The sequence below is a fragment of the Macaca mulatta genome, chromosome 17, assembly GCF_049350105.2.
Source record: "Macaca mulatta isolate MMU2019108-1 chromosome 17, T2T-MMU8v2.0, whole genome shotgun sequence".
NCBI lineage: Eukaryota > Metazoa > Chordata > Mammalia > Primates > Cercopithecidae > Macaca > Macaca mulatta.
The window spans coordinates 29,851,639-30,108,820 of record NC_133422.1 but is presented as its reverse complement, the minus strand read 5'-3'; the positions used below and the strand labels follow the sequence as shown (position 1 = coordinate 30,108,820).

The following is a 257,182-nucleotide window of genomic DNA, read 5'->3' as shown; positions in this document are numbered from 1 at the left end:
GAAGGGATAGAGGGAAGGAAGAAAGGAAGAAAGGAAGGAGGGAGAGAGAAAGAAAAGAAAGAAAAGAAAAAAGAAAGAAAGAAAGAAAGAGAGGAAAGAAAGAAAGAAAGAGAGGAAAGAAAGAAAGAGGAAAGAAAGAAAGAAGGAAGGAAAGAAAGAAAGAAAGAAAGAAAGAAGCGGGAAGGAAGAAAGGAAAAGAAAAGAAAAGAAAGGAAAAGAAAGAAAAGAAAGGAAAGGATAAGAAAAGAAAAGAGAAGAAAAGAAAAGAAAAAAGAAAAGAAGAGTCAATGAAGCCATAGATCTGGCCTCATGTGATTTTGTCTTTCAGGACCAGACTTCTTTCTGCACGCTTATTTGATGGACCACTAGGGTCTCCTCCACGCCTTTGGAGTTTGGCTGTTAGTCAGGGATCTGAGCAGAGTGTATGTTCAGAACTCGTGTTTCACCTTTTCCACTTACGCTTTCCCTGCCAGGATTGTCCCTTTAAATTTCCAGCTGCTTTTCCGCCCCTCAACTCTTATCTCTGGCACCTTTAACTAATAAAGATGTGGTTTTCTTCCACAATTTTCTGTAGCCGTAGACACAGGGATTGGGCCATGCCCTTGGGGCCGAAAGCCACAAACTCATTTTACCCCTTCTAATTACAGGTTTTTGTACTTAAACTTTCCTGCAGCTTCAGTCAGATCCAGTTTTAAGACAGACTCACTGTCTTAAAATATTTTTATTTTATTTTACCCAGTTTTTATAAATGTTGTTTGAAGGGTGGGTTCATGTGACCCACCCTGTTTACTCCTCTGCTATTACCAGCGGTAGCAATTGATAACTATCTTCTTGTACAATTTAAAAAATATAATTGGAATCATTGTATACAAGTTCTGTGACTTTTAAAAAATACATTATGCCTAGACTATTTTTCCATGTCAGTATGGTAATTCCTCACTTAACATCGTGGATAGATTCTTAGAAACTGCCTGTGACTTTAAGGAAACCAATGTGTAATGAAACTAATTTTACCAGAGGCTGATTGATATAAATAAGAGTTAAGTTTCTATGGCATATTTCTGGTCACAAAAACCACCAAACTTCTAAATAAAGACCAAAACACTTTTCAATATTAAAATTTGAAATAAAGATAAGCTATACATACATTTAAGAAGGATTAATAAAAGCAAGCTAATTGCATTATTTACCTGCTTATTCCATTTCACAGTCCAGACTGGCTGGAGCCTCTCCAGGCAGCGCAGGGTCAAGGCAGGAACCAACCCTGGACAGGACACTATCTCATTGCAGGATGCACTCTCATACACCCACACTCACCCAGACTGGGACACTTCAGACACGCCAAGTCACCTAATGCGCACCTCTTTGGGAGGTGAGAGGAAACCGGAGTACCCAGAGAAAACCCATGCAGACATGGGCAGAATGTGCAAACTCCACATGGTCAGTGGTCCCAGCCAGGAATTGATTTCTTTTTTCTCATCAACATGATAACAAAACAATGTTGAACAAAATGACGTTATTTGAGGACCTGCTGTACTTAGATTGTTCTTTTTAATGGTTTCAGTGTATTTCTTAGTATGATATACTCTAAATTATTTATTCATCTCTAATTATGTAGATGAGGCTAAAGAAAATGAGCTTAACAAAATAACAAATGACTGAGGCTTAAAACAATTAATAGTTTGGCATTTACATAATGTAAAGCTGACTCTTGAGCAACATGAGTTTGAACTGCATGGGTTCACTTATGTGCGGATTTTTCTTTCTTTTCTTTTTCTTTTTGATTAATTTATTTTTTTGAAGTCTCACTCTGTCATTCAGGCTGGAGTGCAGTGGCGCGATCTTGGCTCACGTCAACCTCTGCCTCCTATATTCAAGTGATTCTCATGCCTCAGCCTCCTGAGGATTACAGGTGCCTGTCACCATGTCCAGCTAATTTTTGAATTTTTAGTAGAAACAGGGTTTCACCATGTTGGCCAGGCAGGTCTTAAACTCCTGACCTCAAATGATCGGCCCTCCTCAGCCTCCCAAAGTGTTGGGATTACAAGTGTGAGCCACTGCGCCCGGCCATGTGTGGATTTTTCAACCAAATCTGGATCAAAAGTACAGTATTCCTAAGTATATAAAGAGGGACGGCCTTTCCTGCACTTGGATTCTGCAGGACCCGGGCAGAACGTGAGTACGCTTGGATTTTGGCACACGCGGACGTTCTGGAACCAGGCCCCTAAGGATACAGAGGGACAACTGTACTGACAACAGGTACACACAGCATACCTAGATATACCCATGCCTGTGTTTGTATATGAAATATAGCCTTGCTGTCAAAAGGATGGGCTTTTTGTACCCAAATCAATTGCTTCTCAATGCATCCTCTTGTCTTGTCTTTCTGTTTCCTAGGGCTGCTTCTGTGCAATGAGGAGTAAGGGAGATGGCTCACAGCTGGTCTCTACACATGTTAACTATTTGCCTTATTATACTCACCGACAGGGCAACTTAGAGTACAGTAAGTTTCTCTATTCTACATCATTTCTTTGCCACATACAACTATGTCTTTTTCTTCTTTTAGCAATGACTATTACTTTTCTCTGATTACTTACCTCTTTACGCTATATAATGCCCAACATTCTATCTTAAGCAAAATACTTAACCACACCACATCTTTAAAACCACAAAGACCTACTAAAATTTTAAGCTGTAACTAAAATTTTGTAACTAAACACACCTCATATCATATCCCTACAGATCCAACATGCATTATCAACATCCCTGAAGCTGAGATTTGTGCCATACTCCTGTGGTGCTTTCAAAGTTCCCGGGGCTGTTAAAAGGCCCTGCAGCTGTTGTTTTCATTAGCACCTGAAGTGCATAGGGGGTGCTCCGACATTATTTGTAAATCATCATCTAACTGCCTCAAAATGATGCCAAACACAAATTTTCCCACAAAGGAAATTGTGTCAAAGTTAATTCTTCAACAGTAGTTCTTAATGCACCAAAGAAAATTTATTTGTATTCGGCTTATCTTCTTTTGAATGTCATGAGTGATATATAATTTGATTAAAAAATTTGCTTCTCCCCATTCCACTTTTTGTTTTTTTGAGGGGAGTTTTTATTATTATTATTATTATTATTTTGAAAAAACACATAACATAAAATTTAACATCTTAACTTTTTTTTTTTTTTTTTTTGAGACGGAGTCTCACTGTGTTGCCCAGGTTGGGGTGCAGTGGTGCCATCTCTGCTCACTGCAACCTCCGCCTCCTGGGTTCAAGTGATTCTCTTGCCTCAGCCTCCCAAGTAACTGGGATTACAGGCGTATGCCACCTCACCTGGCTAATTTTTGTATTTTTAGCAGAGATGGAGTTTTGCCATGTTGGCCAGGCTGGTCTTGAACTCCTGCTCTCAAATGATCTGCCCACCTCAACCTCCCAAAGTGCTGGGATTACAGGCATAAGCCACCATGCCCGGCCCATCTTAACCATTTTTAAGTGGCATTAAGTACATTCACATTGTCGTGAAACAGATCTCCAGAACTTTTTTATCTTGCAAAACTGAAACTCTATGCCCATTAAAAAAATCCTCATTTTCTTCTGCCTCCAGCCCCTGGTAACCACCATTCTGCTTTCTGTCTCTATGAATTTGACCACTCTAGATACCTCATGTAAGCGGAATCACAGTATTTGTCTTTTTGTTAACTGGCTTATTTTACTTAGCATAATGTCCTCATGGTTCATCTGTGTTGCAGCATGTGACAGAACTTTCTTACTTTTTAAGGCTGAATAATATTCCATTTTATGTATTTACCACATTTTGTTTATCCATTCATGTCAATGGACATTTGTGTTGCTTCTAGCTCTTAACTATAGAGAATAATGCTGCTCTGAACATGGATGTACAAATGTCTCTTCAATATACTGATTTCAAATTATTTGGATATATATCCAGAAGTGGAATTGCTGGATCATATGGTAGTTCTATTTTTAATATTTTGAAGAACCTCTATACTGTTTCCATAGCAGCTGCACAATTTTACAATCCTAGCAATTGTGCATAAAGCTTCCAATTTCTCTACCTCCTCACCAGCACTTGATATTTTATGTTTATTGTTTTTTTTAGAGTAACCATCCTAATGAGTGTGAGGTAGTATCTCATTGTAGTTTTGATTTGCATTTCTCTGATAAGCAGTAACAGTGAGCAACTTTTCATATGCTTGTTGACCATTTGTATATCTCTTTGGAGAAAGGCTTATTTAATTAATTTGCCTATTTTTTAGTTGGTTCCATTGATTTTTTGTGGTTGAGTTGTAGAATTTTTTATGTATTCTGGATATTAACCCCTTATCACATATATGATGTGCAAATATTTTCTTCCATTCTGTAGGTTGCCTTGTCACTCTGTTGATTGCTTCCTTTGATGAACAAGAATTTTTCAAGTTTGATATAATCCCATTTGTCTATTTTATCTTTTTTTGCCTGTGTTATTGGTGTTGTATTCAAGAAATCATTGCCAAGTCCAATGTCATGGAGCTTTTCCCCTGGGTTTTCTTCTAGGGGTTTTATAGTTTTGGGTTTTACGTTTGGTCTTTAAGTCATTTTGAGCTAGCTTTTGTGTATGGTATATGAGAAGGGTCCAGCTTTATTCTTTTGCATGTGGCCATTCAATTTTCCCAACACTATTTGTTGAAGAGGCTGCTCTTCTCTCATTAAGTGGTGTTGGTATACTTGTTGAAGATCACTTGACTATATATGTAAGGGTTTATTTCTGAGTTCTCACCTCTGTTCCATTGGTTTGTATATCTGTCTTTATCCCCATATGACACTGTTTTGATTACTGTAGTTTTGTAACATATTTTGAAATCAGAAAGTAGAAATCCTCCAACTTTGTTGTTTTTCCAAATTGTTTTGGCTATTCCTGGTGCCTTGAGATTCCGTATGGATTTTAGGATAAATTTTTCTGTTTCTAAAAAAAATGCCATTGGAATTTTGATAGAAATTGCATTAAATCTGTAATCACTTTGGGTGGTATGGACATATTAACAATATTAAGCCTTTCAGTCCATGAACATGAGGTATCTTTCAATTTATTCATATCTTTTTAGTTTCTTTTAGCAATGTTTTATAATTTTTAGTGTATGAGTCTTTCACATTTTTGTTTTGGTTTATTTCTAATTGTGTTATTTATTTCGATGCTTGTATAAGCAAAATTGTTTTCTTAATTTTCCTTTCAGATTGTTCATTGTTAATATACAGCAACTACTTTTTCTTCACAGTATTAAATTAAAGACATATGTGTCACATAAACACAAAACCACCAGCTCAAGATTTTTTATAGATTATTGTAGTTTTTATTTTATAAGATAATGTTGCAACATATAACATTACAATTTAAAGTGTTCAATCATGTTATTGTCAAATGCCATCATTTTTTAATGACAAACTTTCCTCCATCATTTTACATTGTATAATTATATGCAAACAGATCACCTGAGTTCAAATTAAATCTTTTTTTTTTCAGCTTTTATTTTAAGTTCAGGGGTACATGTGCAGGATGTACAGGTTAGTTGCATAGGTGAATGTGTGCTATGGAGGTTTGCTGGATCATCCCATCACCTAGGTATTAAGCATTAGCTATTCTTCCTGATGCTCTCCCACCCGCCACCCCTCGACAGGCCCTAATGTGTGTTGTTCCCTGCCATGTGTCCATGGGTTCTCATCATTCAGCTCCCACTTATAAATGAGAACATGTGGTGTTTAGCTTTCTGTTCTTGCATTAGTTTACTGAGGATAATGGCTTTCAACTCCATATGTCCCAAAGGACATGATCTCATTCCTTTTTATGGCTGCGTAGTATTCCATGGTGTATATGTACCACATTTTCTTTACCCAGTCTATCATTGATGGCCATTTATGTTGATTCCATGACTTTGTTATTGTGAATAGTGCTGCAGTGAACATACACATGCATATATCTTTATAATAGGAAGATTTATATTCCTTTGGGTATATACCCAGTAATGGGATTGCTAGGTCAAATGATATTTCTGCCTCTAGGTCTTTGAGAAATCACCACACTGTCTTCCACAGTGGTTGAACTAATTTACATTCCCACCAACAGTGTAAAAGGATTCCTTTTTCTCTGCAACCTCACCAGCATTGGTTGTTTTTTGACTTTTTAGTAATTGCCATTTTAACAGGTGTGAGATGGTATCTCATTGTGGTTTTGATTTGCATTTCTCTAATGATCAGTGATGTTGAGCTTTTTTTATATGCTTGATGACTGCATGTATGTCTTCTTTTGAGAAGTGTCTGTTCATGTCCTTTGCCCACTTTTTAATGGGGTTGTTTTCTTCTTGTAAATTTGTTTAAGTTCCTGGTAGACTCTGGATATTAGACCTTTGTCAGATAGATAGATTGGAAAAATTTTCTTCCATTCTGTAGGTTGCCTGTTCACTCTGATGATAGTTTCCATTGCTGTGCAGAAGCTCTTTAGTTTAATTAGATCCCATTTAAATGATCCCATTTGTCAATTTTGCTTTTGTTGTGATTGCTTTTGGCATTTTTGTCACGAAATCTTTGCCTGTGTCTATGTCCTGAATGGTATTCCCTGGATTTTCTTTTAGTTTTTATGGTTCTGGGTTTTACATTTAAGTCTTTAATCCATCTTGAGTTAATTTTTGTGTATGGTATCAAGGAAGGGGTCCAATGTCAATTTCTGCATATAGTTAGCCAGTTCTCCCAGCACCATTTATTAAATAGGGAATCCTTTCCTCATTGCTTGTTTTTGTCAGGTTGTTGAAGATCAGATGGTTGTAGGTGTGTGGTCTTGTTTCTGAGTTCTCAATTCTGTTCCATTGGTCTATGTGTCTGCTCTTGTACCAGTACCATGTTGTTTTGGTTACTGTAGCCTTGTAGTAGAGTTTGAGGTCGGGTAGCATGGTGCCTCTAGCTTTGTTCTTTTTGCTTAGGATTGTCTTGGCTATTCAGGCTCTTTTTTTATTTCATATGAATTTAAAATTTGTTTTAAAAAATTCTGTGAAGAAGTCAATGGTAGTTTAATAGGAATAGCATTGTATCTATAAATTACTTTGGGCAGTATGGCCATTTTCATGATATTGATTCTTCCTATCCATGAGCATGGAATGTTTTTTCATTTGTTTGTGTCATCTCTTATTTTCTTGAGCAGTAGTTTGTAGTTCTCCTTGAAGAGGTCCTTCACATCCCTTGTTAGCTGTATTCCTAGGCATTTTATTCTCTTTGTAGTAATTGTGAATGAGAGTTCATTCATGATTTGGTTCTCTGCTTGCCTGTTGTTGGTGTTTATAGGAATGCTAGCAATTTTTGCACATTTAGTTTGTATCCTGAGACTTTGCTGAAGATGCTTAGCAGCTTAAGAAGCTTTTGGGCTGAGATGGTAGGGTTTTCTAGATATAAAAAACAATAATAATTTTACTTCCTTTCTGCATATTTGAATACCCTTTATTTCTTTCTCTTGTCTGATTGCCCTGGCCAGAATTTCCAATACTATGTTGAATAGGAGTGGTGAGAAAGGGCATCCTTGTCTTGTGCCTATTTTCAAGGGGAGTGCTTTCAGCTTTGACCCATTCAGTATGATACTGGCATGGGTTTGTCATATATGGCTTATTATTTTGAGGTATATCCCTTCAACACTTAGTTTACTGAGAGTTTTTAACATGAAGGGATGTTGAATTTTATCAAAGGTCTTTTCTGCATTTATTGAGATAATCATGTGGTTTTTGTCTTTAGTTCTGGTTATGTGATGAATCACATTTATGGATTTGTGTATATTCAACCAACCTTGCATCCTAGGGATGAAGCTAACTTGATTGTGATGGATAAGCTTTTTGATGTGCTGCTGCATTTGGTTTTCCAGTATTTTGTTGAGAATTTTTGCATCAATGTCCATCAAGGATACTGGCTTGAAGTTTTCTTTTTTTGTTGTATTTCTGTCAGGTTTTGGTATCAGGATGATGCTGGCCTCATAGAAAAAGTTAGGGAGGAGTCCTTCCTTTTCAAATTTTTGGAATAGTTTCAGTAGAAATGGGGGTAGCTCTTCATTGTACCTCTGGTGGAATTCAGCTTTGAATCCATTTGGTCCTGGATTTTTGGGTTTTTTTGTTTGTTTGTTTGTTTGTTTGCTTTGGTTGGTAGTCTATTTATTACTACCTCAATTTCAGAACTCATTATTGGTCTGTTCAGGGATTCAATTTCTTCCTGGTTCAGTCTTGGGAGGGTGTGTGTGTCCAGGAATTCATCCATTTCCTCTAGATTTTCTAGATTATGTGCATAGAGGTGTTTATAGTATTCTTTGATGGTTGTTTGTATTTCTGTGGAGTCAGTGCTGATATCCCCCTTATCATTTCTGATTGTGTTTGATTCTTTTCTCTTTTCTTCCTTATTAGTCTAGCTAGTGGTTTATCTATTTTATTAATATTTTCAAAAAACCAGCTCCTGAGTTCATTGATTTTTTGAAGGGGTTTTCATGTCTCTGTTTCCTTCAATTCCACTCTGATCTTGGGTATTTCTTGTCTTCTGCTAACTTTGGTGTTTGTTTGCTCTTGGTTTTGTAGTTCTTTTAGCTGTGATGTTAGGTTGTTAACTTAAGATCTTTATAGCTTTTTGATGTGGGCATTAAGTGATATAAATTTCCCTCTTAACACTGCTTTACCTGCATCCCAGAAACTCTGGTATGTGGTCTCTTTGTTCTCATTATTTTCAAAAAGCTTGATTTCTGCCTTAATTTCATTATTTACTCAAGAGTCATTCAGGAGCAGGTTGTTCAATTTCCATGTAGTTGTGTGGTTTTGAGTGAATTTCTTAATCTTGAGTTCTAATTTGATTGCACTGTGGCCTGAGAGACTGCCATGATTTCAGGTCTTTTGTATTTGCTGAGAAGTGTTTTAGTTTTGCTAATGTGATCAATTTTAGAGTAAGTACTGTGTGGCAATGATAAGAATGTATATTCTGTTGTTTTTGGGTGGAGAGTTCTGTAGATATCTATCAGGTTCTCTTGATCCAGAATTGAATTCAGGTCCTGAATATCTTTGTTAACTAACGATCTAATATTGTCAGTGGGGTGTTAAAGTCTCCCACTATTATCGTGTGGGAGTCTAAGTCTCTCTGTAAGTTTCTAAGAACTTGCTGTATGAGTCTGGGTGCTCCTGTATTGGGTGGATATATATTTAGGATAGTTAGCTCTTCTTGTTGAATTTAACCATTTACCATATGTAATGCCCTTCTTTGTCTTTCTTTTTTTAACCTTTGTTGGTTTAAAGTTGGTTTTGTTAGAAACTAGGATTGTAACCCCTGCTTTTCTCTGTTTTCCATTTGCTTTGTAAATTTTCCTCCATCCATTTATTTTGAGCCTATATGTGTCTTTGCATGTGAGATAAGTCTCTTGAAGACAGCAAACTGATGGGTCTTGGCTCGTTATCCAGCTTACCATTCTGTGTCTTTTAATTGCGGCATTTAGCCCATTTACATTTAAGGTTACTATTGTTATGTGTGAATTTGATCCTGTCATCATGATGCTAGCTGGTTATTTTGCAGACTTGTTTATGTGGTTGCTTGATAGTGTCACTGGTCTGTGTACATCAGTTTGTTTTTGTCGTGTCTGGTAATGGTTTTTCCATTCCATGTTTAGTGCTTACTTCATGAAATCTTGCAAGGAAGGTCTGGTGGTTACAAATTCCCTCAGAATTTGTTTGTCTGAAAAGGATATTATTTCTTCTTTGCTTATGAAGCTTAGCTTGGCTGGATATGAAATTCTGGGCTGGCAATTCTTTTCTTTAAGAATGTTGAATATTGGCCCCCAATCTCTTCTGGCTTGTAGCGTTTCTGCTGAGAGGTTTGCTGTTAGTCTGATGGGTTTCCCTTTGTAGATGACCTCACCTTTCTCTCTGGCTGCTCTTAACATTTTTTCCTTCATTTCAACCTTGGAGAATCCAATGATTATGTGTCTTGGAATTGATCTTCTTGTGGAGTATCTTACTAGGGTTTTCTGCAGTTCCTGAATTTGAATGTTGGCCTGTCTTGCTAGGTTGGGAAACTTCTCCTGGGTGATAACTTGAAGTGTGTTTTCTAACTTGGTTCTATTTTCCCTGTCTCTTTCAGGTACCCCAATCAGTTGTAGGTTCAGTGTCTTTACACAATTCCATATTTCTTGGAGGTTTTGTTCATTTCTTTTTCTTTTTGTTCTTTTTTTAAATTCTCATTTGCCTGTCTTATTTCAGAAAGATAGTCTTAAGCTCTGAGATTCTTTCCTCTGCTTGGTCTATTCTGGTATTGATGCTTGTGATTGCATTGTGAAGTTCTCATGTTGTATTTTTCTGCTCTATCAGGTCAATTATGTTCCTCTGTAAACTGGCTATTCTGGCTATCAGCTCCTGTATTGTCTTATCATGATTCTTAGCTTCTTTGCATTGGGTTACAACATGTTCCTTCAGTTCAGTGAAGTTCTGTATTATCCATCTTCTGAAACCTACTTCTGTCAATTCAGGTATCTCAGCCTCAGCCCAGTTCTGTGCCCTGCTGGAGGGGTGTTGTGGTCATTTGGAGTAGATAAGACACTCTGGCTTTTTGAGTTTTCAGCATTTTTGTGATGATTCTTTCTCACCTCTGTGGGCTCACCTACCTTTGATCTTTGAGGTTGACCTTTGAACGGGGTTTTTGTGAGGTCTTTTTTGTTGATGTGTTTGTTGTTTTCTGTTTGTTTTTCTTTAAGCAGTCAGGCCACTCTTCTGTAGGGCTGCTGTGGTTTGCTGGGAGTCTGCTCCAGACCCTAGTTGCCTTGATATCACTAGTGAAGGCTGCAAAACAGCAAAGATGGCAGCCTGTTCCTTCCTCTGGAACCTCTGTTCCAGGGGGGTACTGATTTGTTGCCAGCCTGAGCTGTACCTATAGGAGGTGGCTGGAGACTCCTGTTGGGAGGTCTCACCCGGTCAGGAGGAATGAGATCAGGGACCCACTTAAAGAAGTAGTCTGGCTGCTTTTTGGTAGCACGGCTATGCTGCATGGTGGAGGACCCTTCCTCATCTAGTCTGGACTCTCCAAAGCAAGCAGACCAGAATAGCTGAGTTGATCAAACTGCAAAGATGGTGGCCACCAATCCACCTGGGAACTCAATCCATCTTAGGCAGACTTCAACCTGTCACCACTGACTGGCTGGAATTCTAAGCCAGTGGGTCTTAACTTGTGAGGTGCTGTAGAAGTGGGGCCCACAGATCAAGACTGCTTGGCTCCCTGGATGCAGCCTCCCCTTTAGATGTACCTCGGGATGGATCTCCCACCTTGCAAGGAATCCTGGGCCTGGAATATGCAAAACTCCTGGTTCTCTGTGTGTGGCCAACTGGCTGCTCTGCTGGGACTCCACACAGCTTATGAGGGGATCTCTGGATATGCTGGTTACAAAGATCCATGGGAGAAGCATGGTTTCCCATGTGGGATCACACAATCACTGCCTGCTTCCCTTGGCTGGGGTTGGGGGTTCCTTTGGCTCTGTGCTGCTCCTGGGTGGGCCATAGCCCCACCCTGCTTTTCTTTGTTCTCTGTGTGTTGGGCTGTTTGCCTAGTCAGTCCCAGTGCAAGAACCTGGATATTTCAGTTGAAGGTGCCAAATTCATTCACCCCTTTCATTCCTCTCTGAAAATGCTGCAGACCACAGCTGCTTCTAATCAGCCATCTTGGCCCCCTCTACAGCATAGGCTTACAAGAAATCAGGCACAAGCCATAGCAGTCTTATCAACCAAGTACCTTGCCTTTCTAACCTATCTTGTGTAATGCTTATGGGAATTTATACAGAAAATATGTGAGGAGCAGTAGAAGCCAGATATGCAGATGTTGGGGCTAGAGAAACAGATCTTGGATTTAAGGTAAACATGAGAGGCTAAAAGTTGAACTAGTGGATCCAGTGATATTTTAAAAGACATAATAATAACCAATACTTATGGAGAATTGCTACATAGCAGGCACTGTTCTGACTCCTAACTATCTTAACTATTTCAATTCTTACAATAATCCTGTGAGTGAGCTAGTTTCTGATTCTTGTAAACTTCCAATAGTCCATTTTTCACTTGGTCATTTCATGAGAGCAGGACCCAACTAAGGCACACATATCAGAAGCTACTCATAATCAAATTTGATTGAACCAAACTTGAGCATATACTTTAAGCTTTGAGTCTAGAGATAATACTTCATATTTTTCCCTAGAAATGCCAGATGTTTTTAAAGTTTAACACTTTATTCTTAACTTTTAATTTTTGTACTATTTTAAAATGTATACAAAATAAGGGAGAACAGTATAAGGAATCTCTAAATATTCCATTTCCTAGATTCTGAAATTTTTACAACTTTGTCACTCTTGCTTTATTGATTCTTTTCTTTGCCTCTCTTCCTCCTCCTTCTTCTCCTCCTTCTTCTTCCTTTCTACCTCTTCTGCCCTTCTGTCTCTCTCTCTCTCTCTGCTAAAGATTTTAAAATCAAATGACAGATAACAAGTCAGTTTCCCTATACAGAATTCAGTATGCCCCTCTACTATGAGGATATTTAAAAATATAACCACAAAATTATTATTGCACCTAACAAAATATCCATGTGTCCTTGTTATCATCTAATATCCAGTCCATACTTAGTTTTCCCAAGTTATCCAAAAAATTGCTTCTTTTGTAGTCAGATTATTAGAAAAAGGAACTGAAGAAATGCTATATACAATATTTGGATATTATGTCTGTTATATCTCTTTCAATAAAATTGTGCATATTTATCAAAACCTATAGGGAAATTTGTTTATTATAAGAGGAAAAAACATCTCTCAAGTCTAAACATGGTATCCAACTACTCTCTCTACTTTCAAAACCTTTCCATAGATGCTAATAATAGAATAAGTGGATCTTTTGCTAAAAATGACATTTCAACAAGATTGAAAACAAAGAGGAAATATATAAGACATGTAAGAACGTAAAGTGACTGGAGAAATTGAGAAGATGACTATCCTGAAATCCTAGCGTGAGAAAGTCCTCTGATTTTAGCAGAAAACATTATTTTGAATGTTTGACAGCAAAAGCAGAGAGGGAAAGTGATGGACAACATGACTTCATAGTAGTTGGTCAGGAGAGGTAAAGTTTTAAAGCTCTAAGCTCCATCGGAAATTTGCAGTGTGGATGAACCTCTGTATAATGAATGTTGAGGTACAACATGGATAATGTTAATAGCAGTGTGTTAGTCTGTTCTTGCACCCCTATACAGAAATACCTGAGACTGGGTGATCTATAAAGAAAAGAGGTTTAATTGGCTCACAGTTCTGCAGGCTGTACAGGAAACACAGCATCAGCATCTGCTTCTTGGGAGCCTCAAGGGGCTTTTACTCATGGCAGAAGGCAAAGGGGTAGACAGCACTTCACATGGCCGGAGCAGGAGGAAGAGAGAGACAGGGGAGGTACCACACACTTTCAAACAACCAGATCTCATGAGAACTCACTATCACAATGACAGCACCAAGGGGGATGGTGTTAAACTACAAGAAACCATCCCCATGTTCCAATCACCTCCCACCAGGCCCCGCCTCTAACATTGGGGATTACAATTGAACATGAGATTTGGGTGGGGACACAGATCCAAACCATATCAGGCAGTCTTTCCGAAACACCATGGAAATGTTCTAGATACAATCTTTGCTTAACCCCACACTCAAAGGCAGAGGAAAACTGACATTTAAGGGCCAAAGAGAAAAAGGATCTCACAAGGAAGAACCAGCCAGAGAACTGGGAGAAAAAAAAAATAGACAAAGATAGTAGAAGCCCCAAGAAAAGAAATGCTTTTTCAAGAAATGGTTAAGAGACTGACAAAGGGCCACTGAATTTACAAGCAGGTTGACTGGCTCTTAGGAAGGGCTCTGCTGTGCAGGAATGGAATTAGAAGTGAGGAAGTAAATACACAGCAAACAGGGAGGCCTTCCAAGGAGTTTGCTTCTGAATGGAGGATGGAAGCAGGCTGGATTGACAGAAGATGGGATTTTTTTTTTTTTTGAGACAGAGTCTCGCTCTGTAGCCCGGGCTGGAGTGCAGTGGCCAGATCTCAGCTCACTGCAAGCTCCGCCTCCCAGGTTTACGCCATTCTCCTGCCTCAGCCTCCCGAGTAGCTGGGACTACAGGCGCCCGCCACCTTGCCCGGCTAGTTTTTTGTATTTTTTAGTAGAGACGGGGTTTCACGGTGTTCGCCAGGATGGTCTCGATCTCCTGACCTCGTGATCCACCCATCTCGGCCTCCCAAAGTGCTGGGATTACAGGCTTGAGCCACCGCGCCCAGCCTAGATGGGATTTTTAAGCAGCAAAAAATAACCAGTGTATTTGATGAAAAGAAGCTAGCATAAAGAGTGCATTTGGAAACTTATGAGATGAATAAACTTAAAATAAAAATGGATTTAGTGATTGCTTTATGGGCTACATTAAAAAATATTTTCTTATTTAATTCATAAATATTAATATTATCCCAGTTTACAGGTGAGGAACATGAATTTCAGAGAGTTTAAGAAAATCACTCCATTTACATAGTTAGTAATAAGGGTTGTGGGGCTGCGTCTGTGTCTGTCTGATTCCAGACCTTGTTTGTGTGTGTGTGTGTGTGTGTGTGTGTGTGTGTGTGTGTGTTTTAAATGCCTTTAAAAAATTACACAGACAATTTAAGGACATACTTCTTTTTGATAAAATATCTAAACAATGTAGAAATCCACTGTTAGTCATTTGGTTTAGATCCTACCACACTCATGTGTAATTTCTTTACAACATCAGAATCACACTATTACCCTCCAGTGGCTTCCAGTCATTTAAAATCCAAAGTCCTTGGAACCATGCAATCAAAGTTTACTGGGGAAACTGAATAGTCACACAGTCTCAAAATATGCCTCATAAATGATTTATTAGTTGCAAAGCAGGAAACGTACCTATGCAGGGGAAAACATTTTAAATGAGTGATCAAAAGTTTACATCACCACCACCGAGATATTAATAGAATGACGTCTGGGGTATCCTAAAGTATGCACTGAGGTCGCAGTATTTATGTAACATTATTGCCAAAAATGCAAATGAATTTAATTGTGAGGGAATTTTTATACAAGCAGAAATTGAGGGAAAGCCTACAAAAAACTTACCTGTACTATTAAAAAATATTAATTTCATAAAAGACAAAGAATAGCTGAGCAATGGTTCTAGCTTAAAGGAAACAAGGAAGCAAAAGATACATGACAATTAAATGCAATCCTGAATCAGAACAAAAAGGAGAGAGGGGTCCTATGAAGGGCATTGTTGGGGCATTTAGTGAAATTTGAATGTATTAGACAGTAGTATCTTGTCAATGTTCAATTTCCTGAGTTTGATAATCATACCATTATTATATAAGAGTATGCCCTTGCATTTAGGAGATTGATAAAAAGTATTTAGGGATTAAGGGTCATGATGTACGCAACTAACTCTCAAATATGTTTTTAAAAATGTTTGCTGAAAGAGATTGATGGAGAAATGAAGCAAGCGTGACAAAATGCTAACCACTGATCAGCTTCTAAACAGTATATGGGAGTCCTTTGTTGTATTCTTACAATGTTTTCTCAAAATAAAGAGTTAAGAAAAAAAAATCTATGTCCCTATAGAAGGCCCTCTAAGGTCCCAGTGCTCTTCTATTCCATCAAGTCCCCAGCATGCACTCTTTTCCAGCCACACACACCCCACAAGCACGCCCCTGCCTCCAGCCTCACTGCCAGCCCTTCCCTCAGCTCCAAACATCTCCATGGCTACTCCCCCACTTCCCTCAGGTCTCTGCTCAGTGTCACTGCCTTGTTGCCTTCTCTAGAGTCCTCACCACTTCATACCCCCTTCCTCTGTGTGGCAGACATTGTTGGCTGGCTGACCCATCCTCCATTTCCAAGTCCTCTTTCTGTCTCCCTCTGCTTTTGATGCTACAAAAATCAAACAATTTCCCAGTCTTCTTTCCAACCAGTGATGGCCATACCACTGCATTCTGGCCAATGACATGTGAAAAGAACTCTGCTGTTGCCCGTGTTTTTCTTCCTTCTCCTTTATGCCTGTAATGCTGACCTACTGCCTAGAGATACAGCAGACATCTTGTAAGCAAGAGGACAAAAGTCATGGGCTGAGGATGGCAGAACAAGAAGCTAGAAGGAGTGTCTTCAATCCTTGATGGTCTACTCTAGCTTCCCTTCCCCTCATCAGAGTTTCTGTTACCCACAGGAAATAAATGCTTATTTATTTAAATCCTTAGCCTCAGCTAATTAGGTTTCTCCTGGAGCTGAGCAGGCTAAAAAAGAAATGATGCACCATGCTTTATTTTTCTTCACTGCATTTATGATTATTGGACATCATAGGTTATATTTATCTGTTGATTTGTTTATTGTGAAACTTACACTAGAATATAAGCTTCATGAAGGAATTTGGTCTGTTTTACTTGTATTTGTCTCAGCCCTAGAGCAGAGGTTGACCAGGTAAGATACTTGAGTGATGTTAATATTTTTCAGGTTAGTGAAATATTTTGTGACTTGCTTTTCTCCATGATAGTAGCTATAGTTTGACCTATTCTTTGTAACAGCACTCTTTGCAACAGGGACATAATACTATCTTGGTGCCCCGTGATTTTATTTATTATTCCCTTATAGTCAGAGATTTTAGTTATTTACATTTTTTCCTTTTCTTAAATTACATGTACTGTACATACAATTGTGCACACATGTGAATATTTCTGTAGGACAAACACCCTCCAAAGAGGCTAAATCTGTGTTGTCCCCCACACAGCTGGCATATGACACTAGCCATTACCCTGCATTGTTGGGAACTGTGTATTAACCAACTTTTATTTCTGCCAGTGAGGGGTTGAGGGTGGGGCGATCATATCAACAATGGTGATCTCATTTGCATTTTCCTGATTACTCGTGAGGTTGATGATCTTTTCATATGTCTGTCAGACCTTGAATTTTCTCTATTACCCTTCACCTATATTCAAAGTCTATGCCATTAAAAAATTTGTGGTTGCTCTTCGTATATTAATTTATTAATTTTTTTTGTTTATTATGTTGCAAATATGTTTTCTCAGCCTTCCACTGGTTTTAAAATGTTATTTATAATGTCTTTTATCAAATTAAGGTTTTAATATTTTATGTAATAAAATTTACCCAGTTTTTTCTTTATGACATCTTGACATCTGGCTGTTGTGTCTTATTTCAAAATGTCTTCCCCATTTAATGATTGTCAATATATCTAATAGTATATTCTTTGAAAAAAATGTTTATTTTTAATTTTTATGAATACACAATAATTGTACACATTAATGGCATATATGTGATATTTTGATACAAGTATACAATGTATAATGATCAAATCAGGATTGCTGGGATATTCATCACCTCAAACATTTATCATTTCTTTGTATTGGAAACATACCAAATCTACTTCGCTAGTATAACGTACATTATTGTTAACTATAGGTGCTCTATTGTGCTACTAAACACTAGATCTTATCCCTTCTGTAATAACTGTAGTTTTGTACCCATTAACCAACCTGTTTTTATCCCCCTTCTCCCACACACTCTTCCCAGCTTCTAGTCTCTATCATTCTACACTGTACCTATATGAGAGCAACATTTTTAACTTCCACGAGAGTGAGAACACGCAATAATTGTTTCTCTTGCCTTATTTCTTATTTGTCTTTCTAGCTTATTTCGCTTAACAAATGTCCTCCAGTTCCATTCATGTTGTTACAAATGACAGGATTTTATTCTTTTTTTATGGCTGAATAATATCCTGTTGTGTATATGTACCACTTTTTTTTTTGTTTGTTTTTCTTTTTGGGACTGAGTCTCACTCTGTCACCCAGGCTGGAGTGCAGTGATGTCATCTTGGCTCATCGCAACCTCCACCTCCCAGGTTCAAGCAATTCTCTTGCCTCAGCCTCCTGCCACATTTTCTTTATCCATTCATCCGCTAATGGACACTTAGGTTGAATCTATATCTTGGCTATTGTGAATAGTGCTACAATAAACATAGGAGGGCAGACATCTCTATGATATACTGATTTTCTTTCTTTTGGATATATACCCAGCAATGAGATTGCTGGATCTTACGGTAGTTCTATTTTTTAGTTATTTTGAGGAACTTCCATACTGTTATTCCTAGTGACTGTACTAATTTACACTGCCACCAACAGTGTATGAGGGTTCCTCTTTCTTCATATCCTCACCAGCATCCATTATTATTAGTCTTTTTGTTCTTTTTGTTTGTTTGTCTGTTTTTGCTCCTGCTTGAAAGTCTCTCATGATCAAGGTAGACTATAATACACATGGTGGATTCATCATATGTATTACATATTTTACCCTGTCATGGAATAACAATTACTCAAAATTCTTTAAAAGTAAGCCACTGTTAAATAGATTGTGCATTAAAATGAATACAGAGAAAGTATTTGATTTTTGTTCTTGTCAGAAGTGAGTAGGATATTAAGAATCACTTCAATGCTTCTTTAACAAATTACCTATCATTAACTAGAAATGATCCATCAAGTCTATGATTTAAACTTTTGAGAAAGTTTAGATTTTTGAACACAGGCATTTAAGATCCTTATGAATGTGGTTTAAATTTTCAAATGGAAAGTACAGATAAAATAAAATGTACATATGATTTTTTGAACAAAAGCTTGAAATTTGATTATTTCTGTGGACCATTTGCATTTTATGGTCAAATCAGCATCTCTAAGATCCACTTGCTAATTAAGAGTGAATATTAGAGAAACAGATGATGATAATTTAAAAAGAGATATACTTTATGCTAAAAGATATATCATATTTTTATGGAAACATATTTTTAAATATTTTACATTTTTTCCTCCAAGAAAAAAAGAGTCAATTCAATCATGTTCAACAAGTATTTATTTTAAAAACATCTTTTACCTTATTTCAACTCTTTTGACCATTCTTAACAATATTTTGAAACAAAAGTGATCAAAATGACCAAACAAATAAAATAAACACATCTGTTGGCTTCTCTTGTTTTCCTAGCACTCAGAGCCAGTGTAGGAAGGCTCTAGTCCAGTTTTCAAAACTGGTTTAGTTCTCCCTTGCTGCACTCAGGATTTAAGAGTTGAAGATTACATCGAACCTCCCAGGATGAAGTTTTGACTTCATGAATATACCCATAGTGATCTTGTAGCAAAAGCTAAACAAAAGAACGATGTGGCCCCTCAACCCCCTCTCCTTTTTCCTTGCCCCTTTTTTTCATTGTAATTACCATAGGAAAGGAAGCTTTGGAAAAACAGGAGGAGGAGAGGAGCAGATGAAAGAGTAGATAAAACTCCAATGTCTGCTCGGCCATAAAGCCTGCCAGAAAAGAACTTGGAGAACAAAAGTAGAAAATTCCTTAGAGGAAAAGAAGTGTGTAAGGGAATGAGGATGAATGTAAGGAAAGGTACTGAGAAGACTTTTTTAAAAATTTAAATATAACGCCGGGCATGGTGGCTCACGCCTATAATCTCAACACTTTGGGAGGCTGAGGCGGGCAGATCACTTGAGGTCTGGAGTCTGAGACCAGCCTGGCCAACACGGTGAAAACCCATCTCTATTAAAAATACAAAAATTAGCCAAGTGTGGTGGTGCACATCCGTAATCCCAGCTATTCAGGAGGCTGAGGCAGGAGAATTGCTTGAACCTGGGAGGCAGAGGTTGTAGTCAGCCGAGATTGTGCCACTGCACTCCAGCCTGCCTGACAGAGAGAGACTCTGTCTCAAAAATAAATAAATAAATAAATAAATAAATAAATAAATAAATAAATAAATAAATAGAAAATAAAAAATAAAAATAAATTTAAATATATAGACCTAAGTGAAGTATTTCCATCACAGTAGAAGGGTATCTACTGAAACTTGAAAATACAGAATGATCCTGGAAAGTGATAAAGTGGTCACATTTTTTTCATTAAGGATCCTGGAATTTAGTTGGCAAAGTCATTGAAACACTCCTGACCTTTCTCTTCTCCATTTTTATCACTGCTACTCTTTCTGCCACCTCATTTCAATACTATAAGCCATATCTACTCAGATAATCAAAATAGTTCAGGAAACCAAGAAGCTTTTAAATTTTTCTCTCCAAGTGAACGGATATTCCCCAGGGGTTAGATTTTATAATCCAAAATGGAGGGGGAGATCCAGCAAGTTTGTCTTAATGAAATGTAGGCAGCATGAAAATTCATGGCATTCCATCACTCTAAAACTTGAAATCATCCACCAAAGCTACAATAATTAGAAAAAATTATATTGACTTTTAAAAATTCCACTTTTGATTTTTTTCTGCCAATATCAAGAATTCTCCTTGGAAATAAACTGATTACTAAGCTGAAACCGAATAACTGATTATTAAGACAGAACTAAGCACTATGATTTATATGTCCAGAAAGAATTGCATTTTGTGTTGACAAATTGCAAAGGCACAGATGTACGTCAGGTGACATCTGGACTGGCAGGTGGGAGTCAACATTTTGAACTTATTTTCTTTCCCTTTACCCACTCTTGTCTATTTTTCTTCTCTAGCTTCATTAAACTTCACCAGCTTCAGAAGGTCTGGGAAGGCAGCGCATATATGATGTTCTGAAAGCACACCATCCTATGTAAACAATTGTTTTTGGCAATTCAGAGACTTCAGGGTGGTATTGCATCTTTGTTTTACCCCCAAAATAAAATGTTTAGGCCAAAGTTAGAACAGCACGTGCATTTACTTTCATAACTTGGCATATTCAAACATTACAATGGTACATTTTAAAAAAAGAATTTGATCTTTTTTGCTCTTTCTTTCTTTCTTTCTTGGGCCTACACCTTGTCCTAGTTCCATTGTTTTCTCTTTCACAGTACATTTTCATATCTTGGTGTATCTCTTCAGCATCTGTTTCTCCTCAATCATAATTTTCATTCAAGAATAATAACTCTTTGGTCTCTTTGGATATGTTTTGTTCTGACCTCACCTATGAACTTCACCAGGGTACATTGAAGGTTAACAACTCCATTTCTGGAATTCTCTTGGATCCTTTTTGAGGAAAAATGCCAAAGAATATAAACAGGGCTCAAATGTATCTGGGCTCTGCCAAGTCCTTTGAGGACAGCTCCACAGAACTGTACCTTCTGTCAGCTCCCTTCGGTTCTCACTGTGCCCAGCTTCCCCACCATTCCACATAGGAACTTGTATCTTTTGCTCATGCGGGAAAGGAAACTTTGGATTAATAGAAGTTCCAGCATATTCGTTTATCTAACAACACTCTACCTTGCCCATTAACAGGTAGAAAATTGCTTCTCACTTGACTGAGCCTTCTACCCTCTTCTCTTTTCCATCCCACAGGGTGCTGAATGTTTCCAGTGCTCATTTAAAAATGCTCCCATCAGAGTTACACGAAGAACTTTTCCCACAATTGTTGAAATTGTAGAAAATTTAGGTGAATGGCATAAGTACTACTAGAAGTAGTTGGCTGGTTAAGCCAAAACCAAATAACTGATTATTAAGACACCTTCTGGCAGTGCTTTGCCTAAGGGGCACTGGGTCACAGGGTCACTCCATGAACATGCTATCTTTCCTATAACCTATGTCAGGCTATTTGCTTCAGCTGTGACTCCTTCTGTTGCAGTAGGCAGTAAACCCAATCCAAAGTGGCTTAAGCAAAAAGAGACTTCATTGGCTTGTATAATTGAGAAGCCCAGAGGTGGGGCTGTCATCTTGTGCTGCTAAATGTGGAGCTCAAAGGCTGCTATATGGCCATCGTTTCTCTCTATACATCTGTTGGCTTTTGTTTCATGAATGTCTTCTCTCCAGGAGTGCTGGCTCATTCATAGGTGGGCTGTCCCCATCAAACTCATGAGATGGCTGCAGAGGCTCCAGAACTTGTATCTTCTCAGCTTTATTTGCACAGGGGTCACTGAAGTCAGATATTTGACAGTAGAAAGATCAGCCTCATGAAAATGGACTTGCTGTGTATTGAGAAAAAGAAGCAGTCCTGGAGATCTGATATATTCTTTACCTGGAAACCCCTGCAAAATCCTCATTGTTCTCTGTTGCCATTGCTGATGCTTGGTAACAAAACCTTGCTTCATATCAAGTAGTTTTCATCCTCCCTCCACCAATTGCTTCGAGGGAGGCTAGACTCAGCCCCAACTCCTACTGAGTTCTAGTTCACCTTAGACTCTCATGGTAGCCTCTTTCCTCTTGACTGTGATTGATTAGGCAAGAACGTGTGACACAATTCTGGCCAAGGAGATGTGAGAGGAAGCCAGCTGAAGGCTTTTGAGAAGTGTCTCCTCGCTCTTGAGAAGGAATACATAGGAAAAGATGGCCTTTTCTTCTAGTTGTTGTTGTCTAGACATGATGCCAGCAGCTACTAGTAGCCATAGGAGAACTAGCCCAAAGATCAAGGACTAAGCTGATGTGCTGGGAATGGCATGGCAGAAAGAAGGAAGGAACAAAGGACTTTGATTACACTAAGGAGCTGCTGTATTAACCAACTCTGGAGCCTTTGGACTTCTTGTGATGTGAGACAATAAATTATTCTTATTAATTAAATTATGTTATGTTGAGTTTTCTAGTTTAAAGGGAATTTGATCTTTTGCTATTTCATCTCTTGGCCTACACTTTTTGTTTTGGCCTGTACTCTGTAACTGTTGTTTTCTCTTTTGCAGTGCATTCAGCTGAAATCATCTTAAAAGATACTGTCTCATCGGCTCTAGCTGGGTCACGTACCCATTCACTGTGGGGATGTGATGTGTGATGGGACTTAGGCTAGATGATCCAGTAACCTTCTGCAGTGAGATGGGCTCATCCCATCTGCCTTCACGGGCAGAGTGTGGAGGAAAAGGAACATCTACTGAGAAATGAGGGTATGATTTCTATAAAACAGTGAAATATATGCTGTGAAACAAACATATCAGATGTCTAATACTTTGTCCTTTTGAATGTGTCTTACAGAATGGCCTCAAATTGTGAGTACAGTGGGTAAGAAGTAGGCCATCTCTTACTTCGTCTGGTAGCTCAGTAAACATAACTATGGAGGTGTTTTAGACCAAAGGTAGATCTGCTATGCCATTGACTCATCTAAATAGACTATGAAAACTTGTCCTGAGTTAAGCTCTCATATCTCTAGCTTTGGAACACAAGCCATTTTGGGGTCATAGCAAAAGACAGTGCGACCCATAGCCAAGAGAGACAAAACTGAGTGTTTTACTCAGTTGCCAGATGATCCAGGGTTTCCTAAGAGTACTAGAAAAAGCAGGCAGCGATTTAAGCGGCATGTGCCATCCCTCAGGCCCCAAGGTTTTCTGGCACCCTTTTGTCATACCCCCTGAGGTTCAGTTGGTCTCATGGCTCTGACTCAGCGTGGTATGCAGAAGAGTGGGGCCTCAGGTCAGCCTGTGTCTAGTGATTTCAATTCTGCTGTTGGCTGCAATTCCATCTGTCAAGAAAGTTTTGCAGTCAGCCATTTGATAGTGGAAGGGTTAGCCCATGAAACTGAATTTCCTGTGTATCTGGAAAGAGAGGCAGCCCTGGAGATCTGACATGCTCTGTGAAAATTAGGGGTTCCTTTTTGCTATTGCTGGTTAGTCTCTGCTAAACCTAATATATTTCAACATTTGAGGATTTTTTTAAAAAAGAAAAATTTTTCTATTTTTTATTATGAACTTAAGTAACTTCATGGCAAGAAAATCTAATCAACGTTAAACTATTTACTTCCCTCCAAAGTAATTTCCTCTCTGTCAATGCACAGACATGCATTTTTACTTAGTTATAATTAGTGTGAACATACTCGTTTTTGTTTAAGAAAGGTTTTCTTTATCTTGGCATTCAGATTTGTTTTCATAGGCGAAGAAAGCACTGGGAAGGAGAAGGAACCTTTGCTGGCAAGTTGGGAGGATTATATGGGGTCATACTATCTCAGAGTTAAAGAAACCTTAAAGGACCCCACATCCCTCTCCATATCTCTTCTGATGATCCTTTTGTACTCACAGACTAACCAGCATGGCCTTTTCACTCAAAGGCCTCTCCAGATTTCCACAGCACCAAGGGTGCTGTCTGGCTCCTAAAGGAGGAATGAAATTCCATCCTCAGGTCTGCCAGGGCCCACCTATCTGTCATGGGCATGCACCATGACCCAGGCTTTACTGGGCTGTTGGGCTGTCTAATGGTTTTCCTTGCAGAAAGCAAGCCGGAACAATGCTGCTCCGGACTGGTTTTCCATACCACTCCTCTCAAATATCTTCTGTTTTCTTAAGTGTGATCACACACCCATGGTTTCCAATCTATCAAAGCGTAACATTGCCAGTCACTTTTTTCTAAGTTAAGGAAGTAGCCATGTTGGGTTTAATTAAAAACAGCAACTATTTGTACAGCTGTCCCTAAGTTCATGGCTCATAAAAGGATTAACTTCAACCTTGCTGCCTAAGTCTTTTGGGAGTGTCACAAAAAAACATTTAGGCTTTTCTGGGCAGTGCCAGGCCTGGGCCTTGAGGCTTGCTGATGCTAGTTCAGCCACCAGGCTCTCGGTGCTCAAGTGGCATCGAACAAAGCAGAGAAGAGCAGAACTTCTAGATACTCAACTCCTCCTTCTTTTGTTTGGCAGATGCAAGGCCTTGAAGGCTGCTTCAACAAGTTTCTGAAAATTCCCCTCGGGTTGGGAAAGGCACAGTCTTCCTTTTGCAAGTTTTTCTAGAGCTCTTCCTACTTTCGCCCCAGGGTGGGTCTGTTGCACTCCCACCTCCCAGACCTCAGTGGTCACTGGCAGGCGTCCTTCAAAGGAGGTGGGGGCGGGGTATCCCCGCCGATAGATGCGCCCGCACAAAGCAGCACGTTTTCTCATCAAAGCCCTGGAGAGAGGGAAGAACGAGCGCTCAGCATTTCGCTGATTTTCAAGTGCACACTGAGCAGCGCGTCAGGCAGTTTGGGTCAGAACGCGCCTGATTCCGACTTCGGGCGAAGGCAGAGGCCAGCACGGGTCACCGATTCAGAGCCGGGGGCGGGGCCGACCACACACGCTGTGAGACCCTGAGGCCGAGGAGCCGCGGGTTAGAAAATGTGACCCTGGCGACCCCAACGCCCCCGCCTCCCTCCCTGCTGCTCCACCTGCACGCGGAGCGCGCCGAGCCGCCGGCGGAGGCGATGGCCAGCCCCGCGCCCTTAGTGGCCTCCATCAGCCACCAAATGGTGGCTCTGCAGACCTTGCAGCTGCTGCAGCAGGAGTGGGGCTGGGGGGACGGTCCAGGCGCCCCCGGGAACCCGCGGGACCCGGAGCACATGTCCACCGCTCCAGCCCGTCGCTCAGGCCCGCCGCGGGCCCGGCCAGGGCCCTGGCGCGAGGAGCGGGGCGGGGGCGTGGGGACCAGGAATCGGGGGGCCGCGGCCCGGACGAGCTCCCCAGAGCAGGAAGTAGTGCGGGGCGCTGAGGGGGGCGCCGAATTGCTGCCCTTCCCCCGGGACCGCGGGCCCTGCACCCTGGCCCGGATGGCGATGCGCAGCGCGCTAGCCCGCGTGGTGGACTCGACTTCGGAGCTGGTCAACGTGGAGCAGACGCTGCTGGGGCCCCTCCAGCAGGAGCGGTCCTTTCCCATCCACCTGAAGGTGAGTCCGGCCCCAGCCATCCCCTCTGACGTGCAGGGCAACCCCCGTTCCTCCAAGGGTGGGGCTGCTGGGATGGCGGTGGGTTGATCGCAGGATCCCAAACACTGCTGCCCACTGTGATTCAGCCCCGGTGGGAGAAGGAAGGGGGCGGGGGACACTCTGGGGACTCAGCAGAAGAGGCAGGGATCCCCAGACCCACCTGAGGCCCGCCTGACTGGCACAACCGAGATGTGGGGACTGCCTTGCCAAAATCTCTCCCTGGAGCTCCTTCCTTTCTCACAGAAATCAGCTTCCTGCGCTGGAAAGGCCCTTTCCACACGTGCAGCTTGTAGGGATAGAGGACAGCTCCCTCCACCCACTTTCCAAATTAATAACGCTTCCTCCAGAGCCTTAAATACACTTACTAAGTCCCTTCTGCCTTTTGTATGATGAAATCATCTACATTTATTTAAAGTTCCTTCACATTCATGAATCACTATTATTTTTTGCATAAATCCAATTCCCCACAGAGCTAAGGGGTCTTACAGAGTCAACCTAAATTATCATAAAGGGGGGTGAGAGCCAGGTGGGTCCCGGGTGTTAAAGCGTGAATACTAATGCTAAACTCTTGCTAAGTCACCCAGCTCATATAGGTAGGGCACATTTCCTCTTAAGGTACCGAACTGTGTTAGCCAATTTAGCTCGGGAACGGAGCAGCTGTCTCCCAGGCTGAGTGAGATTGCGGAAATCTGGGGGTCTGCGTTTCAGTTCTGGACTTGCCATTAACTAACGTAATTGGTTTAAGGTCACAGATCTCTCTGAGACATTTTGGCTTTCAGATTTTGACCAGGAGCATTGCTGTATTGATTCCCCTGGGGCATCTAGCAGAAGGGAGTCGGGGAGGGGTGACGAGGAGAGCTTAGAATATGTCTCAAGAGTTGCTATTCTGCACAAGCCAAGGTTTGGAAAAAGTTGCTATATATTAAGTTGCACTATACACTGTAAAAGATTTATTTAAAATCAAACATAATAAAGCCTATTATATACCCAAATAGGTATTGTTTCTCGACATCGGGGTTTCTCAATCTCTGTACTATTCACATTTTGACCTGGTTAATTCTTTGTTGTTGGGGGTTGTCCTGTGTATGATGTTTAGCATCATCTCTCGCCTCTGCCTGTTAGATGCCAGCAGCATATTCCTCGCCGCAAGTTGATACAGCCAAAAATGTCTCCAGACACTGCCAAAGGTGGTGGGGGTGGTGGGGTGGGAGGCAAGATGAGAAGCACTCTTACACTCACTTTAGAAAGTTAGAAAATGAAGCTGCATTTCACCAAATGCTCTCCAATGTAAGATGTACTTTTTCTTTTTTTTGGTATCACCAAAATTTTTTTAATCCTGTCATTAAACTATGATACACCATTGATTATAAGTTACATGCTAATTTAAGAGGTTTTTTTTGTTGTTTTTTTGTTTTGTTTTGTTTTTTTGAGACAAGGTCTACCTGTGTTGCCAAGGCTGCAGTGTGGTAGCCATTCACAGGTGAATCATAACACTACAGCCTCAAGCCCTGGGCTCAAGTGATCTTCCCGCCTCAGCCTCCTGAGTAGCTGCAACTACAAATATGTGCCATCACATCTGGCTTATTTCAGGGATTTTTAAAAAATGTGAATAAAAGTGCATTTTAAAATGGATGAAATATGAACTTGTGATGTCAGTAACACATACAGGGCATAGATAAGGCTGGCAAAAAGAGAGACTGATAATCAGTTTTACCTAAGGTGACCCTGGAAGGCTTCTCAGAGGAGGCAGCCTTTAAAAAAAAAAGTACATATTATTTCCCAGACATTAAAGGGAAAAATATTTCAGGGGAATCCTTTGGTCAAGGCCCAGCAGCACTGAAAGGGCCTGAGGCTCTGGAGGAATGACAGTTAAGTTCAATATGGCAGAAGGCAAAAACTGATGCTGGAGACACAAATGGGGGCCAGTTAGGGAAAGGCCTGTGTGTCATGTTGAGGACCTTGGATTGTCTTGCAAGCAAAGGGTAGGTAGATCACAGAAGCCTGGATAAATCATAGAAGGGTAGGTTTCCATTTGAAAGTTAGGTCAGAAGACAATTTTCTAAGGGCTTGACCCAACTCCGTGGCAATGGACTAAACCCCATGTCCTCTGCTCTGGAAGCAGTCCACTATAAACTATGCCATGTTAGCTTAATGCCACAGTCACTTCTACTTGGAAATCCTTTTAGTCCTTTCTAACTGACTTTTGATTCTAAACATTTTCCATCCTCCTCAAGCCTTCTTCATCCAAACCTCAACCCTCTCACACCTTTTCTGAGAAAATAGAGGCTGGTGGACACAAATATCTTTCTATCTAAAAAATTGCATTTCTACTCATCTTCATTTTTGTCTCTAAAATTTAAATGCTGCCCCCCATCCCCACGTATATTCATGTTAATTCCACCGGAGCAAATCTTTCACTTGCTCCTGGACCTGTTTCTATCAATTTTCTCTCTCCTTACATTTTCTACTGCCCCCTCTCTGCTGACCCTCTTGGTCCATAACACTCTTTACCTACCCACCCCTTGAATCCCCATCCTTCCCTTCCTTGTCATGAGCAAACTGAAAACATTTAGATGTATTGCTGCCACTTTCTAGAAATACACAGCTACTGGAGTCTGCTGTTCACCCGCAGGGGGATAATGAGTTTTAGGGCCCCTGGAAATAGCCAGGGCTTTCAAGAGACAAGCAGAGAGCAGTTTCTCTGTATGATTTGTTCCCGTGGCAGCACCTAGGAAATTTTTTTTTTTTTTTTTTTTTTTGAGACGGAGTCTCGCTCTGTCACCCAGGCTGGAGTGCAGCGGCCGGATCTCAGCTCACAGCAAGCTCCTGTTATGCCCAGACTGTTTGTTCCCCAAAGAAGACCACCAGAGTCCAGAGTCAAAGCCAAGCGGCAAGGATCTTTACTACAAGTTCGAACTTGGTCCCTCCTTTACACAGTATACAAGAGGGCCCCGAACAATGCAAGCGTTTGCTTTTTATAGCCCGAAAGTTGTAGGAGAACAAAGAAATTCTTTTGGCTCCTGCGCTTTCAGTAACCTTGAACGGCTGTCTCCTTATCGGAGACTTTCCAGGTGGTGTTTGTACTGGGCTCAGGGAGTTTGAGAGATATATGGTGGTGGGATGGGAGGATGGGATGTGTTTGTGCTAGGCTCAGGGAGTTTTGAGCCCGGGGCTGAGGAATGTGCCCAGCTCCTTTCATTCCCCCCTTCTTTTCAGGTATCTTTAGAGCCAATCTTGGGTCTTATAAGTCTGATTCTGTTTCAGCGTTTACAGGTTGGTATTGGGCTCTGAGGACCATGAGTTGTACGGTGTCAAATCTCTCCTTAATAAATTGTAAAATTCTGTTAACAACACAAGGTCCTACGGTAAGCAGAAATAGTAGACTTAGCAGGGGTCCAAGGAAGGGGGCTAACAGAGAAAACATAGAGGAATTCTACCATTGGTCTGCAGCTGAAGCAAACTGCCGTGTTTTTACTTCAGTGCTTAACTTGCGTAACTGTTGGACCCGGTCCTCTACAAGTCCTGATTCATTTATGTAGAAACAACAGTCTTCTTTTAGAAATATACATGTACCACCTTTTTCTGCAGTGAGTAGGTCTAGGGCCCTCCGGTTTTGCAAGGTTACCTGAGCTAGGGACGTAAGCTGCCGCTGAAGGGAGGCAAGGGACTCAGCCGACTCTTCCATAGCAACGGCAAATTGTTGGTACAACTTGTTACTTTCTATGAGGGTGTGACCTAGGGCTCCCCCCGCCAGTCCGGCCGCAATGAAGGATGCGGTGAGGGAGATTCCTGCAATGAGGGGGAGAAATATGGCTCGTGCAGGTCTTGGTCTAGGGTCTGGGTGAATAACAGCACTAGTCCAGTTACCGGTATACCCTAGGAACTCGCCAGCAGTTAGTAGAGTCAACCGGGGAACTAATGTGACAGGGAGACATAGTAGGTTATTAACAGAAGGACTAGGTAGGTTCTTAGATAAGGTTCCATTACACTAGAAGAATATGCCTGATGGAGTCCTTAAGGTGATATTAGGGGGCGTTGCAGTGATGCTGCAGAGGCTGGAATTGATTCCTGAGAAACAGTAGGGAAACTTCTCCTGACTGGGGTTTAGGTATAGGGGCACGTTCAGGATAGGAGCATACGAGAGGTTTCGGAGGTTGTTAGCTTGGGCAAAGGTAGAGGATCCCCATGGCAGAGGGACAGCTGTTAGCGGTGGACGCCCTAGAGTGGCGCACAGGAAGCAGCCAGACAGGCTATGAAGTCCTGTAAGGTTAGCAAGTTCTAGTCCTTCTTGTAATAACTTTAACCAGGAGAAAGGACGTAAGTCTTGTGTTAGTCTGTTTTTCTGTCGTTGGATATTCCCGTGGACCAGGGGCAGTACTTGCACTAGGCCTCGCCACAGATAGAGGTGACTGCTAGGCCATGTGGAGGAGGGGGAGTAGTATACAGCCCCATGTTGCGGTGTGGTCCAGCGGGAGTTCCAGGGGTCTCTAACTATTCATGTATATGGAAAGTCTCTATCCCGTCTACGATAGAAGGGCCATTTAGGGTCTAACTGTTTTCTCTCTCCCCAATAACGGGGTCTGTGGATGTTACAATAGTTATAAGGACAGCCAGCATTTTGGTGCCACCAATAGTGTTTACAATTGTATTTAGTCTGATCAAACTCAAAGCATATTATTGGTGTCATAGGTTTGGCTATTTGAAAACCAGTAAAATTTAGTAGAATTGGGCTGTTGCACCCTGAGGAAGGGCAATCAGCACTGGCCAATAATTTTCCGGGCTTATGAGGTTGCCCAGGGTGGGTTCGGTTTTCATAAAGCCAGAATCTCCAGACAAAGGGATTATGAGCTGGTTTTGTGATTTCTCCAGCGGCCACTAGGGCGACTAATGTTAGGGTTAGACTACCTAACTGCATGTTTGCAGTGAGCTATGCTGCCGGCGCAGGGTGAGTTTTAAGGGGTTGTTCCTAGCTCTGTCTACAGTCCACGTGTCCGGTGCTTCAGCCGCCGCCGTGATTGGTCCCAGAAGATCAGAGGTTGGGTCCACTGGCTTGACGTGGTTGTAGTGGATCCACGATGCGATGCCTTCTACCTTCAGGGTGGTGGGTGTGGTTAGGAGTACCTGGAGTGGTCCTTTCCACCTGGGTTCTAGGGTCTCTTGTCGGTGTCGCTTGACCAGGACCCAGTCTCCCGGCTGGTACGGATGGGGTGTCGGCGGGGGACCAGTCTCATATAGTTCCTTCAGCTTGGGCCAGATTTCTTGATGAATTTTCTGCAAGGCTTGTAGAGAAAACAAGAGTTCAGAGACATTTTCTGTTTCGGACTTGAGCAGATCATCTTTTAGGCCGGGAACTAAGGGTGGGGGTCTGCCATACATAATTTCATAAGGAGTAAGGCCCAGTCTGTAAGGGGTGTTACGGGCCCGGAACAGAGCGTAGGGGAGAAGGACCACCCAATTAGCGCCAGTCTCTATAGTCAATTTAGTTAAGGTCTCTTTTAAGGTCCGATTCATTCTCTCTACCTGTCCTGAACTCTGGGGCCTGTAAGCGCAATGTAGTTTCCAATTTGCCCCAAGGATGGAAGCCAAATCCTGACTTACCTTAGCGACGAAGGCCGGCCCATTATCTGACCCTATCTGGACGGGGAAGCCATACCTGGGGAGGATATCTTCCAGGATTTTCTTTGCTACAACCTGAGCAGTCTCTTTCTTGGTGGGGAATGCTTCAGTCTACCCTGAAAAAGTATCTACAAAGACAAGTAAGTACTGATACCCGTATTTTCCTGGCTTTATCTCAGTAAAATCTACTTTCCAGTAGATACCGGGCCTGGTTCCCCTGAGCCTTGTTCCCGTTGCAGCCTGGGATTGGGGGTAGGCGTTGTTAAGCTGGCAGACTTTGCAACTTGTCACGATGTTGCTGGCCATCTCGGCTATATGTCTGATTTTGAGCTTAGAGCGTCTGATCAGGTCTATCATCCGCCGAGCACCCAGGTGGGTGGTTCGGTGGATGTGTTCTAACACTTGTTGTCCTAATTTTTCTGGTAGGATGGTTTGGTCATTAGTATCAGTCCACCACCCATTCTGGATCTGTTTCAGGGGAAGCTTGTCAATCCACTGGAGATCTTGTTCTGAATAATCAGGGAAATATGGCAAGTCCCGGGGGCCCGGGTCAGGGAGCTGGAGTGCAAGGAGTTGGCTGGGAGCCTTCGCCACCTTTCTTGCAGTTTGGTCCGCCAGAAAGTTGCCTTGAGCAGTTGGAGTAGTTAGTTTCTGATGCCCTGGGCAATGCACAATGGCTAACTTTTCTGGCCTCCATAGGGCTGTTAGCAGGGCTAGGATTTCTTGCTTGTTTTTTATTTCTTTTCCTTCAGCCGTCAGTAACCCCCGCTCCCTGTAAATGGCCCCATGTATATGTGCTGTTGCAAAAGCATATCGGCTGTCTGTATATACCGTCAGCTTTTTCCCTGCCCCTAAGGTAAGAGCTTGGGTGAGCGCTATTAATTCGGCCTTCTGGGCCGATGTCCCCGGGGGCAGGGGTTCCGCCCAGATTACCTTAGTCTCTGAAGTCACTGCCACTCCAGCGTACCTCTGGCCCTGATGCATGAAGCTGCTCCCATCAGTGAACCAGACGAGGTCGGCGTCAGGAAGTGGGCGATCCTGCAGGTCTTCTCAAACTCCGTACACCTGAGCTAGTATCTCGGTGCAGTCATGGAGTGGGGCGTCCAGGTCCGGGTTGGGCAGTAGCGAGGCAGTCTCTTACCCAGTGGCCAGCCTCCTTGCAGTAGGCACATTGGTCTTTTTTCAGATTATCATGCCTGGGGGGCCGCCTGGGTTGGGTGTACTCTGGCTGTAGATGCTCTTTCTGTACTACTGCTGCCAGGACCTTGGTCATTTTTTTCAGTGGCCTTAAATGCCTTTCTTCTGGAGTACCTCTGTTATTGTAAACCCGCTGGGCTATCTGAAGGAGGTCCTGAATCCGCTTTCCTTCCAAGTCTTCTAATTTCTGGAGTTTTCTTTTAATATCTGGGGCTGCCTGATTTACGAATGACATTACAATAGCTGCCTGACTTCCTGGAGCCTCTGGATCTATGGGGGTGTACTGTCTAAAAGCTTCCATTAATCTTTTTAAGTAGGTGGCTGGGCTCTCTGTCTTTTCTTGCAGAATAGAATATACTTTAGCCAAATTAGTGGGCTTGCGAGCAGCTGCCCGGAGACCTGCCATTAGAGTCTGGCGATAAAGGCGTAGCCGTCCCCTACCTTCTGCCGTGTTGTAGTCCCATGCCGGCCTGGTCAGAGGAAAGGTCGCGTTTATGAGGTCGGGGTTGGCAGTCGGTTGACCGTCGTCCCCCGGGACCAGCTTTCTAGCTTCTACCTGTATTCTCTCTCGCTCTTCTGTGGTAAACAAGATTCGGAGGAGCTGCTGACAATCATCTCAAATGGGCTGGTGGGTGAACATGACACTATCCAGTAAAACCAGTAAATCTTTGGGGTTGTCTGAAAACCGAGCACTCTGAGCCTTTTAGTTATACAGATCACTGGTGGAGAATGGCCAGTACTGGAGCTTGGGGATTCCTGTGTCATCTGGGGGTTTTATTTCCCGAAGGGGTAAAGCCACCGTGGAGTCAGGCGGCTGGGGGGGGGCCTAGTCCGCGAAGTGCGCCCTCGCGTCCGCCCCCCCAGCCTTTTAAAGTTACTTTCCCTTTCAGCGAGCCCGCCTCCCCTCCGCCTGCTCCCTCCCTCTATCTCTCTCTCTAATCTTTTCGTTTCTGTCTAAATCTTTGATTGACATATTTACAGGGTCTTTTCTTTAAGTTTCTATCTCATTCGCGCGCGCTTTCTCTCTCTCTGTCTCTCTGTCATCCCGTGTCCTTTCTCCTTTATACTCAGTCTTTTTCTCTGACTCTCCACGTCTGCCGTTTTCTCCCCTTTCCCTTTCCGATTTCCCTTCTCACTTTCTCCCTTTCTCATCTCTATGGTCTCTCTCTCACTTATTTTCTCTTCTCCCCAGTCTCACTTTCTGTGTCTCTTTTTGTAAAGGAATGTGGGTTAGAATTAGGTTGTGGGTTGGAATCCCTGTAAAGGAAATCCGCGCTGGAAGCCGGGAGCCCGGGGACCGGGGCCGCGAGCGTGCGCCGGAAGCCGGGGAGCCCCGGGACCGGGGCCGGAAGTGTGGCACCGGAAGCCGGGAGCCCGGGGACCGGGGCCGGAAGTGTGGCACCGGAAGCCGGGAGCCCGGGGACCGGGGCCGGAAGTGTGGCGCCGGAAGCCGGGAGCCCGGGGACCGGGGCCGGAAGTGTGGCGCCGGAAGCCGGGAGCCCGGGGACCGGGCCGGGAGTGCGCCGGAAGCCGGGAACCCAGGGGACCGGGGCCGGGAGCGCGCACCGGAAGCCGGGAGCCCGGGGACCGGGGCCGGGAGCGCGCGCCGGAAGCCGGGAGCCCGGGGACCGGGGCCGCGAGCGCGCGCCGGAAGCCGGGAGCCCGGGGACTGGGGCCGCGAGCGCGCGCCGGAAGCCGGGAGCCCGGGGACCGGGGCAATTCAGACAGCGAGCGCGCACCCGGGGACCGGGGCAATTCAGACAGCGAGCGCGCACCCGGGGACCGGGGCAATTCAGACAGCGAGCGCGCACCCGGGGACCGGGGCAATTCAGACAGCGAGCGCGCACCCGGGGACCGGGGCAATTCAGACAGCGAGCGCGCACCCGGGGACCGGGGCAATTCAGACAGCGAGCGCGCACCCGGGGACCGGGGCAATTCAGACAGCGAGCGCGCACCCGGGGACCGGGGCAATTCAGACAGCGAGCGCGCACCCGGGGACCGGGGCAATTCAGACAGCGAGCGCGCACCCGGGGACCGGGGCAATTCAGACAGCGAGCGCGCACCCGGGGACCGGGGCAATTCAGACAGCGAGCGCGCACCCGGGGACCGGGGCAATTCAGACAGCGAGCGCGCACCCGGAGACCGGGGTCAGATTCAGACCGCAAGCGCGCACCCGGAGACCGGGGCAATTCAGATTCAGCTGTTGCCCGGATCGCGAACCCGCTCCGGCAACTCAGATCGCAATTTAAATCAGAAGAGAGCCAGGGGACGTCTCCCACCGGTCTCCACTGGCCGTCCTATAGCGCGTCCGCCAGGACTGTGCCAGCCTCAGTTTCAGACCTCGCGAGTCAGAGATTCAGATTCAGAACAGACACACAGACACAGACAGACAAACGGAGACGAGCCAGCTCACCTATCAGTAGATCGATCTTAGCAGATCCGTTGACCAGGGGTCTGGTGGGCTTGGGGAATCCCGGACGAGCCCCCAGATGTTATGCCCAGACTGTTTGTTCCCCAAAGAAGACCACCAGAGTCCAGAGTCAAAGCCAAGCGGCAAGGATCTTTACTACAAGTTCGAACTTGGTCCCTCCTTTACACAGTATACAAGAGGGCCCCGAACAATGCAAGCGTTTGCTTTTTATAGCCCGAAAGTTGTAGGAGAACAAAGAAATTCTTTTGGCTCCTGCGCTTTCAGTAACCTTGAACGGCTGTCTCCTTATCGGAGACTTTCCAGGTGGTGTTTGTACTGGGCTCAGGGAGTTTGAGAGATATATGGTGGTGGGATGGGAGGATGGGATGTGTTTGTGCTAGGCTCAGGGAGTTTTGAGCCCGGGGCTGAGGAATGTGCCCAGCTCCTTTCACTCCGCCCCGGGTTTACGCCATTCTCCTGCCTCAGCCTCCCAAGTAGCTGGGATTACAGGCGCCCACCACTTGCCCAGCTAGGTTTTTTTTTTTTTTTTTTTTTTTTTTTTTTTTTGTATTTTTTAGTAGAGACGGGGTTTCACTGGGTTAGCCAGGATGATCTCGATCTCCTGACCTCGTGATCCGCCCGTCTCGGCCTCCCAAAGTGCTGGGATTACAGGCTTGAGCCACCGCGCCGGGCCAGCACCTAGGAATTTTGTTTGATTTGCTGTTTGCAGAACAGGTAATATCTCCATTTGGTTTGTAGATTAATGATTACACAGCACTTAGACTTGAGGAGATGGCATTCTGTCTTTCCAGGGGGGCTGGTTATGCAGACTTAGCTTCCTTAATACTAGTGTTAATTCAAATGACTTGGAAGGATGTTTTGTATATTTTTAAATCAGGAACATACAGATTTTATGCAATAGAATGATTTCAGAAATCCTTGCAGGAGGATTTCTGTGAATGGAAATAACTACTGTGTATCATTTAGAAGTACGTGGGAACCTCTCCAGCATCAGATCTCTTTGGTGGTGTTACCACAGAAGGTAGGAGGGAGATTCACTTGAACTAAAGCCCATGACGCAGTTGACAGGCATTAGAGATCCTGCAGTGGAGACAGCATAGCACAGCAGTCACGTCCCACGGAGCATTTCAAACCTACTCTGCCACTTCCTACATTGGCCCTTGGGTAAGTTATTTAGCCTTTCTGTCCCTCAGTTTCCTCCCTGTATAGTGAGGATAATGGTATCTAACCTAAAGGGTTACTGAGATCATACATTTAGTCAGTGGCTTCCCAAAGTTAGTCTCCATCTATCTGAGTTATTATGATTATCATTATTATTACTGTTAACAGATTGATGCTTCATGAATTCTTATTGACTGTTACTTTTGTAAATTCTATTCTTGATATTAATGAATATGATCCATTAACTCTGTGTCTATTTTTCTGGAACTATTGACAAAAGCAGACTTAGGATGATCCAAAGAGATTTCCAGGAAGCCTACACTATCTAGAGGTCAGCTTTAGCCTCATGCCTAGTGATAGGCTTACAGGTGTCACCAGTGAGTGACTCACTGATCAATCCACCAGAAGGTTAAGACAGTGAAATTTGCAGGCATGAAGGCAGAAAAATTCTCACCACAATGATAACAGACATTTTAAAATAGAATTTTACTCTTTAATTAAAGAAACCAACACAATATTCCTTTGAACACTTAGAAATCATCATACACATGCAAACACCCATGCAGTGGGTTTCTTCATGGTGGATGAAAAATGCTTAACAGTACCGAATCTTATTAAATTTGGTGCCGAGGCTAGATTTAACCAGCTTAACAAACATTTATAACAGGAGGAAACTGAGGCTTGGAGGAATTGAGGACTTTGCTCAAGACCCTGCAGCTAAGAAGCGATGGGTTTTATCTAACTTATTCTCCTACATCACAGTGTTGCCCTTAGGGGCATTATGAACATCATGCTCAAATTGTGTACATGAGAGATCTTAGGGGCGATAGTCGTACATGCTGTGCACTGTGTACACTGCTTGGACTACAACAGTCACATCGTAGCCAGCGGAGCTGCCATAGCAAAATACCACAGACGGGGTGACTTAAATAACAGACATTTATATTCTCCCTGTTCTGGAGGTTGGAAGTCCAAAATCACGGTGCCAACAAATTCCATTTCTAGTAAGAGCTTCCTTCCTGGCTTGCAGACAGCTGCCTTCTTGCTGCGTCCTCACATGGCCCATCCACAGTGTGTGCAGGCAGAGAGAGAAAGCTTTGCATGTCTTGGTGTCTCTTAGAAGAACACCAGTCTTATCAGAGTTGAGCTGCTTTATAACTTCATTTTACCTTAATTGCCTCGCTAAGAGCCTATCTCCAAATACAGTCACATTGGGGGTTGAGCATGTGAATGAGGGGACCACACCGTTTAGTCCATAACACTGAATGATCTCTGCACCTCCTTCCATCGTGGCTGCCTGATAGAGTGACAGAAAGCACTAGGTGAAATCAGGAAATCACTATCAAACTAGTAATACTAGCAGGAATGCCTTCAACATTTGCCACCCGAAGGGAGCATAGAAGTGTGCAGGACACCAGGAGGAAGCTAGTCTAGGATTTTTTGAACGCTGAAAATGACTAATTCACCTAGGGACCGTTAGCCAAGCCAATTACGAGTTACTCTGATTGAGTTTTGTCTATCTTCTTTTGAGAATTAAAAACATTTATAGTTTCCAAGAGTTCTGTTCTGAAGCAAGTTTCATGGAAATTGTGGCGGAAGCTAACTTTCAGAGGCAGAAGAACGTTTTTGCCCTTGTAGATGAAACCTGCCTGTGAGCGCACCCGTTTCAATGAGTGCATTATTATTCCCGCATGTTTGATAGTCCTTGCTGGCTTTCTCATTCTGTGGTGCAAGAGCAGCAGTCATAAAACTGCTGGCTTTGGCTTCACAGTCATTGCAAACTGCAAGTGTGAATATTGACTTGTTCAGAGGAAGACATTGATGATGAGTGCTTTTTTTGCCCATTGGTTAAAAAAAAAAAAAATAAGCAAATCTTTCATTTGCCCCTGGAGTTGTTTCTATCAACTTTCTCTCTTCTTATATTTTCTACTGCCCCCTCTCTGCTGACCCTTTTGGTTCATAAACATGCTCAAAGCTTTCTCTATGTAGCCAGCCCCATGAGTCCCCATACTTCCCTTCCTTGTCATTAGCAAACTTTGAAAACTGAATGTGCCGCTGTCACTTTCCAGAAGTATCTATATTTGGTACTATCAAGAATAGAATTCATAAAAATAACAGTCAGTAAGAATTCAGGAGGCATCAACCTTTTAACGGTAATAATAATAAAATAATAATCAAATCTTTTTCCCATTGGGGAAAAAAGCACTCATCATCAATGTCTTCCTCTGAACAAGTGAAACCAGCTTCTGCAAATTTGAGAATTGTGTCTTCAAAGACTACTAACATACTATTGAAGACATAAATGCTCACGGTTATATAATCAGTAGCCATAGCCAAGGTGGTGCTCATTATCTGTGACAAAATCATGCTTTTATGTTAGAAAAAAAGTGCAGTGATGAGTCACAGAATTTCTGTTATTCTCTCCCCCTAACCCATGGATATGGTGACTGCTCTAGAAGTAGCTTATGTATAGATTTGCAATTTCTTATAATATGAATGATATGAAAATCAGGACCTAAAAGCTTTCTGAAATGAACATTTGGGGAGAGATACTTTGGGAAAGGCCTAAAACAAAACTACTTATGTTTGACATCTTGGTGAAAATGTTACAGTGTTTTATTTTACCATTTTTGGGTTTGCCTGGTGAGCACCCCTGAATCAAGTGCTTATACCCATCACAAAAGTGCTTTTGACTGGATTTTCAACTGGAAACGGTGCTGTACCCAAAGCAAATGCATCAGGAGCCTTAGTTATTTGTGAGCATTTCCAGTGGGTCTACCACAAGTAAAAATGTTTAATTTCCTGTGGATGATAGACTTTTTAATGGTGACTGGCTAATGCTTTGCTTCATTGGGTGTTTTATTAATACACAGTTACACATCTATTGAGACTGACCTTGGGTTCAGGTGATGGATGACTGTTCTGGGCCCTGTGATTTGTAGTTCAAAGCCAGATGTTGATGAACCAAATGAAGTCAGGGCAAATCGTGATTCATGATAGTATGTTTTCCACAACATCCCAGTAAAACAGAAAAAATCACTCCCCTTTTATGTAGACACCCAGTGTAGAAGGTGCTAATGGGTCTGGAGAAGGGATTTGTATTCTTTTGTTGGGCCCAGCACTGGACTGCTTTAGTGGAGAGCAACCTGCTGGCCAGGCAGAAGTTTACTAAGGACAGGCCTCAACACAGACTTCTTCCTTCCTTGCTTCCTTCCTTTCTCTCTTTCTTTTTTCTTTCCTTTTTTTTTTTTTCCTTTTCTAAGACGGAGTCTCGCTCTGTTGCCCAGGCTGGAGTGCAGTGGCGCCATCTCGGCTCACTGCAAGCTCTACCTCCCAGGTTCAAGCCATTCTCCTGCCTCAGCCTCCCGAGTAGCTGGGACTACAGGCGCCTGCCACCGCGCCTGGCTAATTTTTTTGCATTTGGGGTAATGCAAAAAAAGAGATGGGGTTTCACCGTGTTAGCCAGGATGATCTCGATCTCCTGACCTCGTGATCCGCCCGTCTCAGCCTTCCAAAGTGCTGGGATTACAGGCGTGAGCCACCGCGTCCGGCCTCTTTTTTTCTTTCTTCCCTCTCTTTCTTCTTCTCCTCTCTCTTTCCTTCTCTTTCTTCTCTTCTGTTCTCTTTCTCTCTGCCCTCCCACCCCCATCTCTCCATCTGTTTCTTTCATGCTCTCTGTAGAGGACATGAAGCCTTCAGGGAGAGCTAGAGGGGGAAACGTGAGAAGAAACAAGCTTGTGGAGGCCAGTGTAAGAGAATAAAACTCAAGGTATCTCAAGACGTGACTCTTTTGAAAAGAGCCAACTTGCTGTAAAGCCGGTGGTTGAGTACGAACTGATTTACAATTTATGTAGAAGTGATTTTGAAGGTGACATGGTAGGAGAAAAAAGCACAATCCATGTGGATTGTTTAAATGTTATCTGCATTTTAGAGCCGATTAAGTCATATTGGGTTTTTGACTTTACTATCCACTGGCATTGGTTTCGGAAAACAGGCTCTCAAATGGACTCACACTGCTAGATTCTTTTTGTCTTCAAGACTTCAGTTATGATGAGAGTGTTTATTTTCAGTACCAAGCTTTAAAAAAAGGCTTAGCTTGTCTTTCCTTTTAAGACTTTGCAGGTGCATTTTCAGTTGTTCAAGAATTCCAGATGTGTGCATTCCTAATAAATGCACAATGCGGAATGCAGAAAAGTACACGGTGTGGCGGTTTTTCCGAGAGACCTCCCTCACAGCGGGCAGGAGAGAACAGAGCTGAGGAAAGGAGACCTCCAGCTGGGCGGTCTCTGATTAGCTCAGTGGTTTGTAGTTCTCCTTGAAGAGGTCCTTCCCATCCCTTGTAATTTGTATTCCTTGGTATTTTATTCTCTTTGCAGCAATTGTGAATGGGAGCTGTCTCATGATTTGGCTCTCTGTTTGTCTGTTGGTGTATAGGAATGCTTGTGATTTTTGCACATTGATTTTGTATCCTGAGACTTTGCTGAAGTTGCTTATCAGCTTAAGGAGATTTTGGGCTGAGACGATGGGGTTTTCTGAATATACAATAATGTCATCTGCAATTCTACATGGGGTGTAGAAGATTCCATGCCTTGAATATCTTTCGAATAGCCAAGCCCTCTCAATTACGCTGCAGGGAGGAGGGATGGGCCAACAGGCCAGTCTTCCATTTGGATGCGATCCTTGCCAATTTTTGAGCTTCGCACCACTCATAACACTCAGTCAACCTTAAGAAAAATAGTGTGAAGATGGCCAAAAAAGAAATATGAAACGATTCACCTGTAGGCATTTTGTTCCATCCCAAAACTGGTTTAGTGCTTCTCCCGCTTGCTTCCAAGATACCCCTGTCGCCCTGCCGGAGCAGCTATAGCTCTGTAATTCCTGCCAGTCTTGTCTCCTGCACCACATGGCCGAGCTCGGCTCTGTAAGTCATTACTGTACCTGGCATCATTTGGGATCTGGGGTGAGTCTGATGAATGTTTGAGTTCTGAAATAGAGGAGTTAATGTTTTTATTATAGTTTAAGTTCTGTGCAGAACGTGCAGGTTTGTTACATAGGTATACGTGTGCCATGGTGGTACGCTGCACCCATCAACCCATGATCTATGTTAGGTATTTCTTCTAATGCTATCCCTCCCCTAGCCCCCCACCCCCCTACAGGCCCCGGTGTGTGATAGTCCCCTCCCTGTTTACATGTGCTCTCATTCTTCAACTCTCACTTATGAGTGAGAACATGCAGTGTTTGGTTTTCTGTTCCTGTGTTAGTTTGCTGACAATGATGGCTTCATCCGTGTCCCTGCAAAAGACATGAACTCATCCTTTTTAATGGCTGCATAGTATTCCATGGTATGTATGTGCCACATTTTCTTTATCTAGTCTATGATTGATGGGCATTTGGGTTGGTTCCAAGTGTTTGCTATTGTGAAGAGTGCTGTAATAAACATACGCATGCAGGTGTCTTTATAGTAGAATGACTTATAATCCTTTGGGTCCATACCCAGTAATAGGATCGCTGGGCCTAATGGTATTTCTGGTTCTAGATCCTTGAGGAATCGCCACACTGTCTTCCACGATGGTTGAACTAATTTACACTCCCACCAACAGTGTAAAAGCATTCCTATTTCTCCATATACATTCTAGTATCTGTGTTTCCTGACTTTTTAATGATCTCCGTTCTAACTGGCATGAGATGATATCTCATTATGGTTTTGATTTGCACTTCTCTAATGACCAACGATGATTAGCTTTCTTTTCGTATGTTTGCTGGCCGCACAGATGTCTTCTTTTGAGAAGTGTCTGTTCATATCCTTTGCCCACTTTTTGATGGGGTTGTTTTTTTCTTGTAAAATTTGTTTAAATTCCTTGTAGATTCTGGATATTAGCCCTTTTTCAGATGGATGGATTGCAAAAATTTTCTCCCATTCTGTAGGTTGCCTGTTCACTCTGATGGTAGTTTCTTTTGCTGTGCATAAGCCTTTAGTTTAATTAGATCCTATTTATCAATTTTGGCTTTTGTTGCCATTGCTTTTGGTGTTTTACTCATGAAATCTTTGCTCATGTCTATGTCCTGAATGGTATTGCCTAGTTTTCCTTCTAGGGTTTTTATGGTTTTAGGTCTTACATTTAAGTCTTTAATCTATCTCGAGTTAATTTTTGTATAAGGTGTAAGGAAGGGGTCCAGTTTCAGTTTTCAGCTTATGGCTAGTCAGTTTTCCCAACACTATTTATTAAATAGGGAATCCTTTCCCCATTGCTTGTTTTTTTCAGGTTTTTCAAAGATCAGATGGTTGTAGATGTATGGTGTTATTTCTGAGGCCTCTGTTCTGTTCCATTGGTCTCTATATATGTTTTGGTACCAGTACCATGCTGTTTTGGTTACTGTAGCCTTGTAGTATAGTTTGAAGTCAGGTAGCATAATGCCTCCAGCTTTGTTCTTTTTGTTTAGGACTGTCTTGGCTATACAGGCTCTTTTTTGGTTCCATATGCAATTTAAAGCAGTTTTTTCTAATTCTGTGAAGAAAGTCAGTGGTAACTTGATGGGAATAGCATTGAATCTATAAATTACCTTGGGCAGTATGGCCATTTTCACAATATTGATTCTTTCTATCCATGAACATGGAATGTTTTTCCATTTGTTTGTGTCCTCTCTTATTTCCCTGAGCAGTGGTTTGTAGTTCTCCTTGAAGAGGTCCTTCCCATTCCTTGTAATTTGTATTCCTTGGTATTTTATTCTCTTTGTAGCAATTGTGAATGGGAGTTCGCTCATGATTTGGCTCTCTGTTATTGGTGTATAGGAATGCTTGTGATTTTTGCATATTGATTTTGTATCCTGAGACTTTGCTGAAGTTGCTTATCAGCTTAAGGAGATTTTGGGCTGAGACTATGGGGTTTTCTGAATATACAATAATGTCATCTGCAAACAGAGACAATTTGACTTCCTCTCTTCCTGTTTGAATATGCTTTATTTCATTCTCTTGCCTGATTGCCCTGGCCAGAACTTCCAATACTATGTTGAATAGGAGTGGTGAGAGAGGGTGTCCTTGTCTTGTGCTGGTTTTTCAAAGGAAATGCTTCCAGCTTTTGCCCATTCAGTATGATATTGGCTGTGGGTTTGTCATAAATAGCTCTTATTATTTTGAGATATGTTTCATCAATACCTAGTTTCTTAAGAGTTTTTAGCATGAAGGGCTGTTGAATTTTATCAAAGGCCTTTTATGCATCTATTGAGATAATCATGTGGTTTTTGCCATTGGTTCTGTTTATGTATGAATTACATTTATTGATTTGCATATGTTGAACACTCCTCAGCAAATGCAAAAGAATGGAAATCATAACAAACAGTCTCTCGGACCACAGTGTAATGAAATTAGAACTCAGGATTAAGAAACTCACTCAAAACCACACAACTACATGGAAACTGAACAACCTATTCCTGAATGACTACTGGGTAAATAACAAAATTAAGGCAGAAATAAATAAGTTCTTTGAAACCAATGAGAACAAAGATACAACATACCAGGATCTCTGGGACACAGCTAAAGTAGTGTTTAGAGGGAAATTTATAGCACTAAATGCCCACAGGAGAAAGTGGGAAAGATCTAATATTGACACCCTAATATCACAATTAGAAGAACCAGAGAAGCAAGAGCAAACAAATTCAAAAGCTAGCATACAAGGTATAGAATGAGTTAAGCTTGCAGTCTGCTGCCGAGTAGGTGCTCAGGCATCTAGGCCAGACCAGTGTTCTTCAAAAGAATAAATAACTACAATTAGAGCAGAACTGAAGGAGATAGAGACATGAAAAACCATTCAAAAAATCAATGAATCCAGGAGCTGGTTTTTTGAAAAGGTTAACAAAATAGATAGACTGCTAGCCAGATTAATAAAGGAGAACAGAGAGAATAATCAAATAAATACAATATAAATGATAAAGGGAATATCACCACTAATCCCACAGAAACACAAACTTCCATCAGAGAATACTATAAACACCTCTGTGCAAATAAGCTAGAAATTCTAGAGGAAATGGATAAATTCCTGGACACATATACCCTCCCAAGACTAAACCAGGAAGAAGTTGAATCCCTGAATAGACCAATATCAAGTTCTGAAATTGAGGCAGTAATGAATAGCCTACCAACTAAAAAAAGCCCAGGACCAGACGGATTCACAGCCGAATTCTACCAGAGGTACAAAGAGGAGCTGGTACCATTCCTTCTGTAACTATTCCAAATAGTAGAAAAAGAGGGACTCCTCCCTATCTCATTTTATGAGGCCAGCATCATCCTGATACCAAAACCTGGCGGAGACACAAGAGAAAAAGAAAATTTCAGGCCAATATCCCTGATGAACATCGATGCAAAAATCCTCAATAAAATACTGGCAAACTGAATCCAGTAGCACATCAAAAAGCTTGTCCACTGTGGTCAATTCAGCTTCATCCCTGGGAGAAGTTAATTTTAACTCTGTCACTAACTTGCTGTGTTACTTAGCTACATCATGTACTCTCCCCAAGCCACATTTCTTTTCATCTGTCACGGATGGTTATGAGCACTGAGTGAGACAAGGTATAGAATGAGGCAAGCTCACAGTCTGGTGCTGAGTAGGTGCTCAGGCATGTAGGCCAGACCAGTGTTCTTCAAAAGCTGGTTTGCATGTTACTCCAATGATTGGAAGTGTTCAAGGACTTTACTCTGACGTTGAAGGCTTTCCACACAACCATATCCTCATATTCTACACAAAATTCTATTCTTTTCAGACTTTCTCCTTCTCCCTGACCCAGCCCCTTCTTGACTCCACACTTTGGCTTCTGTTATTTATTCTGATTACAGGGGCCTATGAGCCAAATAATGCTTTCTTCCATACCACCTGTCTATCTTGTAGTATCTAATATAGTCTTTCCCACCTACCACTTCTCTGATACTTCATGCAAGCCTCCGTTCTCCTCTTCTGCAAAAAAGCTTACTAATGGCCTCCACCTTTGTTGTTGAACCTTAATCTTATTTTTGTGACATTCCTACTGAACAATTGCAAATAAATTTCATCTCACCAATTAGATTCTAAGTTTCTACAGGGCAGATTTTTTTTTTGTTTTCTTTCTCTTTTCTTTTCTTTTCTTTTCCCTTCCCCTTTCTTTTTCCCTCTACCCTCCCCTGCCCTCTCCTTCTCCTTACTGATCTCCCAATGTCTAACAGAGTCCGCCATAACTTTAGTTATTAATGTAAAGGAGCACCTAAAAATACAAAGAGTTTCCATATACATGAGCTAGTTTGACTTCTGAAACCCCTCCGTGTGGTAACTATTATTGTTTCCATTTCACAGATTAGAAAACTGAGTGTTCCATAGGCATAATGGCTTGGCCAAAGGGGTAGAACCAGCGTTCAGATGGCAAGTCCAGTGCTCTTGAAGGAATGAGCTCTGTCTCCATCCCCGGGGTCTTTGTAATGGCTTGGAGAGCTTTCCGTTCTAACTAACATCTGCAAAGTTCCTGTGCCATGTGGGGTAACATACAGGTTCTGAAAACTAGGATGTGGACATCTTTGGAAGGCTATTATTCTGCCTACCACAGGGCAGATGTGTGCTAAAAATTAATAAGCCATAATGTAAAATCTAGAGCTATTTCTTTGAATGGATTGCCTCCTAAGCACAGGAATTTCTCTAGTGTGTCCAAATGAATTTTGAACAATAAAACCCCAGCACGCTATAGGAAGGAGTCACATGACAGAACGAGCTTTGCATGAACCCTGTGCTGTGCTTAAATTATGAGTGTATACATGTCTATTCTTCCATAGAATTGGGGTTTTGTGTTTTTACCATAGCCCTCATCATATTGCAATGGATATTTGGTATATGATCTATGTGTCTCATTTCCCCCTAGTAGGTTATAAACTCTTTATAGATCAAGTACCATATCTTATTGCCTTTTATCCAGCCATGTGGTGGAGGCTTGATACACATTTGAAATAAATTTAACTAATTCATTTAGCTGAGTTAAACAGGCCAAGGCCATTACCCCAATAGATCCGTTGAGTCACATGAGAGTATCTCAACTGGCTTAAAAATGTAAATGCTGGCCATTAATTTGGACCGCTGTAGCAATCAATACATTTCATATCCAGAGTCTGAAATTACACAAGGCTTTAGAAGTTTCAAAATCTACTTTTAGATTGCTCAACCATGTAGTTCTAATTCTGGCAAAGTACTCAAAGCATCGTGTAGGATATTACATCATTTCTGGGAGCATCTGGGATTTGCTAAATAAAAGCGGTTGGGAGGATAGGCTCTGTCATTGAATGGAAAGCATCCTGAGTGAAATCATCACCAATATTGATCATGTGAGTTTCTACTGAAAGCCTGTGAGCCATTTAATATACTATTGCCTTAATGCTGTGACTTGTGACCCCTACCTTCCACTGCAGACTCAGCAGAAGTTTGGTTAAAGGCAATGATTATTGGATCCAGAGTTGGCCTTCAGACCTTCTTGAATGGTAGAGAAGCACTCACCTGTTTTATTTTTCCCTACCCTGGCTTAAGAGTCCCATGGAAAGCCTATTCCTATTAATTTGTTTTCTTTGACTGCTAATATATTTGAGAAAGGATAAAAAGGAAATACTGTACTAGAATAGTTTGCAAAGCTTGCCAGAGATCTGAAGTTTGCCCAGGGCCTCAGGGACCAGTACAGCCCAGCAGTCGACTTTTATTGTACGTGTAATTTCCCCAAACGATGCCTTCTTTGATTCTTTACAGTAAAACGTGAAATTGACTTCAGGTTTTCGGCCCACAACTATATTTTTAAAGGCATTTTAGTCTTCTTTGGGTGATGAATTCCTTTGCACACTGGCTAATAGGCATACATCAGCACACGTTTTAGTGGTTCCTTCTATTTTGAATTTCCCCTTGCATGTTTTCTTTGATCCTTATACTTTGTACTTAGTGTTGGATTACTTCTATAAAGCAATCGGACAATTTCCCTTGATGTGGATCTTGAGGAAACAGTCCAGAGTGATTTTTCTCTCCTACTTTCCCATTCCCTAGTAGTATGCTTCAGCACACAGGCCACCCCATAAGCCATGGGACAGGTCATCTACACCAGGGATGTCCAATTTTTCAGCTTCCCTGGGCCACATTAGAAGAAGAATTTTCTTGGGTCACACATAAAATACACTAACACTAATGACAGCAGCTGATGAGCTAAATTAAAAAAAAAAAAAATCTCACACACACACACACACACACACACACAAACTTACAGTGTTTTAAGAAAATTTACAAATTTGTGTTGGGCTGCATTCAATGCCATCTTGAGCCACAGGTTGGACAAGCTTGATCTAAACAGCTCTTTGACACCTTCTGGGCAGAAATGAGCAACACACAAAGGTAGGGAAGCAAGAATGCTTTAAAGAGAAAAGAAAAAAAGTATGGTAGCTTGCGAATCCTTGAGCGTGGTATGGTTCTGTCCCGGCACCTAGCTCGCAGGTGGTCCTGCTGCCACTGTTTGCTAAGTTGAAAGGAACATTGGTTTTGTTTCCGGCGGATGTTTTCAAATAAGTACTTTGTCAGAAACCTGTGTCCTTCTCAATCAAAAAAACAGGGAGAAGAATAGTTTCTCCTTATAGACAGAATTAGGAATAAAACTCTGGTCCCTCATCAAACTTTGGTTCAACTTTTAGTTCTTCCTTTCATTTTCTTTTGAATGACAGTATCTGTTTCTCTTTTCCTACATTATTTAGTTGAATTTTTAGCTCATGGGTTTTCAGGAATTATTCTTTATTTACATAATCATTTAAGTCAAAGCGTTTCTCACTGTGGCTACATCCCACAAATTTGTGATATAGTTCAGTATAAAGTATTTGAAAATTTCAATTATTTTTTTCACTGATCCATGAATTTTTTAGCAGTGGATTTTCTAAGTCACACATGTTTTGGGAAGGGTATCTATGTTATTGATTTCTCATTTATTTGCATTGTGATTTGCATGATAGAGACTTTCTGATATTTGTTGAGATTTGCTTTGTGACATTATAATATAGTCAGCTTTATAAATAGTCCACATGTTTGACAATAATGTATATTTTCTTATTTCCATTGGTTCAAGCTTGTGGTTAGTGTTTTTCAATCTTTCTCTGTTTTGTTGTTTGATCAATCTAGTTTCAGAGGAAGCTAGGTTAAAATCAGCTTGTATGTGTGTAGACTGAATGTATGTTATGATTATCATATTAGGGACATACAAGTACAAAATTGTGACATCTTCTTGGGGAATCATTCATTTTATTACTCATAGTTTATTTTATCCCAAATAATGATTTTTTTATGGTTTTATTTTGTCTTCTCTTTGCTTGGCATATGTTTAAATATCCATTCACTTTCAATCTTTATGTGGTTTTAGTTTTAAATGTGTTTCTTGTAAACAGCATATAAAACCAACATAGTAATCACTATCTTCCAAAAGGTGAGTTTATTGCTTTGCATTTGTTGTGCTTTCTAATATGTGTAGGCTTATTACTACTATCTTATTTAGTGTTTTCTATTTACCTTGCCTTATGTTTGTATCTTTATTTCCCCAGTTTACCTTCTATTTACATAGGGTCAATAATCTGTTTTTTCTTTTTCTTTGATACAGGGTCTCACTCTGTTGCTCAGGCTGGAGAGCAATTGCATGATTATTGCTCACTGCAGTCTTGACCTCCTGGGCTCAATGTGATCCTCCCACCTCAGCCTCCTGAGTAGGTGGGACCACAGGTGCATGCCCTCTTGCCCAGATAATTTTTGCATTTTTTTTTTTTTTTTTTTAGAGACAGGGTTTTGCCATGTAGCCCAGGCTGGTCTCGAACTCCTGGACAAGCAATCTGCTTGTCTTAGCCTCCCAAAGTGTTGGAATTACAGGCATGAGCCACTGTGCCCAGCCAATAAAATTTTAATTCATCTTTTCCCTCTGCTGATTTTGAAGTTTTATGTATTATTTCTCTACTTTTAATAACTCTTACATTTTTCACACATGTACCTAACAAGTCTAAAATGTATGAGCTTGCCACCTTTCTCTTGAATAATACAGTGCTTAGAGTGCCACTCCATTCGACATGTCACTGCTGTTCAGCATTTGAGAAACATCTTGCTCAGATGGTTCTAAAATGAACCGTCATTCATTTACCACATTTAGATGTCCTAAACTCCACGTTAGTTGTTATAATTTTTGTTTTAAACAATACATTCTTTAGATTTATACCACGTTTCTGAGTTTCTTTGTTCACTGTTGCATCCTGAATCTCAACCATTTTCAGTTGAATTTCCTCTTTCAGAATTACGTCTTCAGAAATATCTGAGAGTCTATTAGTGGTAATTCTGTCCTCTTAATTGAGAGCATATTTATTTTTCCCTGAGTTTTAAATGATAGTTTAGTAGGAATCAACAAAATTCTAGCTTGACAGTTATTTGAGGCTATTATTCCGTCGTCTTCTCTATTGTTATGGTGAGAAGTCAGCTGCTGTCTTGTCTTACCTTGAAGTCCATCTGTATTTTTCCTTCCGATTGCCTTTAAAAGTAATTTTGCCTCGATGAGTTTAGATTTGGATTTCACTTAACTTGTTCTCCCTTTGGCATATTTTACTTCCTTAATATAAAGATTTCTGTTCTGGATCTACTCTGTATAATTCTAATCCATTGTTCTCTTTAATATTGCCTCTTTCCCATTCTCTCTGTTGTTCTCCTAGAAGTGTTTGTTGGACTTTCTCATTCTGTCATGCATGTTGTTCAACCTCTCATTCATATTTCCCATGTCTTCAACTTGTAATCTTGCATTCTAAGGTATTTTTTTCATATTTATTATCTAGTTTCCTCATCCTCACTTCAGATAGATTTAATCAGGTGTTTAAGCTGTCAATTAAGTTTTAAATTTCTACTATAATTTTCATTTTTTTTTAGAAGTAGATGTGCTTCTTTTGCAAGCCTATTTTTTCTTAAAACACTTTTCTGATTTCTTCTTTTATATCTTTACTCATTTAAGGCACGGGTACCTAACCCCTGGGCCATGAACAGGAACCGGTCTGTGGCCTGTTAGGAACCACACTGCACAGTAGGAGATGAGCAGTAGGTTAGCAAGCACTACCACCTGAGCTCCTCCTCCTGTTGGATCAGCAGCAGCATTAGATTCTCATAGGAGCACAAACCCTATTGTGAATTCAGCATGTGAAGGATCTAGGTTGTGTGCTCCTTCTCATAGGTGGGAATTGAACAATGAGAACACTTGGATACAGGGTGGGGAACTTCACACACCCGGGCCTGTCGTGGGAAGGGGGAAGCGGGGAGGGATAGCATTAGGAGATATACCTAATGTAAATGACGAGTTACTGGGTGCAGCACACCAACATGGCACATGTATACATATGGAACAAACCTGCACGTTGTGCACCTGTACCCTAGAACTTAAAGTATAATAAAAAAAATAAATAATAAATAATAATAGTCAATTAAATTTGTTGTTAAGAAAAGCACTAGGTGTTCCTGTGAATATCTGCAAGAATGATTGCACTTAAATATCATTGTAAAACTAGGGCTAAGGGAATGAAGATTTAACAGAGAAATTCCACCCACTCATCATCAGATAATAGGTGGCTAATAGAACAAGTACGATATTAGAAATTTTTAGAGTAAATAAGAAGGCCTTATCGAAGCTACCAAATTCATACCACATAACTGGATATTTGGCAGTATTTTAGCAGCAAATTTTCTTTCTTCTAATTCCCAGTTTTATTAATTAAATTACAGAATATTTTCTGAAACTATACCTGACAGTATCCAGTATGATCAGGAAGTAATTACCGAGATTTTTTTCAAGAATAATATTTATTCATCCAATCATTCATTCAATCACTGAACACTTGTGGGCCATCTACTGTATGCCAGCCAGAATAAGGCGACACATGAGTATTAAGGTGACACATGAGTATTAGAATTAGTTTCTTCTCAAAGTATAAATGTACTGCATTTTCTCCTTTGTTCACCTTCAATTTATTATGAAATAATCAGCATGTTGTGATTTGCCCTTCAAGAAAAAGATTGTTATTTTTTAAGGGGCATACTGGGTATATTTTATAATTGGTAACAAGAAAACTTTGCCAATCATAAAATAATTTTTATTTGACAATGCATGCAGACTCAAGGATGACTAATTATTTGACTAAAAAAAAAATCTCATCTCTTCAAAGAAAAAAAAAAAAAAGAGTATCTAATGCCTGATGATCAGAGGTAGAACAGTTTCATCCTGACACCGTTTGCCACCACCAGCCATGGAAAAAAATTGTCTTCCACAAAACTGGTCCCTGATGCCAAAAGGTTGGGGACTGCTGATTTAAAACATATTTTATAGTCTCTATTTTAAATTCTTCGAGTGTAATCTTGTCCCATATTGCATCTGCTATATCATGGTAGATTGTGTTTTAAATTTCATACTTTGACTTCATCGTCAACATAGGCATTATGCATATACTATTGTAGGGCAATGGTTGCAGACATGTTTCCCTGGAATATGTTTTTGTTTGTTTTTGCCATGTGTTCATGGCTGTTTCAGCCCAGTTCAAAATTTTAAGTTAATTTCTTAGCACGAGTGTTCCCAGGATGTTCATCTGGTACAGAGGGCAATTCCAAAGTCAAACAACTGTGTAATACAGGTCCGCTATTACACATTCCGAGGGACAACTTTACTCTCCATCCCAAACCCGGCTCAAGAGAGATGAACTTTCATTTCTTCATAGTATTGGTAGGCAGCTAAAATAATCTTTTTAAAATTTTTGGCTTCTGAGAGATTTCTCTTATTTTCTTGCAAGCTCAGAAAGGATGTTTGCCCTACTTTTATTTAGAATTTTGGAATTCAGTAGCAAAGAGAATTCCTTGGGAAAACTAAGTTCTCGTTTTGTTGCCAGAACCAGAAGTCCTGGGGACGTCATTTCCGTGTACTGAAAAGAGATCGTATATTCAACATTATCTCTGATGTGGTATCATCCCAATGTACCATTTATGTGCAATGGATTTTAGAAAATAAACCATTTAGGGATTAAAAATATTGAATTACCTCCTTCTTTTAAATTACCTGGGAACTGTTCTTTCTAAATTTGCATTTGGGGATTTCTTGAGACCATGTCCATTAAATAACAAATTCTGTACTGGAATACTGAACACAGTGAGTATGGGATAATAGAAACACAGGCTATTTGTGTATTTGTCACAGTTCTTCTAGGAACAAGTAACAGAAACTGAAGTCCAACTGGGTTAAGTAAAAAAGTGATATTTATTGACCCAGATGGCCAAAAAATCTTGGAGTTTATTGTTCAAGTATAGCTAGAGCCACATACTCAGAAAGTATTAGATTAGAATATGTCTCTTTTAATCTCTTGGTTCTCCTTTCTTCTGTGTTGGCCGCATTCTCATTTGGATGCTATCTTTATGGTGGCAAGATATTTTCCAACAGCCTCAGTTAAAGAGGATAGCAGATCCTCTTTAGGTCTTGTCTAGCAGATATCCTCGGCCTGTGGCTTATTGGCCTTGGCTTAGATCATCTGTCCATTCTGATCAGTCCATGCTCTGATTGGCCTGGTCCCTGGAGTTGTGATCAGCTTTGGTCCAACTACATAGGCTAAGAATGGGGGGTAGTTTTCCAAGAAAAAAATAAAGAAAACCAAAACACAGAGTGCTGTCACCAGAAGAGAAAGGAATGGAAGTTGGGTAAGCAAAGTACAACAAATGCCCCCCATAACCTATCTAATTTCTTGTTTGTGTTTGTTGTTCATTTCAGGATAGTGTTGAGTTTAGAAACATCTGCAGTCATTTGGCTCTACAGATTGAAGGACAGCAGTTTGACAGAGACTTGAATGCTGCCCACCAGTGTTTGAAGACAATAGTCAAGAAGCTGATTCAGTCACTTGCTAATCTTCCTTCAGATGCCCACGTGGTAGCCTGTGCTTCCTTGAGACAGATCTTACAGAATCTCCCAGACATATGAGTGTTAAAGGTATCGGGAGTAAAACCACAGCCAGCACTGTTAAGAGAACCAGATACTTTCCTTCCTAATTGGGTCAGCAGACAATGGATGTTTTTATATCCAAAGGGGAAAGACTTAATGGCATGTGAAACAGTCTGACCAGTGGCATCTGTAGCCTTCAGGATTATAGCATGTTAGTGAAACTTTTTTAAAGCAGTAGTTCACATTTTTAAGTATATTGACCTATTTGCTGACTTTCTGATTGAAATACATTCTACTTTGTGAAACTGATTTGATTATGTATATATTTATTCATATTGTTAGTTTTTATTGAATGATACCTTAATTTGTATTCATATTAATGTAGGTCTAAAGGGTTTAATGTGGTTATTTATATAATTAAAGTTCCTTGGCTCTTAAAATGACCTTGAATAAATGAGATATTTGATAATTGCAATGTTCTATTAATACTTACTGGACACTTCCTTTTATGTTACAAGAATGACCTTTGTAGGACTACATGTGTCAGTAATCATGAGTTTCAATCCTGACATTAATAACTTACTGTTGAGCACAAGAAGAGTTGCTTCTAAACCTTGTGCTTTTATATACTAATTTAAAAACTTAAAGTGATAGTGAGCTATGACTTACCAATCATGTATGATATGTAAATACAAAGCACAGTATTATTAAAATCTCACGTGGAAAAGTCTAGCTCTTACTGTTTCTAAATATTCTGATTGAAGTAGGAAATTCTTTGAAAAAAGGGAGGGAGTGGATTTACTGGCAGGTTTCCCAAACCATTTAGAGCTGGGAAGAGAGAAGATGATATTTTTTTTCAACAACGGTCCACACATACTTAGGAAAAACTAAATTTCTTGTTGTTCAATGATGACTGTGTTGAGAGCCAAAGTAAAATGCTATTTTTCCCTTAAAATTTTAATAGAAACAGCAACAGACTTAGAAAACAAGATTATAGTGTATATGTGCAGCTTGTTTTCTAAAAGAATCATCAACTCGGTCTGTGTGGTGGGAGTACAGTACTATTTCTAAGGTGTTAATGGTAATCAAAGCCTTTTTAATCTCACCCACTCTGATCCTAGTTGGTTCTAAATGTTTTCTTCCAGAATCTGAGAATGAAAGGTAAACATTGCTTCTCTTTGGAAGTAACTGACCGTTTCCAGAGAAGGGAGCTAAGTATATGATACTGAATTCTAAAGGAAAGATGGATGCTTTGTGTGTCTGTGGGCATGCGTGTGTGTGTGTGTGTGTGCTCATGTGTTTACAGGTGCATGAGTATGTGTAGGGGTGAGGTGGGCCAGAAATAAAGGGCATTTATTTCTTCACTTGATCTTAGCCAAAAGGCTGAGAAGCGGTAGGCATTTATTTCTTGAGAATAATCTTTGCCACTCAGTTTTCCCACACCTAAGAAACATTGTATTCTGGGGGGATGCCTTTCTTTTATGATGAGGTCTTTCTTCCCCCAGGGAAATTAGCTCTGTACTTTTCTTTCAAGACCCATCATTACTACCCCATTGTAATTAATGATTCCCTCAATGAATATTAAGGTTTTTTTTTTTTTAACCTTACCCAAAGAAATAGTGAACATTTTTTATTTTCTATCTGTGCTTGTGCTTTTTCCTCACTTTGTAACATGTTTCCTATGTGCTGACAAAAATCCTATTCATCCTTTAAGATCTGACTTACCCACCACCCCCTCCATGAACCCTCATGGGCAATCCTAGCCAGAGGTGAACTCTTCCTTTTCTAAATTCCCATAGAACACATTTTGTGCTACTTTTCTGGTGTTTATCACATGCCATCTTAATAGCATAACTGTTGGTAAATCTGCTGTCAAGATTAGCTTGCTGAGGGCAGGGATTACCTAGACATCTTTGTATGTTGCATAGCATCTACAGTTCTTAAAGTTCTATGATGCTACTAGAACTTTGGTTGCCCCACCACCTTTTTACACCCCTCTCCTACCCCATGCTAACTTCGGTGTCTTATGTTCTATGGTCAGTCTACATAATCAATTGGTTCCACATGCCACAAGTTCCCTTCCCTTTTTTCCCTTTGGTTGAATGTTGCTTGTAGAACTCAATCCCTGGTCAAGTTCAACTCCCTGCCTACTCCATGTCTGTACAGGAGCTCTGAATATGGCTGGAGAAAAACACTCAGCCATACCAACCTTACTTCAGCTCGTGGCTCCCAATCTCCAGGGACCCTTGGCATTCTCCATTAGCATTACTTCATTTCCTAGACCTGCAATGTTCAGTATGGTAGCACTGGCCACACGTGGCTACTGAGCACTTAAAATGTGGCTCATCTGAACTGAGATGTGCTGAAAATGTAAAATGCACACTGGCTTTTAAAAACTCATTACTAAAAAAATGAATCTAAAATATTTTGGTACTTTTTATACTGATTACATGTTGAAATAATATTTACCATTGAAAACATACCATTGAAATTAATTGTACCTATTTCTTTTCATGTTTTCAATATGGGTACTAGAAAACTTAATATTCCATGGATGGTTTGCATTATATTTCTATGAGAAAGCACTGTTCTGGAAAATTCACTAGATAATTCACTGCTGGCCTTAACAATTTACTCTCTGAAGGCCCTTCCATACCTTTTCAAACTTTACCATTGTTTACTCTCCTCATTCTTAGCTGATGAGCTTGCTTCTGATTGCACAGGGACAGTGGAAGCCATAAGAAGAGCATGTTCCTCATCTCACCAGCAGACCTACCTACCCTGCATCTGTACACAAGTACTCTGAGTTTGCTTCTGTTATAAGGAGGGCTGCCCTGCTCCTGTGCAAGACTGATTGGCCACTAAGGCTCTGGACTCTGTCCTTTCTCACTCACTTGTGGAATTCTCTCTTAACATTCATGCTCTTGCTTGCATTATCAATTTTTGCCTCTCGTAATATCATTGCGTCAGCATGATATTATGTTATAGTATCTCCAATAAAAAAAAAAAATTCCTCTGGCTACTGCTCTGTTTTTTTGCTCCTCTTAACAGCAAAACTCACTGGAATAATTTTCCAGATTAGTTGCTTACAATTCCTTTTGTCTGATTCCCTTTTGAACCCACTTCAAATGGATTTGTGCCCACAACTCCATCAAAACTTATCTTGTCAAGACTGCTGATGACTGTCTCACTGACAAATTCCATGGTAGATTCACAATCCTCATATTACTTGATCTATTAGCAGTGTTTGATGCAGTTGACCATTCCCTCTTTGAGTCACTTTCTTATTTGTTTTCCAAGTCAGCAGACTTTCATGGTTTTACTTCCTCACTGGCTTACTTTACAGACTTTTGTCCTGGTTCTTCCACATCTCTTGATTTCTTAATTGCATAGTGCTTCAGGGCTCAGTTTTTGTCCTTTTCTCTAACTACACCTACTAGTTGGTGATTTACAATACTGGCTATTCACTAATGATGCCCAATATATGTCTTTCACCCTGAGCTCCAGACTCCTGTGTTCAACTGACTACAGAATATCTCTACTTGGATGCTGAAAGTAATTTCAAATTCCAAAATGGAATTACGGATTCCCAAGACTGCTTCTCTGCCATCCTTCAAATTTCAGTTGGCCATGGCTCTTATCCTTCCAGTCACATAGGCAAAAAACATTAGCGACCTCCTTGACTCCCCTAATAGTGTCACCTAAATTCACTCAATCAGCAAATCCTGTTGGCTCCACTTTCAAAACATGTCTCAAATCAGATCACTTCTCCCTACTTCCATAGCCACTATTCGAGTCCTAGGCACTATTGTCTCCTGCCTGGAATATTGCAGTACCTCCCTGAGTGGTCATAGTACTTCTCTGCTCTCTATAGTCTATTCTCCACACATCGGCCACAGTAAAAAAAAAAAAAAAAAAAAGTTAGATCAATTACATCTCTGCTCTACCAATGGCTTCCCTTTTTACTCAGAATAAAATCCAAATTCTGCCTTTTTGACCCATCTCCTACTACACGTCTAAGACACGAGTCTCTTTGCCACTCACCTCTTCAAATACGACAATGATCAATCCTAGGGCCTTTGCACTTGCTCTTCCCTCTGCCAGAACAACGTTTTTCATCTATTTCAAGGAGGTCTCTGCTCCAAAGCCTCCACATTAGGGAGGCCCTCTGTAGCCCGCTCAGCAAAAATAGCATCCCCTATTACTCTCTTATCCCTATTCCCTGCTTTGTTTTCTTTGTTGCTCTCATAATGGCCTGAATTGGTTTATGTTTTTATTGCCTGTTGTAGTGGCTAAATGGTGGCCCCAAAAGTTGTGTTTATCTTAATCTAAGTGACCTGTGAATATTATCATATATCACAATAAAGTGAATATTACCTTAGATGGTAACAGATGTGATTGCATTAGGGATATTGTGGTGAAATTGTTTGGGATTATCTGGGTGGACCCCAGATGCCATCACAAATGTGCTTGTAAGAAAAAGGCAAAGGGAGAGAACACAGGCAGAAGAAGAGGAAGCAGTGTGCCCATGGGAACAAAGAGTACAGTGACAGGCCCAGAGTCAGGGAACGCTGACAGCTACCAGAAGCTGAAAGAGGCCAGGAGCAAATTCTCCTCTAGGGCCTTCGGAAGGAGTGCTGCACCGGGGCCATCTTGATTTGGGGCTTCTGGTCTTCAGAACCATGAGAGAAAACATTTCCATTGTTAGAAGCCACCCAGTTTGTGGTAATCTGTTGCAGCAGCCATAAGAAATGAATACACCTGTTTTTCCTCCCTAGAACAAAAGTGCCAGGGATGTTGTTCACAGCTGTATTCCCAGCACAGCAGCAGCAGTGCCTAGAACAAGGTAACAGCTCAATAAATATTTGATGAATGAAGTCATGTCGTTAGTCACTTATGTTTTTTGGTAAATATCTAAACCTAAAAAAAAGTGAAAAGAATAATTTTAAGGATTAAACTGATCAGTGCATTTTAGGCAGGTGTTGAGTTAAAAACAATCATGTAGCAATCACTCAATAAATGTTAATAATCATGATGGTCATCCTGACAATGACTGGGCCAGCTTGGGCCATTCTGAGTGACCTTTTCTCCTCAACTTTCCCATGTAGTGTTTTTCTTTTTCTCTCTCACTTCAGAGTCAGACTGTGTTTTTAAAATTTAAGACCATGTAGTACCTTGGGCAATGTGTGGCAGTTGCATGAAGACAGGTTGTGGATGTCTTTTTATAACTCTAAAAAAAGTCACATCATCTGATATTTTTTTCATTGAATTTCCCTAACTGTTTCACCCTCCTATTTCCTTTAATTGTTATTTTTAGATGATCCATAATAACAAATTTCTGGATGGTAGAAACGCATTTTCTTATAGAATAAAAGTAGGGGACATACTGGTGATCTTTTAATTAGAGCTAGATACAGGCGTGACAAGATGGTACTTGTGCCCTGCTCTTGTCTTGAGATCCTCTCCTCACTGTATTCTGTAATCTCCTGGCAGCTCCAAGAGCTCCCAGATCAGCTTATCTTACATCCTTTTGACTGTGTGCCTTGCACTGATTGAGGAACTATGTTCAGGTTCCTTTGGCTGTTTTCCATTTCTTGATTTAAATGAAGGCCTTTGGAGGGTAGGGAGTCATCTGGACACTTGCTTCTGACAGAACATAGGACTGTAAGAACCAAATCTTCCACATCTTAAAATTCCCTCCAACAGTTGGCTCCATTTTCCATTTTTCCTTCATGCTCTGGTGCCAGATCCTCATGCAGTAAATCTATCTGAGAGGAGTACAAATCTTGTGGATCCGTGAGTTTCAAGACACATTTAATTCAGCAGAACTTCAACTAGCATTGTTCCATATCATCTGGGTATCCTCATCAGGGATCCCAGTGTTCCATTCTACAGCCAAGAAATTACCACAGTCCTGGTTTCACTTAGCTACATACCAGAACCAAAGGTCTAGGCTGTCACAGCCCCAGTATGTGTTACCAGAGAGCTTTACCTTTGTTGGAGGTGACATGTTTACTGCTATGCTTAATAGAAATGGTATTTGAAGCTGAACCATAGTTTATATATTTCACTTCTTGTAGACAAGTTCATATCTGCTCCATGCATACAGTCATAATTCAGGAGACACTTCCAAGGTTGGCAGAAATCTTTCCTGGCACAGAAGTACCAGTAATTTGTTCCCCTTGACTTGTTGGAGACTTTGATAATAATCATGACTTTATTTTCTTTTTCCTTAAAAAAAAAAAGCATTACAAAATGCCTATGGAGCATAAGGGTATCTGGCAGAAAAATTCACGGAGATCCTAGAAACAAGTTAGAGAAGACAGTGTTGGCTTAGGTTGGTACAAAAGGGAGAGAGGAGATTCTGCAAAGACCCCTGCCTTGCTGTACCTGTATTCCAGCTCTGAATGGAGCTTGAGAGTACAGGAGGACAGCAAAGCTTGGCCCTGTGTGTGTGTATGTGGCGAGGGTAGTGCAGATGGAGGGAGGAGAAGAGAAGAGGTACACTGAGCCTGATGCTGTAATCCCAAACATGAAGAAAGCAGTGGGATAATCTGGTAAATGAATGTCTTTGTGATATCCACAGACCCACCTTGAAGAATTCCTCAAATGCACTTGGTTTGTTGATTTGCCCAAATGAGAAAATATAGTGCTCCTGACAAATGACACTTTCCATAATGTCTGGGAAGTGCTGATGCTCTTTTATACACAGCCTCATTCAGTCCTCTGAGTTTGTCTTTGATACCCTCTTGTCTCTCATTCTTTAATTTTATCTCAGCCCCTCTCTATCTTGAGCCACATTCCACAGAATCGTGCCAAAGGCATTTAGAAGGCTATTAATGGCATTATGTTTTTATGGCTAACTATTCTTTTATACATAAATCAAGTTAACAGATGTTGGTCTTTGTTTCTTTTCCCTCCATTTTTTAATATATTCCTTGCCTGTCTTCCAGTCTCGGATTACGTGATACTTGTTAGACACCTATTTCCTGTGTAACTCAGAATGGAAGTATGTGTGTGTATAGCAGGATTACTGTTTACACTCACATTACATGAATAGGCATACTCAGAGGGAATAGAAATAAGCTATTCTATCCATTTTCTTGCCTTGCAGTAAGTTTAATTGAAGGACAAAAGGGAGAGAATGAGATAAAAGTTATCTCATTCTGTTAACTTTATTTATGTATAAAAGAATAGTCATATAAACCATAATGGAATTAATAGCCTTCTAAATGCCTTTGCCACAATTATGTGGAATGTGGCCCAAAACAGAGAGGGGCTGAGATAAGATTAATGAATGAGAGACAAGAGGGTATTGAAGACAAACTCAGAGGACTTTTTGATGTAATTGACCTCACACTTTCACTTAATTAAATTTAAATGTTTACTATGATACCCACTTTATTCTATATTATAAAATTGTACTTTTCTGCAGTCCCCGTCAAGAATATTTCCTGTTCTTGAAAGCAAATTTTTGAATTTTTCATAAAAAAGTGGGGTAGTTTTATTGTTTAGTAGTATGAGAAGCTCTAAAGTTAACGGGGCTGGAATTACTGCACAGTTATGAGGTTGCACTAAAAGTTGTTTTGCTCCTGTTTTCTGGGACTGACTTCTTTAGGGAGAATGTTGTACCATTAAATCACAAAACATTCACAAATTCACATGCACCATAAGTGGGCCTGTGGGACAGTCTACTTCAAGTTCATCTAGAGCATTTAGAAGCGAACATTCCTACACTTCTGGGGCTTCGTTCAAATGTAAGCCAGCATCTAGTCTGCTTGCAGAATACAGCTAGTCCATTGTTTCCAGGTGTTTTGATGAATGAACCTGCTCAATAGTTGATCTAGTCAGTATAGAAACAATTGAAAAAGAATTGATAAGAAATCCAATAAATTCAGTAAGGCTCTGTATGTGTGCGTATTTGTGTGTGTAATTTTTTGTATCAATAAACACATGATTTACAGGTAATCTCTCTCATTTTCTTCCCCTCATTTCAGTAGACTGAAATATAGGTTGAAAAGATCTTTGAGTGTAGAGATTTTTCTGTCGACAATGGGTACTCATAGAAATGAGAAATTGCAGAATGACATGCAATTGTAAGTAATGATTACATCTCTAACATGCTCCCAAATGGACTTTCTGTGCATTAATTATCATTACACTACAAATTCCAAGATGTCTTTTAGCTACAGGTTTTAAACACTGTTTATAACAGATAAAATGAGTTCTTGGGGGGAAAAAAGAGGGAGACTCTTAGCAAACCAGTGTCATAAGTGAAAAATAGAGTTTGCCAAATAAATAACTCAGACACATTTATATTTGTCTAGATGACTATGTCTCTATTTTTTACATTTTAAAATAATTATAGATTTATAGATCGTATTCATAAATTATTCACAGATTATAGATTCATAGTGACAAAATCTAGTACATGGAGTCTGATGAATTCTTCACTCAACCCAAATGATGACAGCTTATATGACTGTAGTACAATAGCAAAACCAGGAAACTTACATTGGTACCATACTATTAACTGGATTGGTACAGTACATACACAGGATTAAACTGCATAGAACTACACACACACACACACACACACACACACACTCACACTCACATGAATACATGTAAAAACTGATGAAAACTGTTTTCATCGGCATTCCATCAGCATTGGTTCTGGCTTCTGGACTGAGACTGGTTACCTTGCAGAGAAGAGCTAAGGAATCATGGAGTCAACTTCTATTTTTTGCACTTTCTTCTTTCCAAAGTTCATTTCCTAAATAAAGCTGTTTTTGTAAAATCTGTTGGCAACGTTCATACCTGAATAATGCCATGAAGTTGGTAAGCTCTATATTTAAAAAAAATGACTATTACCAAAATCTTCATCAAAGTAGTTGAAGTGAAAGAAAGCATTCTCTCACCTTGGTCTGACAGAATGAACGTCCATATGGGGACTTCTCTTTCCCAAACCCATATCACAAATGGCATGAGCTGAATATTTCCAAGTGTGGGTCTGACTTTTAAGCGATTTCCCACATTTTCACTTCACAAGAGATCCCTTAAAATATTACAGTGGTGACAATGACTTCACTCAAATAGATGCAGAGCCAGCCTTTCACATTTCTAATGCATTTTTCTGGAGTTTAATCTAGACTAAAAAATACTGCTTATTTGATCTCCTACCAGGTGAGATTGGTAATCCCTCACTAATTTAAAAATTGCCATGTTGAATTTGATCCAATTTAAAAAATATGTATTGCTTAAAATGCCATTTTTGTGATTTCTTTTTTGTTTTTCTAGCCATGAAATATGGAAGCTCAGTCTCCTTAATATAAGCGAGTTAATTATTTCAAAGATCAAAAAATGACATTTGCTCTTTAATTTTAAAGTAGATAATAATGCTTTTATGGAAAAAAATCTCCTAGAATCTCTATTTCAATCTAATCAGAGGGAAATTTGGTATAATTTATGAGAAATAAATACACTGTGGAAACGAAAAAGAACTATTGAAAAATAATGCATAGTATTTCCTAAGTTGAGCCATAAAACATAGCGCTTGTTTATTTTACCATATAATTCCAGGGTTATCACTTCAACGTTTAAAGCAAAGACCTCTATCAGTTATCTAAGTATATATACATTAGATATAAAAAGTCTCAAACAAATTACAGAGTTTTTTTAGTGATTCAAGGAAGGAAATTTAAATTCTCAGTCATCCTTCCTGAAGCTTACAGCATTTTAGTGAAACTCAAATAGATCAATGTAAGCATATGTTTCATATGACACAGCTCTCAAACTACCACACCAAAGAGTTCTGGTATCTGTGCATTAGTCAGAAAAATCTTAGTCTACGACCATACCACCTTGAACATGTCTGGTTACATCCGATCTTGAAAGCTAAGCTGGGGCAGACCTGGTTAGTATTTGAATAAGGGACCACGTGGGAATAACGGGTGCTGTGGGCTTAAGAGAAATTTATTTGGTCTTTTATCTTTTCGGACCATTTTGGTTTTCAAAGGCAACAGCTCAAATCAAACCTTAAGCAGAAGTTTTAATTTTAAGATTTGTGTTTTTTTTTCTTTTTCCTGTCATTCTACAGTCCTACTTTCATGTTAAGAATTTCCTCTATTACTTTAAATATTTATTTATCTATGGCTTTACTGAAAAGACTTATACATACATATGTATAACTAGATTTATACATATATAGCTATATGTAACTATTCACATATATCAACAAGTAACACCCTGAATCGTAATTGTGATTGATGTAAAGCTGTTTGTTTTTATAGACTGAAGTGTATGCCCCTCAGCAGACATAGCTGTGGTAGAGGCTGTGCTACACCTCAGATGCATGGAGACAGGACCTTTATAACTGCTTTTCTTGGGCTTAGTTTTGAGTAAACTGTTGATCTTGTCATGGCCTTCCTTGCCTTTACCCTACATACAGATTAAAACTCCCCTTTGAAAATGTTAACCACATGTGTACACCCAAGTGGACTTTCTGTAGCACTAGCCCGGAGTCAACAGATGTGAGGGCTGGAAGAATGTCAGTCAAACCCGAAATGCATCTTTGCCTGAGGTCTCAAGAGTAGTTTATCAGAGCAGGTGGGATCGGCAATGTCCACGGAGGCCCCTCAGGTCTGAGATCCAGTGTCCGCTCCCGCAGCCCCTTCTACACACTATCAAGCTGCTTCTATATTTATGCATTTATATTGATTTTCAACTCGCATTTCTATTGAAAATAGGGTTCTGCTACAGAAAAAAAGGTAAAAAAAACTATAAATCAATGAATAAAACAAAACACCCCACTGATATTCACCAACTTTCTTCATATGACAGATTTTTTTTTTTTTTTTTTTTTTTTGAGATGGAGTCTCACTCTGTCGCCCAGGCTGGAGTGCAATGGTGTGATCCTGGCTCGCTGCAGCTGCTGCCTCTTGGGTTCAAGTGATTCTCCTGTCTCAGCCTCTGGAGTAGCTGGGATTATAGGAGTCTGCCACCATGCCCAGCTAATTTTGTATTTTTAGTAGAGATGGGGTTTTGCCAAGTTGGCCAGGCTGGTCTCCAGCTCCTGACCTCAAGTGATCAGCCTGCCTCAGCCTCCCAAAGTGATGTGAGTACAGACGTGAGCCACTGTGCCTAGACATCTTACAGATATTTAAATATGAAGACAAGTCCAGTTCTTCTAACTCCTGATCCAGGCTTCCCTCTGTAAGGCCCTAAAGCTAAAACACATCAGGCTGTTGGGGCAGCTAGGCTTTCCTACTTAGCCTCTGCAGGCCATGTGGCTAGTGCTGGAAGGCTGGCAATGGCTAGGAAGAGAGCCTCAGTGCTAAACCCATTTGATGGGTCTGTCTTCTTCCTGGGCCGAGCCACAGAGTTCCTGCCAGGAACGTTTCACGGGTGAGCAGACTTCTCTCTCAGAAATGCCCATCATCACAATCCTTTCTGGGACAGGAGGTTTTAGCCAATTTTGCGCATGTCTATGTAACAGATAGGAGTGCTATATACAGGAGAAAGCTTTCAGTAAAGCCATGGATTACTGGAGGCTGAGGACTCCTTGTAAGAAGTCTGGCAAATAGGAGCACTCCTTCTTCTTGCTGCTCTTCCTCTCACCTCTCTGGTTACTTCTCTTTCTAAAGGCTTTCCCTCTGTCCTTAACATTCAGTTTCTGCCTAAACTGTTCTAATTTGTACTTCCCTTTTCTGGTTAGATGTTTTCTAAAAAGGACCAAAAGTGACCTTTACAGTTTGTCAGTTTAAGTCAGAGCAACAACTTGCAGTTTTCTGGGGCCCTGACAAGCAAAAGTAGGGCTCTCCCTGGCAGGTGCTTCCAGCTGCCACGCATGCACACACATACATACAGATGCAGGCACACACATGCATACCCATGCAAACACACACATATACACTTTCCTGCATGAAACCCCTAGGAAGTCTATGTACATTCACTGGTACCACAAGTTATCCTGAAAATGTTCAGAACACTTTCTATCTCTGTAACACTACTTTTAAAAATGAATTTCTGGGGTAAATTTCGTTAAAAGGAAAACATCATTAAGCTCTTTGAAATTCCACTGGGCTTTAAAGATGTAAGAATCCAGGGATGTACAATATAAATTTTGCCAAACTTTAAAATAAACTAAAAATTTCACAACAGTTGAATTCCTCCCAAGGCCCCTTTACAACACTTATAGATCGCTGAGATACGGGTATGATGAATAGCTATGGGTATGATAGCTCTGCATGAACCACACACAACAAAACCCCTCTGCGTTCTACAGCCCTTGGCACAATACATTCCTGGTGGCCTTTCCCCTAATGCAGTGATTTCCAAATGCCAGTCTGTGGACCAGGGTCACTTACCGACATAGTCTTCAACTTTCAATAGCTAAATGAGAAGGATTGGGCTTTATCCTTTATGTTGAGATTTTTATCCTTGCTTTTCTTGCCTTTCCCTTTTGATATTAAAACATTCATTTCTTATAGAAAGCGAAGGTAATAATAGATTGTAAAATTCCTCCCAAGGCCCCTTTACAACACTTATAGATCGCTGAGATACGGGTATGATGAATAGCTATGGGTATGATAGCTCTGCATGAACCACACACAACAAAACCCCTCTGCGTTCTACAGCCCTTGGCACAATACATTCCTGGTGGCCTTTCCCCTAATGCAGTGATTTCCAAATGCCAGTCTGTGGACCACGGTCACTTACCGACATAGTCTTCAACTTTCAATAGCTAAATGAGAAGGATTGGGCTTTATCCTTTATGTTGAGATTTTTATCCTTGCTTTTCTTGCCTTTCCCTTTTGATATTAAAACATTCATTTCTTATAGAAAGCGAAGGTAATAATAGATTGTAAAAACATTTTGTTTTGTTTAGATGACCTTTCTTTGTAAAATTAAAAGATGGAAACTCTGTATTGGGTTTAAAACCAATTTTAACTCTCCATGAAATTTAAAGTCTGGAAAACATTTCTGTGAGGCTGGGCCAAATCCCAAACCTGGGGGAAAAATAACTTCAGGAGTGAATGCCTACAACCACTGAAGTTCATAAGAGAATTTAGCTTTTTAGCATTGTTGTTCAGAATTTCTTTTCCAGAAACTATAGAGAATGAGTATGGTAGAGGACGCATCACTCTAGTTTCCTCTTTCCCCAACATCCACAGACATATCAATGGTCTGAATGTAATGTCCTCTTAAAATATGAAGCAGAAAATGGGTTATGATAAAAAAAAAAAAAGTGCTGCCCCAAGAATCATGAGAAAGCTGCTTCTGTTGTTGATCTGTTCTTGTCCCTGCCGGCTCAAAGGATCATGTGTGACACCGTGTCACAAACAGAGTCCCTAACATGTTTACTTTTCCCTGACAAATACTATAAATTTTCTTCTTGTAGTGAACGAACATTGTTTATGCAGCTGTGTTCCTTAAATCAATACTGACTTTCTGCCCCACTGTATCCTTTTTGCAAAGACACTTAAGGAGAACTTTCTCCTGGCATTTGGGGGGAACTTTTCAAGTTAGACCTCCTAATTAGGAACAATCACTGTGCACTGGATCCACCAAAAAGAAAAAAGTGTTTTTGGCCTGGTTAAGTGTTTCCATCTTGGGTTACAGGCTTCATCTAAAGCGGCTTCTCTCTTGGCCTGAATGGGCTTTTCCATGGAGACTGAAGGTAAGATTGCATGCTGGCTGACCCAACAGAGATCTAGAACAAACTCTCAGGAAATCTCAACCCCTCAGGCAGTTGAATTCCCACTCCTCTGAGACCAGCTGAGGTTATTTTCTTACTTCATTTAACTAGCCAGATGATAGGTTGACTGATGGGGTCATTATGTCCAGCATCAAGTAATTTTAGAATGAAAATTATGCAATAGGTTAGACCACAGCTCAATTTTTATCACCCCAAATGCATACAATGTCCCTAATGTGATTGCCATTGGGCTAAGATGGAAACAAATGTTCAGTCCCAAAGTGGCTATATTTTCTGGAATAGATTGAGTGAAACGTCTCTTTATTTCAACGGAAACACATGGAAATAAATTTCTTCGGTTTTACTTTCTAAATATCTGGTACAAGGTAAAAACTGCAGTGATTAATACGTCCTATGGGGCTGCCAGTTGGTGAGGAAAGGTTGTCAAGCTTTAGCTGACTCCACCAAGTTGCTATTATCATTTTTAGGCCTGGGTCAGTCAACTAGGTAGACAAGCTTCTTGACATGTGGAATTGACTGGGACACTGGTAATTGATCCTATTTAAGAAAATGTCCTCAACACAGTGATTTTGCTTAAGTACCTTCTTACTTAAAATGCACCCCAGGACACCATACTTGTTTCTCTCTGTGGCTTTTTAATTTATCTTTTGGTTCCAATTGACCTTTCTTTTTTTTTTTTCTTCTGAAATAAAGGAAGAATTATAAACTCATGATTTTATAGAAAAGCTCAGTTTGCAAGAATATCAGCAAGTTCTTATTTGAATACCGTCTACTATACCCAATTGCTAGAGCATAACTCTTGACTCCTAAACCTAATTTATAAATCAGTCATCCTTTCCACCCCAAATTTGTTCTTCCTCCTGGCATTCTGTCTTATTTCTTGGCACCCTCATCTACTCAACAGCAGCAGAAGAAGAAACTTCATAGTTGGAGGATCTTCCTTTTATCTATTTATTCATCCATTCACTCAACACATGGAGCAGTATCTGCTCCAGGTACTACAGACAAGTATGTACAGGATAGATACAGAACTCTGTTCTTACAGTGATTACACAGAGATTATATTCAAGTACATTTCTTCTAGAAACACTTGCTACTTCTTGTAAGTATATATACTTAAATATGTCTAACAGATCTTGGTATATTACATATTTAAGTAAATAATGATAGAACATGAATATTCTTACATGGATGCCTCAATTTCTTTCAGCTGCCTCAGATACTCACTGGATAGTGACAGCCAATGATATGCCAGACTTGATATCGATTGATAATGTTATGGCCCCACCAGGGAAGGTTAGAAGCATGGAAGCTTCTTCTTTCAAATTTGAATGAGCAATGAGCAATCAAACATTCCTGTTCCTGATTAATACTTTTTTGCCTTGATGCACATATAAGAACTGGGACTAGCAGAAAGGGTTTAGCTTAGGACTGTGGAGAAATGCTTTTCTTCATTTCTGATAAAGCTCCATTTGCTGTTTGATCCTGTCTTCTTGATCTCCCAAGTTCCTGATAAGTCTACAAAGCTAAAACACTCACAGTTTGATCATTAGTAGTGTAGATCTTCCTCTCGTTCAATGAAAGTCTTCTCTTGGAGGTTAGCAGTAAATGTCTCATTGCCATGACCCACTAGTCAGTCCTTATGCCTCTTTGTCTTTGCACATGCTGATCCCTTTTCTTAGAAAGAAAGTCCCTTTAACCAGGCATCATCTCCTCTGAGAAGCTTTCATTGACCTCCTCAGACTGAAGAACTCTATTATAGCACTTGTCACTCCCCTCAAAGTGGAAAACAGTAAGTTGCAGTCTGACAAAGTCATATGATGCCCAGGCTGGCTTATGAGTAAAGAGGTGAGAAGGTCTCCTACTGAAACATATTTTCCCTCTTTCTTCCTGTTACAATAGCCTTTCAAAGTTCTTGAAATGTCCAGTAAGGAATTCCTACACTTTACTTTTGACTTCACAATTTCTCAGTCAAAACCTCAGTATCATGGCGTAGGATAATACATTACCTTTTTTTTTTTAATAAAAAAAAAAAAAAAAGAAAAACTAAACAAAAACCTCAACACTCAAACATTAAATTTGTGTCTGGGAAAAGGCTTTATAGATAGTGGTACCTGGATTCTGGTGCTTGAGAGAAGCAGGAGGAGGGAGGGGAGATGTCAAATACCATCTTTTAAAAAATTTGTTTGTTTTTGATGACCATCTTTAAGAGATTTTAAATGCCATACATGAATTCAAGAAAGAGAATAAAGCAGGATTCTCAGAAATAATAGAAAGCTACTTAAGGAAGCTGGGACAGTATCATTTTATATCTCTGATATTTCTGCTCATCTACTAAAGCTCATTAAAACCTATTAGTGATTAGGAAATACTTATGTTTTATAAAATTTAAAAATTTAAAGATAGCAATCTAAATTCTCTTTAAAAATTAATTTTTATATATATCAACACCATTTAACACACTTAATTTTAGTACTTTACTAAAGTTTGCAGAGGCAGACTACTCTTAAAAGTAGGAAAACAAAAGGCAGAGGAGCAGACAGACTTTTTTTTTTTTTTTGAGAGGGAGTCTAGCTCTGTCACCCAAGCTGGAGTGCAATGGTGTGATCTCTGCTCATTGCAACCTCCCACCTCCCAGGCTCAAGCAATTCTCCTGCCTCAGCCTCCCAAGTAGCTGGGATTACAGATTTCTGAAATAGTATAAATACAACTGGAATTACACTTTATTTTAAAATACACATTTCTGGGTAAAAACATAATTAAATATCCAATAATTTTGGTTAAATTTTAAAATAAGCCCAGTATGTAACTAAATAAGTCTTAGCAGAAAAATGTCAGGATAAAGTTGAGATTGCTCCTATTTTTTAATATTTATAGCACATATTTATTCATAATTACTTGTGAAGTTTCAAGTACTAAATATTACTCTGAACTGCCTAACATGAGTCAGAATTTAGGGCAATAGAAAATATAAAACAAATTTTTCGTTACTAATACATATTTTTTTAAAGTTGTGTTTATGTTCTTCATTGAGAACTAAATAATCACTAAAAGAATTGCAGAAGTCATAAAATCATTAAATTAAGGAGAGAAAATCTATATATATTTAGGATAAAGATATTTAGTATGCTAAGATCTCTATCCAATGGTCAAAAAACAACCAACCAAAGATGAAAATAAAAAACAATTTCTTGGAATATTATTTGAGGATTTCCAATTTTAACATGCAGAGCTAAGTGAGTATTTTCTTATTCACATCTCAGAAAAATCAACCAAAACATCAAGGGAATCAAGAAAAACAGTAATGCAAAGCTTATCCTTTGTAAAAGTAGGAAACAACAGAGAGTTTTAAAATAAGAGAGAGAGAGAAGACTTAGTGACATAGGACATAGGAAGTGCCAGAGTGAAGATGCCTGTGGATTCTGAACTTCAAGAAAGTCATAAAAGCACAATTCTATGTGATATATACTCAAATGTAAATGGAGGTTTTTACAATAAAGGACAGCAAACTGCTTCCTATACAACCAAATAGTAAATATTTTAGGATTTCTGGGTCATATGGTCTCTGCCATAACTATCCAATTCTGCCATTGTAGTGCTGAAGCAACCATGTATAATAAACAAATGGGCATATCTATATTCCAATAAAACTTTACTTATAAAAACAGAAAGCTGGCCAATGGGCTATAGTTTGCTGGTATTTGTTCTCTAGCAATAAGGGTGTATCAGCTTGAGTGAATGCTTCCCTGGGCCTCAAAGTGGTGAGGTTTCCAGAAAAAAGAAAGGTGGCAAAGCAGAATGAGAAACGGTAGGAAAAAGCCATACTTGCTTGAAGCAGTCTGTTTGTGTGTGAGTGGAGACTTTGCTTTGCGAATGACTCAACGCTTCTGATGTCCATTGGTTGGAGAAAAATAAAGGTGAAAATAACTAACTTATAAATTCAGCCCTTTTTCATAAGAAAAATTCCCATTATCTGGAACATGACCCATATCTCTGTCACAGAACCTTTTAAAAATCACTGATTCTGGAAAAACTTACTCCACTGTTTGAGTAATCAAAAAGGAGTCAGTGTAAGATCCACAGAAAGATATTAAAAGAAGGAGGAAAAAAGAGTGAAGAAAGAAGAAAATAGAGTGGCAATCAAGAAATAGACACTACTAAAATGTCTTACGAGGCAGATAAAAATTGTGACCAAAAGTATTTTTTGAATTTTAAAAAATGAGTAAAATCACTTCTATGAAATTTCATAAGAAACAATCACAAAACAACATAAGTAAATTAAACATGTACTGGCAATACATGGCTGGGAAGTTAAGGGAAAAACAAATAAAAATATCAGAGAAATGAAAGTTAAATTGGAAACTGTACAAAGAAGATCGGGCATTGCTGAAAGCATGGCTAGAGATGCGGAAGACAGAATTAGAAAAAAATGAATAAAAAGAATAAATAGACAAGATATTTAAAAGGGTTATATGACAGATATGAAATATAAAAAAAATCAAACATATGTATAATTGGTGTTCTTGAAGAAGAAAACCAAAACAATAAAACAATAACTGTTAGGATTATTACACAAAAATTATGAATATAAAGCATTATTAAACAAAATCCAGTTACACATTAAAAAACTAACACACCATGAGCAATTCTATTTATTCTAGAATGCAAGGATGGTTCAACATTAGGAAATCTATTAATATATTTCTACCACACTAATAGATTAAAAGTCATGTTTCTAGATGCTGAGAGACATTTGATAAACTCCAACATCCATTCTTACGAACAAGCAAATAAACAACAAAACAAAACTATCAATAAATGCTGGTAGATACTTCCTTAACCTAGTGCAATATGCTAATCTCAATATAAAATCTAGTGCTATAATCTATAAGGAAACTCAGAAATATTTATATTAATGTCAGGAACAAGACAAGAATGTCTACTACCACAACTATTCATAGACATTGATCTAGATGTCCTAAGCAATGCAGTTTTACAAGAGAGAAATAAAATGTATACAAATTGGAAAAAAAAAAAGACAAATCATAATTGCTTGTAGATTATAAAAGTAAAAATTTGATTATATAAAAAGTGAGCCAACTGAAAAAAAATATTAGAAACAATAGTAGAAGTCAGTTAGGTCTTTGGTTATAAAGTAAATATATACAATCATCATCCTTCTTATATTAAAATAAAAGAAGGCATAATAGAAGAAAAGACTTCATTTTTTATAGCAATATCACTAGAAAATATTTAGAATAAATTTGTCAGATGTGAAAACTTATGTAAAGAAATTTTCAACCAGCTGGACATGGTGGCTCATACCTGCAATCCCAGCACTTTCAGAGGCCGAGGCTGGCAGATCACCTGAGGTCAGGAGTTCGAGACCAGCCTGGCCAACATGGTGAAATACCATCTCTAATAAAAATACAAAAAAAATAGCTGGGTATGGTGTGCATGCCTGTGGTCGCAGCTACTCAGGAGGCTGAGGCAGGAGAATCACTTGAACCCAGGAGGCAGAGATGGCAGTGAGCCGAAATCATGCCACTGCACTCCACACTTCAGCCTGGGTGACAGAGTGAGACTGTCTTAAAACAACAACAACAACAACAAAAACCCATAAAACAAACAACTTTACAATGTCTCTTGTGGACACAAAAGAACACTTGAACAGATATAGAAATATATTATTGGTGAGAGAAACTCAGTATCAGACAGTTTTCAATTCTCTCTAAAAAAATGTAAACATTTAATACAGTTCCTATAAGAATATCAATAAAATTTGGGAGTCTATACATGATTCTAAAGTTCATATAAAGGAAAAAACAAGCAAGAGTAACCAGGAAAATTCAGGGAAAAAAATAGAAAATACATGGTACTAGCCCTACCTGACATTAAAATATTTAGGATGTGATGACACTTCAATTAGTGGGAAAAGGTTGAAATCAATCAATGCTGTTTATTCTGGCCCTCTAAAAAATTAATGTTGGATTATAACCTCAGACCTTACATCAAAATGATTTCCTGATGAATCAAAGATTTCTATGTTAATAAAAATATAAAAATACTAGGACCCACCGTGGAAAAGTTTTAAAAGTATTGCAGTAAGGAAGACCTCTCTAAGTCCATTACAAATCTCAGAAGCCATAACAAAAAACTGATGAATCTGACAATATAAAAATAAATTGGGCAAAAAATTTGCAGCTCACATGGTAGACTAGCGCTGTCAATGGAAATACAATGTAAGCCACACTTGCAATTCTAAATTTTCTAGTAGTTAGTGTAAAAAGTAAAAAGAAGTGGTTGTTTTTAAAGAAATGCATCACTTTTTTCTTTAATTAAAGAAATTAATTTTCATAATACATTTTATTTAACTTGGCATATCTGAAATAATTTTATTTCAATAAGAAATCAATATAAAATATTATAAATGAGATATTTCTATTCCTTTTTTCCCCAAGAAATCTGATGTGTATTTTATAATCACTGTGCATCACGATTGGAACTAGCCACATTTCAAGTGTTCAAGAGCCACATGGGCTGGTGGCTACCATATTTGACACACTTTAATGGGTTAATTTTATTAATATAGAATATTCTAATATAGAAGGAATTATCATATATCAATAAGAAAATGTCTAACGGCCTAATAAAAAAGGGCAAAGCATTATTAATTCACTAAAGTTGAGAGAATTTCAAGTTAAATTATCAGAAAATACTATTTCATATCAGATTGACAATGATCACACATTTTATGACATGCTGAGTCCATGAGGAAGGGGAGAGTGAGTCACTTCACACACTGATGGTTAAACTACAAATTTGTACAATCTTAGTTGAGGGAAATTTGTCAATATCTATCAAAATGACAAATGCACATACCTTTGACCTAGGAATTCCAATTTGAGTAATGTTTCCTACAGATATATTTGCAAATGTGTGAAATGATTTATGTACCAATGACCTATTAAGATATTGGCTATAAATGTAAAAATTTGAAACTGCCTAAATGTTACCAATAGGGAATAGGCTAAATAAATTATGAAACATTACACAGTGAAGTGCCATGTTATAAAAACTAATAAGAAAATATATTATGTAATAATGTAGAAGCCTATTTAAGCTGTATTGTTATGTGGATAAAAAGACAAGGCACAGATAAGTATACATTTTGTGGTCCCAACTATGTAAAAAAGTACTTGTACATGTATGATACACACATGTACAGACATATAAAACGTGTCTGGCGATATCCATATGTAATTAGTAATTGAGGTTGCCTCCTGTGAGGGGAACTGGTTGTCTCTGTGACAGAGATAAGAGGTAGAGTTACTCTTCAGTGTATATCCTTTTGTGCCATCCAAGTTTAGTACCCTGAATATGTATGACCTACTCAAAATTAAATAAAATATTTAAATGTGTTTTTGTGGGCATCGAAACAACGAAAACCACCATGGAGAAAATTTTATTCAATTTTTGATATATATTGCATTTTCTTCATTTCTGCTTGATATTTCTCAACATAGCTGTTGACATAGACACTGTTGCGTTCTAAATGAAGACACCAAGATGAAGAACACAGGTTTGCTACCTAAGAGTTTCATTTTTGGCTCCAGCTTTCTTGAGAGTCAGGAGCACTAATTAAATGGTTTTGCTTAGTACTTTCTTTCTGACCTACTCTGTTTAGTGGAACCAAATGGCAGGTATTTCCAAATCATAATCTCTTTCACCAATTGCTCTCTGAACTTGATTGTACCTTCCTGGGTGGAGAAGCATCAGTTGGGTTTCTACTGAAACCAACAAGTGCCCAGTTCCTCAGAGGCTACTCTGGATTAAACTGCATCAGGCCTGTTCCTGGAAAACTAATGGGCTTGTGCTTTTTAAAATTATTTTTATTTTTATTATTATTATTTTTTTTAGCGTATAGAGGCTCCCTTGTTCATTTTGCCTTGTATCTCTCCTGAAATCCTGGCTGGTTCCAAGTCCTGACTACCCCATGAGGAGAATCACAGCCCACCTTTAGTGGCACTGATCCAAGCGGGCCTTCCTTACCCACCTCCAGACAACTAAGGCATTGGCAACACAGCATCTGGCACAGATTCTCGGCAGGCAAGATTATTATACCAATTGAAAATGGGGTTACAATGGCCAATTGGAGTTTGAGGCATTTAAAAGGTAATCATAAATCTATTGGCAATTGAATAGTCATTAATAACACCACCATGGAAACAGATTGACATAGATTTCTCGGATTCTCATGAATTCAATTTTGAACTCCATAATTTGGTGTAAACAAAATGATGTTGTGGTTTGTGGTGGTACAAGGGCGCGCTGAGGTCTCAATGTTGGATCAGAGTTTTCCAGAATCTATATATATGCTCCTAGGAAGGTAATTTAAACTCATGTAAAATCTCAACCAACATTGCAGTGCAAGGTGCTGAGGGCTCCCTGTGCACGCTGTGAAAATGGCCAAGGCATTGAAGGAAAGGGATTAGGTATTTCCATGCCAACCAGTGGAGGTCAGTGTTGAGTCGTCAATCTCTTGCCTTAACTGGATGCATTCTGTTGCCACAGTAGACCGGTCTCTGCTCAGAAAAGGGATACTCAAAAATGAAAATGTGGGGCTGATGACACTTCCAAGTATGAGCAGCAGCTCCGTGCTGCTAAAGAATGGTCACCTGAAGTAGCTGAAAACATCTGAAGAGACCTCAGGAAGGGTTGCTGCACTGGGAGCAGGTAGATGGAGGGGTAACAGTGTAGTTATGCAGCTTCGGCTACTAAGAGCTCACTTTGCCTTTCAAACCAACTCCCTTCCCCAATTCCTCTCCGCCGAGAGGCACTGGGATCCAAGATGAGCATGTTGGTCTCTTTATTACCTATGCGAGTTATTAAAAGCAAGAAGTGGACAGCTAAATTTGCTTCCCAAGAGTAAAGGGATCTTCTTGTAGACAACATCTTTTTTTGTACGGTCACAATCCTCATTTCTATGAAATTTGAAAAGGCTCTTCAAACATTCATTCCAAATTGAGAGTCTACCCCATTGCTGGCTTGCTAGTGGTCACTCTCAGAGTGGGCATTTCTTATTAATCTCTAGATTAACACACATGGGGAAACAGAAAGTGTGAGGGCAGAGACTAGCACTGTATGCTGCAAAACTAACCGCTAGAACACCAGGAAAACATAAGGAGACAGAAAAGTCCAAGAGGCCGTTGAAATCTCTGCACTTTCTTCAGCTTGCCTCTCTCTTCTCCTTAAGGGCCATAAGCTTCCTCTCCACAATTTGAGGATTTAGGGTATAAAGCACTAAGCAGAGTGTTTGTCCAAATCAAATACTTAAGCTCCTGGACATTCATTCAGCACTATTATTTTGGTCTTCATCATGATTAACGTGATTTGGCTGGAGGGGAGGATGGGCAGAAGTTTTAATGTGTGGGAAAGCCCCTGCAGTTCTATTTTTAGATGCTTATGTTCTTCCTCAAAGGGCAGCCTAGGAGGAGTGAAGGCAGCTCTGTTTGTTTAATGCCAGGGGGTGTAGGTAGCAATTAGTAACTTAAAATTATCCTTAATGAGGAGGCCTCTTCATTCCTCAGGGTGTGGTTCCTGTTCAAAGCTCAGATACACAAAGTGTATTTTTTGAAACTGAAGGGGAAGGGGTGCTTTCCCACTTTCTGAATTTGGTATTCTGTTTTACATTTTGTTGGTATTTTTGAATATTTTAAATCTATTTTTTACACTCAGTCAACCAGGCTGAGCATTAGCCATAGACAGGAGTCTTCTGATACAAGTACCATGTGCTTTAACTTCCAGATGCTACCTCTGTCCTTTTCATACCATGAGCTTTAATTCTCCGGTGCCCTTTCTCATACTATTTTCTATCTGTCACACTCCTTTCTTTGTGCTTTCTTAATCTGCCACCCCCAGTAGAGGCATCCTACACACATGCTGAAATTCTATTTATTCTGCAAACTTAGTTCAAATGTCATCTCCCGCATGAAGCCTTCGATGCCCCTTGCTAATCCTTTTTTCACAGGCAAAATTAATCATTCCCTTCTCCATACCCCCAGAGTTCTGTGTACAATTTGTTAGTGTCTGCACACATATATGTGGACATCCAGGAGCTACACAGTAAATCTTCAGCAATGCAGGGGACAGATAATCTAAAACTTGTACTGTTGCTATTGAGAGAATGAAGATAATGCAATACAGTTAGTAATCACAGAGTAAAAGACTCCAACATAAGCAGAGGAAAGAGAAGTATCTAAATAGAAAGTTGTAATTGATGCCCACAAACAAGAGGGTCCTAATATAATACCACTCCCTTCATAATAGTGAAGAGAGTAAAAGATATTTTGTAGCAGTCATCTTGTAGAGTCCATTTTAAGGCAGACCCACTAAGTTTCTGCATTGGCTCGAGACCTGCTACGGTAGCAACTAGGAATGGAAACTGCTGGTGCTACAGAAATGCTGTTATTAAAGGATCTAGAGTTTAGAATCTAAACTACAATGTCAAAGCTTTTTACAATTGCAGAGAGAGACAATTGTCTGTATAAAAATCACTTTGCTACAAGGCAGTTAGTTACTAATCTGACCAACCTGCTGGAGTGAAGGTGAGACATGGACCCAAGTGGAATACAGAACAGGATCAGCAAATAACACAGACCTGTGAAATGCAATATAATACAAGAATCCACACAGGAACAAGGCCAGGGTGTTTTACACGGCCATTTCTGTTGAGGATTGTATCAATGCATTAATGAAGAAGGGCTTGCAGTGAGTCCAGATTGTGATTATCTCTGTGTTATTTGAAGGTTGTAATATGCATATATGTGTGCATGTGTGTAGGAGGATAAAACTGTTACTTCTTCACCAGTCCACTGCCCTACCCCAACTGAGGCAAAGCTCATTGTTTGTGGTTAACTGACTCAGGGAGAGGATGTATTAATCAAAAGCAGAGAATAGGGGCCCTGCTCTGGCTTTGGAGGTTTCAAAAACATACCCCACGGAAAGGCAGGGAAAATTCAGAGCAAAGATCCTCACTTCCGGGAGAAAGATAAAGCTTCTCCAGCTTGGGTGAAAGAGGAGAGTTGGAGGAGAAGCAAGAAGCCCTGGACAGTGGCATGCCTTTTCTGCAGCTGGAGTGAGGAGAGAAGGAGGCCCACACAGGTGTGTGGGTCCCAAGAGCTAGGGAGAACCAGGGTTCCAGAATACAGAAGGCTCCAGGAGCAATGACTGTGTGAACTAGTGCTTTGACGGTCTCCTCGAGGTTCCAGCACTCTGATGTAGGGAGTGACCAGCAGAATTGTCCTGCTTATCGTTTCTAGAGTGGCCTGGAGGTTGACACGAGACCTGGACAGCCTTAGAGAGCTTCTCTTGCCTCATTGCATGTTGTGAGCACCCAAATAGTTCGCATGAACTCAAGAATGGCCCAAATATAGTACAAAGAGTCCCCAGGCTGGACAAGGCCCTGCACACATGATTTAAGGATCGTGGGTGGAGACTCAGAGAGATGGAACAATGGGAGCTGGCATCATCAGGTGAGAAAGGACTAAATGTATTGGACTCCTAGCCCTGTCCCTATGCCACCTTGAACGTCTATGGCATCACAAATTGCTAGGTGTCAGTGTATGTCCCACTGGATAAAGGGAACTTAACTTATAAATTAAAGTAAATAACCAAAAATATTAAAAGTCTAATTTTTGCACAACTGAGTTTGTAGTCAGGTTTGTGAATGTGCCACCCACATTGTGTTGTACACATATATGTGCTATTTATTTTGAATGAGTGGTAAATATACATTTCATTTCGTGTGGGTTAGGTTACTTTCAGTGACTTCCTTAGTTATCATATTATGAATATTAACGAGTGGTTGCAGAACTAGGTAGATTGAATAGACAACTGCCATCAAGGTGTCCAAAATGGCATACCACCTGCAGAATGGCATGTGAACCAGGCCTATTTGGTGGTGCCACTTATCATAATGGCACTCTGAAATCTCCTCTTCTGTACAATTGCTTGATTCTTCGTCTACCCATCTGTTAGACTGTGAACTCTTTAGTTAATAGGTTTCCCTGAGCCAAAACAGTGTGATCCAGAAGAGGGGTTAAATCAACATTTGCTAAATGAAGAATGTTCCTAATACTAGGGGACAATAATACATTCTTACAATTCCTCTGTGGCCCCCATTAGATTCTGGCAGATTTGGGAGCACAGAATCTGAGCTCTATACTTGTTGAGTGAATGAACAAATAATAACTTTCAGGCAAGATAAAATATGTGACCCCCAAAGGGATATTGAGTGTACTCCGTATTTTGCAAGCGTATAAGTGAATCCACATCTCTATCCATTTTCCTTAGTTATATGCCTAAAGATCTAAGCAGGAAAACACCCTTAATCTTTTCATATACTTTCCTGCCATGAGAATAAACAATTGCCATGGAGGTCAAGACCTACCAAAACACAAGAATGCTTTTAAACATCACAATGAAGAAACTAACACCTACTCTTTTTCCATTTCCTAGTCCTACTTAAAAAATGTTTCTGATTCTTCTTTAAAATGTAAAGGCTTGTAAAGAAAAACCACTTCTTGTACGTGCTGCTTAGTGATTGAAGCTTTAAAGTGCAATAGAAGGCTCCCGTGTCTGGAACCCTTATTATAATAGCACGTTCCAGAAAAATATTAGATTTCTCTCAAGATTGACTTTGGCTGAGTTTCCTCCCTTATGTCCTACTCCCTCAGTGACTGAGCTTCCTGCCTTGGACTCCAGGCTGTGATTCTTACCACTGAGCCCCAGTTTCCTGGAGGATGAATCCCAGCATGCTTTTTCATGCCAACTGCTTCCCCTGGGTTGAATCCAGGTTCTAGACCTACTCTCTGCACTCACGTTCTTACCCTATTTGTCCCAGAACAACCAACTCCATTCAATGTACTCCACGTTTGGATCTTACATCTTCTCAAACCGGCTCGTGCATCAAGTCTGTTTCAAAACCCGTGATACATCTCCATTGTTAATTGCAGAATTTTCCTTCTGCTTGTCTATAGCATATTTTATTCAATGTATTAGTTAGAGAATGTTAACTGCATTAACAAACAACCCCACATTTGTAATAGTTTAACACAAAACATTTTACTTCTTTCTCACAATACAGTTCAATGCAGGTCAGATGGGGTGTTGGCATCCACTCTACGTGGTTGCTCAGGGATGCGTTTTCCTTCTATCTGATGAATCTGCTCTTATTAGGGTCTTCATAAAACACTGTTCAATCAGAGGGTGATGGAAGAGCAAGGATTGGACATAAGAGGTTTTCATAAGCAGGCCTGGAAGTAGTGCACCTCACTTCCTTTCACATTCCATTGGCCAGAGCTCAGTCACTTGACTGAATGGGAGTGGAGTCACATGACCACTTCTAATTGGAATACAGTAGTTCCCACTTATAACTGGTTTCAGTTTCCAAGTTTTTTTGTTAACTGTGGTCAGCTGCAGCTCAAAAAGATTAAATGGAAGATTGTAGAAATGAACAATTCATAAATTTTAAATTGCATGCCATTCTGAGTAGCATGATGAAATCTAACACCATCCTGCCCAGGCCCACCCCAGGACGTGCACCCTCCCTTGGCCTAGCAGATTTGCACTATAGAGGCTCCTCCCCTGTGAGTCACTTGGAGGCCTTCTTGGTTATCTGATTGACTGTTGTGGGATCACAGTGCTTATGTTCAAGTAACCCTTATTTTACTTAATAATGGCCCCAAAGCATAAGACTAGTGATGCTGGCATATTGTTATAATTGTTCCATTTTATTATTAGTTATTATTAATCTGTTACTGTGTCTGATTTATAAGTTAAACTTTATCATAGGTATGTATGTATAGGAAAAAACATAGAATATATAGAGTTCAGTACTCTAAGGGTTTCAGGCATCCACTAGTGGCCTTGGAACACAGCTCCCTCAGATAAGGGGGGACTATTATATATATCCTGGTGGTATGCTGAGAAAAAAGGGAAAACAGATACTGGTGAGCAATGGTAAACTGAGTCACAACTGTATAATTTTTACTATGAAAAGTACATAGTTCCTAAAACTTTTAGGCCAAAAGTGTCTACTGATGCATAAGAGAAATCATACTCTGACTCAATTGCCCTAACATATTTGCAGTCCTATTTTTTAAACTACAAGGATAGAAAAATGAGTGAGTAGAGATCATTAATATGAATCAAACTAATTATCTTCAATTTCCAGTTTATGTACCTAATCTCAGTTCTGCAGTTTGCTATAAAAAAAAATCGCAGTGTGAGTTAACATTTTAGCTTGCTGATAAAAATAATATTAAATAAGATTTGCTGTTTATTGATAAATTTAATAGAAACACAAATGTGTGTAACATACATATATTATTGAATGATTCAAAGTAGAGAATTTTAATATTTTAACCATCTGACATACAGTTTAAATTTAGATATATTGAAGAAAAACAGGATAAATGTCATACTCCTATTGTGGCATATGATGTACTTCCCAATCTAACCTCAGTCTACCTTTTTCACATCCTCTCTACTGCTCTCTCAGGGAATAGAACTTGCTGCAATGAGGAGAACCAAGGTCAGGGGCTACATTTCTACTATCTTCCCCTTTATCATCAACTGCATTTGCTGCCTGATAGAGTAGGTGAGATACTGGACCACTTGGAGACATGCATGGACATGAGTTCAAGGTGAATCTGCATCTGTCCTTTTGCTATAATCCCTGATCTCACAGGTAAGGTTGGGGAGGAGGCCGCTGGAGCCCAGGAGGATCTGTTTGGCTCAAAAAAATATATGACCCCTGACCAGAGGCTACTTTTCCAGGGTTGGCCCCTTCTCTATGAAAGCACTTATAGATCTCCTATAGATAATATGAGCTAGTATACCTCTAGCTTTTGGTTTATCATGGTAATTCCCAAAACAAGCCAAGGATTTCACACCTTGGGGCCATTTTGTGTGTTTTTTGAAGCCAACCCCATCTGTAATAGAATATTTAATTCTTAATTAGATGAAGATCACATGTCAGCCTAGCCTTCACCAAATAATTTTGTTGTAATAATATATAATTATACATATTTATATAATAATGTATATATAATCACAGAATTTTATTATTTTATCATGTATGATAACTATATACTTAATTTCCAACCTAGCCGGCCAGCTTCCAAATGTGGATCTTTAATCTCGTGTATGAGAGTCATTTGAAGGAAATCTGGGTATAAATCCTGTATTTAACATTGATTGTGAACTTCAGCAAATTAATCATTTGAGCCTCAGTTAAAAGGAACTGCTCAATAATGCCTACATCAAGGGTTATTGTGAGGTTGGATGAGAGCATGTAAAGAACACCTGCTCTTCTCTTTTGAACACAAATCTACTACAACTACCAATGTCTTGCAACACACAGCACAAGTACAAGTAGCTAGTCAGCCATGATTCTCATATTAAAAAAATTAAACATTTTCACCAGATGCTAGTGGCAGCCTGAAGTAGTAAGTGGAACACAGGAATAGGAGACAGAAGCCCTGAATTCTATGTCCAGTTTGGCTCCAATTCAACTGTGTGGCTTTGGGCAAGTTAATTTTTCAGCTTCCCCTTTTGTAAAATGGAGAACATAATCCTGCTCTGATGACCTGGATTTCAATGTCACAATGATTGTAATACCATCATTATTGTGACCAAACACTCCATGTTTAAAAAAAAAAAAAAAAAAGTCTTTTTACTCAACTTTTTAAAAAAATGTAAACTCTTACAACAAGGGCCTGGGGTGTGTAACACATTCACTCAACAAATATCTATTGACCTGTTATTGGCTGGGCATCGTTAAGCTAGGATACAGCGGTGAATACAAAGGGAAAGTCAAAGTGTAAACAATAAGCAAGTAAACAAATAAATCAACTAGATGATTTCAAATACTTACAAGTTGTTCAAAAACGAAACCATGTCTATCCATATGCAGAAGAATAAAACTGCACCCCTACCTACCACCATATACAAAAATTAACTCAAGATGGATTAAATACTTAAATGTAAGACCTCAACCTCTAAAAATCCTAGAAGGAACCTAGGAAAAATGCTTCTCCATATCAGACTTGGCAAAGAATTTATGACTAAGTCCTCAAAGGCAATTGCAACAAAACTAGAAATTGACAAATGGGTCCAAGTTAAACTAAAGAGCTTCTGCACAGCAAGAGAAACTCTCAAGGAAGTAAACAGACACTCTACAGAATGGGAGAAAATACTCACTAACTAGGCATCTGGCAAAGACCTATTATCCAGAATCTATAAGGAACTTAAATAAGTCAATGAGCAAAAAACAAACAATCCCATTAAAAAGTGGGCAAAGGACATGAACAGACACTTCTCAAAAGAAGACGTACAAGCAGCCAACAAACAGGAAAAAATAGTCATCATCACTAATCATCAGAGACATGCAAATTAAAACCATAATGAGATATTTCATACCAGTCAGAATCGCTTTTGTTAAAAAGTCAAAAAACAGCAGATGTTGGTGATGCTGCAGAGAAAAGGGAACACTAAGCACTGTTGGTCAGAATGTAAATTAGTTCAGCCACTGTGGAGAGCAGTTTGGAGATTTCTCAAAGAAATGAGAGTTGAACTATCATTTGACCCAACAATCTCACTACTGGGTATCTACCCAAAGGAAAATAAATCATTCTACCAAAAAGACACATGCACCTGTATGTTCACTGCAGCACTATTCACAATAGCAATGGCATGGAATCAACCCAGGTGCCCATCAATAGTGAATTGAATTTTAAAAATGTGATACATATATACCATGGAACACTACACAGTCATTAAAAAAAGAATGAAATCATGTCCTTTGCAGCAACATGGGTGCATCTGGAAATCATTATCCTAAGTGAATTAATGTGGAAGCAAAAAACCAAATATTGCATGTTCTCACTTGTAAGCGGAAGCTAAACATTGGGTACATATGGACACAAAGACAGGAACAATAGACACTGAGAACTACTAGAAATGGGAAGGAGGGATTCAGGGAAGGGTTGAAAAAAACTACCTATTGGGTATTATACTCAGTACTTGGGTAATGAATTCATTTGTGTTCCAAACCTCAGCATCACACAATATAATTTGTAATGAACCTGTGCATGTACACCCTAATTCTAAAATTAAAGTTGAAAAACAAAAAAAGAAGAGCAAAGAATGCAAGAAAACCCAAAAACCAGAAGACAAACTAAGCTATATGAAGAGAGTAAGTAGGGAGGAGAGGGCTGGCTTAAATTGATTGGTTAAGGAAGGCCTTTCTAAGGAGGTGACATTTGAGTGGGGACCCAAAGAACATATTCAGTTCTTGGACACCTTATCAACAATGGAATGATGTAAAAAACAGCGTGCAAGCACCATTAACAAGTGTGAGCTAAATTTGACTGATTAAGTTCAGCTCCTGGAAGTGAACAGAGAAGCAGAGTGAGACAGTAGAAGGATAAAACAGGCCAAGAAAAATAAGACGGTCAGTTGGGACTGCTGTCTCTTCCCAATCTGTCTTCCCCCAGCATACTCCTATCTGTGTGGAGTGGTGCTGGGGTACCGGACATTTTAGGGAATAGCTAAAGGGAAGTTCATTGGGGATTCATTTTGTTTGGGTTTAGTGAGGTATGTTTATGAGACTCACAGGCACTTCTCTGTAGTTATTGAGCTAATATATTTCCTATGTAAAAATATCTTCCAGGATGGAATGTTGGACAAAACTAATGGGGAGATGCTTGGATTATTTGATAATTCAATTAAAAAGAAGACTAAATCACATGAGCACACTGAAAAGATATTCCTACTGATTTGACGCAAAATACTGGCATCGATGAAGAAAATGGAAAACTAATGTTCACCATTACAATAGGATATTTAATACACTGGTTCTGAGTGTTATCAATTTAAAGAACATTTAGGCATTAATATATAAGAAATTGAGTTAATATATAAGAAAACTTGAAAAGTCCTTAAATCCTACAGCTCATGTATGAGAGAAACTTGATAGAGTTTTCCCCAGATTTGACAACAGTCCTAAAAACATGTAAAACATTGCCAACAAGAAGTTGTGAAGTGGTAAGTTTTCAGTTTGGAAGGAAAGCCTGAAGCTAAATTCTATTTCTTTGTGTAAAAAAATGCTGTTACAATATCACTGTCATAGGAAAAGGTGATCAAAGAGCAGCCAAAAAAATGTGGAAAACATGTAAAGGCGTCAGGCTGTTAACTAATAAAAATACATTTCTGGTTCTTGTGATTTTTTTGGTATTTGTCAGATCTTTAAAACTGTCATTTGCTGTGGTTTCTTTTCTCATTTTAAATAGATGTTTACATTCGGGCCAATTTGTATTCCTAATTTTGGGAGGATTTTTCCTTAAAGATTGAGTCCTTCACTTGAGTAATTTTTAGGTTCCACAAAACTTGGCTCCAACCCTGCAAGCTGGCCTGGGGGAGAGGTCTGGGGAGATGGGGATGTCTCCAGAGTGATGTCCTAGGTAAGGGGAGATTCTGGATGTTCCTAGAGTGGCCTGGAACAAGTACACACTGTCACCAACACATACACATGTGTCCTACTCTACCCTGTCCCGACTGCTCCCCAGAAGATCACCAAGGTGGCTTTTCTCCCCCACCTGCAGCTGCTGAAGGCCCAAGTCTCACTGCCCACATCCCTGAACCTCACATGGTCACCTCCCATCAGGGGCGTGGAGTGGGTGGGAGAGCACTGGGCAGGTATTGGGTGTGTGAGCAGGAGAGAGCATAGGTGCCCCTGCGTGTGTACAACCCTGCCTGGCCCTGCACATTGCTCAGAGAAGAGCCCAGCCAAACCCAGGGGACACATCTATGCAGCAGTGGTTTCTCCTGGAACCTGGTGGTGTTCATAGGTTGATTGAATGAGTGTGATTAACAGCTCCACAGGTTGGATACATGGATGGTGAATTTTGGCACTGAAACCCCAGGGCTAAAGCCCCTGGACTCTTCCTTTGTGTCCTCCCTCCCTCCCTCCCTCCCCTCTCCCACTGGGTCTTCTTACAAGTCACCATCCAGAATCACCTCATTCTGCTCCGAGACAACGTAGCCGTGTCCCCTTCCCTGCCAGCTTTCCTGCTTTCCTTGGGTATAGCCTAAGTGAGTTGGGTAATAACATGCTAAACTTTTATCTTTTTAATTTGAGGAGGGACCACCTTTTTCTAAAGAGCACAAAGCCTCCGCTCTGGTTGTTTCTTCTGGAATGCATCAGGCCCTCAGAGACCGTCCATGACTAATCTCTACGTGAAACCTGACTGGCTTCTATTGTCTCACCTGGAAAATGGGGTTATTGATAGTTTATACAGCATTGGGTTGAACAGAGTCCTCTTCCTACCCCAGCCAGCACATTCCCCGCCCAACCCCCACCCCCGGCATCCCACAGACTGACCATCCCAGCTTGGCTGTTCCAAACTTTCCCCAGACATGCCTCCTTTCCACCAGCGTGTGAGAGAGACCAAGGATTCTTCAGAGCTGTCTCTGAACAAGAATGACGGTCCGACTCCATGGAGAATGCCTCAAAGATAACACGAAAAAGCGTCAGGGGCCTCCTTAAATAGAGAGTGTTATTTTGGTTCACATGATATCCTTGCGGACCTGAGAGGGCACCTCAAAGTCCACATCGTGTCATGAAAAAAATATAAAAGGATTTGGGAGAAGGAAAACAAACTTCTCTCCCATACAACTCCCGCCCCCTTCAGATCTTTTTCCTTTTTTTTTTTTTTAACAAAAGAAAGAGATGTTGATGGTAATGGACACACAAATAATCGTGCGACAAGATGGCTCTGGGAGGCCGGGTGTGGTGGTTCATGCCTGTAATCTCAACACTTTGGGAGGCTGAGGCGGGTGGATCACTTGAGGCCAGGAGTTCGAGACTGACCAACATAGTGAAATCCCATCACTACTAAAAATACAAAAATTAGCCAGCCATGGTGCCACGTGCCTGTAATCCCAGCTACTTGGGAGGCTGAGGCAGGAGAACCACTTGAACCTGGGAGGTGGAGGTTGCAGTGAGTCGAGATCACGCCACTGTACTCCAGCCTGGGCGACAGAGCGAGACTCTGTCTCAAAAAAAAAAAAAAAAAAAAGAAAGAAGAAAGAAAAAAGATGGCTCTGGGAAACAAAGACTTGTGGAAAGACTTGCTGTTTAGTTCTGAGATGTTTCAATTTACTTGATCAGACTTTAACATTATGACAAATTCTACGCAGACATGTTTTGAAGTGGGCAGTAATTTACCTCACTTGGGTTTAGCTTCCTCAGATGCTATGAAAAGTTAGAACAAAATGATTTCCAGGGTCCGTTATAGGGCTAAAATTCTATAATTTCATAATGATGATATATTCTGTTTAGGTAACATGTGGTTCTATATTTTAAAGATGCCTTGCAATCAAGTAGGCGTTGACTGATTAAGCGCTAATAGGACATATAACTTAGAAGAGTACTTTTCTGTAGAAAACAATTGTGTTCCTGAAAATGTGTGTTAAATATATGTGTGTGTATACATATTTAAATAAATCAACATCTATGTTGTACATACCATGAGTTTTCTGCTCTCAAGAATCTTGTGATGAAGATTTTACAGGGCTTAGTCATCTAGTATGTCAAGTTCAATTTTCTTAAAGAAACATTCACACTGAATGTTTGCATTGTGTGGGTCTCATCATCTGGAGAATGGCATTGAGGCACTGAGAGGTTACATGGGTTGTTCAGGAGCACAGGCAGCAGCAGAACCAATACAAGAACTCGGGAACTTAGGCCCACACTCTGACCCCAATGTCGCACGCATTCTTCCCTGGTTGCAACTGGAGAATTAACATGCTAACCTGCATGTATGCTATCCACACTCTGCACACACCAAGCTCCGAAACGCTGAGTACCCTCTAGCAATGTTTCATGCAGAAAACAGACGACATTCTGGATGATGCTGTTGTATTGTGATGAGGCTCTGTTTGTTTGGCAATATGACGATGCTCCAGATGTATGTTTTCCAAAATTGAAGCCATTATTTACAGCCATACAGAGGGAAAATAAACTTCACTCGGCAGCAGACTTCCTAGAAGCTACTCTCTCCTTTGATATAACCCAGGCTCCCTTCTCTGGGTTTGCAGCTGAAAATAAAGCACAGTCGGTGCGGTGACTGCTTCCACAGTCCCAGGGGTGTGAGGGTGGAAGGGTGTCCATGAGGATGCCGGCTTTTTCTCCTCACTCCTAAACATCACTCACTGTTATGACGAAGTCTTAACCTAGCATCTCTCATCATCTCTGTGGGAGGGATTTTCCTATGAATCATTTCCACATTTGAACATCCCAGGCGAGCGCCCCTGATGCTATTTTCCTCTCAGGAAATGTTTATTCCCTTATAATATTTTCATTTCTTGGCTCCTTGAAAAGTGATAGAGTCTCACTGTGCTTTTCACTCCAGGACACAGAGGACAGAGTGGTCGCTCTATGTTCTGCCTAAAGCCCTGGAGTTGAAGAAGTAGGCAGCCGGTGATGGAGGCTCAGTATTTAGAGTGTCCTCGACAATGAGGTTCTTTCTGCTAAGTGTCAGGAATTGTTCTTTTGACTTCATCCTTTTCTTTCATGACCTTAGTATTATTTGTCCGTGTTTTCACACCCATGCACAGGAGGGTCTGGGGGAATGTGATGGGAGATGTCACAGGCCAGCCCAGAACGGGTGCCCACGTTTCCACCCCCTCTCTAAGAGGAGACTGAGGAATGTGACCCAACCATGGGCCCTGAGAGGTGGGGAGATTGGTTTGCTGGGTATCTAGCCAGGCTCCACCCAGGGTAAGTGTTGGAATGAGGCAAGAGAGTTGGTTAAGAGAATACTTACGAGGCTGGGGACAGAGCCCGCACACAGCTGCAGACTGGGAAATGCGAGGTCCAGCGGAACTCAGCCCCTGCCCTCAGGAGTCACAGTTGACAGACAGAGATGCTATCAGATTCTCTAACTGTGGGAGAAACCTATGGTGCTGGGGAAACGCCTGCTGTGCCATGAATACAGCTGTGAGAGTGGAAAGGAGGGAAACGTAGGCCCCTGGCTTGGGCTTAGGGGAGGTTTCACAGCAGAGGATCCATCAGAGTGAGTCGGACAAGAGCGAATATGGGTTTGTGAGGAGACACGGACAATGGGTAGGAGCAGAGGGAAGGCCCTGAGCTGGGTGGTCCAACACGAGTGGAGAGTGAGGCCACAGAGTCCATCAGGGAGATGGGGGTGGAACTGGTCTGTGGGGAGAGATGGCGGGGAGTTTTGGGCACTGCTATGCAGGTAGTAGGTCATTGTTAAAGGTGTGGGGGCAGGGGAATAACATGATTGGATCCATGTTTTAGGCAGTAGGTCTGGTGACCAGTTGAGAATGAAGGAAAAGTAGGAACAGCAGGGGACAGGGAGCTCAGTGAGGAAGCTGTTTCCACACCTGGGGCAAGAGGTGTCAGCAAAGATGCAAGGATGGCAAGTGGGAGGTGGTTCAGGTGACTTCTGCAGGGATTCCATGTGGCCAGCGAGGGGTGCCGCCCTTTGATTCGCTCCATCTTTGCTGTCTCCCTGCCCCCAACACATGCTAGTGTTCCATTTCGCTTTGAGAGTCATGGGACATGAAACCCCAAATGCTACTTTAAATGTTAGTAATTACAACAGGGAATGCAGACAACGTTATTCATCTCTCTTCTGCTTTAACAGTGGGAGGTCCCTCTTGACTGGAGAAGTAATGCTAACAGTAACATTTCTGAGCTTTGTTTTTTAAATCCCCTCCTGGGTATTATTAAGTGGGCCTGATCTCAGCAGGAAAACTCAGAGTCAGTATAGCATTTACTAAGTAAATGCCAGGTACTGTTTTTTTTTTTTTTTTTTTTTTTTTTTTGAGGCGGAGTCTCGCTCTGTCGCCCGGGCTGGAGTGCACTGGCGCGATCTCGGCTCACTGCAAGCTCCGCCTCCCGGGTTCCCGCCATTCTCCTGCCTCAGCCTCCCGAGTAGCTGGGACTACAGGCGCCGCCACCTCGCCCGGCTAGTTTTTTTGTATTTTTAGTGGAGACGGGGTTTCATTGTGTTAGCCAGGATGGTCTCGATCTCCTGACCTCGTGATCCGCCCGTCTCGGCCTCCCAAAGTGCTGGGATTACAGGCTTGAGCCACCGCGCCTGGCCGCCAGGTACTGTTTTAAGGACTTTTTGTTACATTAACCCATTTCATCCTCATAATAAGAAAGGTGATGCCAGAAAAATTATCAAAAACTTGGAACGAAGGCAAAAAGGTGAGAGACATGTTCTTTCAATATCATAGGAGAGCAAAGGCCACTCAAGGATTTTCTTGAAGAATGTCCTTGATTTACCTCATCACTCAACTATGATTAAAGTTCCAAGGCTTAAGGAAGTCACTTGTTAATTTGAAGACTGATTTCTCATCAGGGAAACCGAGAACCCCAGTGATTTATGGCATATTGGACATTACCCAGATTATATCTAACCTGGCAATCTTATCCTAATCTTTCTCTGTTAAATTGTCTATAAATATCCTTACTCCCCAGGTGCTCTTTGAGAGAGTCATAACATTCATTTTTAACTCACTCAAAGAGTTAAAAAATAAAGGATTTTATATTTTCTAAAAATTCCATTTTGAAAATTATTATCTGCACTTTACAGATGAGGTACAGAGAAATTAAGGGCTTTGCCCAAAGACAGAGAGATTCAGTTGGTAAAGCCGGGATTCTGACGCAGGAAGTCTGGTTCCAGAGAAGTCTTGTATCTACCCACCATGTATTAGTGAGCAATTTTCTCCATTCTTAACTTTTATGGATTTCTCTTCCTGCTGAATCCTAGGAGTATTTATTTCATTCAACAAATATTCACTGAGCTGCTACTATGTGGTAGGTTCTGGATTAAACTACATGGTAAATTGTATTAGTGTTGCACAGTACAAGTATACAAGTTAGCTCTTGTTTATGTGTTCAGGACCTAAAAAACAAAACAAAACAACCAAAAATCAGGCAAGGAACCTTCTGGGCAATCACATAATTTGCTGTGTCCTTTTGTTAGAGTCTTGTGATTATCTATGAATATGGCATATGGTGAACCAAGTGTATTTGCCACACAGGTAGAGAGAGAAGCCAGAAGGGGTAAAAATCAGACTCTTTGATGATGGGGTTCAGGCCCATGTAAAGTCCAAGAGTTAGGTTTTTTTCTAGAACCTTGAACCCATCAGTCTTATTAGTAAAACCACACAGGCAAAATGATGTCACATGAAGGTCTCCTTCTGCCAAATCTCTGCCACCTGTGATCTGCTTCAAAATGATGGCTGCCTTGAGTTTCTCCACCTAATTTTCATCTTAATGTTGGTCCTTTATGCTAGAGTCTGTTCAAGCAATTATGAGTAGTGGTTTCCTTCTGTTTTGGCGGTCAGTATGTTCTGTCATTTTAAAGGTGTTGCTGCCTTTAGACAATGAAAGCATAGAATAAAGGGCCTGGAATATCTATGGCCACACCTGTATTTCTACCTCTCTGTTCCCTGAGAACATTTGGCAAGTGTTGGTGATAAATGCTCTATTCTTGGAGAAAACTGGTTCTTCCCATGATGTTTTGAAGTGTTTACCTCCAAGTCGTGAATGGCAACTTCAACTCCCAAGTCAGGAATTTCAGCTACAGCCTGGAGAAGGAGGAAGCGGTACTACAGGAGTGTTTCCCAGTAAGGTGGTTCAACAATGAGGAAGACGATGCTTAATTTACCATTTAGCTTTGCAGCCTCTTAATCACCCACTAGTTGGCCAAATTGCCTTAAGTGATCCTTTTTATAGCTGAGGATAAGGCTGTAAGGACTATTCAGCACTCAAATTTTCAGATTCCAATTTTCAATTTCCAATGGGTCATATTAACTCCAGGATCAACTACCATATTTGGCTTCTAATAGAGCAAAATTCTAGAAAAAACCTGTTCTGTACTCCCCAGGTACTCCTCTCAAAACCAAAATTTAAGAAAATTGTAATGTTACACTGGTTACTATTATTACTGTCACATCTTCTGATTTAATCTAAAATTCCTCTAAGATGTGAAATAATTGAAAGCTAGTGAATGCCTGGCCTCATTCCTGATTCCTGGTGCATCCATCTCTGTGTCTCACTCACTTGTCCCAACCCCAGGTGCCCATTGAATTTAGGTTTCCTCCAAATGATTTGCTGTCACATCTGGGTGAGTTACTCTTCAGTTTAAGTCAGCAGGAAGGAACATTAACCCAGGCCATCTAGTAGATTATCCATTGGCAAGCTCAGGCTTCAGAGGACCGACAGTCATGGCACTTCCATAGGGCATGACGTAAGCTAAGGGGTTGTTTCTTCTCCTTACATAACCAGCCCAATTATGTTAAATCTAGATAAGAACAAGGAGTCCCCAGATTCTCTTCAGTAAGAAAAAGCTAATTTGCACATCTGAAGACTGCCAGTTTTAGGTTGACAACTGACAGCTCTAGGGAAGAAGCATTCACCCAGAGCTGCAGGACAGGTTCCAATATGAATCATTCACTTTTATAAAGCACTGAACTGTTCACACAGATGCAGGGAAGGAGATTGATCACTCTACTACAGATCAGAGAAAGAACCCAGACAGTCCGAGCAGCTTGTCTCGGGTCCCTGCTAGGGAGAAGTGGCAGATCAGAGATGGGAGTCCATGCCTTCAAATGCAGTGGCCATTCAATCTCTCTGTGAGTGTCTCCAGGACAGGTTGCCATTTGTGTCCATAGAATATACACTTGAACACTTCTTCTGAGTGTGACATGCTCTGTGGAGGGAAATGTCCATTACCTGGGGGCACAAACATCTTTCTTGGAGAATAATGTGATTGGAAATTCCCATTGCTTCTCTTCCTTTGAGATGGAAACAAGTTGGGGAGAGGTATGTAGTGAACAACTCAGAAGAACCAATAACCAAGCTAAGTTAAGGCATATATTCAGATGGAATTCCAGTGGGTTTGATTTCCACATGAGATGCCCAGCTGCATTTTTCCATCATTTTTTATGGGCTTCTAAGGAGCTGTGAAAAATACCTGGTCTCTAGGGACCAATGTTCTGAAGTAAGCAGCTAGGAAAAAATCCTTCTTTAATATGTCTTGAAGTGAATTCACGATTGCACCAGAAATATATCCTAATACAACATGAGCACATCAATAACCCAAAAAGCAGAAGTGCTTCCAAAGCATTTCAAGTGGATGTTTGATTAACATCTCATAGCCCTAGACATTTGGAAACTCTCTGCATCCAGGTTGCACAGAAATCCAGGTGCCTGGCAAAACACGGGGTGGGTCACTGAACTGAAGTTAGAGCTTATGGCTTTGCAAGGAGCAAGGGTTGGCAACCTCTTAAAAATGGGGAGTGGTAAGTCTGTGATCTTTGTTCTGGCAGAGCAGTCAGAGCACAGGCCTAGGGGGCCTGGCCATATCTCTATATGTATTCCTTTGGGTGTGGTATGGGCGAGCATGGGGAGAGCCTATGGCAGGGATCAGGGATGGGTGGCTGGGGATGAGTGTGTAAAAAGTGTCTGTTACTGGAGTAAATTTCAGAGGACTCACCTCAGCTCACCAGTACGTCTCTAGCACTTTGTGTTGAATTTGTGAGCACCTATTTTCTTTATGTTTTACCTTCCTGCTACCTGTTTGTGGCAGACACTATTGGCTGTCAATGCATCAGCGATAGCCTGCACTTTCTTTCGCTCACAGGACTTTACTGTAGTCACCCTCCTCTAAGAGGTTGCATTGGCTGGGTCCCTCCCCATACTAGGGAGGGAAGCTTCACTGGTCTAAGTTAATTATAGTGGTGCAATTCTAAGTGAATGAAACTACGGAATAATCATAACTTGGAGTGAGATGGTTGGGGATCAACAAGGCTTCCAGTTGGCCAGAGGGTGGAATCTGTGTAAGATTATGTGTAAGATGATGTAACCTGGAAATATAGATTAGAATCAAGCTATTGGGGTACTTTGAATGATAGGCCAGGAAATTTAGATTTTGCTCATGTCATTGTTTGGTTCAGATAGTTTATTTGGAAGACCATCTCTGGGGGCACAAGGGAAGAAGTAGAAGTGAGATAGGGAAAGGAGAAAACAATGAAACATTTGTTAAATGAGTGATTTGCTTCTGTGAGCAATGGGAGCTCAGTCCTGCTGGGCCCCCTGAGAAATGGAGAAACACACTTTAGAATCCATCTACCAGGGATGAGGAGACTGAGAAATTCAGCAAGTGATTCCCAACCCCCATCAGCTGAGGTTGCCCTCAGCAGTGTTGACTTTTCCCAACTTCTGGGTTATACCTTTTGTAAAACAAGCTCCTTTGATGCTGGAGAAAAGTTTTAGCAAGAACAGAAAAGAGACACACGCCTTTGAAGTGGGAGACTGTCTTGGGAGCTGCATGTTGTAGGTGAACCCAGGCTGAGGGGAGGTGGACCCAGCCACAAACAGCATCTGCTACATTCAGACACAGAAAATATTTGAATAGGTAAAGGACATAATTAGAAGTTATGTTGAAGATTTTTTTTTTCTGTAGACAGTGTATATGATGGGTGGGAATTCACATTTTTATTCAAAAGACAATTTTGAGTCCTGTGCAATATGCTAGGAATATAAGGAATAAATCTTCTGACTTCAAGAAGCTCACTATATGGAAACTAGGGCTATTTTGTAGAAGATGAGGAGGTTGTGCTAATGGTCAAGTGTGAAATAATGAGGAAGCAAATTAAAGTCATGGCAAGGGAAGGCAGAAAAGACAAAATGGTTGGAGATAAAATTGCAGAGATCAAATGAAGAGGTCTCAATAGTTTCTTGGACAAGGAGGTTGAGAGTGAGGGAGAATTCATAGATGGCTAAAGTTTTGGTTATGGCTATTTGAGAATATCACACTGCCAACAACAGAATCTCAGATGCTGAGAAAAGAGCTATATTGGAGGATGGCACAGAGGCTGGGAAAATGATTACCATGGCAAAGAGACAACATATGCACATGTCTGATTTCCATTAGCCATTTATTAGAAATGGCTTTTGTTTCAGGAACCATGCCAGTCACTGTACTAAAGTCTAGTTACAAAGACTAATGGAAAATGGTTTTTGTTCTCAAGGGACTTACGGACCCTTTGTGAAGGAAGTGGTCTTCTAGATATGTGAGGAGTCATGATCAGACCACTAAGGGAGGGAAGAGAGTGTTAAGAAAGGCTTCTTGAAATATATGATATTTGAGTCGAGTTTTTTGGGGGTGTGGGGGAAAGAGATAGATAAAATACTTTTATTCTAGAGGGCAGTCTCTATGTATATAAATAAAACCACAGTTTGAATACCTATGGAGAAGGACATACTAAATGATAAAAGATATTCATGGCTTTTAGGCTGAAAAGTTTAGTGGGCTCTTGATTTTCTGACTTCTAACATAAAATCTTAAAATCAAAGCCATCTAGTTTTTTAATCTCACAAATATTTGCAAATAAAAAAATTAAGTAGAATTTTTTATTTGTTCTATTTTATCAAAGCAAAATCTTGTCAAAATTATCACAACTTCCTAGTGTTCTGAGCTGAGATGTGAAGGACAGACAGGAGTCTTCCAGGCAAAGACAGGCATGGTCTAGATCATGGTTGCTATTGATAATTTATGCCACAGATGATAAACAGCCATAAAAAGGGCTCCATGTAAGGGAGTGTTACAATCAAATGTGTGTTTTAGGAAGATCCATGAGGCAGCGATGTGGGGAACAAGGGACCAAGGCAGGAAGACCATTTGCAGATGCTCTACAGCAGCCGTTTTCAAAGTGTCTAGGGATGCTGGTGGTGCTCAACATCTTTGTGGAGGTCCATGAGGTCAAAACTATTTTCATAGTTACTAAGATGGTATTTGCTTTTTCACTTTCATTCTCTTACTGGTATACAGTGGAGTTTTCCAGAGGCGAAGTGGCTGGTCAAATGTGCTTATTTTTGTGTTTTAAACATTCCTTTCTACTTTCTAGTTAATTTCTAAAGTGGCCTATGTCCAATATGGTAAATATTGATTGGTATAACCCTCATGAACAAAAGCACTTTGAGATTCTCAACAATTACTGAGCGTATAGAGTTTTAGGACCAACAAGTCTGAGAACTGCTTCAGAAGTCTGCAAACTGATGTTCGCTCTCAACAAATGAGTCATTAGTAACAAACAAAATAGATATTTACCAACTTGATTTGGAAAAATAGCCATTTAAGGAAGGCAGGCAGAAGTGCTCCAGTTATTTGGGTAAGAAAATGCAGGCAGAAAATCGGAGAATGTTTGATTGATTGCTTGAGCAAACCCAAGGATAGATGAACAGATGGATGGATTGGGAACTCATTTGAAGAAAGCCAGTGTTTGAGTGCCAGCTCTGAGTGGGAGGAACGGGAACCTATCTGGCAGAACAGGGGAAATGAGCGGAGACAGGAAGGCGAGATATCACACTTACTGACTCCCAGCCCATTCTCTGCCTGGCCACAGACTCTGCCCCTTCTGCATTTGCACACTCACAGATTCCATCTCCGTGAGATTGACCACAGGCCTTCTCCACCTCACTCTACCCTATGCCTTATCTCATTTCTGTGGTAATCCTTTTGGGAAACGACCAATGATGACTTTACTTTTGGGACTGAGTTTATTTCACTTCAGCAACCATGTAGCTTGAGGACGGTATTCTCCCTCCACCCCAATTCCACATAAGGCAAATGACTGCATCATTACAGAGGCAAAGAGCACATATATTTCTCCAGAAATGTAGTAAATGTTAAAGCTGGTTTTATGAGGGCTCCTTAGCTGTAATCTGATTCCCACATGATAATGTGTTGCAAATTACTAGTACATGCTCTTTTCAGAAGTCTGCAAACTGATGTTCGCTCTCAACAAATGAGTCATTAGTAAAAAACAAAATGACCCTTCACATTTCTGAATGCCAATAAACCCAGGTTTTAAATAAAAAAGTCCTTGGTGAAATACGTTTGGTGGGCTCGATTTGCTAAAATGCACAGAGCAGTAATCTGTGGCATGCAGAAACTGCTATCTAGGAGTGATTCAGACAGAGGTGCTTTTACTTCTAGGGTGAACTTCTAGACCATGCTGTCCTGGAATGGCGAGGGCTGCAGCGCTGCTCAGGGGCTCCACCATGGCTGTACTTGTAAGCCAATCACCTGAGACCTTAACCCCTGATCCCCTCTGCCAGCTGTTCTTCCGAATTGACCACAACCTTAAGCTTTTGCAGGGAGGAACTTGCTACTACTAACATAGAAACTCACAATCTCTGTTAAGATGGTAACAGATTAATCTCTATCAAGATGTGTTAACAGCTTAATAGGGCATTATTCAAATGTGTTAGGTAGAACCCACAGTTCTGGGAGGTTAGAAAAAAGTGTGTCATGGTAAAATAATTTTTAAAAACTCTTTTTGACGAATCAGAACATATTAGCATTTTAAAGGCTCTGAAGTCCTTCAATAAAGATGCCCATTTAAATTACACTCATTTGATCAGGTGGCAGAGTCTACGTGCCTGCTTCCGTTTTCTAAAAAGTTACATTTCCCAGGACTCCCCTGGAGGCTGGATACAGGCATATGACCTAGACAGGACCAATCCATGAGACCTGGGAGAGGAAGTCAGCACGTCCGGAAGGAATTGCACCATTTGATAAGCATGGTGCTGCAGGTGTCCGGTCTTCCCAAGGTGGCTGTGATGGAGTGCCTGGTGTCCACTCTCAAAGGCTATGGTTGCTCAGTCACATGTGACAGCAGTGGTAGTGATGTCTCTGCTTGAGATGTACCACAATGCAATTGGGCATCATTTTCTGCCTGGTTTCGGGACTGTTTTATTCCTGGCTGTGTAGCACACAAGTCTGGCCTCCCAGGGAATAATAATAACAATAATAATGAATTCGCTTGCTAATTAAGCTAGATAGAGTGAATTCAGATTGCAATTAAACTTTGACTGGTACACTATGGCAGCTATCTAATACTTCAGAATATCCCACAAAATTACTGGTTGATGGTATGTAAGTTTGGAAATGCTTTTCTTCAAAAATAGGACTTGGGGAGAGTCCGAATCCTAATTCAAAATAATGCAAGCTCTAAGGGTGGGAATTTCTGCTCCTGTGCCAGGTGATATCTGTCATGCTGGCTGTACAACGTGCTGTGTTTTTTGCCGTCTTTGGACTAGAAGCCTTTGATGTACTTTCTAGATCTACAATCCTATGAACACGTTAGCTGGACTAAGCATCTGTTCTTTATCTCACACCCTAGCAGGGCTTTGTGAGAAAATACAAATGTGTCAATAGTTTGATTGCCTATTGGGACTAACAAGAGGCTAGAGATTTATACATGAAATCATTCCACAGCGCAAAAAGATACAAAATTAAATGCTACATTTTTAAGCTTAATATAGCTAACTTATTAAACACATAAATCAAAAGCAATTTTTTCCATTATTTAAGATTTCTTTCTTTAAATTCATGGCTCATAGGCTAAATCAGTTTTATCTAAATTGAATTCATGGACATGTTTTATTTTGCCCAGACAGGGTTTTGTTTAAAGGGAATTAGTGGACATTTGGAAAACTAGGACATTTGACCTTAAAAGTTAAAAGAGCTGGCACTATGTGTGGAGATCATAATGCTATTCTCTGACACAAAGATGTTTTTCTTTTTGTTTTATGATCCCTAAAATTATTCTTCGCAAAAAGACAACAGCTATCTGGTTCATTTTTGTTTTAAGTTCCCCAAATGCAAACATGCCCAGTAGCTCATGAGATGAATAGAAGAGCACCCACCTGATTTCTCATATAAATGGGATGGAAAGAAGAAGGGGGAAGCAGCAGAAGATGGAGGAAGTCAGAGATGGAGATTGAGAGTCTGAGTTTTAATCTGGTTTGGCTGTGTCCCTACCAAAATCTCATGCCAAATTGTAATCCCCACATGTCAGGGAAGAGACCTGGTAGGAGGTAACTGGATCATGAGGATGGTTTGCCCTATGCTGTTTTCATGATAGTGAGTGAATTCTCACCAGATATGATGGTTAAAACTGTGTACCAGTTCCCCCTTTGCTTTCTCTCTCCCCTGCTACCATGAGAAGATATGCCTTGCTTCCCCTTCACCTTCTGCTATGATTATATAATAAGTTTCCTGAGATCCCCAAGTCATGCTTCCCATTAAGCCTGCAGAACTATGAATCTATTAAATCTCTTTTCTTCATAAATTGCCCAGTCTCAGGTAGTTCCTTATAGCAGCGTGAAAATGGACTAATCCAGGTTTGTCACTTGATCTTCCTGAGAGTGAGATATCCAGCTGGTAAGAGATAGGTCTGGAAATGGAATGCATTCTATGCCCACTGTAGTGCTCTGCTTACTTTATCATGCCCCTCCTAATGAAATATAAAGTTAGATATTTCTTAATACAGGGGAGGAAAAAGGTTAGAAGGGTGAGGGCAGGTCTATGGAAAGATGAAATTTACATAAACTAAAGCTCTCTCCTTACCTAGAACTTTGTGACATCTCATTGCTTCTTAGGGACATCTTTGATCTAATCCTGTTAAATGATGAGAGAAAGATATTACTTTAAACAATGGATTGTGGGAATGAACAATAAAGGCTTCCCAAAAGAAGAAATTCCTCATGTGATGCCATGTATAAAAATGTGATAGTCTTCTATTAGTCAGGGTTCTCTAAAGGGACAGAACTAGTAGGAGATATATATATATATATATATATGAGTTTATTAAGGAGTATTAAACTCATATGATCACAAGACCCACAATAGGCTGTCTGCAAGCTGAGGAGCAAGGAAACCAGTCCGAGTCCCAAAGCTGAAGAACTCACGGTCTGATGTTCAAGGGCAGGAAGCTTACAGCATGGGAAAAAGATGTAGGTTGGGAGGCTAAGCCAGTCTAGCCTTTTCACGTTTTTCTGCCTGCTTTATATCCGGGCCATGCTGGCAGCTGATTAGATGGTGCCCACCCAGATTGAGGGTGGGTCGCCTTTCCCAGACCACTGACTCAAATGTTAATCTCCTTTGGCAACACCCTCACAGACACACCCAGGATCAATATTGTGCATCCTTCAGTCCAATCAAGTTGACACTCAGTATTAACCGTGACAAGTCTATTAGTTCAGCAGTTAGAAACTTACATACTTTCTGTAGCCAGGAAAGTAAAGCAGGTTAGTTTTAAGTCTGTAGGCTGATGTGGTGGCCATGGTATGCTCTGGATTATTTATCCCTTTTCAAAGGGGGAAGCCACTACTAAGTTCCATCCTACTGGTGCCATGGGAGAATGCGGCCTAATATCCCCCAAGATTGAAAATTTTCAAGAGAAGATGGAAATCTGGATTTTCATGTGAAATGTTCAGCTTAAAAAACAAAGAAAAACAAACAAAATCTATGAGCCACCAATATGTAGTCTCTGTTTAAAACCATTATTTGACTAGGCTACTTACAAACAAACGTAGAAACAGGGTTTCTACTCCAGAACATGGCAAAAAAGATAATAGAAACCTTCCCTTAGTAACAGATCTAGTAATTGTAGATGAGATATGAAAATCAACATTTTAAATGTTTAGCCAAACTCTTTAAAGAGTGAGATAAAGCCCTGGAGTGGTGACCCTAAGAGCTGATGGTATGCCTATCCTGGATTTGGGGGTGATGTAGTTTCCTGTCTTAGTGACCAAGAGACTTGGGTTATAATGACTATTTAGGAATAGGAATTGAGATCTGGGACCCACAAGAGGCTCACAAGCCTCCTATGGAGCCATGACTCTTAAATGGTTAATGCCTTATTAAAAGGAAAAACTATAAATAAATCCACCCATCAACATAAAGCTATGTCAGGGAATTGGTTATTTTAGCCTTGACTGTGGTTGGAAAAGAGTTCACAAAGGTGCAGGAATCCTGAAGCTAAGAAATTAGTGAAAAGTGTGCCCAAGCCAGTGACAGCACTGGGCTCTCTGGCAATTCAACACAAAACCTCTTTGGAAGGCAGTACCCTTCACCAAGGACCATAGATCATTTCCACATGAAAAATGCCTCAAACTATTAAAATTAAAACCCAGAAGTTATGCCTTAAGGCTCAGGACTAGGGATTCATCCTAGGCTAGTTGCAAAACTAAAATAAAACTACTCCAACAGCCTAAAATCAAGCTTCATAAATCAAGTTCATCTGCCTATAATTTAACTACCTTCTAAAACAAAAGTTAATGTTCTTCAGAAAAAGATAACAGAATCCAGAGTCTCTATAAAGTATCACCCATAATATCTAGTATGAAATTAAAATTTATTAGACTTACAAAGATACAGAAAAGTATGACACATAGCCCAGAGAGTAATAGAAATAGAAAGAGACCTACAGAATAATGAAATGTTGAAATTAACCAGATGTTAACACTGACAAAAATTTTTAATATAGTTATGATAAATATGTTAATGAATTTATAGGAAAGCATGGTTATAAACGGTGAAAAAATAGGAAATTTTCAGAAATGATATGTAAGTTGTAAAAAGAAGCAAATGGGAGTCCCAGAAGTGAAAAACAAAATCTTTAAAAAATTCATTTCCTGGGATTAACAGGACATTTAACACAACAAAAGAAAGGAGTGGTGTTCATGAAGAAAGGCCAATAGCAAGCATCTAAACTGAAGGACAGAGAGCAAGAGATTTTTCTTTTAACTGAGCAGAGCCTCAGTGAGCTGTGCAATTGTCTCAAAAGGTCTGACACATATTTAAGAAGAAGAGGAGAGAGAATATGGAGCAGGAAAAAAAATTGCAACTATATTATCTAAAAAATTTATAAATTTGATTGAAAACAGCAACCCACACATTCATGAAGCTCCACAAACCCCAAATAGGGTAAGTGCAAATAAAAACATAATTAACTGTATCATGGTCAAACTGCTGAAAACCAAAGAATAAATCTTAAAAGCATCAAAAGAAAGAAGACATATTATGTAGAAGTGTATAAACATGATGGCTAGTTTCTATAGGAAAAAATGAAGCTAGAAGACATGAAACAACATCTTTAAAATCATGAATGGAGGGTCCATTCCAAGATGGCTGAATAGGAACAGCTCCGATCTGTAGTTCCCAGCGTGATCCATGCAGAAGATGGGTAATTTCTGCATTTCCAACTGAAGTAGCTGATTCATGTCAATGGGACTGGTTGGAGAGTGGGTATAGCCCAAGGAGGGTGAGACAAAGCAGGGGTTTATCGCCTCACCTGGGAAGCTCAAGGGGTCGGGGGACTTCCCTTTCCTAGCCAAGGGAAGTAGTGACAGACTGTACCTGGAAAATCGGGTCACTCTGGCCCTAATATTGTGCTTTTCCAACAGCCTTAGCAAATGGCACACCAGGAAATTATACCCTGTGCCTGGCTCAGCTATGGAGCCTTGCTTACTGCTAGCTTAGCAGTCCCAGATAGAATTGCCAGGTGGCAGCCTGACACAGGGAGGGGTGTCAGCCATTGCTGAGGTTTAAGTAGGTAAACAAAGTGGCCTGGAAGCTTGAACTGGGTGGAGCCCACCACAGCTCCTGCCTGCCTCTGTAGACTCCACCTCTGGGGGCAGGGCATAGTTGAACAAAAAGCAGCAGAAACTTCTGCAGACTTAAACGTCCCTGTTTGGCAGCTCTGAAGAGAGCAGTGGTTCTCCCAGCATGGAGTTTGAGCTCTGAGAATGGACAGACTGTCTCCTCAAGTGGGTCCCTGATGCCCAGGTAGCCTAACTGGGAGACACCTCCCAGTAGGGGCCGACTGACACCTTATATAGCTGGGTGCCCCACAGAGACGAAGCTTCCAGAGGAAGGATTGGGCAGCAATATTTGCTGTTCTGCAGCCTCCGCTGGTGATATCCAGGCAAACAGGGTCTGCAGTGGACCTCCCGCAAACTCCAACAGACCTGCAGCTGAGGGACATGACTCTTAGAAGGAAAACTAACAAACAGAAAGGAATAACATCAACATCAACAAAAAGGACATCCACACCAAAACCCCATCTGTAGGTCACCATCATCGAAGACCAAAGGTAGATAAAACCACAAAGATGGGGAGAAACCAGAGCAGAAAAGCTGAAAATTCTAAAATCCAGAGCGTTTCTTCTCATCCAAAGGATCACAGCTCCTTGCCAGCAACGGAACAAAGTTGGATGGAGAAAGACTTTGATGGGCTGACAAAACTAGGCTTTAGAAGGTCGGTAATAACAAACTTCTCCGAGCTAAAGGAGGATGTTTGAACCCATCTCAAGGAAGCTAAAAACTTTGAAAAAAGATTAGATGAATGGCTAACTAGAATAAACAGCATAGAGAAGACCTTAAATGGCCTGATGGAGCTGAAAACCATGGCACGAGAACTATGTGACACATGCACAAGCTTCAGTAGCTGATTCGATCAAGTGGAAGAAAGGTTATCAGTGATTGAAGATCAAATTAATGAAATGAAGTGAGAAGGGAAGTTTAGAGAAGAGTAAAAAAATGAACAAAGCCTCCAAGAAATATGGAACTATGTGAAAAGACCAAATCTACATTTGATTGGTGTACCTGAAAGTGATGGGGAGAATGGAACTAAGTTGGAAAGCACTCTTCAGGATATTATCCAGGAGAACTTCCCCAACCTAGCAAGGCAGGCCGACATTCAAATTCAAGAAATATGGAGACTACCACAAAGATACTCCTTGAGAAGAGCAACCCCAAGACACATAATTGTCAGATTCACCAAGGTTGAAATGAAGGAAAAAATGTTAAGGGCAGCCAGAGAGAAAGGTTGGCTTACCCACAAAGGGAAGCCCATCAGACTAACAGAAGAGAGTGGCGGCCAATATTCAACATTCTTAAAGAAAAGAATTTTCAACCCAGAATTTCATATCCAGCCAAACTAAGCTTCATAAGTGAAGGAGAAATAAAATCCTTTATAGACAAGCAAATGCTGAGAGATTTTGTCACCACCAGGCCTGCTGTACAAGAGCTCCTGAAGGAAGCACTAAACATGGAAAGGAACAACCTTTGGTATGTTTTTGCAGTGGTACCAGCCACTGCAAAAACATGTCAAACTGTAAAGACCATCAATGCTACGAAGAAACTGCATCAACTAATGGGCAAAATAACCAGCTAACATCATAATGACAGGATCAAATTCACACATAACAATATTAACCTTAAATGTAAATGGGCTAAATGCCCCAATTAAAAGACACAGACTGGCAAATTGGATAAAGAGTCAAGACCCATCAGTGTGCTGTATTCAGGAGACCCATCCCACGTGCAAAGACACACATAGGCTCAAAATAAAGGGATGGAGGAAGATCTACCAATCAAACGGAAAACAAAAAAAAGCAAGGGTTGCAATCCTAGTCCCTGATAAAACAGATTTTAAACAAACAAAGATCAAAAGAGACAAAGAAGGCCATTACATAATGTTAAAGGGATCAATTCAACAAGAAGAGCTAACTATCCTAAATATATATGCACCCAATAAGGAGTACCCAGATTCATAAAGCACATCCTTAGAGACCTACAAAGAGACTTAGACTCACACATAATAATAATGGGAGACTTTAACACCCCACTGTCAATATTAGACAGATCAATGAGACAGAAGGTTAACAAGGATATCCAGGACTTGAACTAAGCTCAGCACCAAGCAGACCTAATAGACATCGACAGAAATCTCCACCCCAAGTCAACAGAATATACATTCTTCTCAGCACCACATCGCTCTTATCCCAAAGTTGACCACATAGTTGGAAGTAAAGCTCTCCTCAGCAAATGTAAAAGAACAAGAAATCACAACAAACTGTCTCTCAGACCACAGTGCAATCAAATTAGAACTCAGGATTAAGAAACTCACTCAAAACCGCACAACTACATGGAAACTGAATAACCTGCTCCTGAATGACTACTCGGTAAATAACAAAATGAAGGCAGAACTAAAGATGTTCTTTGAAACTAATGAGAACAACGACTCAATGTACCAGAATCTCTGAGACACATTTAAAACAGTGTGTAGAGGGAAATTTATAGCACTAAATGCCCACAAGAGAAAGCAGGAAAGATCTAAAATTGACACCCTAACATCACAATTAAAAGAGCTAGAGAAGCAAGAGCAAACAAATTCAAAAGTTAGCAGAAGGCAAGAAATAACCAAGATCAGAGCAGAACTGAAGGAGATAGAGACACAAAAACCCCTTCAAAAAATCAATGAATCTAGGAGCTGGTTTATGAAAAGATCAACAGAATTAATAGACTGCCAGCAAGACTAATAAAGAAGAAAAGAGAGAAGAATCAAATAGATGCAATCAAAAATGGTAAAGGGGATATCACCACTGATCCCACAGAAATACAAATTACCATCAGAGAATACTATAAACACCCCTACGCAAATAAACTAGAAAATCTAGAAGAAATGGATAAATTCCTGGACACATACACCCTCCCAAGACTAAACCAGGAAGAAGGTGAATCCCTGAATAGACCAATAACGGGCTCTGAAATTGAGGCAATAATTAATAGCCTACGAATCAAAAAAAGTCCAGGACCAGACAGATTCACAGCCAAATTTTACCAGAGGTACAAAGAGGAGCTGGTACCATTCCTTCTGAAACTATTCCAATCAATAGAAAAAGAGGGAATCCTCCCTAACTCATTTTATGAGGCCAGTATCATCCTGATACCAAAGCCTGGCACAGACACAACAAAAAAAGAGAATTTTAGAGCAATATCCCTGATGAACATCCATGTGAAAATCCTGAAAAAAATACTGCCAAACTGAATCCAGCAGCACATCAAAAAGCTTATCCACCACGATCAAGTTGGCTTCATCCCTGGGATGCAAGGCTGATTTAACATATGCAAATCAATAAATGTAATCCATCATATAAACAGAATCAAAGACAAAAACTACATGATTATCTGAACAGATGCAGAAAATGCTTTTGACAAAATTCAACAGCCCTTCATAATAAAAACTCTCAATAAACTAGGTATTGATGGCACATATATCAAAATAATAAGAGCTATTTATGACAAACCCACAGCCAATATCATACTGAATGGGCAAAAACTGGAAGCATTCCGTTGAAAACTGGCACAAGATGGGGATGCCCTCTCTCACCACTCCTATTCAACATAGTTTTGAAAGTTCTGGCCAGGGCAATCAGGCAAGAGAAAGAAATTAAGGGTATTCAATTAGGAAAAGAGGAAGTCAAATTGTCCCTGTTTGGAGATGACATGATCGTATATTTAGAAAACCCCATCGTCTTAGCCCATAATCTCCTTAAGCTGATAAACAACTTCAGCAGCCTCAGGATACAAAATCAATGTGCAAAAATCACAAGCATTCTTATACACCAATAACAGACAAACAGAGAGCCAAATCATGAATGAACTCCCATTCACAATTGCTTCAAAGAGAATACAATACCTAGGAATCCAACTTACAAAGGATGTGAAAGACCTCTTCAAGGAGAACTACAAACCATTGCTCAATGAAATAAAAGAGGACACAAACAAATGGAAGAACATTCCATGCTCAAGGATAGGAAGAATCAATATCATGAAAATGGCCATACTGCCCAAGGTAATTTATAAATTCAATGCCATCCCCATTGAGCTACCAATGACTTTCTTCACAGAATTGGAAAAAAACTACTTTAAAGTTCATATGGAACCAAAAAAGAGCCCACATTGCCAAGACAATCCTAAGTCAAAAGAACAAAGCTGGAGGCATCATGCTACCTGACTTCAAACTATACTACAAGGCTATAGTAACCAAAACAGCATGGTACTGGTACCAAAACAGAAATGTAGACCAACGGAACAGAACAGAGGCCTCAGAAATAACATCACACATCTATAACCATCTGATCTTTGACAAACCTGACAAAAACAAGAAATGGGGAAAGGATTCCCTATTGAATAAATGGTGCTTGGAAAACTGGCTAGCCATATGTAGAAAGCTGAAACTGGATCCCTTCCTTATACCTTATACAAAAATTAACTCAAGATGGATTAAAGACTTAAATGTTAGACCTAAAACCATAAAAACCCTAAAAGAAACCCTAGGCAATACCATTCAGGACATAGGCATGGGCAAGACCTTCATGACTAAAACACCAAAAGCAATGGCAACGAAAGCTAAAATAGACAAATGGGATCTAATTAAACTAAAGACTTATGCAGGCCGAGACGGGCGGATCACGAGGTCAGGATATCGAGACCATCCTGGCTAACATGGTGAAACCCCGTCTCTACTAAAAAAAAAAAAAAAAAAAAAAAAATACAAAAAACTAGCCAGGCGAGGTGGCGGGCGCCTGTAGTCCCAGTTACTCGGGAGGCTGAGGCAGGAGAATGGCGAAAACCTGGGAGGCGGAGCTTGCAGTGAGCTGAGATCCGGCCACTGCACTCCTGCCTGGGCTACAGAGCGAGACTCCATCTCAAAAAAAAAAAAAAAAAAAAAAAAAAAAAAGACTTATGCACAGCAAAAGAAACTATCATCAGAGTGAACAGGCAACCTACAGAACGGGAGAAATTGTTTGCAATCTACCCATCTGACAAAGGGCTAATATCTAGAATCTACAAAGAACTTAAGCAAATTTCCAAGAAAATATCAAACAACCCCATCAAAAAGTGGGCAAATGATATGAACAGACACTTCTCAAAAGAAGACATTTATGCAGCCAACAGACACAAAAAATGCTCATCATCACTGGTCATCAGAGAAATGCAAATCAAAACCACAATGAGATACTGTCTCACACCAGTTAGAATGGCGATCATTAAAAAGTCAGGAAACAACAGGTGTTGGAGAGTATGTGGAGAAATAGGAACACTTTTACACTGTTGGTGAGAGTGTAAACTAGTTCATCCATTGTGGAAGACAGTGTGGCGATTCCTCAAGGATCTAGAACTAGAAATACCATTTGACCCACCAATCCCATTACTGGGTGTATACCCAAAGGATTATAAATCATGCTAATATGAAGACACATGCACACATATGTTTACTGCAGCACTATTCACAATAGCAAAGACTTGGAACCAACCCAAATGTCCGTAAATGATAGATTGGATTAAGAAAATGTGGCACATATACACCATGGAATACTATGCAGCCATAAGAAAGGATGAATTTATGTCCTTTGTAGGGACATGGATGAAGCTGGAAACCATCATTCTGAGCAAACTATCGCAGGGACAGAAAACCAAACACCGCATGTTCTCACTCATAGGTGGCAATTGAACAACGAGAACACTTGGACACAGGGCAGAGAACATCACACACAGGGGCCTGTCATGGAACAGGGGGAGGGGGGAGGGATAGCATTAGAGGAAATACCTAATGTAAATGACGAGTTAATGGGTGCAGCACACCAACATGGCACATGTATACCTATGTAACAAACCTGCACATTGTATACACGTACCCTAGAACTTAAAGTATAATAAAAAATATATAAAATCATGAATGAAAAAATACCAACTTGAAATTCTATATACAGCAAATATATATGTGTATATGTATATATGTGTATGTACACATATGTAATTTAGATAAATAAAAGCAGAGAAAATTCGTTGCCAGCAGCCCCATATTACCAGAAAGCCTCACAGATGTTCTTTGACTGAAGAAAAATAATACCAAATGAAAATTCAGAGCTACAGGAAGAAAGGATAAACATTAAAAATGGTAAATATTTGGGTAAATATAAAAGACTTATTGAACTTGGTTAACAGTAGCATCTGTTCTTCAAAGCACACCACTGGGAAAACAAAAGCAAGTCACAGAATGGCAGAAGTGTTTGTCCCGTGGGACTGCTCACATGGTTCTCACTGCTGCCACCCTGGAGGGATGCGCTGGGACTAGTGCTAGAGAATAGCCAGAAGAAAGCACCACGGGGGCTTGACCTTCGGGAGCTCCCTTTTCCACTCTTCAAGCCAGGGCTAAGGGGTGTCTCCTGGAGATTTCTGTGTACATGCTGGCCCTGGTCTCACTTCCAGGTTTCCAGCTGCCTTGAGTCTATGCTGGGGGACACTGGAGGAAAAGTGGGAAGCTCACCACCTATTTGGTGATGCCTTGAATTCTGGTCCTATTTCCCAATTTCCAGAATCCTACAATGGCTGTCCCAGGTGCTAGAGCTCCATTGGGGAAGAGAGACAGGGTTCAGTATGCTTTTCCCTCTTGAACCATGGTCCCATGAGCTAAGTATTGAGCATGGTAAGCCTGAGATTACCCAGGTGGAAATGCATGTCTGGAGCTTTGAAACGAGCTCTGGGCTAGAAATAAACATTTGAGCCTTCAATGTATAGATGTTCTCATTTATGGAAGTGGATGAGAGCCATCAGGGATAGTGTGTAGGATAACAGAAATGGACTGTGACTAGAACCCTGGAAACGAGCAACATCTAAGTGGTGGGCAAAGGAAGAGTAGCCAATGATGAGGGGTCAGACAGGCAGGAGAAAAACCAGGACACAGACCCAGGGGAGACAAGTCTCCACTCCAGCTCTCTTCTGGCTGTGCACACCAGTGTTGCTCTCTGTGTTTGGCCAGCATTTCCCAGGGTTCTGTCTGTACAGCACCTGTATCAGAATCACTGGCGGGGGCGGGGTTGGGGGGGTGGGATGTCAAGCATGTTGAGTCTTAGGCCATGCTCCAAACTTCTTTAATTACAGGCATAAGTGGTGGGGCCTGCCTGCCTGAGTTTAAACTAGCTGTGCAGGGATTTCTCATGAACAGTTGGAAAGCCACTTCCCTAGGCTAGGGAATGTAGGGACTCCTGAGCCTGTCACCAGCATAAAGAGAAGGTGCTGAACAGAGAGAAAAGTAAGAGAAGAGGAGGAGAAGGGAGTGATGACGAGGGAAAGAGAGAGATTCCCAAAGTTTGGTAAGTGGTGTGGAAGGAGAAAGAAGAGGAAGGGGAGATTAAGAGGAAGAGAAGGAAGAGGAGGAAAGAGACCCTTTATTCTCTTATTCTCATTATTTCAAAGCAGACATACTTGGAGTAGCTGAATCTTGGGTTCCTCTTCCATGTTTGCAGTCTGCTAAGAGTCCAGCGCAAGCCTGCAGGGCTCCAGGCTGGGTGAGGGGACAAGGAGACGGGTGGAGTGCAGCCACTGCAGCTGTGCTGAACATGATGCTGAACGTGATGGGAGTGAGCAATTTGAACTGACACTATCCTTCTTTAAACAGCATCCAACGCTAAGTGAGCCCTGTTGCTTTTACATGACTCAATCAACATAGGTTAATTGGTACATTTTGTGCCAAATCCAGTAGTCATGTTTTATGCTGTGTTGCTCTGGCCAGACAACATCTGTTTGGAAGGGGAATGAAACTTGCTGAGGCAAAGCTACACACATCCTTTTCTCTCCACCCCACTCCCAACCCGCTTACTAAAGAGTAAATTTAAGAAATCTTTTGAAAAAGTCCAAAAGCTAATGTCAAGTAGAAACCACATTAGATGAAATGGGAATTCATCACCAAAAGTGCTTAGAGAAAAAGCATTTGACCCCTTTTGAGCCTCCAAATAATCCACGCAATGCAAGTTTTCTTGGCCTTCACTTGCTTTCTTCTCAACCTTGATTCTTTCCTGTGAGTACCTCCACAACAGTGGCCATGTCTCCATCTTCACATTGCTGGCTCCCAGTACAGTGCCTGGCACATGTGAGGGGTTCAAAACTTTTGCTGAACTAAGCTTAACTTTCATTCTAGTGTTACTTTAACATGTCTGTGTTCTCAGTGTCTTCTATATTTCTTCTTTCCTCCTTCAGATTTCTCCTGATCTTCTTCTTTTCTGTTTATTTTATTTTCTTCTTCTTTGCCCTTTCTGTCTTTTACTCTTCTCTCTCCCAGGGCCTAATTATTGCCAGAAAAGGACCAAACTGGGAACCAGAATGTGGAGAAAGCAAATTCTTCTAGCCTCTTCCAAACTTTCTTCCCTCCCTCCTCTTCTTTCTCCTTCCTCCTCATTTTCCCTTCCCTTGTCTTTTTCCATTTCTCTTCCTTTTTCCTTCCCCCATCTGCACCCTTCAGACTTCACTTTCTAATGTCCTCCATCTAGAAACATCTTATTAACATGAAGGATGCAGTGCTATTCAAGTCATTGGAGTAAAAGCTATTTTTCATTTCCTAATAATACCCTGTCTTTAGTGATTCTTAATTTTGAATAAATTCTCCTCTACATCACAAACACAAATTCATTCTAAGGTGCAACATGGCAGTGGCTCATGCCTATAATCTCAGCAATTTGGGAGGCCAAGACGGGTGGATCACCTGAGATCAGGAGTTAGAGACCAGCCTGGCCAACAAGGTGAAACCCTGTTTCTACTAAAAATACAAAAATTTACCAGGCATGATGGTGCATGCCTGTAATCCCAGCTATTTTGGGGGCTGTGGCAGAATTGCTTGAACCCAGGATGCGGAAGTTGCAGTGAGCCGAGATTGCCCCACTGCATTCCAGCCTGGGCAACAAAGTGAGACTCTGTCTCAAACAAAACCAAACAAAACAAAAAAACAAAAAAGGTGCAACATGACCCATTTGATATACTTCATTCTTCAGTATTCTTAATTAGTGAATACTCTAACTTTATGGATAACTATATCTTCATCAGCATTCCATGGACTATCTAATGAAGTGAGCACTCAACGGATTTGACTCAAATCCCTTGAACAAGCTAAATGGAATAGTGCACTGCCCCTTCATCTCCAAGACAATCCATTGTGTTATTTTGTTCGCTCTTCTATGAACGATGATCAAATGCTTATGAATAACAACTGTGCCGGAAATGCCTAAGATTAGGGGTTCATAGATAAGTGTTTTAAGAAACACTTAAAGACTTATTTAATTCCATAATTCTTTTGACTCACTGTGTTCTCATTGGCAGTTCACAGCTTTCTGTATAGCCTAGGTCCTTCGGCCATCCCGAGGTTTTGTTCGTTGATAGTTAATGACTCCTGGAAATGTAAGGAAGAAAACAAAACTTCAGACCAGTTCAGAAAAGATGAGCTTCTGGTGGAACTATATTAATTTTCAGGAAGAAATAATGTAAGAGTGGAAGAAGGAAACCAATACTGTTGAACTCCTTTTACGGAGTTGACAGAAGTAGCTATGAACGATTATATGTTATGATACAACTTGTAATGTGTTAACTCTTTTAATCCTCTCAAAACACTGTAAGGGAGGAATTATTGTATTATAGATGAAGGAACGGAGACTCAGAGGGGTGAGCAGAGTTGTTCAAAGTCACAGAGCAAGACAGTGGTGAAGCCAGGATTCAAACCCAGGTCTGGCCAAGTCCAAAGCCCATGTGCGTTCTAGTGCACTCTACTCGCAGTGCCCTAAACCCAGTGTGGGACTGTAAACACAGCCTTTCTGCCTGTCTCTTGTCTAATATTGTCTCTTATTTTGTTTCATCAATAACAGCACCTCCCATTTTATGGTGCTTTACAGACATTTATCAGGTGTTTTCACAGACACTGTCTCACTTAGTCCCCACAGCAATCCTGGGAAGTACTAGTGTTATTGTTTGCAGTTTACAGATGTAGAAACTGGGATCTGGAGTGATGATGGGGTTGGCTTCTGGTCAGACAGCAACTCAGTGATGGGGCTGATTCTGAAAGGAAGATGGGGCTGGGCCGGGTCACTGGGAAGCCTGTAGGGCAGATCCGGGAGCTAGGATTGGTGAAAGACAGGTCAAAAGGGTCAGCGCAGGAAGGGCAGTGTGGCTGGCTGAGTATTTCATTCAGAGGTGAATTCTATTTTCTGTGAATTGCAGAATTTTCTAATAGTTCTGTTTCCCATTTTGCTGTTTAGGGCACTTATATGATCCCCCTAACTCCTGACTCTGAACATTCTTGCTTCACCCAGGGTCTTGTGCTTTTCTTTCTATGTTCATCTCCTTAAAGCATGGCTCATTTTCTTCTTCCATCTGCACAGGCTTGATTTCTGATGCAGGCCCTCACCATGTCTTACTTGAATAACTGCAGTCTTCTGTTAGGGCTTCCGGTCTTCAGCCAGCTCCACTGCCCTGTTGTTCACACTAGACTGATTTTCCTAAAATACAAATGTGGTCATAGTTCTCGGCTTAACATTTGTTAGTGGTTCCCAATCTCTTTTAGGACTAGATCCAGCCTCCTTATTACAGTGAATGGTATCCTTCATAACTCGAGCCCTTCCCAGCCTCCCCGGGACATCAGTGCCACAGCAGTGCCGAGCTGCTGCTTGATCTCACACCCCTCTGCATATCACACATCATTGTCCCTCTGCTTGTAGTTGGTGCTCTCTCCTGTTCTCCTTCAATTAACTGCCAGACAGCTGCCTTCCCACCTCTCTGGTGTTGTCTCCTTTTCTAAAGACCCAAGCAGACCTAGGGCTACCATTACATATGCACTTGTGGGTCTGCAGGGCGCTCTCTCTCCACCAGTTGCAGGCACACTGGTGGGAAGAACTTTATCTTTTCACCTGTAATTCTTTCGCTCCCTGCAACATCCTTTCCTGGATGCAGGGGGACTTTTGGTAATCATGAGGAGGCGGCTACTGTTTTTTGTTTGTTTTTTTTTTTTTTTTTCACAATAAAGGGCAGGAGATTAACCTCTTCAGTGTGAGAGTGTGTTTTTGTTGTTTTTCTGTTTTGTTTTGTGGGGTGACCTGGGGTAGGGAGAGTTCCGTTCTTAAACCACCTTGGTGGCATCTTCCCCTTTAATCCCCGCCTTTAAGATGTATACAGCTTCTTTCTTTCTCCTCCATTTAATGTGTTGACACTCATAAAAGTTGTGAGAAGAATGCAAGCTTCCATGAAGTTCAAAGTTATTGGATTTAGATGAAAAAGACATTTGTAGGTCTTGAGAGTCAAAGAAATGCCACCCACAATAGTGAGGCAGCAGCCAGGATAGGTTCTGACCTGGGCTTTACCCTGTTCTGTGAGCACAGCAGGGATATAAGCTGTCTAGATTCCGAGCATGATGAGTCTGTATTTTAATTATAATGCTCTAGGAATAGGCATTAATTCATACAGTCAGCATCCTGGCTAAAATCCCTGCTTGTGATAGTCATCATCCCCAAACATTGCATAGTCAGAAACCCTGGGAAGACACAGAATTAAACATATAAGTCTTTTAGAGAATCAAAACTGTGTCATTGGTATTTTCAAGTTAAGAATCTCTACTTATTTGGTATATTTCATTAATGTTTTAAAGGAATTGCCTATTAGAATAACAAGTCAGCTTTAAAACGCCCACTTCAGAGGCATAATTGAATACTTTTTGATTTAGACTTGTGGTTTTAGATAAAACTTTAATGTGTCAAAGAGAATTCAGCCTCGCCAGATGCCTCTGGCAGTCAGATTGGGGCCCATGATTCATTTGGGGCAATGAAAACTTGTGGTACTTCTAAGTGGAAGCAGCCAAGAGCAGGCATGTCTCCTCCATCTCTCCTTTCCTTGTGAAAGTGATCTGGTTGGTGCGGGCATTGGATGGGAGAGGCCATGTGATCCACACTGGATTTGCCTGAAGGAGAAACACACCTGGATTGTGTTGTGAGAGAGCATGAAAGACTGAATTGTCCACTGGGGATCCCACATGTCCTTACCCCAACAGCTGGGCTTCTTCCTCCCTCTTTTATTGTGCACATGACCTTAGCCCCTAACTGTTCCACTCCACCCCTTTTGATAAAATTCAGATCATCCAAACCATCACGCTAATTCACTAAAACAATTCCTCCCCCTTCTCAAACTCTTTTGACAAACCACTGCTGCTGATGGCTGAACTTCAGCTGACACCTTCTTGCTAAAGCCCTACAAAACATTCTGCTCTCCTTCCCCAAGTTAGAACTCCACTTTGGATCCTTCTCATGCCTGGCATTTTTGAATAGAAGCTGATATGAATGGTGCTCTGCTTGATTTTTCCCGAGCAAGGACGGGATCCCCAGTGGACAATTCAGTCTTTCATGGTCTCTCACAACACAATCCAGGTGTGTTTCTCCTTCAGGCAAATACAGTGTGGACCACATGGCCTCCCCCATCCAGTGGTTGCACCATCCAGGTTACTTTCACAAGAAAAGGAGAGATGGAGGAGACGTGCTGTTCTCGACTGCTTCTACTTGGAAATACCACAAATTTTCATTGCCCCAAATGAATCATAGGCCCCACTCTGCCAGGGGTATCTGGTGAGGCTGAACTCACTTTGACACATTTAAGCCATCAAGATTTCAGGCTTAGTTGCTACCATACCATAGCCTAACCTATGCTGGCTAATCAATTTACTAAATTTGTAAACAACATATGAACATTTTCTTAAATTTAAGATTCATCACGTTTAGAAATTTGCTTGATTACATTTTCAGTAAATACTTAAATGCATGGGAAGTTTTACTATTAGAAAACTAGGCCAGGCACAGTGGCTCACACCTGTAATCCCAACACTTGGGAAGCCACAGCAGAAGGATCACTTGAGGCCAGGAGTTTGAGACCAGCCTGGTCTACATAGTGAGACCCTCATCTCTACAAAAAATACAAAAGTCAGCCAGGCATGGTGGCACATGCCTGTAATCCTAGCTACTTGTGAGGCTGAGGCAGGAGGATTGCTTGAGCCCACGAGTTTGAGGCTGCTGTGAACTATGATCACGCCAGTGTACTCCAGCCTGGGCAACAGAGTGAGACCCTGTCCCTGCCCTCCTAATGCCCCACTCCCCACCAAAAAATGAATATTAAAGGGCTTAAAAGTACTTATATTTGTAAGTGTAATTGAAAGTATTCAAAGATGTTTAATTAACTTGGTTTATAAAATAAGACCAAATATTATTCAAGGACTCCTTAACTGTGATTGCTAAAATTTGCCAGAATTTTTTATTTTACAAGTAAAATATGATTTATAAGACAAACACAAAAGCCTAGAGATGAACTACATTTTAAAATATGGAACTTTAATAAATCTAACATCGCTGTCTAAACACCAGACCAACCCCTGAATGATCTTTTCTATGCATAAAGTGTATACTCAAGAATATGTAAAAGATCTCATATTTAGTAATTTGCTATAGAACCAGGTAGAGCTGACACTGACTGATGAGCTACATGGGGGGAGGGGTCGCTATGCAAGGAATAGTGGGATCTCAGAAGGAAGGGTCCAAAGGATGGAAAGTGGTTGGCAACGGGAAGAGAGAATTTGCAGGAGTGGGCTCCAGGAGAGGAGTTCTTGCTGTGGAGGGGTGGCCAAAGAGTGTGCATGGAGATACAGGGTAACTCAGAGAAGTCACAGAAGCCCCCTGAGTTCTTAGCATGCTGAGAATCTAAAATAGATTCAATGATTCAATATTTCCCTCATGGGTCACTTCCCCCACTGACTCCCGTTCTGGTGTTTTTCCACTGGGAAAGAATAGATCTAAGAGAGTGACACTGGGGGCCACCTGACTAGCTGAATAAGAAGACTACTATCACTACTGTGCCCTTCTGCCCTGACATCTTCATGATAAGGGCTAAATAAGAATAAGCCCTTACATGTGCATAGGACTTTAGAGTGTACAAAGTGCTTCATAAAACTCCCAAAACTTATTCATTTAACTTTCACTATAGACCTCTGAAGTCTTTATTTCTGCCACACATTTAACTTCATCCCTAGTTTGCATACATGGAATCAAAATCTCATAAATTTCTAAATCTGTGGGAGACCTAAGAGATCACCGGGATCAAGCCATTCTTTCAGTAGATGAAGGAACCAAGACCCATAATAGTTAAGTGATTTTACTGAAGCCATACAGCTATTATGTATGTCAGTCAGATATTTTTGTGTTTGTTTCTTTATTACTTCCAGATATCTCTGAAGCTGATAGACTGGGCTTAAAATAGAAAATATGTATATAGGGGAAGTGGAAAAGGAGGTTAGAAAGATGAGGAATAAATCGACCCCTGCCTAAGGGCACGTGTTTGCAAATTGGATGAACTAGTTTGAAACAATGAATTTCCAAAGGAATTCAGATTTTCTTATGGTAGCTAATGATCTATGAATCTCAGTGACACTAGCTCAAGACATTCTCCATCATGGATTACACACTAAAATATTTGGAAATGGGGGCTGTGGTAAGCCTAAGATGGGCTCCAATTATCCTTGCTTCCTTCTGCAGTCTTCTCCCCTTGAATGTGGGCTGGACATAGTGACTCACTTCCAATGAGTAGAAAACAACAGAAGTAGAGGAATGTCACTCCTGAGATTAAGTCATAAAAAGACTATGGCTTCTTTCTTGAGTATGCTCTTCCTCCTTCTCTCTCATCCCTCACTCTGGAGAAAGCCGGCTGTGTTTATAGTCAGCCCTGTGGAGAGGTTCATGTGACAAGGAACTGAGGGAGGCCTTCAGCCAACAGAGGGAAACAGAGCCCTCTGTTCAACTGCCTGTGAGGCCTGGCAACCACCAGGTAATTAGGCTTAGAGCTGGTTTCACCCTGGTGGAGTCTTCAGTGGAGACCACAGCCCCAGCCCTAGGTGACTGCTTAACTGCAGCTTCATAAAAGCCACTGAGCCAGAGGCACCCAGCTGGGAAATACTGGGATTCCTGATTCACAGAAACTGTGAATACTATGAAACTGACATGATAAATGTTTTTTTACACTGCTGACTTTGGGGGCAATTTGTTATGCAGCAGTGGATAACTAATACAAGAGTGAAATAAGGACAAAAGAAACTTTAATTTACTGGTTATCTTCTCACTTTGATTAATGTGTATCACAGTCTCAAAGACATACTTTGGAGTGCTTTTAACTTTTCTTTAGCACTGTTAACAATAAGCTTCCAAATCGCAAAATTTAAAAATTATCTATTTTCCCCATTAAACATGTTGCTTGCCCCAATTATGGTTAAAAATACATCTTGGGGCCAGGTGTAGTGACTCACACTTGTAATTCTATCACTTTGGGAGGCTGAGGTGGGAGGATTACTTGAGGCCAGCAATTTGAGACCAACTTGGGCAACATAGCTAAACCTCATCTCTTAAAAACAAAACAAAACAAAACAAAAAACCCCAACAACTTGGTAATGAAAAACAATACTGGGGACCAAGTTAGGTATAAAATATTTCACATTTACCATATTTAGATGCAAGGTCTAGAAGAATTGTTCTGAAGATATGATGCAGTTGGTATTTTAAGTGTAAATCACAGTCTAGATCAGACTGCTTCTCTCCTTCCTGGAGGCCACTCCTCACCAGCTGGTTAGCCCTGGAAGGTGCTCAAGGAGCCCCTGCACTTTTGCTAACATCACATTGCTTATTCGAAGAGCTGTGGATATGCCTGAAAAAGACATAACAAATTCCTATTTTATAACCGCATTTAGAAAGAGAAACATTTCCATATTCTATCCCCTACCCATCCTTTCAGCCTGTGATCAAGTTCAGCCTGAAAGATGGAGGTTTAGAGGAAAATAGAAATTGATTGCAGTAACAAGTGTGATGAATAGTGTGCCAGGAGAAACAAACCTAGACTGAAGGTGTGAGCGCTCGAGTTTACAAAGTCAAGTTTTGCATTGGTTTGGCTGGTGGGGAAACTCCAGAATGCCATGCAGCGGAAATGAAAAAGTAACATCTCAGAATCTCTGATCATTCTGGATGTCTATCAATAAACTAGCGTGGCAGATTAGGGGAGAATAAGTCAAGAAGAATTACGACCAGTGAAGATTAAAAGTCAAGGTTCTTATGACGAAACAGTTTGTATCTGGGGGCTGGGTTAGAAGCCCAACTAGTTCATTTGCCTCACTTTTGTGTTGCTAATTTCTTTAAAAACAACAATAACAAAAAAAGATCATCATGGCAGATGGGAGGCAGTACTAGATTGCAGATCCGACTCAGATGGATAGAGCAGTGTGTGGAGGCTTGCATTATGAATTTTAGCTCTAGAATGACTGCAAGAATAAACCAGGAATCCCGAGAGGACCCACAGACCCTCTGAAGGAAGCGGACTGCTCCTGCAGGACCTGGGAGACATTCTAAATACTGCGAGTGCCCAAACTGCAGAACTGGGAAAGGGAGACCGTCTGCTCCTGAACACACACCCCCACAGGAGTAAACGAAGGCCTAGTTTGCGGGAGAAGTTTTCTCTTTTTTTTTTTGAGACGGAGTCTCGCTCTGTCGCCCAGGCTGGAGTGCAGTGGCCGGATCTCAGCTCACTGCAAGCTCCGCCTCCCGGGTTTACGCCATTCTCCTGCCTCAGCCTCCCGAGTAGCTGGGACTACAGGTGCCTGCCACCTCGCCCGGCTAAGTTTTTGTATTTTTAGTAGAGACGGGGTTTCACTGTGTTAGCCAGGATGGTCTCGATCTCCTGACCTCGTGATCCGCCCGTCTCGGCCTCCCAAAGTGCTGGGATTACAGGCTTGAGCCACCGCGCCCCGCCAGTGGGAGAAGTTTTCAACCTTACCTGGAGCTGAGCCAATTTAGAGAGCTGAGCAAAATACAAGGGTAAAGGAACAAGCGGGAAAGGCCCCAGGAGCTTGCTGGGTCCCCAAGCAGGCCATTCCTGCCTGGCACTACAGGGATCCTTCGGGAGGGCAGCCAGAGGTGTGGAGGAAAACACCACAGGGAAAAGGAAGTTTCCCGCCGAAATCTGTAACCATTTGAACCCAGCGAGAAGCTTCCTGGCCGGAACTCAGGGGCGGGTACAAATCTGGTGTGCAGACTCCACATGCAAGGGAAGAACCAAAGCTGTGTTCTTTCACAGCTGGGAGGCAGGTAGCCTGGAGCAAGTTCTCAAGCCCTGCTCACCCACTCTCTGGAAACAGACTTAGGGTTGTTAGTGGGTCACAGTGGGCGTGAGACCGGCCCTTTGAATTGTGTGGGAGCTGAGTGAGGCCTGTGACTGTCAGCTTTCCCCCACTTCCCTGACAACCTGCATGACTCAGCAGAGGCAGCCATAATCTTCCTAGGTACACAACTCCATTGATCTGGGAACCTCACCCTCATCCCCCACAGCAGCCATAGCAAGACCCACCCAAGGAGAGTCTGAGTTCAGACACGCCTAGTGCTGCCCCCACCTGATGGGCCTTCCCTAGCCAGTCTGGTAGCTGAAGATAAAGGGCGTATACTCTTGGGAGTTCTAGGGCCCCACCCACCACCGGTTTCTCTCCATACTACCACAGCTGATGTTCTCTGGAAAGTGCCACCTCCTGGCAGGAGGCCAACCAGCACAAAAATAGAACATTAAACCACTAAAAAGCTAAGAACCCTCACGGAGTCCATTTCATGCCCCTGCCACCTCCACCAGAACAGGTGCTGGTATCCGTGGCTTAGAGATCCATAGACAGTACACATCACAGGACTCTGTGCAGACAACCCCCAGTACCAGCCTGGAGGTGGGGAGACTTGCTGGGTGGCTAGACCCAGAAGAGAGATAGCAAGCATTGCAGCTTGGCTCACAAGAAGCCACATCCATAGGAAAAGGGGGAGAGTACTATATCAAGGGAACGCCCCATGGGACAAAAGAATCTGAACAATAACATTTAGCCCTAGACCTTCCCTCTGACAGAGCCTACCTAAATGAAAAGGAAGCAGAAAAACAACTCTGGTAATATGGCAAAACAAAGTTCTTTAATAACCTTCCCCCCGACCCCAAAATCACATTAGCTCACCAGCAATGTATATAAACCAAGAAGAAATCCTGATTTACCTGGAAAAGAATTCAGGAGGTTAGTTATTAAGCTAATCAGGGAGACGCCACAGAAAGGCAAAGCCCAATGCAAGGACATCCAAAAAGTGATACAAGAAGTGAAGGGAGAAATATTAAAGGAAATAGATAGCATAAAGAAAAAACAATAAAAACTTCGGGAAACATTGGACACATTTATAGAAATTGAAAATGCTCTGGAAAGCCTCAGCAATAGAATTGAACAAGTAGAAAAAAGAAATTCAGAGCTTGAAGACAAGGTCTTTGAATTAACCCAATATAACACAGACAAAGAAAAAAAGAATAAGAAAATATGAACAAGGTCTCCAAAAAGTCTGGGATTATGTTAAACAACCAAACCTAAGAATAATCGGTGTTCTTGAGGAAGAGAAATCTAAAAGTTTGGAAAACGTATTTGGGGGAATAATAGAGTAAAACTTTCCCAGCCTTGCTAGAGACATAGACATTGAAATACAAGAAGCACAAAGAACACCTGGGAAATTCATCACAAAGAGATCATCACCTATGCACGTTGTCTTCAGGTTATCTAAAGTTAAGACGAAGGAAAGAATCTGAAGAGCTATGAGACAAAGGCACCAGGTAACCTATAAAGGAAAACCTATCAGACTAACAGCAGATTTCTCAACAGAAACCTTGCAAGCTAGAAGGGATTGGGGCCCTAGCTTCAGCCTCCTCAAGCAAAACAATTTTCAGCCAAGAATTTTGTATCCAGCCTAACTAGGAATCACATATGAAGGAAAGATACAGTCTTTTTCAGACAAACAAATGCTGAGAGAATTTGCCACTACCAAACCACTACAACAAGAACTGCTAAAAGGAGCTCTAAATCTTGAAGCAAATCCTGGAAACACATCAAAACAGAATCTCTTTAAAGCATAAATCACACAGGACCTATAATACAAAAATACAATTTAAAAAGCAAAAACAAAAAAAAAAACAAGGTACACAGCCAACAAATGGCACAGTGAATGCAATGGTACCTCATATCTCAATACTAACATTGAATGTAAATGGCTTAAATGCTCCACTTAAAAGATCCAGAACTATAGAATGGATAAGAACTCACTGACCAACTATCTGCTGCCTTCAGGAGACTCACCTAACACATAAGGACTCACATAAACTTAAAGTAAAGGGGTGGAAAAAGGCATTTTATGCAAATGGACACCAAAAGGGAGCCGAGATTGTGCTACTGCACTCCAGCCTGGGCAAAAGAGCAAGACTCCGTCTCAAAAAAAAAAAAAAAAAAAAGACTGAAAGAGCACAATCGGCACAAGGTCACACCTCAAGGAACTAGAGAAACAAGAACAAACCAAACCAAAACCCAGTAGAAGGAAATAACCAAGATCAGAGCAGAACTAAATGAAACTGAAACAACAAAGAAACACAAAAGATAAATGAAACAAAAAGCTGGTTCTTTGAAAAGATAAATAAAATTGATAGACCATTACCAAGATTAACCAAGAAAAGAAGAGAGAAAATTCAAATAACATCAGCAGTAAGAAACAAAATTGGAGATATAATTGACACCGCTGAAATACAAAAAATACAAGGCTACTATGAACACCTTTATGCATATAAACTAGAAAACCTAGAAGCGATGGATAAGTTTCTGGAAAAATACAGCCCTCCTGGCTTAAATCAGGAAGAATTAGATACCCTGAACAGACCAATAACAAGCAGTGAGATTGAAATGGTAATTAAAAAATTACCAACAAAAAAATTCAGGACCAGGTGGATTCACAGCAGAATTCTACCAGACATTCAAAGAATAATTGGTACCAATCCTTTTGACACTATTCCACAAGATAGAGAAAGAGGGACCTCTCTCTAATTCATTCTATGAAGCCAGCATCACCCTAATACCAAAAGCAGGAAAGGACATAACCAAAAAAGAAAACTACAGACCAATACCCCTGATGAACATAGATGCTAAAATCTTTAGCAAAATACTAGCTAACTGAATCCAACAACATATCAAAAAGATAATCCACCTTGATCAAGTGGGTGTCATACCAGGGATGCAGGGATGGTTTAACATACGAAAATCAATAAATATGATGCACCACATAAACAGAATTAAAAACAAAAATCACGTGATATCTCAATATATGTGGAAAAAGCTTTTGGCAAAATCCAGCATCCCTTTGTGATTAAAGCTCTCAGCAAAATTGACATAGAAGGGACATACTTCAGTGTAATACTGTCTATGACAAACCCACAGCCAACGTAATACTGAAAGGGGAAATGTTGAAAGCATTCCCTCTGAGAGCTGGAACAAGACTTGGATGCCCACTCTTACCACTTCTCTTCAATATAGTACTGAAAGTCCTAGCCAGAGCAATCAGACAAGAGAAAGAAGTAAAGGGCTTCCAAATTAGTAAAGAGGAAGTTAAACTGTCCTGTTTGCTGGTGATATGATTATTTACCTTGAAAACCCTGAAGACTCCTCCAGAAAGCTCCTAGAACTGATAAAAGAATTCAGCAAAGTTTCTGGATACAAGATTAATGTACACAAATCTGTAGTTCTTCTATACACCACAGTGACCAAGCAGAGAATCAAATCAAGAACTCAACACCTTTTACAATAGCTGCAAAAAAACCCAAAAAACCAAAAAAACAAAACTTAGGAATATACCTAACCAAGGAGGTGAGAGACCTCTACAAGGAAAACTACAAAATGCTTTTGAAAGAAATCATAGATAACACAAATGAAAACACATCCCATGCTCATGAATGGGTAGAATTAATATTGTGAAAATGACCATACTGCCAAAAGCAATCTACAAAGTCAACACAATTCCCACCAAAATCTCACCATCATTCCCCACTGAATTAGAAAAAAAAAAATTCTAAAATTCATATGGAACCAAAAAAGAGCCCACATAGCCAAAGCAAGACCAAGCAAAAGGAACACATCTGGAGGCATCACACTACCCGATTTCAAACTATACTATAAGGCTATAGTCACCAAAACAGCATGGTACTGGTATAAAAATAGGCACATAGACCAATGGGACAGAATAGAGAACCCAGAAAGAAATCCAAGAACTTACAGCCAATTGATCTTCAACAAAGCAAACAAAACCATAAAGTGGGGAAAAGATACTCTTTTCAACAAATGGGGCTGGGACAATTGGCTAGCCACATTAGGAGAATGAAACTCGTTCCTTATCTCTCATATTATACAAAAATCAACTCAAGATAGGTTAAGGACTTAAATCTAAGACCTGAAACTATAAAAATTCTAGAAGATAACACTGGAAAAACCCTTTTAGACATTGGTTTAGGCAAGCATTTCATGACCAAGAACCCAAAAGCAAATGCAATAAAAACAAAGATAAATAGTTGGGACTTAATTAAACTAAAGATCTTTTGCATGGCAAAAGGAACAGTCAGAGTAAACAGACAACCCACAGAGTGGGAGAAAATCTTCACAATCTATACATCTGATAGAGGACTAATATCCAGAATCTACAATGAACTCAAACAAATCAGTAAGAAATAAAACAAATAATCCTATCCAAAAGTGAGCTAAAGACATGAATAGACAATTCTCAAAAGAAGATATACAAATGGTCAACAAACATATGAAAAAATGCTCAACATGACTAATGATCAGGAAAATGCAAATCAAAACCACAATGTGATACCACCTTACTTCTGCAATGGCCATAATAAAAAAAAAATCAAAAAACAGTAGATGTTGGCATGGATGCAGTGATCAGGGAACATTTCTACATGCTGGTAGGAATGCCAATTAGTACAGCCACTATGGAAAACAGTGTGGAGATGCCTTAAAGAAGTAAAAGTAGAACTTCCATTTGATCCAGCAATCCCACTACTGGGTATCTACAGAGAGGAAAAGAAGTCATTATACAAAAAAGATACTTGCACATGCATGTTTATAGCAGCACAATATCTATATATATAGATATATAAAAATAGATATATAAACATATATATATGATGGAATACTACTCAGCCATAAAAAGGAATGAATTAATGGCATTTGCAGCGATCTGGATGAGATTGGAGACTATTATTCTAAGTAAAGTAACTCAGGAATAGAAAATCAAACATCACATGTTCTCACTGATATGTGGGAGCTAAGCTATGATGACGCAAAGGCATAAGAATGATACAATGGACTTTGGGGACTTGGGGGGAAGGGTGGGAGGGGGCGAGGGATAAAAGACTACAAATAGGGTGCAGTGTATACTGCTCAGGTGATGGGTGCACCAAAATCCACCACTAAAGAACTTACTCATGTAACAAAATACCACCTGTACCCCAATAACCTATGGGGAAAAAAGCATGTAGATTGACCTGCCTGAAGACATGAAAGAGGAGACTGCTACAGCCTCATGAAGCATAGACAATCAGCATACTGAAGAATAGCTAGATATTTCGCCTCTCTTTTCTCCAATTGTCTCTTCTCTCTTTTTCTTCTCATTCTCCTTCCACTTCTTCTCTCTTGCTTTCTCCCTGTCTCCCTGTCTCTCATTCTCTCTTCCTCATTTTCTTCTTCAAAAACATTCACAGACTCTTAGACCAGCGTCACTGGGTTCTATATAATAAGGAAGCAAACAATCCTTTAAAAAAGGTGGATTGGGCACCCAAGGTAGGACCGTCACCTGAGGACACCCGCATGGCTTGTGACTCTTTCCATCTTTATTTGTTCTGAAAATCATATTTATCCTTTTTAAAAAATTAGAGACTCTATTTCTAGACATGGACTTTTAAAAATTTATTTTCCTCTCTAGTAGAGTCAAACTATTAGACTCATGTCCTTTATAATCAAGGAATAAAATATTTATATTTTTTAAAGTATAATTTACTAATGACCCAGGGTGGCTTCTAAATATAGAAGAGCTGTTGGGGCCCTGTCCTGTGAAAGGAGCAGTCAAGATCCCTGTCCTGGTCAGCTGTGAAACCTGTGATTGATTTCTGAACAACCTATACAAAAAAAAAAAAAAAAAAAAAATTATTTAAGGAGTCTGTGTAAGAGGTAAAAGAAATAAATTGAACACACATGTGCAATCATTATTCATATGAGCCTTCTCTGTATTACTTCATAACACAGCTGTGTACACACAAAAAGTCTCTTTGCTTCTTCCTCTTGGAGTCTTATTAATTTCTGTTTAATGAAACACAAATGTTTGTGCGCTTGATTTTGAGGAGCATGGTCTAGTGGGGTGTTTGTGAAGCACTAGTCAGGATGGCTATGTCCACCTAATACAAATGTCTTTAGGCCTTTCGAGCCCCTGACGGGGCATCTTTTGAGCATGCCAGTTGCCATGGTCACCAGTATGCCCATTTGCAAAAAAAAATTGGAAGCCATGCTCATTATGTCCAAAACTACATTGGGGGATAAAGAGAGCATGTTTACTTCAAGAGTTGGCAATTGGCTGTTTGTTAACCTCCCCACCCACACACTTCCATCAAACAATGTCTCATTCAACTGCATAAGTCAAAGTTTACAACTCCCATCTTTCTCGCTGGGATAGGCTGGGGGAGTGTGGATGCAAAATCATCACTTACAGAAACACAGCCCAGGCTCACAGGCTGACAAGGACACTAGAGGGGCGTCAGATGGGTGGCGGAATGGGAAGTGGTGACAACCTGTTTCCTGTGACTGGCTCCAACTAGATGTTTGACCTGGCTGTGAAATTTTGGGCTTCTCCATCTATGAAAGGAGGTGAGGGAGAGAGATCATCTGTACAGTCCCTCTCATCTTCCAGATTTCGTGATCCTAAAACACATTCTCTGTGCTTATTCATCCATGTTATGTGCCCCCTAAACACACACACACACACACACACACACACACACACACTCTTTCTCCCTCTCTCTCGCTTTCTCTCTCTCACACACAGTTTTTCTTTTCTTTTTAAAATATGTATTGTTTGGAGAGCATAAACGGAATGCCTCATATTTTTATGTGAGTTTTATATACAAAGTCCACTCCTTTCCCCAATATAGTTTCCCAACTTGCAGACAGATTGCAGCCAAAATAACTTGAGAATTAACCCTGGAAAGCATTGATTTAATCATCTATGATTGCTTTTACTTAACAGTAACAATTCTAACCCATTCAGAAATTATCAAAATTCTATCTTTTGTGAATTCTGATTCTTATTATCATTACCTTTTGGTTCTATTGCATGAGAATTTATGTCTGTGGGTAGTTTTAGGGTTTATTTTTCACAAGGATGCTTATATTCACTATATATATATATATGTTCGTGTGTGTACGTTTCACAAAAAGATGCTTATAATAATTATATAACAATACATATGTATGTATGTAGAGAAAACTGTGGTTAGAAGCCAGGTAACTCACCCAAGGCCTTGCAGCTGAGTGACAAGGCTTGGGTTTGAAAGTCGGTCCTTTTTTGATGTCAAAATTCATGTCTGTCCTTTCTAGTAGGCTGCCTCTCTTCATCTTTGTGCCATCTTTACCTAGAAAGCTCTGAAAAACAGTGTGGAAGTAGAAAAGCGTATCATAGAGGGATAAATCTAGTGAAAATTCACATGGCTGAAATAGAACTTTCCCAGAAAAAGTACCAATTGCACCAATGAAAGCGGTGTGTATGTGTACATGTATAATGCTGAAAAGTGATTCATACTCAGAGAGGGAGGTATTAGTCAAAAATGCCCAAATGTTCAAAATGTCTTTATTTTATTGATTCTATTTAAATAAAAATGACTGGATTTTGATAGCTTACCTATTCTATCGGGAAATTAAATTTATCCATTGACACCTGTGACAGAAGAATAAGGCCACAGGATAGCTAATTCGGAAGTAAAAGAAAGTAAGGCTCAGTAAGGCTTAAATCACATTGACTCAGCTGAACGAGGCGACAATTATTGTTTAGCATTTCTCGAGCTATTTTCCTGTCATTGTAGGATTGTTTAAGAATCAAGAGTTAATGGACATGAAATTGGGTTGTAAAAAATACCTAGCCAGTATTGATTGCTATGAAATAAATATGTATTTGTTTGTTTTAACAAATGCTTGCACAGAACTTATTGTGTGCCAGGTACTACTCTAGGAGCTTGATTCTGCTAAAGACCTTAAGAAGTATTGATTGCTATTATCTCCATTGTGTGAATAAGGAAACCAAAGCCCACAGATCATAAGTTGATGGAGCACAGCTGTCTATGGCCTTGGTCTAGAACACAGTTATCAGGCATTACAGTTCCCTAAATATACAGGAGAGTCGGCTTCATGATGGTTTTCAAAATATTTATTAAATTGTTTCAGTTTCCATCTGAAAAATTTGCCCTGCTATAACTACAATTAAACTTTTGGCTTGTTTCTCTTGTTCTAATTTGAATTCCCTTTGAATATATATCCTGTCGTTCCTATTAAATAGATTGAAAGAATCAGGAAATTCACTGCCATTCAGAGAGCACCCACCACAGGCATAAATACCCATCCCAAAGGGGATCGGAAAAAGAGACCAGGAAGATAAATTTCCTTTCAGTGCTGTCACTCGGTTTCATTTAAGCTCGTCTTGACTTCTTTCAGCATTTTAAATTTGAGGCCTGGATATTTGACAAGATAATCCATCTAACAAGGATGTCATAGGAAGAACAACCACAAATGTGTATATATTTTTTCCTTTTTTATATTGTAAAACATACATAACATTTACTACCTCTAAGTATATGTATGGCTTGATGGCATTAAGTACGTTCACATTATCACCATTATCTATCTCCAGAATTTTTTCCACCTCCCAAAACTGAAACTCTGTACCCGTTAAACAGTAACTCCCCATTTCCCACACCTCCCAGCCCCTGATAACCATCATTCTACTTTCTGTCAGCAAATCTGACTATGTTAACTTGCTCATATAAGTAGAATGAAACAGTATTTGTATTTTTGTGACCAGTTTATTTCACTTAACATAATGTCCTCAAGGTTCATCTATGATGCAGTGTCAGAATTTTCTTCTTCCTTAAGGCTGAATAATATCACTTTTTATGTACATGCCACATTTTGTTCATCTGTGGACATTTGGGTGGCTTTCTTCTTTTGCCGCTTGTGAATAATGCTACTGTGAACAAAGGTGTACGAGCACCTGTTTGAGTTACTGCTTTCAGTTCTCTTAGGTATACACTCAGGAGTGAGAGTACTGGGTCATATGGCAATTCTATTTTTGCCTTTTTTGAGGAACCACCATATTGTTTTCATAATGGCTGCACCATTTTACATTCCCATTAACAGTACACAAGGGTCCCAACTTCTCCACATACTCTCCAACACTTTTTAGTCTCTATTTATGGATAATAGGCATCCTAATAGGTGTGAAGTGGTACAACATTGTTTTGATCTGAACTTCCCAAATGATTAGTGATGTTGAGCACCTTTTTATGTGTGTTTTAGACCGACCTTTGTATATCTTCTTTGGAGAGATGTCTATTCAAGTACTTTGCTCATTTTTTAATTGGGTTGTTTGTTGTTGCTGTTGTTGCTGCTGTTGCTGAATCATAGGAGTTCTATATTTTGCATATTAATTCATTATTAGATATATAATTTGTAAATATTTTCTCCAGTTCCATGGATTGCCTTTTCACTCTGCCTTTCTATAAACTGGCTTTTTATTTTCACAGTGTTGTACCTTGACAAGATTTCCTCCCTTGTCTAAAGCGTTCACCCACAGAAGTATGCTTACTGAGCCTATTCCCTGTGACACAGAGTTTGTGAAATTGCTAATGGACTTTGTGAGCTTACATTGAACACTTACACAGTCAAAATCCAGTCGGGAGTTAGAAACTACACCAATAACCTTAACAAAGTGAATTTAATATAAGGAACCATTAAGCAGGTGCCAGAGAACTGAAAAGACAAATGAAAGAAAACTTAGATAGCATAGAGATAGTAACTGTAGAAAGTAGCTACCATCCTTAGGGCTGGAGGAATCAAGTTAAGAGGTTGGGATTTATAAAATTTAGAATGTGGGAGACAGGGCTTGTGGGGTTGACTCAGACCTTTGCTTATATATCAGAGATCAGCAATGAATGGGTCTAAGAGTGTGGAAACGCTGCAAGTAAATTGCTGCTGCCAGAGTGAGGAAGCCTTCTGGTGGTGATGCTGATATGACACAAAGCAAATGGGAACAAAAGCATATATCCCTTTTCCTTCCTCGCGCCTTCCAGTCTCCCTTTAGTATACCCATTGGCAGAGCCCGATAGGGTACAGCTGGCAAATGAGAAAAGTGGTTTTCTGAGTATCACTTCCAGCATCACCAAGCAGAGTATGGAAGGATGAGTTTGCAGTTCAAACACACAATAGCTTCATAACAGGCATAGACACCAAAGCACTTTTAACTTTCTGTCCTCAGAAGTGAGGAAACTTTATTGATTTTTGTAACCCCAGCAGAGTGCCAGGAATATAGTAGGTGCTTCAGAAACATTTGCTGAATGAAACATGAACAAACCTTGAAAACAAAATTCTAGAAAGGAAGTATAATGTATGAGCTTATTGCTTTGTTCTTCACTCTCTTAGAACCTTAATTACATTTTAATTCTTAGTTGCTCTCAATATAAATTTCCTGCTCAAAAACTAATTAATTACAGTGGTTTCCATTTACTGGGTCAAGGTACAATATACTTTTTATTCCTTTTAAACATCCTGCAAGGTAGGGTATTCTCACTCACATTTTACAGATGAGAAAACTAAGGCTTGAAGGTTGAGCGACATGCTCAAGACCTACCAGCTGTAAAGAATAGAGCCAGGATTTAAATCTTAGGTCTGTTTGTCTCCAGAGCCTATACTCTTAACCACTAACCTCACATGCTCACAGTCCTTCCCACAGTATCGACCACTGTTTATAAAGACATTCACAGAGATACTCTAGCCTTCTCTTCTGTTTAGATGCCCTGTCAGCAAACCTGCTTGGTCCCACAGGCCTGTGCATATAGAACCTGTCCATCAGAATATGTTCATTTCCTTGGATAATCTAGCCAGCCTGCCTGCCTTCCCTCCCTCCCTCCCTCCCTCCCACCCTTCCTTCCTTCCTTCCTTCCTTCCTTCCTTCCTTCCTTCCTTCCTTCCTTCCTTCCTTCCTTCCTTCCTTCCTTCTTTCCTTCCTTTTTCTTTCTCTTTTATTCTCTCTCTCTATCCTTTTTCTTACAGATGCCATTAATGATTCAGCCACAGGGCTATTTAAAGGGAAGAAAGAATTATTCACTATGAAAAGCAACAGCACTGATCACTCAGTATATAACCCTTTCAGTAAGAACTTTTTGCCACCTTTTAGGGAGAGTGACTCTCCTCTGGAGGTGCATCCTGTATTGCCCTGAACTCCAGACATGAGTTTTATCAGTGCTAGACTCTTTCTCATCCCACAAAAAGGGTTTTATACTCTATATAGGTGGTCAGCAAACTTCAGCCCATGGGTCATCTGTTTTTGTAAGTTATGTTTCATTGGGAAACAGTCTCATTCTTGTATGCACTGTCTCTGGCTGCTTTCACAAAACATCAGAGTTGAGTAGTTACGACAAAGACTGTTTAACCCCAAAAGCCAAATATATTTCCAATCTGGCCCTTTACAGTTAGTTTTCTGGCCCCTGCTACCAGAACAGTGACCCAGCTGATCTCTCATCCACCTCATCAGTGTTTGCAACTAGTTCATCTTGGTGCCTTGGGGCTGAAGAGTTTCTCTTCAGTCATCACCTTCATAAAGAAAACAGGGCTGCAAACCACATTAAATACAAATCATAAACCTTGAACCCTGAGTGTGGCTTCCTGTGTTAGCCTTAAAATGGTGTTCCCTACTCCAAGAAATATACACTCCTTGGGTAAGTGGAAGGTGTTGCCTGATTTCTAAAGAACTTGGGTCAATTATGACATTTTAGGGTTTCTTTAAACAAAAAGAAGAAAAAAGCAAATGCCAGAGTCTTCAGTTTCGAAGAGTACACATAAGAGGACAATAAGCTTTCCACCAAATGCTCTTACACAAAAAAGCAAGTAATTTTTAATTTTGCTCTTTTAATGATTCATTGATTGCATTCCTTTTTTTCCCCAGAAAATTGGAAAACACAAATATATCTGTATACTATTACTCTTCCAAAACCATAAAAAATCTCTTGTACCCAAATTTCTCTGTCAATCTTACAGACTTGTCCCAATTCTGGGACAAGAAATTTTAAGTAATATTAGAAAATTTTTTTGAATATCTTAGGGCACAATACATATTGCTTAATTTATTTAACTGAGTAGATATACTCATGGAATTGTGTTGAAAGTGAACATCTATATGTGAGATCATTTCCAGTTTTGAAGAAAGTCAATTTGGCTGCAATACATAATAAAATCATAGTAATGCACTGAAGAGCATACTAAGTTTGACAATTTGCATGTACTGTGCATTTGGCCCTCCTATGGAAAACCTGAAAGAAAAGTCTAAAATGCACAAAGGCCAATGAGTTACTGTGTTTTTGGATTCTTATTTAATTCATATGTAATTTAAGTGTCTGATTAATGTCCACTTCATTGAATTATCATGGTTTCTAGTGAGAAATGCTATTTCTTTTATTATAATAATTGGGAAAGTTCTCCTCAAATGTAAAATCGTTAAAAAGCTAAGGTAGGAACAGCATTGGGGAATTCTTCAAGTATGAGATACAGTGTTGGCTCTCAGGCAGTTTATAATCTGGCTGGGAAACAGCAATAAAACAGGAAAAGTGTAAATGTTGACGTAGATATATGTGCTGAGCTTTTATTTTGAAACAGTTGTCCTCAAATTTATTTTTGTATAAGAACTGCCCTGGTCAGAGTAGGAAAGCTTGATGAATTGCACATTCCTGGGGCCCAGCCCAAGAGATTTAGATTTTTAGTTTGAGGAAAGAGCTCAATCATCTGCATACTTACCAAATACCCATGGCTTTCTGATTTAGGTGGTTCATGAGCCATATCTTCAGAAGAGATGTTCCAGGTATTTTAATAGATGGATATAAAGCTGGCATTTGAGGAGGAGGATTAGGCATACATCTTCAGGGAATAATTTAGGGGAACTGAGAAGGCCTTTCTCCCTTGTTGCTCCTCCAAATAACTTTCTAACTCTTCTAATTGGAAAACAAAATAATTATACAACTAGAAATGCATCCCTTCTCTTTGGAGCATTGTTCCTAATACAGTAGAAATACTTTGAGAAGAGAACACCGTTTAAATGTTAGCTTTCAACTATATCTGAGTTTGGCTGACTTTGTTAGATCTTCTCTGAGAGAGATTTTGATGGGGAAGCAGGTGGTGGTAGGGACACAGTTGCCCAGAGTGTTGAGGGGAGAGGTGCCCAGGATGAACAAGGCTATTCCAAGTGTTTTTATGAGTTTAGGAAGAATTGAGGATGTAAGGAGGATAATGGAAAAGAAAAGTGTGGTGTACAGAAGGCTTTTCACTTATAAGCAGGTATAGTACAAAAAGGATGGGGGTTTCATTTACTCACAAGATCAAAGTAATATTAATATAAGGGTTTTTAATAGAGTGGGTGCATTTTTGCTTTGGTTCATTTGTTTGCATCTATGAAAGTTCTTAAGCTGAGAGCTTGTAAATTTATATGTTTCTGTATTTGAGACGATCGCTTCATATAGGCTTGGTTTAGAACCATAGATTTGAGAGATTAGCTATAAAAAGGCTTAGGGACCTCTTTGTTCCAGGACAGCAAATAGATTTCAGCTCATATATAGTCTTGAGTGGAATGGTAGTGACTGCCTGGTATACTGTGTTGTGAAGTTTTCTGTAAGTGATTAGCAATGCCTGTTTTATCTGTCATGGGAGTAGGCAGAACTCCATTAGTCTAATATCCTAATTTTATGCACACCAGGAAATTGAAATTCAGGTTTAGTTGCAGAGAAATTTCAGAAAAGATTAAAAGAAATAAGCTTATGGTTTGTAAGTCTTTGTGTGGACATGGATTTAAATTGACTTGATTTTCTTATTAGGAAAGTTGCCCACAGGACTGCAGATGTTGAGAGAGTAGTTTACTGTTACATTATTATGGTTTGGGGTTGTTGTGCATACTGTTTTAGTTTTCATCCTTTTCCTATTTGCCCATCATTAGGATGGAATGTACCAAGGGATCAATAAATAGAAGCCTAAATACTCCAGGAAAAAATGTGTGAGCACCTTTTTGGAATTTTCATACATTTTCAGGCTTAAAGAACTTGAAACATTTTCAGGCTTAAAAGAACTTGAAACATTTAAATCCCTGTCAGCACTAAGGAAATGGAGCAGAAATCAATGAACTAGTGTGTGGTCTCGATAACAAGGCAGGGATCAACTCTCTACACATTCTCTCTCTATATGCCCTACCATTAACCCATTTCTGATTTAATAAAAAAAAAATCTAGGCATCTAGAATCATTTCTTTGGGAAGCTTTACATGCCCCCAACAGGGAGTCTAGTGTCATTATTTATCTAAGCATTTGGCCAAAAGGGACTAGGTAGGGTTGGACTGTGCTGATGAGAAAGTGAGAATTCTCAGGGATCTGGCCACATCCCAGTTTGGGTCTCTTTGGTGTTGTGAGAAGTAGCAGAAAAAGAACATTCCCTGGAAACTCTAATTAGAGATATGGCTGGTGAGAGAATTTTTGCAGATTCTCTCTCATTCCTCTAATCTACCTATTTCTTACAAAAGGTAGTTCATGTCTGGTCCCCTCCAGGATAAGCACAAAAGACTCTTGAGAGTTGATTGTTAAAATTCCATTTAAAAAATCACTCTCAGAAAGTACCTACAGCCCATGTCTTTGTTTCTCTTCTCATTCCTTCCCACTCTGGGTTTTGGCTCAAGGTTTGCCTGTCTCCAGATGGTATTCGCCTTCATCTCCATTCATAACTGAGTGTTAAAGGTCTGCCCTTTGTTCATTCATGGATTTAACTTCTAGGCCATCCAGGTCTATTCAGTCAACAAATATTTATTGAATGCCTACTGGGTTACTGTAGGAAACAAGTCAAACTTGGTTCCAGATGATGCAGATCTTCTAATCTGGACCACAATGAAATTTACACAGAAATGCTTTAGTAACAGTTGTGTTCTGTGTCCCAAAGAAGAAAAAAGGGGAAGCAAGCCAGCCTGAGAGGTCCGAGAAGAATTTACTGAAAAAGCAGTCTTTTATCTAACTGCTGAAGCATGAGTAGCATTGAGCTAGTTGAAGTAGAAGGTGGGAGGAGAGAAGGAAATAAAGGAAGAGCATTCCAGGTAGGGTAGTGCCCTGGTAAAGCCACAAGGCAGGAAAGAACATGATAAGAACAGAAATCAGGCCAGTGTGGCCAGTGATTGTGTGTGTGTGTGTGATTTTTTAGGGGGTGCTCACTGGGAGATGTCCAGGATGAGGACAGAGAGGTATAAAGGGACCAGATCACCTAAGAACTTGTAGACCATGTTAAGAATTTTGAACGTAAGCTTATGAACACCGCATGAGTTTAAGTAGCAAACACAGTATACCTCAGACACTATCTCTTCCAAGAGACTTCCCCCATTTTCTTCCAGCATGTTATTTGAAAATATATAATATTCATCTTGTATCACAAATATATAAGTATGGATCTGTCTCCACTATACTATGATCTCTTTGGGAGCAAGATCTGTATCTTTTTCATCTTTGTATGATTTGCTGTGTAGGTAGCAGAATAATGTGGAAAGAGTTTGTTAGCATGGAAAGAACTTTGGAATCAGGCAGGTTTTTGTCATTACACTTTTTCCAATTCCATGACACTAATCATGTACCAAAAGCAGTAGGAGGGCCCACCCTGGGAGCAGGCAATATAGGTGTGCATTGCCATTGAGAATTTAAAAACAAGAATAAGCCTGACTGAAAGTTGATCTGCTTTTTATTACCACAATGTACTGGCAATTCTAAACAATGTCAGTGATAAAATACTCCTCTCCCAAAAAATTTTTTGTGAGTCTAGGTTTGAAACAATGGCAGTGCTTACTGTTGAGGTTTTTTTCCCCAACATTTTATTATGAAAAATTTCAGACATATAGAAAAGTTGAAATAATTTTACGTTAAGAACTCACCATCTAAATTCTACCATTAACATGTTATACTGCTTCATCTATTAAACTTCATAAACCAACCTCTGCTACTTCCAAGCATTTCTTCTGCAGCTATCTCAGCCTTTATAGAATTGAAAAGAGTCAGGGCCTTGCTCTGAGTTAGGCTTTGGCTTAAGGGAATGTTGTGGATGGTTTGATTTACTATCCAGACCATTCAAACTTCCTCCATATCAGCAATAAGCAATCACTTTCTTATCATTTGTGTGTTTACTAGAGTAACACTTTTAAATTGCTTCAAAAATTTTTTTCCTTTGCATTCACATCTTGGTTTACAGTTTGGTGCAAGAGGTCTAGCTTTTGGCCTATCTTGGCTTTTTACATGTCTTGCTCACTAAGTTTAATCATTTCTAGCTTTTACTTTAAAGCAAGAGACATTAATTTAAAGGAAGAGAGACATTTTCCTTTCATCTGAACACTTAGAGGCTACTGTAGGGTTACTAATTGGACTTACTGCAATATTGTTGTGTCTCAGGGAATACAGAGGCCAAGGAAAGGGAGAGAGATGGGGAATGGCTAGTTGGTGGGGCAGTCGGAACACACACAACACTGATCCATCAAGTCTGTCATCTTCTATGGGCACCGTTTATGGTGTCCTAAAACAATTACAATAGTAACATCAAGGATCACTGATCACAGATCACCATAATAGATATAATAATAATAATAATAAAACTTGAATTATTGGAAGAATTACCAAAATGTGAACACACAAAACAAGCACACGCTGTTGAAAAAATTGGCTCCAACAGACTTGCTGATGCAAGGTTGACACAAAACTTAAATTTGTAAAGAAAAACCCTTAATATCTGTGAAACACGATGAAGTGAAGCATAGTAAAATGAGGTATGCCTGGAATTGGTTAAATTTCAAATGTTAAACCGATCTTGAATTCCTAGGATAAACTCCATTTGGTCACAATATATTATCTTTTTATATTTTGACTATTTCAATTTGCTAATATTTTGTTAAACATTTTTGCTTTTATGTGCATGAGAGATATCAGTGTAGCAGTTTTTTCTTTTTAAATGTCTTTGACAGGTTTTTGTATTAAGGTTTTATTGACCTCACAAAATAAATAGGGAAGTGATCTTTCTTCATTTTCTGAGAGATTTTGTATGAGATTGGAGTTCCCCCACCCCACAAACTCATTAAATGTTGGATAAATTTTTTCCTGTGAAACTATCGGGAAAGCTATCCTGAAATTTTCATTGTAGGAATTATTTTAAATTCGTTGTAGGAATTATTTTAAAATAATTCCTGCATTGATATTGGGCCATTCAAGATTTCAGTTTCACCTTGTGTCAGATTTCACATTGTGTAAGTTGCATTTTTCAAGGAATTTGTTAACCTCAACTAAGTTGCTAAATTTTTGGTGTATACTTCTTCTCATCCATTTAATATTTGTAGGATCTGTAGTAACAATCTTTCCTTAATTCTTGGTGGTATTAATACTTTGTGTTGTCTCTCTCCCTCTGCATTTCTCCCTTCTCTCCAATGGGGTACTTATCAATTTTTGTATTTTCCAAATATCAGCTGTGTTAAATTTCTTTACTTTTAAAATTATTTCCTTTCTTTTATTTATTTTGAAATTATTGTGTTTTTATTTTCTTTCTTCTTGAAACAGAATCTTGGCACCAAGTTTAGATCATTCCTCTTTGGTAATCTAAACATTAAAAACTATAAAATTTTCTCTAGGGATTGCTTTTGCTACATTTCACAAATTTAAATACATCTTTCTTTTCTTTTTTTTTAACTTTTATTTTAGGTTTGGGGTATATGTGCAGATTTGTTATATAGGTAAACTTGTGTCACAGGGTTTTGTTTTACAAATTATTTTGTCACTCAGGTACTAAGCCTAGTACCCAATAGTTATTTATTCTACTCCTCTCCCTCCACCCACCCTCCACCCTCAAGTAGGCCCCAATGTCTGTTACCTTTTAGGTGTCCATGTGTTCTCCATTATTTCGTTGCCACTTATAAGTGAGAACATGTGGTATTTGGTTTTCTGTTCCTGCATTAATTTGCTAAGGATGGTGACCTTCATATTCCTGAAAAAGACATTATTTCTTTCTTTTACTGTGGCTGCATAGTATTCAATATTATGATATATATGTACCACATTTTCTTTATCCAGTCTACCACGGATGGGTATTTAGATTGATTCTATGTCTTTGCTATTGTTAATAGTATTGCAATCAACATATACATGCATGTATATGTGTATACATACATATACACATATACAACATATACAACATATACATATGGAAGATGCATATCATGTATCTTCACGATAGAACTATTTATATTCCTTTGGGTATACATACAGTGATGAGATTCCTGGGTTGAATGGCAGTCCTGTTTTTAGCTGTTTGAGGAATAGCCACACTGCTTTCCACAATGGTTGAACTAATTTATACTCCCACCAACAGTGTATAAGCATTCCCTTTTCTCTGCAACTTTGCCAGCATCTGTTATTTTTTGACATTTTAGTAATAATCATGCTGACTGATGTGAGGTGGTATCTCATTGTAGTTTTGATTTTCATTTCTCTAATGACTGGAGATATTGAGCCTTTTTCATACGCCTGTTGACAGCATGCATATCTTGTTTTGAAAAGTGTTTGTTCATGTCCTTTGCCCACTTTTTAATGAGGTTGTTTTTTCTTATAAATGTGTTTAAGTTCCTTATAGATACTGGATATTAGACCTTTGTTAGATGCATAGTTTATAATATTTTCATTTTGTTTCATACATTTTCTAATTTTTCTTGTAATTTCTTTTCTGAGACATAATTATAATATTTAGAAATTTGTTATTTAGTTTCCAAATTTTGGGGGTTTTCTATCCTATTGTTATTGATTTCTAATTTAATTCCATAGTATATAAAGAGTGAATTTGCTACAATTTTAATTTTGTTTAATTTATTGATGCTTGCTTTATGGCCAAGTATACAGTCTCCCTTGGTGAACATGTACTCTTGAAAGGAATGTTTATTCTGCTGTTGCTTGATGAAGTACTCTATAAATACCAATTAGGGTAAGAAGGTTGATAGTGTTACTCATATGTTTTATGTCTTTACTGAATTTTCTTGTCTAATCGCTCTACCATTATTTGAGAGAAGGCTGTTAAATTCCTTGAGTATGATTGTGGTATTGTCCATTTCTGCCTTTAATTCTTTCAATACTTGCTCCAGGTATTTTGAAGCTCTGTTATTACACATACACATTTATAGCTAAAAATCCTCCTGGAGAATTGGGTATTTTATCATTATGAAATGTCCCTTTTTACTTTGGCAATATTCTTTGTCCTGAGGTCACTTTGCCTAATGTTAATATAGTCATATAGCTTTCTTAAGATTTACTGTGTGCATGGTATATATTCTTCTATTCATTTACTTTCCTGTCTCTTTAGAGTTTACCTCTTATAGATAGGGGTAGGTTTGCCTTATCTTTATTTTGTTTGAGGTTTATTAATCTTCTTTAAGTTGTAAAACTATATATTTCTCCAAATTTTAGACATTGTTACATATTATTTCTTCAAATACTTCTCTACCCTATTCTTTTATTTTCTTCTAGGATTCCAGTAATACGCATGTCAGACTTTTAGATATTAACCACCAGTCCCTGGGACTTCATTGTTGTTCTTCCTCGACTTCTTCCTCATCTTATTCCTCTTTTTATCTTTTTTTCTCTCTGTTCTTCAGATTGGGTATTTTTAATCTATCTTTAAGCACATAGCTTTTTCTAAATGTTAACATTCCTTTTATTTTCTAAATGATCACAATTTGAGTGTACTTTGGTTCCCAAAGGAAATGAAATGACTGATCTTTATTTTTGGGGAGGTGGGAGTATTAGTTGGAGATGGGATTAGCTACAGAATGGAAATAACAAAAAACTAGATCATTAAGTTTTAAAACAATGTATTTTGAGGGCCAATATGAGTAAAATTAGGTTACTCAGAGGATAAGGTGGAAAGCAGCCTTGGTGAAGATTTTGAACATTTTCTGGAACTTCAAAGGTTAGCAGTACCAATTCTCTATCAGGTCTAATTTCACAATAAAACATATTTTTTTCTTTACTACACTCCTTTTATTCTAAGTGGTCATGATTTGAATACACTTTTGGTTCTCAAAAGATATAGAGTGACTTGCCTTGATTTGTTTCTGGCAGGACCAGAAGAGCAGGACTCCTAATTTGTGGAGTCCAGCGCAAAAGAAAAATGTGGAACTCCTTGTTCAAAAATTATTCAGAATTTCCAGACAGTGACAGACAGCATTACACCAAGTTTGATGCCCTCTGAGCACAGGACAGTATGTCCTGTACAGTGTGACTATATAAGTTGCACATTAGTGAAGCAAGAGAGTGTGGTAATAGAGCTTGGAGCTTTCAGAATTGGAATCAATATATCAGAGTCGGAATCCCAGACCTGCTACTTGCTACCTAGGTTATGTTAAGGAGGCTGTATTTTCTCTACAGCCTTTAGTGTCCTTATCTGCAAAATGAGTCTATCCTAGGTTTGTTGTGAGGCTTAAATGATCATTGTATAAAATGCCTACCTAGTAAATATGTGATACTTAACATGGTCAAAGCGGAAGTTACTATTATTATTTTGTTAAGTGGGCTTTATTAGAAGAAAAAACTGTGGAAGGAGAATTGTTAGATCAGAAAGAGAATGTCTCTAGTGTGATCAACTAAAGATTGAGAGATATGAGACAGGAAATGTGTGTGTGTGTGTGTGAGTGTGGGCAGGTCGGGGACAGAGTTGAGGAGTTGGGTGCCCCCCTTAATGAGTGGGGAGAAGCTGGTGGGGAGATAGATTCCCTGTACCAGTCTTCAGGTGGTGCTATGAGTCCAGAAGAACCCGGATGCATTCTAAGCATACAGGTAAGATCCATGATTCCACCAGGCATTCCTCGAAGCAGAACTTTTGAAAAGCTGCTGAATACTGAAAGAGTATGGTTAGTGTTTCCAAACTTCCTAGTAGACACAGGACATTCAATTCATCTAGGAAGAAATATGAGGTCATCTGGTTTGTGTGCAATAATCTAATACATTGGTTCTCAGGCTGGTTAAAAATTAGAATCACCTGAGGAGCTTTCAAATCTATTGATGCTCTGGCTCCACCAGAAATAAATTCTGATGTATTTGCTCTGGGTTGAGGCTTGAGCATCATCTCTGTTTTTAAAATACTCCTCAGATGGTTCTAATATGCAGACAAGTGCTGAGAACCACTTATCTAAAACAATGGCATGCTGTTGAGATCTTCTGTTTCCTCTGAGAAAAAGAAAAGGTAGTCAACTGTGTGTGAGAGTGTGCATACATGCGTGTGTGTTTGATAACCAGCAGATTAAGCAGCAGTAAGGCACACACAAGTAGAAGTCATCTGATGCCCTCAGGACACCACAGTGAGTGATGTTTTGTCTGGTCCACAGCCATATCTGCTCAGGGAGGCTACTCTGCCACACTCTGGAAGCACTCTTGAGAAAGAGGCCCTTACGTAAGTTACTATGCATAGTGTGTTTCAACAGTGTTTGGCAGATGACAAAGGCTCAGGAAATGTTAGTTGTTGTTACTACTGCTATTTTGTTAGGTCATCTAATAGAATTCACTTTGAATTTAAAAAAAAGGAATCAAAGAAATTTAACATAGTATGATCATTTTTCCTTTGGGATTTAAACTCATTCTTTCAAGTCTTGCGTGCCATTGAACATACGCACACAAGCTTTTTTTTTTTTTTTTTCCTTTGAGATGGAGTCTCCTCACACTGTCACCCGGGCTGGAGTGCAGTGACTCGATCTCAGCTCATTGCAATCTCTACCTCCTGGATTTAGGTGATTCTCCTGCCTTGGCCTGAGTAGCTGGCATTACAGGCACCTGCCACCATGCCCACCTAATTTTTTGTATTTTTATCAGAGATGGGGTTTCACCATGTTGGCCAGGCTGGTCTCAAACTCCTGACCTCATGATTAGCCCGCCTCAGCCTCCCAAAGTGCTGGGATTACAGGCATGAGCCACTGTGCCCAGCTCGAACATAAGCTCTTTTAAAAAAGCAATACAGTAAGTGAGACATGATGGAGATCACTAAAACATGGATGATGAATTATAAAAAGAAAACCTGTCCTAGCTTGTAGAAATGGATACTTGTACATGGCACATGTATACATACGTAACAAACCTGCACATTGTGTATGTGTACCCTAGAACATGAAGTATAATTAAAAAAAAAAAGAAAAAAAAATGGATACTTGTGGTTTGGGATAAAATTTTCCGTGATAGCATTACATCTGTATTTAAAAATTGCTGTGTTATAAAAACGTGGGTGGCAGAGAAGATAGTGTGTTTTGGAAAACTGTTTGAAAAAATCAGAAAGGGTTTCCAGTGATGGCAAAGTTGCTGACAGCAAGACGCACATAATACATGGGAACAGATTGTTTCATGAAATATCAGAGTATAATAAAGCAATATTGCAAAGTATGAGTATATATAATTTTCTTTTCAGTTTTATGCAATTAATAGACATATGTGTATATTAATAAATGGAATATTATCAGTAGATTTTTAACGATTTCATTTAGAGGCTTAAATATATGTTCAAGTTGCAAAAAATGTTTTTAAAATTTTGTTTCAGAAAATAGGCATTGGCTTTGTAATTGGAAGGGACTTGTATTCAGGTGTGTAGGTAATTAAGGAAAATGTAACAAAAGGGACTAATTAGGAAGAAAGGCAAACACAAACAGCCTCCCTTTCCTTTGTTTATACTTCTTAGCAATTATCACTGCAACATTTTAGAATAAGAAATACTTCTAAGTTATTGAATTGTAGACTTGCCTGGGCTTGTTCTTGGGCCAGTGAGGTTTTTAGAAGAAAGCTCACTTCCTGCAGTAGCCATGGCAACTTCAACAATACAGGCCCTACCCTGCCAGCTCCAATCTGTCCAACAGATTCCCAGGGAGGAGAAATATGTTATCACAATAAGAGATGATTTCCAACTTTTAACGTTTTTAAGTAGGATATTGTTACTCAATTCATAAATCCACTCACCTTCAATCTCAGCTACCTACTACCTCAAAAACACATACACATGTTGCCGGTGGAGGGCCTTGACTACAAGTTGTCCAGGTTTTTGGCATTTTGAACAAAGGATTGGACAAAACAAGCAAAGCAATGAAAGAATGAAGCAACGAAAGCACAGATTTATTGAAACGAAAGTACACTCCACTTAAGAGCACTGGTTAGAGAATTTTCTGATGTTTAAATACCCACTACAGGTTTCCCATTGGTTACTTGGTTACACTCTATGTAAATGAAGACTTGGCCGACGACCAGTCTGGTCACAGGAGGTGACCAATCAGAGGCTAAGTGAAGTTACAAAGTTAGACATGAAGACTTGGGCCAGGACCCATCCGATTGGTTGCAGGAGGGGACCAATCAGGGGTACTTTCAATTTTTCATCTGCTATGCAGTGCAAAGGGAGTAGCCTCTGATCCTTTTGTTATGTGGGTGTGGAGAGCTGGGGTTTTCCTTTTGATTCAGTTCTAGGAAGGCAGTGAATCAGCCTTGGAATCCCTGTCTCCAGACTCTAGTTATTCTCCTACCTCACACCCACACACAAACACACACACCTTCATTTGCTCCATCTTTTTAATCTAATTCTCTCAAAGATTACCAACAGAATTTTGGTAATCTTGGGATGCAGAATTTTGGGATGCAGCCATCAAGTGAACTGAAGTCTTCCACCCTGCCTACAGATTTGAAGTTGTAAAATGCCTTTTCTGCCTGCCTGAAACACAACCACAGAAATTCCAGTTGCATGCCACACTCTGATTTTAAAAAGAGGGGATTCCCTAGAAAATATTTTTACTTTTATGTTCAAGGAAATATTCACCTGGATGGAGACCCCTCAGCAAAATCTAGAGGAAGCATTGCTCTCTGAGTTCACTTATCTTATATTTTTTCTACTATCCACCCGAACTCCTGAATCTGAAAGAAAAATTCTTAAGCTTACTCAAAAATGTTTAACCAAATCAATCTGCTGGGCTTTTCTAATTGCAAGTGATAAGCAATGAGGGAAATATATTGCTCTCATTGTTTTAAATATTCTTTCTCTTACCTTTCCTCTGCTCCACCTCAGCCATTCTACTTACATGGTTGACCTTTGAACAACATGGATTTGAGTTGCTCAGATCTGCTTACTTACAGACTTTTTTCAGTAAAAGTTACACTGAGTGTGCTGCCTCTCCTGCCTCCCCTTCCACCTCTTCCAGCTCTGCCACCCCGAGACAGCAAGACCAACCCCTCCTCTGCCTCCTCCTCCACAGCCTATTCAACATGAGGACAACAAGGATAAAGACCTTTATGATGATCCACTTCCACTTAATGAATAGTAAATATATTTTCTCTTCGTTATGATTTTCTTAATAACATTCTTTTTTTCTAGCTTAATCTATTGTAAGAATATGGTATATAACATATATAACATACTAAATATGTGTTAATTGAACTGTTTATGTTATCTGGAAGGCTTCTGCTCCTAGACTATTAGTTAAGTTTCAGGGAGTCCAAAGTTATAGAACACACATAACCCCATTAAAAAGTAGGCACAGGACATGAATAGACACTTTTTAAAAGAAGATGTACGTGCGGCCAACAAGCATATGAAAAAACGTTCAACATCACTAATCATTAAAGAAATGCAAATCAAAACCACAGTGAGATACCACCTCACAACAGTCAGAATGGTTATTATTAAAAAGTCAAAAAATAATAGATGAGGGCAAGGCTGCAGGGAAAAGAGAACACTAATACTCTGCTTACACACTGTATTATAAATTAGTTCAGCCACTGTGGAAAGCAGCTTGGTAATTTCTCAAAAAACTTACAACGGAAGTACTATCCAGCAATCTCATTATTAGGTAAATACCCAAAGGAATAGAAATATTTCTACCATAAAGACACATGCAAGCAAGTGATCATTGCAGCACTGTTCACAATAGCAAAGACCTGGGGTCAACCTAGGTTCCCATCAACAGTAGACTGAATAGGAAAAACGTGGTACATATATACCATGGAATACTACACAGCCATGAGAAAGAACAAGATCATGTCATTTGCAGCAACATGCATGGAGCTGGAGGTCACTATCCTAAGTGAACTAACAAAGGAACAGAAAACCAAATACTGTATGTTCTTTCTTATAAGTGGGAGCTAAGCACTGAGTACACATAGACATAAATAAGGGAATAACAAACACGTTAGTCTAATTGAGGGTGAAAGGTGGGAGGAGGGTGAGGATCTGAAAACTGCCTATGGAATACTATGCTTATTTTAATACCTGGGTGATTAAATAATTTGTGTACCAAACCCGTGAAACCAATGTACCTATGTAACAAACCTGCACATGTCCCTCTGAAACAAAAATAACAAACGAATAAATAAATATATCTGATAGGATTCTGAAAAAAAAAAAAGTTATACAAAGATTTTCAACTGTGCAGGTGTGGGTGTCACTGCCCCAACCCTCACCCCTGTAAAGGGTCAACTGTATGTTAAGGAGGGGAGACAGTGGTAAAGAATACCTTTCAGTAGTGAGTATGATGTGCACATGAACAGGTGACATGATGACATAATTTTTATATTCCAGGCTTAGCGTTTGAGACAAATGTGTGTTATTTGTAAAGAAAAAAAATGTCAATGGACTCATGAACATCCTTAAAATGACTAAATTATCACAAATAAATCTGAGAAAACAAACACTTCTGTAATCTTTGAGGCAGGCAAAAGAAGAGCTGAGAAAGGCTGATGAAGTCAACGCTTGGTGGGTGCCTATGATACACTTTCCCAAAGAACTTGACCCTTCCCCATGGAGATTTAGTCCTATTAACCTCACTGAAAAAAAATAGGGATTTCCTGGGAAAATACTTTTAGGGAGTGTAGCATACTTTATGGCCTTCTTGGAGATCTATAATGTAAGTTCACTTATTAAAGCTTTTGAAAAGTTCTACAGTATAAAACCTATTAAACTTTGTTTGACCTTGTGTTTAGATTTTAAATTCTAGAACTCATTTGAGCATAGAGATCCCTTTTGCACATAAGACCTATTAACATCACATAGGACCAATATTTCTTAGACTATATCTAGGGAACTGCAATGTTAGTCTGTTATATTTCTTGTCTTTAAAATAACTAGTTTCTTATCTGTAATTGGAAAAAGCTGCAGACACCCATCCCCGCCCCCACCAAAGCCCAATCTCATGTGATTCCTTTACAACCTAAGGACTAGCTTCTTCCTATCTCCTGATAGGTGTTCCTGCGGCCAGGGCTGGACCCAGAGGCCAAGAAGGTGACCCTGCCAGGTATGAACATCTGCAGCCTGAGGTGCACTTCAAAATCTTGCTCTCAAAAAGTCAGGACTGCACCTGGGAGCTGTTAGAAATGCAAACTCTCAGGCACCACCCCAGATCTACTGAGAAAGAAATTTTATTTTCACCAAATTCCCAAGGTGACTTACATGCAGTCATCCAGCGCCCTCAGGGGAGAAGCAGGGAGAACATGTCTCATTCTGGAAGATGGTGCAGGCTGCGGAGCCAGCTTGCCTGGCTTTGACACTGAGTTTCCTTGCAGAATAACCCGAAGTCACAGCAATGTGTGGCTCTGCACATCTTGAGGGTGTAGTGGGGATCAGTGTAGGGTCTGATAAAAGCCAGGAGAATAACTTGGAATCTCTTCAGGGAACTGAAAGAAGACTGGCCCAGGGAACTGAGACCAACAGACACAGGAACCCTGCAGGTATTCCCGACGTGATTCCTCGGGAATCACAGGGAGCCCAGGCCTTGGGGAATGTAGCTTCTCATAAGAGTCAGGTGAGAATGATGGGAGCAGCCCTTCACAGGTGTGGCACCTCAAACCAGTTGGGTGTTAATGACCCCCACCTCCCAGATGACCAACTCGGTAGCAAAGAAAATACTGTGATTGCATGCAAATGTGAAATCAGGCCTCATCCTGGATTACCTTCACATTCACTAAACAAATTAGTATTTGGTTGGAGCTTTTGTTAATTCTTCAATCCTCACCCACATATGCATGCACACATGCTTACTAAAAACAGAGAAAAAAAAATACCTAGAGCTCATACTTGTGAATATCACAAGATAATTTCTCAATCTCTGCATCTTCATACATTCGGAAACCTCCTTGCTCACACACACACACACACACGCACACATGTATGCAAGGGTGTACAGAACTTCTTTTTTGGGTAACACTTAGCACATATTAAGGACAAAAAAGTCATAGACCTCACAGGATTATAGTCATCAGCATAGCAATGATTCTGTAGCTCGGAGGAGGTGGCTCTTCATTCCATTGCCTGCTATGAGTTTTGTCTCATATTGCTGGGTACCTCTAGCAGATGTACGGTATGTGCAGTGCTTAGAACATTGCCAGAGAAACATATAAAATTGAGGATATAAATAATTTCACCTTCCCCATACCCCCACTTTCCTCTTGCCTCTTGCCGATAAGAAAAAGATTAACTGGATTAATTGGCATGTGTCATCCAATAACCTCAGTAAGTCTAGAAACGTAAAATCTCCAGGCTGTTATGAGTGAAGCTGGTTCCATCTTCATTCCCTAAGGCCAGGAAAGTAGGGGGCGTGGTCAAGGTCACAGCCCTAATTAGAAACTGCCACCTAGACTCATAGGTACTCAGCCCATCCCCGAGGTGCACCCAGGCCTAGAGAAGTAAAAGGCACAGCCAGTGGGCTCTCAGAACGATGACACTCATACATGAAGACCTCCCGTGCGATCCACAAATTTCACTGCAGATGGGAAAACCTTTCAGAAAGTGTCTCAACCTATTTTTTTCAAACATTGTGAATTTTGGCAAAAACTTTTGTGATTTGAAAATGCAACATTTACCCTTAATTTAAACCCTTGTGTATTTTCAAGGGAAATTTAAGTTAAAAAACATGTCTTTCTGGTTAAATGGAAGCCTGTGCTCCGTGAAAGGAGGAGGGGGGAAAGTCAGGTGGCTGTTGCAGGCTGGCTCTCAGGGGGATTTGGGTAGAAGCTGTTGAAGTTGGAGAAGTAAACTGTCAGCTGAGGAGGGGTGTGTGGGGGAGCTAGAAAAACAGAAAAAGGAATGGGCACGTTGCCCTGGGGGATGGTCAAAGAAGGCAAATCAACAAAGTACTGAGGTGGAGAGGCCTGGCTGGGGATCTCATGAGTCTAATAGCACCCAGAGGTTATCAAGGCCATGTTACTTAAGTGTCCTGAGGTCACAGGACAGGATTAGGGAAAGCAGTCATGTAGTTTGTTGACTATGATTTTCACCATTACTTCTCCAAGACGCTGACAGGTCCCTCGAAGGCAGGAATCACACTGCCTTGATCTTTGTATCCTTGAGGCCTGACATAATGCCTAGTTGCATACAAATGATGCTGTAAAAATGCTGCAAAAATAGATGATAAGTAAATGAAAAAAATAAGGTATTTCCAATCCAAACCACCAAAAACTAATTAGGTCTACACCAAGACCTTCATGATTAAGGTTCCTTGTTAGTAGTTGTAGAATACCTCTCAAACTGGTAAAATAATTGTTTGACTTATTGAAATAAAAAAAAAATCCACTGGTTGATGTAGTACAGAAAAATAAAATAAAATAGAAAAACTTTGTCAAACTCTGTTCAGTTTGTCAGATTAACCCAGCAGCTGAACCATGGCTCTAGGTGGACACAGCATCTCCTTCCCCTCCCATGCCCCTGCTCCTGATCACTACTTGATTTCCTGCCTTCTCTTTGTTAATTTTTAAACTCTACTAGCTCTTGATGAAAACATGAAATTATGCTACATGGGCTCACTTTTCATTCTGAATCTCATAGATAGCTAATTCCTTTGTAATCTCGTAGATAGCTATTTCCACAAGCCTTGGGGGTGGAGCAGCTGCTGTCTGGTCTCAGACCTGAGGCAGAGCTGGGCAGGAGCTCCATGCACGCAGAGCCTGTCTTGATTAAGGAAGGAAAAACCAAACCTCAGATCTTAAGCAGCACACAGCCTCTCATCCTCCTACAATCTGGCAAAGTGGTGCACAAGTGCATATCACTAAGGATCAAAGCAGGTTAGAACAGAAGGAGATTTTAGGAATTTCCTAATTTTGTCAATGAGGAAATCACAGTCCATGACCACTTGACTGGCTGGCAGAGATTGGGATCTGGATTCCCTTCTCTTTGGGTCAGTGGGCTTTCCTTTGCAGACACTTCATACCTGTGGCCAGTGGAGGCAAGGTAGCTCACTGCTGGCACCAGGCAGAGACTCAAGGACATTGCAAACGGGGAGCTGGGCATTGTGGTCAACTGACTTTGGCTTACATACATACAGTCAGGCCAGACCATGGGCTATTGATATTAGTGCTGTTTGGAAAGTATTTCCATGTCTTCTGGAAGACCTGTGGTAGGAAGGCCTTCTGCCCTTTGTTGTGGGATCATATAAATAGTTTGAGGCAATGTATGTTACAAGCAGAAATAATGTATGCCACTTTTAGACCGAAGCATTTAATTGCTGGTGTGGGACCCTCAGAGTCGCTTTCTTTTTGCTTTTAGTGTGGCAACCAGTGACATTTGAAATGGTGGTTGCTCCCACAGTTTGGGCTCCTGAGTAATGCTGATGAGCAGAGCTCACCCTGATGCAATGGACTTGCTTGAGTGAGTGAGGCATGTGCTATAAGATCTGGAGGGCATTTGTTACTGCAGCAACACCCAACATATCCTGGTTGACAGAATCTCCTCTATCATTTCCAAGGCAATTGACTCTTTCTCTGTGCCTTTCTTCCCTTTCACTATCCCAACTTTCCCTCTAATTCACTTTCACCTTGTTCGGGGAGTCCTTTAATTTTTGTTGTTTTTGCTTTTTTTTTTCCTGCCAGATTTCATCAGTAGGAAAAGAGGAAGAGGAGCTGATATTGTGTGCTTTCATCAACCCTCCACAGCATCTTTTTAATAATATCTGAGACTAACGAAAAGATCTCACTCTGATGTTGCCTTGCAGCCCCAGAGATAAAAGATGAAGTATGGTGTGCATTCACAAAAGAAAAAAGTAACTTGATAATATAAGTTAATAACTAGAACACTGGTGGCAAAGAGATTCAGCCTTTGAGCATTATTTTGAAAAACAGTAAGACGAGAGTGATAGCAACTATCATCACGAACAAGGGGATTTCATTAGTTTTAGGTTAATTTGTTTAAAGGACTACATAACCTAAAGCTTTTTCTTCAATTAGTGATGGGCTAGTGCCATTCCAACTTTTATTATTAAATGTATTGACCCTCTGTACCTCGTAATTTAAAACATCTTTTTATTTTAAAAATTTAATAATTTATAAACACAAGGGTAGTACATGCTCAGTGAATAAAACCTGGAAAACACAGAGAAACACAAAGAAAAATTTCTAGAATTTGCTCTCCTTCCATGACCCAGAAATAACCATTCAGCATTTTGTTCATGATCTTGGAGACTTTCAACTATATAAGTATATATGAATATAAATTATATATATATGTGTGTGTGTGTACATATATATATATTATTTTTTATTTTTTATTGCTATAGACTGAACTATACTGCACCCCAGAAATATTCATAGGTGGAAGCCCTAAGCTCCAATGTGATGGAATCTGGAGATGGGGCCTTTGGGAGATAAATAGGTTTAGATGAGGTTTTGAGGGTAGGACTTTCATGATGTGATTAGTGCCCTTATAAAAAAAGACACCAGAGAGGTTTTTCTCTCTCTGCTTCCCCTCACGTGAGGACCCAGCAAGAAGGTGACTGTCAGTAAACCGGAAGAGGCGCTCAGCAGAACCCAACCACAGTCACACCCTGGTCTCAGACTTCCAACCTCCAGAACCATGAAAAACAAATTTCTGTTGTTTAAGCCACCCCGTCTATGGTATTTAGTTATGGAAGCCTGAGATGACAAATATGTGTGTGTGTGTATGTGTACAATTATTGTTTAAAACTACTGAAGAATATTATGCAATGATAGCTAATAGACATAGAGGTCCACAATCCTTGTTGTTTTTTTAAACTAGGGGATGTTAACGTATATTGGGAAGAATATACATTAATTATCAAATAAAATTGATAGGCTAATTATCAAATACAATTGAAAGTCTAGTTACCAAATACAATTCTTCCTGCTAGGTTTCACTTCTTTAACAAGAATTATTAGAAATAGGTAATTTATTTGACTTAATATTTCCACTTGAAGAAATTTAATCTGTAAAACAGATGTATGCAATAAAATGTATATTAAAATGTTTATGAAACCTTTATTGCACTGAAAATTAGAAACATACTAATGTTCAGCATTAAGGAATTGCTTAAGAAAATTTGATACATTTATCAATACAATAGAATATTCCATAGCCTCTAAAGTTATTTTGCAAATGACTACAAGTAACACTGGAGAGATCTGAATAAGATCAATGGAATGCTATGATGTCAATATCCTGGTTGCCAGGTTGTACTGTGGGTTTTCAAAATGCTACTATTGGGAGAAATTAGGTAAAGGGTACACAGAATCTCTGTAGTATTTCCTACAACTACATGCAAATCTATAATCATCTTGAAATAAGTTTAATTTTTTAAATAATGAAAAAAAATTGTGGGAATGGTTTATGAAAGACAATAGTACTTGAGGATGAATTCTTGTTCTGAAACTCTAAATAGATTAATGTTACGGTAGAGAATTCTGTGAAAGTAGCCAAGCATGTTGCTAAGTGTGCTTTAAATAGATAAAATTATATTTTGGAAAAGTAATTCCACTGCCTAACCCACTCTGCAATAGCGTATTTCTTGTTTTGTGAAATTTTTTTATTTAATGTAAATAAGCAGAAAAATAATACATAGAAAATGTAATTTGTTCATTTATTTACCAGAAATATAGTGGCAAGAATCTCCAAAAAAGTATTATGGAAGAATATTTATTGACTTGGGGATTTGTTAACAAAGTGAAAATACAGATTAGAAAAGGGTATAGTGTAATAGAGAAGACGTTTATGGCCATCTCAGTGTTCCCACTGGTTCCTCCTCCTGGAAAAGCAGGTGAGCCCAGTCACGCTCTCACAATGAAACAGAAACACAGGAGCCCAGGCCTACCTCTGGGCTTAAAACCAGGACATCATCCTTTCCACCTTATTCTTTGGGCCAAAGCATGTCACATGGCAAGCTGAGAGTCAAGGATGGGGCAGGTCACTCCAGCCATGTTGGGAGGACACTGCAAGTTACCTGATAAAGGGCTTAATTCTAGAGATGAGTGAAGAAACGGGGTCGTTCTCACAATCCACACAGCCCCATGTTCTTCTCTACTTGCTGTCACCTTTCTCTGTGAAGGAAATGTAAATGGCCTTTACAGAAATGTTCTTCAAAAGGGTTGTCTGGCTTCTGGCATATATTTGATGAATGAATGGAAAAAAAATGCTGGATATTATATTTTCAGCCTTTGGAGCCTGATATAAATCTCTTTAAAATTTGCATTTCTTTTCTAGTGATTTTGAAGGTATTATTCATACTTATTGGATGTTGTGTTGCTCCTGCTGTGAAATACTCTGCCTTCCACACTAGCTAGTACTTCCCATTCCTAGACTTTCCAGTGCTGCCTTGCAAGAGTTGGCTTGCTTCTCACTGGCATTTCCTTCACAGGTATTTGACGGTCGAGTTTTCAGTTCTGTTGATCTTTTTACCTGTTCTCCATCTTTCAAAAATTTGACTTCCTTTGTCTGTTGTTTCTTCTTCTGTTTATAATTTAGTATTATTTTTATTCATTTTTTGCCATTTTGGTACTAACATAAATAATATAACAAAAAATAACACACATTTAAGTCATATATATTATGAATATTATTTCCCAGTTTATCACTTGCATTTTGTTTTTTTTTTTCAATGCTAGATGTATTAGTCAGGGTTCTCTAGAGGGACAGAATAAGATAGATGTATATATGAAGGGGAGTTTATTAAAGAGAATTGACTCACACGATCACAAGGTGAAATCTCACTATAGGCCGTCTGCAAGCTGAGGAGCAAGGAAGCCAGTCCCGGTCCCAAAACCCCAAAAGTAGGGAAGCTGACAGTGTATCCTTCAGTCTGTGGCCGAAAGCCCGTGAGCCTCCCGTGAGCCTCTGGCAAACCACTGGTCTAAGTCCAAGAGTCCGAAAGCTGAAGAACTTGGAGTCTGATGTTTGAGGGCAGGAAGCATCCAGGAGAGGAGAAAAGATGAAGGCTGTAAGACTCAGCAAGTCGTTTTCTCCCACCTTCTTCTGCCTGCTTTATTCTGGCCACACTGGTAGCTGATTAGATGGTGCCCACTCACATTGCGGCTGGGTTGGCCTCTTCCAGTCCACTGACTCAAATGTTAATCTCCTTTGGCAACACCCTCAGACACACCGAGGAACAATACTTTACATCCTTCAATCCAATCAAGTTGACATTCAATATTAACCATCACACTGGGCTTTAATATATAAATATTCTGAATTCACATATAGCCAAATCTACATTTTTTTTCCTTTAGGGCTCCTGCTTTTGACATTAAGTTACTTAGAAAGGGCTTCCCTTTCCTGATTTATACAATTATTTGCTCACCTTTTCTATAATTTTAGGGAGCTACTTTTCTTCATCTTAAAAAATTTATCATGTCAAATTAAGTATAGAGCGGATTGTGACCAGTTCTTATTCTTCTCTGTTAAGAAATAAGTGAGAAAATGGTGTCACATGTCTACAGGACAAATTTAAGAGGAATATTAGGATAGAATTTAGTTTGAGAATTTGTTAATCTGCTAAGTAAATTAAATAGCTCCTCTCTATGAAAATAAAACAATAACAACCACAAAACTGTCTAATAGTCTGGGATGGTATCTGTGTGTCTTTCACACCGGTTACATGTTGCAGTTTAGTGGTGCTCTCACATACAGCATCACATTCCCAAAATGCAGGAGGCAAAGCACTAGATCTGGCTCACCTAAAGGATGTTTCAGCCTGATATTGCCCTGATCTAGTCATTAGGCTTGCAAGAGCCCCATTTTTAAAGATCTTACAAAGTTTGACTGGCATATGAAGAAGGAAGGGAAGAAAGGAAAAAAGAAAACACACGGAAACATATTGGAGGTTGTATCTATGCCCCTTGACTCTCAGCTTGCCACATGATGTGCTTTGGCCCAAAGTAGAAGGCAACAGGGATGATGTCCTGGAGGTTGGCCTGGTCTCCTGTGTTTCTGCACTAATGTGAGAGCATGCCCAGGATCAGCTGCCAGCCCAGGAGGAGGAACCAACGAAACCACTGAGATAGCCATAAAAATATTATCTATTACACGATACTGGTTTATAATTTGCTTGTTTTTCAACTTTGTTAACAAATCCCCAAGTCAACATATATTCTTTTACAATATTTGAATTGTGCCTACTCCACAAAGTGAGAACTAGAAGAATGTGATTTTCGCGTCAGCTTGTTTTAGCATGCTTCTCCAGGCTTGCCATCAGCTCCAAAGGAATAGAGAAACTGTAAAAGATACTCTAATTCAAATGATTATATTCAATTCATTCCATTTTTCTTATAACACTGTCGAAAGTCACATCTAATGTGAGCCAATTCTAACTTGCTAACTAAAGCACGTATTAATTCCTACCGACATTGAACCACAGCAGTATATTCACCTGGTTGTTGTAACACATGAAAATTCACAAACACGACTCAAATCCAAGATGACCGCACCTAAACCTACACAGAGAAAAGAGATTTTAAACAGTTGTTTCCTGTCTGTTCATGCTGGGATCCAAATACACATTCAAACATAACAGCTGCCACATTATTCTCCAAAAGTGTCAACACAGAGCTCAATATTTAAGCTAGTTTAGGTACCTATTAAAGTTACTCTATATGAGGAAGGAGTTTTTAAATTTTTTTAATTAATTGAAAACTTTACTAAAAATCTCCATGCTTAAACGCTTAAGAAGAATTTTCACCTCTGCCAACTAAAAGTTACTCATGGAGTTAAGACTTTGGTTCCATGGAAGTATATTTCCACTCTCAAAAATGTCGTCTGTTGTAACAGAATTCCTTAAATCACCAAAAACTTAACATAAAGTTGGCTTTATGTCTGGTTTACTATTTAGGCACTTTCCAGAAGAAATTACTCATGGTAATGGATTATAACCCGGCCCCTGCAATTAGAATGATGAGGGCCTTCTACATCGCAAGTGACAGTTACAAATGATTTTTCTTTATTTTATTATTCCCAAATTCAAAATAAAGAGTCACCTGCTGATTGCTGATGTCTACTGTTTCTCCAGTTTGTTTCCAAGTGGGGCAGGTCTGAATATTTCTAGGTGTGTAGGTTAATTCCTAGTGACTTTAACTGAATTGTTAATGGGAAGACCTCATTACAGAAACAGTAGGAAAACTCTTCCTATTTTATAACCCCCCCTGTTGACCTTAGTCCTTCTTCTTACCTTAGTCCTGAGAAATTTCACTCAGGTTAGCAATGGATTCTTGTTCATGTGCACAATTAGGGAAAGTCCTTGAGTTATTTTCTAACTAAACCAAAATCATATATGGAAAACTATATATACAAACTAAATGATTAAGTTTCTTTGCTTCTGTCTAGAATTACAGCAAATCTAATGGTCACACACATTATCTCACACTGATCAAAAGGACTTTAATGAATAAAAATGGGGAAATGCTCCTATTTAGCAAAAGGGAGTGTTTGATAGATGAAGCCTTTTAAATCAAGGGCCTATGGTGGGGAAAGCAATAAAAGCAACTCTTGGTTGTCAAACAGAATGACTGATTCAGAAAACAGACAATCCCATGAAGAAAAATCCCAGGTTTTAAATGTCCTAGTTTGGCGCTCCATTCTGTTGGTACCTCACTAGTTAGTAGATTCCTTTTTCAGCCAATAGCCCCTCATTCTAATCACCAGAGGGGAATCTTCGGTCTTCACAGGACTTTATATTCAACCAGTTGCCAAGACTTAGAGCCTCCATCTTTGATCTTCTTTTTCTTCTATTTTCTTCTTTAAATTTCCATGGCTCCCAAATGGTTCCACTGTCTCAAAGCTTTTTCTTTGGAAATGTGTTTCCATGTTATGTTTTGGGCTGAATTTATGTATTAATTATTTATTCTCAAGGAAAAATCCAAAGTTGACCATTTCTCATTTCCGAGATAAAACAATTGCTATCTTTTCATCAGCAACATTTTGTTTTAAACCTGGAGCACACTGATACATTTAAATGAGTGCTTCTCAAATTTCAATATTCATAGAAATCACTTAGGGATCTTGTGAAACTAAAGATTCTGATTCTGTAGGTCTTTGGGGAGGGCCTGAGATTCTGCATTGGAAACAAGCTCCCATGTGATGCTGATGAGGTTGTTTAAGAACCACTTTGAGCAGCAAGATTTAACATTTTCCCATAGCTATGTCAATATTACCTATAGTGTCTTAGCATCAGTGGTGATTTCTGCATGTGATAGTTCGAGTTTTTATTCCATTTTCATTTTGCCTGCTTTGTAAATGTCATTATAGGTGCTTGCTTTATAACAGAATAGCAGAATTGATGCAACTACATTAAAACAGAAAGGGAGACATAGTGTCTGGCTGCCTTGGGCATTGCTGTTAGCAGAAGTGGAAGTCTTTTAGGGGTCTTAATATTTAATAGCTATGCTATCAGATTCTCAGTCTTGGCATTAGGGCTAGGTGTTAGAACTTCTCATAAAGTGTTCTGATTTATGGACTCACTGCTCCCTACCATAAAATGAAGAGAAATCCTAAATTTGAAAAACAAAACAAAAAAAACCCCACAGCCTAGCTAATGAGATTTCATGCTATTTGTTAATTAATAAGCATTTAATAGCATGAAGATCAGAATAACTCCAGTTTGCAAAATGTACTTACCATTTTGGAAACATCAGCAACTGAAAAGTGGGTTACATGATATAATGAGTGTAGTTGCCTTTCTCCAGACCTGTTCTGTTTCCTTGCCCTCTCTGGCCTCTTTCTGGCTCCATTTACCTTTTCCACTAGTTTACCAGATGATTCATCAACTTTCTGGCATTTTCCACTTACCATCTGTGTCCAACATCCTGGTAAAATCCAATAAACTTTCTAATATCCAGCATCCTATTAACTATATCCTTGTATATAGCAAATTCACTGGGAGTGGATAGTCATATCATGGCCTCAAGGCAAAGGGCTCTACCACTTTTTGAATACCTACTATGTGCCAAGTTCTGTGTTGGTTGCATCAATTAAATCATCTCACTTAAACCTAAAGTATTAAAGATCCTAAAGAGACAGAAAGATTAGATTATTTTCAATTTATTATTCAGAATAGATATATCTTTTTTCTTTAACTTCTCAAATAGTTATTGAATTGCATTGGTTTAAATTAAATGCATAATGTGTTTATATAGTATTAATTCAAGAGATACAAAAAGAAATTGAGTGAAAAATAAGTCTGCCTCTTTCCCATCACTCTCATCATGTCTCTACCGAGAAGCAATTATTGTCAACAGTTTTTGATGTGTCTTTCAAAAACTAGGCCATTAAGCATGGTGTACTAGATCTCTTTAAAAGTTTACAACCTGTTACAGAATATATATAAATGTTCAATTACTCGTAATACCTTATTATACAGATTACAACTAGAAATATATTTTCACGACCATTATGTCATTTGATTCTCCCTACAATCCTATGAACAAGGCAGGGCAGACATTGTTGTTACCACCTTACACATGAAGAAACTGATGCTCAAAAATGTAAAATGATCTGCCCGTGTGTATATAGTTAGTGAGAGATCCAGTTCTAGAACAATAACTAGTCTAATGCTCTTTCCATGACATCACGGAAAAGGTAGCCCAAGGATTAGAGATCAAAAAACATTAGCCTTCCTTGATCTCTCAAAGTACTCTTTCTGTATAGTGTCAATTACCAGAGAATTTACTATGTTCAATATGGTACCAAGAGGGCATTATTCCATGTAAATAATATATCATATAAAAACTCAATATTCTGGCTTTGCAATTGTGGTCATTAAGCTGTAACCAAACATTTCAATGGAACAAGGGCTTGAGTTCCTGTTAATGGAGATGTTTGGCCCTTCTCTTGAGAGAGCCCTTGGTAATCAGAACGTACACATTGCTAGAGAAGGGTTGGGGAATTTGTGAATCTGACCTATTAAACAAAAAAGACCAAGCAGGAAGCAATTCTATTCTTTCTTAGAGCTGCCCAATGAACTTGTTTCCTTATTTGGCGACAAAATCCGAGGTGATCTAAAATTTATGCCACCTTTCAGTTGCTAACAAATACTTTGTGTTTTGAGATCTTGAAGGTCCAGTTCAGTCTAAAATCAAAGCTTCAGTTGCTCACCCAACTCAAAGCTTCCTGTGTCCCCAGCCCAGACCTGCCTAGGCAGGGTATAGAGGGGAAGCAATACATGGCCAGGTGGCAGGGAGCTGCAGGGTAGCAGCAAGGTGTGCCAGGGCATGACAGCCAACCTTGCCTTTCTGCTGTTCTTCTTTGATTCTTCTGCTGCCTTTGGGTCCTCCCACTTCGGAACAGCAGTAGGGAAGAAAGGCAAGGTTGTGATTTGGTAGCGTTATCCGGTGTAAACGTTGTCTGAAGGCCGATGCTTTTCTCAAGGGGCATCTTCAGAGTTCTTCCGAAACACCGCCACTAGGGAACTGCCACTGCAGCTTCCTAACACACGTGTCTCCTCCAGCTATGACTTCCCCTCCTCCATCTCTGACTTCTTCCTGTGGGGGTTCCTTGCGTCTCCTGGCGGTTCCTCCTTTTGAGTGGAGTCCCATTCTCGGCTGACAGCCCAGCTCCATTCTCCGAGTCCTCCGGGGCAACATCCCCTTTGCCATGCCATCGGCATGGAAGTGCGACTCCTCCAGCTCTCGCCCCCTTTCTCCTTTAGCTGCCACCGGCTGCTCTGTCTAGCTTCTCACCTTCTGGCTTTTCAGGTACTAATCTCTATGTGGTAGGCTGAATAAGGCCCCCACCAAAGATGTCCTTGCCCTAATCCCCAGAACCTGTGAATAGCTTACATTACACGGCAACAGGGACTTTGCAGATGTGGTTTAAGGTAACAGATTTTTAGATGAGGGGATTATCCTGGATTATCGGGTAGGCTCAAAATAATTACATGAGCCTTTAAAAGCAGAGAACATTTCCCGACTGAAGTCAGAGAGACGTGGCCTCATGAGAAGGATTCCATACACTCTCGCTGGCTCTGAGATGTAGGTGCCTTTGTGCAAGAATCAGAGAGAGGCTGCAAGGAGCCAATGGCAGTCCCTGCCGACAGCCCGCAGGGAAGCAGGGACCTCAGTCCAGCAGGCAAATTGAACTGAATTCCGCCAACAACTTGCAGAAGTCTGAAAACAGATGCTCCGTTAGAGCCTCTAGGAGGGAGTGCAGCCTGGCCAACACCTTGATTTCAGCCCTGTGAGGCTTGAAGCCCAGACACCAGCCGTGCCCACTGGACTTCTGACCTAGAGAACTGTGAGGTATAAGCTGTTAAATGTGTGCTAATTTGTTTCAGCAGCAATAGACACTAATACATTCTATGTTTCCCAAAGCCTAAGGGTCCTAGGTCAGCTCTGCAAGTGATTCTCTGGCCCCCTCTTATTTGTATAACATGAGGGGAAAACACATGAGAAGGGAGGAGGAAGCATTTTAGCAGCCTGAAAGCTCTGTCTGATAAAATCCTTGCCCTCCTCGTTAATTTACAAGTCTCCCCTTATATAGCTAAGATTTGAGCGATGGTTTCAGGGTTATTGGACCATTTTTTGGGTCACTCCTTAGCAGATGACATCTTTTGAGAATAGATGAGCAATTTTTTTTTTTTTTGAGATGGAGTCTCGCTGTGTCGCCCAGGCTGGAGTGCAGTGGCGTGATCTCGGCTCACTGCAAGCTCTGCCTCCCAGGCTCACGCCATTCTCCTGCCTCAGCCTCCCAAGTAGCTGTGACTACAGGTGCCCGCCACTACGCCTGGCTAATTTTTTTGTATGTTTTTAGTAGAGACGGGGTTTCACTGTGTTAGCCAGGATGGTCTTGATCTCCTGACCTCGTGATCCGCCTGTCTCGGCCTCCCAAAGTGCTGGGATTACAGGCATGAGCCACCGCGCCCGGCCATAGATAAGTATTTTTAACAACATTTTTTTCTCAGTTCAAAGATGTCAGCTAGCACTGAGACGACAGGAAAGGTCTCATTTTAATATCCTGTTACATAAACGTACTCACAGAATGGCTTTTCCTTTTAGGTTTAACATTCTAACGATATGCTGGATAGATTAGGGTTGCTTGGAAAAAGCTGGGTGAGAGGAGTTGAGATCTCAGAAAGAGAATTCACCACTAGGGTGGGAAGGAAGACAGGTCAGAAAATAGCCACGTTGCCCAAGACCTGAATTAATGTGGATGAAACAACGCTTCTAGCCCTAGACCTCAGGCATGGTGGGATCCGAGGCAGAGGTGATAAGGGAGTTTGTGTTCAGTGGCTCACCAGTAAGCAGGACTCTTATGCCTTCCTACAATGATCCTGCAAGAATGGAATAAACTGAGACTACGTAGCTTGAGTATGTGCAATAGTTGACCACTTCCTCTCTGCGTTTTGTGATTTCACAGCTTGAGTTTCCAACAGAGCATGGGAGTGAGAGGAGTCAGGGACAGAGCAGCAGTTCTGTGACAGAGCCCGCCATCTTCATGAGGGTGGGGCAAGGCCCTACTTCCTGGTCCTGGAGGCCACATGCAGGCAGAGTCTGGGTCGTTTTCACATCTGCAGGATGATGTGTCTGAGGAAGAAGGCAGACGGGAGGCAACTTCCTTACAGTCCCCATTCCATGTTGCTGCCTTTAATGAGCTTTTAGGAGCCATGATTTCATAGCCTAGTTTATTTCATGATCAAGCCCAGCTTCCTCTGTTAGGCCAATCAGTATGTATTAACTGAATGCCTACTGTATGAAGGTTTATGACTCTAGGAACAAATATGTCCATGATGCTGTTGCTGTTTAGGAATTGTCAGATCATGGATAGAATCCCTTTCCTGTCAAGAGCTCACTTTTTCCATAGAGTGAAGGGCAGCTGTAAGATTATTTCTAGAATTCTATTTTCCTTCCCTTCTCATTTCAGGAAGAAAAAGATGAATATAAAGTATAGAGAAAAAGATTAATATCAAGTATAAAGATAGCTATAGAAAAGTCTTCTTCCTGGGTTGTTTGAGCTCAAAATTAGGGCCCTTCTATGCATATTTTGTGTTTCTCATGTAATTATCTATAATGGGTAGCCAAGAAATGTGTGTTAGCCCATATCTCCAGGACCTAATGCCATTCCTAAAATGTAATATAGTGCTCAGTAAATATTTGTTGAATCAATGAATATAAAAATGCAAAGCAAGCATTTGAGATATGCTACATTTCTTTCAGCTTCAACTCCTGGCTAATGAGTGAAGAAGGTCACTGTAGGAGTGTGAGGACCATCAGGAGCTTCATATTTCAATAACCAGCGCCAAATTCTGAATGCCAGATGGGATGAGATGCGATGTTAAACCGCTTCTTATTACCACGTTGTTGGCCTCCATTGCCTCCGTATTGTTCTCCAATTGCATGGTCTCTGTGGATCTCTGACTTCTTATTACCTCTGATTGGAATGCGCCACAAATCATCCTGCTTTCTTTATCCTCTCTCACCTCCAAGTAATCCTGTCATCTTGCTCCAGTTAGAGCCGCTTCCATCAAGAAGATCATAACAAACTCTCTCCCTATGCCTGTTTGCTCTTCAGGAAAATTATCCCCTGGAAAACTGGATGTTATAGTTGCTTTTCAGAATGTATTGTCTGAATTTCTTCTGTCTTCCAACATTCCCCCAAGCCAGTTACCTTTGCATTGAAGTAGAATTCAAAAGAAGATAGAGGTTCTGAATTTCTTCCTTTGACCAGATGGAAGTCGTTACATCAGAATGCTGATGACTGCAAAATCTTGGACATATTGTTTTCACAATTAGGAAATGGCAAACACAAAGTTCTTCAGTGCAAAGCCAGCATGCGAGTTCAGCTTCCATTTGCTGCTATAAATTTTGTTCTTGTTGCTGCCAGTAAACACCAACTGTTCAAGTGAAATAGTAAATCCAAATGTGCCTGTTGGATGAGAGTAAAAAAATTATATGCTGCATAAATGCTGATGTGAAAGGATTTTTCAACACACTAAACCAGGGTAGGAGAAGGAACTGAGAAAGAAAGTTGAACTGAATGCAGCTCTCACTAAAACCTTCTTGGTAAAAGCCCTACAAAGCCTCTTGATAGAATGTTGATTCAACATACTGTTTAAACCTCAAGGAAAAAAACAAACGCAGATTTGGGATATCAGCCTTAGGATATCTGCCGAAAGTCCTACTTTGAGCACTCATCAGGGTTACCAAAGAAGGCATACACAGATTGTTACAAATCGGAGCAAAGAAAAATCCCAAAGTTCACTCAAAGCTGATGTGGGCACTTGGCCCAGAAGTTGTTTGCTAATGATCAGTCTAACAACTGAAAGTCAAAGTCAGTAGTAGCTAGTACCATGTGCAACAGGATTTAGGAAGTTTTGATCTCACAAATTTACTGTAAGGCTAAGAATCAATGAATGTTTGTACTCAGGTCTCCCTACAGTTAAATTTAATTTGTAACTGGAATTACGATTCAAAGAGATAATTTCATAAATGGTCCCTGAAATTTAATTTTGGATTACCTAAGTTTACAATGGGTTTCTCTTCTCCTTTCCCCCATCATTTTTCTTATGCTGAAAAAAACAAACAAACGAAAAGAACAAAACCTGTGTGACCTTGGAGCTGGCTGCCCTGAGTCCCAGGCTCTGATTTGATTCTGATGCTCCGGAGCCTGCTTTCTCATATGGGTAGTAATGCCTACCCCGCTGGGTCATTGTGAGGGTTAAACAAGGTAATACATGTTAAATGCCTGGCACAGCCCTTGCACATAAAAGGTCCTTAATAATATTAATTCCCCTTCCAGATTAGACTTTGCAAACAAATGCTTGAAAAACAGAACATTCACGTAGATTGGATTCTCTAGCGTGATGAGGCGCCAGGCCAAGAACCATGCAGTAAAGATCTTCCAAACCAAAGTATTTCAGCATCTGAGAATGGCTAGGGCTTATCTTCATGGCTAAAATAAGCATTTTAATATAAAGCAGGCTTTTTTCTTCTTCATTTTCTTATGGAAAGGAAAGATTTTCAGAATAATGGTTAAAATCTGTCCTTTGTAGATCTGAAAATGTGAGCAAGTTTCATACTGAAGTCAAGATCTACTGAAAGTGTTAGATGAATATATAAGGACCAGACGCTGCTGTCAAAAATAAAACAGATGCTGGTGTCTTGAATGCCTCCATGTGCCAAAGCTGAGTTCTTTGACTTATTTTTGTCATTGAATTAATTGATGTATCTGGTTTAATTGGCCAAATTGTTTTTGCTTAAATGTCCGCATTTTCAGTGTTATACTGATACAGTCAATGTTTTTGAGGGTACAGAAAATACCAATATTGGCAAATACATGTGTTCAGAAGAAGAAAAATTGTTCATTTCCACATCCCAGACTTATGGCAATTTAAAAATATATAGTAAAGTGTTGGTTTCTCCTTATGGTTACATCTGAATGTGTATAAATTATCAGAGTCTGTGTGCATTTATTTCCATAGAAAATAATACCAGCAGAGACACAGCCAAGCCAAGCTGAACCTTGCTGAGTGGATTTGAAGAAACACAGGCCAACTCAGAGCAAGACAAACCCAAGAGATAGGAAGTCTAAAATAGTAATAATCAGCCTTTGAAACATTTTCCCTTGGAAAAGGCATCTCAGTCCCATCCTATATTAACAGACCAGAAGAGACACACATGTGTTCTACATACAACACAGAACGTAAAACCAAAAGGCTCATTCTGAATGCCCAGTCCAGCTTTGAATTGAAACCTTCATGAAAAAGTAGTGCTTTTGATTCAAAGGAGCTCAGGTTTGAAAGGGAGATGTGAAGCCTAACATCCCGTCTATCTGATGGCTGGTCTTCCTTTACACAGCTCTGGCAAAGATGTCAACCAATTGATACTTGAACATCTATAGAAATGAGCAACTCATGCCCCACAGCAGACCACTCTGCCTTTGAATAATATTAAATAGAAAATGTGCTCTTATTTTGGACCAAGGCCTATTTCTCTGTAACCGCCACTTACGGGTTCTATTTCTATCACTAAGGGTTCCAGCCAGGCAGAATTCCATTTCCAGTGGCAATTAGTCTTACAAACATTAAGGCAAAGCTCACAAATTAGCCCACATAGTATTTTAGATAATTGTAAATTAGCTACTGACATTTGAAAATTAGAAAACTACCCATAGAAATTTGTATTTTCAACTAATTGTTGATTCTGTGAAAGCAATGGGCCACTTTCCCAAATAGTAAAACTAGTACCCCCTTACCCACAGTTTCACTTTCTGCAGTTTGAGCCACCTGTGGGTCAACCATAGTCTGAAAATATTAAGTGGAAAATGCCAGAAATAAACCACGTATACGTTTTAATTGCACGCTGTTCTGGGTAGCGTAATGAAATCTCTGAGTCCCACTCCGTGTTGCCTGGGATGTGAATCACCCCTTTGCTCAGCATAGGTGCTACCTGCCCATTGGTCACTTAGTAGCTGTTTCAGTTATTAGATGGAAAAAAAGCCATAGTATATATAGAGTTCTGTATTATCCATGGTTTCAGGCATCCACTGGGAGGGGAGTGTCTCAGAACATATCTCTCTAGATAAAGGGATACTACTGTACTTGGCTGAGCTGAGTAGCAACTGCCACTTTTAGACAGGGTATGTACTGGCCTTTTTGCCACACTCTCTGTTACCTTGCACTGAGCCTGCTTTCCTCATTTTCTGATACTTAGCTGGCCTCTGAGACATTTGCCTTTCTAGTTCTTATTGAGTCCTCTCTAAGGCTTCTTTGCTTCAGGAGATTTACCCTCACTTCCTCACTCTTCCCCTCTGCAAGACAAATCAATTTGCATGCATGCCTGAAGCCTAGACCTGCTGAATGACACGACACCTAGAAAACTGACAACTGATTCATCCAGTCTCACAATCAGTCCTCAGAAATGTGCTGGGGTAAATATATAGCTATAGACCTTAGAATCATTTTAGATAGCATAAGGGTGGGATGTGGAGGTTATAAAAAGCCTGTGCACATGGAACAGAGTAGCTTCTCATGCCTGCTAAAGGCCTAATTCCAGATCGTTGTTATTATTTGCTGTAAATCCTCACGAGCGCTCAAATCAGTACCTACAACCAAGAGCATGCTATGAGGTTTTCTGCTCTGTTTAGTTGCCTCTGTGATGTTTAATGCCTTCGGTATTAAAGAAAATCTCACTCAGCCAGTGTCTGTTGGTGACTTACTATCAGTTGTATCATAGTCCTCCATATTCTGGAAAGGTGAAGAGTTCCTGATTTTGAATCCAAGCTGAATGACCTTGGAGAAATTGCTTAACACCTCTGAGCCTCAGATTCTCCATCTGGAAAATGAGGATAGTGATAGTTAAGCCCTATTACTATTCTCATGGTGTGAGAAATACATGAGATACACATCTAGTGCATAGAGCCACCCTTGGTTCATAGTAATCACTCAATAAGTGTTAACTATTAATTGGTATCCATATATAATTCCTGCACATTGTAGCAGACCACTCCCACAGTGCCTCAGCCTTTGCCACATCTGGGCATACAGGATCAACTTCTGAGTGCCAGCACTTGTGAGTCTTGCCTGAAAGTTTTCTCCTACACCCAGTTTTTTCAGTCCCTATACACTGTGGCAGGCTGGAAATGTGGGGGAGTTAATAGCCCTCCTCTCTTCCCCCGGGAGTTGCCTCTACCAGTGACAGATGGGAGCTGATAAACGAATGCCCCAGCTTCCTCGCCCCTCAGAAGAGATAACTCAGGAATGGGCACCACTTGGTCTTCCAGAATTCCCCTTAGTGCATTTTGCTCCAGTCGCCCATGGTTGCCAAAGCTCATTTGATAATGTGCCCTTTATAGACAGCCTTGCTGTCTCCTTTCTCCATGCTGTTACTGACATTTCCTGGGGTCAATTACGCAATAAACCACTTACACTCAAAAACTGAGCTCAGCATCTGCTTCTGGTAGAACACAAGCTAAGACAATTGGTACCAGAAGTAATCCTAGGAAGCAGATCCTTGGGATACAGTCTGGAGCTACATCACTTGCTTGACAAGTAGCAATAAGCAAATCCCATTGCTGGTGGTAAGTGGTGTGGTGGCAAGCCCCAGCTTAATGTGGCATTGAGGATAGATTTGGATGGGATATAAGTGGCAGGTAATTATCCTGTGTACTGTAGTATTCGCGATGGATCTGGATGGGATACTGGTGGATTGTCTTCTGTAATACCACTAGCATTTGAAAGATATTTGAGCACTCATAGAGGGTCTGATTAGCTTTTCAGGATCCCACCTAACATTTCCTGGACCAACAGACTTGCTTCTCAGGGAAGGAAGCATTATAATTGACACACAGCGATGGTATTCACTGGTCCTACTCTATACTATATCACCCTAGAGGTAGTCTGGTAGAAAATTTGAATGGTGTTTTAAAGGTACAACTGGAGTTCCAGCCTGAGGATGTCACTTACAGGGTTTGGGTGGTGTCATTCAAAATGCGGCATATTGTCTAGATCAATGTTGTTGAGGGTACAATGCCCCCAGCAGCAAGAACTCATGGGTTTAGGAAACGAGGGGTAAGAGGAGGAGTGGCTCCTGACACCATGATCTACTTGGGGAATTTGTCCCCCCACCCCCTCCCCAGTGTTAGGGTCTGCTGGACCAGAGATTATGGTTTCTCACTGGGAAATGGGGAGCTCTTCTGCCAGCAGACACAGGAAGTACTACATTAGCCCTAAAGTGATGGCTGCCATCTAGTTATTTCGGGTTCCTCATGCCTGTAGAGCAACAGGCAAAAAAAGAAGTTACCTGATTATCAGGAAGAGATAGAGTCGCTGATATATTACAGAGGCTGATTCTTAAGGAGATTTGTTGGCATGTCTCTAGGTGTTTTCTTTCCTGGTAGTAACCAAATGTGCAGCTACAGAAACTATGGACTAATAGAGATGAAGTAACTCAGAGGTCTCAGACCCTTCAGACTTTAAGGTCTGGGGTCATAAATATTAATTATGACCTAGGAACCAGCTTCTGTGTAGGGACTGTACCCTGGCCCACTAACCTTTCTGCAGTAATTATTTTCCTTTTTTTTTTTGAAATGGAGTCTTGCTCTGGCACGATCTCGGCTCACTGCAACTTCTGCCTCCTGGGTTCAAGTGATTCTCCTGCCTTAGTCTCCGAAGTAGCTGGGACTACAGGCGTGCACCACCATGCCCAACTAATTTTTGTATTTTTAATAGAGATGGGGTTTCAGCATGTTAGCCAGGCTGATCTTGAACTCCTGACCTCAGGCAATCCGCCAGCCTTGGCCTCCCAAAGTGCTGGGATTACAGGCATGAGTCACCGTGCCCAACCTATTTTCCTTTTTTAAAGTATTGACAGTCACCCCCACTAAGAATCAGTGACAAGACAGATTGAAATTAAGAGGGATGTAAGTATGAGAATGAACTCACCGGGGACTGTGGCAGATGCTATCAGTGCTTTATTCACATCCCTTCAGTTCCTACTGGCCCAACTTCCAGCACCTTCCAGAATTGCCCACCTTCCAGTCCTAAGGCACTGCCAGAGAGAAACCATAAATATATCATAGTTTTCCCTTTTGCTTACCCTGAGCTCTGGCTGCTATAGTGAAAAATTATCTAGAAGTCATAAACTCAAGTGCTTACTATCCAAACTACGCCAACAACTTGAGTGAAGTCCATGGACTCAGATGTAAACCCCGGGTAATGGTCAGAACTGGCTTCTCCAATGGCTCCAGCCCAGTAGACACTCAGCCAATACTGCTACAGGAATGATCCAGCCTTCTGATTGCTTTAATATTTCCAGCAACAACCTGACGACAGCCCTTCACACTCTTGGAGGGGACAGCAGGAAGCTGAATGTCATTGATTAAAGGAAAATACAACCAGGTGAGGTGGCTCAGGCCTGTAATCCCAGCACTTTGGGAGGTCGAGGTGGGAGGATCACTTAAGCCCAGGAGTTTGAGACGAGCCTAGGCAACATAGCGAGACCTTATCTTTACAAAAATTAAAAAATAAATAAATAAATAACTGGGCATGGTGATGCATGTCTGTAGTCTCAGCTATTCACGAGGCTCAGGTGGGAGGATTGCTTGAGCCCAGGACGTCGAGGCTGCAGTGAGCCATGATCATGCCATTGCACTCCAGTGTGGGTAACAGAGTGAGACCCTATGTTGAAAAAAAGAAAGAAAGAAAAGGAAGGAAAGGAAGGAAAGGAAGGAAAAGAAGGGAAGGAAGGAAGGAAGGAAGAAAAAGAAAGAAAGAAAGAAAGAAAGAAAGAAAGAAAGAAAGAAAGAAAGAAAGAAAGAAAGAAAGAAAGGAAGGAAGGAAGGAAGGAAGGAAGGAAGGAAGGAAGGAAGGAAGGAAGGAAGGAAGGAAGGAAGGAAGGAAGAAGAAAGAAAGAAAGAAAGAAGGAAGGAAAGAAAGAAGGAAAGAAAGAAAGAAAATACCCTGCTTGAGGTGGCATGGCTCCAAACACTCTAGGGCCATGTTTGAGAGAGTCAGCCTAGGCAGGGTAGACTCTTGCGTGTTTGAAGACAGCTGTTGAGAAGTTGTGAACCAAGTCCAAGGACCCAGACAGATAGGGAGTTAAATCTTATTCCAGAACAACCACCACATTTATATGAGGAAAGTTAAACAAGGTTATTCTGAACACAATTTGCAGGTACCTTAAAAAATTATAGCACCAACCTTGCACAGAACATATGGGAAGCTATTTGAGGTAAAGAACCAGTTTTCTCTAACATGAACATGATCTTTTACTGCACTATCTGGTGCTGCTTTGATCTAAAGAGAAGAGCCACAAAGAAGGTAGCTGCACCAGGAAGGAGAACTATGGCATGCGAACAGCTGCAATTGTAAAGCTTCAGGCCACTGGAGAGAGTAATAGTGAATTTCCACTGATGTGTCAGGCTCCATTCTAAGCATTTTATATATAGCAACCAGTTAAATATTTATAACAACTTTATGGTAGAGGTATTACCATCATCCATTTTGTACAAATAAGGAAACTGAGGCACAGAATACTTTAAATTACTTTGCATCCCAATAGCCCACTCCAGAGCCTGGGCTCTTAAGACTTCCTTCTTTTCTCCTATTTACTTCTAATAACAACCCCAATAGAAGAAGGATTGGGCTGGGCGTGGTGGCTCACGCCTGTAATTCCAACACTGTGGGCAGCTGAGATGGGCAGATTACCTGAGGTCAGGAGTTCAAGACCAGCCTGGCCAACCTGGTGAAACCCCATCTCTACTAAAAATACCAAAAATTAGCCAGGCGTAGTGGTGGGCGCCTATAATCCCAGATACTCAGGAGGCTGACACAGGAGAATCACTGATCCCGGGAGGCTGTGGCTGCAGTGAGCCGAGATTGCGCCATTGCACTCCAGCCTGGGCAACAAGAACGAAACTCCATCTCAAACAAAACAAAACAAAACAAAAAAATAAAAATAAATTTAAAAAAAGAAGAATTGATTTGGATTCCGTAATATTAGATGTGTACATGACACATGGTAGTTGTTATTTTTCTCTGTCGTGTGTGTGTGTGTGTGTGTGTGTGTGTGTTGTATCTGTTTTTCTTAGGCAAATTATTAAGCAAAAGACTCAGTTTAGTCTGAAGCTAGCTGATCAGACACATAACTGAATATCAGGAGGCTTAATCAGTAGCACCACTTGCTACTAACTGGCTTTAAAGTTAGACCTCAAGGGTTCATTTCCTCATCTATGTAAGAGGGGATGGGACCAATCACCTTCTCATCTTCAAGATGGGTAAAACTACAGCTGTGTCACCTTCCAATAGGACTGAAAGTTTGGGAAGTGAGGCAATTACCTCCCCTGCCCTTAGTACTACCACCAATCAGCTGCCATAAAGCCAAATCTGAACTGAGGGTAAATTCTTTGGTGGTTTAAGTGAATATGAGAGTTAGACTAGACACCCTGACCTCTTTCCATAGGAACCTAGGAGAGACCCTGGTTTCTTCCGGGCTGTATGGTGAGTGAGCAACCATTCAGGGTGGCTTCTAGTCATAGAAGGATTTGTTTCAGCAATTTCTAAAACTTAGCCACTTTCTTCTCTTGACTTGTGACTTGATTTGACCAAAGTTTCTACAAGGCAGCCCTCTAAGCTGCCATGGCCTTCTGGGGGTACGGCCTGAGATATAGTCTATGATGGAGAACAAGGCAGTCTGTGGAATCTGGAGTTAAGCATCTTGTTATCATCTCCTCAGTAATCAATTTTATCACCCCAGAGATTTGACTACAGACAGAGAGTGTGGAATGCTCAGGTGTGGCAGATCGACCTGCCTCAAGCACATATTCTTTCTAAAGGGAAACAGAAGAGGTTAGACACACGACCTCAAAGCTCAGAAAGTGAGCACTTCTTACATCTATTGCTGTAGAGAGCTGCACAACAGGCATCATCAGCACTTAAGTAATTTAAGATTCATTCTGTAGGACACATTTCTGGAAAAGGAATCTGGGGAAAAGAGTACTAAAATGTCTAAGCTTTTGGTTCAAGATGTCTTTTCTAACAATAGCTGTTGACTGGAAAGACTAAGAAAAGGTGGCACGTGGCTCAGCACATGCTTAGCGGCTGGAACGGAGGCTTCAGCTACACACCTAGTTAGTGATGTATGACGTACATCACTAAGGCTCTGCCTTTTGCTTCCCTGGCTTCCCTTTTCTTAAAGTCAGGTTTTTCAAGGTATAATTTATATACGGTAAAATTTACCCTTTTTAAGTGTGCAATTTGATGGATCTTGAAAAAGACATACAGTTGTGTCAGCACCACCACAATCAAGACCTAGAGCATTCTCTCTGCACCTTTGTGATCAGTCCTCTCTCTCCATTCTCAGCCCCTGGCAATCACTGTCCCTATAGTTTGCCTTTTGTGGCATGTCATTCATATGAAAGAACAGAGCAGATGGTCTTTTAAGTCTGGCGTTTTTTCACTTAGCATTTTGCATTTGAGTTCATCCATGTTGTTACATATATCACAAGTTATTCTCTTTAATTGCTGTCATATTCCATTGTATCAATGTACCAGAGTCTGTTCATTTATTTACTGGGCGGTTATTTGGGTTGTTTGTAATTTTTTGGAGGTTATGAATAACACCGCTAAACATGAAGATTTTTTATATCTCTTGGGTAGATACTCAAATGCTTTATGTTTTCATTTCTCTTGGGTAAACATCCAAATGCTCAGTCATGTAAGTGACATTCAACTTTACAAGAAATTGTCAGACTGACTTCTTAAGTGGCACTTAGCATTACCACCAGCAATACCTGAGCGTTCCAATTACTCTGCATCTTTATCCGCTCTTGACCTTGTCGTTTCAAAATTTCAATTGTTAAAAAGAGGTATGGCGGTATTTCACTGTTTTAAATTTGCATATCCTTAATGATGAATACTGTTGAGTATCTTTTCATTTGTTCATTTGCCTTCCACATACCTTCTTTGCTGAAGTGTCCAATTCTTTTACCCATTTTTTTATTAGGTTGTTAGTTTATTTTTATTATTATTTGTCCGAGTTCTTTATATATTCTGAAAACAAGTCTTTCATAATATATGTATTTTATAAATATTTTGTCCCAGTCTGTGTCTTGTCTATTTTTTTTTCTTAACAGTATATTTCAAAGAACAGCACTTTTTATTTCAATGAAGTCCTACTTATTTTTGTGTGTGTGGCCTAGCTAAGAAAGTAGCGCTTATCCATGGTTCCAAAAATCTCTTCCCTATGATTTCCTCTAGAAATTTCTTATTGTTAGGTTTTACATGTAGGCCTATGTTCCATTTTGAGTTGTGTTTGAGGCAAGGGATGGGTTGAAAATCACATTTTTGCATAGCGGTATCTGTTTCACTGACATCTGTTGAAAAAAACTATCCTCCATTGAATTTCTTTAGTTCCTTAGTTGAAAATCAATTACCCTTTTATTTGTGGATTTATTTTGGATTCAGTTTAATTCCATTGACTTGTGTTGATTCTTTCACCAACATGTATGCTTTTGATACTGTAGCTTTACAGTTAATTCTTCAGATTAACTTTGCTTTTTCTCCAAATTCTTTTCACTAATCTGTTTACTTTGCTTTTCCATAAAAATTTCAGAATCTGCTTGTTGATTTCTACAACAGATCTTGCTAGGATTTGGATTGAGGCTGCATCAAATCTACGGATCAATTTAGAAAGGATTGACATTTCTGGCCACCTTTTTTTTTTTTTTTTTTTTTTTTCAGACAGGGTCTTGCTCTGTTGCCCAGGCTGGAGTGCAGCAGCACAACTACTGCTCACTGCAGCCTTGACCTCCTAGGTTCAAGCAGACCACCCACCTCAATCTCCCAAGTAACTGGGACTACAGGCACATGCCATCAAGCCTGGCTAATTTTTTTTTTTTTTTTGTAGTGACAGACAAGAGTTTCTCCATGTTGCCCAGGCTGGTCTTGAACTCCTGGGCTCAAGCAACCCACCTGCCTTGGCCTCCCAAAGTGCTGGGATTACAGAAGTAAGCCACTACCCAGCCCTGGCTACTTTTTGGTACTAATTTATTTCTTCTACCTTGGCTTATGAAGCCAGCCACCAAGGCGCCTGTTGTTCTTACACAGCTTGTCCTCATGACTGGATCTGCACTGGATGTTAGCTGTTGGTAAAACAATTCATACTGACTTTAACCCTACATGACATAGTATCACCTGGTATATGGACCCAGATTTTTACCATCCCTTTAACAAGGTCTTTGCAGGTAACTTTGTAATGTCCTCCTACCGTGGATAAGGTAACCTGCTCCACCACTTGAAATCGGGCTCAAAATTAGCTTTGTCCCATGGAATTTAGGAGGTATGACACAATCAAAGACTTGAAATGGTCTTGTACATTGAGGCTTGCTTTCTTGTGCCTCTGTCATCGCCTCAAGAATACGTCTGCTAGAGAATGAAAGACAACTGGAACTGAGCCAAGTTGCCCCAATCATCCCAGTCAAGGGAAGCCTTGATCAGCTGACAGCCAATTTACCCCCAGATATGTGAATGTCCACAGCCAAGATCAGCATACTGCCTGGCTAAGCACTCCAAATGTAGGCGTTATAAACATCTATTATTGTATTCCACTGAACGTTTGTGTTTATTTTTTATGAAGCATCATGGTAGCAATAGATAACTGACACATGTGGGTAACAACAGGCTCTTTAAATTCATTACAGACAGCATCACAAAATAACTTATAGGGCTAGGGCAGTCTTTAACCAAATATAGCTAGTTTCATGGGTTAATCACATCTCTTGATTTTTTCCCATCATTCTCAATACCAAATACTAAAGAAAATTATTATAATAGAAATTTTCTAGGTCCTGATCACCACCTCCAACCCCTGAGTCAAGTAAAACTGTAAAACTGTGACGAACTCCATTCCACTTCATTTTTATTCTTAATCACACGGAGGTTATATTGCCTTAACCCTTTTAGTAAATGATTGAGCATCCCAGATGTGTAATGGTTTTGGAAAAGGTCAGGAAAAGGCCAAAAGAAAGGCAAGCAACAAAAAAGTGATTAATCAACTTTTCTTCTCATCAAAGTTGTTGAACTGTTTGCTGAATTGGGGTTTTTAATTTTTTATATATTTAAAATTTTAAGCAGCTATCCTTTGGAGTAGGAATGCCATGGCATAAAGATAAGAGTCATAACATTTAAGACAGGTTTATGAAGTCTAAACCACTAACTTGGCTGCAGTTGAAATGCATTAGGCTCCTTTCTGCTGTGCTCACAGCCCTCCCAAAGGCTGTACTGGCAAAGGTTTCTGTTACTGCTGCTGCCTCCTCCCTGGATGGCACCATGGGCTATAAGACAAATGTAGGCATATAACCCACATTAAAGGGCATTGAGAAGTATTAGAATTTGTGCTTCTCCAGGCTTTCACATCTGACACATTTCTAATCACTGGGGTGTGCTTGGGTTAGAGGCCCCTTACATCAGGATCATTTTGCACAGCTTAAATTTCAGGGTCTCCTATGAGAGCCAAAGAGAAGACAGATCCCCAACCCACAGCCATGCTTCTGTCAAGGGCAATACCTCCTCGAAGAGGGGCCTCTGGGGCCCAGGGACAGAAACCTGCCACCACCACCCATGGTGGCCTGGAATGCGTGAGACCTTGGCCTCAGCAGTAGTCTCATTTGATTGATTTTATTCACTCACCTTTACCCAGTCTTTTTGATGACTTTATTGCATTGCCTCCTTGAGAAACAAAAATAGACTGGGTAAACTAAATTTGGTTTAGATTTAAGTTCTTAGGCAAAAAATAGCACTAGTCTCTGAAGCCAGTGCAGGGCTTTGCTCATAAGTTGAAGGGGCAGTCCAAAGAAAAAGTTAGGGTTTGTGAAATATTCTAAAACAGCAGGGCAGGCCTAAGCTGATAAGGGCTACTAGTGTGTTTACATGAAATGAACAGGTCGAAGCACATTCAATAGAAATTATAGGAAACAGAGAGTGGAATAGAATCACATTCACCCAGTTTCAAATATCTTCTTTACTCATTACCAGCTGTGGTATCAGAGTCTCAGTTTTCTCAGTCCTAAAACAGGGATAATAATAGAACTTATTTCATAAGGCTGTCATGAACTTTAAAATAAATAAATAATAAATATAGTTTGCCTGATACTGCTTCTGACTCATTAAGCACTCAATAAATGGCAGTTAATATTGTTAGTACTGATGCCATTACTTATAGTGAAACTGCTTAGGATGTGATATTATGTAAAAAACCACCAGAATACAAAGTTGGATTGGCAGAATTAAAACTATGCTAAAAAGAATAATAAGGAAAAGGCTGGAAATGCATTGAAATGATATTGTGTGAGTCAGGTCAGTGGGATTATTGGTGGCTTCTCTTTCTTTTCTACTTTTCAAGTTTTCTGCCACAGTACTATAGTATATTTATGATTAAAATAATTTTTTAAAAATGTAAATTATGTGCAATATCTTACCAAATAGGCTAACCTGAATCCAATCATGAGAAAACTATCATATAAAGCCAGACAATGGGACATTCAGGAAGACAATTTCCTTGAATTCATAAAAACATCATTAAAAAAAAAAGTACAAAGGATCCCAACTTTGGGAGGACAAGGCGGGAGGATTACTTGAAGCAAGAGTTTGAGATCAGCCTGGGTAGCAAAGTGAGACCTCTGTCTCTACAAAAAACTTTTAAAAAGTGCAAAGACACGAGAACTGAGAACTATACTATAGTTAAAGAGATCACAGAGATAATAGCAACCAAATATAACGTGTGAATCTTGACGGGATCCTGGATCAGAGAAAAAATATATGAAAGTCAATTTTGGGAAAATTGGGGAATTCAAATAAGGCCTGTATATTAGATATGTTATATGCTATTTTTTCTTGGCTATCATAATGAAAGTGTTATTTATGTAGTAGAATGTTCTTATTCTTAGAAAATGCATGCTGAAGTACTTATGAGTGACATGTCACAATATTGATTATATAGATATAGTTATATCTATTATTATTATCAATAACATATTATCTATGGCTAAAAAGCATTATGTTTCCAAAGTGATTTTCATATCTGTGAAGTTTTTTGAGTCTCACAAGAAGCCAGTTGGAAAGTGATCATTAGTTTTATGGCAAATTTTGACTTTGATTTATTTTACACAGATTTATTTCTTCTACAAATAATTCCCAGAGGACTAAAACCATGCCATTCCAACACATCTAATGTATGTATGTACATGTGTATACATACACACATATATGTATATACATGATAGATATACACATATATATGTATATACATGATAGATACACACATATATATGTATATACATGATAGATACACACATATATATGTATATACTTACATATTTTATTTCCTGATTCCCTAAAATGCTTGGCATCAAATTTTGATTTTGGTCGCTTTTCACTGTTGCTGATTTGATTCAGCTGGTCATAAAGCGATGCTAAAATACAACCCCTGCCCTAAGGAGTTTACAGCCTCTTGGGAGACTGATGTGTAAACAAGGAATTAGAGTGATGCCTCATGAGGGAGACCAGCATAGAGTGCTACAGAATAGATGACAGGTATTCAGTCACAGGTTAGGGACAGCAGACTGGGGGTGACCTCTTCCACAGTGCTGCCTGGGCCCTTGAAAATGGCTGCCATCTCCCGCTCAGGTGACATCTGTGGTGAAATGTCCTTACCTTGTGGTGTCTCAGCGAGGAGATAATGTGCAGACTGGCAGTCACCAGACTCTGGGTCGGCTTCTTTTTTCCTGTTAGCCCCAAGGTCGTTTGTGCAGACGGGAAGGGTGTGTCAATACACATCTCTGAGCACTAATTGATGTTTTCGAAGGAATGACAGGGCAGGAAATTTCTTGAGGTACAAGAATGAGAGGAGAAGGATTCGGAAGACTTCCTCTCCACCCACCCACCCCCAAGAGCTAATATAGAGTAAAGAATTAAAATGGAACTGCTCAAACATCCTGCCAGGCATCTCCAACCTCACAGCATACCATACTAGGGGAATGACTGAAGAATTACAAAGGATCAATGTGGACATTGTGAACAATTCAATGATTTTATCACTTCAAAGCAAAGTGCCCCTTTTGAATATCCTTATTATGAATTGTTTATAGACCATTTCCAGCAATTGTGCTTCAGCGGGCTCTCAGCTCTACAGCCTCTTACATAGTAAACACTCCAGCATGCCCTGGACATTTGTCTGTGCAACCCCAGAGTTGACTCAGAGCTGCTTTGTTCAGTTTCTTTACAAGAGCCAGAAAGAATCATTATAAACTCACCTGAACTGAGAGAATCACTTGGCAGACTTCTGATGTTTGAACCTTACTAACAAAAGCAGTGATGTATAGGGACAAGTACCATTTAATGGTAGGAATTCACACTGAGAAAAGTGATTGCTTGCAACTCACATGGGTTCATGCAGTTTATAATTCCCCCAAACTAGTCTCTGCCACAGATGCTGCTGCACCATTTGCAGGGCAAGAACAGAACAAGCACAAAAAAGCCTGTCCCACATGTGTGTCAAAGAAATGAGAACACACCATCTGCTTTGCCAGTGATAGAGGGTCTGCTCTCCCCACTCTGGCATGCACACTGAAAGTGTCCCCCATCTGAGGAAGGACATGGTGGAGAATGAACTTAGGGAGTATTTGAGACAAAGCAAAATTGATTAAATATTTGCCTGTATTCTCCCGTATTGCAAAATGCAAAGACAGGTAGAGTCTGTGACAAGTCTCCTCTCAAATAGAGGGAAAAACCTTGAGTCACTCTTTGGAATAGCATTTTGGTAAAGTACAAACTCTTGCAGGGGAGTGGGTTAATCGGGGAAATAGAAGTTATTTTGGAGACAAGGGTGGTGAATAAGATTAATAATGCCACCTGCAGAGGGTATATTCTAGGCCAGAAATGAAAAGTACAGGGGTGCAGGGATACTGTATGTTACTGTATGTTAGAGAGAGAGAGAGGGGAGAATGATTGAAAATGTGAAAGCATCAGATGAAGAGTAAACTCACTACACAATTCTATATCGGCTCCAAATTCAAATTCAAAAAGAAAAGTGCCAAAAATATTTTGAGAAATGATGGTGATAGCAACAGGAGACAGACAAATTCCTAGGCAGACAGGGATGAGTCCCTGGTGAAACCTGACCTTCAAGCCAAGAACAGTTTAAAACCTGAAAACCAAGCTGCCAGTTCCAGATAGAGTCCTTGACCAGAGTGAGAACTTCCATCCCCATCTTACTCCCTCTCTCTCTATTGGTTCCTTCTGAATGATGCCTTTTAACCCATCGAATGGTGCTTTCCAAGACCACCCATGAGCCAATCAGCATGCACTCCCCCATTGTAAGCCCATAAAAACCCTGGACTCAGTCTCACAGATGGCTACCCACTTCCGGGTCTCCTCTCACATCTGAGAGCTTTCTTTCTGTCACTCAATAAAATTCTACTCTGCCTTGCTCACTCTCTGTTGTCTGCGTACCTTATTCCTTTTGGATGCAGGACAAGAACCTGGAACTCACCAACCTGTGGGAGTGAAAGAGCTGTAATGCTTCTGTTTGCCAAGCTGCAGGCAGCAGGAATAAAAGAGCTGTAACCCTCCCTCCTGCTCAACAAACAACAGGAGAGAAGAAACTGCTGAGTGCCACTCCCTCCTGCTTGCCAAACTACGGGAGTGAAAAAGCCCCAACAATGGTATCGTTGGAGTATATTTTAATTCTTCAGAGACTACTTGAAAAGGATGGCACTATTTAGATGTGTGGGTTCTTGGGATATTTGTTTAAATAATGAATCTTCATATGTCTATTATATAGATCTTGTGGAAATGAAGACTATCCAAATGAGAACACGTAAGTCTACAGTAAGAGAGTCAGCTGCATCACTTGTATTAATATTTAGCAGACTCACAGACAGGTGGAAGAGTGGGCATCCTCCATGGTGAAAAGAGAAGCCTCAGGCATGCTCTGATTGGAGGTCACTGGCATAGGCCATTCAGAGTCAGGCTAAATAGAAGTGGTGCATCTTATGTGATTGGTTTGGGGACCATATTTGACCTTCTCTGAGTGGTTTAGAGTTGAAAGTGGAGGCAAAAAAATAGTGAAGCTGACCGTCATTGATCAAGTCCTTATTGTTCTGCGTCAATTGCTGCAGAAGTTGTGGGTATAAACCAAAAATAAAATTCTAAGGCCCCCTAATCATCTGAATGGACCTCCTCCTAAGCCAGGGCACTCTAAAATTTAACCTGAAAGACTGGTTCAGGCCATGAGGGGAAGTAGAGGTCAGACTTGCCTCACTATATCCTCCAGCATTAACATCAACACAGACCTTAAGTCCGATAAGAAACATTACAATCTATTCTCTCTGAAGCTTGCTATCTGGAGGCTTCATCTGCATAATAAAACCTTCATCTCCACAACCTCTTATGGTAGCCCAGACATTCCTTTCTATTGATAATGCCTTCAACCAACTGCCAATCAGAAGATTTTAAAATCTACCTATAACCTGGAAGCCCCCACAACCTCCTTCAAGTTGTCCCACCTTTCTGGACCAAACCAGTATATATCTTCAATGTATTTGATTGATGTCTTATGACTCCCTAAAATGTATAAAACCAACCTGCACCCCAACCACCTTGGGCACATGTTCTTAGGACCTCCTAAGGGCTGTGTCATGGGCCTTGGTCACTCATATATGGCTCAGAATAAATCTTTTCAAATATCTTACAGAGTTTGACTCTTTTCATTAATGGGTCACAGCCCTACAGGCATGTACGGGTTGACAACTGTCCATTTGTGTATTTTCCTGGTCTGGGGCAGGTCTTCAAAATTGGTATTTGGTGCCTGGAGATATTTGCTTTCTTAGCTCTTTTCATCAGTCCACCCATTCAGGCTCAAGGCACTGGGTGCCACATTAAAAGCCTCTGCAATGACACACTGTGATCTAGGGAGCATCCCCAGGTCTCAGCCTGACCTTCTGTTCTGATCATTTGCCTCATACTCTGACCATGTGGCTCCCCATTCTGAGCTGATTCTCTTGGGCTCCCTCCTGATTCTAGGCCTTGATTCTGATCATGAGAACTCATAGGAAACGATGTCTGGCAGATCATTCCACCCCACCTCTGACTATGCTCAGACTAGCCCTCCAGGACCTCATCAACTAGACTTCCCAGTGCATTCATCCAAGGAGAATATGAGGTAGGCCTATTTTATAAAGTTAGATGAAAACCAGAAGGCCATCTGGGCTATCACTTAAGACATTAAGACACAGTGCAAGCTTAAAAATCAAGTTTTTAAGTATGGAGTCCATGGAGATAAAAGTTGGGAGTTGTACTCTCAAAGAGGGAAAGAAAATAAGCCAGAGACTAGGGGATCTATGGTATGGGGGCCTCCACAGAATTGCTCTCTGGCTATGACATAATCAGAAACACCAAGTACACCTTTGGTCTTGTAGGTGAAAAATAATAATCCTCTTAATTTCTCAGCTGGCCACCCAGCCAGCTTGTTACAAAACACAGATTAATAAGAGAAAAACAAGTTTATTAACATGTATATTTTATATATACATAGGAGACACAGAGGGAATGAGTTCATCCCAAAGAGATGGCTTTGAAGTACAGCTTATATAGCATCTTCAACAAAGAACAGTAAATCTTTAGAGGAATGATAAAACAGAGGGAAAGGATTCTGAGTTTGTATGGGGTGGTGTCAACTTGGAGGAAGGGTTAGTTAGTAAAGCTTGTCTTCAGTGGTTGGCCTTTGCTTTCCGTGGGAGAAGAGTGGGGAAGAGAGGGAAAAGGATGCCTTTTTGTCTCTGTAAAAGTATCTTCCTGAGGGAGGAGAGTTTTCTTGTAATTGCTCTTTCTTAAATGCCATCAGCTCAGCAATCCTTCATATTTTGGGGTAGTGCATTCTGGTCTCTCACTGTCCATGTTTTCTAACACCAGCAAACTTAAATCTATAAAGTAATTGTATTCTTCTTTATTTTAAATTTTATGCAAATTTTCTAGTGGAAAGCCAGCCTGCCAAACCCAGGAGGAGAAATTCCCAAGGCTCGCCTGAGGAAGAAGGAATGTGGTTAGTGAGGCCGCTCTGTTCTGGGGCTTGGCCAGCCTCGCTGCACTGTGCGCTGGGATGTTGTATTGCTTTCCTGTGAAATGCCACATGGGTTTTTAAAATGCTATCACTTACAAGCCAGTCCCCATGCCGTCTAGGGTCCAGCTACTCTCAAGACTTGTTGACATCTTATTCCCCGTGATAAACTCTCCAGTGGGTATGGAAAGCTAGTTTTGCTTTTCCTTTCAAAAGGAATAAACAGAACATGGGGAAAAGAAAAAGGAACTAAGCTTAGTGGGACCTCCTCATAGAGTATTTAATCGTCAGGATGCCTAGGGCAGGATGACTCCATTCTTTACGGGTGGGCGCTGAATTCCTGGTTTCCTCAGGAGTTACTTTACAACTGAATTTTGTTGTCTTTCTCTTTGCAAAAAAATCTAAGCACTCGATGGTTGTGCAATTACCAGCAATATTAATACCTATTCCAGGCTCTCACTGACAGTTTATAGAGAGGGAGGGTGGACAAATCAGGCTCGCAAAGCTCCCTCCTCAGCAGTGGCTTCTGGACTATTGGTCCACTGTAGGATAAGCATGACAAGGCACAAGGGGGCTAGATGAGACCACTGAAATTGGTAACTGGTTGCTTTCTTTTTAAACTTAAATAGAATTTGAATTAAATTGTCTAGTAATGAAAGGAAAAGTAGAAGCAAAAATAGAATAAATGGGACAATATAGCTCAGTATTTCACTGCTTTCATTAGCTAATATAATTTCATTCATAAGCTCCATTGCTAAGTTTAAAGATTGCAAGTTGCTCTAAACACATACCAGTGTCATGTGTCAGGAGCCCTGTCCTGAAAAAAGTTCAGGGTCTCTGTTTGTGGCTCTAGGATGGGTAGAAGTGGGTTTCCAGGAGCTCCTCCTCCTTGCCTCCCTCTTATCTCCTGGGGCTTCCGATGCTGCAAAGGAAAGCAACAGGATACTTGTTTTTTTCTTCAATATTTTAACCTATGTGGCTAGTGAGAAATCAGTGGATTGATATTTTAGCCTCACTCAGCTTCCACTTTTCCATCCATCTTTCATCTTATGGTTTTAGCATCTATTGTAAACCCATACCAGAATCAGTGACTTCACTAGGGATTATAAAATGGTGATTCTTAATTCTATCATTCCTTTTGTATTTATCAGACAGTGTTCTTCTGTAAAGAAGCATTTTCTTTCAAACAAAACAAAACAAAACAAAAAAACACCTTTCACATGTGTTCCTTTTGTGACTAGCAAATAATCTGGGCTGATTCTTTAACACTTGCAACAAGTCATGGGAATAAAATGTAGAACATGCTACATATTCAAGTGCCTCTTCTATTACCTCTTCCCATCATTTTTTTAACCAAAGGCACAATGCTACATGCTTTAATTTTGTTATTATTTAATATCCATTCATCTAACACATACTTACTGAGTGCTATGTGCCAGACAGTATTCCAGGTGCTTGAGATATAGCAGTGAACAGAAAGAAACCCTTACCCTCACTGGCTTTCATTCAAGAAGAGAAAGGCAGATAATAAACGTAATAAATGAGTAAAATACACATGTTATCTGGTGACAAGTGCTCTGGAGAAAAATAAAGCAGAAAAGTGGGAAAGGGGCTGGGAAAAGAGTTTGCAATTGTGAATAGGGTTGATAGGATCCCGGAGAAGGTGATATTTGGGTAGAGGTCCTCAGAGCTAAGGATCTAAGCCATGCAAACACTTAGGGGAGAAGAGCTCGAGGCAGAAGGAATAGTATGTGTCAAGGCCCTGAGGCAGAACCACGAGCAGGGGCCTGACTGAGCAACAAGGCGGCCAACACGGCTGGAGATAAAGAGGTCAGAGAAAAGGTCAGAGAGGATGGGGCACCATATCCTGCCTGGTCTTGCTGGTGGACCACTGTCTGGATTTTAGCTTTTACTCAGAGTGACACAGGCAGCCATTCCAGGATCCTGAATAAAGGAGTGACATTATGTGACTTATATTTTATCAAGATCTTTTTAGCTGCCAATTATCCCAACTCTCAGAGAGAAGGCTGTTACTACTCCCTTTTTATATAGAAGGAATGGGGACTCACAGAAAGAAATGTGATGTATTCCAGGTCACCATCTATGAGGGAAGGAAGCTGTGACTTAATCTAGGCCATTACATATCAGTTTATAAAGCAGAGGGGACGAACAGACCTTGCTATTAAGGAATGAAGTGGGGTTAGGGGTTGTCTGTGCGGACAGATGGCACAGTCCCCCAGCACACTTGCTCTCCATTTTCTTCCCTGTTTGGCAACAAATGCTAAGATGCTTAGCACTGGGCAAAAGCCATGCTGTTAATCTTGTCTTTTCTCATTGAGGCTTCTCATCTTTCCAAAAGATGACATTTCTAGAATCGTGAGTGCAATAAACTTAAGGTCATAGAGCACGGCTCTTAAAAAGACAGTTTCATGAGCTGTAAAAAGTAATCATGGTTTGTCAAGTCAGCAGATCTCTCCCCTTCGGCCTTCTAACTGTCACTAATGCCTTTTTTGGAGACAGCACACTTTTGTTCTTTTACTTTTCAGAGTCGTTGAAGGGGGAGAACTATTTCTTTATACAGAGGGCCCTGCATGGCAGCTTTAACCACTTCAGACTGATAAGAGAATTCTACTCAAGAGTTTTGTTTTGCTGTTTGTTTTCCTGACCTCGCTGTTGAGACAGGCCACCAGCTGACCAAATAATTACAATAGTGGTTGGGAGATGGTAAATTCCACAGAATAATCCAAGGAAATTCCGGTTTTTCTAATAATTGAATGATAAGAATATTTATGTGATCTTTTCTGCATTGCACTGGTCTACTTGAGGAAAATCAGGTGATAGCATAATTCATACAGAAATAATCAAGCTCCCTTTTTAAAAAAGAATGACACTTTGGGAGGCCAAGGCAGGAAGACTGCTTGAGTCCTAGAGTTCAAGACCAGCCTGAGCAATAGCAAGGCCTGTCTCTACAAAACAATGAAAAATAAAGCAATTAGCCTAGTGTGGTGGTGCCTACCTGCAGTCCCAGCTACTTGGGAGGCTGAGGCAGGAAGATCACTTGAACCCAGGAGTTCGAGCTATGATGACACTACTGCACTCAAGCCTGGGCAACAGAGTGAGACCCTGTCTCTAAACAAAAAAACAAACAAACCAAAAAAAAGAAAAAAGAAGAATGACAGATAAGCAATGTCATATTTGAAAGTGTACTGGGAATATAAGCATACTTTTTGTACCCAAATTACATAAATCTGAACATTACTTGTACCTATTACTGAATCCTCAATGCTGAGTGTTTTGGCTGGAGTAAGAATCCTTTAAAAGCAGCAGAAGAGCCATGTTCTATCAGTTAGATGTAAAAAGACAATGTGGATCCCAGCTTCCTCCATTGCCAAAATACCCCTTTAGATGAGGGGTACATCCACGTGGCCCATGCCAGTGTGGCCTGCTCTGTAGTCAGAGTCAAAACTGCAAAGCACCCTCACACACAATATCCCATATGAGCTTCATAATGAACCCATGGAGCTGCTATAATCTCCTCTTTCTTATAGACAGCGCAATAGGCTCAGAGAAGTCAACAATTCATCTGAGGATGCTCAGCAAATAAGGAGTAGAGTTCAGGTTTTAACCCAGGCCTTCTGAGTCTAAAATCCAAGAGCTTTGGGTACCCCACACTGTTGGCATGGTGTTGGCTACAGCTCTGATTTAACAAAGCAAAATCCCCATCATCCCTGGTGACCCTTCTCAGGCATCCTTTGGTTGCTGAGGATGACTGAGCACCAGCTGTGCATTTGATGGGCTGTCCAAGCATTTAATATGCCTGGAACAGAATCCAGTCTACACCCCACACTGGGGAGACTAGTAGTGAATTAAAAGTATCAGATGGACTCTATCTAAGGAATGTAATAGGTTTGAGTCCTAATGACTTAGCCCATTATCTAGCAATAAAGGCTTTCTACCAAGCTATTTTCTTTCAACAGAGCTTTAGTCATGTTAATGAAATATTCTAGGGAAATAAAAAAGTGTTTATTTATGGGAATAAAAATGGTTTATTTTCCACTGCCCATGATATTTTAGCCTTAGAAATTCATAGTGCACTTAGCATTTTTAAAACTCTGGAAATCCTGCCACAATAAATAAATAAACAAACAAAACTTTAATTTTGTTTAACACTCAATTTCCTAACTTTATATGAGCACAGTCTGTGTTTGCTCGTGTAGTCTCTTCTAATGTCTTGAAAAATTCTAATTTTGGAACATGCTTTGAAAACTCTACAGGAGACTCTTTAGAATAGAAGCACCTTTGGAACAGAATTTTCTGTTTCTTTAGTTTATTTCTGAGTGCTCACCATTAGAACAGTGCCTTCCATACAGAAGGCTGCCATTAAAAAGTATTCAAATGAATATATAGATCTCTCTCCTTCATTTTAGCGCTAGTCTTCTAATGTTCTAGATAAACTCCTCAAATTAAAGTATTCTATAATTAATCACTTAACATCAACTGAACAAAGGCCATCCTGATGGAAACATTTATGCCAAAACTTTCAAATCAAATGACTAATTTTTTTTCTATATTGCTCGTAATATTGAAGAGTCAAGATAATAGTTTTTTAGCTAACGATCAGACACAAATACTAAACTAAGTATTTTTCACATGGTAAGTCTACAAGACACCCAAACTTTTGGGGAAAAAAGTGAAAACTTTGATCCCTCTGATACCCTGCACACATGCCAAGAATCTTTATATTGAAAACAGCTGCTTGACTGGCAATTTTTCACACGTCTTCCAACTGTTGGGTGCAGGGAAGGCTCCACTGCAGCAAAAGGAAAATGGTAATAAGTTTCCCCTTCCTTGAACGGGTGTTGTGAGAATTCAGAATGTTTTCAAAGAAAACATCACAGACGACGCAGTACCAAAATCTGCTTGACCCAGCATCATCAGGGAGGAGTATTTTTAAAATGACATTCTAGAATCTTAGAGTAAATCAGGCCTTGGAAATTGTTCAGCAGAGTCCATTCATTAGATAAATGGGCAAAAAAACTCAAAGTAATTGAGTGACTTTTCCAGAGTTATATAGCTTGCATTGAAGGGCTGGGACTACATGCAAGTCCTCTAAGTTCCAAGAAGTTTTCACCAGGTCACCAGTGCCTTTTCTCACCACAGGGGCTTCCTGAGAGTTGTACAGATGTGGCCCCCAGGTATTAGGAAAATGCTTGCGATGAGAATCTCAGAAGTGGGAGGATCCTAGAGACTTGGTGATCTCACCTACTTATTTCCTAGGTGAGAAAACGCAGAGATCAAGCTAGAGTAATCACTCAGTGAATTTAGGATTCTTCAGAGCAGCACCTTCTACTAGAACTTTCTACAATGGTGAAACTGTCTAATACGGTAGCTTTGAAGCACTAGTGCAACTGAGGAGCTGAATTTTCAACTTTAATTTAAATTAAAGTTAACTTACATCAAAGTAGTCACTTGTGGCTAGTGACCACCATACTGGATAGCACAGCTCTAGAGAGCGAATCTAGTTATACCATTAACTGGCCTTGTTGTACTATCCTCAGTTAGGATTTGAGCATGACAAAACTACCAAAATATACCACTTGTTACAACATTGCAGTATGTATGTTTTACAAATTCGAGGAGTTCAATATAACAAAGTGAACAGAAAAATCATCTGCATTTGTGATTAAATGAGTAACACTAAATCCAACATTAAGAGTCAAGCCATCACAAATAGTTATTTTGCTCCTACTAAGTCTAAGATTTCTGTAATCCTGGTAAAAAAGTAAAAACATGGAAATGTGTAGTAGCTATATTTAACTCTCTTGCATCTTTTTATTTTTTAGCTATTCAGATGATCTATAAAATGAATACTAATTATTTATTCCAAATATAACCTCTAAATAATTAGTAAAGGCCAATCTTTCACCCTCTTGACAGTGAAATAATCCTTTGTAGAGATATACGCTAAGTTAATCACCTCATTAAAACCTAGGCCAGGCAGTTTTGCTTTCTTTAGCTATATGTTGCCTTAGAAGCTAAGTAAAACATCTTCACTTGCCCACCAGTGAGCTGTGTCCTGTATTCAATTAGTTTCATCAAATTATTAGAAAAAGAGGAGCATTGTTGAACCAAGAGCTGCATGCAATATTTAGATTTACAAACTAATACAGTATAAAGACTCCCTAAGAAGTTCACATGCCTCTGTCTAAAAAACCGGCTCCTTCAAACGATACCATTGATTCCGGACGTCAGACAGTCTGCCATAGAGAAGTCAGTCAGTGGACACTCTGAAAACAAATTCAAAGGGGGGCGCTTGCTCCATGGCATGTTTCTCCTTAATGGGCTCAAAAGGCCAATGTTCTCTCAGACAATTAGGCTTCTCATCCTGGAGAAATCTGGCCATCACGACTTGTTTTTCAATGTCTATCTTCCAAGGCAAAACAAAGTTTTAACCAGACAAAATCTACCCATGTGACTACTTCCCCCATTCTGGGGTGACTGAATCACCTTTTTAAAAAATGTCTTGGATGTCCTTTTGCGTAAGCCAAGAACGGCCTACCCATAGGATGCTCTGTTTGTATCTGTAGCAAGAGAAAGTCAGTGTAGTTTGAAATTGGAAGTTCAAGATCTATTAAAATAGATCATTCCACCAAAAAGACATATGCACTCGGATGTTCATCACCATGCTATTCACAATAGCAAAGACATGGAATCAACCTAGTTGCCCATTAGTGGTGGCACTAATTCATTAGATTGACTAAAGAAATTGTGGTACACATATACCATGGAATACTATACATCCATAAAAAAAAGAATGAAATCACGTTGTTTGCAGCAACATGGATGCAGCTGGAGGTCATAATCCTAAGTGAATTAATGCAGGAACAAAAAACCAAATACCGCAGTTCTCACTTATAGGAGAGAGCTCAACATTGAGCACCCACAGACATAAACATGGGAACAACAGACACTGTGGACTACTAGAGGGAGGAGGAATTGAGGGTAATATGGGTAGAAAAACTACCTACTGGGCACTCTGCTGACTACCTGAGTGCAATATACCAGTCTAAGAAACCTGCACATGTATCCACCGTATCTAAAGTAAAAGTTGGGAAAAAAAGGTTTGGGGAGGAAATGAAAAAGATGTGTCCTATTATGGAATTTTGTTTAAGACTCTTTGCTCAATAATGGAGAGGTTAAAAGCAGGGAACCAAAAAGAAGCTGTAGACTTTATCTCTGAGAATCTGTGGTGAGAAATGTCTCAGAAAGCACTCTAACCACAGAGAAGATGAGGAGACCAGATGAGTCTCACGGGCCCATGAACACTGAAACGCTTATGAACTTTTTTGGGGCACACATAAAAGAGGCAAAAAGCAAGTTGTACTGTAGCTAAAAGTTGAGACACTCATTTATTTAAAAGAAAGGAAAATCTTTGTCACCTTTTGAACATTTTTGGGGGTCAAAATCAAGATGCCTAATATGAAAGTAAATAGAGATTTGTTTTTGGTGGGAGCTGTATTTTGAATCAGATTAATACAGAGATCCTAAAACTGGCATGTCAAATCATGTGGTCCCAACCTCAAGGTACTCAAGCTGGGAGTATTATTTTTCCCAATCAAGCAACAGAGAAGATACACATTTGAGTATTTTACTGACTTGTGAATACAGATTGTTACTTCTAACAATCAGGCAGAAAATTGTATCTTGGTTCAATGTAATGCCTCATGGTATATAATGACAAGCTGCTTTGAAATGTAATTACTTTTATAGAAATAAAATCCTTTCACATTTTGTTTTGTTGACAAATAGACCAGGCAGCCGCCAAAGAAGTGTCGATGGAACACTTTTCTCAGAAGCATATGCTTCACTTCAGCCAAGAAAGAAGAAAAAACTTGATCAACGTGTATGTGTGTATCCTGAGACACTTAATCAGAAAGATATACAGATCTTTCTTTTCCATAATCATGAGACCTGAGATTTTTCTCGAGGGAAGTGTTCCAACATGAGAAAGAAAATACATAGTTCAAAAAGCCCATGTTTTCAATTTGCTGCCACATGGTTTAAATTATCTATGTATTTATTAAGGGCGCTAAATAGGCAGCTTAATTTAGGGAAAGGGGTCATTCAAGTTGAGAAAAATCATGTTTAATCCCTCAACTCACTACAGGTTGATTGTGCTTTTTAAATGCATATAGCCTCAGCTAACAAAATTCCCCATGATAAGAAGGTCCCCTGTCTGCTTCTACATTTGTCGGCTGCCAATAACAATGGAAATTTGTTAAGCTCCTGGCTCCAGGCCCAGCTGCTCTGGGCATCTTCCAGAATTAGGGATTTGTCAGTTACTTTCTCTTTATGTTGCCAGTGTGCTTGCCTGCAATTTGGGGGTCACCTCTCTGTTCCTGGCATATCATGTGTTTGTTACATTACTATAGCATAGAAACCAAAGGGCCAGGGTATCAGAGCTTCTTTGCTTGTGTAAGTCTGCTTTGGTTTTTTTCTCTGGATGGGGGTAGAGTAGGTCTGAAGGGAACCATGAGGAAGACATTATTAGATGTAAAAGACTGGAAATTTGAACATGTACTGGCTATTTGATGACACGACAGAATTCTAATTTTCTAAGCTTCAGAATGGATAGTTATGTTTCTATGAAGAGTCCTTATGTTTTAAAAATACAACATGAAACATTTTAGATAAAATTATATATTATCTGTAATTCATTTCCAAATAATATGGGAGTGAGACAGTAGATGTGGGTCCCGATGAAGTGAGATTGGCTGTGAGTTGATTATTGTTGAAGAGTGATTGGTGGGTACACAGGGGTACATTAAATTACTATGCATATTTTTGTATTCATAGTTGATATTTTCCATGATACAATTTATTTTAACTGAAGGAAAAAAAGTGCCTGAGAAGAATGAAAGATCCCTTAATAGTCCTCTCTGGACTATCAACAAATCTTAGGGAAATAGGGTAAGAGTTTGAGAATCTTTTAGAAACGTGGCTTTCCACTTTTTTTGCCAGCATTTATGAAAGAGTATTTGATAGTGCCCCCATGCTTTGCCCTGTATCTTCTACCATACTGTTTTTATTATATGGTTCTCAGGCTGAGAACCTGAGACCCGTAGATGTGAAACTCTTCTCCAGACGCCTTAGAGCATGGTTAGGGTTTCATCAGCCCTGCTCCTTGGGTCTTTGACTTGCACATGGCTTCTTAAATCCCATTTTCACTGAGCCAAAATGCCCTGAATTATTTCTTTATGGCCTCCAAACACAGCCCCAGTGGATCCTCTGTGTGGGTCTAGCTCAAGATGTACACATGCATATCTTCAATGTCCACCTATTTTTATTTTCATCTGAGCCTGTATAGCCAGACAATGGCAGGAAGTGTTTCTCTTGGTGACCCACAGTGGCCTTCCTTCCTCCCGGCCCATTGCCGTGGCTGTGGTTGTCTCATTCCCTTCTGTGTGCTAAAATCAGCCCCACTCAGAACCTCCCCAGACTCTGGTCTGTGTCTTTTCCTTGCCTTGTGTGGTTATTTTGACTGCTATAGCAAGAACCCCATTTGTAAGCAGGCTGAGCAGTGTCAAGCATAGATGACCTGGGTGACGGCCCCAGGCACTTGCCTCTCGGTGCCTTGTGTCTAATTCAGAGGCATGAGGTGTTCTGCCTCATTTAGGGCAGCATGTGAGGGTTACACCTTGGAGAGCAGATGTTAGCCTTCGTCTAAGACAGTGGACATCTTGGGCTTTTGATATTGGCATCAAAGCTCCTACAAAGTGCTCTGGGCCCTATTGCAATATAGTCTTCCCTGGACCACTCTAAGCAGAGGTTCTTGAGAGAGAAAGAAGACAAACATGTTATGAGAATAAATCATCATCAAGGACTAAGAGACTGAAAAAGCAAAACAATCTTGAGCAAAGGATGAGGACACCAGTCATCTCTTTCTACACCAGCATCTCTAGTGCCCAAGAACTTCTGGCACATGGTATTACGTTTTATCCTTATTTTTAAGGGAAGGGAGAGGTCAAGCATGAGAAGGACTGATGTGAAACTAAAGAAACCTGAATTCTTGACCCAGCCCTGCCACTAACCAACCTTCTGATATCAGGTATACTTTTATTTCATGTATTTATCAAGCATCCAGTACGTAGCCAAGCATAGTACTGGCGCTTCAGGGACAACACAGATGAATAAGAAATGGGCTCTGATTTTAAAAAGCCCTTGGGGAAGCAGACCCATAAATAAAATCTAAGCCACAAAATATTGTAGGATCTACAGTGTGGGGTGCTTGAGTGTAGGTCCCAGGGGTCTCCAAGAAATGCATGATTGATGGTACCTGGTTTGTGGAGGGAAGGATTGGCATAGGCTCAACTAAGTCTTCCTGTTACCATAACAAAGGCAGACTGCAGTATCTATAAAATCATTCTTCTAGAACTGTAAGTATCTCTGAATGTATGTAATTGGGGAACCACAGCACAGAAATGTTGGGTATTTTTCCACAGTCCTATGAAGATTTTGTGGCAAGGCCAAGGTGGAGACAGAAGTGTTGGGACTCCTGACACAGTGCTCCTTCCCTCAGCACTAATTCAGTCTCGGTGCTGAGTTGCTTTACAAAGTTAATTAATTCAAACACGTCTGCTTATTTTATCCAAAACAGAACTTGAAATATCCACAGTGGTTCTCAGCTTGAACCTAATTTTGAACAAAGAGAAAGAACTGTTCTGCAAACCGTCTCCATTTTTCTCGCAGCACATGATGAGAACTGGGGCTCTTTGCAGAAGTCCCTTATGGTAAAAACAAAACAAAACGTAGTGCTCAGTCCAATAAACTTGCAGTCAACCCTAGCCCAGAAGCAAAATCCCATGCAGAGAATACAATCCCTTGTTCCTCACAAATCTAAAAGGGAAAGAGATTTGTGAGTAGAGCTTTCAGCTGTGCGAATAGACCATTGTTCATTAGGCATCTCATTGTAAATTCTACTTTAAAGCTTGTTTGTTTCCACTGAACCCCTGAATTTTGTATTTGTGTACCTATCTGTAACAAAAAAGAGAGTTCCAAAAGCACAAAGGAAATGTAGAGGATGAGAAAGAGAGAGGGAGAGGGGAAGTGAGGTGGGGGGCGGGAATTGAACTGTGGAGTTCAAATGAACCTGTAGCTAGCGACATCTGCACTTATCTAACTCTGGTTTGGCCATACCCTATAAAAATGCACATGGAAGAGTTTAATGAACCTTGATTCCTTGTCAGATTAGCAAACTTTTCACTACCTGACTGTAATGTTTCCAATGCTTAGATCTCAGAGGCTCAATGTTGAGGGAGACAGAAATCGTATGAAAAAAAGAGCAATTACACAGTGTCTCAGTTGCTCACCCTCTGGGTTCCAAGAACTCAGCTAGAAGCTGAGGCAGATCCATTCACTGTGCTGCCAGATCTCTTCTCCCAGTTTTAGCTGAGCCCATGGCTGTCCTGGTAACTACTTCATTTTCTATCAGCTCTGTAGGTAGGTAAAACCAACGACTAGATTCCGACCAATGAGATGTGACCTACAATGATGTACTTCACTTGTGGATCTCGCCCTTCAAACAACTGGACATACATTCCCCAGATCATTTACCCCTTCCCAGTGTCTGTAAAACAGCAAGAACAAGCATTGCCACTTTGGACCCAGAAATGGAAGCCATTTGTTGAGAATGTCAGTAGTGCCTCCCCATCAGCTCTGAACCATTCACATCTGAGTGGTAAAGTGAGAGAGAAAAAAGTTTCCAACTTAATTAAGCCACAATATCCTAGGATCTCTTTGTTATAGCAGCTTACTTCAACCCAAACTAACTACCCCCATGGTGTGGGGTCAGAGTCTGGCCAAAAGATGCATTCATGCTTCTCTAGTGACATTGACTCACCCTTTCTCTTTGTCATTGACAGTGGGAAAGGCAGAGCTAAGCCAACTTTCAATACCACATGGAGTATTCATTTCTAGACGTCTGTCCTAAGGAATGTTGAAATTAGAAAAAAATCATGGTATTATTTATGAACCTAAAAATTGAACTCAATCAACTTGACCAATAGTGGGATAATTAATTATAATATGGGTTATCTATTTACATTTTATATTATTCCACAGAAGAATTAAAGTGTGCCCATTGGGGGAAAAAATCATGTTTATGGAGAGACAGAGAGAGAGAGAATGTTTGCAGGCACTCCACTGGCTTTATTTAGTTTGCAACCAGATGACTCTTTTATTTAAAAGTCTTTTGGCTTTTGTTGTTTTGATCTCAGCTGGGCATCATTATTTAATGGTGTACATTTGAAACCATGACTCTCAGTTCATTGACAATGTCAGTAAGATGATAGATAAAAATAAGAAGGCTCACTGGGGCTATTGCATGAATACTGATAAAAATGTAGAATCATATTCCCTATAGTTAAATTTCCCCACTAAACCATAATAGATTATACTTTTTTGACTTGCTAGTTTTCTAACTATTTAAAAATTATCTTTAGTTCCAGCCTTTAACCACATGATGTTTAGAGTAATCCATCCTGTTGCTTGTCTACTTCTTGCACTGAATAGATTTCTCCTATTTTTTTGAAAATTTCAAACTTTTTAAAAAGCTTTTTATTTTGAAAATTTCAAACCTACCAAGAAGCTGAAATAATATAATGTATACTTTTCACCTAGTCTTATTAATTGTTAAAATCTTACAAAGCTGCTTTATCTCATTCTTTCTTTCTCTGCTGAACCATTTGAAAGTAATTTTCAGGCATCATGTTTAATAAAATGAAAATTATCACAGTGTAACATCAACTGAGAAAAATGGTTACCCAAGAAAATGTTAATTATAATCATTTCTGAATGGTAAGACTGGGTGATTTTTCCCCCTATGTGTTCCAAAGTTTCTAGAAAAAAGCTTGAAATTTATATTTCACTAAACCAATACTTCTATTTGGAAGTTTGATTAAAATTTGCTACCATTATATTTGTTGCAATTATTTCCATTTTGTGAACATAGATAGTACTATGAATAGTGGCAGAAGTATAATGAATATTATTAAGTCACGAGGATGGTAGTATTTTTACACCAACCAAAACATGACAATTTGTATCTCTTGCATCTAACTAAATAGATACTCCCATTGTCTTTCAAACATGCCTGGATAGGCCCATGGGGGCTCCTGGTGGCCCCTCTTTTTCACCCACCTTCTCTCTATCACTGTCATGACTTAGTTTTGTGTAAGACCAATATTATCTGCAAGGAAGCTATAATTGATTTTGCTCAAGATGAAGTCATGTGCCACATGTTTTTCCCACAATTATAGGAAAGTCTTTCCCTATAAAAGTCTGTTCACTTGGTATTTTGGTGCACGGAGAGTTTCTCTAATAAAATGTTTCCTTAATGCTGACTGCATATCAGAATCACCATCTCAAATATGTAGTGGTCTCATCCCAGACCTACAAAGGCACAGTGTGTGTGTGGGCTGTGTATGTGTGTGTGTGTGTGTGTGTGTGTGTGTGTGTGTGTGGGAGTTGTATGTGTTTGTTTTAGAGAGAGACTATTCTTATAAAGCTCCCCATGATGTTGACATACACACAAGTTTGAGAACCACTATCCTAGACACACACTTGTCTTCTCCTTTCAAGACTGAATATCGGAAGGTATTCAATAAAGACTTGCAAAATGAATGAGTAGATGAATGCCAGTTCTCAGGACATCTGAACCTTTCCTAATCACTAATGTTGACTATGCAGAACTACAGAAGTGTTGCTTAAGTCACCTTAAGTCTAAACCTGTAGTTTTTTCACTTCAGTATGCCCAAAAATCGCTTTCAGGGCTTTTAAAAAATATATACATATCCCTGGGCCCATCTGCAGAGGGTCATATTGAGTAGGTTTAGAGTGGGGACCAGGAATCTTCATTTTTATTAGCACCCTAGGATTTTCTCCTGAAACGACATTTTTTGAAAAACACCACATTCAAATCATGGGTAGAAGATGTTGTAGCATAGTTTGAGAGAAGCTCTAGTATCCAATCCAGATAGATCACTGGCATTCAGAGATGTGGTCACATTACTAATTAAAATTTCATCTAAAATTTTATCAAGAGTAAAGAACCTGGGATGCTGGCTCAACTAATGCTCTGACCAGTAGTGTGGATTTCCAGTGACCATTTATGCCTCCATCCCTTACTATCTGGTGCCTGTCCCTGGGGCTGTCTTCAAGTCAGGTGACATCAAAAAGAATGGAGGTCAAATCAGGCAGTTCTAGCCAGAACATTTTAGTGAAATGAAATAAGTACAAAATCACTTTTCTTTTTATAAGGTATATATGGATTCCTGCCCTATCCCCGAAGTAGAATAAAGATAGGAAAATGCTGATGCAATATGGTGTGAGATTATTCTGGGTCAAAATGACTAATGCTGGATCAAAAATCAGAACAGGAAGGAGACAGGAATTTCAAAAATGAGCAACTCTAAAATAATAGGAATGAAAAAAATAAAAGTGTCACAGGTCAAATGTTTAGATCCCACATTGTCGCTCCATTCTGGTTTTCTTTTACACCCCTGCTTGAACATTTTTACAAATTTCTCAGGCAGAATCATAGTCTTGTTTTTTGTTTCTTGGTGTCTACTGGTGTGAAAGACAGAGCTTTTCCATGTTGTGAGAAAACAAGCTGCTGAACCTGATTTCAGGTCTTGTCTGACACCATATCACAGACCACACACAAGGGGCTGTTGGTGTCAGCGCTCTGCAGAAAACTTGTCTTCATGTCCTCAAGTGTTGTGCACAGGGTTATTCTATAGGAGTGGGGAAAAGCCTGACAGCCATCTGCATACCGTAGCAGAACCAAGGACCCCAAGGGCAGCATAGCCACGGCCAAATGTGAGCCCCAAGTGCCCCACATTGGCATGAGGTCCCTTTTAAAAGGTGAGGGAATTTCTTGACAAGGATCAAAGCAGTAACATTTCTAGGAGACATTCACAGTGTTCCATGCTGGCTGAATCTCTCATTATATCTTATGCACTAGACAACTTGTGCCTCAAAGCTGAAGTGACATCACAGAAAACCCTCCCTAACCAACATTGCTGAGACTGGCACCATGATTTGTAACCCAGACAGAAAAAGCCACAGTCTCTTTTCACTGTCTCTTTTGTTTGTTAGCCTGCCTGCCCATCATCCCTCCCACCCCCGGGCCTGCTGGTCACTCTGTAGCAGGCAGCCTGAAGGGGGCTGCCCTCTGTCACTCCCTCTACTTTCCTCTCTTAACAGTGAACCCTTCCTCCCACACACACCACAAAGCCAAAAGAATGGGATTAAAGCTGATGACACACAAGGCAGATGTGTGACCAGCTCAGGTTCTAGGGCCAGACAGCCCTGGATTCCAGTTCCACTGGGTCATTCACCACAGTGTGACCTCAAGCTGGTTATTTCAACCCCCTGAACCTCAGTTTTTTCATCAACTTTGATGTTTAAATGAGGCAACACATTCAAGGCATTTAGCATGGATCTAGCAAGCTCTCCACCCCAATATCTCAGCCAAAGGGAGGCAACTAACAATTGCACAGGTAGCAATGACAATGGAGGCTGAGAAAAGGTTTCATCCTGTGGTCTCTCAGGCTTGCCACAAGAAAAAGAACACAGAAAATTCTTATTACCTGGAGAAGAACATCCATCCACTACTTGGTAAGCAGGAGTCTAGATATTTATAGACCTGGCAGGCCTACAGAACAATTCCCTGATTGATTTGTAGCGCCTTGTTCTCAACAAAACTCTTCCACTGCAACGATGCTTCTCTGAAGAACAAACCGTCATTTGGTTTATGATATTGTCCACTCATTAAAGAGAGCCAAGACCAACCAACAATCCAGGATTCTCTTTCAAGGCTTCGTGAGTCTCCTCTGCCCTCTGGCTGGCTGAGGAGTCACCAATGACATCAGCCAGATGGCTGACACCACACACAACCCCCAGTCTGGTAAAGTTTAAAGGGTCCCTGCTTTCTCCTCCTTGGCTGCGGACGGAAAATTGGAGTCTCTGGGGGTGGGGAGTTTGGGGGAGAATCCAGCCAAGAAAGGGAGTCGGCAGAGAGAGGAGGCAGTAGTGCCAGCTATTCATGTTTCTGCGACTCACCACGCACAGTATGGGCATTGTTTGAAATCACACAGACATTGTCCTATCCAGCCCTCAATCATATTAGCTCCCCAGCCATTTTTCCACATTAATCATTCAAACTGACATGAGTAAATAATACCACATGTGGTCGTGATGACAGTTGTCTCCATAATGTATTCATCTCAAGGTACTCGTGGTTTTTACTAAAATAAAAGTGCAAGTGAATGACTTTAGAAAAATCTGCAGTCAGGATAGCAGCAGCTATCTTTATGAGGAGCGGCATAAACACTCAAAAACATGCTGAAGAGCCTGAGGAAAGGCAAGAGTGGCGAACTGCACTCTTAGCACTGGGAGGCCTTATGACTTTGGTGAGACATAGAAACAAACTAGTAACACTCAGTGCCCATTTCACATGCACAAGTACAGAACCACTCCCAACCCACTCTGTCCCTTGCATTTTTTTGCACAGGACTCAAGCAATCTTTGTTGAAATTGACATGATCCTTTGGACAAGCATATCCTGCCTTCCCATCTACCCTTCTTCCTTCCTCAAATACTGAACACTTGGTTTATGCCTAGTTTTGTGCTGGATGCAGGAAATCCCGAGAAGAAAGACATAGTTCTGGCCCTGGCAGAGCTAGAGCATTGTAGGGGCTGGGACAGGAGGGAAGGAGGATGTGCAGACAAACAATGACCATCCAGTGAAACATGTACGTTAGTTTCAAATCCCAGGTGAACATTGTGTAGAAAGAATTGAAAAACTTTAGCCATCCTTATGGGGCATAGTGCCTGTTGATTCAAGCTTGATCAAATAAGGTCAAAATAATTCTTCCCAGTGGATCTTTAGGGGTTTGGTTGAGGAAAAGCTTAGGAAAGTGTTCCCAAACATGACTATGAGAATCACCTGGGAGCACTTTTACAACTTTCTATCCCAGACCTGCTGAATCAACATTGCATCAGAGATATCGGAAATCTGTTTTGTAAGAGTTAGAGAACTTGTCCCAAAGCCAGCCTGCCGAGTAACCACACTGGCTTTACTGAAGCTATCCACTAATCTGTAAGAGTTGACTGAGCTAGGAGTGAGCTGAAGCCCAGCCAAGTTCCCCTGAGTCATTGCCACTGTCAAAGGAGAAAACCTTCTGAAGCATTCACACTGTGGTGAGAATTGTTAATGTTTGTTCCCTCAAAGGGCAATGTGGGAAAGAGGGAGAGATCTGCCGTCTGCAGTGATGGACACGGAGCCCTGGGTCACGTGGGGGTGGGCAAAGGGGATACCACACCTTTAAGGAATCTCAAGGCTGGAAGAGGACATCTAGTCTTTGCCTCCGTGAAATGAGAGTCAACTCAGCAACATGCCTGTTAGATAAGGCTCTGCTCGGACACATCCAGAACCAGGAAACTCACCACCGTCAGGGGAAATCTGTTCCATTGTCTTATAGCTCTTGCTGATTAAAAGAAAAGAAAGAAAACACCTGTGCAACTTCTTGTAACTTCTACCTTGCTTTTCCTGCTGATACTTTGAAGAATATGCCTAATTTTTCCTTCAAATATTTAGAGTCCCTTATTAAATGCCCTCAATCTTCTCTCATGTCAGCCTCTCAGGCCTTTCCACCAACTCTTTTATGACAGGTTTTGAGACCTTTCTCAAGGCTTCTAGATGTTACAATCACAGCATGTAGGTCCCCACCTTTCCTTTTCCCCACAAACCAACACACATGCTGGGCTTCTGTTGCCCATAACCGGCTTGGAGTTGCAAAGACAAGGACGTCTCTCAGGGCAGCCTGAGCAGTGGTCTCTGAAGAGGTGAATAAACTGGGGTCCCATCCTCCATCCTCAGCATCGTGGGAACACTGGGGGAGGAGGCTGAAGTTTTTGGCTTCCCGTCATTATAATTATAGCAAATACAGGGCATAGATCTCCTCCTCTCTGAAGAAGGGCTGTAGGCCTCTCTTACAAGAGTCCCAAAGGGATCAGACCTTGTCTCTAAGTCTTGGATTCTGGCCTTTCAGCAAAGAAAAAGGAACTGAATAAAGAAGTCCAGTGACTGCTTTCCCACCCAAGGCTCTGCAGAATCATTAATGTTTTGGGCTAGCAAAGCTCTGGGTCTGCATACAGCCCATTCCTGGGTGGCCTCTGCAGCTTGCAAAGGTGTTCGCCTTTGTCTTGGGACAGGATAGTGACTGGGAGGTGCAGGTCTACAGTCACACCATAAGTGAGCCAAGCCCATATTCCTGGCACTGATAGTTACCAGAGGCTTGGAAGGATGGAGTAGGGTGGTGGGAGGGTGACAGGCAGGTGATGAGATACTGGTTAGTGGGTACTAATGTACAGTTAAATAGAAGTAATAAGTTCTCATGTTTGATGGTAGAGTAGGGTGACTATAGTTAACAGCAATAGATTATATATTTCAAAATAACTAGAAGTGAGGACTTAAAATGTTCTCAACACATTGAAATGATAAATGCTCAAGGTGATGGATATCCTAAATGCCCTGACTTGATAATTACATACTCTATGCATATAACAAAATATCACATGTAGCCCGAAAATATGTAAAAATATTATGTATCAATAAAAAAGAAAAAAAATGGAATAGGACCAACCCCTGTCACTTTGCTCCTTGACACTGAAACTTCTGGGTTGAGAACAGAGGGACTTCCTGTCCAGAGGGTTGGGTATCAGAATTGCCTGGGGAGATGCTGAAAATATTCTTCCCTTGAGGGAAAAGGGAGTGGGTTTGCACAGAGATGCTCTCTGCTCTCTATGTGTTATTGTAGTTGGGGGCAGGTGGAAGCTGCCATATCTCCCAGCCGATCTTTCCTTGTTGAGAACCACTGGTTCAGAGGGTACAGTGAGCCACGTCTACACTCAGGTGTCTCTCCTGTATGTCAAGGCACACAATAAAAGCATCATTGTCACCACAGCTAGAATAATTTGCAGTGGGGCCTCCGTAACCCCTGGAAGCAAAGAGGTGAAGGCTGATGGGACTATCTCTCTGGACAATGTGAGCCTTTTCTGGACATTTTCATTATCCTCTGGGTCACCTTCATTCCTACACTGGGAACATGGCTGCCAAAATGTCGTAGGTGTCTGATTCCACAGCTCCTCTGCCAGAGGAGGACTCAGGTTTTCTCTCCAACAACAGCTAGATCTAAGGCTTCCCCAAACTCATTCCCTTGACTTGGGGTCTCATAAGTGCCTTCTTATCCCAAGCAGAGAAGCATGAGCTGAAGTTGAAGGGTGACAGAGACTTTTGCTCTATGACAAATACTGGGAGCCACCTGCCCTGTGTCCATTCCTCATTAACAAAATTCCAGTTTTTGTTTAGTGTTGTAGCAAGGGGTTGCCATGCCACAAGGTTCTGATTAATGAGATATAAGTTGAGAGTTTCTGGGAAAGTTTTTGCTTTCCTAATAGAAATGCTGCCATTTCCTATTTTGCATTGCATTTCTTCCCCCTGCTTTGGAAAGATCATGTGTTGTCTGGTGGGGCAGCAGCCATTTTGCAGTCATGAGGCAAAAACTTACTTAAGTATGATGAAATGAAAAAATTAAAAAAAAGAAATTGAAAAAACAACAACAACAACAAAAAAACCAGGCCTCTGATGGCATCGTTGTAGAGCCCTAGACTGCCTAATCTGAAACTTCTAGTTGTGTTAGGTTTCTGTTCTCTGTTTAAACTACTGTAGTCAAGGGCCCATGGTGGCTCATGCTTGTAATCCCAGCAGTTTGGGAGGTCGAGGCTGGAGGACTGCTTGAGGCCAGGATTTGAAATCAATATGGGTAACAGTGAGATTACATCTCTACATAAAAGTTAGCCAGGTGTGGTGGTGCATGCCTGTAGCCCCAGCAACTTTGGAGGCTGAGGTGGGGGCAGGAATCACAGGAGCCTAGGGAATCAAGGCTTCAATGAGCTATGATTGCACTCTAGCTTAGGTAACAGAGCGAGATACTGTCTCTAAAAAAAGAAAAAATAAAAACTGTGGTCGGGATTTTATTTTTATTTGGTCATTTCAGTCATTCATCTGTTAAAAATTGTTTATTGAGTACTTACTTTGTGCTAGGCACTGTCCTGAACAAAATGTAAGCTTCCTACTCTCATAGAGCTTATATTTTTATAGGGAAGAAAAATAAAACAATAAGTCAAATATATAATGTATCAGATAATCCTAAATGCTAATAAGAAATAAAGCAGAAAACAGTTATAGAAAGTATATGCGGAAGAGTGAGAGTGGAGAGCAGGTTACTATTTTAGGCCATGTGGTCAGAAAAGGCTTCATTGAGAAAGTAACATTTGAATCCAGACCGAAAGGAGCTGAGGGAGCCAGCCTTGCAGGTGTCTCGGGGAAGAAGAATGTTCCAAGAAAGAGAACAGCAACTGCAAAGGCCCCGAGGCAACAGGTTACTTTGTGTGTTTAAGGAACAGTGAAGAGGCCAGAAAAGAGTTAAAAAAGAGAGGCCAGGGGTGGGGGAGGGGATTAAGGTGAGGCACAGAGAAAACAAGGGGTGACAGTGTGGAGAATCTTGCAGATCATCGTAAGGATTTTTGCTTCTAAAGTGGGGAAGCCCTTGGAGAGTTTGAATAGAGGAGTGACTTGATCTGATCCACACTTTAGCAGGATCTCTCTCAGTACCCTGTTGAGAATAAACTTAAGGGGAGTGGGAAAGTCGGGGGCAGAGTGAGGAGATCCATTTGGAGGCTATTGAACCAATCGATGGAGAAAGGATGGCAGCTTGGATGGAGCGGGGCAGTGAAGTGGAGAGGAGTAGTGGGATTCTCAGTTTGAAATCAAGGTAAAGTCCAAGACTGTGCTGATGAAGTGAACATGGAGGGTGTGACAGAGGAGCCCAGGAGGGCTCCCAAGGCCTTCGCTGGAGCTAGTAGAAGAGGGAACTGCCATTGACTGAATCAGAGAGAACTAGGAAAGGAGCAGGCTTGAAGGGATTGGGCAATCAGCACCATCCTAACTGGGTGTGCACAGACAGATGGGCCTACAGGACGTGTCTTGGCCTCCCTGGACCCGAGTTTCTTCTCTGTCTCCTTCCCAGTGCAACCTCCTCTTCCATGTTCCTGTCTCTAGTGTTGATGAGCAATGCTGCAACTCCTGCAAGTGCTGAAATCAATACTCTGTTCTGTCCCTTATGTTTAACTTAATAAGGCCAGAAAATGGGCCAAATGAACCTTTTAGAAATGTTTTGAATTAAAAGAGTGGGAAAGCTTCTGTTTGTTCAAGATTTCCCAATGAGCTCATGTTTCATAAATTTTAAAAAATCAGTACAAGGACTCCCTGGTTTTTCATGGGAGAGAGCTGGCCCCTGAGGAGCGGTCAGCCACAAGCTGGGCGTTGGTGATGACCCTTTCATGTGCACTGCCCGTCACAGTTATTGAACATCCTGTTGTGCTTTCATTTGTTACTATTTGATTTTCAACTAAATCTCATACATTTCCTCTCGTTTGTGAATAAGGAAACTGAGGCTTGAAATGTTCAGGCAATCACAGTCTATCTGATTAGAAATCAACAGGGGCAGAATTTTAATTCTAATATTTGGACTCCAAATGTGCTTTCTTATTTTCTATTATATGTTCTACCCCATGCAACGTGAATTAGCTGGGATTTATGAAGCAGCAATGAGACTTTAAGAGGGAACATTATGCAACTCTTTGTGTAGCGGGGGTGCCTTTTCTTGGGTCAATTGTGCCTCAAGGCCACAGTTTCCCTATGACCCAGCTAGCAATTATGACTCACTTGTTTCAAAGGAATGTGGATTGATTTGAGATTTTGAAAAGATAGATTAAAAATTTGACCTAAAGCATCTCCTTCATAAAGGGGCCACTGTGCTATATACTAGGAAGATTCACCAAACTCTTGGTGAAGAATTGTGGCTTAAAGCTCTCTTCTTCATCTGCTGGGTCTCCTTCCACTTCCATTTGACTAACACAGAACAAATCCTCCCTTCTCTCCTTCTGCCCTCCTTAAAGCAGTGGGACACAGTGGAACTTATCCTAGATCATCTTTGAAGGACTTTCAGTTTTCTTGTTAATTTTGGCCCTAACCCCAAACACCTTAATAGCACTTCTTTTGTCTCTTCTCACAGTCTCTTCACAAAAAATAGAAGGCAGAGAGGAAGAAGTTGGCAAAGTGTGAAAAGGAAAGGCAAGAAGATTCTCACCTTTGTCCCCACCTAATCCTATAAGATCACCCCCTTCCACAGATTGCCTGGTTTACTCTTTCTTTTTCATAATTCCCAGAGATCTTTGGTCTGACCTTTTGGTCAAAGTCCGTATGTAGCCTCAGGAAGCATCCTGCCCTATGGGTGCTTATAAACCCATGGGTGTATTGGAAATGATGAGAAGCTGGGAGATACGAGCTTTTCACCAAGGGTATGACTGTGCCCAGAGCCTGCCAGGCAGTTTTTGTCAAGGGAGTTTTATTCAAAATGTACTACAAATATTTCAAAAACAATGAGGGATAGAAATAACAAAAGGCAGATGTTGGCTTGTTTTGTGAGAAACGGAATTAGAAAATGAGATGTTCATGAACCCTGCAAATGTAATTTGATACAGAAATATTAAATGTTGGTTTTCAGCCCTCTTGCTGCCCAAGAAACTCCTTGGAATTGGGTTAGGAGCCATGCAATACAATATATTGCACCATTCAATCCATTTCAGGACACTAGAGAGAGTGAATTAACATTTCTCCAAATTTGCTCCAAAATAGTCACAACTGCGTGAATCCCAGGCAACAGGAACCATGTTGAAGGTGATGTCAGTGTAACCATTGTTTTGGATGTTATCTTAAGGTGGATCACTCCTGTAGGAAAAGTTCCCGGCTTCCTTTTTACTCTCTCTAATATTTTCCCTCTGGGCAGGGTAATGTGGTGGTGTGTATGCTGGACATGGGGTCAGAAAACATAGGGGGCTCCTTCCTGACAGCTGTGGACCTGGAGCCTTTGTGGGCAATGTTTCTGGGCCTCTCGTGTCTTTATTTGTAAAATATGGGAAATGATCACTAAAAATTCATCTCCCGCAACTCTATGGCTCTCACTCTTCATTGGCCATTGTATCTATGTTTATTTACCTTGCTCATATTTTTCTCTCTCCTCTATGAAAAGGAAAGTAAGACAAAGGAAAACAAAAGTAAAACCCTGTAATGATTCAGTTTTGAATTGAGCATCTCCCAGTAAGCACTTGGATTTTCAGAACATTTTTATAAGGAAAACTCAAGATGTCATCATGGTTGTCTTTGTTTGGGTTGCTATAAAGCAGAGGTCCCCAACTCCTGCCACTCACCTCCTGCTGTATGGCCCAGTTCCAAAAAGGCCACAACTGACCAGTCAGTCCGTGGTCTGTTAGGAACAGGGTCACACACAGCAGGAGGTGACCGGTGGGCCAGTGAGCAAAGCTTCATGTATATTTACAGCTGCTCCCCATTGCTCGCATTACCGCCTGAGCGCCACCTCCTGTCAGATCAGGAGCAGCATTAGATTCTCCTAGGAGCGTGAACCCTATTGTGAACTGCACATGCGAGGGATCTAGGTTGTGTGCTCCTTATGAGGATCTAAAGCCTAATGATCTGTCACTGTCTTTCATCACCCCCGGATGGGACAGTCTAGTTGCAGAAAAACAAGCTCTCCACTTGTTCTACATTATGGTGAGTTGTATAATTATTTAATTATATATGACAATGTAATAATAATAGACATAAAGTGCACAATAAATATAATGTACTTGAATCATCCTGAAACCATTCCTAGGCCCTCACCCACTCTATCTGTAGAAAAATTGTTTTCCAGGAAACCAGTCTCTGGTGCCAAAAAGGTTAGGGACTGCTGCTATAAAGGAATACCTGAAGCTGGGTAGTTTATAAATAAAAGAGGTTTATTTGGCTCACAGTTCTGCAGGTTTTGCAAGAAGCATGGTACCAGCATGTGCTTGGCTTCAGGTGAGGGTCTCAGGCTGCTTCTGCTCAAGGCTGAAGGCAGAGTAGAGTTGGCACGTGCAGAGATCACACGGAGACAGAGAAGGCAACATGAAGCCAGTTGGGCTGGAGTGGTGTGGGGAGGAGAGGTACCAGGCTCTTTTTAACCGCCATCTCTTATGGGAACTAACAGAGCAAGAACTCACTCACCACCTCAAGGAACCCAAGCTATTCATAAATGATTTGTCCTTAGGAGCCAAACATCTTCCATTAGGCCCCACCTCTAACAATGGGGATCCAATTTCAACATGAGATTTGAAAGAGGTAAACAAACCAAACCCAAACTAGCTATGGTGTTTTCCATCCAGTGAGATAGTTAAAATATATATACATACACATGCGTGCGCGCGCGCACACACACACACACACACACACACACACACATATATATATATTTACTGCCAAGTTGTACATTACAGATATATATAGTTTTGCTAGGATTATAACTGTAAAATTAAATGAACTGGTACCAAATTTACATCTTCTCTTGATTGTCAGCAAAGGAACATCACAACTTCCCTCAATATTTTGAAATCTGCTGCATCATATTCAGTTCCTCTAGCAACTAACATTTCCAGGCACTGCCTTCCTCTGCCACTGACTGGACAATCCTAGGGGGCCACTTTCCTCTGTTAAAATTGGAAATGATCTGCAATTGGCAAGAACACTGGGACAGGTGGGCACTGCATCGCTTTACTTCATCTTTACCCCAAGGGAAAATGGAAAAATTCGTGAGACATGTTATGTTATTTACTTGCTTAAGAACTTCCCTTCTGCCGTTCTCTCCATCTGGTTTATGTTTTCCTTCTGAATTGGTGCTTTCACAGCACAAGACTGCCTTTGTTGAGAGGCAGCAACAGGTGTGTTGTGAGAGAGAAAGCTCAAGAGAGAATGGAAGAAAATGTACATCTGTGCGTGAGAACATGCAGGGCAGAGTGTGAGTCCTGTGTGTGCAGGTGTCTGTGTAGTCTATGGCTCGAAGACCCAGTGTACTTGGTGAATTCCTCAGGAGAATATATTCACAGCATATTTAAGAGCCCTTGGCAGAGAAATCTATGCACCATCTGTGAGTGCATCTCCTCCATAAAGACTGCGAAGTCACCTTTGATTCCTGAGATAGACAAGGCGAGTGCATTTCAGCAAAGGAGTTCTGAGGGAATGTGAGCTCCACAGATGACACTGGCTCAGCCATGTTCACCTTGTCTGGCTTGTCTTCTTAAATTTTGCATTAGACAAAGTGTGGCCTTCAGATCAGGCAGACTGCATTAGAAATTCTGCCTGGTATTCCTTAGTGTGGGGACCTTGGGTAATTTACTAAATTCCCCCAAGTTCTTGATCTCCTTATCCATAAGTGTCAGCTAACAATGCCCAACTCACAGGGTGATGGAGAGAGTTCATTTGTAGAGCTGCCTTGCTTGGAATCTAGTGTGCAGTAAGCACTGGGTAAATCTTAGTTCCTGTCCCATAAATGTAATTCTCATTTAATTAAACAGATTAAACAGATATTAAAAAATTATTTCCATACATTCAGGTAAATAATTGAAAAGGTTTAAGTTGCCTTCTAATTTGCCAACAGAGGTTTCCACCTCGTGTCCTTTGGTATGAGGAACTCGCTTAAGATGTTGCAGCTGCACGTGTTAGCTGTGAGCTTGCCATCTCGGCAGAACATGGGAAGGACAGTGCACTGCTTTTAAGACACAGCGGCTCTCTTCCTGCCCTGCTTTCAGCAGGTCCTGACCTCCAAGCTGTTCTTACAGGAATGGTGTTGGAGCTGTGTCCAGCCTTCCAAGTCTATCTGAACTGATTCTCATTGTTTCTGGTGGCACATGGGACGGACTGCTACCCAGGATGTGCTCCATGGCAGTGAGACCACACACATAAGCATCTTTGGGGGAAATGTAAAACCAAGACCCTTTGTTTCATCAGACCCACAGAGCAATCAGCTCAACTGGACTCTGGTGGGAAAGGAAGACTTGCTCTGCTTTTCAAGGGCCATTGCAGTATGGTGGAAAGAGACTTGGCTCAGGAGTTAGAGGCAAGTTCAAATGCCATAAACTCCTGAGTCTCTGTTCCCATTTTTCTATATGTTTATACCCAAAATATAAAGTCACTGTGATCATTTTTCAGGAAATCACACCATGCCTGGCATTGAGTAAACCATCAGTAAATGTCAGTGTCTGTCACAAAGCCCCAAAGTGTGCATGAATGAGAGTTATTCAAAGCACACAGTTTGAAGAATATGCTACTTGGCCTGTCGGCCATGCTTAGTCAACTCCAAAGGAGAAACCACTTTGTGCTGACAACTAGGGGAACAAAGACATTGAAGTGGAAGCAAGCATTCTCTCCACTCTGAGAGACGGCAGTTAACAGCCAGCATTTCCTAATTTAAGATGTCAATCAGCACCCTGGACTTCTTAGTTGTATCTTCATGGGCTGGTTTAGCTGATAATCTGATTTGCTTCCTTTGCATGTGGTCTGTCCCTATTCTGGCATGCTTTCCATTAATTCAGAGTTTTCAAGGCAAATTACTACATTTCTCAGATTTCTTCCAGATAACATTTCATATGCCTTGTAGACTGCAGTCAGAGGCACTACATGAAAGCTAGATTAGAAATCAAGTTACATCATGTCTTAGGTTGGGTTCCTTGGAAACAGATTCTGAGGCAAAGGTTGGCATACAGAAGGTTTATCATAGGCTGCTCTCAGGAACAACACCCAGAAGAAACAGTGGAAGCAGGACTGGGCAGAGGGAAAAGTTGGACTTCAATGTAGTTGCAAGAGAGATCTCAACCAACCCCCACAAGAGCCGGGAAGGCCATTCAGAGTTGTCTCCAACTGAGACAAATGACACCAATATGATATTCCCCACACCTCGTAGTCATTGTATGTGGGCTGCCCCCAGACCAGGACATACTTTGGGCAAGGTGGGCTCTTATCAGTCAAGGGCAATTTTCAGATACAGACACAGCCATCAGAGGTCAACTCTCCTGGCAGTTGGGCAAGTCAGTCCCTGGGTCCTGATGGGTGAATGTGGATGGCACACTGCAGATCCCCAAAGCCCAGTAATAAGCACCCAGTTTCTCAGACCCACTTACTTAAACTATTTACCCCATCTGCAGTTTCTCCAGGATTCTGGTTGGTCTCATCGCTTGAGAAAATATATAAAAGAAAGGTTAAGCATATGAACGTTAGCCCCCACTGATATAGATGGTCTTAGGCTGCAACTGATACTCATGGTCTCTCTTCTCTACTGCCCATTCTAGATTCCCTTCACTCTTACCCATTACGTCTGCTGTTCTAGGTGGTTCACAGATGGAATGACCAAACCATCATTCTTGAAGGTCTTAATCCTTTGTTAGCAAGTTCTCAGGATGTTGCTACTGTATTTGCTTACATATTGCCAAAATTGCATATAGTCATACTAAAACACACTAGTCCAGTGGATCACCAGTGTATTAGTCCGTTCTTACACCACTATAAAGAACTGCCTGATACTTACTGATTTATAAAATAAAGAGGTTTAATTGACTCACAGTTCTGCAGAGCTGGGGAGGCCTCAGGAAACTTACAATCATGGAGAAAGGGGAAGCAAACACATCCTTCTTCACATGGTGGCAGGAAGGAAAAGTGTCAAGCAAAGAGGGGAAAGCGCTTTATAAAACCATCAGATCTTGTAATAACTTATCCACTATCACAAGAACAGCATGGGGATAGACACCTTCACGATTCAATTACCTCCTATTGAGTCCCTCCCATGACATGTGGGGATTATAGAAACTACGATTCAAGATGAGATTTCGGTGGGGACACAGCCGAATTTTATCAACCAGTATGCCAGACTTTCAGATTGTTGCATCTTTTGTGTAACATGTCCCTACCTCCTACTGGTGATCAGGGTCAGTTATTCCTACCTATATAGTGACTCTTTTCCTTTAATGCTGGTATTTTGGCATGATAACCCACACAGCCTAAAGTTGCAGGGAGAGGAAGCACAAATTCCCATGAGAACAGACTTGTTCTCATGCTGCTAATAAAGACATATCCGAGACTGGGTAATTTATAAAGGAAAGAGGTTTAGTTGACTCACAGTTCCACATGCCTGAGAAGACCTCACAATCATGGTGGAAGGCGACTGAGGAGCTAAGTCTTACATGGCAGCAGACAAGAGAGCTTGTGCAGGGAAACTTCCATCTATAAACCCATCAGATCTCATGAGATTTATTCACTACCACGAGAACAGCATGGGGGAAACCATCCCCATGATTCAATTATCTCCACCTAGCCCCATCTTTGACATGGGGATTATTACAATTCAAGGTCAGATTTGGGTGGGAACACAGCGAAGCCATATCATTCCTCAGGTGGGTCACTGGGAATGATGGTACATTGGGCTACTCCTACTTCTACCCCTTAGTTCCTAGGCACATTTAGTCCACCTGTTGGAGTCACAGCACCATATATAATGTTGTTAGTTTCCAGTGTACAGTATTGTGTCCTAGAGAATAGCATCCCCTCTTTGAATGAAGCTTAGCCTTTTGCTTCCTCCATCAGCTAGTAATACGGGATTCACCAAGTGGCCACATGTTTGTGCTGAAAGAGACACCAGTGTAAGAGTGGAGGGTGACATGGGGATTGGGGTCAGGGTCACCTGTTTGTGCAGCTTATTGTGCCTAATCCCAGACACACCATGTCCATCTCACAATAGATTGCTGCTGGCCACCCAACCATATGACTTGGTGGATCTGACAGATGGGCAGCTCTGACCAGATGGTCGCTTGATACCCCATGGTCAGGGCCCAGTGGCATGCTAGGAACTGCTTGCCAAACAGAGCACAGGAGGATAAATGGCATCCATTTCCTCAAATCAAAAGGTACTTTTATTTTTATGAAAGTATAACCTTGATAACAGTGCTTTCCAAACTTACCTGAAGATAAGTTTGAAAAGTTACCTGGACTTTTGTTAAGCCCTAAATGCCCAAGCCTGCTGAATCAGAATGTCTAGTGGGAAGGACCTGGGAAGCTATATGTTTAACAAGTGCTCAAGATGATTCCTATCAGAAAAGTTAGGAAACCAAGCCCTTCTCTGCAGCCCTTTCTCTGGCCAGTATTGTAAGGTGACAGGTCTTACAAATGACCTGCAGGTATCTTCACCCACACCAATGGCACAGATGGGCTCCCTGCCTGGGTGAACAAAAGTGGTTGTTAAACAGACCTCAATATTCAAACAAACCAAGGAAACTTACATCAGCAATGTATTTATATCAAGGGGATAGGATAAAGCTAGATGAACAGGCTAAAAGCAAATGTGCTAAAATATGATCACCTTTCAGGCCAGTTTATAAATAACATATCGGACAGTACTGATGCATTGCTTTTACCTTTAGTCCAGGATTCTTAGAACTCTCTCTGACTTTTCTTCCCTAATGAGAAATAATTCTGTAGAACATGAACTTAAAGCTAGGCTATTTTTTTTTTTTTTTGTCATAAAGGCAGAGAGAAGTGTGGCTTGACAGTAATGAATGTCTATGTTACATAATTACTTAAACATGAGTCTTCAGCAAAAATGAAATGACTTGAGGATTTTCAGCAAACACCAGCTTTAAGCTCAGTAAATAATGGCTTGTGTCAATTTTGTTTATTAGCATGCGTGATTTGTTCTTAACTAGACATATTTTACACTTGAAGTAACATTTTACTAGAACTACATAAAGCTATTGTGCAATTGATAATAAATATGTCACCACTGGTAAGTAAATTCACAAGCCCTGATGAGAGTGTAGAAAAATGATGTATAAATGAATAAAGTAGATAGAATTAAATAACAGACGGTATGAAATAGGCAGCAATAAGAAAAATAAAAATATGGACAAAGTATGTGCATATGTGTGTGTGTCTCTGATCATATTTATCAGGCACCTATAATACTATTGACATCTTACTAGACTCTTTTCTCAGAACTTTTCAGAAAAGAATTGAATTCAGTTATTATGGATGAAGAAACTAAAGACCTCAAAGGTTAAGCAGCTTGCCCTATGACATACTATTAATTAGTGATGGGACTGAGATATTAACTCAAGTATAGCTGATCCTAGAGAACCATGCTTTTCTTACCAGTGTTTAATATAGAGTCAAATAAGCATGGGTTTTAAGGTTATATATATCCTGACTGTGTCCTGCATCAGGGCACCACCAGATATATGATCTTGATAAAGAAACTTAGTATCTCAGCCTGAGTAATAGCAGCATCTAAAAATGTTGTGAGGGTTAAATGGGAAAATATATAGGAAGTGCTTAGCATAATTCCTGGCACATACTGAGGGCCAACTAAAGTTAACTAATATTATCTCCAGGAAAGTTAGTACAGAGTTTGATCAATATACTAAGAATTGAGCATCATTTTCATACATAGTAGGAAAGGTAGTATTTTTCTTACTAATTCAGGTAGATATGGAGTGAATGTAACCAAGGCTTTGGTTAAACCTAGGCTGCAGATTTCTGGGACAGTCTTGCTCTCATGAAATTTTATTAATTTTGAAAAATATGTTCCATGTAAGTCAATAATTATTATTTAAGCACCTTTGTCAGTCCTTCCATTCAGTAGATTATGGCCTTAATAACTGGTTTAGAGTGCTGGTAGGGGGACAGCATAGGAAGAAATGGGAAGCATCTTAAAGGAAAATAAATATTACTTCAGATTGAAAGAACATCCAGAGGACCTCATGTTGCCCTACAAGATAGGCAGCAAACAGCTCCTGGTAAGCTGGGAATCCTGTCTCACAAATGAATGGAAAGGACACACAACAGTTCAGTACAGTACAGGAAGAGGTGACACATAAAAAGAAATAAAAGGGATGAGTAAGAGTGGGCCAGGCAGAGAAGCAAAAGGTTAAAGATAAGAGAGAGCTTTGTGGCCTGCCATGTCAGAAATGAGAAGTAGTTCTGTAAGTCTCGAAGGCATATGGGCTTTGGTGGCTGTGAGTGGAGAAAGTGCTTTGGTCAAACATCAGGCTACGTAGGTTTGAAAGAGTCAACTCATGAAGAATCTTGCATTCCCTTTATGCTAGATGTCCATGGTTTAGCTGGACATCTAGCATATGCTAGATGTCCATTACTTTAGCTGCCCATTAGAATCACCTAGAAATGTTTTAGAAATTTTGATGGAGTACTGAAGCCAAAAACAACTATCTAGACTGTTTTAGGCCCACTATCCTAGCGAGAAAATTAAAAATTAGTCAAGATACATTTTAAAAATCTGTTTGAAAGCATCTGAGAGCCACAAAGAGAGTGAGAATTTGGAGAATCAAGATCCGCAAAGAAGGAGAAAGCCAGGAGTGATGAGCTGATATTTCGGGAAAATTTTTCACTTGAGGATTCACTGCCAGTTTCAAAACCAGTGCCTGAGAGATTGAGAATGGAAGGGTTTTTAATAGTCTTCTAAAATTGGGGCTAAGGAGATGGTGAAAATTGGAGTAGAAATCCCACCAAGCTAGAGTGGACCTGGTAAATACTGACTGGATTTCATCTGGAACTCCAAAGATTGACACACTAGGAGTAAGGATGGCCTGGAAATAAACCAGACCTCAGAAGAACTGAAGCTTGGATTTAATCATCTCATTCTCTGATTGGATTAAGAGAATCTTATTCTAGTTTAGCTGCCTTTCAGAAGCAAAAGTAAATTCTTGGCTGAGTGTGGTGGCTCATACCTGTAATTCCGGCAGTTTGGGAGGCCAAAGTGGGCGGATCATTTGAGGTCAGCAGTTCAAGACCAGCCTGGCTAACGTGGTAAAACCCTATCTCTACTAAAAATACAACAATTAGCCAGGCGTGGTGGCACACACCTGTAGGCCCCAGCTATTCGGGAGGCTGAGGTATGAGAATCACTTGAACCCAGGAGGCGGAGGTTGCAGCGAGTCGAGACTGTGTCACTGCACTCCAGCCTGGACAACAGAGCAAGACTCTGTCTCCCTTAAAAAAAAAAAAAAAGTATCCCTGGGGAAAAGTAATAATTGCTTTATGTAGTGCCAGTAAAATGTTACTTCAAGTGTAAAATATGTCTAGTTAAGAACAAATCACACATGCTAATAAACAAAATTGACACAAGCCATTATTTTAATGGCTTTAAATTTTTCCATAATGTTTCATACACAATGACCAGCACTGAATCAAAATGAGTAAGACATACACAAAAATATAACTCTTGACTGAAAATCAGGGAAAAAAAATCAGACAATATAAGCAGACTCATATAATAGTTACTATAAAGTCTATGTCTGGAATTATATGTCTCGATAATTCCAGACACAGACTTTTACTAACCACGTTAATATGTTTGAGGAGTTAAATGACAAGAGGGAGTATTTCAGAAATAAGGAAAATTATAACAAATAAGCAAATGGCAATAATGGAATGAAAGATAGAATAACTGTGATTAACAAATCAACAAATGTTTAACAGCACAGACAAAATACAGTGAACTGAAAAATTTTTTTAAATCTGGGTAGAGATAAAGAGACACAGAAGTAGATAAAAATAGAGGAAGGAACCCAATAGAAAAGATGAACAGGTCTGACATTTATATAATTGGAGTCCCAGAAGTAGAAAAAGAAAAGAATCTGGGAAGAGTATTATTTGAAAAGATAATGGCTATGAATTCTTTTTTAAATGATGAAAGCCATTGATACAAGAAATTTCACAAACTCCAAATAGGATAAATACACAGAGTATCACACTTAAGCATATAATAGTAAAGCATCTGAAAACTTAAGACAAAAAAAATCCACAAAAAATTTAGAGAGATATAAGAAATAAGACACATTACCCTCAATGGAACAACAATAAGAATGACAGTTGTCTTCTTGAAGGAAAAAGTTGAAAGCTAAAAGCCAAAGAAAAGTAATATCTTCAAAGTGCTTAAAGGAAATAATAGCCAGCCTATAAATTATGTATTTTGTGCAAATGCTCTTCAGGAATAAAGGGAAAGGATTTCACTTCCAAGAATTTGTAATAGATTATAGCAGACCAATGCTCTTGCTGCAACAGTGAGATTCCACTATACACCTATTAGAATGTCTAAAAATTAAAAACTGACCAAATGAAGTGTTAGCAAAGATGTAAAGCAACTCAACTAGAACTCTTACACATTACTTGTCAAAACGCAAAATGATACAGTCACTTTGGAAAACTGACAGTTTCTTATAAGGTTAAATATACACTTATCATACAACCCAACACTCCTAGGTATTAATACTCAAGCAAATTAAAACTAATATTCACATAAAAACATCTATGTTAATATTTATAATGGTTTCATTCATAGTCACCAAGAGCTGGAAACCACCCAAGTGTCAATCAACAAGTGAACAGACACATGGTGTGCATCCATACAATGGAATATTACTTAGCAATAAGAAGGAACAACTGATACTCACAACAGCATGGATGTCAAATCAATTATGTTAAGTGAAAGAAGCAGATTCAAAAGGCTACACTGTGTATGATTTCATTTACTCAGGAAAAGGTAATACTACAAAGGCAGAAGACGGATGAGTCATTGCCAGGGCCTGGGGCTGGGGGGAAGGGTTGACTATAAAAAGGTATGAACATTGGTATATTGGTACATGTTTAACAAGTTCTCTAAATCAAAACTCACTGGTTTGTAGCATTGCCAATTACCATAGTGTAAATATTCTCAACATGGCCAATTTTAAGCTACTAAAGTGATGACACTGAAGGTACAGTTGGGAAGAGATGCACAGTAGCACAATATTGTACAGTATTTTCACCATACAGATACAATAGATATAAATAGCTTCATGAGTATAGATAATAGCAAAATATAAAACAATTAGAAGTAACGAGTTTTTAGCATGTAACACTTTTGGTTTTGGTGTAATATATTGACATAGTACCATATTTGTTTTAGGACAACATATTAATTTGAAGTTTATATAATTTAATTTTAAATTAAGTTTTTACTAACAGGCTTGGAGAATTCCTCAGACTTTAACAATCAGCTCTCTCAAGCTAGTACATATTGGCTATAATACATCTCTAGACATGGGGGAAGTTTTTGAGATGATGGAAGTGTTTCATATCTTGATTGTGTTGGTGTTATGCAACTGTATTCACTGGTCCAAACCTGTAGATCTATACACTGAAAGGGTGAATTTTACTGTATGTAAATTATAGCTCAAAAAAACCTAACTGCAAAATATGCTATTATCCTTTGACCCGCCAATATTAATTCTGGAAATCTATCCTCAGTTATATCCAAACATGTTCACCATTGATTTTAATAATAAAGTAGGATATAACCTGATATTCTCAAATAGGAAAATGAATAAATTATTGTATATCCATACAATAGAACACAGTAAGTCCTGACTTAACATTACTGATAAGTTCTTGGAAACTGTGATTTTTAAGCAAAACAACATACCTCAGGTCCTCAAATAATATCATTTCCTTGTTTCATTATAACATTGATAAGAAAAGGTTGGTTTCATTATATATCATTTTGCTTAAAGCTGCAGTTTCCAAGAACTTACAGATGATGTTAAGTGAGGACTTACCATCTTACTTAGCAATTAGAAAGAGCGAGGTCCAAAAAAGTGGTTGCTTCTGGAAGGTTGATTGAAGGATAAAGATTAATAGAGACTTACTTTTCACACATAGCCTGTTGTACGTTTTGAAATTTTACATGTACATCTATTACCTGTTCAAAAGGTAATGGAAAACTAAATTCATTTTAATCAAAACAAAATAAAAACATTTTTCTAACAAGCAAATGCTCCTAATATCATTTATTGCCAGCACATCTTTGCTAATATTGAAATGCCTTCAGGTACTGTCTCATGCACTGCTCACCATTCTATGGATAAGGAAACTGAGACCCAGAGGCTGAAAATCTCTCCCAAAGGCACATGGCAATGAAGTGTAGCTCTGGGCTTGAAAATGCACAATCTTCATAGCTTCGCTAAATTGCCTTTCGGGAAAGTTCAGGGAGGATCTGGGAATCCTCAACAGAGCGATGATAACTGAAGACGAGGAGAGATGGAACATCCCTGAGACGGAATTTTTAAAAGAGAAAGATGAAGCAAGGATAGAACCTTGGAAATATGGATACTTCAGGTAGGAGGGGGAAGAGAAGGCTTGGAAGAAAACTCTAATGTTGGGAGAAAATACATTTGTAGAAAACACTTTCTGTTGCTTGTGTTTTTGTTTTATAGTTTTTTAAATTTGTATAAACATATGGGATACAAGTGCAATTTTCTTACACACATACATTGCACAGTAGTCAACTCAGGGCTTTAAGGTATCCATCACCCAAATAACATACATTGAGCCCATTAAGTAATTACTCTCTGTTGTTTAAACTGTGTTATTCAGCACTTAACTCTGATTTTATTAAGAGACAACATGGTGACCACGTCTGTGAGTGCATGTACAATGGAGCACACTAGGCCAACACCATGCCTAGGAGTCTGGCTTTTCCGCATTCTAATAGTCAACAGTTAGAAAAGCGATGTTCTCCACGTCAGTCAGCAATATGAAATCAGAAGTTGAACAACTCTGTATTGCGTGAGAGCCTAATTTCTTGGGACCACTTAGGATGAAGTTATGAAGAGATGGGTTAAACTCATTGCTTCACATGTTTTGTTTACATTCGACTGTGGGAAAGAAAGAAGAATGATAGTGCCTCCCTGCCCCACAAATAAATGAACCCTGTAACACTCTGTGTCGAAGTAAGCGGGGCTAGGAACTTGGGAACACCCGGGCCTAACACAGGGCAGTTATAGACGTCCCTTTTGAAAGGCAAATTGGAACAACTCAAGAGGAAGGTAGCAGTAATACACAAACTTCTAAAACTCTGAACTCACCAGCTGGAGAAAGGGATTGTGCTGGGAGAACTTAAGAGTCACTGGAGGGTTATTTAGTTTTCCAAGTGAGTAGCAAAACTGTGCTAATGAGGTCTTTAACACCTGTACTCCAACCAGCAGCTGAGTCTAAGCAGAACCAGGTGGGGGTGTGCCAACAGCTTGGAGGTGGCCGGAGGGAGGAAGAGAAATCGCTCTTCCTGGTTGGTAGGATACAAATGACGTATGTTAGCCTTTTTATGCTGTTCTCTCCTTTCCACATTTTGCACATATGAGTGTATATTTACTCATAAAATAGGGCAAAATGTTATTTTGAAAAACAAAAGATTGCATTCAATTTATTTTTCCCAGATATTCATTCTTTTGGTCACTTCTTTTTTGTCTCTGAGCAAAATGTAATTGGGTCAGGCACAGCTCTGATTCTGTCAATTGCCACCTCCAGAAAGAGTATTCTCACAGATGGCAGAGATGGAGAGATGGGAGGAGGGAGGAGAAAAGATCTTTCCAGGACCAGCCACCTTGGCATGCTCTGGCCTTGCTTTCCTTAGGTTTCCTTTCCTTGAGAATTAAGTAAGTCTTTCTATAACCCTTCTCCTTCAAAATACATCCTGGCAATTACTTGTTCCTCATCCCCCAACAGGTTCTGATGAAGCAAATAGCGATGACTAGATAGATGAGAAATGAGATAATGTACTAATTTAGGTAAGTAGCTGAAAACTAGGAAGGGCAAGACTTCAGGTAAACCTGGTAGGAGATGACTTAGAACCTAGGCAAATGTGAGACCTCCTACCTTGAATCTAAATTTTGAATTCTTTACGGGGAGGTGTCCTATGGAGAGGAGAGAAACTATGTCTGCATCTGTAGGGCTCCTGGGCACAGGTAGAACAACAGGTAGTTTGCCCTGCTCCCTGCAAATGTGGTCCCATAAATTTCTCTGACCAATCAGATTAGCGACTCTGCCTGTATCAGAGGGGATGAAGAGAGTTCCCACCTGGGGTAGAGCTCTCCTTTATGGGCTGGGGAATAAAGGTGGGACATGAAGGACAGAGGAAAAGGATGTTCCTCCTTATCTTCTCTTTCTGACAAAGAATCCAACCCATTTCAGAGTCCCCCATGACTGGATTCTTCAGCCCAAGTGGTTCAATTTTTTCCTGAACCAAATCTTCATTTCAATAAAAATGTAAATGTCACAAATTGTACCCTTATAACAAACATAAAGCTAGAATTTACCACAACCCCTTCAGCTCCAAATCTGGCTTCTATAGAGATATCGGCAATAAACTGTATTCTACCTACCATTTTTTGAGAATAGGAAAGGTACCTCATGCTATGATTGTATTTGGGAAGAGCTGTGCATTATGAGCAAGACGAAAGCCCAGAATTAGGATGGTCAAATTAAGTGTAGTAGGTTATCATTGTTTGAATAACTGGAATTTTAATCAGGATTCCTAGATGCTACGGTAGTTAATAGCTCATGATTAAGTTTCTGTTGGCAATTAATATTAGCTTTTAAATCAGTGTATGTTACCTGCGTTATGCATTACATTTACATTTTTAAAGTAATAAAATATTTATGTTTATTGCACAATGTTCTTATGAACGTTTACAAGCATCCCAATTATAAAGCAGTGCTATGGCAAATAGTTTTTGTGAGAACATTAATATTTAGATACTTGTCTCACAGTATAAGTTTGCAATGCCTGTATTGTCTAATGTTTGCACATTGTGTTTGATAGAAAAACAGGTCTAAGTAAAGGCGGTATCCCAAGTAGCCTAATGAACAGAGGCAGCTTACACCTTCAATTGAATTGAATCAATGAACTCACAGGAAACATTCATTAGCTGGAAATGAAAACGACTTTTTTCCTAATTATTTTTGGGATTTGGTTCATGAAGATATTTTTTGGAATTGACAAGAAAGCAAATTTATATACAAATATATGTCCTTTCCTTAACTGAAAGAAGTAGGGATGTTCTAAATGCTTATTTAAAAAAAAAAAAAGGCAATAAAACGATGTTCCGCTTCTTCTACTCTGACCTAATTAATTTTAGCTATGTTTTGAGATTGGGCCATCAAAGTAATTATGATATTGAGATAATTTAAATAAAAACTACAATAAAAAATCTTTCTGTTGGGGACAAAATGAACTTGGTCTCTAATGATGTCTATGATGTATATATTGCTTTAGGACTTTAAAATGTTCTTTGATGCCCTAAGGTGTATTTTCTTTTTCTTTTTCTGACGCTGAAGAAACTAACACAGAGCAGTAGTATCCCACAGCAAATTACTGGCAGAACGCAGGGTAGACCCAGGGCAGTTCACCCTTTACTCTCAGACTCCATACAGCTCTCTTGTAGTATGCTGCTAATTTGCAAATTCTTTGGGGTCACAGAAATCTTTTTTCAATGAAATTGCATGAGGAAGCCTAATATTTAAAACACACTGGAGCTGCTTGATAATTCTAGGCCAATTTCAATGCTTCCCTCAATTTTCAAAATACCTGCCAAATGGCAAGAGTTTCCAAGCAAACTGATTTTTCCCTACTTCATCTCCAAAAGAAATGAAACTCAAAGATCTTCTAAAAGCTGCTTCCACTACTACAGGCTCCATCACTGCTGATGGACAGTTCCATCACCCAGGCAGGTTAACACCCAGGGACCTCACACATTTCAGCAGAACCAGAAGATGGGAAGCTCAAATTGTTGTTAGTGAACAGGTGATATTTGGATCAACGGCCTGATGCAGCCCCTATCATCAATATTCTACCTGGGAATGCCCAAGCACTCTCCACATACTAGCCTTGAATTCTGGACCATGCAGAAAAATACGAAAAGGGAGACTTGCTGAATTTTCAAGATTCCTAACCTTAACCACTGGATAAGTTAACACATCCTTTCTTAATCTGCCTGTAAGAAGAAGAGGACAGAAGTTAACCTCATATATTTGAGTATCTGCTGTAGGCAAGGCATCAAGTCTCAACTTGATGATTTCCCTATTTCATTTGACGTTATGAGATGAGGAGTTTTGTTCTCATTTAACAGATGAGGAAAATAAGACTCATGAAATCTTGGCTTCATACCTTACCAAGATAACTCTGTTAAGAGTTGGAATTTGAATCTAGACTAGTCAAATTCCAAACCCATGTTCCTTCTGCCATTCCTCTGAGCCTCTTACCACTGGTGCCTCTCCTAATCACCAGAAATAAAAGACTACTGAGCACAGGTTTTACATCATAAGCTACCTTTTCTATTGTAAAAGCCAGACACCCTTAGTAGACCATATGCACTTTTGAGGAGTTCAGATTGTAGTAGACTTTGCTTCAACAAGTGTCTAGTACAGAGAAGGGAATTCCTTAGTTTCATTCCCTCTTATTTTATTTTATTTTATTTTATTTTTGATGGAATCTTGCTCTGTAGCCCAGGCTGAAGTGCAGTGGTGCCATCTCAGGTCACTGCAAGCTCTGCCTCCTGAGTTCACACCATTCTCCTGCCTCAGCCTCCTGAGTAGCTGGGACTACAGGTGCCCGCCACCACACTAGGCTAATTTTTTTTATTTTTTTATTTTTTGTATTTTAAGTAGAGATGGGGTTTCACTGTGTTAGCCAGGATGGTCTCGATCTCCTGACCTTGTGATCCGCCCTCCTCGGCCTCCCAAAGTGCTGGGATTACAGGCATGAGCCACTGCGCCTGGCCCGCATTCTCTCTTTTCTAAAGAATAATACTGCCTGCCATTATAATCTGTATTTATAATTACCTGCTATACCATGTACCTACTTGAAAGATATTAATGCACACTAACAATCAAGTTTTCCAAACCTCTTTCCAGTTTATTATAGGATAGTTTGTTTTGATAAGATATATGGGTCTATTCACTTGAGTTTCTTTTGATTAGGAAAAAGAGTTACTCAAATCAAGGACATAGCTATCATTCATATACAGGGAGATTCTTTGACAGGAGAGGAATACACATTTATAAATACACTAATTGACTTCCCTGTTCTTGAGTTTTCATAACTATGGATGATGCTTTGCATCTGGCCACACAGAAAACACGCCAGAGCTGTAATTTCTGAATGTGCTAATGATGAATGTCTCCTCACTGAGTAGCTCTTGCTGAAGAGTTCCCGAAGGGGCATATCATTTGAGCTTTCAATAGCCAGTGCAGTTACCCATACTTAGAAAAAAATTATTGTATTACTTTCAATTTTTAAATAATCTAGACTTTGCTCTGTTCTCTGCAGTAACTAATATTAGGAGATAGGAGAAAGGTCATTTTGCCAATTTCTTAGAAATGCAATTGATTTTTCCCAAAAACTTTGCATTGCATTTGGCATTAGATGACAATACTTAGAGCACTGATATCCAATAATGAGCCTGGAAAATATCTATACACCTATACACACAGATGTTTGAATAAAAATAAATAATTCCTGTTTTCCTGAAACTGGAGTTTCTCTGGTCGGAAGAGGGACACTGAAGTTGCCCCAGTCAACCTTTTCTTGCCCCCCTTTCTCCTCTCTTCTCCTTCCCCACTTCTTGTCCCCAAAGGGACTCTGCAAAACCAGGTTTGGAAACTCCTGTCCCAGACCTCCCCTTGATTTATTTTTCTTGAAGACTCTTCCTGGACAATGAAATCATTTTTTTCCCTTTGTTCAAATAGACGCATAGCTTTGCTGTACCAAAGCAGCCCCCAATCCCCACCCCACACTCCATGTTCCAGAATAGTTCCCACTGAAGGAGCAAGAATTCTGTAGGTGGCCCCAGGAGCCAGGGGAGGGGAGAGGAGTAAAGCTGGAATAGAAGCAGATTTTTAATCTTTCAAGACCCTTTTTTTGTTGTTGTTGCCACAATATTTTCTTTTCTTCTTAAGGGAAATATTTGTTCAGTGAATAGTTTTGGTCAACTTAGAAATAATTCTCAATATTACAAAAGAATTTGTGCTTACTGTAACTTAGTGCAAATAAAGGATATGTCCACAAATTTGGGTTTTAAAAACTTGCAAAAGTCTAGCTATTTTGGGGACATATAGAAGAAGCTGCAACTCCCTGTGGTCAGATATTGTTAATTAGAAGGTTCTGTGATGTTTCAGAAATATGAAAAGTCTTATGCTTTGAAGACCATTGGCAACAGAATTAAAAAAAAAAAAACAGACAAAAACAAAACATGATAGGGTCAGAGTGATGGGTATTTACCTGCACAAGGGCAGCCTGAGGCAAGAGGATCTGGCTCAAAAAAATATGAAAGCTGAGAGCAGTTTTCCAGATTCTGCAACAATCTTCCTGGCATATTCCCTCCTGCCGCTCCCATCCTCCCTGGAACCCTGCTGGGTCCTGAAACTGTCCAGAGGGAAGGCTACCCCTGCCTAGCTCACTCTGGATGAGAGGGGACAAGGAAATGCCTCCATGGCCTCCATCCCATACTCTTACGATGACAGGTTGCACCAACAGATCTCAGGGAGTGGGGGGAGTTTGGAATGCGTAAGTTATCACTGCAAACAGTTAGAGGATACCAAAGTTTTTAGGTAACAAACATAAAAACTCTGAGTGTAGATTCCAATAAGAGGACATCCCTATGATAACACCTCCTTTGTTCATTAACATTCTAATTCACTTTCCTGAGCAGGGGAGAAAGTGGTGGGCTTTCAGTCAGCACCTGCAGAATTAGACTTCACTCACGGTCTATTTTATTCATGCAGCAGCCAGCAGTCTTGGCCCATGGGAATAAGCCACCCGGGGGCATCCCCCACCACATAAGGTTGAGAATTGCAAGGTGATGAGACACCCAGCTGCTGCCCTCTCTGCACACAGGGACTCTGCACTCTCTGAGGTTTTGCTCCCTCCACTTCCAGAGGCCACAAACACATGTTCACTAAGGAGCAGCAAAACCCAGAGGAAACTTGACCCTTTAACCCCATCATTGAATTCCCCTAGAGAATTTTAGTGGAAATTTAATAAGATTAAGCTGAGGTTCCAAAGGAAATTAGAGGTGTCCACATTCCCAAATGAGAATGTATACACCTGTTTTGGGCAGCTCCTTGGCTCTGTTCCCAGCCTATTTTTCTATTTTCATCATGGGAATGGCTCAACTTATTTGAATAAAGAAATTGTAGTATTTTATTGCTCTACTAGAGTATACATAGTTAAAGTGTTTTATGGCGACTTTTTTTTTTTTTTTTTTTTTTTTGGAGACGGAGTCTTGCTCTGTCGCCCATGCTGGAGTGCAGTGGCCAGATCTCAGCTCACTGCAAGCTCCGCCTCCCGGGTTCACGCCATTCTCCTGCCTCAGCCTCCCGAGTAGCTGGGACTACAGGCGCCCGCCACCTTGCCCTGCTAGTTTTTTGTAGTTTTTAGTAGAGACGGGGTTTCACCGGGTTAGCCAGGATGGTCTCGATCTCCTGACCTCATGATCCGCCTGTCTCGGCCTCCCAAAGTGCTGGGATTACAGGCTTGAGCCACCGCGCTCAGCCCACTTTTTTTTATAAAGCAAGTAATTGTGTTGTATATTGCCTTAACTATGAATTTGGCATTTCATGTATTTTATCAGGTTAAAGTAGGGTGTCTCTATATTGTAATCCAGTCCATGAAATCTATGGTCTATTGAACATTTCATAAGAAATGAAATATTTGTGTCTTTTATTCAATGAGATGAGTGTGCCAGTGTCTTATATAAACACAGATTCTGAGAAAAGGATGAGGCTGAACAAGAGAGATCTGAACTCCTACCCTGGCCTTCGTTCTGTGGCATAGGAGTGGCTGGGGGAAGTTGTCACGGGGGGAGATTCAGAGAGCTTTCTTCAGTAGCATGCCTGCAGCTCACATGTAGATCCATTTTAGGATAGAATCCTGCTTTTATTCTACAAAGGCAGCTTTATCTCTGCACCAGGGCAGCTGTTTCTCTGTGGTGGTCATGAAGCCTTCACAAAACACATGTGGAAGTCACCAGCTTGAATTTTGTCCTTCAGGGTGCAGTTCAGTCCTCTCAAGGCTGCTGAGCCCTGGGATGCACTCCTCAGGCAGGAAGGTCCATCACGAGGTAGTTTATTTAGTTAAGGAATCATGAGTCAGGAGACAGGGAAATTCAGAAACCGAAGTCAAAAGTGATTGCGTGTAGAAGAGGAAACCAGCTGCACCTGGCAGCCTGCTACCAAGTCAGAAAGGGCTGTAATGGAAAACGGATGCGTTTATAGAAAGTCTACCTCCCTGTCCCCAGGCCAGAGCTGCTGCCCTCATCACAGGGAGTCAACGCATTAAGTTTGGCAGTTCTTGCAGCACTTGCCATGCCAGGGAGGTTATTAAAACTGAACTGAAATGGTTTCATAACTCAAACTGGAAACAAGAGTGAGGAAAATGCTAACACTAAAGTGACAGACCAGAACGAAATGGAGCTAGATCTGTAGGCTCTCTGGCTCAGGTTTCAGGAGGTTCCACGTGTTAAAACAGGCTGAAAAGTTAGTTAAATAAAACAAAGTGCCAAGCCAGACATTTAACACCCTCGAAAGGGGGCTGGCCAACGAGAGTATTCTGTGATTCACGCTGTTTACTAAGCTTCACTTTCAGAAGTCTGAAAGCAAGATTAATTATAACTACATGCCCTAAAATGCCTGTCACATGCAAGGGACACCCCCAACCCCAATCTGCTTTTCATTTATTTGAAGGACTTCAAGGCTATTTCTTGATTCTCAAGGATAACCCCTAAATAAAGCCCGGATACCAAGACCGCAGATGGGAAAAGCAGATGCGTCAGTGCTTTCACTGTCACAGGCTTGAAGGTGTAGGTCAAATCCTTTTTGGAAAGACATACTCATTGCAGAATAACACAATTTAAAACACTGAAACACTTGCTATAATTCTGGAGGATCTGATGCTAGCAGAGTAGTTCAGGAGAGCCACCGAAGGACAAGGGGCAGAACTTAGTCTTCTAAGTGGTATTGTGCATGTCCAGAGAATACCATTGCTGCAAAACATCTATAACATCACAGAGCAGCTCTCAGTTGAGAAGCAGCACATGGCTTTCATCTTCACAGCCAAAGTGGAAGTTTCCAGGCCCATTGAACAAGGTAGTTTCAGGCTTTACCTGCTGGTAAGACCAAATCATGCCAATGCAGCTCAGAGGAGAGGAAGGGCTGAGTCTGCAATACCAGTGGCCATGGCCAAAAATGGTGATGAGAATTCTCATCATAAAGAAGACAGGGAACATCGCCAATGGTCAAAAGCTAATGCTCTTTGTGGCTTCTTGGGATATTTCAGAGAGTATTTTTTGTTCATTTCAAAAATAAAACATTTTCTATGTTCACTTTTTTCATAAACTTGTTGCTTTTTGTTTCTCAGTCAGCAGTAAATCCTGGTGGCTTCACCTTCACAGATGTGTCCAGATTGCAATATTTATCGCCACTACAACTGATAGAGGTGTTTGAGCCATAGCAACTCCATCTTGAATAAGGGCTGGGTAAAATAAGGCTGAGACCTACTGGGCTGCATTCCCAGGAGGTCAGGCATTCTCAGTCACAGGATAAGATAGGAAATTGGTGCAACTTACAGGTCACAAAGACCCTACTGATGAAACAGGAGGCAGTAAAGAAACGGGCCAAAATCCAACAAAACCAACATGGTGATGAAAGTGACCTCTGGTCATCCTCATTGCTCATTATATGCTAGTTACAATTCATTAGCATGTTAAAAGACACTTCCACCAGCACCATGACAGCTTATAAATGCCATGCCAATGTCAGGAAGTTACCCCATATGGTCTAAAAAGGGGAGAAACCCTCGGTTCCAGGAATTACCCACCCCTTCCCCAGAAACTTCATGAATAATCCACCCCTTGCTTAGCGTATAATCAAGTAATAACTATAAGTATACTCAGTCGAGCAGCCTAAGCCACTGCTCTGCCTATGGAGTAGCCATTCTTTATTCCTTTACTTTCCTAATAAACTTGCTTTCACTTTACTCTGTGGGCTTGCCCCAAATTCTTTCTTGCATGAGGTTCAAGAACTCTCTCTTGGGGTCTGGATTGGGACCCCTTTCCAGTAACACAACCCTATGGCAATGAAGCACATCAAATCTTACTTGGATTATTGGAGCAGCCTCCTATCAGGAGAGCCTCCTATCCCGCAGCCACCCTTGCCTCCCTGAGGTCAGTTCTTAAGGTAGTGTCCACAGTGATCCATAACCTTGGTGAGGATCTGTTCAAAAATACACTGATACTGAGTTCTAATGTTCAACAGCAGAGTGGGGTGACTATAATTAGCAACAACATACTGTATATTTCAAAGTAATTAGAAAAGAGAACTTGAAATTTTCCCAACACATAGAAATGATAAATAATCAGGGTGATGAATACCCCAAATATCCTGCCTTGATCATTACACACTCTACGCATGGAACAAAATATCACATTTATCCCATAAATATGTAAAATATTATGTATATATGTATATTATTGGTTTTGACACTGCTAATAAAGATATACCCAAGACTACGCAATTTACAAAAGAAAGAGGTTTAATGGACTTACAGTTCCATGTGGCTAGCGAGGCCTCACAATCACGGCAGAAGGTGAAAGGCACTTCTTACACGGTGGTGGCAAGAGAGAAAATGAGAACCAAATGAAAGGTGTTGCTCCTTATAAAACCATCAGATCTCTTAAGATTTATTCACTACCATGAGAACAGTATGGGAAAAACCGCCCCCATGTTTCAATTGTCTCCCACCGGGTCCCTCTCACAACACATGGGAATTATGAGAGTACAATTCAAGACGAGATTGGGTAGGGACACAGAACCAAACCATATCAGTATGTATATAATTTTAATCCATGATTAGAATTCAAAATGTATTTAATACATGGTAAAGGAGATTTGAAACTAACCCAAATATGATCTTGTTTTTCCAGGACATTCTCTCAACTCACCCTAAAACTGTGACATATTATTTGCAATACAAAATTACTAGTAAGGTCTCAGTGAACACATTCTGTAAGCTTCTCCACATTAACTCAGTTTACAAACAGTTACCAAGTCAGATATGACCCAGCAATTCTACTCCTAGGTATACGGCCAAAAGATTTGAAAGCAAGGACTGAAAGAGGTATGCGTACACCCAAGTTCATAGCAGCATTATCCACAACAGCCAAAAGGTGGAAGTAGCCCAAGTGTTCAACTGATTGAAAAAATGGATAAACAAATCATGGTCTATCAATACAGTGGAATATTATTCAGCCTTAAAAAGTGAACGTTCTGACACATGCAATGTCATGAATGGATCTTGAGACATTGTGCTAAGTGAAACAGGCCAGTCACAAAGTGACCAATTTGTACAAATTCACTTATATGAGGTAACTAAAGGAGTCAAATTCCTAGAGTCACAGAGTTGAATGCTGCTAACCAGGAGCCAGGGGAGGGAGAAATGGGAAGTTGTGGTTTAATAGGACAGAGTTTCAGTTTGGGAAGATGAAATAGTTCTGGAGATGAATGGTGGTGATGGTTACACAACCATGTGAATGTATTTATTACCATTGAACTATGTACTTAAAACTAGTTATGATGGCAAATTGTATGTGATGGGTATTTTATCACAATAAAAAATGGGGAAAAAATTACTGATGGCTTTCTATCTCACTCAGAGTAAGACCCAATCAGGCCGCACATCAGTGCTTCACAGTTCCCACTGGGCATCAAGGTCATCTACAAGCTTTAAATAACACATATGACTGGGCCCAGTCCCACCATTTAGGTTTGGGTTAGTCAGGCTGGGGCCCAGGCAGGCTCTGCTCCCTGTGCAGCAGCGTCTCCTACTGCCCTCCCCTCTCACCACAGGTGCCATGGTCTCCCTCCTGGCCTTTTGAGGCTTCACTCTGGTCTTTCACACGCCTTTCTTCTTGCATGCCTCCTCTTTGAGCTGACGCTCGTAAACATCTATTAAATAAATGAACTATCCTGAGTTGAACAATGAGAACACATGGACACAGGGAGGGGAACAACACACACCAGGGCCTGTCAGGGGGCAGGGGGCAAGGGAAGGGAGAACGTTAGCACAAATACCTAACACATGCAGGGCTTAAAACCTAGATGACGGGTTGATGGGTGTAGCAAACCACCATAACACATGTATACCTATGTAACAAACCTGCACATCCTGCATATGTATCCCGGAACTTAAAGTAAAAACAAAGAAAACCTTAAGAAAATGAATGAATTATTCTAAAGAATACATTATGGTGGGGGAAAGAGCATCACTGTTTTTGGGGTCTGACCTACTAAAAATTATACTCATTGACTTGCATATTTTGAACTTCTCATTCCTTTTGAGAAACATAGGTACTGTCTCACTTGAGAGGCAGGTGCATTTGGAATGAATACTGTCCTGGCCTCATCATTTTTGGAGCTAGAAGGACCTGGTAGGATGTTTCTGCTCAGCGCTTTGTAAATAACGATGAGAGAAAAAAAACGAGCATCACAATACCCCTCCATGACTGGGGATTTTCTTTGGGTTCTCATATCTTAGTTTTATCCATATAGATTTTTCATTGTATGTCATAATATGTCCATGAATGTTTAAAAGTTTATGAAATTACATGTCATAGAAACATGCTCCCTGTTTCTTGTAGCCTAGAGAATCCTTAGCTGCTCTGTACCCAGGAGCACAGTTTCCCTAAACTGAAAAGTTTTATCTTACCCAACTCCCTAATCAAATCTGAAGCAACTTAGGCCCTAAAAGGGAAAATTACTTAACCAAGATCATACAGTTAATTGGAAACACAGCTGGAATTTGCCTGCAGTCATTGGACGCCAGGCTTTTGCTGTGTGCCTATTTTCTGCTCACGACACATGAGAAGTCTATGTCCGATGGAACACACTTCACACCACCTCACACTGCCTAACCACATTATTTCATGAGACCAAAGTCAAGGGAGAAGGGAAGCTCAGGGCATTAAGGAAAAGCACAGAAAACCTTTTCAAGCAAATCTCCATTTTCTGATGATGAGTCAGAATTTCTGCAAAAACACTCAACAGCAAATCAAGTTATCTAAAATGCTCAATAGAACTACAGTCATGGAATGGGTGATGTCAACCAACAGTGAACAGAGGGTGAAATTCTGTCTTTCCATAGAAAAATGGGTGAATAAACTGTAGCAATATGTGTACGATGGAATCTCATGCAACTTTTAAAAACAGTAACACAGCTCTTACCTGTTTTCACTAGAGGGTTATCCATAAGGTAACATAAATTGAGAAAAGCAAGGTAGAGTCACATATGTAGGATGATATGAAGTTTTAAAAAAATTAATCAAACAACAATCCTATATTTAAGTATTCTTGTATGAGTATGGAGAAAATCCTAAGGGACAAATGCCAATTGGTTTTCATAGGAGTGTGAAAATGGAAGGAAGCCCAAAAGGGGTCGTTCACTTTCTCTTCAGGCAAGAACTGGACCACCTTCCCCTCATGCAAGATTTTCTCTTTCGAATTCCAGAAAGTCAGGTGAAAATCAACTATTAGAAAAAAAAATCCAAGCATCCTAACTACCTCTTCAGAGGAATAGTAATCTGATTTGGTGGTTAAAGATACTTATGCAAAGTCAAGAGGGTGTTAATTGTCACAGGTGAAAGTCTCTAAGTCTCTACCTGCTGGTGGTCCCTCACTGAGAGGGACCAGTGGTGGAAAAAAAAAAAAACGACAGTGTGGAGACCATGAGGGCATCAACAAGATTCCATCAGAAAGAAAATTAATTCAGGTAGAATCGAATGAGAATTCCAACTGTAAGTTAAAGATGGCAACTCGATAGGGCATCTGTCTTAAGTCAAGGACTAGACTGGGCGATCTTGTGTGAAGGTATTAGTCTAGGATCCCCACAATTTTCCACAAACAACAGTGACTTGGACGATCCTCAGAGAACAAAGTCTGACAATTACGACAAGTATGCAGCCAAGGAGGAATAGTCTTATTTCCTTAAAGGTTAAATGCAGGTCACTGCAATGTCTCAAAAGAAATGTTGAAGTCAAGGCTCATTCATTCTTTTACAAATATTATTAAATTCTGACTTTTGGTCAGGCACTGTCCTGTGAGCAGAGTGGTGACCAAAGAAAAATTCTTGCCTTCCAGGTGTGTCCATTCTAGTTTGAAATACAATAATGAGCAAACAATCTAACGGTAAGGAATAGATGTTATAGAGGTGCGAGCCAAGCTAAAGGAATAGTGGTGGACAGGTATTACTTTAAATAAGGTGGCCAGGAGCAATCCCCTGAAGCACTGACATACAGCAGAGGCATGAATGGGATGAGGAAACAAGTCAGGTGAAGATGTGGGAACCCTGGAGAAGGCAGAGGAAACAGCAAGCAGCAAGGTCAGGGCAGGACCAGACCGGTGTGCAGAAAGCACAGCCGGAAGGCAGGTGTGGCTGAGGTAGCCTGAGCAAGCTGCAGTTTAGAGGAGATTGTTACTGGCCTGCAGGCCACTGGAAGGAAGTCAGATTTTATTCTGGAGGGCTTTGACGGAATAGTGACTTGATGTGACTAACATTTTTAAAAGATTATGCTGGTTGCAGGGTAAAGGTTAAATTGCAGAGGAACAAACACAGAAGCACAGACTGGTATGAAGGCTCTCACATTGCTTGGGGCAAGATAAGTTATTGGCCTCATTAATCTAAAGCAATGTTGACTTAGACTGGGGTGATGATGATGAAGATGGTGAGAAATTGTCAGATTTGGGGTATGTGTTTTTCTCTGTCCCTGTCTCCCCTACTCCCACCCAGTTATCTTGGTTTATTTCTTCCCTCTACATCATCACTTCCTTAAATATGTTTACATATTTATTCAGTTCACAATCTCACATTCTCCACTACGATATATGTTCCACTTGGCTCTGTAACTCATTGCTATTTACTCTGGTGCCCAGAGCAGTGTCTGGCACATAGTAGGTATTCAATAAATATTTGCTGAATAAATTGATTACCAAGCTATAGAGCATTATTTTGGCTCCAGGATATATTTTGAAAATAAAACCAACACAACAAGCTAGTGCACTGGATTTGGGATGTAAGAAAAAAAGGAACAAGGATGAATTCTAGGATTTTGGCTGGAGCAATTGGGCGCAATTTACTGATTGAGACAGGAGCAGGTTTTGGGAGTGGGAATTAAGAGTTTAGGTTTGGACAGATGCCTTGGTTTGAATGTTTGTTTCCTCTGGAACTGGTGTTGAAACTTAATCCCCAATGTGGCGCTTTTAAGAGGACTTTGGGTCAGAGGGTTAATGGATTAATGAATTAATGGGTTAATGGATTAGTGTGTTATCGCAGGAGTGGGACTCTGGCTTTATAAGAGGAAGTGAGACCTCAGCTAGGATGCTCAGCCCCCTCACCATGTCATGCCCTGTGTTGCCCCAGAACTCTGCAGAGAGTCCCCACGAGCAAGAGGGTCCTCACCAGATGTGGTGCCTCAGCCTTAGACTACTCAGCCTCCATGACTATAAGAAACAGATTTCTTTTCCTTATAACTTATCCGGTTTCAGGTATTCTGTTGCAAGCTACAGAAAATGGACTAAGACAACAGGTTAAATGTTCATGCTTCTCTCAGACATTCAAGAGGAAATATCACATCAGCAGAAATACATGCACCTGGAGTTCAGTGGGGAGGCTCTGACTAGAGACATAAATCGTGCGGTTCTTGACCTCAGACAGCATGTAAAGCCACGAAACTGCAAAACAAAGTGCAAATAGGAAAGACAAGTATGAGGACTAATTTGGGGGCCACTCAAACTTTTAGAAGCTGAGAAATGGAGAAAAAGCTGGCAATGCAGCCTGAGAAGGTGGGGACAGTGAGGTAGGAGGGATACCAGGCCAATGGAGAGTTCCAGGATACAAGAGAACGGTGTCAAGGAGGAAGTGGTCAGCTGTTTCCACTGCTGCTAAGAGGTCCATAAGATAAGGTATTAGAAGTGATCATTTGATTTGGTTACATGAAGATCCTTGGTGACTCGCATATGCACAGTGCATTTGTTTGCTAAGGCTATTGTAACCAAGTACCACAAATTGGTGACTTAAAACAACAGAAATTCATTCTCTCACAGCTTTCTCCAAAGCCAGAATTCCAAAATCAAGGTGTCAGCAGGGCCATGCTCTCTCTGAAGGATCTAGGAAAGAACCCTGCCTTGCTTCTTCTTAGTTTCTGGCGTGGACTGCCAATGCTAGGGGCTCTTTGGCTTGTAGACATGTCACTCCAATCTCTGCCTCCATTGTCACATGGCACTCTCCCCTCATGTATTTCTCTCCTCTCCCAATGAGGACACAAGTCATACTGAATTAAAGGCCCACCCTGCTCCAGTGTGACCTCATCTTCACTATTTACAACTGTGATAACTCCATTCCCAAATAAGGTCCAACATGTCGTTTCAGGGGACACGATTTGACCCACAACACACAGTTGCAGAGAACCAGTGGGTGAGGGCAGAATGTGAGATGAAAGCAGTGAGTAGAGACAACTCTTGAAGATTTTGGTTACTAAGAAGACCATAGCAATGGAACAGTTGTTGGTGTGGGGTACGCAATATCTAAGAGAGTTTTGGTTTTTTTATTTTAAAATGGGAAATATTACACTAGGATTGGATACTGATAAGAATAATTCGGTATAGAAGGAGAAATTATGATGCAAAGAAAAAGGGAAGAATTGCAGGATCAAAGTTCTTGCACAGGACAGGGACGATGAGATCCAGTGTGCCAACTGAGCTATCTAGAGAGAGGGGCAGGATCAGTTCATCCTCTGGTAGCAGGAAGAAGGGCAGAATACAGACACAGGTGAGTTGAGACATGTACACTTAAATGTATACTGAGCAATGTGGTTACTACAGGGAATAAGACAGATGTGTTCTCTCTGCCCTCATAGCAGATAAATCAAAGGTTGGAGGCAGTAATTCAATAACTGAATGTATTAAACCCTGGTGAGTTCCACGGTGAGCAAATGCAGGTAGCTGTTCTTGGATTTATAGGTACTCATCTCCATTGACATCTCTACCACCACCCTCTGGAATCTGCATGGGGGCTCAAACTTCCTGCACCACCAGTCAATGTTGGCCTCCTCTGTTCCTCCTCACTCTTATCTTGGTTTCCAGGGTAGAGCCAGTTGCCTGGAGTCGCATTTCCTGGGATCTACATTTCTACAATTTTGGCAGGCCTTATATCTGGGACTTTCTACCCAGGAGTTCTATTGGAAAGTTAGCCTAACACTTTTTTTCATAATGGAATTCAGTGATGTGGATAAGCTCATCTGTAGTCAGCCAGCTCAGAGCCTCCTCCTTCCTACCTGGGAAAGCTTAGCTTATAGAGGAAGCTGAGCTCCTTAGAGAAAGGAGGGATTTGAATTTCAGATGAATATTTTATAGAATGCAAGATAATGCTACTATTACCCCAGCCCACCCAAGGTTTCCCTGCAAATACCCATATTCACCCATACCCAGCACCACCAGCCTCCGCCACCCTCACCTGCGACCAAACACACACACACACACACACACACACACACACACGCACGGCCTTTAGATGTGGCAGATTTTTTCCACAAAGGATTCTTAATAATCATTTGAAAAACAAACTTTTCTCAAAAACAACAGTTGTTGCAAGTCTGCAGAGGAAAGGGAACAGTTACACACTGTTGGTGGGAATGTAGATTAGTTCAGCTACTATGGAAAGCAGTTTGGAGACTTCTCAAAGAACTTAAACAGAACTAATATTCGACCCAGCAATCCCATTAGGATATATATCCAGAAGAAAACAAATTGTTCTACCAAAAAGACACATGCACTTGAATGTTCATTGCAGCACTATTCACAATAGCAAAGTAATGGAGTCAACACCTAAGGTGCCCATCAGTGGTGGATTGGAAAAAGAAAATGTGGTACATATACACCATGGAATGTTACATAGCCATAAAAAAGAAGGAAATCATGTCCTCTGCCACAATATGAGTGCAGCTGGAGGCCATTATTCTAAGCAAATTAATACAGGAACAGAAAACAAATACCACGTGTTCTTACTTATAGCTGGGAGCTAAATATTGGGTACCCACAAGACAGCAACAATAGACACTGGGGACTTCTAGAAGGAGAAGGGAGGGAAGTGGGCAAGGCTTGAAAAACCAACTATTGGGTACTATGCTCAGTACCAGGTGATGAGATGATTCATACTCCAAGCCTCAGTATCATGCAATATACCCAGGTAACAAAGCTACCCATGTAGCTAAATGCTAAATCTAAAGTAAAAGTTGAAAAAGAAAATAAAGACATTAAAATACCTTCTTAAGTATTAGTTATTCCCCATTTTTCTATTTTGAGTCTATTTATTATGGAAAAAACATCACTAGGACCATTCTTTCTTTTGGAAGGTATTTGTCATCTGTCATAAATCTGTATGGCTGGCTTTCAATAGGGACATTAATTTTAAAAACATGAATTATCTATTTGATATTCTTCCTATTCACCATTCTCTGCATTTGGAATAAAAATTATGATGATTTAGTCATCTGTATTCTTTTTTTTTTTTTACCACAACCAGACAAGTTTGCCTAGAATTTTTTCTCTTCATTGGAAAATATTTTAATTTAGTACAAACATAAAAATATTTGTCAAGTTGTATTTCAGAAAATCTTGAGGCAATTTTCTCCTGCTTGTCTCAATTCTGCCTGACATTTATTGTGCCCTTCAAGCAACAAGAAAAAAGAACAATAGATTTTTAAAATAAATAAAAAGCTTTTCAATGTTGATGTTGATTTCTGTTATCTTATAGAAATAGGAAGTCATAGAAGGCATAGTAAGTGGGGAAGTCAAAAGATCTTGGTCAAGTCTGGATTCTATAATTGACCAACTGTGTGAGCTGGACAATTTGGTAAATTGAGCTTCATGTTTCTCGTCTGAAAATTAGATAATTGGTCTAGAATCAGTAATCGTCAAACTGTCTATTATTGTGAAATTTTAAGAAAAAAAAGATTAAGTATGGAGGAAAGGATCTCCAAATTTAAGGCAGATAAAATCAGAACTGCCCTGTAAGAGGTAAAAAGAAGCCTATTCAACTTCCTTTTTTCTTTCTGTGGTGTCCTCTGCTTTCTCCGAGGAGACCTGTAGCTCGAAATGCAGCCAGGAGACCACTGGCCTAGAAGATAGCCATGTTTCTTTCAGCTTCAAAAGCTGGGATTCTACTCAAACTGAGCTAACAGAGCTTGGATATGTGTTTACCTGTGAAATGGAATCTGACCTCAAGAAGCTCCTCCACCCAGATAATAGGTGGTTTGGAAAGAAAAGAAATCACATAGGTTAAGCAGGAAGGTATTGAAAAAATAAGTTCCAATTTCAAGAGAAAAAATAATTTTGGATAAAAGAATAAAGGATCAGGAAAGGAATGTGTGATTTGAGGACATGGGAGGTAGAGAACATTTTAAAAAGTAAGCAGAAAGCTAGCAGCCATTATTATTAAATTGTAAAGGCAAGTCATCCTATATTTTTTCTGCCAAAAATGACACCATGGATGACTGAGGCTACAGGTTCTAACTATGTTCATAAGGTCAGGGCTGCCTGAACTCCAAGACAGCAATAAACAGACCAAGAAAAACTTCCAGGAAGGTAGAGGGCAGGAAAGACACACTTTCTTCCTCTTGTCTGCCCTTCTCCCACCCAGCCCCCTATCAAACTTGACACAAGATTCCAAATTCAAGATGTTTCCAAATGACAGGAAAAAGGAGACCTTCTGAATCAATTTGAAAATGAAAGACAATTTAATTTATTCAGAAACACTTTCAATTGATTCTAGAAATATGTTACAGCACTATGGGATGAAGCCGTCCTGATAGCCCACTGCATATGTCTCCTAACTGAGGGATATTAAGCACTATGTCATAAAGGACTGAAAACTGCACCTCAAACACGATACAGCTTCCTGATGTGCCAACTTTGGTGATGGCAAGTTATTTAAAAAGCAATTTTGTATCTTTATATAATATGCATATTATTATGGAGCAGAATGCAGTATTTACTTTTTTAAAAGATTCAATTGTGAGACTTTAATGATATCTAGCATGCATGACAGGTTCTCACCACTGTGTGCCCTCATTCAATCTCTTCCCCATTAGGCGTATGTCTTTTGATGGCACAACATCAACGACACCCTACCCCTTCAAGGGATTTGCTATGTCTGTTATAGAAAAATAATTTCTCTAGTGTAAAACAATTTGAGAGCAATCAGGGCAACATCATGTCCACAAAGAGAAATAATCAACTGGATCTTTGCATCCATCATATGTTCAACATGTGTTCTTAGAATAGGAAGAACTTTCTAGCATGTAATCATCCTTTTGGGTGTTCTCAGACTTTTGGATATCACAGGAGTAACTTAGCATTTCTACATGTAAAGATTTTTATCCATTAATTTCTGATAATTCTATAAAGCAAAGTAAAAATTTTATAAAAAGCAATCCCAAAGCATAGAAAATAAAATGGAGCCTCTGAGCTTAAATCTAAATGTCACTAATTCTTTTATTTGTGGTCAAGCCTACCTTGGTTGCCAGCTTGACTCAAAATAAAAGAACTATTGCAAGTGATTTTTAAATTCGGTAATTGGTATGTTCTTGCCACTGCACTCCAGCCTGGATGACAGTAAGCCTTTGTCTCTGAAAAAAAAAAAAAAATCAGTAATTGGGATATACCCTACAACCAAAACAACTACAAAAAAAGAGGAAATCTTACATTGTTTTCAGAAATCACAGTGTTGGTAGTCGTTTTGGTGTTGTTATTCTTAAGCCATTTCAGCTGTTTCAGAGACATGGTAAAATAGAAAAAAATGGGTGGGTAACTATATGATACTCTAATCATCAATCCCACTGTCATGGAAAACTTAGATACTTAGCAAAGAGAAAGGAGACATAGCTGGAAGATCAAAAAAATAAGACTCTACAGAACTAAATTTCCTTTGGAAGTCTCAATATGAACTCTCAATATACTTCATGCTAAAAAAAATCCCAAGAAACAATGAACAACCTAGTAACAATGAATGTTCTTAGTTTCTGAACTGTGGCCCCAAGATACCATTTTTCAGTAAAAGAAACCAAGATTCTCAAGAGAAATGATGATTCCAAATCTGAAATACACAAGATGAACCAAATGATTCACGAGCCAACTCAAATAGGCTCCCACTGGCCAAAGATGTGAAATTGATGCATTCAAAAGAATAAAGACTGCAATTAGCTAAAAGATGCAAAATATATTTAAATTCATGACTTCATAATGATTTTTAAAAAAAAAACTCATTAGTCATCTTCAAAGATTTTTCATTATTGAAAACAGATAAATTAAGGGAGAGAATCAAGCACCTATCCTGCCTTCCCCATAAGAAACAGTTCTGAATATCAATAAGGGAAAGTTTCTCTCTATAGAAGTTATTATTCTGGCTAATAAATGAAGAAGTAACATAGACTAACACCATTTTAAAAATCCCTAATGAATTAACAGAGAAACATGTTAATTAACGCCACAAGGATACAATTGACAAAATCCAAACTGTGGGAAACTTTACAGGACAAACCTGGTTTATTCAATAGATAAACTGAAAGTACTACATAACAAGAGGTGGAAGTAGAACTTATTAATTAATAATGATTTAGGAACATATCCACTAGTCACAAGATTTCCAGTGATCTCATAAATATAATTTTTAAAGTTTGGTTTATTTGAATCCCATTTCAAAGAAACTGAACTTTAAAAATTATATTTATGAGAACACTGGAAATTTGAAGACTGAGTTCTCTAATCAGCAGAAACAGATCTAATCAGCAGAAATGGATACTGAAGATTATTTTTAAAATACAGCCCATAAGGAATTTGCAGAAATCCTTGGGAGGGTATTGGACTTCCCATGATCTATGGGAGGGCTACTGCAGTTCCAAAACTTATGTCTAGCGTCTTCCATCCCATAAGCCCTAATACATGCATTAATCACCCTTTTTTACCCTAAGTGACCAGATAACCGATTTGAGGAAGCACCCAGGAGGCTTGGGTTATACTCCTGATTGTCATTTGTTACCATGTGACTTATGACCAGCACTCAATTTATTTGGCCCTCAGTTACCACATTGGTACAATGAGAATAGCTTCAGGTTCTAAACATGACAATGACTGTATTTTAATTCGTGGTGTTGTGAATTGGGGCAGGGGGCGGGTAATCAGCAGCGAGCAGGCTGAAACTCACAGACAGGTCTGCAGGTGATGTGTCCTTTCTTGTGTTGGCATCCCCAGAGAGTCGGACTATGGCCAGAGCAGGGACAGACACACGGAGGGGCCATGAACCAAGGGAGTCATCCCACTTCCTGCTGTTTTCCATTGTTATGGGAGTGGGATCTGTGTCTGAATCACAGCCTCTTAGGGTGAGAGCAGTCTTGCTCTGAGAAAATCAGTATTTTGGGCTCAGCTACCAAGCTGCCTCAGCTTAGGTTCTAGCTGTTTAGGGGATTGCTAGGAAATGCCAGAGGCCCAGCACCTGGAGGCCTTAGGGGTCCTAAACCTGCTGGAAGTTAGTTTGAGACAGCCCCCTCCACTGGAGAAAGGAATGTCCCTGGTCCTGTGGGAGCTTGTAGCCTCTCCTAGGAGAGGTGGGACTTTCAGGCTACCTTGGTTGCCAGGCAACCTACAGGAAGCTCTCAGGCCAGGGTTATTTACATACTCATCTGCTTGTCTCCTCAATTAGGTATCTATGTAGGTAATTTACTTAAAGAAAGTTTGTCATTTATTCGTATTGTTACCAAGCAAAAGGCCTTGCTGCCTGATGTGCTAGAAACCAATACTATGACACTGGGGATTTGAGAAAATAAAAGCTTTTTATTGTAGGTCGACCAACATGGGGACAGAAGTTCAGCTCAAATCTGTCTCCTTGTGCTGACTTTAAGGCATTATTTTTATTAGAAAAGGTTTAGGAGCAGATTCTGAGATTAACAGTGCCTTCCACTGTGCTTTTTCTCCACACCCTGGTCACTTCCATGGAACCTCCTTAAGTGCGCTGGTCAGGTCCCAGAGTGGGTGACAGAACGCTGGGTGATGAGTCTGTGCCTAAATCCATGTTTAGCTGGTGACGTTGCCAGCTCCTTTCAGTCTAGGGAAAGTCAAAAGCCACTTTGGGTTAGATACCTTCTGTTCTTCATGAGTCCCTCGGCTGAACCTTCTCAGTTGAGCAAGTGCAAGGTAAGCACATATTGCTTGCCCAGCCCTTCCTTCTCTGCATTTGGAGTTTGAGAAACCTGTTCTGGTAGAACAGAGTTGCCCCATCTGCGAATTTTGTACTTTCAGGAGAGAGAGAGTATCTAGAGCAGCAGTCCCCAAGCTTTTTGGCACCAGACACCAGTTTCGCGGAAGGCAATTTTTCCATGGACCCGGGGTGGGGAGATGGTTTCAGGATGATTGAAGTGCATTCTGGTTTATTGTGTACTTTATTTCCATTATTATTACATTGTAATACATAATGAAACAATTATTCAATCTGACATAATGTAGAATCAGTGGGAGCCCTGAGCTTGTTTTCCTGCAACTAGATGGTCCCGTCTCGGGGTGATGGGAGATAGTGACAGATCATCAGGCATCAGGCTCTCATAAGGAGCATACAACTGAGATCCCTCGCATACGCGGTTCCCAATAGGGTTTGCACTCCTATGAAAATCTAATGCCGCCTGCTGATCTGACAGGAGTTGGAGCTCAGGTGGTAATGCGAGCTGTGAGGAGCAGCTGTAAATACAGATGAAGCTTCTCTCACTCACCTGTCCTCACCTCTTGCTGTGTGGCCCAGTTCATAACAGGCCACGGACCAGTACCAGTCTGTGGCCCTGGGGTTGGGGACCCCTGGTCTGGAGAGTATAGAGTAAACTCTAGCAGGAGTGCAGAGGCTGACTCTGGCACTTTAGGATACTGTGGGGTGGAGAGCTTTGTTTTTACCTCAAAATATAAAATTGTATGCCCCAGTTAATCTGAGTAGAAATAATATCATTGGCTCCCTTTAGCATAGCTGTGATAGGCTGAGGGCACTCTCAGAATTTAATTAATTCTCAAGGAAAAGCAATGGAGGTGAAACCCAGATATATAAGATAGGATTCAATTTCCAAAGATTACCATCTGATCCGGTCACACCAGGTGCTTCCAGGCCTTAAAGGCCTTATCATCTTTTCAAAGTCACATTGTCTTGAAACGCCTGTATCCTATCCTGCATCGCTGTAATTCTGTGGAACCTCATCCATGATTCTACTTACTAAGTCTGAGCATGTTTATGACTAGAGAGTACCAGGTTAACACCAGCTTTTCAAGAGCTATCTCATAAACAACTGGAAGCTTCTGAAATGAGGGCAAAGAAATTCCAGTTCCCCACTGTCCTCCACCTAGGGCTCTCCGTCTGAGTTCAGTTTTCTTTCATTTGACTCTCCTCCAGGTGTCTTTTCAATTACCATAACATTCCTACAACAAGACTTCTGCCCTGAAAAGATCCTTAGAGTCTGTCAATTCCAATCTGTTCCCTTTACAGAAGAAGACATGTTACAGAGAGATAGAGATAAGAGGAAATGGAGTGAAGAATCCATACCCTTTTGTATCTTTAGCAAAGCATTACAGCGAACATAGGGAAATGAATGGAAAATTATAGACACTTTGGAGATGTCATAGTCTAGAAGGAAAATTCCATGAGCCATCTGGCCTCTTCACTGCTGTGTCTCTGGTTCCTCTCTCATGCTAGAAACTTAACCATTTTGTAGTATTGAAACTGTGACCCAAACAGTTAAAGAAACCAGTGACTAACAGAAATTATTAAATTTGTAGGATGGCAGATAAGAAAAGGAAAAACTTGCTGAAATGTGGAAACTCCCTCTGCTTGCAACATAACAAACCGAGCTGAAATCAGTTGGAACCAATATGGCCAACTGGAGTCAGTGCAGAACGAGCTTGCTGATGTCACAACCCGAATTTCCACCGCATGTTTCACACTAATGTCTCCCAAATTTGCAACATGTGACCCATGAGGAAGTATGCAGAGATAACTGTGTATGCCAAAGATTTTCTAGATCTTCCCTTTCCTTCCACCAAGGCAGAGTGGGTGCTGGGCCAGCTGGTCTCTAGACTGCAGAGCTATGAGAATTCCTGGCAGTCTTAAGTCTTAGAGCATTGGCGTTTCATTTTATTTAGAGGCTGCCTTCTTCCATATAATCTTCAGAAATGGGAAAGGAAGCCAGGCGCTGTGTCTTTGTGTCTTACACCTGTAATCCCAGATGCTCAGGAGGCTGAGGCAGGAGATTCGCTTGAGGCCGGGAGTTTGAGACCACCCTGAGCACATAGCAAGAACCTATATCTATTTCACATACACACACACACACACACACACACACACACACACACACAAACTTCAAATATTAAAAATGGGAAAGGATTGTGTTCTCTTTACTCTCTGTCATCTCTGACTACACTATACTTTTATTAGTGAAACACAAAGTAATCACATAGCTCCAACAGGGAGTTGAATATGTAAAGGAATTCTTTAGAAAACAATGAGTTTTGCAACATGAATAATTTTCTTCAAATTCTTCTGATTGTAAGTCCCCATTTTCCCTGCATATCTGTAGTCGGACTGTTTTAATGAGGCAATGGAAACCTATTACAGGTGTTTGATCTAGGGGTAGACCTAGCATCTGTCTTCTTTTAAGTAGAACATTGTGCTATGCCTACGAGGTTAAAGGCTCAGAAGTGTAATCTCCATAGAGGGACCTCTGAGCTGGGAATGTGGTTGTGAATTTACTTGGATAACATTGAGAGACGTATTTCTAAACTTGCCCACTTAGGAAGTTGCCTATCTGAAGCACTCGCTCATCTGTAAGTTGGGATAATTCTTGTCCTATTTATTACACAGAGATGTATATATTATTGTAGCTGTAAATCAAAATGGATGCTCTCATATGAGGAAGGGGAAAGAAAACACCAATAGGAAGCTGACTGCAACTTCAGAAAATGAAGGAGAGTAAGTTTGTAAAGCATTGAAGGGAAGTGATGAAGACACAAGATACTGCTGGGTAGACAAGCGGGAACAGCCATGTGCAGGGCAACAAGAGACTGATTAAAAAGACAGAATATGCCTCTTTTTGGTCCTAGCTGTCTGCTGGGATGAATAATACCTTATACAGAATATAAAACAAAAATTCTTCCTTCATAACCTTTATCTCATGTGGGTCTACATCCCTCCCCAGAGGCAACCTCTGGTATCTGTTAGGGGCTATTCTTTGAGACTATACCTATGCAGTAGTGATAGTAAATGTACATGGATACCTAAATTAACATTTTAAACCTATATTTCAGGAAACTAGACTTTAAAAATAAATTACTTTAATAACTTGTAACTGCACTAAGACTTTCAGGACATGCAATATCTCTTTATACAATTTTAACTCAGAATTTTTATTAATTCTATCATTTTAATTATAAGGATATACTAGGTACATGTTATGACACCAACATTTTCATTAGGATTTTATGCACATTGATTAATTTTTCAAAGTGAATTCTACTACCCATACTTTAATTATATGGCCCATTTTCTATATGATGTGGTTATGTTTTTTGTTTTGTTTTGGTTTGTTTTTTCCTGGGATGGAGTCTCACTCTGTCACCCAGGCTATAATGCAGTGGCACAATCTTGGCTCACTGCAACCTCTGTCTCCCGGGTTCAGGTTATTCTCTTGCCTCAGCCTCCCAAGCAGCTGAGATTACAGGCAATCACCACCACACCTGGCTAATTTTTGCATTTTTAGTAGAGATAGGGTTTCACCATGTTGGCCAGGCTGGTCTTGAACTCCTGACCTCAGGTGATCCTCCTGCCTTGGCCTCCCAAAGTGCTGGGATTACAGGCCTGAGCCACCACATCTGGCCTGGTTATGCTTTTCTATCTTGTATTTGTGTTCAAAAAGTTATTTGAATTAGTATGATTTGTCATTTCATCTTTTAAACACCTTTTCAAGATTTAGATTACTGATTTATCATAATTTGTAGAATTTTGCCAGTGTGAATTTTGTTCTGTATCTTTTTATTTTACTCTTACAAAATCCAACTTTCTTGTATCAAATTTTGCAGATCTAAAATTCTTCAGGATTTTATTTTTTCCTGTTTACATTTGTGCATGAGCAAATCTCACTTTGTATAGTTTTAGCTTTTGTTAGTTCTCTGTTCTTTTCACTGGCGACATTTGTTATTAATTGAATACATTACTGATTGTTTTCATTCAATTCTCAGATAATCCATGAGGGAAGTATGAGTAAGTCCTTCTTCCTTGTGTTTCAGAATTGCTCTGTTGCTTGAGTTATTCTGTTGTGTTGCTCATCCTAGCCTTCTTGCTTTCACCTCTTTGAATACCAGTGTGGAACACAGAGCAAGCAGTGGGTTGACAAGACCTGAGCTGCTACAAGAAATAAGAAACAAAACTGCAATGAATACATGTCTACAAAAAAGATAACTTGGCATCTCTAATGCCAGCTGGTCAGCATATGATGCCACAGTGGACTCAGAGCTCTGCCCGTCTACTGCCTTCTCTAGGGAAGGTGTCACTTTGACAGTGAGGCTTAAGTAGCATCTGGGTCCAATTCATCCATGAGGCCCCACAAGCATAGTACTAGGGCCACCATCCTTTAGGAGCCTACAAAAATGTCCTAACTTCTTTTAAAATCAGAAGGCGAAAACGAACTATTAGGTCAAAGAAAGGTTTTATATTCATCTATATAGCAATACTGTCATAAAATACAATTCTAGAAAGTAAAATTTTGAAGTATTCTGAAATTTAATTTTAAATTTTTTAAAGGGGTCCACAAAGGTAAAAGTGCCTAAGGCCCATGAAAATCAAAATGCAGGCTTCTTGGCATGAGGATATCAAATTGGTGCAGCAGCAGTGCATACCACACACCTGAAGAATGAAGAAGAATTCTTAGGGACAAGCATTTCATAACATGATAAAAATAAAGCTGACCAGTGTAAAAATATTCAACATTAACATGGCTAGTATTTTCCCATTTTTCTTCCAGGGAAAATTAGCTCAAATACCAGACTGTCTGGTCCAAGGCCAGACACCTGGCTACTCTGGCCCCTGGTTGGCCCTGGTACATCCAGTCTCTATATCCCAAGTGGCTGGTCCTGGCCTTGAACAGATGAGGTCCTGGCAGACCCATGCCTGGCCAGCTTGGATATGCTCAGAGAAACCATATTTTATAGGGGCTTTGCTGCTGGTCCTCTGTGTGGGTTTGTCTTTTGTATCTTTGCACCTCAGCACCTGATGTAGGGAACTCAGTAAAAAGTGAATGAATTGTTTTCACTACTCTGATGTGCAATCACACATCATTAAAAGTTGTATATATTGTCTCGGAAAAATAAGTAGTCTCTGATAAAATTTTGGTGAGAACTGAAATAACATGATTTCTTCTGAGGAAGTATAAAGTGCTTTCCCCCATGAATTTCTATTGCTGTCACTCCCTATGTTTCCTTCCCGCTTTCTTCTTCCCCCTTCCATGAAGTCAGGCATCTAGAAAGAATTTTGCAGGGCATCAGAGCCAGTGGCAATATGTTCTTTGCCTCCTGGGTTAGGTTGCTTCAGCTTCTTATAATTTCACTCCTAAAACCAAGGATCAGAATTTGGCAGTTTCTGCCCATGCCTTCCAGAAACAACAGATTCATTCTTCTACCTCCCCCTCTTTTCCCTTTTTTCCTTTCCTTAAAGGGCAGCAGATCTGAGTTCCTATCGATTTCAGGCCTATTTGGACCCTCTGAGGTGATGGCCAAAAGGAGCCCCTATACAGTGAACTTTGCCAATATGCTCACATTCTTTCCATCTCAATGTCATCAAAGGCATTCTAACTGCTTAACACTCCACTGTTCTTCCAAATCGTGCTATACCATAGACATGACCTCCAAGTTATTTACCATTAGCCCTTTAATGACATCATGGCTTGGCAATTTGACCTTTTCTCCCACTGGCTGGAAGCAGGAGTTTTGTTTTGTACAATAAATAAATACGTAACTTTCCTTACAGGCAGGCAATAGAGAGACAGGGTGAGAAGGGGTTACACTATGATTAATGAACTGTTTGCTTTGGAGTCAAGATAAACTGGCCAATTTGGATGTACTTTGGGACTGCAACCTGATTCTGGGCAACCCACGGACACCCTCTAAAATTGTGACATCTGCACTCCTCACCAGATGCTGCCACTGATATTCCTGGGAGCCAAGCAATATTTTAAAACTAAGGCTGGGCATAGAGGTTCATGCCTGTAATCCAGCACTTTGGGAGGCTGATGCTGGAGGAGCACTTGAGCCCAGGAGTTTGAGACCATCCTGGACACATAGCAAGACCCCATCTCTACAAAAAATAAAAGATTAGGTGGGCATGGTGGTGCTCATAGTCCCAGATCCTTGGGAGGCTGAGGTGGGAGGATCACTTAAGCCTGGGAGTTTGAGGCTGCAGTGAGCCGTGATCATGCCACTGCATTCCAGCCTGCTGACAGAGTGGGACTCTGTCTCAATAATACATAAATAATAAAAATTAAAATACGCAGTTGTACTGTGAGTGCCAGTCTTTCCCCTCAAATCCTTTAGAATACTAGGAAAGGGAAATTAGTCCAATACTTCCTCATACTACTGAGCCACCTGAAAAAGGTTGGTACACTGCTTTGCGAAATTCTCTTTCCACTGAATAATCTCACAGGAGAGACCTTGTTTCTGTTACTTAACAACCTATTTTGGAGATATTCCATGTTACTACACAGAAATATTTCTCATACTTTTTTAAAAAATAGACTTTATATTTTAGAACAGTTTTAGGTTCACAAAACAAAATTGAGCAGAAAGCTCTCAGATGCCCTGCTCCCTCACAGTAACAACCCCTCCCACCATCAACATCCCCCACCAGGGTGGTACATTTGTTACAATTTGTGAACCTACATTGACTCTTCCTTATCACCCATAGTCCATAGTTAGCATTAGCATTGCCTCTTGGTGTTGTACATGTGTGGGTTGGGACTAATGTATAATGGCATTCATCCACCATTATGGTATCATGCAAGACAGCTTCACTGCCCTAAAACCTTTCTGTGGTCTGCCTATTCATCCCTTCCTCACCTTTAACCCCTCTCCTTTAACTAATCTTTTTGCTATGTCCATAGTTTTACCTTTTCCAGAATGTCTCATAGTTGTAGTCATACAGTATATGGCCTTTTCAAATTGGCTTCTTTCACTTAGCAAAATGCATTTAGGTTTCCTCTGTGTTTTGATAGCTTATTTCTTTTTGGTGCTGAATAATATCATCTGATGTACCACAGTTTATTGACCTGTTCACCTACTGTTGAACATTTTGGTTCTTCCAAGTTGTGGCAATTATGAATAAAGCTGTTAAAAATATTTGTGTGCAGGTTTTTGTGTGGACAGCTTCATACATTTTTACAGCTGTATAATTTTATACTATGAAGATACACCATAATTTTTGTACCATTCCTCCACTGATATTTAGATTATTCCAAGTCTTTTGCCACTACAAGTAGTGTTGCATTGAACAACCTTGTGCCTACAACCTTTCACATGTGTGAAAATGTATTCTTAAGATAAATTCCTACAAGCAGAATGTTTGGGTCAAAGGATGAAAGTATGTTGTAATTTTTATGTGTATTGCCAAATTGACCTCCATGGAGGTTGTAAATGTACCCTCCTACCAGCAATGTGTGAGAGTGCCTGTTCTTTCCCAATGGGAAACTTTATTTACCATTCCTTTCCAAGGCCCTTGCAGGTAAGGCAGACCTACTGCCCACTGACCCTAGGTAGTACCAGCCACCTGTATTTCTTTTTTGTGTATTGTCAGTTTTGGTCATGAGTTTAAAGACTTCAGAAGGCAGAAGTGTTCTTTTCAAAGTATCTTCTGTTAATGGTCTTACAATAAATATAAGCACTACTGTACAGATAGTTTGAGAAGGCCATAAAGTTTTAAAAACAAAATCTTTTTCACATACTTACTAAGAAATTCCCAGTGAATGCAGAGGCAGCTGACCACAGTGTGATGCAGGTCCCTTGAATATTTTCTGTGATAGCTGTCTCTCTGTGAGAAATCCATAAAACATGGAAACATGCATAGTCTCTATGGATATCCCACCTCATTGTCTTTTGGTGGGGGGGCTGTTTTCTAAACAAAAGTATCTGAAAACTTAGCATCATTTGCTAAGGGATCACTGAGTTTAAGCAAGCCAGAGCTATGCTGATCATGGGCATAAGGATAGCTCCCTTACTAACTTTTTCTGCTCATTATCTGTGTCAGATTGACTATAGCAGTTTGGTGTTAGATCTACTTCTTATGGTTCTCTTTTTGAAATGTGCTCTCTTTACTGGAACTCTCCATGTCATCAGAAAACTCCCCAAGCAGCCCTGTCATGGAGCAAGGGTTTCATTCAGGTCCAGCCTTTTCTGGGGGGCCCAGGCAGTGTTGGGCATATCCATGTTTAGTAGGTAGCTTCCAAGATGGTACTCAGTGATCCCCACCTCCTGGCATTCATGCCCTTGTGTAATTCCCATTGAGTAGGACTGGATCTCATGACTTCCTTCTAACAAAAAAAGAGAGAGAGAGAAGTGATGAGATGACACGTCCAAGATTAGATTATAAACAACCTCAGCACTGTCTCAGATCACTGTCTCTTGTTCGCTCTTGCATCACTCAGTCTGCGGGAAGCCAGCTTCCATGCCTGAAGCTCTGACCAAAATCTTGACTGTAAGCTCCTTAGAGACCATGAGTCAGACCTATCCAGCTAAATATCTTCTGGATTCCTGAACCTCAAAAATTACGAGCTAATATGGGTTTGTTTTTTCTAATTTTGTGAAAAATGATGTTGGTATTTTTATAGGAATTGCATTGAATCTATAGATTGCTTTGGGCAATGTGGTCATTTTCAGGATATTGATTCATCCAATCCATGAGCTTGGGATGTGTTTCCATTTGTGTGTGTCATCTATGATTTCTTTCAGGAGTGTTTTGTAGTTCTCCTTGTAGTGATCCTTCACCTCCTTGGTTAAGTATATCCCTAGATCTTTTATTTTTATTTTTATTTTTTGCAGCTATTGTAAAAGGGACTGAGTTCTTGATTTGATTCTCAGCTTGGTTGTTGTTGGTGAATAGCACTGCTACTAATTTCTCTACATTGGTTTTGTAACCTGAGGTTTACTAAATTCTTTCATCAAATCTAGATATCTTTTAGAGGAGTCTTTAGGGTTTTCTAGATAAATGATCATATAATCAGTGAACAACGATATTTTGACTTCATCTTTTCCTATTTGGATGCCCTTTATTTATTTCTCTTGCCTGATTACTCTTACTAGAACTTCCAGTGCTATGTTGAATAGAAGTGGACATCCTGTCTTGTTCTAGTTCTCAGGGGGAATGCTTTCAACTTTTCCCTATTCAGTACGATGTTGGCTGTGGGTTTGTCGTATATGGCTTTTATTATTTTGAGGTATGTTCCTTCTATGCCTAGTTTGTTGAGGGTTTTTATCATAAAGGGATGTTGGAGTTTATCAGATGCTTTTTCTGCATCTATTGATGATCATATGGTTTTTATTTTTAATTCTCTTTATGTCATGTATCACATTGATTGACTCACATATGTTAAATCATCTCTGCATCCCTGGGATGAAACACACTTGTATTATCTTTTTCACGTGCTGTTGGATCCAGTTTGCTAGAATTTTGTTGAGGATTTTGGCATCCTAAAATTCATATGGAACCAAAAAAGGGCCCAAATAGCCAAAGCAATCTTATGTAAAAAGAATACATCTGGAGCATATTGCCTGACTTCAAGTTATACTACACGGCTGTGGTCACCAAGACAGCATGGTAGATACACAGATCAGTGGAACAGAATAGGGAACCCAGAAATAAAGCCAAATACTTAAAACCAACTGATCTTTGACAAAGCATACAAAAACATAAACTGGAGAGGGAGAGGGGATACCCTATTTAGTTATTGGTACTAGGAAAACTGGATAGCCACAAGTAGAAAAATAAAACTTATACAAAAATCAACTTAAGATGGATCAAAGACTGAAAATAAATAAGACCTGGAACCCCGAAAATTCTAAAAGAAAACCAGGAAAACTATTCTGATGTTGGCCTAAAAAATTATGACTAAGACCCCAAAGGCAAATGCAACAAAAACAAAAATAAATAAGTGAGACCTAATTAAACTAAAAAGCTTCTGTACAGCAAAAGAAATAATCATCAGGGTAAACACACAACCCACAGAATGGGAAAAAATATTTGCAAACTATGCATTTGACAAAGGACTAATATCTGGAATCTAAAAGGAACTCAAACAAATCAGCAAGAAAAAAACAAATAATTCTACCAAAAAGTGGGCAGATGACACAAATAGACATTTATCAAAATAAGATATACAAATGGCCAACAAACATGAAGAAATACTCAACATCACTAATTATCATGGAAATGCAAATTAAAACCATAGTGAGATAACACCTTACCACTGCAGGAATGGTCATTATTAAAAAGTCAAAAAACAACAGATGTTGGTGTGGATGTTGTGAAAAAGAAATGCTTATACACTGCTGATGGGAATGTAAAATAATACAACCTCTACAGAAAACAGTATAAAGATTTCTTAGAGAATTAAAAGTAGATCTACCATTCAATCTAGCAGTCCCACTACTGGGTATCTGCCCAAAGGAAAAGAAGTCATTATATCAACAAGATACCTGCACATGTATGTTTATTGCCACACAATTCACCATTGCAAAGGTAATGACCTACCTAAATCCCCATCGACCCATGAGTGGATAAACAAAATGTGGTATATATATATATACCATGGAGTACCACTCATCCATAAAAAAGAACAAAATAATGTCTTTTGCAGCAACTTGGATGGAGCTGGAGGCTATTATTCTAAGTGAAGTAACTCAGGAAGGGACAACCAAATACCATATGTTCTCACTTACAAGTGGGAGCTATAAGTATGGGTATACCTATAATGGACTTTGGAAACTCAGAAAGGAGAGGGTGGGAGAAAAGTAAATAAAGAGGCACTATTGCAGTTCAACCAGAGCCTGCAGAGCAAACTCAGTTTTCTAAAAGTCAATTCACTGTATCTGCCATCTTGGACTCTGAAATGACTAGCATTGGAGAGGTGAGAAGTGGGAAGTTGCTTTTGTTCAGCTCTTCTGTCAGTGTTTAATACCCACATTTCAATATTTTTTTGAGGTAGTATAGAAAATCTAGGAAATCAATTATAGACTAAAATTGTCTTTTTTAAAATCCTGGCTCAGTCATTTTCTAGCAATGTGATATTTAAAACTTAGTCGAATTCTCTCTCTCTTTTACTAAGAGGAATTTTTTCAATGAACATGAATAGTCACAGTAGTACAGGGTCCCCATGTACCTATCACCCAACTTCAACAATTATTAACTCAGCTGATCTTGTCCACTCCCCAGGCTCCACCATACATTACTTTGAAGCACATACCATATATTATTTTGAAGCGCAATATATCATTTTATTCATAAAATTTCAGTATATATCTTTAAAACACAAGGATTCTCTTCAAACAAATAAAACTACAGTACCATTATCACACTTTAAAAATTAAAATAATTCTTTAACATCATAAAATATACAATCAGTGTTTAAACTTACAATTATCATTAATTTCCCATTTTTATAGTTTGTTTGAATCATTTTGCAAATAATGTTCACAAACTGTAATTGGTTGATATATCTTGTCTTGTCTCTTTTAATCTGTGCATTCTACTTTCATATTTTGTCTATGCAATTATTGGCTGAAGAAATAGTTTGTCCTATAGAGTTTTCCACAGACTGTATTTTGCTGATTGCATTCTTGGGTGTTTAATATGTTCCTTTGTCTTTTGGGTTTCCTGTATTTGGATCAAAAATCGATCAGATGCCGATTCAGGGTGATTTTTTGCTTTTTCAGGGGGCCTTTTTTGGACAAAAATTCTTCATAAATTACATGACATTAGTTCTTCCAACAGGTAATGCATATTCATTTGTCTCTCTTGGTGAAATTAGCAGCTGTTTATGTTCAATGTCTACATTCATTAGGGGCTACAAAATGGTGATATTCTAATTTTGTATTCCTTCTTCGTGTTTTAGCTGGAATATATCTATAAAACAAACTTCCCCTCACCTACAATCGGGATACCCAATAGTACTGTTTATTTAGGAAAGGCTAGAAGAATGATTGATGTTCACAATAGAGTCTGTTCTCTCCGGTGGTGACCAATTAGTCATGATTTGTTTCGTTTTCTAGTGTCATCATCAACTCGTGGATGTCTACATATTTGATGTATTTCAATTTATTTTTGTCCCATGGGAGCCTATTGAAGTTGGCTCCTGAGTCCTTTTGAAATGAGCTTATTATTATTTGACATGACCACTGTCCCAGTTTGCCTGAGAATGAGGGGGTTCCTGTGACATGCGACTTCCCATTTTAAAAGAGGGAAAGTACTGGACAAATCAGGACAAGTTGGTCATCCTAAGCTTATTAGCCTTTACTAGCTCCACTGCCATCTGGTAAGATGAGGTATTATAGGCTCATCATGTACATTTTCTGCTCCAAACTTGAAGTTAGACATTTCTCCAATAATAGATGGTTCCTTTTAGTGGGAAAAGAGATTTGAAGAACCCAATCTTCTAACCTCTTCTAGCCATCAATTTCTGCTTCTGTAAAATGATGATAGTAATAATCCATACACACTGGCTTGTTGTGAGGGTTTATATGCAAAAACACTTGCAAAGCTCTTAGCACAGTGCCTGGAACATCGAAACTGCTCATTAAAGATTAGCTGCTATTACAAAACTCCCACAGGCAATATGGCCAGTGCCAGGGCTCATTCACGCAGCAAAACTCCATCACTCAGGGAAATATTCACACATTTGGGGGTAAACCATGTTAAAGAAACACAAATGGGAACAGGAATGTATTCTTTAGGAGTTGCTGTACAATAGCTACAGACTGCAATGTGTTTTGTGCCATTCATTATTTTCAAACTTCAAAATTCAAACCATCAAAGCTGTCCAACCTTCAACTACACAAGGCTATGCAGCTGAACATAAGACTGTTTCTAGAAATGCCTTGAAATGTTTGGGTTTGACACCTGAGATGTCCATATTTGTTGTAAGTTTGTCTTGTGTGGCAAGGGACAGAAGTCTCTTCGAATAGTTGAAAAATTAGTGAAAACTCATGCATTGAAAGGGATTCTCAAAAAATAACATTGGGAGATTCAGAAAAGAACCGTCAGTAAATTATTGAGAAAATGATGTGATCCACACCAGCCCTCTCAATGTGGGTATTCAGCGGAACCATCTGAGGTTGATGGCTCTGGTGAGCGTCCCATGTTTATGATGTACTTAAAGGAGAAATAGATCAAAGAATTCTTACTCTGTGAACCATCGCAAACAACTACAAAGGAATTGATGAGTTCAGTCCTGTAGTGACTGCTTTTCTTTGAAAGTGTAAGTTAATGCTTGACATATGTGAATCAATTTGCACTGATGCTGCCCCTGATACACTAAGTTCAAGATCAATGGCTTTATAAGAAAGTTGATCCTCTTATCACTATCACACATAATATTCTACCAGGATGCTTCTGTAGCAAAGAACTTCCCCAAAATACTGACGCCTGTCTTGAATACTGTAGTGAATACAGTACATTGTGTCAGAGGATGTGTTTTTTTGACAAAGAAATCAGGATCAACCACATTATACAGAAACAAGGTGGCTTTCAATGGCCATGTGCTGACTTGATTTTTTTCTCAACCAAATGTTATTTTTTAAACAACTGTTTACATATAAATGAAGGTGAAAGATTAATATAACAACTGAGTAGTACATGCACAAATCAGGCTGCAGGAGGAGAGGATCATTATTAAATGTTAGATGACAGTCCCTGAAGAAAATTATCTCAGCAATGTTTCTGGGTCATGGACTTTAGCTCTGCCCACAGTTTACAAGAGCCCCTTCCAGGGAGTGAGTGGACAAGGCCTCGAGTAAATCAGAAAAACACAGACTCATCACACCTGGCACCTCTCCGGGGGCTGGTGGTGTGAGCCAGCTGCTACGTATCCAACCCAAATGTGGGAGTGGGCTATTATGTATTTTCTAAGCACCCAAGGCCTCCGCATCACAGGAGCGGGCAAAGTAGAATGCACCTTAGAGGTGAAAAGAATGTCCTTGCAGTTATAGGGCATGGAAGGGAGAGCAGAAATTTCATCAGCGCACCAAGAAGGCAAGCCAAGTACAAACGAAAATGGTGGCAGGCTCGCCCAGGAGCTCTGTCCTCAGGTTCCAAAGACAGTACAATGGCAGGACCACCCTGATGACAGCGTTACCTCATCTACCTCTCAGTCAGCCTGCTCCTATCGGCTCTCTGCAGTACACGAATATGTGGCTTCAAATAAACCAATGCATACATTCAAATAAAGAATTTTAAAATAGCTTATTCTCTTATACTACATGACAAATGGAATTCAATCCCAAATAAATTTTACACATCTATATATATATAAAGAATTGAGATGAACACAGTAGATTAGCTGTACATGTGTATTAGGAAATTCCCAGTGTAGATACAGCATGCTGAAGAAATGAATTTCATTCTCCCCTTTCTGGGGAGGGATAAGGGAATCTTAGAAAATCAAGTAGACAGCCCGGCAAGAGATGTGACAACTCACTGGCGTGAGATAAATAACACCTTCCTTCCATGCTTTTTCCACAGGACGTTCCACTCTTTGTGTTTGGCTTTCTAATATCTGAGGGTAGAGCTTTTTTTTTTTGGTCTATTTTTGTCATGACTTACAGGTTTTCTTTTTTTCACTGGGCTCAGAAAATATGTTTGGCATCTTTTCAACTTATGAGATCTATTGAGGATTCTTTTGTTGCAGTTTTTAAATGTTGCCTAGTTTAAAAAGATGTTTTCTTCATTTTAGTGACATAATTAGAAAAAATAGATGTGTGTGTGTGTATGTGTGCGTGTGTGTGTGCTTCGAGTAGATCTATCTTATTAATTATGTTATTTAGGGTTATTCTTACTTTTTTTTCTTGCTATCATGGGATGAGAGAAGTGAATTAAAGACATTTCAACCAGCAAGTTCCTCCTTAGTCTTCTTTATATTTCCAATAACTTTAGCCTTATATTTGACACATATTCATGAAAATTAGAGTTTCATTATGTATTATATCCTTTTTATTATAAAAATTTCCTTCTTTCTCTTTAATACTTTGTCTTTAATTCACCTTGAACTAATGTCCCAATCTGTTCAAGCTACTACAACAAAATACTTTAGACTGGGTAATGTATAAACAACAGACATGTATTCTGCCCAGTCCTGGAGACTGGGAAGGCCAAGATCAAGGTGTCAGTGGATTTGGGGTCTACTGAGGGCCTGTTCCTCATAGACGGCACCTTTTATGTATCCTCAGGTGGCAGAAGGACAAAAAGCTCCTTCAAGTCACTTTTATAAGCACATTAGTTCCATTCATGCAGGTGGATCCCTCATGACCTAATCACCTCCTAAAAGCTCCACCTCTTAATACCCTCACCTTCGAGGTTCAGTTTAAACATGCATTCTGTGGAGACACAAGCATTCAATCATAGCAACTAATATTAATATCAGGAGAACTAATTCTTTTTGCTGCATTTTCCTGGCATGCTTTTAGCCATCTGTGCCAGTGTATATAGCATATATTTGGATTGTGTTTGGCAATACAAGCTTAGAATTTTTTTCTTTCAATAAATTTACATTTCTGGATATAGGAGAAATATTTAATCATATGGATTATGCTTAGTTATGTTTTTCCTTCATGTTATACACACACAAATTAAAGACACACACAAAGACACAAATATACACACAAAATTATTTTCCCATATGGTATTTGTTTTCTTTATTGTGTGCTTTTATTCTGAGAGTTCCAAAGGTTTATAGTCTATTCTAGGATCTTTTAGTGGTTATCTTTGTAATTTTATGTACTATTTTACCATATTTTAAAATTTCTTATGTAGTAAGTGATGACCTGTCATAATGAAAGATGAGAAAATTACTACACTTGCACTTATTCCGTCTTGCTTGTCCTACACTGACCAATTTTGGCTTACTATATTATCATTAATGCTTCTAGCTTTTACCTTTATACTTTTGAATAATACATTAATACCTCTATTCCTTGGTTTTTCAATTACACAGTAGATTTGAAAATCTAAGACATTACTACAAAAGACAAGGAACTCATGCTTACACTGCCTTTTTTCCTTTTCTCTACCTCTCATTTTTGGCTCCTTTTTCTATGATTGTTTCTGTGTTTTATTCTATTCTGTAATCATAATTCCTCCATTTACTTCACCTATTTGTAAATCCTCATTACTCCATGGCTCCTCCCTTGATCACTTGATTGGCAGCTTCAAGTTTTGTTTGTTTTTAAAGAAAGAACGCATAAGTTATTTTTCCCCGAGTTATTACATGCTTGGAAATATCAAACAATAATTTGGCTAGGTAGAAAATTCTTGCGCCACACATTTTCTGAGGACATGAACACATTTTTCTCCATCTTCTAGCAGTTAATATTGCTGTAAAAAAGTCTGAGATCAAACAAATTTTTCCTCTTATAACTGTTTGATATTTTTTGTAAGCCCAGATTTTTTACTCTAAGTTCAGTAACTTTACTAAGCCATATTTTAGTGTTGATTTTTTTTTTTTCTGAAACAGCTGGGTTCATTTCAAACTACAGTCTTATTTGAGGAAATATTTTATGTGTTATTTCTGAATATTTGTGCTGTTTCCTCTACTAGGAATGCCATTCATAAGGGAGCTGCAATTCCTTTTCCTGTCTTCAATATCTATCCTTTTCTCATTCATTTTAAATATTTGGTTCTTTTCTATTTATTTTCCTTTTTATTTTCAAATATATTCTCTTTATCCATGCCCTATTTTAAGCAGTATCTTTTTTTCTTCTTCTAATGTTAACTTTCACTTCTGTAATTACCTTTTACTTGAGCCAACATAGCTGTTCTTTGAATTATTGTTTCAGAAAAGCCATTTTTATACCTTCTTAATGGAAAAAATGTTTCTCTACAATTTTTATCTATATTATGGCATAATTCTCTGGAATGTTAGTCTGCCTTTTGTCATGTTTCTCATTTATTTTTCTTGCAATATATTTTCAGTATGTTCCATGCAAACTTCTTTTGTATTATTACTCATCTTTTTATGAGATTACTCAATGTTTTATGTGGACTGTTCTTTATGGGTGAGATATATTTTATGGCAGAGAGGGCAGGGAAGTGAGCTGGGTCAACCAACATAGAGTTCAAGGCTACCATGGAGAATATGGTATAGCCAATTACTCAGTGTTTCCTTTGTCAGGATCCACGGGAAAATACCTCTGAGGTCGTGCTGCTCCTGAGCAGTTTTACGGCATGTTATCAATTCTGAGTCCCACAGGTGCACATGGGCCCTCTTTGTAGTTCCTCCTAGGAAGCTCAGAAAGAAATGCATGACTTCTGCGGAAAAGGGACATGCAATTTTATAGCTGGCCTTTGTGTCCTCACCACAATCTTGGCTCCATCTGTCTTTTCTTCTTGTACTCACTTTTTGCCATATTTTCTCATTTATTTTGGAATTAACTCATTTTACCATGCCATATGTATTTTTTTTTAAAGACAGGGTCTCCCTCTGTCACCCAGGCTGGAGTGCAGTGGTGTGATCATAGCTCACAGCAGTCTTGAGCTCTTAGGCTCAAGCAATCCTCCTGCCTCCATCTCCCAAGCAGCTAGGACTACAAGCAGGCGCCATCACATCTGGCTAACTTATTTGGTTTTCAGTAGAGACGAGGTTCCACTATGTTGCTCAGGCTGGTCTCAAATTCCTGAGCTCAAGCGATCTTCCTGCCTCGGCCTCCCAAAGTGCTGGGATTTAGGCATGAGCCACTGCACCCAGCTCTCATATGTTATCTTTGAAAGATACTTTAAATATTTCTAGAAGACGGAAGGGAGAGAGAGAGAGAGGATAAGAGAAATGAAATTTTAAAACAAGAAACATGATTCAAGCAAACCAACTCTAAGAAGACGTATATTTATTTATTTGTTTGTTTGTTTCAGAGACAGGGTCTTGCTCTGTTGCCCAGGCTGGAATGCAGTGGTGCCATTAGCTCACTGCAGCCTCAAACTCCTGGGCTCAAGCAATCTCCTCCCTCAGCCTCCTGAGTAGCTCCCTGATGGCACTACAGGCATGTGCCACCACGCCTGGCTGATTTTCCTTTTTTTTAAGAGAGAGAATCTCACTATGTTGCCCAGGCTGGCCTCTAACTCTGGGCCTCAAACAAGCTTCATGCCTCAGGCCTCCCAAAGCACTGGGATTATAGGTAGGAGCCACCACACCCAGCCAAATGAGACATTTTTAAGACAATTGAGAAAACTGGAAAATGAGTACTATAATTGATTATAGTAACGAATTGTTATTAATTTTCTAGGTGGGATAATGGTACTGTGATTATTTTTTTAACTTCTTATCTGTTAGCAATACACAGTGAACTATTTATAAGTTAAATTATATATGCCTGAGATTTGCTTTAAACTACTCCAGAAAAAAAATAGGAGGTAGAAATTAGGAGAGAAAACCATAAAAATAATTTTCAATGTGGGAAACTGTGAAGATGATGGCATTTCTCACAGCAATAGTGTATTTGAGAAAAGGCATGGAAATTCTAAGAGAGTCAGAGTGCATGGCTCCTTACCTGATTTTGTAGACATTTGGCTTAATTTTTAGCATATGCCTAAAT

General features: G+C 40.2%; 1 protein-coding gene and 1 long non-coding RNA gene across 3 annotated transcripts; both read left to right on the top strand.

The window, feature by feature from the left end:
* The first annotated feature begins 24,819 nt into the window (after nt 1-24,819).
* DLEU7 (deleted in lymphocytic leukemia 7) lies at nt 24,820-164,948 on the top strand. Of its 2 annotated transcripts, none has more exons than XM_001104889.5 (2): nt 24,820-25,641; nt 52,865-53,501. In XM_001104889.5, exons 1-2 carry the CDS (start codon nt 25,183-25,185, stop codon nt 53,069-53,071), a joined length of 666 nt encoding a protein of 221 aa, XP_001104889.2. In that variant the 5' UTR covers nt 24,820-25,182; the 3' UTR covers nt 53,072-53,501. The 2 variants fall into 2 exon arrangements, with proteins under 2 accessions (XP_001104889.2, XP_001104961.2); XM_001104961.4 differs by lacking the exon at nt 52,865-53,501 and adding an exon at nt 160,972-164,948 and having other exon boundaries at nt 24,875-25,641.
* On the top strand, nt 81,316-85,039 carry LOC144336342 (uncharacterized). Its single transcript, XR_013408007.1, has 2 exons — nt 81,316-81,460; nt 84,490-85,039. It is a non-coding gene; the product is annotated as an uncharacterized LOC144336342 (long non-coding RNA).
* Nucleotides 164,949-257,182: the final 92,234 nt, after the last annotated feature.

Coding starts and splice junctions, on each gene's coding strand:
- DLEU7 (XM_001104889.5), top strand. CDS start 25,183: ATGGCCAGCCCCGCGCCCTTAGTGGCCTCCATCAGCCACCAAATGGTG. Junction 25,642..52,864: donor CCTTTCCCATCCACCTGAAG/GTGAGTCCGGCC, acceptor TGTTCATTTCAG/GATAGTGTTGAGTTTAGAAA.